Genomic DNA, 212,551 nt, shown 5'->3' with positions numbered 1-212,551 from the left:
TTGGGAGATTGAGCTTCTACCCGACATGTCTGCAGAGACAGTCATCAAGCGATGTAAGGCACAGTTCGCCCGACATGGTCAGCCAGAGAAGGTTATTACAGACAACGGCCCTCAGTTCACAGCTCAGTTCACACGGTTCGCTTCTGAGTGGGAATTTGAGCACGTGACCTCCTCTCCCAGACACCCGAAAGCGAATGGCAAGGCCGAGTCGGCCGTGAAGATTGTAAAAAATCTTCTGCGTAAGGCCGCGCATGATGGTGAAGACCCCTGGAAAGCCGTGCTTCACTGGAGGAATACACCTACGGAAAACATGGGCAGCAGCCCAGCACAACGCCTCATGTCCCGCCGGTTGAAGACGTCCATCCCGGCGGCAAGCAAGCTCCTGGAACCAGCTGTTGTCGTGGGCGTCACTGAAAAGCTGCGCCACAGGAAGCAACTCGCCAAATCCTTCTATGACAGATCTGCCCGTGAATTGCCGGCACTTGAAATTGGGGAAGTCGTACGGATGAAGCCCCTGCCAGGTGATAACACTGGCCGCTGGAGAGTCGGAACTTGTCTCCGCAGGGTTGCGCCGAGGTCTTATCTTGTGGACATTGATGGCTCCCTGTACCGTCGTAACAGGATCGATCTCAGAGTGGCTGAGCCAGCTGCACGAGCCGCGCACGATCCTGTTGAACCCGCTGCGGCACACACACCGGACGGGGATCCAGCTACAGAAACTGTCATTGAGACCCCTCAGGCTGTGTTCGAGCCGAGCCCCATCAGGTCCATGCCCAAGGCGCCATCTACTCCTGTTGGCGCTCCGCGTTCGGATGGACACACTTACACAAGGGTTGGACGGCTGTCTAAACCTCCACTGAAACTCACTATGTAATCTGAATAATGTTGATGGTTGCTATGTGGGAGAGAGGGGGAAAAGAGGAGAAATGTTATCATACGCTACTGTGGTTATTACACTGGTATGGGATATGAAGAGATTTACTGCTGTTGCACTGTTATTGGTTGTTCGTATATGAAAGTAATTTTATTTTGCACTAACTTCATGTGTATGTGTTTATACTTGGAAAAGGAGGATGTTACGGGTCTAGATAGATCGATGCCATCGGCTATCCACTAGTTTACCTTAGATACACATGACCCGCGCTCAGGAACATGTTACATCACTTTGAATATACTTGGCTGCACTGAGCAACTCGTGTGTGTGTCATTCTTTATAAGATAGCCTACTGAAACAGGCGTCGCCGCGGCAGCAGTTTCTCGCGGCAGCGGGACTCAGAGGGACTGTGCTTCTGCCATGCTAGGCTTGTGCACCATGCACTTTCAGCAGGGCGGGAAAAGCCAGGGCCGGCGCTCAGTAGCAGCCCTGAGCGTTGGCGAGGAAGGCAGGCTGCTGTTTATTCAGGACACCATCTCCGGCCGGCGGTTGCTAGTTGATTCGGGCGCGCAGCGGAGCATCCTGCCTGCGACACCAGTGGGAACGGTGGCCGGTGGATTCGGCCCCCCTAGGGATGCTGTTAACGGCACCCCCGTACGCACCTATGGCACGAGGTATATGGAGGTGGTTTTTGGAGGTCGGCGGTTCGGCTGGGACTTTGTAATGGCGAAGGTGTCCCTTGCCCTCCTGGGTGCGGATTTCCTGCGCGCTTATGGGCTGTTGGTAGCCGTTAAAAACCGCTGCTTGATTGACGCCGTCTCCTTCTGCTCCTACCCATGTACGCTGGGGGAGGCGGGTCCCATCGGCTTGTCCAACATGATTGCCACCGGGGATGAATTTCAGCGTCTGCTCGCTGAGTCTCCGGACCTCACAACGCCCATACTCTCATCAGCAGTCACCAAGCATGGGGTGGAACACTACATCACCACCACGGCCCCCCCCCCAGTCTACGCCCGTGCACGGCACCTCGACCCAGCCAAGCTCGCCATCGCCAAAGAGGAGTTTGCCAACGTGGAGCGCCTCGGCATCGTGCGCCGCTCCGACAGTCCATGGGCATCCCCCCTGCGTATGGTCACGAAGTGCCACAGTAGACCTTCTGTCGGTTCGGACCAGACGGGATAGCCTTCGTTGCCCAACACCTTGTCGTCAGTTTGTGGTTTGTCCCTTCTCGGACCAGTGTCGGGAGGTACTCACCACTGCTGACCGGGAGCAGCCCACAAGCCTTGCTGCTTCAGAGGTGCTCTGACCCAGTCATCTGGCCATAACAATTTGACCCAAGTTGCTCAGGTCTTTACTCCTACCCATTTCTCCTGCATCCAACACGTTGACTACGAGAATGATTGTTCACTTAAAATCTGATCCACCCAGACCTTGACATGTGCCCTTCTTTGGAGATGATCAACGTTATTCGGTTCATCTGTGAGTGGTTATAATGTTTTGGCTAGTCAGTGTATATATGTAGTTTAAGGAAAGTTTATTGATGATTTCTTTCATATGGAATGGCTCTACAAAAGGAAATGTATATTTTTTTCTTGAAGGATATCTAAATACTTGTTTTGGTGTGGATGACTGGTAAATGGCAACAATGCACGACTGCCGAAAGGCCTATGAAATCAGTATTTTCATGGAACTCTTCGTGGTTTTTCAGGTTTACAGTCTTTTCCAATTTACAAACTGAAAATATTGGTATGTTAATTAATATTCACTCTACAGTGACTTTGACAACCGTTCTGAAAGACATGGACTCAATGTTCCTCAAACATCTTTTAAAAATAAACTCATACAGGCCATTTTGTATCATTTCCTCATTTTAACCCTGACCTCACTTTTCACCCTTTGTAAAGTCAAAGCATTTCCTCTGTGATGCAGAAAAGATCAGAATACTTAAACACACACACACACACACACACACGCACGCACGCACGCACGCACGCACGCACGCACGCACGCACACACACACACACACACACACACACACACACACACACACACACACACACACACACACACACACACACAGGTATTATGGAGGTCTACATAATTTTTTGACGAGCGAAATGAAACAAGTCGCATCTCGCCCCATCTAGTGACCAATGTGCATAATGACAAGTGGGACCAGCCCGTTCAACTTCACTTTCTGTTGCGGGAAATCGAGACTGAAAGTCAAGTCGACAAAAAGAGTCTTATTACATTCAGTCCGACTTCGGTTCATTCATCTTTGGGTCATCGGTCAGAATTCAGTTTCATGGACGACAAGCAGGCAACGCGCGTCTGCAACCTTTGGTAAAACCTTATATTACTTGTTTAGACGCAGTAAGATTTAATCGTACATACTCTAGTACACTAAACTCTAGAAGTCTCTCTTTGTGACACATCAAATACTATTTCATAATGGTCCGGTTGGCAAACCATAACCGCGTTTTGAACATCAGTTAACCCAGTTTACTTTACTTTTAATTAGTTAGATTAACGGGGGGGGGGGGGAATCACGTTTTTTTTCACAAAACACAAAATCACTTTCATTTTTACTTTCATAGCGCAGTTTCAGCCTCTGCCGTTTGGAGGGAAGGACAGTGATTGTCTTTATTATTCATTTGGCAATATTAGGTCGATTCCTAATGTTAGGGTTATTTTTCAATTATTCCTGTTTTAGGGGTCCAAGTATTTTACTTTCGGTACACAGTTAAAAGTGTCAAGGTGGTTAGATGCATTGTTCCCAACAAGCTCCCAATGTTAGAAAATGAGACAATTAACCCTGTCTGCCTGCCTGTTTCTGCCTGCCTGTCCGCCTGTTTCTGTCCATCTGCCTGCCTGTTTGTCTGTCTGTCTGTCTGTCTGCCTGCCTGTTTCTGTCTGTCTGTCTGCCTGCCTCCTTGCCTGCCCGCCCGCCCTTGTCTGCCTGCCTATTTCTGTCCGTCTGCCTACCTATTTCTGTCTTTCTGCCTGCCTGTCTGTTTTTCTGTCTGTCTGTCTGCTTGCCTGTTTCTGTCCATCTGCCTGCCTGTTTCTCTTTGTCTGCCTGCCTGCCTGCCTGCCTGTCTACCTGTTTCTGTCCGTCTGCCTACCTATTGTCTTTCTGTCTGCCTGCCTGTCTGTCTGTCTGTTTTTCTGTCTGTCTGTCTGCTTGCCTGTTTCTGTCCGTCTGCCTGCCTGTCTGTCTGTCTGCCTGCCTGTCTGTCTGTCTGTCCGCCCACCCGCCTGTTTCTGTCCGCCCGCCCGCCTGCCTGCCTGCTTGTTACTGTCCGTCTGCCTGCCTGTTTCTGTCTTTCTGTCTTTCTGTCTGCCGACCTGTGCATCTGTCTGTCTGTCTGTCTGCCTCTTCAGCCACAAAGAAGTAGCTGAGGCAAACTTCGATCTCCACGAATCACATTGTCGTCGGTACCTGTGTCTGTGTCCTGACTGTAACGAGCCAGTTAACAAAGAACATCTCGACCAACACAGATTAGATGAGCACACCCAGGTACACACACACACACACACACACACACACACACACACACACACACACACACACACACACACACACACACACACACACACACACACACACACACACACAGAGCTTTATCTCCCTATATGTATGAGGACCCTCACTGACTCATTAATACTCTCATCCCTAACTTTAACCATCAGCACTACATAGTTACCCTTAACCCTTATCCTAATCCCCATTTTAAATGTAACCCTAAATCTAAGTCCTATAGTTGGGAACACCATCGATGATTTAATGGCTGATTATGACCCGGTTTGGCCCCGACTACTGATCTTCAAGACTGTGGAGCGTCTGCACCAGTCTGTGCAAAATAGAACAGTCAGCATACGTTGTCTCGGGGTGTGTAGGGTTCAGAGATTCAACACTCAAATCATCCGCTTATTCTCTTGTGTGTGTGTGTGTGTGTGTGTGTGTGTGTGTGTGTGTGTGTGTGTGTGTGTGTGTGTGTGTGTGTGTGTGTGTTTTCCTTTCTTCTTTCTTTGACAGGTCAGGTGCTCTAAGTGTAGCCAAAAGGTGGACCGTTGCCATCTGACAGATCATGAGGTAGACTGACTGTATTGGAATGAGTGTGTATGGCATTGAAATATATATTAAGATAGATGAGGTTAACTCAATATTGGAATTTCGTCTTGCATTTGTTCTCCAACTGGCTTGTTTTATCTTCTTTCTCTAGTTTACTTTCTTGTCTGCCGTGCAATCACTTCAGACTCAAAGTCCATTATAAGTGTGTCCATCTAAATAACCAGTTATCTTATCTTGACCGTGTCAGTCAGCTGATTACATTGGCTTTATTATGACTGTTTGAGTTATGACTTACAAAAAATAGCTGTGTCATGCAGCTGGAAATTATGAGAGGCCGTATAGGCCATATCCCATACTTTAACTCTCACATACTTTAACTCTCACATACACTACTGAAAATGCTCTCACATGCTACTGACAATGCTCTTATATACACATGTGAAATCCTCTCACATACTACTGAAATTCCTCTTACATACAGCTATTGCATTTCAGTAGTATGTGAGATTTTCAGTAGTATGTGAGAAGATTTCACATATATATGTGAGAGCACTTTCAGTAAAGTATGGAATATGGCCTATATGGCCTCTCATAGAATAACATGTCTCCCTTAATAGTAAGACTATGTTTGATACATTGTAACAATTCAAACAATTGTAGGCGCTAGTCTTGGGGTTGCGGAAAGGCTTGCGAGAGCACACAGGGCGGCTGGATGAAAGGACGAGGCGCACCAGTCTTAACAATCCACAAGTGTTATGCTTCGTCCCCACGTACACAGGCATTTTGAAAACGTAGCTTTTTCTTTGCGTTTTTGGTCTTCCGTCCACACGCACACTGCATTCTAGGACATTGAAAACGGACCTTCTGGGAACTTCTTCCAGGGTGAAGACTTTCAGAAACTCCGTTTTCAGTGTTGACATGTAGACGGAGAAAACTGAGTTTTTGGCTTGTTGGCTTTTTTTTTCCAGGCTTCTGATCCCTAGTCCACACGTGCACGGGTATTTTTGAAAACAAGGTTTTTCCTTCTTCATTTGAAAAAAAAACTCATCCACACAAGCACTGTTAAAAAAAGAAATTCTCAGTCCAAATGAAAACGCAAAAACCCCAGGCTACTCAGCACATGAATGTGATGTCAGGAGCATGGCAAACCAACAGGCGGCGATATAACCCTAATAGAGCCTGAAGGCGTGAGACTCCCGCAGATGCGTGAGAGTTGGCAACGCTGGACACGGTCAAAACTGAAAACAGAGTCTCTGTAACTCTTCACCCGAAGGAGTTTCCCAAAAGGTCCGTTTTCAGTGACCTTCATCGCAGCTTTCCTGTGGACGAAAGGTCAAAACATTTTCAAAGAGCAACGTTTTCATAAATACTCATGTACGTGTGGGCTGGGCATGATTAGCTAGCATGGCTTTAGGCCGCCTGTTTGTTCAGCATGCTTCTGACAGCGCATTCATTGTGTTGAGTTAGCATGTGTTGTTTCATTTTCATTTAGTGGATGGAGATTTGTTTTTTAAACACACACCACAAGCCCACACAACCTTCCTCTGGTCAGGTGAATCTCTGACATCCAACTGCATGAACAGAATGCAGTTTAATTGCACTGTGTAAAATCACAACATGTGATCCAACACATATTAAGAATTTATTTTCAAAGCAGTACACATCTGTTTCGAAATTAAGATCATTACTTTAGGGCAGTGTTTCCCAACCCAGTCCTCAAGGAACCCCTATCCTGCAGATTTTCTTTTGCAACCCTGAATAGGTATCTGTTTGTAGTTATTCGACCAATCAGCAATTAATTATGTCAGGTGTTGCGCACCTTGCATAATAAAGGGCTGTGAGATGATTGGTTGAGTAAGTACAAGCAGGGCTGCCTATGCAGGGTTACAATGAAAATCTGCAGGATAGGGGTTCCTTGAGGACTGGGTTGGGAAATGCTGCCTTAGGGTCATCAGTTAAATTAAGCTAGTCTAAGATTGTGGCAGGGCCCTGAAACAACCCAGCCTTCTGTGGCACAGAGACACAGACCACGATGGTGATTGAGGACTAAACAGCCATCTATCAAAATCACACAGATTAAAAGAATTACGAGGGAGAGACCGAAAGAGTGGTGGGGGTGCCGGAAAAAATATATTTTATCAATATATCTTACTAATGAGTATTATAGTGTTAATTAATAAAAGCAAATTCTTTTAAAATCTTACCAAGGAATTAACATGACAAAATTTATCATTTAAATGGTGAAGGGACTGCGTTTATACAGCGCTTTTCTGGTCTACCGACCACTGAAAGTGCTTTACAGTGTATGCCCCACATTCACTCATTCACACACCCATTCACACACTGATGGTGGAGGCTGCCATGCAAGGTGCCAACCTGCTCATCAGGAGCAGTTAAGGGTTCAGTGTCTTGCTCAAGGACAGGCGCCGCATCAACGGGGGTGCCAAAAGACCGTACGCAAAAAAATAAAATATATACACTACCGTTCAAAAGTTTGGGATCACCCAAACAATTTTGTGTTTTCCATGAAAAGTCACACTTATTCACCACCATATGTTGTGAAATGAATAGAAAATAGAGTCAAGACATTGACAAGGTTAGAAATAATGATTTGTATTTGAAATAAGATTTTTTTTACATCAAACTTTGCTTTCGTCAAAGAATCCTCCATTTGCAGCAATTACAGCATTGCAGACCTTTGGCATTCTAGCTGTTAATTTGTTGAGGTAATCTGGAGAAATTGCACCCCACGCTTCCAGAAGCAGCTCCCACAAGTTGGATTGGTTGGATGGGCACTTCTTTGAGCAGATTGAGTTTCTGGAGCATCACATTTGTGGGGTCAATTAAACGCTCAAAATGGCCAGAAAAAGAGAACTTTCATCTGAAACTCGACAGTCTATTCTTGTTCTTAGAAATGAACGCTATTCCATGCGAGAAATTGCTAAGAAATTGAAGATTTCCTACACCGGTGTGTACTACTCCCTTCAGAGGACAGCACAAACAGGCTCTAACAGGTACTATTTAATGAAGATGCCAGTTGGGGACCTGTGAGGCGTCTGTTTCTCAAACTAGAGACTCTAATGTACTTATCTTCTTGCTCAGTTGTGCAACGCGGCCTCCCACTTCTTTTTCTACTCTGGTTAGAGCCTGTTTGTGCTGTCCTCTGAAGGGAGTAGTACACACCGGTGTAGGAAATCTTCAATTTCTTAGCAATTTCTCGCATGGAATAGCCTTCATTTCTAAGAACAAGAATAGACTGTCGAGTTTCAGATGAAAGTTCTCTTTTTCTGGCCATTTTGAGCGTTTAATTGACCCCACAAATGTGATGCTCCAGAAACTCAATCTGCTCAAAGAAGTGCCCATCCAACCAATCCAACTTGTGGGAGCTGCTTCTGGAAGCGTGGGGTGCAATTTCTCCAGATTACCTCAACAAATTAACAGCTAGAATGCCAAAGGTCTGCAATGCTGTAATTGCTGCAAATGGAGGATTCTTTGACGAAAGCAAAGTTTGATGTAAAAAAAATCTTATTTCAAATACAAATCATTATTTCTAAACTTGTCAATGTCTTGCCTCTATTTTCTATTCATTTCACAACATATGGTGGTGAATAAGTGTGACTTTTCATGGAAAACACAAAATTGTTTGGGTGATCCCAAACTTTTGAACGGTAGTGTATATATATATATATATATATATATATATACTTAAAAATATTACATGTAGCTATATTCTAATCCAAAATTCTTACCCAAGTAATAATATTTATAAATATTAAACTTTTAAAAAACAAATAGGCCTATAACCAGAAATTGTTTACTGTACTTTTGTGTGCATTGCATCCTCTGCACCCCTGCTCAAGGACACTTCAGCACGCTCTCTAGGGAAGCGAACCAGCTAACCTTCCGATTACTAGACGACCCGCTCTACCTCCTGAGCCATGTTGTCCATTTAACATTTTGTTGCAAAAAAATACAAACCTCTTAAATTACGAGCACCTTTTAAAATAACCAGAATTAGAAAACAAATAGCAGCTATACACAAGTTTCCTAAATACATAGAACTACACGCCTCTTTTAAACGACCTTGCTAGTTTTTATTCTCCATGAAGCAGTGAAGAGGTTTTGGCATAATGTGAATGATGGGTCCAAAAGGATTTATACTGCATCCTTTGCAATATGGGACTATTGAGCATGTGTACATTGCGACACTGATCCTGAAACAATATATTGTTCTTCCCGAGCTAAACGTGAGACTGAAGGTCAGTTTGAGCGAGTGAGTTAGACGACAGGTTCATGTGCTGATTCGGATGTGAAAAAGGACTGGAAACCCCCATTTCATAAATGTAAACCTGTCTCTGTGATGAGGTGGGTTTAAGCTCCACTTCTCCTGCATCTCTCCCAGTCTTCCAAATGTGAGGAGCGCCTGCAGGGCTGTGACTTCTGCCAGCTGGAGGTTCCCTGGAAAACTCTGCAGGAGCACACCATGGTCTGTGGTAGCCGCACGGAAATGTGTCTGGAATGTCGTCAATATGTTACCCTGAAGGATCAAGTGAAGCACACCCAGACCTGCCCTGCAACTGAAACTGCCTCAGCTGCCCCCGATACCCCCATTCAGAAATCTGCTGCAAGTAAGCAGAACCCAAACAAGCAGCTTGAGGACTTTTCCCTTCCCCAACCTGACTGGTAATGCATGTTTTTTTTTTGTTTTTTTTTATCTGTCCCAGGGCAAAAAACACTGATTTGTGAAGGATGCATGGCTTCCTTCCCAGCAAAGGATATTAATGAACATAAGGTACGTCTATCATAAGCATTTGGCTTACTGTCATGGGCACCGTTCCTTCTTACAGACCACACAAAAAAAGTGAGAAAAAGGGTTTCTCCCATTAGAATGAATGGGAAGTATTTGTCATAAAAAACTTAATTATTGTTGGAAAAAAAGACCCTGAAAACTATATCCCTGACATTAACAACCTGCTAACTTTATACTTTTTAAACTTGTGAAAAGAGTATAGGTATAGCTTTCCAGTGAAAGCCCATCTTTATTTAACATTAACCCCCAATTGCTCCTAGACCATAGCCATTATGAAGATATGAAATAACTTTCAGTTATGCTTCCATCTATCAAAACCAGCTGGAGTGCTTTTCCAGATCCAGGAGAGGCCTGGAAATGTCTGAGAATCGAAAGAAGCAGGAGGCGGTGACAAGAGGGAGGAAGGAGAGGGAGGAAGGTGATACCTATGGGGCGGAGGCCAGTCCTCGACTCAGCAGCTCCTTGAAAGCCATCACTTTGTCCGACCGGCCCAGGAAGGGAGACTTAGAGGATGGAGACCAAATCAGCTCCTGTCCCTACTGTCATCTGGCCCTGCCTCAGCTCACACTACGCTGGCATCAGGTAGCCTTCAGAAACATGTCCCCGTTTGTGACACCAAAATGTTTGGTGGTGTAATGAATTAGTCACAAAGTATATGTCACAGGATACTATGTCTGCTGGCAATGGATTACTGGTGTTAGATTACTTACAAACATGTTTGAAAGGAGAAAAAAACACTATGCTTATGGTCAATTATATGACAAGCCACTCTCGAATATAATAGAATAATGTAAACATTTTATTCATATATATATATATATATATATATATATATATATATATATATATATATATATACATTCTGCAAGAGATTTAGTTCTGAGGCTAACCTTGCTAGCTCTTTCCATTTTCATTAGGACAACAGCCAAACAATACATGCAAACATGTCCAGATATTCATTCACACAAGTAACTGAGAGGAGTGTGTGTTGACTTGAAAAGAATGGTGGCATTGAGTACATTACAATGATCTTTAATGAAAAGTTTATAAGTGCGTTTTCCTGTTTGCTTTCAGGCCAAGTGCAAAGTCCACATCCGCTTGAAATGAAGAGGACATCTGCTGACAGTGGATATGCAGCCATTGTAATACCAAATCAGCATTAGGAAGAGGGGGAAGGATATGCATTATTAGCCATTCAAATGTCATTCAAACTCCATAATTTAGATTTTGAATTCAATAAAACTAAAAGATTAAATAAATTTTGATTTTGTAATTTGAGGAAGTGGTTGAGGGTGCAACACTACGCTATGATTGATAAATCAAACTAAAGGGCCATGACTAAAAAGGGTGTGCTTGGGGTCCTGCGACTACAGAAGACATCACTACTTCACACATTATGCTTGGGTAGGGGCTAGTTCAGTTTAGGAACAGCGGGAAACAGTAGATTGATGTTAGAAAAGAGTTTTGTTGTATGGATCGTTGCCTCGTCCCTGGAGACCTTCACAACCAATTTCCAGGGGACCCAGACTGAGATGGGCTGGTTGAGGATGGGCCTCAGTGCTGGGGCTGGGCCTACCTCCTGGACGTCTGCCTTCGCCAGGTCTTCAGGGGGCTCAAAAGGGATGGTGACCATGTCTGCGCCATGCTCATCTGCTGTTGCTGGCAGCAGACGATGTGCTTCAATCTGTCCCTCCGGCGCCACCACACCTTCATCTTCACCGGGGGCATGTACCAGAGTACAAACTGTGAGCTTAGAGCCACCATATGCTATGTCCACTCCTATGGCCACTACCTCAAGGATCTTGACATCCGCTTCTTGCACCCATCCAACTCCAAGGTAGCCTGCCCCTGCTATCACAACCTGATATCACAACCTGAGAGTGCTTCTGACCTCTTTGCAGAGGACTGGCTGCTGGCTGCGATGCCTGCGGCCATGTCGGGCTGAACCGGTCCGTGTTGACCCAGGCTGTCTGTGGTGCCTTCATCTGCAGCCTGAACTCCTTCCTGTGCGGACAAGGTGCCCACCTGAGTCACCTTAACCTGTGCACAGCTGGGCTGGGCCTGACCCAGGGATTTGAGATGCTCACTCGTCATACAGCATGATGTATCACCTACTGCAAAAGTGCCTATCATACAGCATTAGCAACAAAAAAAACTCTTCTGCGTCAATTTGATATTCATAGCAGAAAAAGCATGCTCTAAGAGCCAATTATAGAAAACCTCTTGCATATCAAAAACTGAGTTTTTCAAGGCCATGGTATAATTTATAATTACTAACATGCTTTGTTTTGGGTTGTCTCCCCACTGAAGGGGTTATATGTAGCCTTCAGCTTTTGGTTTTGTGTTCTGTCTATCATGGCGCTTTTGAGCAAGGCACACATTCAATAAAATTATTATAGGATCTATTCAGTCATCATTCTATTCCATCGCCCATCAGCTTCAAGGGACTAACCTACCCCACACTATTGTACAGCTATGTGTTGATGAGCTGCTAGCTGTGGTCGCCCGCCACCAGCTTCTCACTGCGCTCCCTCACTTTGCACTGCCATGGATAGGAGCCTCACAGTCAAGAGATCTTTGAAGAAATGTGGGTGAATCTCATCCAGTGATGATGCCCAGCTCTGAAGGTCAATACAATGGTGGAGAGGCTCCTACATTTAGAGCACCTCAGCTGGATCATACTGAGGGAGGGTCCTCTGAGGGCCATCACTTTAACCTGCTGCCATTTAAATGTGCAAGACGAGCACTAAGCCTGCGATTTCATTACCGCGCTGTCACACTACAGCCACTGTCTGCAGGTAGGGTAGGTTAGGGAGGGCTGGTGCCCATTTTGCATGTCCAAAGCCTTTGGTATCAATGAAAAACAATCCATCCACGCTGCTCTCTAACAACCCATGGTGTCCATTTGAATGCTGAGGCACTCCAATGTAGCCCACATATTCAGTTTTCCACTAAAAGCAATTAGACTGTCTGGGCCTATAACGTTTAGTTATAAACTACTTTTTATCTTGCTCCCACTGTATTTTTTTTTTTGTGAGTGATATATGCAAGTATTAGAAGCTGCTATGAAACAGTCAAATTCCTCAGATGCATAAGCACACTTGGCCAATTAAGTTGATTTTGATTCTGATTCTAAAGAAGTTGAGTTTGGATCTTAACAACAGTCATGGGTTGGTGGATGAGGAGCTTCTGGAGCTGGTTCTGGCCTGTTCAAGTCTTAGCTACCTTAAAGTCTGGGTTTTCTTAGACATCAGCTTCTTTGACCATTTGCTTAAGAATTGCCGAGACAAAACCCCTGGCCTCAGGACAATCAAGGTATTAGAGGAAGGAAGGCGGTGTGTGTGCAGATGCATTTGTGGTCTGTTACATAAGCATGTTTTTGTTCTCGGGTGAAAGCATTGTAATTCCAACTATGGTTATTCTCTTTTTTTTTTTTACTTGCATGAATCTTGGTACAATGTAGACTTTTTATCAACCTTGAGGTTATTACTTTAACTAAGCTGGTGATGTTAACGTTGTCGCCTCACAGCAAGAAGGTCCTGGATTCGAGCCCTGAGGTAGTCCAACCTTGGGGGTTGTCCCGGGTCGTCCTCTGTGGAGTTTGTATGTTCTCCCCGTGTCTGCGTGGGTTTCCTCCGGGTGCTCCGATTTCCTCCCACAGTCCAAAGACATGTAAATCAGGTGAATCAGCCATACCAAATTGTCCCTGGGTGTGTGTGTGTGTGTGTGTGTGTGTGTGTGTGTGTGTGTGTGTGTGTGTGTCGGCCCTGTGGTGGACTGGCGGCCTGTCCTAGGTGTTTCCCCAACTGCCGCCCAATGACTGCTGGGATAGGCTCTAGCATCCCTGCGACCCTGAGCAGGATAAGCGGTTTGGACAATGGATGGGTGGAGGTTATTACTCCTGCACACAAATTCAGACACATCCCTCTGACTACTGTTAACTCGCTTTTGAGTTTTGAGCAGTGAAATATGAGTATTATATTAAATACTGATGCAATTACTGCTTAGCAGAAAAGACACTCCTGTCTCCCTTTTTTTTATCATTTTGATGCATAGCAATATTTATTAAGTAGATGTCTGTGATTGACAGATCCATGCCAAGGACTGAATTATTTCAGCTAATTTAGTAGCTGAAAAAATTATAAACTAAGAAAAGTTTAAGACTGTTACCTACAGGAAACCAAGAAGTTGTATTAGTCATTGTGAGAATCCCCCACCCCTTATTCCTACCCTTCCAACCCATCTGATCTTCTTTCATCTGTTTACCAGCAGCAGCTTCTGGCTCTAAAAATGGTGTGACAAGTGTAAAATTCACAATTCAGAGTTCTCACAGCAAATATACTGAAGCAAACTCCAATGGAAAATGCTGTTTGTGCCAGTCAACTTACATTATGTAGCTGAAATGCAATTAACTGCATATCTTTTCCATTGCTGTCAAGTCAGAATTTATGTATGATGATGGGTTCTCTGAGCTGGGTGCAAAGGACCTCGTCGATGTAGAGAGCCCTGGCCTTGATCTCAATGCTCTCCTGCAGGTCTAGCTGACAGCGGGTCAGACTCCTTTGCTCCATCTCTGACCGAGACACAGCCTCACGCATTCTGTGGAGATAAAGAGGGTGTGGAGAGAGGACTAGAAATGTTTCAAATATAAGTATATCCTACATTATAATATCATGAGGCTGGGCATATCATGGTAAGTTGGCAGTTTTCTCTGTGGCACACTGCAACAATGGTGCAACGCTGATAATAGGAAATCGACGTCATGACCAATATCTAACTAGTACATCGTGTTGACCCATAGCATTGCTCCAAGTCTAACATTTGGAGACTAAGTTAAATAACATGCCAGTCTACAACGGCATGAAAGAGTATCCCAAGTATCTAAAGTATTTAACAACCCCAAGCATTTAAAGTCATTGTACAGCCATGTGATGTTGCTTGCTGGTATCGATTTTACAACCTCATACAATAACCTTGGGCCAATTACAGTGAGCAGAGGAGAGTCCAACTTTGAATGTCTGTCATCATCATGCACTATGACGACATAGGATTTACAATCTATGACTACTTTCGGCTGCTCCCATCATGGGTCGCCACAGCGGATCATCCGTTTCCATCTCTTCCTGTCCTTTGCATCTTCCTCTGTCACACCAGCCACCTGCACGTCCTCTCTCACCACATCCATAAATCTCCTATTTGGTCTTCCTCTTTTCCTCTTGCCTGGCAGCTCCATATTCAGCATCCTTCTCCCAATATACCCAGCATCTCTCCTCCACACATGTCCAAACCATCTCAATCTTGCCTTTCTTGCTTTGTCTCTAAACTGTCCAACCTGAGCTGTCCTTCTAATATACTAATTCCTAATCCTGCCCTTCTTCGTCACACCCAGTGAAAATCTTAGCATCTTCAACTCTGCCACCTCCAGCTCCACCTCCTGTCTTTTCATCGGTGCCACTGTCTCCAAACAATATAACATAGCTGGTCTCACAACCAGCTTATAAACCATCCCTTTAACTCTTACTGGTACCCTTCTGTTGCAAATCACTTCTGACACTCTTCTCCATCCACTCCACCCTGCCTGTACTCTCCTCACCTCTTTTCTGCACTCCCCGTTACTTTGGACAGTCGACCCCAAGTATTTAAACTCACATGCCTTCGTCACCTATACTCCTTGCATCCTCACCATTCCACTGTCCTCCCTCTCATTCACGCATAGGTATTCCATCTTGCTCCTTCTGATTTTCTTTCCTCTTCTCTTCAGTGCATACCGCCACCTCTCCAGGCTCTTCTCAACCTGCACCCTACTCTCTCTACAGATCACAATGAAATCCGCAAAAAGACCAAAGGACCCTGCCTCCTTATGACAAAAGGTGGTAATGATATTTCCTTTACAAGTTTATATCCATTATTCAAGCTGCTTATCCCAATTGGTGTCACGAGACACTGGAGCCTATCCTAGCAGTCATTGGGTGGCAGGCAGGGAGACACCCTGGACAGGCCGCCAGTCCATCACAGGGCCGACACATTCATTCACACCCTAGGGACAATTTAGTATGGCCAATTCACCTGACCTACATTTCTTTGGACTGTGGGAGGAAACCGAAGCACCCGGAAGAACCCCACGCTGACACGGGGATAACATGCAAACTCCACACAGAGGACGACCCGGGACAACCCCCAAGGTTGGACAAGTTTATATGATAACATGAATGTTCATGTGACGAAAGGCATTAAAGAGCATTCCTTATACAATGAGGAAAAGGAATACAATTAAATCTCCAAACAACATCAGTAGAAGGAAAGCTGTTCTCACTTGTTGATGTGAGCTGTGAGTTCCTGGACCTCAAAGAGCAGGTGGGTCTGTACTGGGTCGTGACACTGCTCTGCGGCGGGCCTCTGTCCTCTGGCAGACAGACGGGCCTGAGCCACTTTCAGGGGATTCTCCATCTCAGCAATGGTCATGTTAAGGGCCTCCATATTTATCTGCTGGCTGGCAAGCTCAGACAAAATCTGTTGGGTCAGGAGATGTCACACATCACCTGGTTCAACCATTTTTTTTTAAATGTTGTCTGATTTTACAATGGAGTAAGGGAATGGGGCTGGGCAATAATTCATTATTGTTAACTGTCTTTCAATGGCACTATATCAGGATGAAATTTGAATATTTTCATATTGCGATACACAGAAAAGTTGAATCACTTCATCTGGACACAAAGTTTAGTGTGAAAATGTTTCATCACTCATCAATCTAACACTGGCGATCTAACACTGGTTTAAAACTGTATCGTTTATAAGGTTGGGAATACCTGCAGCCTGCTGAGAACTGACAAAGTTACTTAGATAAGTGATGAAATGTTTTCCCACTAAGCTTTGTGTCCAGGTAAACTGATTCAAATTTTCTGGGACTTCTACACCTGGACTATTGAGCATGCATCGAGACATTGTGATACACAATTTTGATGTCTAAATTAATGAGAAGAATCAAACGACCTAAAATGTCGCACAAAAGGAAGCCTGAAAAATTTGAGGGAGTAATTTATAGAAACTAGTTTTTTGTTTGATGTTATACTTTACATTACCAAACAGTTCAATGTGAAAAACTGAATTTGGATTCTTGAACATAATGTTTTTGCTAATGTAAGAAGATATAACATACATCAATAAGCCAGAACATTAAAACCACCTGCCTAATATTGTGTAGGTCTCCCTCGTGCCACCAAAAAAGCTCTGACCCATCGTGGCATGGACTCCACAAGACCTACAAACAACCTCTGAAAGTGTCTTGTGGTGTCTGGCACCAAGACGTTAGCAGCAGATCCTTTAAGTCCTGTAAGTTGCAAGGTGAGGCCTCCATGGATCAGACTTGTTTTTTCAGCACATCCCACAAATGCTCGATTGGATTGAGATCTGGGGAATTTGTAGGCCAACGCAACACTTTGAACTCTTTGTCATGTTCCTCAAACCATTCCTGAAAATGTGTGCAGTGTGGCAGGGCTCATTATCCTGCTGAACGAGGCCACTGGCATCAAGGAATACCGATGCCATGAAGGAGTGTACTTGGTCTGCAACAATGTTTAGGTAGGTGGTATGTGTAACATCCACATGAATGCCAGGACCCAAGGTTTCCCAGCAGAACATTGCCCAGAGCATCACACTGCCTCCGCCAGTTTGCCTTCTTCCCATAGTGACCCTTGTGCCATCTCTTCCCCAGATAAACAATGCACATGCACCCGGCCATCCACATGATGTAAAGGAAAACATGATTCATCAGACCAGGCCACCTTCTTCCATTGCTCCATGGTCCAGTTCTGATGTAGTGGTGGACAAGGGTCAGCATGGGCACTCTGACCGGTCTGCAGCTATGCAGTCCCATACGCAGCAAGCTGCGATGCTCTGTGTGTTCCGACACCTGTCTATCATAGCCAGCATTAACTTTTTCAGCAATTTGAGCTACAGTGGCTCTTCTGTGGGATGTAACGAAATAATCAATGTTATTCACTTCACCTGCCAGTGGTTTTAATGATTTGGCTGATAGGTGTATATCAATATCTTGTAAAAAAAAAACAAAATCCATAAGAATATGGTGAGCATAATATTTCCATATTGCCCAGCATGAGTTTGATCATTATTTAGCACACTTTTCTATGCATGCCTTTCTAGCATACCTTTCTGTGACAAATAACTCCAACACTATTTGAATTGTCCTCATGTCCTTAAACATGTTGAAACAAGAGTTTACTCCAAGTTCAAACCGCTATGGACCACATTGCTGTACTACCATTTGATGGCAGATTTTGATATTGCTAACTGCAACACCAATGCCATAGCATTACTTGGCCTGAGATACGGTAATAGGCACGGAAAACAGGCAGCTGTGGTTGTAGGAAATGACTGTTCTCCTTATTAGCTAGAGGTCTTATCAACATGTATGCATGGTCATATTATTTAGAACTACTATTTGACTCATGTCTGTGTAAAACCTGTACAGTATATGTTGAGCCTCACCAGATACTGTATCTGTAAAGCTGATGTTACCTTACAAACTCTAGTCCAAAAACTCTGGTCATCTGGGATCACAGACTGTCGGAGTCAGTCAGTAATTGGTAGACCATACAATATATTGATGACTGACTTAATTTTTAGAAAATCACACAATATCAATGTAAAGGCTTCTGTACAATCGCTGACAGTTTAGTCTACCTTAGCTAGCTGATCCTCCATCTGTCCCTTGGCAGCCCTGGTCTCATGGATCTTAAATTGGATGGCTGAAGCAGTGGACTGGAGCTGCATCTGCATGTCTTCAGCTGTCTGCTCCAGGAGTGAATCCACCAGGGCTCGTAGGGACAGAGAGTTGGTCCTCTCCCGTTCTGCCTTGGCCATGTTAACATCTGAGAAGGTCTCCCATTCATCTGGGCCTATTTCCACGCTGGAAAGGGAGAAAAAAGTTCTGAGCTTTCTGGTATAGCTACCTAACAGAACTGTAGTGATTGAGAGTATATTTGTAAATAGAGGTAAAGCTGAATAAAAAAAAATCCATGTAACCAGAGTTTATGCTGAAAGCCTGAAAAGCTCATCAGAAAAGTTTCACAGCTGACCTTTTCTGAACAAAGGTTGGCAATGCCCACAATTACTTAAACTATTCCAAAATATGGCCTATGACAACACATTAGCCACATTATATGAAATGTGATTTTTGAAACGAAAAAAAAAACAACAAAAAAACAAAAAACAAAAAACAAAAACAAAAGTATAGACTTCAACTTTTCCGTAGACCTAAGTTTATATTATTAAAGTTGGCACAAGCATCCATATGCAATAGTAATCTACCTTGGTAGAAGGATCTTAATTTCTTCAGGCATTTGGTCATGGTTCAAGGAATGGTTGGCCATCAAGGTACAGGAATCATCAATACACTGGGCTTGAAACTTGTCCTTCAGATCCTTCTCAAGATGGTACTTGGCTGAACGGTTCAGACTGGCACACATGCACCCCCAAACAAACAACATTTTGAGGACTACTACAGTGCATATTGTCTTATAAGGTAAAAATATGAAGTGTTAAAAACGGTTCTATACAAAAATGTTAAACCAAAAAAAAAATATTGTTAAGTCCACTCCTTTCACCTACCGTATCTGTTCAATGATTTGCTCTAGGACACGCTGCAGTAGGGAAACCACTCCCTCAATTACCTCCTTTTCCTTTAGGAGCTCTTTCTCAACCTCATCATGCACACACTCAATGGGTGCTTGCTTCATTCTGCAGGTCACGGAAAGCGCAGACAGATTACTCATGTAGAGCATCTTTAACACTGATGTTTCAAGCAGCCCTGCAACGTTCTGGTTTATTTTCTTCAATGCGCATCCCTTTGGCCTTTTCCATTTATCAGTTGTGAAACCCCTATCTACCCTTCATCATTTAAACCTTTCTTCCCAGCAGAGCAACCTTCACTAACTGTTTCAGTTAGCCTCTATGGCTACCCGGTAGTAGGATCTTCCTACTTAATATAAATAGAGTCAGCTGGATTGTTGACAATTGTCACTTAAAAATATGTTATACCTCAAACTGATGATTCACAACAAAACTATCATATCTGGAATTTCTTTTCTTCTGCCCCTGCCATGCCAACCATCATCTCTTCTTTTCTTTCCTATGCACATCTCCCTTCCTCCTGGTTTACACATTCACCTCTCCTCTTGGCAGAGTATGGTAACCCGCAGAGGTTCTGTGCAGGCGTCTAGGGCCCTCTCCACACGGGTTTTAAATACGACGAGGGCATCAGTCTCCACAATGATCTCTTCCAGCTTCCGTTCCAGCTCTCCCCTCATGAACTGGATATCTTGGATCCTTTGTTCTAAATAGGATAAGCAAATACTGCTCATTGATGACATTTCAGTTTTTATTTACAACATTTTAGGGGCAACACTTAACATGCACAATTGTTTTGCTTTAGACAGTCAAGCAGGAGATAATGAGGAATAGCTGGGTCACCTTGACCAGTGCAGTCAACATTTTGCTAAGAAATTCAATGTAAAAAAGGAGACATCAGCAAAGTAACAGTGCCCCTCTTTTCAAGTCTCTGTATGAATAATACCATACCCAGTCTCTTGCTGGTGTCTTTCTGCATTTTTTTGGATGCCTTATCACTTTCCAACATTAGTTGCCTGCATTCTGCAGTGAGAAGTTGGGAGTTGGTCTTCGTCATCTCAATAGTTAGAGGGCTCCAACCGCCGGCCTCCTGCCAACGAGGTGTGCCTTCCAAGCGGGACATCCTCCTCCACTGGCTACTGGTCTGAAGGTAGTAAGGACGACAATGAATGTAATTATGTTTTGGAACCTTTCAACTGGAAAACGTCTTTATGCATGCTCAATAATCCAGAAAATCACAGAAAGTTGAATCAGTTCGTCTGGACACACGTTGCTTTCAAACCCCAAAACACGCTGTGCCAAAAATTGGTCCACCACAAGGATCGGGTCCCCCAGGTCAAACAAAACAATGTTAAGTGCCGGGAGGATTGCCGTGAATAGCACATCGGGGAAACTAAACAGACGCTGGCCAAGAGGATGGATGCCACAACACAGGAGAGCTAACGCATCATGCCAGGACTCCGCAGTCTACACCCATCTACAGGCCAATGGCCACTCTTTCAAGGATGAGGATGTGCACATCCTTGATAGGGAGAAACGTTGGTTTGAACAGGGAGTCAAAAGGTCCATTTACGTGAAGAGGGAACGACCATCCCTGAACGGAGGGGGGGGGGGCTAAGAAAGAGTACATCTGTCGCAATTTTACAGTGCTGTGATTGCAACTATTCCCCAATCCTCTGTGAATAGTGCAATTGAAACTCTACTTAATGTTCATGGCAATTTGCATATGAAACCGATCGTTATGCCACTGTATTGTTTATAAGGGTGGGGATACCTGCAGTCAGTTTAGACTGAAAGGTCACTGAAACGTTTCTCTCAATAAACGTTGTGTCCAGATGAACTGATTCAACTGGAAAACATTATCGTGATTCCACAGAAGATCGAAATACTCAAAGCTAACGTTATCGTGACACGTGTAGTTAATCAGCTAACTAAACCCGTTAGCTAAACTAACAAAGAATGTCATGATTTCAGAAAAACGACCACATTCCCTCACATTGGAGTCAAGATGGGTGTTTTAGCTCATTTGGCCTTTGCATTAGCTGTGAGAGAGCGTCTTATACTGACATAAAAACGATATTAAAGTTGTCTTTATCTCTGATCATACCTTTCTCTGGGATGGTTAAAAGTCCTCAGTGTGTTGGCTCCAGTACACTCACGGCTCACTGCTGGAATGTAAACAGACGGTTGCTATAGCAACCTGTGTACAACGTGACATTCACTAGTTCAACACCGTCTAAACCTCAAATACACCGTTTTAAAAACACACAAAACATAAAAACGTCTTAGATTCAATCAAAATCAGCATGGTTTTTACTTTTACACTGATTTTTTTTCCCTTTTCAAATCATCCATATTGTTTTCAATATTTAATTCCAGATTTCTACCACTAGATGGCGTTTACACTACCACTTAACTGCAACGCAAGGTCGCCAGGTAAGCTTTTTTTGGTACTTATTTTTCAATAGATTTTTCACTTTTTAAGTTGTGAAATTCTAACTGATTGCTTTTCGTTTTTTTTTAATCTCCGGCTATCTTTCTTGAAAATATAATGCAAACAAAGAATTATAGTGTTGCGGTGATTTCTTATATGGTGTTTATCGTTCAGGGTGGGACTTTAGACTTTGTTTTAATTAATAACTCCATCCATCCATTGTCTGAAGCGCTCATCCTGCTCTCAGGGTCGCGGGGATGCTGGAGCCTATTCCAGCAGTCATTGGGCGGCAGGCGGGGAGTCACAACCTAAACCTCTCCTTCGTAGAAACAAATGAAAATTGACCAAATAGGCATTTTTATGGCACATACTTCTCAATAGCTTCTTAATTTTTTGAAACTGACATCAAATTGGTGTTATGTTAATCGGTAACTCACTGGCCGACATCACTGTCTATCTATCAAACACATGATGCAAATTAACTGTTAAGCTATTAGGACTTTTTCCCCCCAAAAAAATCTTTTTTCAAAATGAAGACTTCAAACTGACTTTAAAAAGAGAGGCTGTGAATGTTGTCGATGGAGCAAATGAATATTAGATTGAAAGGCTACTGATACATAAGTGCCAGCAACACTTTGAATTGATTCCCATAGAGAGAGGCACTAAACAGTTTGAAGCATCTATCTTGAAAAACGCAAAAGCTATTAAGAAAGTCTCAAAAATGATTAGTAATTAGACAAGGATTTATCTTCAAAAAGATAAATTAGTGAAATTCTCATGCTCTTGCAAAAGATTTTGGCAGAATTATATTAAAAAAAACTAGTAATGATTTCTGCTCTGGCTATGGGAGCTATTGTCACCTGCAACATTGGTGTTAGCATCCCTGATGACGGTTCGGAGTAGAAATACGTCTCTGATGGCATTTAGATGGGGTTACAACATTAAAACGGACAAGAAATACTGTGAGAAATATTTAATATTTGTCATTGCAAAACTATACATATGTTGTATTTCCGTTACAGTACATTTAGTACAGCATTTCATATCAATTGCTACAAAGGAAAAAAAACATTACCATTAACTTAATATACAAATAAAACTAAATAAAGTGGCATTAACTGGCTAATCTTAACAATGTATAAGCAACTCCAGCAAGTCAATGATAAAGACTTTAATTTAAACAAATCCCAAAATAGCTGAGGGCTGAAAGTATAACTTAAGCACAATAATGTAGAGGCCGTGGGCATCAGAACATATTAAGCAGTTATAAATAATCAGATGATTATAGATGAAAAACAGTGCATCTAAGTTGAGCAGCCAAGCGTGCACTCTAAACACACTTAGTTTTAAAGGCACTTGCTGAATCCAGCTTTTCTAAAATCCATTTCTTTTCATGACATGACAAATAACAATAGTCAAATCTATAAACACTTAAGACTCAAAAACAATAATAAAACGGTGCTATATATATATAATATATATATATAATCCAGTGATTCAAGTAAATTCTTTATGAGACAGTACAAGACTTGTACTGTCTCATAAAGAATTTACTTGACTCAATGGATTACATATATCTTGCTGCCAGACTACAGTAAGTATCAAGGTGGAATGATAATAATAAGAAATAAACAGTACAACGCTGCTGGGTAAACGGAAACTGTACCTCAAATAGCAATACATTAGCCATAATTTATTCGCAAAATGAAAAAGTAAAATTTAGACAGAAAGACTCAAGTCCACCAGGAGCAACAGAAATTCATTAGATTACTGTCACAAATCCTTCATGACTTAATCTACTGGATTCAGTTTGGTTGTTATAAAAGACGACGGTGTGATTATTAAAAACTGGTTGCCATTTCAGTTTATTGTTTGGAAATACGTTAAAAACATTTCGGTTGGCATAGTGATGTAAAGCGTGGCTATATGCAACGTTAGCCTGTTGAAGAAGCCTTTGGGTTGAAGGACACATTCATGGTTTTTGAACCCAGACGTCATTAAAACGCTGGGCATAATTTAGATTCACTTCAGCATTGAAAACAGACCACTTTGTTGATTCTGTTTTTGCCAGGCAGCTGTTTATGCCTTCAAAAACAATGATCTTTTTGAAAACGGGAAGCTCACAGTGCTCTCACATGCACCTTTAATTATATACATTTTCTATTCAGAATATGTTTTGAATAGGAGCAAAATCTCATCTGATTTGGAACAACTTTTTGCAGTTGACACAGTACATCCCGACTGTAACCCAGGTTATTTCCTGTGATTCAAACTCACAAACATCCCCTAAAAGCCTCACATACAGACACTATTGATAGATGCTGAAATTTACTGATGCCTCCTGAACGCACCACAGTGCAAGCTCGGGCAGTCGCAGGTTAGACGGCTGCGCAGAGAAGTTCCTACTCTCCCCTCGGCACTACAGCACATGCAACTCCGACAGGGTTTGTAGATGCAAAAAGTGAGATAAGACCCTAATGTGAGAATTGCATTAGTTGAAACCAAGCTGGCAGTTGCCAGAGAGAGAGAGCGAGCAAACTACTAGCAGTGGAAGAAATGTTCGGGATAACTCCGGCAGGCGTTCTTTCAGAGCTAATTGATTGAGGGATTATCCTGGCTGTTTTTTTTTCTGAGGGACGATTCTACCATGGAGCTGCTTCATCTGCCCCCCCCTCTTTTCTTCCCAATTGTATCCGGCCAATTACTACTATTCCAAGCCATCCCGAGTTTTGCTCTACCCTCTCTGCCGATCCGGAGAGGGCTGCAGACTAACACACGTCTCCTCCGATGCATGTGGAGTCACCAGCCGCTTCTTTTCACTTGACAGTGAGGAGTTTTGCCAGGGGGATGTAGCGCATGGGAGGATCGTGCTGTTCCCCCCAGTTCCCCCTCCCCCCCGAACAGGCGCCCGGCCGACCAGAGGAGGCGCTAGTGCAGTGACCAGGACACATACCCACATCCGGCTTCCCCCCCACAGACACAGCCAATTGTGTCTGTAGGACACCCGACCAAGCCACGGGGATTTGAACCGGCAATCCCCGTGCTGGTAGGCAACAAAATAGACCGCCATGCTACTCAGGCGCCCTTTCACCTGCCTTTTGAATCATCGTCACTTTTCCTGAATACCATCATCTTGTCTGACACTGCTGCTCGGGGACGTTTTTCAATTCCAGGAAGCGGTAGGAAAAAAATAAAGGAAACCAAACTGAGGTTAATTATTTTGGTTTGGTTTGGTATGGTATGGTACCCCCTCCCCCCGAGTACTCAGGTTATGTTTTTTTGGTTCTTGGGTCCAAGACCAACACTGTTAAAGAAACTTGTTGGTTTTATTTCCATGTTTTTCTGTTTTCTGTACCTTTGTAAATATACTTCCCTTATTCTTCATAAGTCAGTGGTCACATGCGTGTTTGTGTGGATTGGAGATCTTCTTTCTCCCATTGTGGATTCTGCTACTACTAGTCTGAGTGAAAGCTGAACCTTAAATCTGAATGAACCTGTAACCAGATTTCCTGTAGGGTCTCGGGTCTAAAATACTTGATGAACCCGGATTTAGACACTTTAGATACCAAACCCAGGATCACCAGCATAGATACCCCGCCACTAGGGAAAGGTTACACAACCATCTGTCAATTATCAAGTCACACTCTTTTAAAGCCAAACAAACCTGTAGGATGACAAGTGTAGCAAGGAAAACAAATTTGCAGAAGCGCAAAATAAAAGTCATTTTCACATGGCCGAAAGCATGGTTTGCAACTACCCCCCCCCACCCTCCAATGGAACATAACACTTGTCTGACTGCAATGTGAGCTTCCCATTTTGGAAAAGGAGATCATGGTTCTTGAAGGGTTAATTGGTTGTTGAACTGTGCTGGAGCCCAGTCAGAAGATTCAGAGAATCACTGGTTAGTTTCTGAAGCGATCAGTGAAGTTTTTGTCTGTATAATTCTTAATGATGCCCGACAACATTTTATGAGATCTGGGTTCATAAAAAAAATGAACCTATCCTTATGGATAGATTCTGTGCACCAAGAGGCTTTTTTTTTTTTTTTTAGTAAAATTTACATCCATGTTTATAAGTTCTAGCAAACACTCCAGTACTCAGACTCAGAAGGCTGGTTTCGACAACAGTACACCAATAAAACAAAAGATGGTAAGATTATAAAGCATTAATATTGTTGTGAGTGAACTCCTTAATTGCCGTGAGTGTGGCAGATCCTCTTCTGTTTTAGGGCACAGTGGTTTTTAAAGATCCAGTCCAATGATTTGAATTCAGTCAGAAAAACATTGCTGTGGAATATTAATGTTGAGAGTTTCATTTTTTCAGCTTCACAAGTATCATTTGATTTTTATAACTGATTTAACTTAGCCAATTCTCAGAGGGTTGAAGGGGCACGGCCCTGAGTTCACAACACTCTATCACTAATTTGCAGGATGTTGCAAGGCAACTATTTCAAAACAGACCAACGAAGAAACTGATGATGACATTTCACTGACTGTCCAATCAAATCAGGATATTAGATAAGAAAGCCACTATATTTTTGTCATTGTAGGTTACAATGAAATTTGCTTTCTGCATTTAACCCATCCTATTGTATAGGAGCAGTGGGCAGCTGCAGCGCCTAGGGACCAACTCCAGTTCTTCTTTCCATTGTTCCATTGCCTTGGTCAGGGGCACAGACAGGAGTATAAACCCTAAACATGCATGTCTTTTTGATGGTGGGGGAAAAACCAGAGCACCCAGAGGAAACCCACCCAGACACGGGGACAACATGCAAACTACACATAGAAAGAGCCTGGGATGGCCTGGGGTTTGAACCCAGGACCTTCTTGCTGTGTGGCAACAGTGCTAGCCATTGGGCCACTGTGCCAGATTATGTAATTTATGAAACAGGTTAGTTATCTGAAATGGTTTAACTATGCTGACAACCAGGATAGTTTCTCAAGGGGATTTAGTCACACATTCATAACAGCGGCTCTAATATTTAGGGTAACTTTACATTAACAAACTTTTTGTGAAAAAATACAAGATTGGAAAACATGACTTTCATTGGGCTGGATCTTTAAGCATTAATCATTTAGAATTCATCAACTGAGAATTCTTCTGTAAAGACTGTCGTTAAGTCAGACTGAAATTAAATTGTGATGACCATGACAGTGTTTACAAGCACTTGTTAATTTTATATATATATATAAATTTAGATTTTTTTTGGCATTTTCTGCCTTTATAATTACAAATATATATTTTTCCTTTTATTTTCATATAATACTTCTGCTTAAGTATCTAAGTTCATTGACTGTGGTTAATTAACGCAAATGTAACAACTTAAATTTAAAGTGTTCATTTGGATTTAAATATTTATGTGAAAGAATTTTATGGCAGAGTAATAGGCAGCGTTTACAATAATTTTGCCCATCCTGCACATAACACATTCATGTAATCCTGCTACGGTTCTCTTTACTTGCACAGAGGAGTACTTTTACCTTATATTTCCTCTGCAAATGTCCCTGCAGTGGCATATCATAGCTACATCACAGCCAATAACATTTTCCCTCTTTCCTTCAAGTTTCTTTCCCATAAACCAATCTCATCTTTCTTCATCTATAATTAGTATCTTGAACAAAAAAATAAAAAAAATAAAACAATAATTGTATTTAATGAAGTTGTTTCCTGCTTTCATTTCAGTCTGACTTAACCGTATTTTTCATTTGTGGGTAGAGAACCAGACTTGAAGTTTATCAATAGAAAGAAAAAAATGTAGCCTTGATAGATTTCAGTTACAAGAAATATTGAAACTATAGTTATCACAGGCCCTGTTGAAATCCAGGAAATAAAGGCCACAACAGATTAATCACTATATCCCACTACATGTGGGACTTACAAGTTACCTCCGTGGTCTTAACTGGCAGTAACCTTGTCAAGTCCATTCACTTTCTCAGGCACTAGGCCCTCCTCAATGGCTACCTTGGACTCATGGACCTAAAAAAATTTGACAGTTAATTCCACACGTTTTTCAGAGTTCAACACTCAAGCTTCTGCACTTGTTCAGGGCAACTGGGCCTGCTTTTTCAAATTCTAGTCCCAAAATTTATGCATCAAAATGCAACATTTTCCTCTGGTATCACGAAATACTATATATCTATATACTATAAAGGTAAATAACTGGGTGGGGGAAAAAAACAGCTGTCTCCAAAAATGTAAGTTAACTATTGTCATACTCACCTTGAATGAGTCACTCATTCCAATGACGCACTGAAATGTACCACTGTAGTAACACAGCACACATTCTCCTCCTTGCACAGGGATGTCCTCCTTACTAACATACACCTAAAGGGACACAGAAACATTTAGGCCCCCATCAGACAAAGCACTTCTTAGTTGCTCTGCACTTCGCGTGTTTCCGCTCTATGCGCCTCAAGCCTCGGGTTGAAAAAAAAAAAACTTAACTCAGAGCAGAATAGCGCCTGCCTCATTTGCGTTTTTTTCCCATTGTCCAATGGGATGAATTGAGAGGCGGGCCTTCTGCAGTGGCGGCGTCAAGTGGAGACAAAGAAGACAAACTAGTGGCGCCCATTGCTGATACCCAGAGCTATACGACTTAACCAACCTTAGTTACCACGATCTGCATGCATCAGGATGCAAAGCTAACCACTTCTAGCTAGCCAGAATAAAAAGTGCAGATCTATGAGTTTACTTCACGGCAAAGTAATGATGAGGCTAAAGACAAGTGACTTGTTGGTTGCATAGCAAAAAAAAAAAAAGACAGCGCCCTCATGTTTTGCAACCTTTTGAAAAGCATTCTGTCTGATCGGGGCCTTAGACCACCCTTTTTTCTTTTTTCCCCTAACATATTTAATTGACAGATTCAAGTATTTCTGTATTTAGACCTCCATCACATCACTGGGCTATGATCTAATGGCTGATTTTAAGTTTGTGTATTGATAGCTACTTCAACAAAGGTGGCAGGTGTGTGTATGTGTAACCCCCTATCATATTACAATAGTTCATTTACATTTATGGGTACTTATGCCTAATTCGGTACTGTTAAGACTGTGATTCTACGTCAGGCTTGCTGGGCAGTACTCTTCTGCATTACATTCTATGCGAGCTGGCGGATCACCAGTCGTTACCACGATTGCCAGCCTGAACATTTTTATTTCTTATATTATGCAAGCATGTGTAAACCTGTCAGTACCATGTGTAACATATTTTGTGTTGAATATCTTAAGTACCCTGAAAAGTAAAAGTTTGAATGTCGTGGTTCATAAATATATTTGCAATGTTGATGTGACTAGCCTATGGTTAATAGCCTTCACCACAATATGTGTAGCTAGCGTTAGCCACAACATGTGAATGTAATTCTTTGCTATACTGTGGTTTTAATATCTTCTAGAGGTTGATGTATTTCGGAAATGTTTACAAATGTTCACATTAGGGGTGTTTCCTTTTGTTCTGCGAGTAGAAAATATTGTAGGTGGTAATTTTCTTAATGTTAATTTCAATCATAGTTCTGAGTTAAATTCATCTGAAGCAATCCCAGCAGGGCTGGTGGGAGACTCGTTAGATGGTGTTCAGTGTAAATGCTTTATAGACACAGGGTCTCAAGTTACCTGTTTATCAGAATCATTTTATCGTCAGAACTATGATTCAACAGAGAAGTCGAGGATGACTGGACATTTTTCTTATCGCGAGCCTCTGTCTGTCCTTCAACAGAGGCTCTTAGCTGTTTAACTGCTCTGTTGGAGTTTATAAACTCATGCACACTATCCAGCAGTATTCTTTCTAGGACTTTTGGTAAAGTATGCAGCCTAGATATGTGTCTATAATCATGCTCACACCAGAAGTTACCTGTATAAGCTCTTCATTGTAGGGAACTTCATCATCTTTGACCCAGGTATAGGTGATGTAGTCTGACACACAGGTGAAGCCAACCTGAAATACATTCATAAATTCAGAACTTCAGCTAGCCTTGTCGAGGTGATGCCATTTAAGACGGTGGTTCAATCCTTTCAGACAGCTGTCATGAGCCCTTTTACCACAAGAAAATGTTGCTGGCCTTACTTATTGGCATCAGGAACACTTTATTTGTCGTTTCCCCCAATCCACAACAGTGCAACACCAAGACAAAAACACATATCCAAAAACGATAAGAACTTCAAGAACACACATACTAACACATATCTAAACTAACACATGTATCCAAAAAAAAAAAACACTGTCCAAGGGAATGAACACCAGCCAGGATGACTGTCGCAACTGCCGGTCTGCATGGGCTAGCAGTTAGCTTAGCCTGCCCCGCTTCCGCACGTCCTATCAGACTGCCCTCTGTTTTTTCTCCTTGGGCGCAGCTCCAGGCAGGGGCCGTGGTCCTTGGGCCAACCGGACGCAGCAGACCTGACTCCCCCAGCTGATCCAACGCCAGCTTTCCCAGCCAGACACCCTCGACACACCTCCCCGTACTCCACATGACATCAAAAACACCACAGTCAACGCCAGGCGAGGCCGCCACCAGACTGCCATCGATGTTATCGGAACTGCCAGTCTGCATGGGCTACCAGTTAGCTTAGTCCGCCCCGCTTCCATGTTCTGTCAGTCCGCCCTCGGTGTTACCTTTTCAGGCACAGCTCCAGGCAGGGCCGTGGTCCCTGGGCCCACAAGCGGCAGCAGATCAAGCTATCCAAGCTGATCCAGCACCAGCTTTCCCAGCCATCAAATGAAGACAAAACTTAAAACGCAGACGTGGACAAAGACACCACATGGATGGTACTGAGTGAGGCCGCTGCAAACATGAATTCACACCGCCACTGTGCACTGCAAATTGTCCTCTATCATAATGAATAATGACTCAAAGTTTGGAAAGACCTTTGCTCACCACATAAGACTGCTTTTTCAAAAAATGCACACTACCTATGTAACGCCTACAGTCACAAAAATGACTATATATTGCATTTCCACTGTGTACTATGTTGAATTTGTCTGCATCTAAGCAGCCCAGGTGTATTACATCAGCCTTAGAGATTCTGAGAATGCAAACGTTGTTACAAAACTTACACAAATGCCCAATAAAGTTCTGCTGCTGCATAACATCTCTCAAAAACATTGTTCAAAGATTATCTTTTTTGAATAACATGAACATCCTGTTTAGCTACATGTTTTGAAGCATACAACTGACATAAGTAACAAGCTAACAAAAGGCTCATGAGCCTTTTACAGGCTCAATTTTTTAGCAACTTGCTTTTCTATGCTACATAAATTCTTCAAAAATGCTCATTGATGGCTCCATGTGTTTTAGAGGACATGCGTGGAACTTGCCCTCAACATGAGATAAAAAAAAAGGGAGCAAACCCTCCCCAGTAGCTAAATAAACACGTGTTGATCAATCCTCTATAATAAAAAAGCAAAAATGTGTGATCTTTTAAATTTGAGTTGACCAAAGACCTTGTTTGTGGGCTTTTATTGAAAAGCCCATTCATTTTTCCTATTGAGATAGCCAAGGAAAACCCTGGCTCGAAAATTATAACTTGGATCCTGATTTTAGCACAAAAAAATGGACTGCTGAAAACTGGACCACATGACAGACTGAAAGGACTGATAGGACTAACTGACAGGAATGATACATATCAGAATATTATGTCATTTCTTTTTTTAAAAAGCCATTTCAATTTCATCATTTCAATAGATTTGATGTACGACGCATAAATTAATGATAAGGTTTGTTGATGTAAATATATAAGATCTATTTTCATTTATCTGAGTCACTTCAAGTGTCTTTTGCAGCCTAAATGTTTAAAAATAAAATTAGTACTTTCTAAAATCAACCTGTGAGACAGGCGGGAAAAGATGAGTTTAACTGTAAAAATCACTCCTAATGACTCATCTGTAATACAATCAAATGAGAAGTGGGACAGCACAGCAAGCCACTGAGCAGGTTGGTAACATCACCTACTCTGGTGAGCAGATTGCCTTCAGTGTTTAATCATGCTATTTGTCATTAATACAGGGTAGCAGAATTAGAAATGAGGGAGTTTTAATGAGAGAGATGAAACAGTAATTCATTAGTGTCCTATACTGTGTGCATCAGTCTGATCTGACTATTGGTAATAGTATACTTAATTTTGAGTATATAGTGTGCAGTATAGTAGTGCTAAGCTTCAAAATGCCTGATTTAGCCTGTAGTTACTATATGTTGTAATTTATACCAGTAAGTAATACCACATGACTTTACAGGAACACCAACTCTTGCACTGTCATTGATTAGCAATATGCACTTTAGTGATGTTGTTGTACATGTTCCCTCATTCAACCCAGTCGCCCAATCTCAGTGCTGGAGCAACAACACAGCGTTTGCATTTTCTCTTGAACAAATAATGGTATAAAGAGTGTTGAGCTTTTATCACCGGTATTATACTCTAATATGGTATCCTACAGCGAATATCACAGTAGCGTACCATATTAGAGTATAATAATGCAGTAGCATACATTACCACCTGACCATATCCCTGAAATGTAAAAATTAACTGTCAACTATCACTTTCAACCCCGTTGTTCACCCAACCTTATAGAGTCCAATCCAGTCCCATGAACTGGTGGCGAAGGGCTGCAGGGGGCAGTAGATAACCATGGCGTCCATGTCTGCACTCCAGTCACCCTCTGCATGCAGGCGCACCAGAGGGGTCTCATACATCTTCCTCAACTATAGTGGAGGGGGAAACAGCGAGAGAAACTTTTTTTAATAGATGGAAAGACCATACGAAGATGTAACACAAAGCTACAGATACAGGAATATACGATACAGAGCAGCAGAATATGAAGAGTGCACAAGAGAAAGAGAATTCAAGAGTATTTAACTGATTATAAGGGCGTAAAGTGCATGCATGTCATTCAGCAAAGCACAGTATTACACCTGAGTATTGTCCTCTCTGTCTCACCTCCAGGGTGAAGATGCCTAAGACAGGTTTGTGGTCACTGATGCCATACTCCATGATGCTGGTGTACGAGTCCTGCCTGATCTTCAGAGGGTACTCCTCGGCTTCTTCCTGTTGGTTTAATTTCTCAGCCAATCCAGGGTCCTTGTCTTTGTCCTTCTCCTCAGTGGTCGGGGCCTCGGATCTGAGACGCCACAGAATTCGGTCGGTCCAGGCCGGCTTTCGTTTCTTCCCACTGGACAGGTGATTGTGGATGATGGAAAGTTGTAAAAGGGGAGCAAGAGGAAAATGGCTTAGTTAGGGGAAAACATATAACGTAGCAGAAAAAGAGGGTTGTTAAGAGGCATATAGAGACTGGGCAATGACTGGACAATGAGTGAAAATGGTTAGAAAACACAGAAGGTAATAGACAAACAATGAACAATTTGAGGTTCTCAAAATATAATACAACACTTTTCTGGTCAATACCATGTCAGGCCAGGAATCAAGATACCATGTAGTAGCACAGTTTTACACCAAAGGACATTGACAAATACTTGCTCATTAAAATTAAGTTTGAAGTTCTAAACTCTGAAGTAGGCTGATGAAAGAATCTGGCAAGCCACTCTGTGGTTTTGTCAGTTTTTCTTGTCGTACATAATAATCATCTTTTAAGCCATTACTATGACCGATAAGGGCTATCTTGAAATGAGCCATTATCTGTGTCTTCTAACGTCCCATGACACCAAATTTGTATCGTTATTTTGAGACATCTTCAAAATTGTGCTGCAATGTCTTTAGATATCCTTGCCGATATGTTTTATGCCTAAAGACATTACAAGAGATAGTGATTAGATGAGTACAAGCAACAACTCCTGGCATCAGATGTTACAGGTATTGGAGTAGTTTGGTGTAACATAAATTAGCATTGAAATATTGTGCAACCCAAGAACAATGACACCCCCTTTGAGAAACCCATCTTGTGCAGCAGCATGTCAATAGAGTAGGAGAAACAAATAGGGAGAAACGAATGGCACAGTGTATGTGATTAATGTAGGATAGGGGGAATTAATGTAGGATGAACATACAACCAAACAAGGTTGCCTCCTACCTCAAAAGTCATGACTTTAATCTGATGGGACCACTTTTCCACCCGTCTTCTGAAATCAACCATCAATTCTACCCATCTTTTATCACTGGCCCTACAGCTTCCCATTTAATCGGTTCAGATGTCTATCAAGACTATCGAGAGATGTTATGTCGGCTGGCTCGTGCCAGCTGACCACATTACAAGTAAATTACCAAGACTTGAGCTCAACAGCTGGCTGCTAGTCAGCCAACAGCTCCTTTAATGTACTTCTAAAAGATTATATAAAGTGACTGCATTGAATTCAAAGTAAGTGGGTTGAATTCATTCAGGAAAACACACATACCAAAGTCAGCCTGAATGCTATTGTGCGCTGCTCTCTTTGCGCCTCACTGTATCTAATATGAAGTGGAATGCCTTGCCAGAGTTTCACGGGGAAAACTGCCGAAACAGTTATACTAATGATGCTGCAATCAAAAGTACATATCCAGTGCATAAGTAGTACAGTATAAAGATAAAGTTATCCACTTAAAATTAACATGCTAATCACAAACGTTTTTGTGCTGGCTCATTTAAATGATTACTGTCGGGTAGGATTACCCCATAGTTTTACGTCTTCACCATAGCAGCCAAATGCAGAGGAATAATTCAGGTAGTGGCAAGTTTAAGAGAGAAGTAAAGCTGTTGTGGCTAATGAGCCTATAAGCCAAACCAAGTTCCTAAAATATTTTTAGCAATAGCTATCACATAATCAACAATAAAACCCAGGTTTAACCATGTTTTTGATGGGGAAGCTGCTGACACAACAGCCCATCTGAAAGTTTGTCTCATTTTGAATAGCTCTTTGGGATTTGTAGAGGTAAAACAACATTGCAACTATCAACACTACTGTAGAAGTCAGTAAGTACACCAAGGACAATATTCAAGACTGAAGCTTTATATTCCTATGACTATTGCCATCGTGACTATGGTGGCAGTACTTTCATCTGTTTTTCAGAGGGGCTCAACATGTGGATTAGAGTATATTGTTTGATATAGCAACACTTGCATGTGCGGAAACAAACACAGCAAATTAATGAGCCATGGATACTGTATTGAAAAGCCTTCTGTTCATGACAGTACATATTTGTTTTTATCTAGCAGCTGCAAACAGATGCAACAAAAAGTTAACTAATGTATATTTATGCAAAAAAAGCTACCTAGGGCTAAGAGGACTGCGTTGTTTAAGTCAAGCATGAGTTAATGCAGACAACAGACACTGATGAACAACAGAATTGGTCGCAAAAACAACAGAACTAGAAGTCTATGTGCTGCTCTGAAGGCCCAGATGGTATTCTGTAGAGAGAGAAATCAAACTATTTCATTGCAGAGAACTTAACACGTGCCTTGCAAAGGATGTTGGAGGTGCCAATTATCCACGTGTAGTATATTGTGTGTATACCAATAGCATGGTATAGTTAGATGAATTAAAAGTGGATGAGGTTTGACACATCAGGGGAGACAGTGAAACAAACATGTTTTCAGATCTTACTTAAAGGCAAACAATGTCCTGTAGAGCCTGTAAAGTTAAAAAAGAGGCGCAGGTTCAATTAACACAATTAAGTAAATTGATAAAAGTTTAACTAATATTTTGGAAGATATGGATCACTGTGAATGCAAGGTGATAGGAAATTAACAGAGGCACATATGTGCATGCATGTGTGTGTGTGTGTGTGCCCATATCTGAAAGTGATTTTGGTAATTAATTGGCATGTGCTTGTGATGTAAACCCCTACCTGCTGTCATATGTATTAGCGTTTAAGTCAAACTTGTATGTGGGCTGGAAGTTCAAAGATCCCTCTTCAAACTCTTGAAGCATGGGTTCTTTCTTCTTCATCATGGTCAACTGAAATGTCACCACAAACATTTTCATTACTGTCCAAACACATACAGTAAACTCATACAAATACTACTAGACTATTTACACACCAGCATGTAAAAGGGAGTTAACTTTATTGGTACCATTACATTATTATCAGAGTGCCCCTGTACAACGCTGTAGAATTCTTAGGGCTCAAACCTGGTCCTTGCTCCACAGCAGGCTATAGTTCTGGTTGTTGATACAGGTTCGTAGGAAATGCATGCCGTGGTCCTGGATTCGGAAGTTGAGATCTCCAAACCAGAAGAGAAGCCTGATGAAGGGGAGGCACAGGTGTTACAGATTTGGGAGGAGAGAAGGAGAAGCCGTGGCAGTAAGGAGGAGCAAACTGACAGAAGTTGGGAATAAATTGAAGAAAGTGGGAAGAACTATGGAAGAAAGCCACATTTTAGATCAAACCTACAAAGCACCTTGATGCCTAGCAAAAAAAAAAAAAACAACCAAAAACTAAACTTGGGTATAACAATAAGAAGGATTCTTTAACAAATTATGGGTAAAAAATTCACAATAACGGATTACCCTGGGGGAAAAATAATTATTTTATTCTGGTGGCGGTATGTAACACGGACCTGTGGACTTCCTGTATTGGGGCATCCTTGTAGTTCAAATGGTTTGATCTTAACACTGTGGATCAGATCCAAATGCAATGTCCAGGATTTCAACCAGGAGCAGGACCCATTGTTACACATCTTTCCCTCTCTCTTCACTGCATCTTTCCCATCACACATCTTTATTATCTAATAAAGGCAAAACTGCCAAAAATTCTTAAGAAAGAAGAAATAGGACTGTACTGATTGAAAATAGTGAATTTATTACTGACATGATGCAGAACTACCATGACCAGGAAGTCTCTATACTCACACTGTCAATGTTTGCTTACCCCAGAAGGCTAGGAAAGATACTATCAGGATGTATACCAATGACTTTCATTCAGTTCATTCCTGTTCTCCATAGTGTTACATGTCTAACCTGTGGTCAAGGACCCTCGGAGCCTTTATAGAGTCAAAGGTCTGTGTGTCCAGGATGTACTCAAACTCATCCACGCGCTCAGTGGCGTATTTCATATGAGCCGCCAAATGACAGTTTAGAAAACACAGCGTGTGGCCGTAGAAGGACAGACTGATTGACACCCCACCCTTGTTACCCTGGGAAAAAAGAATTGAGAAGGGGGGGGGGGGTAAAAAGAATGTCAAATTCTGCCCAACTATAGTTAATCAGTCACTGAATGTATCAATGTATGCACTTATTGATACAATACTGTTGATGCTGGTACAGTTTTGAATTCTTTAGGTCTCATCCAGCATCCTACCTCTGAACTATAAAGACAAGGACTACAAGTTAAAGGTAATATGAGCAAGAATAAATAAGAAACAAATCCATTATAGCCCTGCTAGAGGGATCAAACTGCTATATGTGATTAAAGGAGAAAATCTAGTTGACTTGCAAAAGCACCTGGAATGTGGCTCATATATGACCTTTCACTATTGGATGATGTCTTTGATACCACAGACTTCTTGAACTTGCTCCATTATCAGCCATATACCAAATACCAATTAAAAAAAACTGATGCATCACTCGTAATTGTGGCACAGGACATAGAGAACATGGTTCACTAGGTACCAAAGTATTGGGGTTACTGGTCTTTGCTGAGCAGTCAGGCCTACTGGTCTACAAATGATGTCAAGGTGCAGTGTTTTGGGTTTTTTTCCACCAAGGCTGCAGGCAGCCGCAGGTGGGTACATTCAAATTTATGTGGGCTTGATAACTTCACAGAGTTAGCAAACTGTAGCAAGCACTGATAATGTAACTAGTCTGATAGATGGTTGGCAAAATGCTACTTCCTTTGCAAACTGTGGGTTAAACTGGTTTAGCTTCTTCTTGTAGGCTAACACTGCAATTCATCTGGATTCACTTTCTTTGAATTCAATGATGACGTGAAGGGAGGTGACTGTAGGAGATAACGTTGAGCCACACACTAACGCAAACAATGGTACAAGATGAGCAGAAAATAGTTTATGCATTTGATAAACCTGATAACCAATGACTACTTGCTGATGCCATCTTTTACAGGGATTTTCTGTTAGGTCTCAAAAATTATGTGGTAGACTGTGATGTAACTGGAAAGGAATGTGGGTGGAGGGCGGTCTAAATTGATATGCCTTAGATACGTAGCACACAGCTGACATCTCATTATTTTCAGGGTTCCAGCAGGGTCAGTCCAAATGATCATGTGCAAGTCAATACAACAGTTTTACCAGTTATTGAAAATGACATCACTTGGCACAAGATTGACTCTTGCTATCAGGGCGTATTTTTTTTCTAATTACAAGCAAACAATAAAAACGAATTTCATCTGGCCAACACAGTCTACACATGGTGCAAGGTGCCGAATCCAAATGTTGTCATTATATATAATGTACAATCTCAAAATTCCACATATATATTTGTGTATTAACATGTTCAGTTGCATTCCTTACCCAGTAACCAAAAATGCCTGTGCGCGTGTAGGTGGTCTGTATGTTCCTGATGAATGGGACGTGTTCCAGTTTGGAGAAGAACAGCAGCAGCAGACCCTGCATCCTGATGGAGGACACCTGAACACCAAAAAACACAAATATGCTGAGCACCTCCTTCATGTCTTTACTGCATGCAAATGCTGTTGTTGACAGTCACGACTCAATCTAAAACTTACGTCTCTGGCCCCAGGGACCTCATAGGGGATCTCATTAAATTCAAGTAAACAAACAAACAAACAAAATAAACTTTCGATTTGTTCTTGTTAATTTGAAGAAGCGGTTATGTGGGTGTGTACCTTGAAGTATCCCTGTGGTGCTAAGGTGGACATAAACAGATAGCTCCATGGATCATCAAATGCCATGTCTGATATGAACCTTACTGGACCTGAAAACACCTCCTGGAGACTGACACACACACACACACGCGCACGCAAACACACACACATTTTTTTTTCCTCAGTCAGTATCAGTTCACAGACTCCACATAGTGACCAATCAATGCCTGTTCCCACTACTGCCTACCCAATCACATAGATGTCTGGACACGTGGGGGAGTTCAGATGGAGAAGGGACGATACGTCATCTGGAGGATCAGCTGTGGCTACATTCCATGTGACCATGTGTAGCCTGTAGTCAGGGAAGGGGGAGGAGAGAGACAGCACGGTCATTTCCACAACACTTTGCTCAGATAATGTACATTTATTACCAGTGCTATAATCGATGATATTTAAGGAGCAATACAATTTGAGAAACAATGATCCTACATATATTAAATTGACAAACATTCATCAATGATTAGGTAAAACCACCTATAATCCTAAAGAGCTTTGGCAACAAAAGAGCTTCATTTTGTGTTGCAAGGGCTAATATCAACACAGAGAGACAGATTAAGATGTGGAGCTATGCTACCGGAAGCTGATTAGGCTGCTACGACTGACATAAAGAGACTAGTCATACTTTCTCCCCAACTCAGACCATTCATTACGTTAGATTTGCCATTCTCAGTCATGACTGACATTTTGGATTTAAAGTCAAAGGACAACATTCAACAAGAATCATCAGTGTCTTTTGTCCATGGTGTGGTTCAAATCACAAGGGAAAAATCAATTACAGCGCAATAAAACAGAGCCACTAAGAGTTAAAACATAAGCAGTTTTCGATAGAATATGAAATCGAGGCCCCATGTGCCTTGATTTCATATTCATAAGGGCACATGATCAGGCACATATCCAGGTAGCTCGAGCAGCGGGTCCATCACCCTTTGTAAACCACAAAGTAGTTAGGGAGAAGAGGCTTCATCGCATAAATTTCCACCTGAAGCTTTCCTTCCGATGCTTATTGGCCTTCTTTCCGCAGATGAGGAAAACGTTGTCCAGGGTCTTTGCCACCTTATCGTGTTGCTTGTCTTCAAGGTCTAGGTCATCCACACAGGTCATCAGCTGGTTGAGTCGTTGACGAAGACCAAGCTTGTAACTAGATGACTGGGTAGCATCGCTGGCAAGGCTGTCAGAACGAACGCGTCCCATGGTGCCGAACAACCAATGGATCTCATCCATAACTGCTCAAAACGGGTTTGCTGCAGTGTATAGCCGGGGAATAAAAAGTTGGGGCGTGGTGTGCCACAACCTAAACAACCGGGATACGGAAGGCAACAGTTCTTACTGGCACTGTGCGTCAAGAATGTTTTCCTTCCTCTTAGTACAAGCTTTGCTGTAAAAGAGAAAGAACTGAATTTTTGCAAAAAGATCCAGCTCATAAGGATACCAATCTCCTTTCAAGATAGAAAATTTGGCACTGCAAAATAATCCAAAACACTCCAAGGAGAAACAAATTTGCATTCAAAAAGTGTCACGTATTGGTGGCTCTGAAGAATTGAAGTGCTGAATGAAATGAGAACAGTCCCTGGCTGTGACCTGGGGGCTGTGGACAGGAGATGAGTGGTTACAGAACTGGTTAATCTATCTCCAAGAACTGCCACCAAAGTCTCCTTTGTGCATTAAAAAAAAAAAAAAAACTGTAGTCACAATTATACAACACGTGTTTTGCTTAACATTAGTCCTATTAAAGAAATTGGGAAACACTCATACAACAACACATTCTTAGGCAAACAGAAAAGTTAACCCCCTTATCTCACTTTTACACACACACACACACACACACACACACACACACACACACACACACACACACACACACACACACACACACACACACACGAGCTCAATTTAACTGCATTCTCCTCAGACCTGCAATACAGCAACCCTTTTTTGTTAAACGGTATTAGTTGTTGGGCAACCTAATCCACCAGCCATAATACCAGAAGCTGGTAGACATTACACTTCTCATTACTGAAGGATATCAAAAGCCTAATGCAACAACCAATTGTTCAGGATGACCTTTTGGTGACATCAGGCAACAGAAGTTAGTCAGAACAACGCTTAAGTATTCAACTACAACACTGGTTCACCATCAGGTCCCCAGGCACCACCAGTTGTCAGCTGGTCATCTATTCTGCCAAAGGAGTGAATCACATTCAGATGTTGTTCCAGGTCTAAAACCTCCTTTCCTGGGGAGGCTGGGATAACTGGGACAGCAGGTAAGTGTCATAATCTAGCTGCTAGAACAGAAAGCCAGCTGCGTAGATAGTGGCCCGAGGACTGGATGGACAACCAGTGAACCAGAACGAATGCAAATCATCACGAACTACAAATTGTACTGAAGTTGAAGGTAGTCCGACCTGAAGCCGCTTCCCTCGTCGTTTTCCTTCTGCGGGCTGAAACGTGACCCCAGTCCGTCCGGCTGGTCCTCATTCTCTTCCATCATCTCACCACCTGGAGGAAGACCATGCATCAGCCAGCGATGCACATCAACGGCACAAGAGGCAGCAGGAGCGGCAACTAAGTCGAAAACAGTGACTGGCGGCTAAAGCTAACGTGAAATAACGACGTCACATCTGCGATTAATTTTCAAACGTAACGCAGTCACCACTGGGATCACGGTGCGTTTGAAACAACCAACAAAATGGCTTTAAAAAAAACCGTTTGATAGCCATCATCTCAGATGGCTCCTATGCACACGGTACAGTGACTGCCACGGTTGTCTCTCTCGATATTATCAACGGCTGTCATCTGCTAACGGACAATAATCTACGCTTCTCTCTCGTCAGCAGCAACTAACTTGAACAACAAGCAAACTGAACTATGTGTGAGTGATTTTTCAAGTTTACGCGGTCGGTGTCGTGTAATACCTGATGCGTCGCGGACAGTTGTGGTGTTTTTTGCAGTTTAGCCACCAGTGTCAGCGTCAATAAAACTTCCGGTATATTTTCAGAATAAAATGACGGCCCCAATAGACTCGCTTTGCAAAACGTCCTCACTCTAATGCTTTAAGAGTCAAATCGGTCCTCAGAAATATAGCCGAACAAGAAAATACACGCACACGCGTCGGGGTAGAAGAGGAGGGTCAATATCGGGCTGAAATCGTGTACTCTGATGCCGGTGTAGCAGGCCAGATTAAACCCCCGCCAAACTATACCCGGGTATAGTCTGGAGCCCAAAATATACCCCGGGATATAGGCTGGTTTACACCCCGGGGGTACCCAAACTATACCCCTCTACTCCAGATGATACCCCCCGCCGTTAATGCACACGAATGTCCTTCAGATTGGTAGATCAAGGAAGGTTCCTAGTAAACATAAATGTGTTAAAAAGCAAGTTTTTGCCGTCATTTCTGGTGTTTTTAAGCTAAAATATTTATTAGCTTAGCTAAAAGAGCTAAAAACAATTGTCATTTAGTCAAAAGATAATAGGCTAGGAAGGCGATAGATATTTGAAAGTTTACATTTATGTAGTACACCTCCGCTGGATCATGCGCCTCAATAATCATGGAACTGCACCACTAGGAGGCGCTACAGTGAATATTTTAATTTGATATTTTTAATAACTATAGCTAGGAATGGCCATGTGACAATTTGCCCCAGTACAATGATAAAATGTGTTTTTGTAGGGATAACAAACCGAAGGAAGAAAATAAAGAAGGAATGAAGGACAAGGGGAAGTGTACATGTGTATTATTTAATTTTATTCTCTTTTTTTTTCAAACAAAAATCCATCATAGATGATAACCTGTACAACCAGATTTTGAACTTCTATACCAGCTCTGTCCGAAAGTATCCTCAGCATACCTCGATCCTGCCAAGCCTGTGAATGCAAAGTCTCAGTTTCGTCAAACGGCAAAGCCACTTCGTGCTGACGGTGGAACTCTCTTCCATGGAGATAAGGAGGCCCTTTTCAAAACCTGTGTGCCCAACATTCTGAAGGCCTGTCATGACAATCAAGCTACAGGAAGGCACTTTGGCAAAGATAAAACCCTCAGTAAAATATCTGGAGGCATGAAGAATGATGTACAAGAATAAGTGTGGCTTTTATTTACCTCACTTAGCATGTACAGAGAACCACAATACCTTCCCCTTGAGGTCACAACAGGTGACGTTAGTCTAAGTCACAGTCCTACAGTCAGTCAACCTGGTCGTCCACCCAGTCCGAGTCGAACATATAAACAATAGCACAACACTAATCAGAACATGACCACAACATTCATAAACAATGATTTGAACACGAACGTTAACAGTCCCAGAATCCCTTGCGCTTCCCCAGCGCGTAGCCGTCAGTCCAGCAACCGTCTTCCCCAATCACTACAGTATTTTGTATTTTCATGCCTGGCCCACCCAATCTACTACTACTACTACTACTACTTTTGGCTGCTCCTGATAGGGGTCGCCACAGCAGATGATCCGTTTCCATCTCTTCCTGTCCTCTGCATCCTCCTCTGTCACACTAGCCACCTGCATGTCACCACATCCATACACCTCCTCTTTGGCCTTTTTTTCCTCATGGCTGGCAGCTCCTACTTCAGCATCCTTCTCCCAATATACCCAGCATCTCTGCTCAGCACATGTCCAAACCATCTCAATCTTGCCTCTCTTGCTTTGTCTCCAAACTGTCCAACGTGAGCTGTCCCTCTAATATACTAATTCCTAATCCTGTCCATCTTCTTCACTCTCAATGACAATCTTAGCATCTTGAATTCTGCTACCTCCAGCTCTGCCCCCTGTTTTACAAAAATCAGCTCAGTGTGGAAAGTTAAACAGCACCACCCTTTGTAGTTGTATTGTCATGCCCACAGTCACAGCCAATCACTCATTAACAAAGGTTGATCTAGAAGGCATTGACACCACGCCATTGAAAGTAAAAACAAAACAAAAAAGAATGTGTTAGTGGTCAGGTCACATGACAATAAACACTTTACGATGACTTTACTGGACTCATAATCCTGCGATTCTCTCAAGATACCTTATGATTATCAGTCCTGAGCTTGTTTCCAGATATTTCATAATCATAACTGCTAAAATCGAATTAATACAGTATGGGGTTGTTGGGTTGTTTTTTTTGCCCATAACTTCTTTAAATATGCTTTAGGAATCATTTTATTTTGACCTATATGTTCTCTCTCATACCTTAGGATTCACCAGGGTATTTTGATTCAAATGTTGCTGCTTTATATTTAGATAGACATTGTTAATTTTCAAACTTGATATATGCTCTCTTTTTGGAGAAATTACTACAAATCTGAAACACAGTCCACATTAGCTCTTCTGGAAAAAAACAAAGAAGAAGAATGTAATGTATTTATTATACAGTCTTGCATATAACTTATTACACGGTGTATATTCCAATAAAATAGACTTTAGCTAGTGAAAAAAAAAACATACAATTAAGTGGGTCTCCATTTTGAACAGTAACAAAATCCAAGAGGTGTTGCTTCTTAGCTGGTATTTTCGTCTGTGACTACGATGAGAAACAGCAAGCTATGACCAAGATTAAAGTTCATACTGATCAAAAAGATGGCCTCTGGTTTTCAGTGAGACACTGCAGAGGGAAATCACCTAATATTGTGCCGTCCTTCACTGGAAATCAAGAGTGGTCTTTTAAATCCATTCATTATGTTATGATAAATTAATATGAACAAAGCATGGAGTGAAGGATGCATTTACAGCTAGACATAAATTCAATCAAAACAAGTGCACTGAGAGAAAACACACATTTGTTAGTGAGCATTATGGGCCATTTTAATCAAAGACCATTTTGGCCTTTAAACGTCATTTTCTGACAATGGCTGTGTTGAGTTTTGAGACTGTCAGCAAATCTACCTTATTTCAGTTGGTTAACATCTGTAAACACATGCAATCGAACTCAAAGACCCCCCCCCCCAAAAAAAGAAGTAGAGATTCAAATGGAATGGCTTGTTCTATGTATGCCCTGCAGCAGACACCACAGCCAACCCATCAGAATATGTCTGCGTTAATCCCTAAACCTTAAACCTCTGATCAGATTTGAGCAGACTAAATTGTTGTGAACACAGTCAACTTCAAAACTGATCCCTAAACAAACAATTGTTTTTTTTCTTCTTGTAATAAAGCTATTTTCAGCTGGCTGGACACACACACACACACACACACACACACACACACACACACACACACACACACACACACACACACACACACATGCGCGCACACACTCACACCACTGCAGCATAGGCTTTCAGTCAAGAGCTGTTAAGAGCCAATGTAGCCGGGGCGTAAATATGGTATCCCCTACGTCTATCCAGATGCCCCAAATGGATTTTCATGGAAGTGTGATCGGGGGGTTTGTCAGCTGTGTGCAACTCATCCAACAAGCTGGTCAGTGTCAGTCTTCACTTGCATCTGTGCCTTGAACTGGGCCTTGCGCCCTTATCTGTAACACAACATGAAATAGCTTAGTGGCAGGTACTCAAAACAGCTCACATCATTGTACTAGCTGTGCCCAGAATCACCCTTCCATACATAGTAAAGGGTACTCATAGGGAGCAAGCAAGCAAGAGCAGAGCTGAGAAGAGGCGAAGCAATGCATTGTGGTATTTTTAGCATAAAGTGGTTCACATGTGTTGGACATTGCATTTTCAGTTGCATTGTGGGAATTTTTGAGGGCACTAAATACTGAATACATTTTCCAGTTAGAATTTGGGTACTCAAACTAAATGTAGGAAGTTGAATATATGAATAGCAAACCATTTTGGACATCGCCCACGTTTTTTAAAAAAAAATGCTGGTAACACTTTAGTATGGGGAATGTAGTCACCATTAATTAGGTGCTTATTAGCATGCAAATTAGCAACATATTGGCTCTTAATTGGTCATTATTACATACTCATTAATGCCTTATTCTGCATGGCCTTATTATACAACCAGTAAGCCATTAACTATGAGTTTTCCCTCTATAACCTCAGAATTATTGCTTATTAGTAGTACCATCTCAATATGCTTTGCTTAGTATGGACTTTATAAGGTGGTAGTACCACAAGAAGAGTTATTCTCCCTTACTAACACTTAATGAATATGGTCTGTTCTTACATAACAAAACACAAAACTACAAGTGTTAATAGTGTTAAATTACTGTTAATTAAGTTTTTGTTACTTAGAATATGTTCCCCATACTAAAGTGACATCTTGATCATTACTAATTCACTAGTAATTAAGTTTTTTTATGTTCTCCATACTAAAGTGTTACCAAAAATTTTTTTTAGATTGCACCACTTGCTCAGCTGTCATGCAAATATGTCTTACTAAATACCAGTCAAGCACAGCGGCATGGCCACTTCTGGCCCTGTGCAGATTATGATCAAATTCTAAAGATATATCTCCAAAAAAATTATACCAGCTCATTTCACGAATTAAAAACTCGTCACAAAGAGTTTCAGAATCAATTTGGTTTGATTTGAGCACAAAACGATTTCCATTTTCAGTTGGGCTTTCGGAAGTGGAGAACCATAAACTGATCTTCATCACCTCATCCAACTTCAACTTTGTCTCTTCCTCCATTCGGCGAATGTCGTCCATCGACAGATCCACCCACTGGTCGAGCCAACAGAACAGCTGTCTGTGGAAGTTGGTGAACAAGCGCTCCTCTTGCTTCAAAGGCAGAGAGTCGGGAGGGGCGAGAGAGAGAGAGAGAGACAACATGAGATGATGCTGGTGAGAGACTGAAGGGGAGCAATAGGGTAGGGGAGGAGTATTAAAATTAACTGGCTAGTTGTCAGGTGGCCATTGACCAATTGGAGACACTAAAGAAAGAGGGGGGAAAAAACTGTAAAATGTTTTTCCTCTCCACATTTCAGTGTTGCAATTCACATTTCAGCCACAGGAAGGCAAGCGGCACACGGAGGAAAATCAGACTACCGTACCTTCATAATAACACTCTCAATTTTCTTCTGAAGTCCAAACCATTTGAATTTGGCTGTGACTAGTTTATAGGCACACATATGAGGACAGCTGGGGTTGTTGGGGAGTTCTTTCTGCAAGACACACACAAACAAACACAAGCACATCATTGTCCTTTAAGTGGGGATTGTATAAAAACACAAAGTATAAATACTTTTGGACCGGTCAATAATGGGTTGCAATGGGCGATTGTAAACCAGAAATAAAAGAGCCTGTTACAGAAGCGATGTGCTATTTGGGGCACTACTGTCCAAAGAGTTGGCCTATTTTCTTCATGTGCATACAAGTTCAATTTATTTATATCTGATGCAACAGTAATACAAAAAGTGGAGATACTACAACACTGACCACTTGAACCGTATTATCACCTGGACCGTACTAAATACACATTAACTCTGCCAAAAGGGCTGGCTCTAAGAAAAACATTCAGCGAGGCAAACTAGGAGTATAGTACCTTCCAGTCAGATTTCAGAGGCCCTCTACCCGTCTTCTTTGACTTAAAGATGGCAGGATCTTCATCAGGCTTGTAGTCCTATGCAGGAATAAATAATGCAATGACCTTGGCAAAGCAGGAAGTTGGATCTAACTGCAAGTCTCTTAAGTTCTGAATGTGGTTTGATCAATAATGTATTGATGAGATATAAAGCAGTGTGACTAAAATGTCTGCATTTCTGGTTGTTGACACTGATGTCATTTACTGTCAATACTAGTTATTATTCCAACCCATCAGCAGCAGTTTTTTGTGTGTGAAAAGACCAATAGATTATGCATTAGCGAGGGATAGAGGAGCCATGAGTCAGACTCGCTAAAGTTTTAATACATACTTAGTTCCCGCACTTACCTTTGCACATGCTTTACTTCTGTCAGCAATGTCAATGTGGACAACATGAACGTTCTTCAGCGTCTCTGCATCGAGTCCATGAACCTACAGGAAGCAATACTGAGGTGTCAGAAAAGTTCACTTCGTAAAGGACTGTCACTGTTGACAATCAAGGATTGTTGACACTGAGCTTCAGGTCCATAAATCCATTTCAAAAAGGGTAAAATGTGTGGGTTAACTAGTAGTACAGAGTTTTTTTTTTAAATTTATTTCTGATTTTTCCCTTTTTTCTCCCAATTTAGTGGCCAATCGATCCCTATTTTAATTCAAACACCCACCCTCGCACTGTATGCGTTCGCCAACTGCATCTCTCCGGCCGGCAGTCTCGAAGGAGACCGCCTCGCCACTTTCGTGACAAGGCGACTCCAAGCCGAACCACTGTTTTTCCAACACACACAGAGACGCATTCACGTGACGAACACAAGCCGACTCCGCCCCCCTCCCGAAGACAGCGTTGCCAATGATCGCTGCTTCGTCGAGTCCGGCCATAGTCGGATCTGACGAGACCGGGGCGCGAACCCCAGTCCCCAGTGGGCAACTGCATCGACACAGAGCCGATGCTTAGACCGCCACACCAGTAGTACAGAGTTTTAACCTGACATACAAATACTATTGGAAGGTAATTGTAGCAGATATTAATCTTATTTGGTGCCTGGCTGATTGATGATAGTCTCACGATCATGCATACAAATGTATATACAACGGCACCTCCAAAGACCCCTTTGTTATATACTTATTGTAGTTTCATGATGAATAAACACTGACTGACTTCATACGTGATGGCAATGATCTTTTTTCTGCTACTTCTCCTAATCAATGGCTTGATAATAATCACTATGGGCTCATTCCTGTTCCTGGGAACTGCAAGGACCTCAAGTGGGAGGTAAGCATCAACTGCTTTGTCAAAAAGACCCAGCAGAAGATGTACTTCTTCCAGATACTGAAGAAATTCAACCTGCCAACGGTGTTAATGAGGCCATTTCTACACCAACATTATCCATTCATCAATCCATTATCCAAGCCGCTTATCCCAATTAGGGTCATGGGATGCTGGAGCCTATCCCAGCAGTCATTGGGCGGCAGGCAGGGAGACACCCTGGACAGGCTGCTAGTCCATTACAGGGCCGACACATTCACACCTAGAGACAATTTAGTATGGCTGATTCACCTGATCTATATGTCTTTAGACTGTGGGAGGAAACCGGAGAACCTGGAGGAAACCCACGCAGACATGGGGGGAACATGCAAACGCCACACAGAGGACAATCTGGGATGACCCCTAAGGTTGGACAACCCCGGGGTTTGAACTGAGGACCTTCTTGCTGTGAGACACTGACACTACAGAATCTATAGTCTCTCCTCCTTTATAACAGTTTGGTTTGGATCAGCCACCATACGGGACAGCTGTAGGACCACAGCACATAATTCAGCTGGATAGGATAACCAGCTTCAACCTGCCCATCTTTTAGGACCACCAAAGTTTTCAGGTCCAGGAAAAGTGTTGGCAAGATCATTATTAGCCCCTTTTGCTCTTCCCACCAAATATTCTGACAGCGTTCCCCTCCGGTAACAAAATCTAAAATTTGTCCTCAAGCATCACCTTCATAATGAACTGAGCTGCAGTGCACTGACTGACCAGATGTGCCCCGCTTTTTTATTGAACTGTGTCATCTCGACGGCGGTTATCATAACGTGAAAGGCCGACCCCATAAACCTTAAAAAAATACACTTGTAAAAAAAGAAAAAAAGATTTTGTAATAATGTGAAATTAAATCAAAGCGACTGGAGCCAAATGTCATGTCTTCTGCTAATTTCACTTGAGCACTGTCAGTAGGATATTAACTGACACAAAACATATGGCCAATGAACTGATACAGTCATCATAAATACATTCTGAAATATCGTCTAATGCAAATGAAATAGGCCAAGGCTATGAAATCATGGAGGGCCGTAAGACGGGGACCTTGCTGGTGTCCAGGCAGATGACATAGAACGTGACATAAGAATGACTTTGATCATTAAAAAACCTGACTAGATTAATTTAGGACGTGTGTGTGTGTGTGTGTGTGTGTGTGTGTGTGTGTGTCTTCGTGCACGTGTGTGTACTAATTTCTAAACTAGCTACTAGGCCATGGCTGACTAAATAGGGAACTTAAAAATAGTCCACTTAATCCATTTTGAAATTAGGTGAATTTTAAAATGAGGTTGCATTTAAAGTATAACAGCAGTAGAATAAGCTAATGCTCATTGTGAACACGTACACATTGCAGCTATTTGTATGGATGTTCGAGTCCAAGTGTCAACTTCTTGCACTGAATGCGTGTTGCTCTGGTATGATGTGTGTTGATTTGCACTGTGAAATACTGAAAGATGTCTCGGGACCAAAATGCCAGTGCTGCAAGTTTATTATACATATAAATTAGCTCAGTTGACTTACATTGTCTTCCTCACCCATATCAGGTTTGTGCCACGTTTCAATTTTGATCTGAAAGCTATCCTTCATGTACTCATTCTGTAATGAGGGGAGATACACAGACACAGACACAGACACAGACACACACACAGACACACACACACACACACACACACACACACACACACACACACACACACACACACACACACACACACACACAAGTATTAATCACAAGTCATGCACTCATCCACACATACATACATACACCCACCCCCCAGCCCACCCTTATAATTGTATTGATGTGTTTTCTGTTGTCTGAGGCACAACATCATCTTTCTCAGTGTAAAAACTGTACCACATATAACAGCAGTAACACTAGGACCATTAAAAAAGAAATAAAGTAAAAAAAGAAAAAGGTACTTACAGTAAGAACTGGGTCAGATTAAGAGATGTTTTCAGAGAACATTTTGATGGATCGGGAGAGAAGGGGAAGACACAAGGTTCGAAATTACATAGTATTCACAGGTTTCTGAACAACCACCATAATTTTGATGTCTCATTACTAAGGTTGCTGGACTTACTGTTACTTCCCTACAGGTCTTACCATACAAAACAGAACAGCTAGCATGTCATGCATGCCGAATAAAATTATTCAGTGTCACGTAACGTTCAACAACATTCAGTGTATGTCACTCACCGGTCCGACAGTAAGGGTATGCATTCCAGGCCTTTTCATGAACTTCGAGAGCACCTTTGGGCGCAATTAAACTGATCGCTTTTGGCACTTTACTGTAGAGACAAAGACAGCCATTGGTATAGGGGATTTAGACTGCACTAGTATACTCCTTAATAATTGGTACATAAAGTTTTGAGCCCAACTATTCAACTTGTTTTATTGTCATTTGTTCCAAATCGTTAACAGACCATAGCTAAAATGACCAATAAGTAGATAGACATATGAGCTCCTGGTTAAGTTTTGGTTTGTTGCTGCCAGTTTAGTGTTCTGTATGTATGTAGTGTGAGCTTTGGCGACTTTAGTTGCCTGCAGGCTTAATTGGGCTACATGCCTTTTAGCCCCAGCTTACCTCTGTAGATGATATATCTTGTGAGTATACTGTCCCTTCTCTCCATCCTTCTCATAAGGCTCATTCACAAGTACCTCCACTCCTTCTCCTCCCCCCGTCTCATTCTTACTGGCCTCTGCTACTGCATACAGCTGGCCCACTTGGTACTGTAGAGGAGAGGATCAACAGGCCCCGGGAGAAAGGGAGAGAGAGGGAGAGAGAGAGAAGGAGAGATCAATGCATTGTTATACATGTGCACATATACACCCGCACACACATAAAGTTCAATGACCCCTGCAAAATGACCAGCAGTGTGACCTCAGTAACCATTTCCTTCCAGTTATCACAGACACTGACTTCAGCACATGAAAAACCCCTGTCAGCAACTTTATTATTCCTATCTTCCACTCCTCCATCCCTCCCAGCTTCTGGCTTTTCCTGATGCAGTCAGTCAGTGGTGGTGTAGTGACAAAATGGAGGTTGGCTCCCACTACTGTTAGTGTCAGTTTGCCTGACCCAATACATTCTCCCACTCAAGTGATGAGAGCATCAAAAGAACACATACTAGTCATCAATGGGCAATATGATAAAATGTTACTGTCATAAATATGGCTGTGGGGTTAGTCTAAATACAGTCCCATGGATAGATTATTTATCTTTGTTGAAGAAATTACAAATTTTTGTCACAGCCTGTGTGCATACATACCTCTCTCTCTCTCTCTCTCTCTCTCTCTCTCTCTCTCTCTCTCTCTCTCTCTCTCTCTCTCTCTCTCTCTCTCTCTCTCTCTCTCTCTCTCTCTCTCTCTCTCTCTCTCTCTCTCTCTCTCTCTCTCTCTCTCTATATATATATATATATATAAATGCATACATACATACCTACATACATCACATTTAGTGAGACATGGGTAACACAGATATGGACAAAGACTTTCAGTAGGGTATTTTGTTTGGAGCTGCTAGAACAGAACGAACAAAACTCCTGACAAAGCAGATATTTTTGTAAAGTAATAATAGGCTTTTATTAAGAGGCTCAGTGTTTTAGCGGGACAATTGTTCCTTACTTTCCAATTATTTATGGATTCAGGTGAGGCCTGCTTATGTTTGATACATAACTGCCCTCTGCAGCATAGCCGGACAAATCACGTCCGTGTTGCAGTTGAAGCTCTGCAAATAGTTCTCGTGTTTGGAATAAAGCCAGTCGCTCTGTGAGGTAAACGGCAACGTGCAGGAGTGAATCTGCTAACTTGTCCTGGTAGTTGTGGTTGCTTAGCCAGAGCAGGAGCTGAGGAACGTGACTCTCTGTAGAACCGGTGTGTCTTCTTCTTACTGTCCTCTGCAGTCTGATGTAGTGCAACTGTCTTGTTTTTTGTTTTTTAAGGTGGGACAGTTATTCAGGTATAGCCACATTAACTCACTGAAACAAGAAAGGAGCCAAACCCAAGTCAAAAGCAGACCTACAGGTTCAAATCTTTGCATGATTCTGTGTCCTAAATCAGGGAGGACAGGAATAATGGTCTGGAATAAGACAGATAATGTGTGGAGTTAAGATTGGGTCTTACAAATAAGAATGCAGCCAAATACAAATCCAATCATTTGTGTGCACAATGTCATTTTAATTGGCGTTGTACATCTGAACCTTTTTAGTAGTCCATTGGACCATTAATCTATTCAAGATAAATGGGGTTTTCTTTTCCTGTTCACACCAGAAGCACCTCAGGAGGAAATGTCCACTCAACTAACTTGGAGTCAAGCTTACACAACTAGTATTTATAATCACACTCTGAAAGGGATAGGAAGAAAATGCTGGTTTGTGAGACTGATCTGTTTTAATGTCAGGAATTGGAAGGCAAAGAATACTGCGTTTTTTATTTTTTACAAAAAAAAGGCTTAAAATGAACAGTACCTGTTAAAACAAAATTCTTTGGTGGCAGGAAGGTGAGAAAGCAGAACCTGCAAAATGGTGCGGTACTGATATAGAGATCACAGCAAAGACCCTTAACTGCAAAACCTCTAAATATAGTCTGAAATGAATACCTTGAGGGGCTATCTACCAGAAAACTGCATGTCTGAACAGCTGCCATTTGGTATTGTATATCTGTTTCTTTGTTTTCTCACTTTTCAGTTCTGACAGAGAGAGAGAGCGAGAGCGAGAGAGAGAGCGAGAGAGAGAGAGAGAGAGAGAGAGAGAGAGAGAGAGAGAGAGAGAGAGAGAGAGAGATACTGCTCCATCCTGTTTTTTGTTTTTGTTTTGGCTGGTTGTTCTGGTTATCTACATTTACTGCACATCACAAAAACAACTACTGCTGTATATGCAGCCACCAGCTTTATATATTTACACAACTGAACCTCTACCTCCCCAGGTGGAGTTTCATTTGTGGTTCAGTTTTAGTAGTAGCAGTAGCAATAGCAGTAGAAGTAGTAGTAGCACTAGTAGTAGTGGCAGTGGTGGTAGTAGTAGTAATAATGGCAGTAGTAGTGGTAGTAGTAGCAGTAGTAGTACTAGTAGTAGTATTAGTAGCAGTAGTAGTGGTAGTAGTAGCAGTATTAGTACTAGTAGTAGTAGCAGTAGTAGTATCAGTAGCAGTAGTAGTGGGAGTAGTAGCAGCAGTAGTACTAGTAGTAGTAGCAGTAGTAGTGGTAGTAGTAGCAGTAGTAGTACTAGTAGTAGTAGCAGTAGTAGTATTAGTAGCAGTAGTAGTACTAGTAGTAATAAGGAATGTAATGTGACTGTGATGTGAATGTAAAGTGCTTGTAACTGTGTTTTAGGGCTATACAAATAAATGTGAGCTGACTTTGTCAGCAGCAGACGTTTTCAGAGATTTAACTTCCTTTGCTTTCTGGCCCAGTGAGACAGTCATGATAAAAGGAGACCTGTTGGACCGGCTGACTGGGGAATCTCCTCTACAAACTCACTCAGTCACGAAGTAGTCAGGAAAACAAAGACCATTCTTTCCAAGCTTTCAGGAGATAGAGCTGATCTTTGAAGAATGCATATCCTTTTTCAAATCTGTTAAAACCGACCAAATTCAAAAGCAACATCCCTCATCCCTCAAGTGACCGGTGACACAAACGGCCATGTGAAGCAACAAGCTCGACCCAGAGAATAATACAAAAACCTAATCTCCTTGTTCTGGTTGCCTCTGTTGCACGGGCATCACTAACTGTTTTACCAACCACCGCCATCAGTGAATGGAAAACGTGCTTGCAAGTCGCTGATCCGACCAGGTTTTCTGGTCGGATCAGTGATTGGTACAGAAAAAAGTGATTGGTATAAAAAAATTGGAAAATGGAAATAATGACCAAATATATTAATTATTACATTATGATTCATTGCTATGCAATGCACACACTTTTATACCTTATTAAAAAACTCAACTTTCAAACAGTCAGTCATTGGATTACAAATTTACCAGTGGTTAGCGATTGTAAAAAACAAGATCACAAGAAAACTATTGCAAAATAAAGCTCAACAAGCGATTAGCTCTCAAATACTTTAAGATGGAGCTACAGCTTAACTGTTGTTCCAGTTATTTCAGGCAACTATCTTGTGTGTCCAACATGCGACCTGCATGGAATATTATTCTTTCAAAAATGTCAAATCCCATCTAATCTCCAATCCTCCGTTCTAATCTGAAGAGACATTTCCTCTCATCACTTTCTCCTTACTGAATCACATCCCCCTCCTCGACTCACACCATCCGTATCGGTGGCACTTTTAAAGCTCATTTTCCTCCCTTACACAGTCACCTCCTGCACACAAAAATACTGTCAGGACTTGAGCCTTGCAATCCTAACCATGCCAGTTTGTAATTTGGAGCATCAAAGGTACACATGTCTTCAAGTTTGGAACATATTTCAAAGATACAGCACAGTGAATGGTCAGCCTGACTGTAATGTTAATTATTTTAGAATGAAATAATGGGACTGCCAATCTAGCCTGCAATGAAGTTTCCAGCTGACTCAGAGAATTGCTGAGAGAAGCTTACCTCCTCCACTGAAAGGGCAGGACGACTCGGCTGAGAGAGAGAGAGAGAGAGAGAGAGAGAGAGAGAGAGAGAGAGAGAGAGAGAGAGAGAGAGAGAGAGAGAGAGAGAGAGAGAGAGAGAGAGAGAGAGAGAGAGAGAGAGAGAGAGAGAGAGAGTTATGTCACAGCTATTCAAATCAACATACTGTGTCTTCTTCTGGTCCATGTGACAGGCAAGTTGTCTACTTACATCTTGTCATCACATCACCATCACATCAACAAATGGTTGTGTGTTACAACTATATTTTAGAAGGGCTCAGATTTGTTGTTAGGCACAATTTAAAGTGAAGTCTCCAGGGTTTGTGTTGCTTTTATAAAACAATAGTAACACACCATTTAAAAGGAATTCTGCATCACCGGTAATCAAATGTAATCTCTAAAGCAAGACACATAATTCTTGGACGGTGCCTAACCATTACTGGTGGTGGGCATCATGAGTAATACTGGGTTAACACATCAAATCATTTTGTGCAATAGTCTTTTTGGACTGACCAGTTAACCCATTCAGATGGTGCACTCACTGAACAACACACAGTCATGCCAAGGTTCTGTGTAAACCTGATGATCCTGCTGTTAATGGAAGCTATTGGGGGGGGGGGGCGCTTGACCTAACTGTCAAACAGAGAAATGACAACCTAAACTAACAATTAGTTCTCTAACTAAAGTGTGGCAAGGTGTATATGTGTGTATGTATGTATGTATGTGTGCATACAGGCACACATGTCCATGTCATGTGCATGTGTGCAGTCTGTGCCCTTTGTATGTCCTCCTCCTGTGTGCCATGACACAATAGCTAATGAATGGCCACCTGCTGCCAGTCTAGCAAAGTATGAATATTTCATTAGAACAGATCATAGTGGATACAAGAGCCTTCCAGGCTTAGACATGATAGCTGGTTTACAGAACAAGTTTACTTTTTCTTCTAAATACCACCAACAATGCTCAACAGCCAGTCACCTAGGTTCAATGTTGATTTATAGCTATAAGAAAACTGTTTCTGATCCATTTGCAATTGTTCGAGTTTTTGCCTGTTTTCTAAGGTAGATGGTAGTTGGGTAAAGATGGAGGAATAGCTTTAATGTTAATTGGGGCCTATGCAAAAACCAGAAATCTCAAAGCACCGTACCAATTGTTGGTGTTGACGGCAAAGGCACAGAAACGGATGGGTAAGGTGGTGAAAGGAATTCAAATGTTTGCATTGCTCCGCAATGAGATATCTCATTAACTATTTATTGGATCAGAGCATGGTTATTTAATGTAGAGGAGCCAACCACATGTGCCAATCTGGAAGATTCACATGTCCTACACAGAAAGGTACTGGGAAAAAATATGTTGGTGCTCATTTTAAACAAGGAATTTGATAAAGGTAATTCAAACATCATTAGCCATATCCTATTTATTGGTAAACCACAACCCACCCACCAGTGTTAGGTCTGCTACCCACAGTGGTCTCTTTCAGGATAGGCAGAATTGGCAATAAACAAACAAATAAAACAAACAAATAAATAAATAAACCCAAAACAGATCAGTGGCATTAAACCTTAGGAAACTTTCCCCACTGAATTCAGAAGTACGTCTGACTCCCCCTCCCCTTTTTTTTCTGAGGGATGAGCCGAACTACGAGGCATGTAAAGTTTACATGTGTGCACTTTGCACCATGATCAGGTGACCATTTGACAGGATGAAGGCGTAGTACATATGACGTGACGACTACAAATCCATGTCAGCTGTCTCTTTCATAGGAATTAAAAAGCAGGTCCCCAAAAATAAATAAATAAAATGCGATGAAAAAAACCCCGCGATAAACCACAGTCATTTCCCTTTTAACAGAATTCATTCAGTCATGTCAGGTAAGGCAGGTGCGTGTTGTCGGTTTAGATGAGGTAGACATTACAAATAATGATAATGACGACGTGGAGATGGGGAAAATCTTAATAACTTAATGTGTAAATGGGAACGCTGACAACTTCTGGACGTGTATCGGAGAAAAGTTGGATCAGGTTAGATAGTCTGACTAACACCAACGCGCTCGGCCGTTCCTGCCCTCTTCCACCTACCATCTCTATTCTGTTCATTTCATTTCAGCGCAGTGTTTAGACTTTGGTAAAACAGAAAGAAAAAAAAGATTCTACTCACAATTCTGTGATTATCATGGTTGACTTGCTCTCCTTCTGCTTGACAGCCGTGTTCCCTACCTGCGCCTGGCCGTGGGTTTCCTTCCTGGAGGTGCAGGGCGTCTAAAGGGGGCGTGGTATGCGGGAGGCCACGCCCTCCTCGCTGGAGATTTAGCTACACACCCACGATCCCTGCTGAGGCTTTCCAGGAAATTTGCGAGTTTCCCCCCCCCCCCCGAATGTTAACAAAATAAGTGCTTCATCGTCTTGATAAACGCCATGTCATTTTTTTAAATCAATCATTTTTAAATCAATAATCAGTTATACTTGAATATTGAGGAACGAGTATATTAGAGGGACAGCTCAGGTTGGACGGTTTGGAGACAAAGCAAGAGAGGCAAGATTGAGATGGCTTGGACATGTGTGGAGGAGAGATGCTGGGTATACTGGGAGAAGGATGCTGAATATGGAGCTGCAAGGGAAGAAGAGAAGAGGAAGGCCAAAGTGGGGGTTTATGAATGTGGTGAGCGAGGACATGCAGGTGGCTCGTGTGACAGGTTCACTTCTTACTTTTGGTTTTTTATTCTGTACTATACTGTTGTGTTTGGTTCTGATTTTGCCTGCTGCTGCAACAACCACATCTTCCCATGGGGGATAAATAAAGTGCCATCTTACTATATTGTCGCTGCTTGTTTTGAGCACAGTCACACTTTGCAAAGTACAAAATGGTATCGTTGACAAGTTTACCACAGGTTTGTCAGGTTTCCCTATGCGGTTTCCTATAAAAATTTAGGGCTGGGTAACCAACTGAATACCGTGGATTGTGAGAGAAGTCTGAGAGCCTCTGTCAAAGCAGAAAAACCAGTCTGAACAGAAAGCTTCTCCTGTGCAACCAGTCTATTAATAGGCCAAATTGTCAGGGACAGTTCATACTCAAAGCAATCCATGTGAAAGGTTGTACTTGACTTACTGGGGGGGATACCTCAGCTAAAAAAAGAAAAAGTTCTTTGTGATTAAAATGTCCCTGTGTGATTAGAGCATTTGTTCTCCATCTGTTTCTCAGGTACTACCACCATACAGCACTGCTGGTTTTCTGTTCTGCTGGGTAGTTCATTGCAGTCACCTGTTGTTCTGGGTCTGAAACATCCCTGATGGGAAGTGGGAGTAATTGGAACAACAGGTGAATGCAATTTCTACCTGAATAGAAAACTAGCAGTTTTGACCAGTGGTATCTGATGACTGGATTGAGCACCGCCGGATTAGAGCAATGAGATAAACAATGATGTGATTACTGTTGAGATTGTAATCAGGAAAACCTTTGCATTTTAAATTTTTCAATAAAAAGGACATGAGTTATTTATGTCTGTTCTGTTTTATTCCTCTCTAGTCCTTATTGCAGTAACAGTCTGATCTCATCTGCTCTGAGATTGCATACTACCATGCACCCAGCGATTCACCTATCCAAAATCACCTTTGTCTTTCCTTGTCCTGGCCCAGTAAACCCAGTCAACCAGATTGTAGGTTTTCTGTGCAAACATCCCAAACTTGCTCCTGCAACTCAAATCCTCAAGTGAGATGCAGCATTGTGGTTTAAATTCAATTTTGCACATTGAGATCATAAAAAAAGAAAAAATCATGGAAACATCTTTACAAATTACTAACTTTATTCTGCTAAATATATTGATTCTTTTTTTTGTTAATTGAAATGACTCAAACCACGACTCATGACAAATAACAATGAAAACTGCTATAATGTGGCATGAGAAAACAAAAACCAAATATACAATATAAGAACATTAAAATACACAATGTCATAAACATCAGAAAAGACAACGAAAGAGAAAAATATGACTTAACGGGGACATTTGAGTAGAAATGAAATACAAAATGTTCATGTCAGGGAGGGAAAACAAGGCAATGACGTTGAGACGCCAATTTCCCATCCTCACACAGTCATGAAAAGCCTCCCATCAAAAAAACTGACGCTGGCACACATCTTCTGAGAAACACACATTTTATCAACCGATGCACCAATGAATGAATAAATCAGGTCAACTGTAATCCTAGTGTAGGGGGCAACATGGCTCAGGAGGTAGAGCGGGTCCGTCTAGCAATCAGAAGGTTGCTGGTTCAATCCCCAGCTCCTCCAGAGAGCGTGCCGAAGTGTTCTTGAGCAAGACGCTGAACCCCTAACTGCTCCTAACGAGCAGGTTGGTGCCTTGCACGGCAGCCTCCGCCATCAGTGTGTGAATGTGTGTGTGAATGAGTGAATGTGAGGCGTACACTGTAGAGCGCTTTGAGTAGTCGGTAGACTAGAAAAGCACCATATAAATGCAGTCCATTCACCATTTAGGGGGAACTCTTTATCTATCAAACCAAGACGTTCATGGTATTGACGACAGAATGAGACACGTAAGGTATGGCAGTGTAAAAAAAGTGCTGAGTAGATTCCCTTCCCTGAGGGAATGACAATATCACCTGGCTACTCATCGTTCATCCATCCCACAACGCCCTGATTTTAGCCAGACTATGCCGGACTGTGCGTTGCTTCAAACCACATCATTTCCAATCAGTCTCAAATGTTTGCAGTCTAAAGACCATCCTGCATTTAAATAAGCTAACAATTTTGATTTTAATAGGCCACAGCAGAGCTAAGAGTGAACCCAGGATGAGTTGCCAGGCAAATCAATAGCAATATCGATCACCACTCACATTCATAGCTCTGGAATAAAGTACTGCATCAGAGCATAGCTGTATCTACCTGTCATCTCTCGACGTCAGCATGTTGAGCCACAATAGTACGTCTTTTCACAGAACACTTGCATGCTACAAGGTTAACATTACTTCTCTAGATTTAAGGAATCGCATGCATTTTACTGAGGACGGGCGATCATGCCTACGGTTCTGTCGCTCGAATAACTCCCATGTGTGTCCCCACTCAATGAAAGCGTCCCCCCTCAACTGAGAGACGAGCCTCTGCCACACTGTCTGTCTGCATAAAGGCGCTGTGAAGAACATGGGAAGCAATAACTTTCTGTGGATACAAAAATAAAAGCATATTTCCATTCCCAAGTTCTAAACGAAAAACTACGCGCTGAAGCTTAGGGAATACATTCTATGCATTGCGCACAAAATTTGCAAGCAGCTATTGTAATGTGAGGTACAAAAGTGGGGGGTGGGGGGGTGGGAAGGCCACTCAGAAAAAACGCATTGAGATCCATTGTGGAGGTCTAAGGTGCATCGTGTGCCATTCGTTTCTCTCTTACTAAGTCATTCATCGCAATTGTCAGAGTGTAGCAGAGGCTCGTCCCTCACCTCGGTCACCTGTGTAAGCTGACTAGTCTTGCAGGTGGCTGCTATTCAAGCAACAAATCTATTGCATTAAAAAAAATTGTCAAGATAAGGACAAGGGGATGGATGAATACAACAGGCAGGCAGGCAGATGGATGAAAATGATAGATGGAGAGAGGGATGGGGTGCGTCACTTCCTGCCTTGATCCACTCCCTCCTTCATCTGCACATAGGTGAGGCACTCTGCAAGTACATAGCTGTCTTTGGAAGTGCCTCTGTGAGTTACCAACAGACGGAAAGGGAAGATCTGGAGAACATTATGGCATTGGAAGGTATAAGAGTGAGTAAGATCTCCCTCCTTCCTTCTCTCAGTCTCTCTCAACATACACACACCCCTTGGCTCTGCTCTAGGCCTAGCTTCCAAAGGCACAAGGACTCCTTATTTCCTGCGTCCATGAGAGCCTTTTTGACTAAACCGCGCATGGAAGCTGGAAGTGTGAGAGGGTCTCCCTTTATTTTCCAAAGAGGTGAATTCAAGTTTTCCAGACCTTGGGAAATGACAGTTCCCTTCCTGATCGGTATCTGAGGAAATACATTGTGGTTGTACTTTGCGTTACGGTGCAGTTTTACCAGGAAGATGCTTAGAGCAAAACTGAAGAGAGAGAAAAAAATAAAGCAATAGTAAACCTGATAGGTTCTTTCGAATTCATTGTAAGTAACGACCGACTATTTCACCTCGTTGGAGCAGTCAACAAAAAGGAGACCTTGTTTGTTTGTTTTTTTCTGTTTGGCAAAATGCAATCAACCTCCCCTTAAAACATTATGCAAACATAACCAGCACCTTTTTGATTCAAAATTATATTCTATAAAAGTCACACTCTATTCTCCCATGTTTGTATGTATGTGTGTTTGTGTGTGAGAGAGAGAGAGAGAGAGAGCATTGCTTAGCAGCTCACAGAAGCACTTATTGCTACAGCGAATCAGGAATTAAATGTCTTGTGTGCAGCGAGGCAGAGCAATGCGAGAGGCATGCGGGCCCTCTTCTGCCCAGGTAGACACACTTCAACACACACCCGCTTCCTAAATCTCCACCTTAAACATACACTGATACTACTCCTCCCACATACTGTTATCGGATATGACTCGACATAACCTGTGATCATATTGCAAGTAACAGTGTTAAAAGAAACACAAGTAACCATCTAGATATTCAAATACGATAGCGTCTGGCGAGCAAAACCATATGGAAACACACAGAAAGAATTCATGAGCACTTGGATACTGAAATAAGCCGACACGTTGCGCGAGACTCGTCTTACTGCATCGGTGACCATGGGAAACATCGAACAGGACCAGTTCAGCCGTATACGGTGATTTTTTTTTTCTTCCCCGTTGCATGTGTTCATATACAAACACAACCTAACTCTAAATACATCACTATCTTTGGCATCATTCATTATTGTTGACCAAGCCCACACAAACAGGTTTATGGTACAGCACCGCATACAGGAATTCATCAAAAAGGACACTCCTGCCCTGCATGCTTGTGAAGTACTATACATACATCTACTGGGACCAAACGCTCAGCATTACACCGTATCATATTGTATTGCATTGTACACTCCATAAGAATAGACGGTGCAATGCTTGCTGGATCGCCTGATTCAGCCACACATGCTGTGGTATCTTATTGTGTGTTAATATTGCTGGTTGAAGGGGTTGGGCTGCAGGGATTTTTGACAGCAGCGCCCTTATTCAGCGACCTTTCAGAGAAGTTGTCCGTAGTGGAAACAGACAATCCTCATGGGTACTCTTTTTACAGCTGTCTTGATGTTATGTTACAGCGTTGCAATTTCATTTAGCAGACGCTTTTATCCAAATTTCTATTCAATTTCATTTTTGTCTGGGAGAGGACAGAGCATCTGGTGACATCACCTTGATGGGTCATTTTAAATCTCCCCCTCGCAACAGCATCCAGTGATTGGTCCGGGCTAAACTAACTTGGACCAATCAGAACGCATGGCAATTTTTTTTTCCTGGTCATCGCGTTTACTGACTGACGACGTACAACACGTTGACATGAGCAATAATCACGGTGGGGGGGGGGGGGGTCTGTCTGGTTGGCACAAATACAAACACTGTAATGACGCCATACTTTTACATTGTTCTCCAAAGTCAATGAGTTTTGATGACGGACATCTAATACAAGCTAGCAGGGCCGGCAAAGGCTGACCAGCATGATGTTTGTCAAGAAACACAACAGCAAAAACAGAGACAACAGCTGAGGAAAAAGTTGTAAAAAAAAAACAAAAGGGAAAAAAGGGAAAAACAAAAGATGGGGACGGGTCAGTTGGAGACGTGAGGATTCCACTTTTCAATCAATGCTCCCTCTTCTGTCCTTGGTTTCAGGGTTTATCAGTTCTCTCTCCATTCATGAGAATGACGTTAGCTTATCCTTGAGTCCCCCCCCCCCACCCCACCCCCCATCTACCTGTGTTGAACAAACGGGTGCATTGTGTCACGTTTCTCACAGTGTATCGCTAATGTATCAGAGTATGTGAAACTCTGTGTCACAGTGCATACTGTCATTTTTTTTACCCAAATATGAAAGACCAGAGGTGTGTGTGTGTGTTTGTGTGAGTGTTTGTGTTTTTCTGTGCACGAGGGTGGGGGGGGAATGTAAGGGACTTGTGGTGAGGTGATGGCGACCATGAGAGAGAGACTCGTCTGAGTGCAAGTGCAGACGATTTGAGAGAGATTTGCCACTGTATTGGGGAAGCAGCGAGGAAGTGAATACCATTCATCACAGTCACACAAGCAAATGACCCCCACTGACCTTCCCTCTCTCTCTCTCTTTCTCTCTGTCTCATACTTTCTCTCGCTCCTTTTTTCACTGATCATCTTCTTTTTTTTTTCTTCCCCCTGTCTGAGTCTAGACAAAGGCTTCGGGCTTGCTGCCGTTGTTGATCTGTACGTAGATCTTAGGGTCTTCGTCCCGCTCCTCCCTGAGGCGTGTGAGGTGGCGCCCATGACACATCAGGTATAATGGCAAGCAGAATCCCAGCATGCTCACCACCAGCAGGCCTACATTCACCTGAGGACACAAAGGAGATGAGGTCAGCAGGGATGGACGGATCTCATGTGGATTGTTTGCTTGCTCCCCCCCCCCCCATCTCTGCTGGGGTTAAAATGTGACTAAAGGCCCCAACAGACTGTAGAATAGTGTATGATGGTGGCTGCCTTCATCGTTTATTCTGTGTTGATTATACATGACGGGAAAAAGTTAAAACCTTGACACATTGCCCTTGTCAGACTGTGCGAGTTGAATTGAAACTACCGTGTACGTTTGATGGAACGACGAGGCTACAACCTACATCAGCCGACGACAAGCTGACTATGAGGCGGAAAAGAAACGACATTCACAATAGTTTTGCGGGGGGGAAAAACCCATGCAGTTGCATTAACGGCTGCTAGTTTTTGCCTCGAGAAACCTAAAAGAGAAAAGGAGGATTTGGATCTGTCGTTTCCACAGCTGGCATGCTAGAATATGGTCATTTTCCACTGTGTTCCCTGAGCAGCCAACCGCTGTTCATGAAAAATTAGTTTGTACGCAACTTGAAAAATTTGCCTGGGGTGTCCAGGTGGCATGGTGGTCTATTCCATTGCCTACCATCATGGGAATCGCCGGTTCAAATCCCCGTGTTACCTCCGGCTTGGTCGTGCATCCCTACAGGCACAATTGGCCATGTCAGCTGGTGGGAAGCCGGATGTGGGTAAGTGTCACTAGTGCCTCCTCTAGTTGGTCAGGGCACCTATTCAGGGCGGGGAGGAATAGCGTGATCCATGATCCTCCCACGCGCTATGTCCCCCTGGCGAAACTCCTCACTGTCAGGTGAAAAGAAGCGGCTGGTGACTTCACATGTATCGGAGGAGGCATGTGGTAGTCTGCAGCCCTCCCCGGATTGGCAGAGGGGGTGGAGCAGCGACCGGGACGGCTCGGAAGAGTGGGGTAATTGGCCAGATACAATTCGGGAGAAAACGGGGGAAAATCTAAAAAAAAATACAAATACAAATTTTGCCTGGGAGGGCCCTGAGACAGCCATAATTATACAGTGTGCTGCGGATTTAAGTGAGAAAAGAGGATAAACAAGGAAAGAGATGATAAATTAAAAGATGCTGAGTGTTAGTATTTTCAGGTTTGTTTGGCCTTGATTTTTTTTTTTGTCACGCTCAGGGTACTGAATTAATTATAGTTAGCTTGTGAGTCTTGCAAGGGTCTATATTTACAAATAGTTGCACATTTACAATGATAATTGTGAATTAGTATTAGCCTGTCTAATAAGTCAATGAACTTAGAGAGAGGGTGGATGGGGTAGGACATAAAGCAGGGGCGATGTGAGATCAATATAATGAGGGGGAGATCATTTTACCCATAGGGGGTCTCCCTTCAGGGGTCCAACCATGGCCATGAAGAGAGGCTGCTGCAGCAGGGCAAACAATGCGCTGATCAGAGACTGCATCCCAGTCAAGCTGCCAAACTGAGAGGATGGATACCTGCAGAGGACAAACAACAGAACTCTCTTATTTTCTTCAAAAGTAACAAAAATAGTTTTACTAGTAGTTTATGAAAGGGGCAGCCCACCTGTGTGCAGACTGTAAACAGTTGCCATCAGTTATTAATGCAAATTGTTTTAACTTCATTGTGGTATCCTTAAGTATCATTTTTGGCACTTACACAGCAGCATAGAGGCCTCCAACTGCAGAGTGAATGAAACCTCTGACCACCGTGTGCAGAATGAACGACAGAATCTGATGGAGAAAACAGGGGGGAAATTGTTAAAGTTCAGCTCGTGAAATCAGGAGCATTGAAACTTTCTTCCCTGAAACTGGGACAGCGGCTACGATTAGATTCTGAAGCCACAACTGTTTCCCTGGCTTTTATTCAAGATTACCTCAGTTACCTTATATCTACATGTAACCCTAGCCCACCATCAAGAGGATGGCTAGGAGGTGCCTCCACCCTCAAAGTTGAAGCATGTGTAGTGGAAGGCCAGAAGAAAGGACAGCAGGGTCTTTTGGTTTTAAGAGGTAGGCAGACATTGTCTTCTTTGAGCATTGAGTGGGAACATCTACTCACTCCCCAATGCTAATTCTTTTTACTGTCTTTTACTGTCCGTCTTTGATAAATGGGGTACTTACAAAAGGGACAACAACCGCCAAGTGCTAAAAAAATAACTTGCAGTGAGTATTATGGCCACTAGATGTCACTGAAGTACCTCCAAAAAAATTCAGCCGCATTGCCATGTGAGTCTCTCACGCATGAATATCATGTTCATCTCCCACTTCCCTTCTCGCTCTCTCTCTCTCTCTCTCTCTCTCTCTCTCTCTCTCTCTCTCTCTCTCTCTCTCTCTCTCTCTCTCTCTCTCTCTCTCTCTCTCTCTCTCTCTTTCAAATTCAAACGGCGTTATACGACGTAACACTGTACATATTGCCAAAGCAAGCGTTCAAACATTGGAAAGCTAAACATTCATTAGGAAACACATTATAGCAAATAAACACACCTAAGCAAAGAGCCATAGTACAAAACAACACAAATAAACTCTCATCACATATAACAGCAACAACGTGTTGCAGGTGACTGTCCCTCACTTTATGGCAGGAAGCAACATAGAGACAGCTGCTAACATACGGTTCTTTGGGTCTTCCCCTAGTTAGGACTGGTAGTTTTTCCTCATCTGATAGGTTAAGAAAACATTTTGTTATTAATTGGATTTTTTTTAATGTGATTCTCTAAGATGTTTATATTTCCCACATTTGGTGAAAGTCTTTGCTCTGCAGGGAGCCACTCAGTCTGCACACAGTCACGGCTCTTTATAGCTGTTGGTCAGTCACCACATGTTCAATCTGCTATGGTGTCCTGTCGATTTACAACCAGGTAGCACCCCATCTTGCTCTATGGTTTTATTTGTGTTTGCACATGGATGATGTCATTATTTTAATTGTTTTGTCATTTTTTTGAGTCTGATTGGTGATGTGTTCATGGAGCAGGTTTGTGCTCTCAGCCTCAGGACTAGTTGGGTAAGGGGGTTGGTTCCTATTACTCCTCAGGGCTTGGTAATGATAAGAGAGGGGGGCCCACTTAGTTTAAGGTGTGTCCAAAAGTTAATTGCTCTTTTTTGTATCATTAGTATTAGTGGGTATTGGCCTAATTCTTCCCTGCATGCATTGTTTGTAGCTTTCCTCTGGACATGTAGGAGAATCTTGCAGAACTCTGAATGTAGGTTCTCAATAAGGTATTTATGCTATTGAGTAAAGCCTTGTTTTGTAAGTGGACCCAACACTCCACTGTCATAAAGTGCAATTGGTTTGATAACACACTCAGTTAATTTTAACCAAATTCGAATTGGTATTTCTGTTCGTATATTTTTTTTGGCTTTCCCTCTCATCTCATGAACTGCTTCATTACAATGTTCAGTTGAACTTAGTTTTAATCCTCGATAGGTGTAGTGTGTGCAGTGCTCGACATGTTTTGTGCCAATCGAGAACTTTGGTAGAACCTCCTGAGATCTGGATCTTTTTTTGGAATATCATTATTTTGGTCTTTTTGGGGTGTACTGTCAGGGCCCAGGTCTGACAGTAATTGTGTAGCAGATCCAGGATCTGCTGTAGGCCATCTGCTGTGGGGGACAGTAGAACCAGGTCATCTGCAAAGAGTAGGCAGGTCACTTCCTGATGGTGCAGACAGAGGACTTTTCTAGCATAGAAGCCAATTCATTAATGTGGATATTGAAGAGTGCAGGGCGGAAGTTACACCCATTGTATTTGGTAAGGAAGTTCAGAAGTCTGGACAGGCGTTCATAATACTACAGAAAACCTCCCCCAGATTACGGTTCACACAGACGCCTCCGTAATTGAATAGCTTTAATATAGCAACTGGAATGTCTTGTTCATGCCTTTTAGCATTTCATTCAAGATGCCATCAGGTCCACAAGCTTCTCTAGATTTGAGGGCCTGCAGTTTCTTAAGGAGCTCCTCCTCAGTAACCGGGGAGTCTAATGGATTCTGATTGTCTTTTATAGCTAGCTCCAGTGTTTTAAAATGAGTTATTTTGTTTCTCTAATTCCTGGTGTTGGGGTTTGTTTAGGTGTCCCCAGTGTTGCCAAAAGTTGTTTGTATGGATCGTCTCTTCAATTAGTGTTAGTTGCTATTTGTCGTATCATTGTTTTTTGAGTCTGAGTGCATGTTTGTAGAGTTTTAGGGTCTCACAGTAAAGAAAGCATACATAAGAATTATAGGGGTTTCCATGTTTTTGCATTCTAAGTTTTTTTCCTAATAATTTTACAATTTCTATCAAACCAGTTGTTTTTGTTGTTTTTTTATTCAAGTTTGCTTGTGGTCAATTTCAGTTGTGCCTCCGTTGCTGTTTGTCTGGATATATTGTTGTTTACGGCTAGATTGAGGCTTTCTTTATTCTAGGAGTATGTAAAATCTAGAACGTTATCTAAAAGTGTTTGGATTTTTGGGGTACCGGTTGCTTTCTGGTATTGTTCTGCACCGTTTTGGTCCCACCTGTATGAATTTCTGATATTATACAGCTTACTGGGTTGAGTGTGTGCTATTTTAATGTCTTATCTTTTAATAAACAGGGTAATTTGGCTGTGATCACACAGAGCAGTTAGCGATTTTATAGTGAATGAGCTGAGATAGGAAGGCTGTCCCCTGGTATCTTACCATCTCTCCATCTCTCTCTGTCTGTTTCTCTCTCTCTCTCTCTCTCTCTCTCTCTCTCTCTCTCTCTCTCTCTCTCTCTCTCTCTCTCTCTCTCTCTCTCTCTCTCTCTCTCTCTCTCTCTCTCTCTCTCTCTCTCTCTCTCTCTCTCTCTCTCTCTCTCTCTCTCTCTCTCTCTCTGCAGTAGGCCTACTGCTTCCCCTTTGGAGAATACGTGGGAGCTGAACACAACACTGGGGCACATGCTGTGAGATGTGCTTCTTCCAAATGGCTATTAGCAAAGTAGGACAGCTATTTGACCAACGAATATAACAGCCATCCTGCTAACCACCTGTCCATTCGTGCACCTAATCTCTATATGTGTACCTGTAGGGGCAGGTTGGGGATGATGCAGGTGATTCCAAATCCAACCAGAAGGAGATTGGTGAAGATGAAAGCTCTGGTGGCATTGGTGATCTTCTGAATCTGTTTGTCAGGGCGACGGGGCTGACCAGGCTCCCTGAGAGGAGACATGCAACATGCCATGATGAATTAAGATAATCATTTCTTTTTTTCATATACTGCAAATTGTCACGGGTTGGTTTCTTGTCTTATTTTCTCTACTTTCCACCCTCTACCCTTCATTTTCAACACTCTGTGGATGTGTGTGTGTGTGTGTGTGTGTGTGTGTGTGTGTGTGTGTGTGTGTGTGTGTGTGTGTGTGCGCACACACACAAATGTATGCACTCTAACCTCTTGGACTTCTTCTCATTCTCATCCTCACAGTCTTTGAGTCTCCAGTCCATGATGTAGCCAATGACGGGGGAGGTGACCAGACACAAAAGCTGGAGTACGCCAAAAATGGATGTGTACACGCTCACTGAAGGACCAAACAGATAGATAGAGACAGAGAAATGCTATAAGGTTTCCTTTTCAGGGCGTTTACAGACAGTATTCAGTCAATAATTTTTCACAGTTCAGACTAAAGAGACAATGTAATTAACACAAACAACAGTGACAGATGTGATTGAGTGGTTCTTGGCTTGTCTCAAGGCTGTATGAGCTGTAAGCTAGTTATGGCCACACACTCTTCTCTGATCACTGTGATCTTATGGGACAGATCGTGTAAGCAGATATCACAGGGAGGGGCTGTAAGGCATAGAGGGATAAGAAGTGTAAGTTAGGCCCATGGTCTCTTACCCACTTCCATCTTCTTCGCTGCAAAAGCAGCAGGAAGCCAGCGTGACAGGAAGAGCAGCAGAAAAAGCAAGAGAGAGGAATGGAAAAGGGGGACGCACCAAGTAGAGTTAACAACAAACAGGAAGACTGCTTTGCCAAGCAAGTGAGAGTGTAAGCGGTTTAAGAAAAGGGTCAGTTATCACACAGATGAAGCGGTATGAGCAAAAAGTGTCAGGCTTTACACACAGACAGGTAAAGAACGTCGCCAACACAAATAGCTGCTGATCATTACGTCGATGTTGGAATAACTTCTTTTGCAAATCTTTCATTCTATAAAAGCTTACAAGTTTGGTTTTTTTGGAGAATAACGCTGCTGATGAAGAGGTTAAAAATTATTTTGCTCCTCATGATATTGCCAGTTTTGTTGCACCAGCGAAGGCCAGCGGGTTACAAACCACAAACATCTTGCCATTCATATTTCTTGATGAATGTGCACAACACTTAAACCTTGACAGATAATCTTGGGAACACACACACACACACACACACACACACACACACACAACACACACACACACACACACACACACACACACACACACACACACACACACACACACACACACACACCTGTGCTGAAGTCTCCTTCAGTCAGGGACTCCAGGATGGTGTTCATGGCTCCCATGTAGAAGATAAGGCGGAGTTGAGTCACACACATGGTGATGAGGCTCAGCATGAAGATAGGACTGAAGACACTCTTCATGAAAGACTGAGCTGCAGGTGGAAAGGGGGAAGGATTGAGGAAGAAAAAGAGGAACATTAAAATACTATTAATGGCTTAAAATCATACAGTGTTGAATGAGCCTGTTATTAGGAGTTGTGCGTTATTTAATTTCTCTGCCAGTGAATTTGAATACGGATCACTGGTTCCGATCAAAGCAATACAGCGTTTCGACACGTAGCCAACAGAAGCTCTGTTAGGTCTACATAATCTACAAGAGACCCCAGGCGGTCTTTCCCAACACTCAAGCCAGGCAATTTGCGTGGGGGCCCCCATTGCCTAGAAGGGCCCCTGCTCCCCAGTAAAAGTATTTACATGACAGCCTGAATTTCAGTTAGCAACAAACTCATTATTTACATTTTTGTCATATAGTTAATACATGATAATGGATATAAATAGATAAGTAAATTGCACATCTATTTGTTTACCAAACGTAACCAAGTCCTGCACACGTCATGACACATCTGAGCTACCGCCACTAGACTAGCTTAAATCAGTGAAAGCTAGCAAAACGAAGCGCACATATCCAAGTGGATCCCAAAAAAGAAAGACGGTAAAAGAATCACAAACTCATCAGGAGATTCTATAAAAGCTTACAAGTTTTTTTGAGAATAATGCTGCAGATGAAGAGGTTAAAAATGATTTTGCTCTTTGTGATATTGCCAGTTTGTTGCACCAACAAAGACCAGTGGGTTACTGCGACGAGTACAGATGCAGCACCACCTGCCATGGAACTTAATGATATCCTTCTTGAATCCTCACAGAAATCGAAGGATGACCTGGTGGTGAGTGAAACCTTAATTCTCTCGGACGACCCAGCGTTTCGACCAGACAAGTTTAGAGACCAAGACAGGGCCAGTACAAGTTACAGATTTTGACTTCCCACTAAACAATAAGAAATCCCGCATGATTTTACTGCAGAGAATTACCAAACGAAAATGAAAAACGGAGAGAAAATACACCATAAGTGGTTAGTGTACTCAGTGAGTGGTGATGCTAGATTTTGTTTCTGCTGCAAATTGTTTGAAAGAAGCAGTAGATATGCTTTTAGCAGTAGTGTATGTCGTTCATGGGTAAATCTGCATAGCCACCTGAAAGAGCATGAAAATGTCAAATTGCACTGTGCCAATATGCAAAACTGACGTGAATTAGATGAGAGGCTGAAATCGGGCATATCCATTGATAATCCTAGTCGGGAATTACAGGTTCTGGAAGTAAAGCACTGGAGGGCTGCGTTAGAGAGAATAATTAACATTGTTCGCCATTTAGCAGAGTACAATCAGGGGATACGGGGACACTCAGAGAAACTGTTTGAACCCCATGATGGCAACTTTCTAGGACAGATCAGGGAGTAAAAGAAAGAGGAGTAAAGAGGTATAAAAGAGGAGTAATGGTTGCGCCGTAGCGAACCCCTATTGTTACCACTCTCCTTCATCCTCCTCCTCCTCTGAGTATGATGAGACATGAATTCCATAATTGATATCAATTCCATAATTGATAGCACAGTTTGATACCATAATGAGTGAACATCTCAGAAGGGTTGACAAAAAGGAAATCAAGTTACTTGAGTAAACGAATCCAAAATGAGTTAATTGCATTAGTTGGACAAAAAACATGCGACTCAATTTAGTGGGGCAGCTTAGCTCCAATATTCATAAGGATTGTGCATTTTGTGATAAAAGCACCAAATTTGGTACATATGTAGGTTAATATATTTAGAAGAAATTTTGATATGGAGCCACTGAAAATTAACCCCATAGTGGCCATGGCAGGCATGGACGTTGTTAGATCGCTTTTAGCGGGGCTGTGGCCTGAATGTTACCTTTCTAGAGATACCAATATTGTTGTTCTAGTCCAAATACAACCAGAGATATGCCATTTTACATATCGGATGTCACCAATGCATGTTGAAAAAACTAAGTTGATAAGCAGTTACTTTTGTAAATAAAAAAACAATAAAAAAACAATAAACACTGTTGAAGTACTGAATTGTGTATTGTTTCCTGCAATCGCTGGTTCTAAACCTTGACCAGCAGAAGAGGAGTGTTTAGGTATAGATGTCTATACATAGTGTATAGATGAATAATGTCTCAAAAGTGACTGGGAACTTAGTTTAGAAGGAGACTGATGGTGTTAAAACAGTTTCTCCAGGAATACAGGGATGGTGGTCTTGCCTCAGCTTAGACAGATGTGAGAGAAATAGCTGAGAAAACGCAAATAGACATGACATTCCCAGTGGAGAGACAGAGAAGAACAACTCGCCAGTTAATCTATGAGGGCACAGTGGAAACTCAGCTTACAGAACAGCACATTAAGCAAGAAGTTTTCCTTCCCCTGGTGGATACAGCATTTAGTTAGAGCTTCTCCAAGGCTGACCAATTTTTGTCAGATAGCATGAAGAAAGACATTGAAGAAAACGCACTTGAAAAGTCATGCAGGAACATGGAACAGACAATGGGGGACATTGATAGCCAGGACCTAGTCCTTGAAGTGAGGGCAGCTGTCATTTGTTTTCCAGGTCACATTTCCTCTCCAGCAGAAAAACTGGATTACATCTATAGACACAATCTGGTGGAGCTGTATGGCAATTTGATCATTGCCTTGCATTAGCTCTTAACTTTGCCTGTCAGTGTTGCCTCAGGTGAGAGGACTTTCTCCTTAAAACTAATTAAAATGTACTTGCGGTCAACCATGTCCCAGGAAAGACTGAGTGGTTTAGCAATGATCTCTATTGAGCAGAGTCCGGAGAACCTTGAAAATCAAGGACATTGTCAAAGGCTTTGCTGAAACCAAAGTCAGAATGGATAGATTCTGACTGCAGCAGGACCGGGTATAAGGTAAGAACAAGTCTGTCACTCTTCAGTTTGGCACTGTCGGTACTGCAGCACTTATAATAACATAGGATTGTGGCAGACACTGGTGTGTGGTAACACTGACATGGTTGTTATAGGTAGAGGAGGGCCCCTCAACAAAGCTTTGACTGGGGCCACAAAATTGACATGGCTGCCTCTGCAAGAGACTCAGCAGCCATTTTATGTTTTAATTTCTATAGTAGGCTACAGGGCCAAACCTGTTTCTGATATTAACGGGGGGGGGGGTTATCCTCTTTCTCTATCTATTTCCATTCATGAGAAAGCTCCACCAGCTTGCTCACTGCAAGAGTAATGTCAAACTGTGCCTATGGGAGAAGGATTGTAAATACTCTCCAGGTCCTTGTTTGATGAGATAACACATTTTAGCCTGCTTAGAAAGCTGAGGAACAAGAAATTCCATGAAAGGGTCTTGTGTTGGAGGGTTGATCATTAATCTAACTCGTGTATACAAACGACTAATGGACCTAACTGGCCATGTGGTAAGCACTGGACAAACCTTTTAATGGTCAATCCACAGATGGAGCACTGTTTATTGCCCGGAGTAACAGGTATCTCTGCTGACCTCGATTAAAAGGAAAATTCCATCTCCTTCTGTTTTTCGCGGACTCCATTTTCTGTCTCAAAACATTCATGTTGTGGTGGAGAGAAATTTTGCAGGTGCTGACAACCCGGGAGCCCTTCTTGATATACAGAATACTGAGTCCCAGTATATTTTATACACTAAACCACAACACTGTGGCCATAAGTCTACATGTGCATATACATACACTGCATTGATCAATTACTTTGCAACCCTCACAATTCACAGTGTTCAATGTTGCATATACAAGGATGATATAATGTATCATTAATTATAACTTCTGTTTAAAAGCCTGGCTGATACTGTGAACCCAACATTCAGGCCAGGGCTATTAGAGGACAGAGGTAAGAGCTGAAATTAGTGGCCTTTCAGGAGTATTTTACGGCCAACTGATTGACATCTAGGCAAATTCAATGAGACTAAGTGTGTGTGTGTGTGTGTGTGTGTGTGTGTGTGTGTGTGTGTGTGTGTGTGTGTGTGTGTGTGTGTGTGTGTGTGTGTGTGTGTGTGTGTGTGTGTGTGTGTGTGTGTGTGTGTGTGTGTGTGTGTGTGTGTGTGTGTGTGTGTGTGGAGTAAGGGTTTTCTTGAGACCTCCTGACAGATGAAACATATCCAGCTGTTACTAAACCAACCATGGGCATCCAAACTGCATACCATCACACACACACACACACACACACACACACACACACACACACACACACACACACACACACACACACACACACACACACACACACACACACACACACACACACACACACACATACAGGACTGATGTTCAAGCCTTAAACCCACAACACAACTCCTCTAGAACTCTATGCAAGTGCGGTCACTTGCCACACACCTGCTGGGCAGTATTTCTAGGAATGTGGTTTGAACCAATTCCACGGTCTGCTTGCTACCAAAAAGCCCCAGTGGGGAGCAACAAGATCTGCTGCTGGGAGTCTCCAATCCTCAGAGGGGAGCCAGAGGAGCTGACGGGGAGTAGGCAGGCCAGACGAGGCAAGGGGAGGCCAGGAGGCGTAAGGGTCACCGAGGCTAGTTAACGGGGGATCTAGGGTAAAGTTGAAGAAGCATCTATGGGCTACTTCAGGGTTATGCTTGGGCCTAATTGCAATGTCCAGATCCTTGTTAGAGAGGAAAGGCTTCACTGAGATTCAATACGTTTTCATTTTCGAACATTGGGGAGTGACTTTGGTGACTTCCCAGCTTTGTACAGACTAGCTAACAAAGGAGGCATTCGCATTAGAAAACTGATCAATGCTGCGATGTGACCTAGAAAATGGTTGGACTCCCTTAATTTTTTTTCAGCAAAGTATCAAAACCTAAATAACTCAATCAATATAATAAAAGAAAGCTTTAATGTTTTTATACAGTGGATCTATCCTATAGACAGATATAATTCAACTGTTGCTGTAGTTCTGTCATCCAAACGGAGAGGAATTTAACAGCATTAAATTTGAAGAGTAGGATTTATCATCCTGTCAGACAAAGCATCAGAGGAATATAACCCTCATAGGCAAACGTGCCCTCTGTCTACATATGTCTTCCCATGGTTTTGTCCAGGTTGACTGGAGACAGTGCCCTGGTCTACAAGGCCCTTGTTTGTATGTCTTTCGAACAGAAGTCCAGCATACATAACATCTCTCCTGACCATTTCTTTCACAATGCCAGCTTAATTGACAAACAGCTCCCGAAATACTCAAATACTCATGATTTGGCAAATGGAGAAAGAAAGATTTGTGAAGCAGTTTGATTCCGGGCATCAACAAACAAATTTTGTCAGATACCACTATCTGTGACATTGTCTGCGCATTGTCAGGGTATCTTCCCACAGAGAAGGAGAAGAGATAAAAAGTGATTCCTGTCAACAAACATATGAAGAGCGCTTGCATTCTTCGTAAAGCAATTCGTGAATCCTTATCTACCGGAAGGTGACAAAGGCCCCTGAACAATGTGCAGCATGATAACATCAGGTGAGGAGTTAAAAAAAAAAGTTAGCTTCACTAAGATGCTTACAGAGAAACTGGGCGCCTTTCTGTGCAGGCGAGATGAAATCTACAATGATCTAACTGCCTCAGCCAGCTGGACTTACTCTCTTCCTGAGCTTTGCACTTCACCTCCAGGTCGACGGTGGAGAGGCAGAGCTTGTTGGCCTCCTGCGTGGCCAGCTCCTTAGACTGGTTGTGCTGCTGCTTCATGGAGTTTCCAACGCTTAGGCGACGCCCCACGGTAGTCACCTGCCTGTAAAACTGCTTCCCTGTGATCTTGTGGTCAAAGCCAAGCCAGCTGAACTTTATCTTCACCCTGAGATAAAGAGGAATACGGAGGGAGGGTTGGGGAGAAATATATATGTATATGTAAACATGGGAGCAGAAGGAGAAGGGGGAAGAGGGACAACCAGGGGAGGAATAGTTTGGGAGTGAGACGGGGCACAGAAAAATAAAAAAAAGATAGATCGATGAGACGTCAGAGGCATGTGAGAGAAAGATAGAGTGAGAGTCGAGAGAGGAGGAAGAAGGAAGAAAGGTGAAAGGAGGTGAGGAGCAAGAGGGGGAGAGGAAACAGAAGATCCAAGTGAATAAGAGCGAAGCTGGTTTGATCCTCAGGTTTTGTTGCCTTTCCTGTCCTCAGGGCAGGCAAGGCCCTCACTGCTTTAAACCAGAGAGAGAGAGAGTGTGTGTGTGTGTGTGTGTGTGTGTGTGTGTGTGCGCGCGCGCGTGTGTTTACAAAGATATTTGTGTGCACATTTGTGTATGTATGTGTATGTACATGTGTGCATGCATATGTACGTGTGTGTGTGTGTGTGTGTGTGTGTGTGTGTGTGTTTGTGTGCTATGCGTGTTTAGATGGGGAATCCTCTAAACCCTGTGGAGAATGCAGGCTATATAGAAGCCACTGTCTCAGCTCAATAGGATTACAGCTGCCGCAAATAGAACCTGAGGTGGAACTGCTGCTTAACTAGAAGAGCTGTTGGTTACAGGGACTTGCCACTGTGTGTGTGTGTGTGAGGTGTGTGTGGTGTGGTGTGTGTGTGTAGCTGCTTGCTCACATCCCTACTCATTTGATATAATTTTTTTGAAATTTATTTCTGATTTTTCCCTTTTTCTCCCAATTTAGTGGCCAATCACTCCCTATTCTAATTCAAACACCCACACTCGTACTGCATGCATTTGCCAACTGCATCTCTCCGGCCGGCAGTGTCGAAGGAGATGCCTCGCCACTTTCGTGACAAGTCGAATCCAGGCCGAACCACTGCTTTATCCGACACAAAGAGAAGCATTCATGTGACGAACACAAGCCAACTCCACCCCCCTCCCGAAGACAGCAATGCCAATTATTGCTGCTTCATCGAATCCGGCCATAGTCGGATCTGACGAGACCGAGGCGCGAACCCTGGTCCCCAGTGGGCAACTGCATCGACACAAAGCCGATGCTTAGACCGTTACACCACTGCAGACCCACTCATTTGATATCAAGAGATACATAGATACCTTTAGATTCTCAGATAGTGTAGATGTATTTTTGCTGATCTTACTTTTCCACCTTTCAGCATGTTATGTTTTGTTCCTTATGTGAGCATCCCATGAAGTCCATTTGCTTGTAGGTTCAAACTTGCCAACTCATCTTTGTGCATGCATAAGTGAGTGTGAGTCTGTGTCTTACGTGTAGTCCATGTCCTCAGGACCTGGGAAGGGCTCCAGTGGCCAGTTGAAGAAGCAGTTGAAGAAGACGAGGCACGCACATCCAGCCCATACCAGCAGAATGGAGATGAAGGTGGCACCCAGGTCGAAGAGCACCTACAGACACACAAAATCCCAAAGACGTTACAACAGAGAACCTAGTTATATTTTGGGTGATTAGATTATTTGTAAATATAAATCTAAAAACCTATGTATATGGACATGGATATGAAAACTTGGCATGACCAATGAGGACAGTCAAATGAACACCCGTGAGGTAAATCCAGAAATGAAAGAGTGATGCGTGGGTCAAATGCCAGTCGACAGCACATAAATAAAGGTTACCTTGATGCCAGGAAAAGTGACAGCGGAAGAAGCATAAGACCCTATCATCAGGGCAATGAAGGTGGACCTCAGGTCTCCAAACATGTTGGGCAGCTGAAGAGAGAGCAAAGCGTGTTGAAACAAGAGGATTCAATCACAAATCGATTATGTATGACACAGGATTGAACCACAGTACAATACACTTTGACTTAAATTAGGTGTGTAAGCGAAAACACAGTGTACAACTCTTTAGTGAACCCACTTCCTTATTTCTTTGGTTACTGTATCATTGACACATAATTTAGTTTGCTGGGAAAAATTATTGCCTGGGATTGCAAAGGGGGAAAAAACTCTAGGGGCACTTTCAGTACAGTGAGGTGTGTAGGGGTATGGTCTACAGTGTAGAACACTGCCCAACCAGGCGATTGATCGCCAGTCGATGCGAGATGATTTTGAAAAATGGAGTTAGATTTTGGGGGAAAAAAATGTAATAAACATGATCAGCTCGGTGAACACGTTTAAAAGAAAGCTCCAACTGCTGTCAAGTAGGCTGCAATGCAGTGACCTGCGAAACTTTGCTCATATGCAGGCAGAACTTAAATGTCAGGGTAACGAAACAGCACAGCTTGATAAAGCACATTATGAGGCGCAAGTTCAGAGCATCTTGTCAGAGTTTGATATGTGCTTTACTGACTTTGCATCCGTTGAACCTGTTGAATCTGTGTTTTCCATTTGGAAGTATTGATGTGGATGACATTGCCTCCAAAGGGGCATCACTGTTTCACCTGGACAGCCCTGCTGTGGAGAATGAGATCCTCACACCTCAAACTGACATTGAGATTAAATCCCGGGCAACGCAAGGGATGAAGGGAGCGTTCTGGGCGCTACTGCTGCAGGAAAAGCACACTAACCTCAGGAGACGTGACGTGACCGCGGCAGCCCTTTTTGGATCAAGCTATGTGTGTGAATCTGCTTTTTCTCACATGAAGATCATCAAGTCGAAGTACAGCTCTACAATGACAGATGACCACCTTGTGGCCTGCCTAAGGCTTGCAACCAGCTGCTACAACCCTGACTGACTATGAGAAACTAGCCTCCTCCTCCTAGTGCCAGCAGTCCCACTAAGGTAGAGAATGACATTTATTTCTACTTCTCTAACACAGAGAACTAGACTGTATAGTGCCTGTATTATTTTCTATTTGTTGTGTGAATTGAAGGGGTGTTACAGTAACACTGTTCCATATTTGGGCTGGTAGATCTCGGCTGGCTGACAAATGTAAAAGTAGATCTTGGTTCAAAAAAGGTTGGGCATCCCTGTTCTACATCTCTATGTTTGCATACCAACAAATGAGATAAGCACCACTTTCTTTTTTTTTCATGCAAGACCTCCTCTAAAAAAGCTACTCGAAGAAAAGTTGACCAAACATTCCACACACACACACAAAAAAAAATATTTGGTACTGTATGTATGGTGACAGGGTTTGTTTGCAGTAAGTACACCATGTGCTGTCACGGTGTGGTGCAGGACAAGAGAGTCTCTGGCTTCATGACACTCATCACAACCCTTGCCTCCATGGAAGAGCACATGCTGTGCTTATTTACGCAACTTCGAACCACGAACACGGACTTGATCAGAAGGGAAGATCAACAGAGGACAACTGCCAGAGAGAGAAATAGCAGAGTAAGAAAGACAAGAAAAGAAATGTTGCTGTGGGCTGCATGCCTGAGTAATGCAGAATCTGTGCGTATGTGAAAAGCGGCCAAGCGGATGTCAACAATGCTGAATGAAGTGGTTCTTCAGTTAAAGGGTGGAGGCAGGGACAGGGAGGAGGCGGTTTAGGGTGGATGGGGGGGGGGGGGTTTAACAGAAGGATTATTATCAGTCATAAGCAGCAAAAATCAGAGAGTTCCCCCAATTCCACCGTCAACTCACCGTCCATCCATCCATCCGCTGTGCTCTCTACGGGGGTGCAGCTTGTTAGGGGACTAGCTAAACCCTCTCACCCTGCCTAAATGCCATTCCCTGGATGAATTGGACCAAAGGTGAGCTTCAACATCAGTTTGCCCCTGTCATAACACTTACAATAACAAGGCCGGCGTTTCTTTACTCTGTTTCGCCTGAGCTGCACTCAGCTGGAAAAATACAGTGATCGCACTTTTCAGTACAGTAGGGCACAAAGACTGACTGGTTTCCTTACCGACTTGACCGCTGGTGGACTGGGATAATAGATGTGAGGCACAGACAATACAGGATTTGTTTTTCTCCCCAATTGTACCCGGCCAATCACCCTGCTCTCTGAGTTGTCCCAGTCGTTGCTCCACCCCCTCTGCCGATCTGGGGAGGGCTGCAGACTACAGCATGCCTCCTCCAATATTATGTGGAGTTGCTAGCCACTTCTTTTCACCTGACAGTGAGGAGTTTCACCAGGGGGACGTAGCGCATGGGAGGATCACGCTATCCCCTCCCCCCTCGAACAGGTGCCGCGGCCAACCAGAGGAGGCGCTAGTGCAGCGACCAGGACACATACCCATATCCAGCTTCCCACCCACAGACACAGCCAATTGTGTCTGTAGGGATGCCCAACAAAGCCGGAGTTAACACAGGGATTCGAACCGGCAATCCCCCTGTTGGTTGGTAACGGAATAGACCGCCACGCCACTCGGACACCCCCTGGCTAATGTTAATATACTATGTACATCATACTGTGATTGCATGCCTAACTTGCACTGTAAAATAGATGCTTTTGAAGCAGTTCAGCGGAGCCAAATTTAGTTTGTCTGAATGATGCTTTGAGCTAAAAAAACAACCCAGAAAAACAAGCTGACACGTCAGAAACACTGTTACATCCCTCGGTCTGGTGAGGGACAACAACTGTTCATTAAACTATTAATTTAAAAAAATCTCCAACAGCTTAAAACAGCATATATTTACAGATGCACTCATTCAATATTTTTGGAGGGGGTCACCCTCCGCCCCACGCCCCACAGCCCAATCTACGCAAATGGTACAGCTGTATGTGAGCTGTATGTGAGGCTAAATGTCTGTTTGTGAGTGAGTGGGTGGGTTAAAAAATAAAAGGCAGCATCTCGTGTTGATGATATTTGGGTCAGCAGAGTGGACGCAATCAGCATGAGTCCGTGCAGTGACGCAGCAGGCGTACTCATGACGGCTCTGCAGAGTTGACAGGTTTGTGTTTGCTGATGCTTTATCAGCTCAGCTTTTCTCATTTCTTCATCCCCTATAAACGACTTCCTTCCCCATCACTGAGTCATTGTCGGTGTCCAGTCCCCCCCCCCCCCCGAGTGTTATTTGAGGCCATTTCACAGGATATATTGAGAAGCCCTTGACAGGTATACTGTATATGCATGATAGGAAATCTTTCCCTTTCCTTTGGCTGCTTCACTTAGAATAGCTGACATCTGGGTTTCTTTTTAATTCATTTTCACATAAATGACCCAGCTGAAATCTTGTGTTACGCTGACTCGGGTCCACCGCATGTAAAAGGAAGTGCAACCCAAGCCTTGTGCACATGGATCGCTAAGGAGCTGTCACCATTTAACAGTGTGTAAAGCAGACGTGTTATTGTACATTCTGCACATTCACATCTACACATGTAATATTCAGAAGGTAAATGTGTACTAGATGTATGTTCTGTATTCAACACAGTGGATGACATGACCCACCAGACACAGATCAGGATCTGGATCAGAGTTGATTTGCCTAGGTCATCTTATATCAGGTGGATCTTCTCACACTGGTGGTCGGCCTGCGTGTTTCCCAGGTCATAAGTGTGGTATGAAAGGGGTCTGATACCTCATATGTGTGATAGGACCACTAAGTTCCCTCTGGTGTAAATGAGAGGCAGCCCAAAACCTTTCTACCGTTCAACTCTTGGTTGCCTGGTTGTATATTTTCCTCTTAAATGTGAAAGAGTTCATTTGGATCGAGTTCAGCCGCCACTGGCAAACATAGGTGGCACGTGTGAGGAGAGAAAAACAAACACCTGGGCCTGACGGCGAGGGAGGACATAGTGCAACCGTAAGCCAAACTCAGACTTGAGTCAGGAGGGGAGCGCCTGACAGACAGGTTACGTCACTCTGGGCTTCTCTTTGGTTGGAAGATGTGTGTCAGTGGGTTGCTGAGGTCTGCTTTTTCCAGAGACAGCCAATGTCAAAAAACAGCCCCTCAATTGATGGTGAAAGAAGAAGTTGAGGGTGAAAGTAATGAGTCAAGCAGCAAATCTGTGTGTGTGTGTGTGTGTGTGTGTGTGTGTGTGTGTGTGTGTGTGTGTGTGTGTGTGTGTGTGTGTGTGTGTGTGTGTGTGTGTGTGTGTGTGTGTGTGTGTGTGTGTGTGTTGAAACATGATGAAGGACAGGTGATATTCTCTTTGTAACAGGAGCATCAGTCACTGACAACCGACTGCATAGCACGTGAGGATAAAGGCCCTGCCCTGACAGGAACTTAGGGAGACATGCAGTTAAACCACAAGCTGCAACTGTGCAACCACCTAACTAAGTGGATCTCGGGAGGAAGATAATAGAGAGAATCATCGACTGTGTTTGCATGCATTCAAAAATCCGATTAAGGCAAATATTTGAATTAAGGTAACTGCGTGATTAAGGAGTTTACATTTGTTTGCATAAACTCTTGACAAATCTGAGTTTACAAGACTCGTTGGATAGTCGAATTATGGAACGGACGTCACGGGAAATGTCAAGTCAAGTCAACTTAATTTTATTTGTCTCCAATTTTGTCTCTTCCTCCACCCAAAAACTTTAGGATATTAAGCTCCTTCATTTAATTTAGCATGAACTTTCTTTGTTTCAGTGTTGCTCTAGAAATGCGGTTGTTTACGGATGCTTGCTGTTTTCCTTTGTCTGTTGTTTCCCGCTGAGATGGCAGCAGTGGGAATTCTGGGGGAATCCCTTACTCTTTGCTGCATGTGTAAGCCAATTCTCCGCAAGTGTATACAAAGCACAGTAAATCGAACGTTTGATGAAAAATCTAGTTCTGTTAACAGCATTATCCATATGACAAATTAGACCTTAATTTGATTAAGATAGTTTGATTGACGTGTTTACATGGCAGTTGCAATAATCAGATTATTGCCTTAATCGGTTTAACATAGAATTTTAACTTGCATGTTAACACACCAATTGTTGCTATGTTGCCAATATGCTCTTCATAGCCTCAGTCCTGAGCCGCATTAGACCCTCTGTTAAAGTATAAATTGAGTTTTCCTTCATCTCACATCATATCTGACCTTGCCTTGTAGTATCAATGCTTTACAACTTCTGTGCTGCAGATTTGGCGACATTCTTATCTAAATTAAAAATATATGCTTCTCAATAGGGCTGGGCAGTAGGTCAATATTGTTGCTCACCATCTTTCAGCGGTATTGTATGGGGATTAAATTCGGGTGTGGCTATATCATGACAAACAGCTGTGTCTGAATTAATGATCACGATAATGTATCGCCTACAATTTCTCACAAAGTGAGTTCTGAAATATTAGAGGGAGTATTATTTGAAAACTAGTTTTGATTTGATATTGTATTGGACATTACCAAACAGTTCAGTGTCACGGAGCTAAACAGTTCAGTTTCACAACGCTAAAAAGGGTATTTTTGCATATGTAAGCAGATATCGTGATATATTGATATCGTGTTAAATTCCCTGTGATTATCATGATAATAACGACAATAATATTGCCAAGCACTTCTTCTCTGATCCTGACATTGTCCCCTGTATATGGACACCCTGCATAAAACCTGCACTACCCTGTAAATAACTATTGTTCTGTAAATAACTTCTTGAAATTCTTATTTACTAACGTTTTGCAAAAACAGCTCCTGCCACCCAGTGCCGGGCATCAGGGGCTTCCACGTGGTCTCATGTTCAACTTTGAACCGGTGTTGAGTGCACCTTATTGCACCTTACTTTCATTTTTTATTTCATCTTATTTTGTATAGTATATATTTTATTTATTATTCTTTTTAACTTTATCTTTACTGTTTACTGTTAATTTTTCCCTCTTGCACCAACATACCACGACAAATTCCTTGTATGTGCTTGTACTTGGCAATAAATCTGATTCTAATTGTTTTTTTAGTTTTTTTAACTACTTTATTAATCCCCGTGGGGAAATTCTTTCTCTGCTTTTAACCCATCCTAGCTGTGTAGCTAGGAGCAGTGGGCAGCTGCAGCACCCCGGGGACCAACTCCAGTTCTTCTTGCCATGCCTAGGTCAGGGACACAGACAGGAATATTAACCCTAACATGCATGTCTTTTTGATGGTGGGGGAAACTGGAGCACCCGGAGAAAACCTACCACAGATATGGGGAGAACATGCAAACTCCACACAGAGGATGACATGGGATGACCCCCAAGGTTGGACAACCCCGGGGGGTTAACCCAGTGGTAAGCGACAGCGCTAACCACTGGGCCACCATGCTGCCCAAAAAATAAAAAAATTAAAAAAAATCTTCGAAAATATCTTTCCAAAATACATCTTACCCAGCTTTTAATGTGCTGGGTAAGATTTATAAGTTGAAATCAACAGCCACAACCTGCGTGCTTCATCATACTTCACCTTCACTCAAGTCCATACAATAGCACTAATTCTTAAACTACAATGGAAGAAGGTCTAAGCAAAAAGCAGGCTTTCTCTCCGTCTGGTGTCAAAGTCGATGTATGGGCTCCTGAATCCGCCATGTAAGCGGAGGGCAACCAGCAGTCCTCTAGGAAGCCACGTACATAGACCACTTAATAATAGCAATCTCCACCAACTACCCATCATTGTTGGTTCGCTGGAAAAACTCTTTGTTTGCTCTGTGGCGACAGTGTATCCATGTGCGATGCAGAGGGGTACACACAGATGGGCCTGGTGTTTGGAGAGGTACTAAAGGACACTGTGTCTATTTCTGGAGCCGAGCAGCCGCACGAAGATAAGTGATCACCTGATGTCAGGGTTCAGTTAAGATGAGGACAAGGATTTTCAGTATAGGTTTGTCTGCATAAAGGTCAACAGGATAATGAAAAAATAAAAAAAGCAAATTGAGTGCAGGATTGAATGGAGGAAATCGGTAATGTATTAAAATTAGCGTTACTTTAATTAGTCACAAAAAACCTCAAGTGGAGAGTCAAAGAGAGAAAGAAAATGTCCAGTGCACGTCGCCATTGGTTTGTGCAGTAATGGGCCTTATGTTTTGTTTGACAGTACATAAATATTTCAGGGGCGATGGAGTCTGGGGATTTTGGATGCTTGTTTCTGTCTTAGCACAGCTGTTCATACTCTGCATTCATTACCGGCTGCCTGTAAATATTGGCCATACATCAATATAGCCACAGCACAATACTGTGGTTAGTAAAGTCACTATGAATAACATACTGTGCCGCTAGTGGAACTGGACATGTAGAGCTTGAGAAAGAAAGATGAATTGGGGGTGCGAAAGAAAATTGAGCCAAAGGCGGAAACTTCCCATTTGTCTGAGAGGAAAGAAGAGAGAAATGAAAGAAGGAAGAGGGATTGCTGTCACACTGGAAAAACCCTATTGGACCAATGAAAGCCGGCCTTGACCGGTCCAGGCCCAATGAACAGGATAGGAGTCCATAAAAACAGGCAACTCGGCTGTAAGCTTAGTAACCAGCGTCACCCGACAAACAGCAGACTGCATACCGCCATCTCTCTGGTGTCACCCTGTCCTGTCTTTTCTCTCTCTCTCTCTCTCTCTCTCTCTCTCTCTCTCTCTCTCTCTCTCTCTCTCTCTCTCTCTCTCTCTCTCTCTCTCTCTCTCTCTCTCTCTCTCTCTCTCTCTCTCTCTCTCTCTCTCTTTCTCTCTGCTTTTTCTACCTCTTTTCATCTCTCTCCAAGACAGGTTGCTTTACTTAGTCAGTCCAGCTTATGATTCAAAAAGGAATGTCAAATCTCAAACCACCTGAACCAGACTTGTCTCCGTAGTCGAACCCTGACGGACGCAACATCCCAGCGAGTCTGCTATCAGTGTCAGCTCGGGTCTAACATTACTGGCGACTCGTGACCTTTGGCATTCATACGTTTCTTCCACTCATCTCTTTTCCGCTTATCCAGGTCACGTGGCGGCGTCAGCATACCATGTACATAGCGTATTTCCTCTTAACACTTCCTGCGTGCTTCGGACTGTCAGTGGCGTGGTAAACAGCCCGATCTCTGACCACCTCTTTTCTCCCTCTCCCCTCGCCAAAGGACAATGAACCACTGCACATAACACCTCATCCATTTTCCGCCACTTTGTCGGATAAGTGTGCCTGCCGCTCCCTGCTTCTTAAAACGTTTCCTCCCCTGCAAGTTGTTTTGATTTCTGCCTCCTGTTTCCATGTCCGTACCGCAGCGCTGTGTACATAGAGCGCTTTGTGTTCACATGTGAACGCATGTGAAACCAGTCAGCAAAACGATCAGACAAGACGCGGCGCACGGGGCCTAGCAGTGTTTCCAGATGGGCTAGTGACACAGATAAGAGGGGAGGCTAGTAGTAGAGAAAATACTCATTACCGCACGCTGGATAGGAAGTGTCATGAGAACAGCCGACAGAATTACACTGGAGACCAAAACCACAAAAAAAAAATTAAAAAAATAAAAGCCCTCCAGGACATAGAGGGGCTGCAACACGTGCCATAAGGAACAAGAGGAGGAGCTAATGCTGTGCAGCGCTGTCTGTGGGTGGGGGCTGAAGGAAGGGGAGTGGGAGGCGAGCGTGTGTGTGTCTGTCTGCATCTGTGTAGTATGTGTGTGTGTGGGGGGGGGGGTGTTCTAGCAAACATTTTACAAAAATAGGATCTAAGTGAGACGGTGTGAGAAGAGGTAGCTCCCTTCCTCCTTCCTCTTTCCTCCTCTCCCAGAGTGCTGAGTGTGCATCCAGGGGAGAGGAGAAGACATGAACGGACGACAAAGAAAAGAGGGAGTGAGGGCAAGGAGCCAAATGGCCCATTTTTGGGGGCCGTTAGGAGCAGGAAGACGGGAGGAGAGACAAAGGAGAAGGCGGCGGCGGTGGTCTACACTCAGCAGACCCTCCGCATGGAAATGCACGCAAGGCCGACAGTGTTCACTTGGCGCATGTGAAATCAAATGCAAATGCGGCACGCTTTCGACTTCTCCATTCTGAAGCGGACCGTGGTCTTATGGAAGCGAGTGAGAGAGAGGGAAATGGAGAGAGAGGGAGACGGAAAGAAAAAAAAAGACAAGAGTGAGAGAGAAAGAGGTCACAGGTGTCTCAAAATAGTCCCTTTCCTTGGCAACAACCCCTGACCTTCAGAAGATATGACAGGAAAAAGGAAAGAGACAAGCGAAGCAGACCCACGGGAGGACATGCAGTCCGTCTCTCTCACTTTCAACAACACACACACACACACACACACACACACACACACACACACACACACACACACACACACACACACACACACACACACACACACACACACACATTCACAAAGAGCGGCAGTATAAAGCATACAGTGGTTGAGATGTGCAGAGGTTATCATGGAGCTTAAAAAAAGAGAGGTTAAGAAAAAGGCACACCTCAGAAACGTGCAAACATACACTTAAGTCACTCTCGCACTTGCTCACGCACACATGCAAACGCACACTGCTGACACACTTGCACATGAGTCAGCGCGAAAGCCAGTTGGACAGTTGCGGCAGCGCAGGCTGGTTCTTGTTTGAGGGGAACAGCTGAAACTGGAGAAGACAAAAACAACATTGCCCTGACAAGATGGGGGGGCAGGGGAGCTGAAACCCGCCTGGCAACTTTAGTGTGTGTGTGTGTGTGTGTGTGTGTGTGTGTGTGTGTGTGTGTGTGTGTGTGTGTGTGTGTGTGTGTGTGTGTGTGTGTGTGTGTGTGTGCGTGCGTGCGTGTGTGTGCGTGCGTGTGTGCGTGTGCCAGTCAGAACCGCAGAAGGCGCCCAGAGTAGGAAAGAAGAGGGGGGAGGAAAAACAAACACACACACACACACACACACACACACACACACACACACACACACACACATACATACATACACACATACGTACATGCATACAATGCGTTGTTGCTACTTCCTGTTTGAGAGCTCAGTGGCAGAATGTCTTGTCTGATTGAAACCTGGGCATCTCGTCTGTATATATGTGCGGTAGGTCAACTCAGCCTCCAGTGTTGGGTAGTGAAGGAGGACACTGCCGTCGCACAGTATTACAAAATCCCAGTAAAATAAAGCTAAAATACTCACACAACAATGCAACCACAACAGACAGCAAAGCAAAACTAACTAAAGGTCCAGTTGTAGCGTCTGCCATTGTTCACATTGTCCGGCATGGTTTCATCACGATGAATAAATAGGTGCATGCTTACACAATCCCCTGTACGGCAAAGTGATGCTACTGTGTGGCTGTTCCTTCCTGACACTGAAGATGAGCCAGATGAGACGGTACAGCTGATAGTCGCCGGCCGTGTTGTTTAGCCAATCACATGCCAAACATGTTGAAATTTGTGTACACGTAGTCGATACTACACACACATACATGTGCACACAGAGGCACACCCGCATTCATCTGCCCTTGCGGAGGATGAATTAGTGATGAGGAGGGGTCTTTTTTTGGCTCCCAGTCAAAGCAGGGAGCAAGGGCTGAATAATGGATCACAAATGCAGTCCGGCGCTCCCTTGCTCGCCCTTCTCTTCCTCTCTCTTGCGTTCTCTCTCTCTCTCTCTCTCTCTCTCTCTCTCTCTCTCTCTCTCTCTCTCTCTCTCTCTCTCTCACGTGGCCTCTCCTGTGATGCAGCACTTTCTGTTACTGATGAGATCATCCCGGGGAGGGGCTTTTTCTTATTCAGCCCACCCCTCTCTCCTCCGCAACATCCATCTCCTCTAATCTATAGAATTTCCCTCCACCCAGTTCTCCTTCTGCCAGCAAACACCTCCCATCTCCCCGGTCATCTCTCTCCCTCTTTAAAAATGTTCCCTATCCATCTCTCGCTCTCTCTCTCTCTCAAGGATTTGCTGCTATGGTAACAGTCCCTCTGTTCTACTGACAGCTATTTTTTTCTTCTCCTCTCTGTCAAAGTCCCATTCTATCACTTAGCATCACTCTAATCCACTCTCGCCACCTCCCTCGAGTCTCCTCTTGTCTGTGCTGGACCTCTATTATCCCCCCCCCCACACACACACACACATTGTCTTTTGCTCTTCCATCTTATCATCACTCCTCTCCTCCCCCCCTCTCCCTTAAGTCCAGCTCTTCTCTCCTCTCTCCAGCACCTGTTCCAGCATCTCCTTTCCCCTTCCCTTCCTTAGCCTGACTTCTCCTCCTGACATTCCCCCTCATATTTTCAGTTTTTTTTTCCTCTCTCTTCCACCGCAGAGCATCCCTACTCACCGTCAGTGAGGTGAAGGTCATACACATGCCTCCGAAGCCATTCAGTGCCAGTGCAAAAAAGATCAGGAAGGAGAGATCTGGGGACGAAGGAGGGGAAGGAGGACGTTAGAGAGACTGACAAAGCTCACACGAGGGAGCAATATCCAAACTTGATCGACCAAACCCGTGGCCGTGCCATCAATATGTCTTGCAGTGTAAAGGTGTCACCTTACTGCTCACATAAAAGGCAGCACGACTGACAAACAGCGTGTCAGAAAAAAATGGCCCCTGCAGGCACAAGGAAATGAGTGATGGTATTAGTGTGATATGACATCAGAATAGATACATACTTGTGGGATCGCTGGCTCCATAGGCGATGAGGAGGCAGGAGCAGGCAAAGCAAGCGCTGCAATCATAAAGAGTTCAATTTAGATTGGAGAAGGAAACATACGAGCCAACACAACACAAAACATCGACAATGTGCAGGAGTGAAGTAATAATACATGGTGTTTGGTTGATGCTATTTTTAAAGTGCCCTTGACTAGAAGATAAAAGTGTTGTTGTTTCTTAAGTGGCCCTTGAATGACTAGTATGTAGTCAGAGGAGGTGGAGTAGCGGGTGGAGGAGTACAGGAGTTTCCCACAACACACGCTGGTAAGACTGCGGCCTCACCTGCCCAGCAGTCGCAGCTTTCGTGGCCCGTATTTGTCCATGACGATGCCGAGGGGCAGTGTGATGGCGGACAGCAGGAAGGAACCCACGGTGAAGGCGAGGTTAAGCCTCTCATCTTGGTCCTTGCAGATGGGCCAGCCCCTCATCTCGTGGTACTCCTCTGCTTTACTGCCAGGCGCTGATGTGTTGGACAGGTTGAAACTAGAGATGTTTTCTGGATAGTGGCAAAAAGGGCAGAGACAAGAGACAGGAGGGTTAGCCAGTCACAAGGCACTACTTCAGGGCCTTTATTTTGCTGAAATCTGCCGATACACACTGTGAACATCATGATACCACAACCGTTGTGTGCTCTAGACATCAAATTTTGATCTTGAAAGATAACCAAAACACTTTTGCTTCTTGGATTGTCTACTGGGCTGCTTCCTGATGACCCATTTTAACAAGTCATCCGTCTGAGCCAAAGACCCAGTTACTATTTTTGCCCCTCCCACCCTCAGGTCTGAGAGGCTGACTGAAAGGCCAGAGGATCAGTTAAAGGCCAAGTAAACAAACACCTGAGAAATAAACACAAATCAGGATAAACAAGAACTAAAAATAGAAGCAAGTGACCCTCTTAATGCACTGGAACTCCCTGCCTATGTAACAGTGCACACACACACACACACACACACACTCTTGTACTTTTATCTTTGTGAGGACCCTCGCTGACTATATTTATTCCCTACCCTTTAACCTTTAACCCTTAACCCCAACCATCAGAACCACATGCCTAACCTTAACCCTTATTCTAACCTTAACTTAATCCTTATTCTAACCTTTACTCTAAACCCAAGTCCTAACCTTAAAATAGACCCTTGAAGAAGTGGGGGGCCAGCCAAAACATCCTCACTTTGCAAAAATGTCCTCACTCTGATGTTTAAACACTCAATCGGTCCTCACAAGTATAAAAGTACAATAACACAGACACACACACACACATACACACACATACACATATAAACAAAGAATTCCTGATAAACAGAGTTCACCGAGTCCTCGTGCAGTCTGTTTCTGTGTAGTCCTACTATAATCGCACAACTCTTTCGACTTAGGAAAAAAACCGCAAAGACATGTACACAAAAGAGGGGGAAACGGGCTGGGAGTTTGCACAAGCACGCCTTAATTTACCTTGATGTGTTTTTATTTTAGTGAGCCTACCAGCAGTAAAAACAGTGGAGACAACCTTGGCAGTAGCTGCATAAACAGCGTTCGGTGGGGGGGATGGAGGGGGATGGAGGGGAGGGGGGGCTTTAAGAGGAAGGGAAGTACAGTTACAAAGAATTTAGTCATCTCAGTGTTTTTCTCATTTGAGTCCCGGAGGCGAGTTCTCAACAACAGCTTAAGTCTTTGTTCCATCTGACAAACAAGAAGCCCTGAAAAGTTGGCACTGGTTCATCACATGGCCTATGGGGCACGTGAACGCTGAGCAAGCACGGTTTCAATAGGAGTGTGTGGGGGTGCGTGGTGAAGGTGTCTTGAGGTAAAAGGTAGGACTTAAAGTAAAACGGTAGGACGTTATGTCGCCGTGCTGTATTATAAATACAAGTGCAGCTGATGCTTTCTTTTGTAGGTTAAAGGTTACCTTATACAGCCAGCAAAAATCCACAGACCGCATACTTTCTATTGTGATTTCTTTGTGGCTGTAAAACCAAAACGGCAATCTATCTATCTATCTATCTATCTATCTATCTATCTATCTATCTATCTATCTATCTATCTATCTATCTATCTATCTATCTATCTATCTATCTATCCACCCATCCATCGATCGATCGATCTATCGGTCTATCGGTCTGTCTGTCTGTCTGTCTGTCTGTCTGTCTGTCCGTCTGTCTGTCCGTCCGTCCATCCGTCCGTCCGTCCATCTATCTATCTATCTATCTATCTATCTATCTATCTATCTATCTATCTATCTATCTATCTATCTATCTATCTATCTATCTATCTATCTATCTATCTATCTATCTATCTATCTATCTATCTATCTATCTATCTATCTATCTATCTATCTATCTATCTATCCTGCTGCTCTAATGATAGTTACTGCATCTCTCTGGTATGCCCTAGCTGTTGACAAATAAAAAACACTGCAGTCAGACTCGAATCAATAAGAGGCCCTACTGCACACACACATGCACACACACACGTGATAAACATGTTCAAACATAACATAAAAAATCCTCATGGATATGACTGACCCAGTTTTGGGATTTGGCCTAAATATTTTCATCACGACTGAACATTCATACATGTGTGAGCAAACACGTGCCCAATGACTTGACTGTATAATGCCACCTGTGGGCTTTTTCTTGTTCATGTCAAAGCTACAAAAACTGGTCTTTGACTAACCGGTCTATCATGGCTTTCTTCTATTATGACCCCTTCCTCCACTCCCCAACTTTGTAGGCATACGTACTGTTGCATACAGAAAAAAAAATTTCAAAAGCGGTTTAATGATTGATAGAATCTGTCAACCACTTTGTTTCTATGACAATGGGTTGCCATGGCCCAATGAGGCATGCTTTGTGATTTCAAAAATTATCCTTTATTCAGGTTTAGATAACACCGAGAGGCTCGAGGCTGATTAAAAAAACAAAAACAAAGGTCAGACAGAAAAGCACAGAGAGGATTTCAATAAGGGGAAATTATTCTGTTATTTAATTAAATTATCATTTTTGTTATTATCATTATATATAAATAAATAGATATATTTCTTATATATATATATAAATATATAATAATTATGATATTATCAATATTAATATTATTAAAATGACTAAATTATGAATCAAATTAATCAAATCTATTCATTAAAAAAAACAATCCCGTGCAAATCAAAAACCAGTATGTCTGAGAGCAATCATTGACGGCCGAGATGTGTTTGATTGCCATCATATGTTGAGATAGTGAGTTTCGAGGTCTATGATAGGTGGGTGCTCGCGTGAGGAAAAAACTGAACACACATGCAAGTGCTGTACGTAAGTGACGGGGTCAACTAATGCTTGGAAAATCTAGGAAACCCGCACTGCCTCAGGGGCGCTTGAAACAAACATGCTCAGGTGGGTTAACACACACAGAGGAAGAAAGATATAAAGAATACAAATAATGCATCATTTCCAATCCTCAGTTGCTCTAAAACATATATACAGTATGTGCAACGGAGGACCCGCTCCCTGTGCCAGTGACATCTCTAGTTGACTCTATTGCACTTCACCCTGACGTTTTTTGCGATGAGTACACATTCTGTTTAGATTGACATAAACTGGCTTTTCCAGTAGTTGAATAAACTAACGATGGTGAGCTGCTCTTGTAAAACCTACATAAACCCACCCATATTTGAAGAGACCAGTGTTGACAGGCCTATTTATAAATCAAAAGCCAAGCTGTCAACGTTAAGAGATTGAAAAGGTAGATGGAGGAATGTCATTATATCTCTTTCTCCCTTTCTCATTGTTCCTCTGTCCGTTCTACCTCTTTCTCACCAGATGCGCGCGCGCACACACACACACACACACACACACACACACACTTCAGCCCTGTGCTAGCTTACCAACATGGCTCAGCTACATCACCTTTCGGTCTACAAAACACAAGGTCATGCATATGCCTCTCTATCTAAGTGACGTGCAACTTATGTACATTATCACAGCAGGTAATTATAGGCTGGCAAACTCCTTAAACTCATTTAACTCCTGGTAAAGTGGAATGACGCAGACTGTTGTTTCAAGCTATTTATAGTCAGGTTGACGCAGAGGATGCTCGAGAAAAACTGCCAGATGGAGAAAGAGGGAATACTTTTGCCGAGCGAACCACAGAATGACCAAGTCACTGGAGTCAAATAAACATGTTATCACAAACTGAAAGTGAAACTCGAGCAAAATTCCTAGAAGGAGCTGAAGGGGGTCAGTGTATTGTGGTTTAACCCAGTATTTGCCCCAAACACCCACATTCTGAAATAAAAAAGGATGCAAACGAAGAATTATCTTCCTCCATGTGCCTCCACACAAGGCACAGACTGTGTATAATGATTTCTGTGTTGCTGACCCACTTACAGACTCCGTACCCCTGGGTGTCAACACAGAATAAGTACTAATTTAACACGCATCCAAGTGGGAAGAATAGAGCGACAAACTCTTCAGTGGGAATGCAGTGGTCAAGTTCAGAGATGAAACTACCATATATGCAGGTAATGCAGCTGCACTGGGGCCCGCACACGGACCCCTCTTTATATCACCACTATCGTACCAAAGATCTGAGTCTATGGTATACTGTATGCTCAAAAATGTGCAAAGTGTGCCTGCGTGTAAACTACTGCGTAGCAAAATCCACACAGAAGAGTTAGCTAGCTGGCGAAGTGTCATGACTTCACACAGTGAAAAGCCAGGAGATTCGAATGGTACATATGGCAATTGTAACTCTAGTTAATGGTCACACCCATATCTGCATAAGAAACTGATGTATTGTTTATAAAGGGTGGGGATACCCGCAGTCAGTTTAGACTGAACAGGTCACTTAAACGAGTGATGAAACGTTTCTGTCACCAAATGTTGTATCTGGATGAACTGGTTCAACTTTCTGTGATTTTCTTACCTGGATTATTGAGCATGCATCAAGACAAAAGCCCAGGGGCACCCCAGTGGCTCACCTGGTTGAGCGTGGCCTATGCGCAGACCTGAATAATATTGTAAACGTGCTCCGATGCCGGATTTTGTTAAGTAGGTTATCCAAAGGAGTTGAATCAAGTGCAACTTGATTCAACTCCTTCGGATAACCATGACCTGGGTGAATGAGAACATTCACAGACACGTTAAGTAGGTTAGTCTATCACTAGCGCTGACTCGTTACGCCTCTGGTCAAGTTACAGTAGGATTTGCTGAGTGAGCGGCAAATAATTACCCTGACAGAAGTCTAACATAAGCCCGGTTTACCCTCACTGAATCCTACACGGTTCAACCACAGTTCATGGTAGTTTTCCAGCATTAGACAAAGTTGAAAAAGAAACCTTGTGACAGCCAAAAGCAGACTAATAGGGTGATACAGGATTGATGTTGTTGTTGTTGTTGTCGTTGTTTTATTTTGGAAAAACCCAAGAGACTACCACAGGGCTTGAAGCTTACATAGTGGGTCATATGATCGTACTATGGCTAATGCATTAAGACAATCAAACCGTTAAAAGATCTTCTTACACCTCATTCCTTGGTCAAATGGCCTTTCATCCATGATCACTTGCCACACAGTATTGATAGAGAGAGAGATAACAAGAGGAAGAGAAGGAAATAGACAGTCCCAGTCAACAGATCAAAGAAACAGCAGCAAATAAAAGCTGATCATCAGCATGGAAATTGAATAGGCCTATTTGCACAGGGAGGTCCCCGTTAGCAAGGCTGAATAAAAATCTTACAGCTGCTGATAATGATAATGAAGATGATGATGATTAATTGATCTTCCACTCTGTCATTGTCATGCTATATAAACTGACCTATGTGCTGGCTGGAAATCTCTGCTCTTCTTTTGTGTGTGTGTTTGTGTGTGTGTGTGCGTGAGTGAGTGTGTAGGAGAGGTAGATAAAAAGATGAAAGATTTAGTAAAAAGAAGCAAGTCCTTATTTGATGTTTTCAAGAACAATTTGGTTTTACCACAAAAAACACACACACAGACACACAAACCAATCACAAGCATCCTGCTCAGTGTAGGGTCATGCTGTGCCAGCTCTGATCGTGTACAGCAGATGACAAAATAAAATGAAAATAACATTATCCCAAGCCATCTGTTGATTCATTCAGCCTCGATGCTTTCCTACTGCTGACCAAATTTATATATAGACTCACAAGAAATAACTGGATTCAAAGCTACATAAGAAGCTTGTTTTAGAGCGTGACTGTCATGGACTTAAGGACTTGTTTTTTGTTTTTGTTTTTTTTTCCCCCACAAGGAAATCCCCAGCCTGGGATCAATATGAGTCCACTCTCTGTGTTTGCCAGCCTGCAGCGGCATGTTTCTATAAAGGTCATTGTCTCTTATAAGGGAAATGACACGTCAGCAATAAAACTGAAAAATAGTTTTACAGTCATTCCTACTACAGACTGGAGAGACTTGGGCTGTAAAGGGGGCGTGTATCCCATACATTTTTGGTTCTGGTGCTTAAACAGCAAAAAATGTGCATTTGCTTATGCCCCTTCATCAACGATTACCCACCACATACCCATAACAGTCTTTCCGCCCCCCCCCCCGATAGTTTTAATCTCATTTTCAACAGTCACTGGTTTCTCATTAACACAAACAAGAGTAGTTTAAGGCAGTCTGCAGGGTTGCAAAGATGTGATATGTGGTCCATTTATGTTTTACTCACCCCACATTAACACAGTTTATACCACGCAATGTGGTCTCTGAGTGTGAATTACCTCTTTGAATTCCCTATTCCTGTTCGCAATTTAGCTAGCTTTTAACTGGTGGATTAGATCGGTGTGGAAGTGGGATGTGATTTTTGTGTCAGCTGAAGACATATGAGGTGTCCAAATTGTTAGCATATTCTGCATACTCAAAGCATGTGGCGTATACTGCATTACTATTGGGGCACACTATGCATCTCATACAATGCAGTATGCACCACATACTCCCGACGTTACGCTTGGCAGACTTACATCCAAGTGGTAGTGACCTGTCTTAACACCCGAAGAACTTCGTTGCTTTTGCTTTGTCCGCATTGATTTAACCTTAGCGCTTTATCTATGCTAAAAAAAACATTTTATCATGAAATTGTTGAAAAAATATATTTGAATTTGTCAACATTGGCTGCTGCTCTGGTGACCACTGAACACGATGTGAACGGCTGGATTTACAACCACTGCAACCCATTGTCACTGGGTTGCAGTTATATATGTGATTAACCAGATTCAGTGGAGCCAGTGTTATTTAAAACGTTGTTATCAGATGAAAACACACTGCTGTTGTGTAAGGTCTACTGCTATTGCCTGATATTAGCCGAGTAAATAATCTCTGCAGTACAGCAGTTTACAGACTCCAGATGTACTCCCTCCAGCTCCTCTGAGTCCTCCAGAATACTGCAGCCCACCTTATCTTCGACGTTGCCTATATTTATCTGTATTAATCACCCGAACTCACAACTCTAGCTTCTTCGGGCTTCTCATAAACCCATTTTAAACCCGCTGCATATTTTCACAATGCATAGTTAGCAAACTGAAAATAAGATGGAAGATGTGTTTTTCTAAAGAACACCATTGATGCAAACATCATAACCAACTAACACTGTACCCATGCACTGCCTCGTTACAGTCCATGTAAAAGTGAACTCACCAGGTCCGTGGCACAGATAAGAGTAGAAGCCCTCTGACTTCAGCATGATCAGCAGGGAGCCCCAGCCCAGCAACACAGCGGAGAACAGGAGATTCTCTATGACCGCTGTCACCGCCATCCACCAGCGCCTGGAGAAGGCTGTGGCCAGGGTGGGAGCCATCTCAGTTGAGTTCTCACTTGCTCAGCTGACGGGAGGAATGAGTAGATGGATGGATGGATGGATGGATGGATGGATGGACGGACGTACAGAGAGAAGGGGTTGCTGGATTAAACCTAGAAGGAGGGAAAAGTTGCACATTTAGAGATGTGCAATAGAATCACATGGCAAAACATCCATGCAAAAGGTTGTTGGAGGATTATGAGGACATTTTTTTAAGTCAGCAAGTTCCACCCTTAGATGTATTTAGTATGTGGTAATAACAACAACAACAAAAAAAACATGGTTGGACTTGCACTTTTGCAGCTGTGGGACTATGCAATATGTATGATGTATCACCGGGGCAGGGTTATCCTGTTCTACCCAATTTCCCCTCGAGGATGAATAAAGTATTCTGATTATGATTTCTCCCTCCATGATAATGATTTAAGAGAGCAGAAACAGCTGAGGCTCGTCAGGGGGCGCGGCTACAGTACGAGTCCCGCCCACGCACCGCCCATCGCCACTGCCCACGTCGCATCTGATTGGCGAACAGTTTCATGTGCCGTCGCGATTGGCTGCGGGTAACGCAGCTCTTCGCACAGCTGCACGTGAGTCCGTGCTCCAGCCGGTTCGAACCAGTGCGGCGCGAGATTCTCCGTTTTTTGTTCTCTCTCTCTCTCTCTCTCTCTCTCTCTCTCTCTCTCTCTCTCTCTCTCTCTCTCTCTCTCTCTCTCTCTCTCTCTCTCTCTCAGTTCAATTCAATAATGCTTTATTGACATGGCTGCATTAATTACAATGTTGACAAAGCAGGTGACAACAGGTCAACAGAGTACCCCCCCCAAAAAAAAGAAGGAAAAAGGAATAGGTAGAACTGGCAGAAATATAGAACAGCACTTTAACAGCAACTGAGAGTAATTCTCTCTCTCTCTCTCTCTCTCTCTCTCTCTCTCTCTCTCTCTCTCTCTCTCTCTCTCTCTCTCTCTCTCTCTCTCTCTCTCTCTCTCTGAACCCCAAACCTACGCTAATGTACGGGTCCAAACAATAACCAGACTACTAACTAATGTACACATAAACCATCCGATTATCGACATCAAATGAGTCTCAAATGCAATTTAATAATCAGGCAACCTCATTAATGCGGCCTCGGTATATTTAGTTATTATAATCGGCGAGTTCGCCTAGAATTCAGATTGCCTGTTGTTTCGTTAACTCACAACACAACGACCTTTTTTCCCCTTGTTCAATTAGTGTCAAACTGGGTGACTTTTCTTTTCGAAGGGTTAAGTTGCAACTCGCTGCTGTGGGACTTCATCCCTGAGCGACATTACGCATATGCTGCCTATCAAACCCCGATCCCTTCTGTTCCTCTGACGGGTTCGCAAGCTACGTAGAACAATAACGGTGTATTCTGCAGTCAACGTACAGCACCAGAACTGGTCTGAACAGGACTGGAATCATCATCACACACACACACACACACACACACACACACACACACACACACACACACACACACACACACACACACACACACCCTCCCTCCTCTCCATCCTTTTCTGCGCCCAGCAAGCAGCTCTCAGCTGTTTGGTATCAACAACAGTGTCCGCAGCACGCCGCGTTCACACGGCCAAAATCACTCGGCTACCGAACCACAGGCAGCACATCCAGATCGCCGGCCGCAGAGCTCCCTGCCATTGCATTCAGGGTAGCATTAAAATAAATAAAATAAAAAAAATCTCTGCAATCTCAACTTTTTGTTGTGGCGTTTAATTTCCTATGGGCGATTGTCGTCACACTGTGGAGGGGTACACTTTCATGGAACACTAATCCAAGACGACAAATACATCGAAACCAGTTGTAACATTACTCTTAACAAAGCTGTTGAAGGTGATGTACATAATATGTCGGATATAAGTACAGCACAATGAATTTGGGAGTTACTGGTCATGAAACTGAGGACAAAAAACAAAACAAAAACAAACAATAATTGTGTTTCGAAAGCCTGTTAAAGCTCAATATCCCGTGACAAAAACCAGATCTTACAATTACCGTCACATGTATAGACAATTTCATGTTTTTTGTGTTTCCTCTTCTGTGTTGTGATCAACAAGATTCTTTTGACACGGACAGGTTAAAATAAATTAACTATATCACGTCGATGCAGAAGGCATCATGTCGTTTTAAAAAAAGTCCACATCTGAACTGTTATGTCAACAATCTACAGTCTCCTTTCTCACTAAGGTACAGTTAGTTACACAGCCGGGAGAGCATCCCTGGTGCGGAAGCAGTTTGCCTACCTGAGAGTGTGTCTGGGTTGAAGAACAATGACAATGGTCTTCCCTCAGTGAATTCTGCCTCTGAAGGTGTTGTTGTTCCTCAAGAAGTGAGCCAGATACCTGTAACGGAAATTCATCTGGTTTTTATCTTGAGCCTCTTTTGCATCAATATTTCCCCCCCTTTAATCCCTCATGCTCCTTCCTTTATATCAGCGCAGAGCGGTGCACAAACAAGTCCGCGTTCCCATTGGCTGGAGTCTGAGCTAGAGACTAGTCTAAACCAATCAGCGGGCGCCTAAATGGTGGAAATAAATAATTCATATTTGACAAAAAAAACAGCCGACTGATGTTTACGCACCAAAACGCAAAACAGTCCACAATGTGTTTTAGGCGAACTTCGAGAGCGATTGTGTCTTAACCAGTAAAAAACGACACCCAGTCTAAACAAAACAATTAAAAAACAACAACAACCCCGCATTACGATTATTCCCCTGGAGAGATTTTGGCAGAGAAGTTACGCCAAGTTTCAGTGTTTTCTGTACTGCCTCGCAATGTAGTAAACACGATTAGTGGAACTACAGAGATTAAATAAGTGTTTAAACACCTTTAAGACGCCGAACAAACGTTTGTATTTTCCCTGCTTAAGTAATAATAGATTCTAACCCACGTTTGGTCCAGTCTCCCAAGTTGTTGACTGACTTCATTCCATACCCAAGTTTCCTAGAAATTCGGGAAGGGAGAGTTCACATGGACCACAGGGGAGAAAGGATGCGAAGAGGTACAGCTGGCGATTGCTCACACTGAGGGAGACATCTAGTGGTTACTTCACACAGCTAGCCGGTTAAAACATCTCCAGAGGCCTGGGTGGGTGATGCTTACAGACAGCGAGACAGACAGACAGGCAGGCAGGCAGGCAGGCAGGCAGGCAGGCATACAGACAGACAGACAGACAGGCAGGCAGGCAGGCAGGCAGACGGACAGACAGTGACAGACGGGCAGGCAGACAGACAGACAGGCAGAGAGACAAACAGGCAGGCAGACAGACAAGCAGGCAGATAGACAGGCAGGCAGACAACCTTTGCTTTTACATGTCATTTGAAAAAGTGCATATGTACTCTTCGTTCATACTCTTCCCTCAGTCAAACAAACATTCTGTACATTATGCTTGGATAATGAGGTTGGTGAAAATGTCTGTATCAGGACAGCAGAGTTTAGATAGGAAATGTAGTCTCATATTAAGTTCATTCCAGATCCCCTTCCAGATGCTATTTATGAGCCATTTTCTTGTTGAATCGTAAGAAAAACATGTTTAGCAGCTGATGCTGAGAAAGAAAAAAAAGTGACATCGCATGAACATAGGCATCAGACAGAGCTGTTTGTCATTTTTTGTTTATCTTTTAATATAGCTTTAGTATCTCACATATTTAGTGTGCTGGCATAATTATACATTGGTTGGTGCATACAGTAAGTCAGGACTGATAATAACAGGTGTGCATCTGCAGATCAATGAACAAATGTGTGATTTAGTTTGGATAAAGGTTACACGGAGGAAAAACCTTTGGGTGACGCCTTTAGACAGTCCTGGACAGTTTAAGAATGATTCGGACACCATTGGCCATACACCCCATTCCCAATTAACAGATGACACAGGTCAGGAGGTATTTCCCATAATTCTATAAAAAAAAATCTGTTGTATTTCTATCAAACAACAAGGCACATTAGCAAAAAGTTTGCTCCATGAAACCATACTAAAAGCTCTTCTTTTCCCCTCTTCAATGTTTCACATAATCAAACCTCACTTGGCTTGAATCTCTCATTATAAAGCAGAACACATTACATAATAGTTCTCCCACCAAGAAAAGGACACAACATTGACACTTCATAAATCATACAACACTGAATCAATATAAATTCACTGGGTCACTTCGGCCGTTATTGTGTTAAGCGTCGCAGCACCTGGGTGAACTGCACCTGTCTCGCTCAGGGTCATCAGAGAACTATAGTGTCATTTCGCTGGGTCAGTTCTCGTTTCGCCGCACTTCCTATCCGACGCCGTTTCAGTTACAGCACCCCAAAGGCCTTATGAGATTTCCATGGCACGACTTCTTCGTTATATGGGCAGTAATGTGGGCTGTAGAGCTGGCGGGTGAGCTGGACAGCAACACGGGACCAGAGGTAGCCAGCAGGCCAGCTCAGTAATAGATCATACATACAATGCGCTCAGGGGAGGAGGAGACTTCAGAAGTGAAGCGGAAATGTACAGCACAGAAGAAGAGGACGTTAAAAAGGTGTGGCTGAGAGTGGCCAGAGATGTTCACGCATCAGAAACACGTTCTGTGATCCTGAACAAGAGAACTTGGTAAAACTATTGCATGTGTGGCTGCTCATTTATGCATACAAAGTAAGCGTGTCTCTGAAAATCACTTCCTCTGCTTATGTTTCTTTATATACGCCCTCTTTAATTCCTTAGTCAGATGATGATGATGATGATAGGTTTTAACTGACTCGACTCTGTTCTCAGAGTGTCATAGTTTTAATGGGTCAATAATGGTAAAAAATTATTAATCTAGATAAAAATCACTTACAATAACTTAGCCAAGGAGAAAGGCACAAGTGTATATTGAAAAGGGATATGACAAAAGCAAGCAGCCATTACGCCTTTTCCTTTTCCAGCTTGTTTCTTTCTCTTGTCTTTTCTCATCTTTCTTGCACATTCTTTGTTCTTTTATCCTGTAGCTATATGCACTATTCATCCACTACAGCAAATCCCTCATGTAGGTTTTCCTCCTATCCAACATTTCTGAACACAAACACCACTGTTTGGAATAAGATCTGGGCATATATCTGACAATTTATGCTGATTTAGTGAGCCACCATACGGTGGAAACAGTGCTGTGGGTGTGTGATGTCCATGCTGTCTCACCGATGGGTCTCTTCCAATCAAACCTTCAAACTATGATGTCAAATGATGACCATCCTCTTTTTTTCAGTCCTGTCTCCTAACTTCTCAGCAGCTAGCCTACATACAATTAGCCTTGTTCTAGAAACTTCCATGCTTCCACGTAAAGCCATTTGCCTCAGTTAGAAATGGAGTGTCAGGAAGGCAATCAAGATAATTAACTGAGCAGAGAAAGACTAAAAAAAGCACATTAAAGGAAAAAGCAACAAGCCGTAAACCAACTCTGATTTTCATCAACAACAATCCCATTCTCATTTTCTTGTCATGTCTCTTATTCTGGCGCTTCTCTGTTTGCTTGGTCATATTCTCAGATTAAGCATGATAGACACCCATGGTGCAGGAAAATTGCACCTAAATATGTTATTCTTTGGCTTCACATATATATACACATATATAATTAGAATATCCAAACAACAACAGTATTAATCCCCAAAAAATATAATATATAAACATAAATATATCAATTAGTTTACTGGACTTTTAATTCTTAATTGGAAGCACATGCCATCTATGTAGTGACAGTTGGCATCTGATTGGCTTAGGCAGAGCGGGATCTGCGGTCATGTGATTGGTGGATAGGAGAGGTCAGGCAAATGCATTTCCTGTGATGAGATCACATGGTCAGAGGTGGGCATCATCTGGAGTTTAGTCTTGGGGCGGTCTGTAAGGGTGGAACGTTACATGAGAAACTTAATATCGCATCTTAAAAAGTTTTCCTTGCGATCATGGGACACATGCAAGGAGATAAACACATCATCTTAGTGTACACACACACACACACACACACACACACACACACACACACACACACACACACACACACAATATAATTACAGCAACTTTGGAAAGAAGATGTGAGAATTCCATATATTTCATTTCATCTTATTCATCATAATTATTGATGAATTTCAACATCAACTTGAGTAACAGTTGTTGTAAGGAGAATAAATTTCAGTGTTGCATTCATATGGCATTAGATTAAAAAAAACCTCCATTTGTTTAAATGTAATAGAGGATGATTTTGCCCACTTACCACCGACAAATGTCCATTCTTAGCTTTGACCACCACTAGTTCTGACCCAGGGGTGAAGTCAATGATTCCCTCTTTCCCTTTACCCACAGTGAAGGTTATGCTGGAAGAAGGACAGAGGGAAAAAATAGATGTCACTGGCTAATTTCCACAGTTTACTGGTAGTAGCTGTGGAGTACTTTGCACAGACGATTAACAATTTTCACGTTTCCAGATTCTCAACTAGATAAAGAAAATGAAGAAAATATTCAATTGAGCCTTCAAATCCCACTTGATGCAGCGATCAAGTATTTTCTTCACCATTCTACTCATATAGGGAGTTGGTGGGTAGTTGCGACTGCTACGATAAATAAGGTAAAGACGACATTATAGGGTGTGAACAAAAACACACATGCGCACAAAAAAACCCCAGCTCCTCCTTTGTATGACCCATCACAAAGATCATTCTGCTGAGTCTCACCTTCCCTGGTTGATGTTGATGCTGTTTATTTTGTCAGCACAGATGGCCACCTTGGTCAAGGTTTCAATTACATGGTCACTCTGCAGAACTACGTCTCCCTAGGGAAACACGGATCGAACCATTCGGGCAACAGAACTCATAGATGGACTTACAACATGCAATAACGTGCAATGTTGTGCACTGACATTAACGCTTATATCGCTTATGCATGCTCCTAACATGCAAAACAAACATAAAATGTCTCTTTTCTTTCACCTTTTGCTTGTTGTCATCGCTGGGGACATGCAAAACGAATAACCCATCACTGAGAGAGCTGACTGAGATTCCTAAGAAAGCAAAAAAACAAGAGTTTAACCATGGAACAACAACCTGTGGAAAATTTGAGCACCAGAAGTTAGGGCTGGGAATCAGCAGGCATCTCCCGAATCGATATTACAATGATATTTTAGTGCCATTCTTATAATTACTGCAATTTTTCAGTTATCAGTTATAAATATTCCAATTCAATATTACATCACCTCTTATCTACAGCAAAATGTAGAAACTACAATAATCCAAAGAAAATATAGAACAAATGTTAAAAAATTTCCCTGGGTGACCATTCAAAAGATTCAAATTCAAACATTTAGAGATGTAGAAATCATTACATCAAGCATCTACACATCATCTGTTCATTGTGCTTCAAACACTGGAATTCAGGGGAAATGCAGCAATATTAAAATTGTCGTGGCTTATTATTGCAGTTTTGCTCTGAATCAATCCCCACCACCACCCCTATTGGAAGTTAATATTTTAATGAACATTACTGCAGCCCATAAATTGGTCCAGAATTGATAATGAAAAAAAAGTTTAAATTATAGGAATCAGTTCAACCCTCCCCACTACTTCTTCCTCAACGGACAGCATAAAAATAGAGCTGATGACTGAAGAGACACTCTCCACATTTAATAAAAACATGAACCGAGGGAGCTGCTGACGGCGATGCGCTCACCTTTAAGAGCTCCATAGTCAATGCGCTGCTTCATCTTGGCCTCCTCTATAATAATCGCACAGTTGGCAGTGAGCAGGAGCTGGCGTGGCCGGGCCCTGTAGCCGTTCCTGTCATATTTAGTGACTGGCACTGCATACTTGGAGGGGAGGAAAGGAGGATTAAAACTTTGCTTGGGAAAATATTCATCCATGCTCTCATAAATATCTAAAACTGACTACTTTGCCGCTAAGAAGTTATGTACAGATGGTTAATGAAACAACCCCGTCTAAAATTATGTTTGTAGTTAGAGTCACATGAAAAAATAAAACAAAAGCAATGCTAGAATGCAAGAAAAACTCAGCAATATTCTTAAGTCCATAAAAAAAAACAGAAGTCAAATGGCATATAAATCCACCAAACAAATAGTAGTAACTATGCACAACCAACCTTCATCTTCTCACTGCCTAGAGCTTGCAGCACCTTAGGGTTGATCTCCTCACCATCTGAACCACCAAAGAGAATAGTTATTACATACGTACAATAAACACCATGCAGTCTTACAAGCATTTGGTTTACAGTTTTAGTGAAGACATGACACAAGAGGAGTACTTACTGAGCCTTGTGCTGACAAAAAGTTTGGGCACGCTCTGTGGGTAGTTGTCCTTCTTGTCCTTGAAGATCTCACTGGCGATCATCTTCTGCTCCATCTATACACAGTTGATGATGACGAGGTGAAGTTTGAGATTAGAATATAATAAGGATCAAGGGAATGACTCAACAGAAAGAGCTGTTGACCGTGAATCCCTCAATAGTGTTACTAATTCCACAGCGTTGCATTTACACATATAAAAGGCTCTGCTATGTGTGATAGCTCAGCTATTCCTTTACCTGGTGTTTCCACTCAGGGCTAATTCTCTTGCAGTAAGACCACACCATGTTCTGCATGCACAGCGTACGCAAGTGCTCAGATGCCTGGGCAGAGAAAGAGAGAGAGAGAAGAAATGAAAGCAAGCAAGAAAGAAAATAACTGTGTATAATATTTCACTTTAGCAGAACCTTTTCTTCCCATTTGGCTGAGTTATCAACAATCACTACAATGATTCTGCTGACACCACTAGTCTTGTGTATTTTTGGCCAATTCTCAACTTTGTGAAAAGTATGCTTTGGGACATAGTCTGAAACTATTACTGGGATCTATTTAACTAATATTTTCTAACATCACTTATTACTTTAACCATCATGCGTTTTATATTGTGTCTTTCTTCTGAAAAAATAAATAAAGCATATATCTGAGACCCAGCAATTCATTTTTGTCCACTGTAGTGTACATTACGTTTTTGCTCATATCTCTCATACTATACATAGCACTCTATTAAGTCCTGTTGCCCCTTAAAGAGGACAACTGGGGCTTTAAAATGATGTCACTTGGGGGGGGGGTGACCTTGCCAACGTGCCTGTGCCTGTCTTTTCAAAATGGCTGCCATCTCAGTAAGCACATTTTATGGAAAAAAGAAAGGTAAGCATGATATTCATAAATAAATAATTTTTATGTAATATTTCGATTGTTTCAAGTAAGTAAATATCTCAGGAACATCTGAGTGAGTTTTCAGAGCTGAGCTTATTTATTTTCATTTGAAAAACACTAATTTATAAATGTGATTTGTAGTGGACGTCAGGACTTTGAACTCATGTTAGTTTCACATTTTTTTTCAGTCAACAGCTCTATGATGGAGGCAGAGAGGATTCTTAACAGAATCACTGAGGGAGTTTCAGACATCAATTTATCAGAGGATGAGAGTCCAGAGAGAGAGGATGAGACAGAAGAGGGTGGAAGCTCAGATGAGGAGGACGCAGATGAGGTGGACCAAGACGCAGAGCCAGATGAAGTGTGCTGTCGTCCTCTGTAGGCCAAAACCAACACGTAGGGTTCCAAGGTTTTGAATCAGTGCAAAAATGGAAGAATAATCTACAGAGAGGTGCTCCAGCAAATAGATCCCCACATTTTGTTTTTGAACCTAATGAAACAACTAATGAGGAAAATCTTAACACATTCATTAGAAGGATGGACGTATAAAACAAAGTGCAAAAGTGTTCCCAAGTTAACGATCCCTTTTAAAAAAAAAGTATGTTAATTGTGCTAAATTATTGGTTGTGCTTTGTCTTTGTCCTAAGGTTCATGTCTGTGTTGGAAGAATGCAGAATTACACCAGATGCTGCTGCCCTAAACCGTAGACACTGGAGCCCACTGCAGTACTTCCAGCAGTATATCGATGAGCAGCTAATTCAGGATCTGTCCGTCTTCACAAAACCAGTGCATGGTACAGGATTCAGGCTGCAGCTTGAACACCACACCAGAAGAGATCAAGACCTTTTTAGGAATGTCAGTGTACATGGCATGCCTTGGATAGCCAAGAATGAAAATGTATTGGGCCGCCAAAACAAGAGTCCCGATTATAACTGACTCCATGACATGAGATCGGTTTTACAAGATCAGATCTCCCCTCAAAGCGGTCAATGATCTGGATGTGCCAGAAGATGAGAAGAAAAAAAGGATCTGCTTTGGAAAGTAAGACCACTCCTCAAGAGAGTGCTCCAAGGTTGCCTCAGCTTACCCAGGCCAGTGGTAGCGGAATATAACTGCAACATGGGGGGGGGGGGTGATATGTGCAATCGCATGCTCAGCTACTACAGAATGTCCAGCCGCACCAAGAAGTGGACTGTTCGTACCATGATCCACTTCACTGATGTAGCCATCACCAACTCATGGATTCAGTAACGACAAGACAGCCAGGCCTTGCAACGATGTGCAAAGAAAACCTCCCAACACCTGGAGTTCAAACTCCTCTTGGCTGAGAAACTGATATCCCAGGCACAGGCATGTCAACAAGATGAAGCTGACTCAAGTGACGAAGAATTCTCGCCAGAAATGAAGAAAAGGAAGCCCCACCCGATGACAGCATAAGGAAATGCGGTGCAATCCATTTGCCCAAAAATGCTCAACATTCCAAATGCTTCCAGATGCAGAATGCCTGGATGCAAAAGCAAAACCCTAGTGAGATGCATAAAGTGCAACATGTTCCTCTGTGTCTCCAAAAAGTCAGAATGCTTCATGAAATACCATCTAGAGCAGCGGTCGGGAACCTATGGCTCGCGAGCCATATATGGCTCTTCCGGTGACGGCATATGGCTCCCAGACAATTTTGAGTTGAAACATTTTTTTTTTCAAAAAAATCAGTTTGGAACTGATTTTAAAATACTTGTGATATTTCTTAATAATACTGTGTCATTTTAAAGTAAACAGAAATTAGTTTTGAAGATAAATTTCACGGGTCACGGGTCACCCGTGGGTCGGGTCGGGAACCAATGGCTCGCGAGCATGTCCGGGTCATTGTAAAGGTGAAGAAATCAATTTTATCAGATAGCCAACTAGTTTATCCGCTTCAACCCTTGTAACGGAAAAGGTGGCGAAAAGAAAAAAAGACGATGATTACCGTGCATTCCAGGCTGCGTGGACATAGGAATTTGCATTTGCGGAGAGAGCAGGATCTGCGGTATGTCTAATATGCAATGATAAAATTGCATCGATGAAACGGTCAAATATAAAGCGGCACTTCGATACGCACCATGCTTCATTTGCATCGAAATATCCAGCGGGGGACAGCAGGAAAAGGGCATGCGAGGAGCTACAGCGGAGAGTGCAGACGAGTCAGCAGCAACTACGTGTGTGGACCAAGCAAGGTGACGGGAATTCCGCTAGCTTTGCGGGGGCTTTGGCAATAGTAAGGAATGGAAAGTCATTCACAGATGGCGAGTATGCCAAAACATTCATGCTTGATGTGGCCAATGAACTGTTTGATGACTTCCCAAATAAAGACAAGATAATCAAACGAATAAAAGACATGCCCCTGTCAGCAAGAACTGTGCACGATCGTAGCATCATGATGGCAAATCAAGTCGAGGAAACACAAATTAAGGACATAAACGCCGGGACATACTTTTCTCTCGCGTTAGATGAGTCAACAGACGTTAGCCATCTATCTCAGTGCAGTATCATTGCCAGGTATGCTGCAGGTGACACACTGCGTGAGGAAAGCTTGGCTGTTTTGCCAATGAAAGGGACAACAAGAGGAGAGGATTTATTCATGTCTTTCATGGAGTTTGCTAAAGAAAAAAAACTACCGATGGATAAACTTATTTCTGTCTGTACTGATGGTGCACCCTGTATGTTGGGGAAGAACAAAGGATTTGTAGCGCTTCTCCGTGAACATGAAAAGAGAGCCATCCTAAGTTTTCATTGCATCCTGCACCAGGAGGCGCTTTGCGCTCAGACGTGTGGCCAGGAGCTTGGCGAGGTGATGTCTCTGGTCATTCGAGTGGTCAACTTTATTGTTGCCCGAGCTTTAAATGATCGCCAGTTTAAAGCTCTGTTAGAAGAAGCTGGGAATCATTATCCCGGTCTGCTTTTACACAGCATCGTGCGTTGGTTGTCAAGGGGGAAGGTGCTCAGCCGTTTTGCAGCTTGCCTGAGTGAAATCCGGACTTTTCTTGAAATGAAAGGCGTCAAGCATCCTGAGCTAGACAACACTGACTGGCTCCTGCAGTTTCACTATCTCGTGGACATAACTGGCCATCTGAACCAGCTCAATGTGAAAATGCAAGGTATTGGAAATACAATCTCATCCCTTCAACAAGCAGTGTTTGCATTTGAAAGCAAGCTGGAAGTCTTTCTCAGGGACATTGAAACAGGTCGTCTTCTGCACTTTGAAAGACTGCAACAATTTAGAGATGCATGCTTAGCAAGTGACTCCACTCAACATCTGGATCTCCAGCAGCTAGCTGGCTTTACGTCCAATCTCCTGCAGTCATTCAAAGCACGTTTTGGAGAATTTCGTGCGCGCACTGGTCTTTTCAAGTTCATCACTCATCCACATGAGTGTGCAGTAGACAAAATCGACCTGACATGCATCCCCGGGGTCTCTATCGGAGACTTTGAGCTGGAAGTTGCTGACCTGAAGGCATCAGACATGTGGATGAGTAAGTTCAAGTCACTTAATGGAGAGTTGGAAAGTCTTGCGCGACAGCGAGCAGAGCTGGCGAGGGAACACAAGTGGACAGAAATTAAAAATCTTCAACCTGAAGACCAGCTGATTCTTAAAACTTGGAACGAGCTTCCTGTGACATACCACACAATGCAGCGTGTGAGTATTGCCGTATTGACCATGTTTGGCTCTACATATGCATGTGAACAGTCTTTCTCGCATATGAGGAACATTAAGACCAACCTACGCTCACGTTTAACTGATGGAAGCCTCAACGCCTGCATGAAGCTCAACCTCACCACGTATGAACCAGACTACAAGGCCATCAGCAAAACCATGCAGCACCAGAAGTCGCATTAAAAGTAAGACATATTTAATTTATTATACGTTAAAAATACTATATGGCTCTCAATGAAATATATTTAGAAATATTTGGCTTTTATGGCTCTCCCAGTCAAAAAGGTTCCCGACCCCTGATCTAGAGTCAAACGTCTAATGAAAATGGTGAAGTTAATGCATAAGAATGGAAAATCTACATTTGCCCTTTGTTTTGTTTGTAGTGTTGTATTTTACTGGATGATTCCAGTGGATCTTTCCATGTACATACTCAGCCTTTAAACAGTTCACGCTTGAGAACAATTAAATCCTGTTGTCCACTATAGTTGACATGTTGTAAAATTTGTATAAAATCAAGTTTTAACATTTTTTCTTTGCAACATGTTTTTACCACTCCAACACTTAATTTATGTAAAAATAAAATAGAAAATTTTTTTTATGTTTCCTGGGTCTCAGGAATATATAGAGGGTTGAATTTAGTTTTTCTTTCCCCTTAACTCAGCTTCTCTCAGCCAGTCTTTTTTTCCTCATGCTGATGATGTCATCAGACAATGCATATAGCCAATCAGATCAAATCATCAAAGATATGAGACCCCGCCCACCCTTGCTCGAGCTTGTCACTCAAAGGTCAGCACCCCCGAACAGTTTGTGAGACAACTGAAAACAATTATGGATAAAGGAATTAAAAAAAACACAACTTAAAATCACTTACAATTAAAAAGAAATGCATCTGAATGTTATACTAACGCTGTGTTCAAGGTTTTTAGATGACCAAAATATAAATCTGATCACTGACTTCACTCCGACTTTAAAAAGGAACTTGGATGGGATGGCGACTATGATCCTTCATTGCAGAAGATTTTTTTGGTGGTTGACTCTTGATTCACTGATAGAAATATCAGCCCTAGGAATCAAAAGCGTGCGACAACGTTTCATTGTCATTCTAATAACCTTACTTCGGTGAGTGCTGCTGGCGGTATGGGCCAGCTCTTGTCCAAAACAGTCTTGGGCAGATTCCTGCGCAGCTTCATGAGGAAAGAGTAGCGGACATAATCGAGGAAGTACTCATTCTCAGGACAACGCTCCTGGTGGCGGTAGATGAAGCCCTTGATGAACCTGTGAGAGGGCAGGGGAGGAAAGGAAAAGGGGGGGTCGAGTCTTGTAATTTTGTAATCTTGTAATCTTGAAACAAGACATGAATTTGTATGACAGGCCTTGGTGACTTGGAAACAAAGGCAAGGAAGAAGAAAGGTAAAAGAAGAATGCATTGGAAAAATAGGGATGGATTTATGAATCTTGACAATAAAATCTTTTTTACACAGGCGTCTACAATTACGTATATCAGATAAATGAGGATTAAGTAAAGGCACTTTATGGCAAAGTGTTCCATTTCTGAATGAGAGTACCAACTGACAATTAAAAACACGGCAAGAGTCCAGAATTCATTCATTTCACCTTAAGACTGCATTGTCTTTTAGCTATGAGTGAATTCACCTACTAGTCCATCTATACTCTCCTACTTTTTCCATTTCTTTTTAAATAAATAAAGCACTAAATCCATCCACCACATGGTGTCCTCATAAACAAAACAGACTGAATTAAAATCAAGGAAGCAGTATTTGAGGGTCAGAAAAATAAAAAAAATTAGGCTAGCTATTTTCTCATTGATTTTTTTTTCGAACTTTAATGTCTCAGAAGAAAATGTAAAATGAAATAAAGTATTAAATAGTGGTGTTCAGAAATGAAATGTAGTGTAATATTGATTTTCAGAAAATTGCTGGAAATAACTTATGTGGAAAAACCGCCTTAAACATTGTACATGGCTACAGACCATATGTGAGGACCTGATGAATGAAATTCTTTGCAGCAGAACGACTAATGAGAAGTACTCATTTCATGTGAACGTGCTATTGACTGATCAATTTCTACTTAACTACTAGCATTTGAAATGCAACACATTGCACTTTACTTTAAAGGGAAGTGCACATGAAAAGAAGGAACAGAAGAAGAAAACAGAGAATGTACGTGAAACAAAAACAAATACACATGAAAAAAACAAAATGTAATAAAACATGGTGATGGAGATGGAACAGAATAATAAAACAGAATGACACGTCCTCTATTGGCCAGGTCCAGTATGAAGCAGAGGTCTGCAGGCCCGTCGGGTCCTGATGGGTCCTGACACGCTGAGTGAATTTGGGCCGGGCCTGGGCCTTTTTTTTTCTTTCAAATCGGTCTCGGGTCGGACTCGGGCTCATTTAACTTCCCATATACGTGCAGACCACACATAGCCCCTTGTATGAAATATTGTTATATTGATTATATTATACGTACTAGAAGAACCCCGCTACAATGTAGCGGTTTGGTTATCCACCCGTCTAAATCGCCCTCCTCTTCATCCTGCCAGCTAACCACCTTCCCCCTGCCCCTAAACCCCCCCCCACTCCAACTCCCTCCCCCCAAATGCTCAGAATCATCTGAAATGCCGAGAAAAGTGGTTTTTAGCCATTTTTAGAAAATGCATAATTATTATAATTATATTTTAATGTTCTGCTATTTTTCTGGTCCTCTCTGGAACAATACTTACCACCTCCAAAAAAAATTACGATCATAAGTGCATTTTTGCAAAAATGCATATATTTTGCATAATGACAAAACATTTCTGTCCCAGAAAATTTTTTTTATATAGGTGAAAAAATCAAGATGCTCAGAATCATCTGAAATGCCGAGAAAAGTGGTTTTTAGCCATTTTTAGAAAAATGCATATTTTGCATATTTATGCATAATTTTAATTTTCAGGGATTTTTCCCTTACTCTCTGAGACAATACCTACCACCTCCAAAAAGAATCAGGATCATAAGTGCTTTAGTTTTCGGTCCCGCTAGCTACACTAACACCACACACACACATTATGAAAATATAGGTAGGTGTAGGAGTAGGTGCATGCATTACATGTGACAGTTGACCATGCCATGTGTGTGTGTGTGTGTGTATGTGTGTGTGTGTTAGCGTGTTGTATCAGAGAGAACGCACACCAGAGAGATCTTAAAGTGATATTGGTGTTGGTCTCGGGTCAGGCTGAACAATTGCAGACTTTGTCGGGCCAGTGCCAGGCTGGGGCTGGAGTTTGTGGCCCGTGCAGGACTCTAGTATGAAGCCTACCTGCGGATAGTGTCAGCTGCCTGTCTCCTGCGCTGGGCTCTCCGTCTGGCCAGGATACCACGCCACCATGCCTGGATAAGGATCGCTGAGGAGAAGCAGTCGGTCAAATGTCACTCACATTTGCTCGTCTTGACAAATCTCAATTACCAACAATGTCGCTCAGAAAGATACGCCATTACAGCGCTTTAAAACCACAATCACCGTGCCTGCATTTGATGTGTGTATTTACCCCGGCACAAGTCAATGGTTTGAATTAAGCAGGCTTGGTATTAGGGGACAGAATGGCCTACCTTCTGCGGACTCAATAACTGTCACATAGTATGCACAAAACTAACCCACAAAACTACGCATCTCTGGTCTTAATGACAGTTAGGGAGACGTCTAGAAGTCCAAAACTTTTCTTAAAGCTGTCTGTCTGCTTACTTTAGTTTACCTCTGACTGTTTATGGTCCATCTAATTTAACTATATCTCCAGAATAACTAGAGCTCCTTTCCTTGTTCGAGCCACAGGGGCGTGTTTGGATGATTAGAAATCTCTCCGCTGACCTGCGATCTGCCTTTCTGGTCTTACTCCACACTGTGCTGTCCTTAGAGTTCTTCTGGTTTGATACAACTGTAAGTCTCCATTTAAATGAAACAAAATGAACAGTTCAACCGATGTGCCCTCACCTGAGTTCCTGAGTTTTTGGTATTTGGACTTCTGGCTGTATCCTCTCCATCCTGCCTGTAGCTTGGTAGCTGTAAAGCAGAGAAAGAGAGAGAGGGAGAGAGAGAGAGAGAGAGAGAGAGAGAGAGAGAGAGAGAGAGAGAGAGAGAGAGAGAGAGAGAGAGAGAGAGAAAGAGAGAGAGAGAGAGAAATGGAAAGACGGGATTACATTCACTGGAAAGACGGTTGAGAATAGAGTCAAACCTATTTTCTGGTCCAGACTGACAGAGTTGGTCATAATGAATGCGCTGGCTGGCTCTCACCTAGGCCGTGTTTCCTGGTCTCTAATGCATCCTCTGTGGCAAACAAGGTCTTTGGGAAGCGGATGAAGATTTTGGATCTTGAATTGAGACACAAGGAAAAAGATTATGTTTCCAATATCTCTCTCTGTATATGGGTAATTTCATGTGTGCACAAGTGTGTATCTGTTTGTGCATGTGATAATATTTGTGTGTGTGTGTGTGCGTGTGTGTGTGTGTCTCTAACCTGCCCAGCTTGTATTCCTCTGGTTTGTATCCCAGGTGTTTGACCAGTGTGGCCACTCCGTCGGCCAGCTTTCCCTGCCAGTTAGGCCATGTGTCCGGACACAGAGACTTGTACCTCGACACAGACAGACACAGGGAACTAAGTACACCACCTCATAGTGGAGATCAGCTATTTTAGCAAGTGTAAACATCCTTCAAGGGGTCTCCATTAGTTTATTACAAATTCAGGCGAACCACCAATGGGAATTCCCCTCAGCACTTGGCATAGAGATTGGAAAGGTGCATATAAAACATGGAAAATGGAAAAAACAATCTGTGGAGAGATAGTGTCAAACCTCTTTTCAGATTTTAGTGTACTAACAAACACTATAAGGGCTGATGAAATATTTGCCATTGTGTGCTTCATTGGATCTACGTCAGCTCGCTCTTTTTTTGGGGGGGGGCGGTTTCCCCCCTTTTTCTCCCCAATTGTATCCAGCCAATTACCCCACTCTTCCGAGCCATCCTGGTCACTGCTCCACTCCCTCTGCCGATCCAGGGAGAGCCGCAGACTACCACATGCCTCCTCTGATATATGTGGAGTTGCCAGCCACTTCTTTTCACCTGACAGTGAGGAGTTTCGCCAGGGGGGACGTAGCATGTGGGAGGATCACGCTATTCCCCCCAGTTCCCCCTCCCCCCTGAACAAGCGCCCCGACCCACCAGAGGATGCGCTAGTGCAGCGACCAGGACACATACCCACATCTGGGTTCCCACCCACAGACACAGCCAATTGTGTCTGCAGGGACGCCCGACCAAGCCGGTGGTAACATGTGCTAAGTAAGTCTTCTGAGGGACACCTTAGCAAACACCAATCAACGAAAAGAAAATTCCCAGTGTATCTCTTCGCCACTCGGAACTCTGACTCGTGTTTACTTGGGTTTTGTGCGTCACATAAAGACCAGATGGCCCAGCTGAGGGATTACGAGGGGAGGCTTTGTCAAAAAAGTGCCAGTTACCTCTGTAGGAAGATCTCGTAGCGCCTCCTGTAGGCGAAGCCTGCCCTCCTCACCCTCAGATTCTCCATCAGTCCCAAATACTTCACCTGGTGACGGATCAAGACCTCGTCGAAACGACCTGACGGGGTGGTGGAAAAACAGTGGGGGTGGGGGGATTTCAGGGGGGAAAATACAAAAGACAAAGAGTTCACCACAGAGTCCAACCTAAACAAGAGCAAACCAGTGAATGCTAAACAGCAAGTGTAGGAGTGATGGAAGACAGAGACACAGTATGAAAACAAACAAAAGGCCGATTGTAAAGAAAGACAATGGCAAGCTCAATATACTAACAACTGCACTGAGAGTTACACTCTGACCGTTGATGCCAGTGAAAACAGTCCAACCAGTTTCTTTTTTTTTTTCTTTCCAAAAATGGTTGCTTTGAATCACATTTACATTATGAGGCACCATCAAATAAGGTCGCTGTGAAATCGTGATAAACATACCTACCATTGCATGTACAATATAGACAATATATACTATACATTATAATTTAAACGGCAAGAAAAATAGTACAAAAAAAAAACAACATCTGTCTGAAGACGACAGAGTTGGACCACACAACGTTGAGCTGCTGAATGAATGAGAAATATTAACGTTTTTGTTCTCTCCATTAGCGGCCCCTAATATCGATTTATGTGTGAATACCAATAGCTATGATCAGCCTGGCATCACCGACTGGCCATTTTTAAACCGTTCTAGGTAGAAGATGCGTGTTTTTACCTGCTTGTTTGGAGTCATTGGGCTTGATGCAGCGGACGTACGAGGGCTCCTTGGACATTAGGATCTCCATTAGCTTAGCCAGACTGGCCTTGAACTGGGTGGCTGCCTGGAAGGGCAGACACACAAACACACACCAAAACAAAAGGACAGAGAAGTAGTTAAGCCACCAACAGTGCAATGAAGGAGGCAGGAGCGGAGAGGATACACTTCCAAAAACGAGGAGAAAGAGCGAGAAACAGAGCAGAAGGCAAAGAAAAGAGAGGAGGAGAGCCCCCAGTAGAGACGATTAAAAGCAGCTGGGGGAAGAACGCGGTGGAGAGAGAGAGGAAGAGGAGACAGGAGGGAAGCGGAGAGGAGTGACTGCTGCGACCGCTGGTCCTACGCAGACTGAGGAGAGCAGGGTTTCTGGTGCAGGGGGGGACAGTGACAGCATCCCGCTCATGTGCGTGACCGGGTGCTTGTGTGTAAAGGGCACGCAAGTCACAGGGCATTCCTATGTCAGTGGGAGGCGAAGAGAGGATCCCCGTCAGACCTCCCGCTTCAGACTGGGGGGGGGGGGGGGGGACACGCGTCACTGTTTGTGGTTGTCATTAGGAGAGATGCTAGAAAAGAAAGGGAGAATTCACAACAGAAGCAGAAAAACGGAGAGATATTTCGAGCACCGTTAACCTCCTGATGTCCAGCACAGGAATGGAACACACACACACACACACACACACACACAAGGACACACAGGTATCTCACCGTGTCTGGGCGCTTCTTGTCAGTCAGCTCCTCCTTATCAAAGCACTGAGTCAGAATCCTGTTCTCTGACATGCACATAACCTGTGAGAGCACGTTCACATACACATACACACACACACACACACACACACACACACACACACACACACACACACACATTCCCACAGACAGTACAAATTTCACTGTTGTGTTATTTGCCTGATGTGATGGAAGTTTTGTGACAGACTGAGTGAGTTAAACCTATCCTGCAAACATGAAGAACACATCCTCCTGTTAGTGTCACTGTCGTAAATATCAATATGTTTTCTTATTTATATTTCCCTCTTTATCTTTTCAGAGTGCGTTTTCTCTGTCCAACAAAATCCCCTCACGTACCAAGAGACAAGCGCTGTATTGAATTTGGACGTGCAATAAACTGATTCCGATCTCACCTCTTTCAAGTTCCTAAAAAGGAGGTCGTTGTTCTTGTCCAAAAACCCTGAGGGAAGGAAAAGACCAACTTTAGGATGTGTAGTGACGAGTTTAACTGAATACCTCCGCTGAGGAGGGACCAGCATCCCCTTCTCACAGCCAATACAACTATGAAAGAAGGGTTTTTTTACTTATTCAATCCCATTAGTGAATATCACACAAACAGACAGACACAGACAGGCAGACAGACAGACCGACAGACTGACTGACAGTCTGTAGATAGACAGGCAGGCAGGCAGATAGACAGACTGACTGACTGACTGACTGACAGTCTGTAAACAGACAGACAGACAGACAGAAAGACAGACTGACTGACTGACTGAGTCTGTGGCCTGACAGACAGGCAGGCAGGCAGACTGATAGACTGACACACACACACGCACGCACGCACACACACACACACACACACACACATGCTCAGAGGCTTAATGCAGCAGTGTAAGGTTATGTTAGGGGCAGCAGTCCTCTAATTCCCACCATTGGTGTGTGACTATACAAAATGAATCACATAACATCAATATGCAAGCCCAATACAATGTCTCCAACTGTGGTGAAGATGTGAAATAAAATGACTGAGTTTGATATCTGACCTGTTGCATGTGCCTCTTAGTTTGGCATGTTAGTGTCAGGGAAATCCTCCAGTAGTAATGGTTAACCTTTAGCTTGACATAAACTCTATACTGGATACCTCTCTATGGCTTATTGGACTCCTGATTTCCATTCAAACAGATTTCATGCACATGAGATCACTCACTCCTTTCTTACTCCCTATTAATTACAAACGTACATACAGCTTTCATTTAGGCCTCTGTGTGTTATGTAAATGTTGACGACACTGTACACATGATAACTTTTGCACTGCCAGTACATCTTTATGTGTTTCCAGAATTACACACACACACACACACACACACATACACACACATACACACACACACACACACACACACACAAACAAACAAATACATGCATGCACACACCGTTGACATTGTAGTTGACATCTCCAGCATAGTGCAGTAGCCTGAACTCATCCCGACCCATCACCTTCCGGGTCTTTGCATCTGCCAGCTTGTGACTTTAAAAAAAAAAGAAAAAAAAAGGAGGTCAAGTCAATTCTATTTGTATAGCCCAATATCACAAATTACAAATTTGCCTCAAGGGGCTTCACAGCAACACAACATCAGAAAAATAAATAAATAGATACACAAACATGCACACACGTTCCCCTCGGGGATGAATAAAGTGTTCTGATTCTGAAATTGCATGTACACATATCATGTGTAGCCTGTACACAAGTCAATCATTTCTTCATTTTATAGAGAACGCACAGTTTAGTACCAGACAAAATATCCACATGTCCTGTGAGCGTTTTGTAAAACCTGCAGAGTTAATGGCAGTGAACGTGGCATATAGAGAAAAGGGAGACTACTGACGTCACAAAGTGGGGGTGTCCTCCTACAGTGTCCTCCAGCTTCTCCAGGAAGGTAATGTCACTAGCATCCCCCGGCCTCAAGCACTCCTCATCCTAGAGACGGAACGAGTAAAAGAAAAGGAGACGGATGAAAGAGAGCGAGACAGACGGAGAGATATTACCGATGTGTGAATCGCATCTACCGTCTCTACTTGCCAGGCCATCGACGCCAAGATCGACTCATTTAAATGAAAATCAATTAGATATGCTGACATCTTTTTGTGTCTTGCGAGTTCAGAACCAATTGGACCCCCCCCCCCCCGGGGGGGTCACCAAGTTAAAGATCATACAGATCGTTTCATTCCAAAAGTTGGAGAGGACAGTCGGAGTCTTTTCTCACCAGGATGGAGATGATGCCTTTAAACTTCTCCTCCACCAGGTCACAGATGATCTTGTTGTTGAAGTATTGCACCGGCTCCCACTGGAAACACAAACGGAATGTGGTTAGTTGGCATTTCAAAACATTTCTCCGGGCCCGTTTTCGACTTTGTCCGGCATAATAGATCCAATCAAAGAGTCAAGTGCCACATTGGTCAGGCATCACTATAAGCGGCTGATCACTTTAAGCAAAGTCGTGGTTTTTTTCTCCATTTTACCGGCTGCGTCCATTGAAAGACAGTAGCGCTCTGTTGGCTGTTGTGTTGTTACAAAAAGTTATCTGCTTCAAATGCTTCAAACAGGAGTTTGGAAATAGACCACAGATTACGGTAGCATCGCTTATCATTGCGTCATATCATTTAAGGCATCAGGCCGAGGCCTAAGAATAAAAGTAGGCCTATTCCACATCTGAGTTTCATCACCAGCCAGTCAGACTAGCTTGGTCTAGTCAGAAAGGCACGAACTGATGAAGCCTCTTGGATGAGAGGCGAAACATCTTCACGGATATATAACCAAGTCCAGTTGCACTTGATTCGATTCCTTTGGATTCCACTTTAGACTATCTGGTGATTTGTACAAAGGATTTTCGGGGATGTGGTGGTGTCATTCAGTGCCATGGGAGAATACTTTTTTTTAAAATTATTTACCATGTCTGAAAGACCCAAGATGATCGCTTTAAGTGGGTTATTTGATCACAATAACCAGATAATTTTTTTTATTTGTTTTTTTCCCCTGTTTTTCTCCCCAGTTGTAATTGGCCAATCACCCCACTCTTCCAAGCCGTACCGGTCGCTGCTCCACCCCCTCTGCCAATCCGGAGAAGGCTGCATACTACCACATGTCTCCTCCGATACATGTGGAGTCACCAGCCGCTTCTTATCACCTGACAGTGAGGAGTTTCGCCAGGGGGACATAGCACATGGGAGGATCACGCCATTACCCCCAGTTCCCCCTCTCCCCCAAACAGATGCCTCAACCGACCAGAGGAGATGGTAGTGCAGCAACCAGGACACTTACCCACACATCTGGCTTCCCACCCGCAGACACAACCAATTGTGTCTGTAGGGACACCCGACCAAACCGGAGGTAACACGGGGATTCGAACCGGCGATCCTCGTGCTGGTAGGCAACGGAATAGACCGCCATGCCACCCTGGTGCCCAATAACCAGATTATTTAAAAATCATTAGTATAGGAATGATTCTGTCCAGTGACTTTTGATGAGTGCAAGCGGCTGATCACTATAACCGTGATCACTATAGGTAGACGCCAGTGTAGAAGCGAATTAGAGTGACTTTGAACGTTTCACCTGTCTTAACCAGGACAATCCTGCATGATTACAAGTCTGGTGAAAACACAAATCCCCTTTTCTAACCCATTTAGCCACTGTAAATTGAATTATCTACGGAATTCCAGGAATGTTGGCACTCAGGCATGCCATTCTTCTCCCACTCCTTGTATGTCCACACACACACGTACACACACACACACACACACGCACTCGGAGGCTTACTGTAGCAGTCTAAGGTTATGTTAGCACCAGCAACCCTCTTAATTTCCACAGGAATGACAGAGCACGGCCCACAGTGAATAGTTCACTTTACAATAGGCTCTTTCAGAGGGAGGTGAGTTGACTCCATAGACATGAATTCAACTTTCTCCCACAACCCTTTGCTCTCCGACCGGAGTGTTTTTTTGGGTTTTTTTTTTTTTTACTAAAGTGAAACCGGGAACGATGAGGAACCTTGTTTGAAATGAAGCAGGACAATAACTCCAGCTGGGAAGAAAACAAATGGATGGGCTGAAACGTAGCGATATGCAACAAAATGCCATCGATTTATACAATACTAACGCAAAAGTGATCACACGTCCTACACTTTATTCACGTTCCTTGTTTTGCTATGTTTTTAGGGGTCATTATTGGGGCTTTTGACTCCGATTAGGACACAGAATGTGTCGCGTTAGGGTAATAGGGCACAGCGCAAACACTTTGGGAGTTTTACTTTTACCAGAGCCACTCGCATAAAAAGTATATGTACTCATTATTATTATTATTATATAGTCGCCTGCCATCCAATGATATGCAATATACTTTAAGAACCAAATATTGAATGACGCCATCACGCCATCATTTCAAAATATGGCAATATGGTCATATTAGGAGATCTCTCAAGGTAGAGCTGGAACCACAAAGTGACGTGAGAAATAAAAAAAGATAGATTAGGAAAAGTTTTCTGACCGTGATGCCTTCAGCCTCGTACTCCTCCTGTTCAGACTTTAAGGTCAGCTCAATGAACAGCTGCTGCAGCTTCTCGTTGCAGTAGTTGATGCAGAACTGCTCAAAGCTGCAACACAGCAAACCAGAAACAGAAAGTCATTAGACGAAGCAGCTCGTTTACAAATTCGCAAACATTTTTTTAGGAAGGAGAACTGTTGACATAGACTCATGCCCGTGCACATTTGTATTTGTACACAAAATGCCTTTCAGACATCACAACTTTGTGACCTGTATATTACTTGAAGAGAGAGTGTACATGATTCTCTATGGGTCATTTTGCAACCCCAGGCACCAGGAAACCTATGCAATACTAAGGGAGAAAAAATAGCCTAGTTTCAAAAGTATATAAGCAACAATGGGCAGATTAAATAATATTCACTCATAAAAAGCTTATTTAAAGGCTTTTACCAAACTGATTCAAAATATTAAAAAATGTAAAAAAATGTATTTTCACTTAGAAATCCATCTCAGAGAAATGTCTCATGATTGAATCATTTTACCTGTTGTGCTGGAAGACCTCAAAACCATAAATGTCGAGCAGGCCAATAACAGAGCAATTCTTGTAGGAATCATCCTGGAAAAACAATGATACAACAATTTAAGAAACTCCTAAAAATAACCATCAGCTGATACCTACCAAGAAGACAACAACGACGAACATCACATCAGTCCTCCAATTCTGATGAAACTGATATACTGATTAAACACCAGTAAAGGTAGAATACAAAGGGGAAACTATTGTCTGACTAAAGTGTAATGTTACGCTATGTCCACAAGGTGGTACTGTGAGGCAAGTGAAAGGACAGGCAACGTTTGCAACCAATAACCTGACCCTGCTGCTGTTCAATAAAAAAAAACAAAGAAAAAGCAAGGCAAATAAAGAAATTATCCTGCACTTTATTTCGATCCCAATTTGCACTGATGAAAAAACAGGAGGCGGAGCTGGAGGTGGCAGAGTTGAAAAAGCTAAGATTTTCATTGGGAGTGACGAAGAAGGACGGGATTGGGAACGAGTATATTAGAGGGGTAGCTCAGGTTGGACGGCTTGGAGAGAAAGCAAGAGAGACAGGATTGGGATGGCTTGGACATGTGTGGAGGAGAGACGCTGGGTATACTCGGGGAAGGATGCTGAATATGGAGCTGCCAGGGGAGAGGAGAAGAGGAAGGCCAAAGAAGAGGTTTATGGATGTGGTGAGAGAGGACATGCAGGTGGCTGGCGTGAAAGAGGAAGGTGCAGAGGACAGGAAGAGATGGAAACGGATGATCCGCTGTGGCGACCCCTAACGGGAACAGCCGAAAGTAGTAGTAGTATATTTGGATCCCAATTTGCAATTGCTCTTATGCCAGGCTTGACACCATTAATGTGTGTGTGTGTGTGTGTGTGTGTACCGTGTATGCCAGTGAGGCGTTGATCTTATTGACAAGCCAGGTGAAGGTGCGTCCATACACAGCCTTGGACAGCGCATCACGGGCAGACGATGCCTGCTCCAGGTTCAGCGGGCTCATGAGCTAAGACAGAAGACACACATGCACACAGACAAGAAGAGATAGAGAGGAACACGAAACAGTTATCAAACAAGTCAGAATACAATTGCGCCCATGGCCAGACTGGACATTACAATGACAAACATAAACAAATGCTAAGCTCAAACACATACACACAATATAAGAGTGTCTCCAGCCTACCTCCTCTCCCTTGGCGATGATCTTCTTGTGTGTGAGAGCCTCTGTCAGCACTGATCCATTCACCCCTAGCAACTGAAACAGCATCACAACACCACGTTAAGATGGACGCCAGCCACAGCCAGGACAACTGAATAGACTGGAATGTCTTCAGGCACAGCAGTGCAGACATCACTGTCACGGCATCTGTTGATAATGCCTGACATAACGTGCTGTTCGAATGAATGAACGGGAATGAATGAGACATATTGTGGAAATTCAGTCTACTCAATGTGCATATAAAATATTCCCATACTTTTAAAACAGGTCTGTCCTCACCCAGCATCTCTGAGTAGGTCCGGATGGGGTCATATTTAAATGTTCAGCTTTTTCAATTGACTTGCAAATCTTCGTACCATCAGTCACCCAGTGCATGTCCCTCTACAGCTAGAATGATTCTGTGGGCTGCATTTTTCCCACACACAGTTATGGCATGTCAGTTGCAGATAACATGACATATACTTTACTATACATTTTATGACCTGCACTGTCCCCTTGTACTGTATGTGAAGTCCTGTAGTCCCCCCACTTTGTGCGAGTACAGACGGCAAGACTTTAAGTTGTCGATAGGTTTGCACCGTATCGTGGACAAATTCCCGGGCAACTCTGATTCTCGACGAGTCTGTTATTCGAGGGGGGGGGTTAATGAGTAATGTATATTCACAAACAGGGCCTAGCACGGCACCTTACCCTGGACAGATATTTGATCTGTGTGTCGGAGGCGATATAAGCGTTGCCGCTGTCCTCTCCGCCGTACTGCACGTTACCCAGGTGGAGCACACTGGCTATAATGTTCAGCAACTCCTGCTCAAGGGGATAGAGGAAGAAAAGAAAAGAGGAGGAAGAGGGTGGAGTGAAAGAGAGGAAAAGAAGAATAGGAAAAGAAGGGAAACGGATAAAGAGTAAAAAAAAAGAGAGAGAGGGATACAGAAAAGGAGGTGTGAGAGGGGTGGATACAAAATTAAAGGAATGAGGGACCAAGGCCAAGCCATGATAAAATTACATGGATTTGATTTTTATTACCAAGTGCAAAAGACAAAACTATTTTTATGAATGATTTGGCAGATAAGGGGGTTTGATTAAAACTCCGAAAAGGATTTAACAAAATAGGAGTGCACCATCGGTTTGTAGTGCCCATGACCTTCACGGACAGCCAGTCTCCAGGCCTCCCTTTTTTTGCTGCCTATTCCCAGCTGTTAAGGTTGATGCCAAACCTTTTGACGTGAGTTTGATGTTATCTTTATATTGCTTCTTTTGTCTTTCTGGGGCACAGCATCCTGTCACGAGGTCAGAGTAAAGGACTTGTTTCAGGAGGCGAGAGTCAGACATGTGGAGGACATGGCCAGTCTCTCTCAGCTAATGTTGTGCGATGGTGGCAGATACAGTAGGCATGTTGGCCTCCTCGAGGACGCTGAAGTTGGTGCACTTATCCTCCTAGCTGATCTTAAGGATCTTCCTGAGGCATCACTGTTGGTATGCCTCGAGTGCCTTCAGGTGCCTGCTATATGTGGTCCATGTTTCTGACCCATACGGTAGGGTGGGCAGCCCCTACCACTTTGTACATCAGAATTTTTGTTCTGGTCTGAAGGCCACGGTTTTCAAAGATCCTTTTTCTCAATCTTGAGGAGGCCCAGCTGGTACAATTAAAACGCTGGATTATTTCGATGTCCGTGTTGGCTTTGGAGGAGAGAAGGCTGCCAAGATATGGGAACTGTTCCACGTTTTCAAGTCTGGAGGCAGAGCAGGCATATTTCTGTTGGGTGGGGGTTGGTAGAGGATATAGGCCATGCTAATGGCCAGGCCAAGGTGCTTGTATGCCATTGCAAAGGCGTCCAGTATGCTCTGTAGTTCCTCTTCTATGAAAGACGCTAAAGCGTTATCATCGACGTACTGCAGCTCATTGATGGATGTGGTGGTGATTTTACTTATAGCCATGACTCTGTTAATGTTCAGAAGATTCCCATCAGTCCTGTACATGATTTTGACTCCCTGACGCAGATTGGGGCCTGTGAGGTGGAGGCTGGTGACAATGAAGACAGAGAACAGGGTTGAGGCAATGACACAGCCTTGTTTAACCCCTGTGTGGACGAGACCGTCTCATCTCCATAACTTCTGAGTACTCTAGCTGACATATTGTCATGCATTAGTCATAGTACTATGATATATTTGTCAGGTTAGCCTATTTTTGACAGAACTAGCCAGAGGGCCTGGCGGTTTATGGAATCAAAAGCTTTGGTTAAGTGTATAAAAAGGCCATGTAAAATGGTTGATCCTGTTCCTGGGCTTTTTCTTGGAGTTGGCGAGCAGTAAAAATCATGTCCATGGTGCCTTCTGTTAGGAGGAAAACTGCTCTGGCAGATTTTGGCAGAATTTCATCTGATACTGGAAAGAGTCTGTGGGCCAAGATCTTAGCCAGAACTTTCCCTGTGATGGAAAGCAGGGAAATGCCACGGTAGTCTCCACACTCAGCTTTGTCCCCTTTCTTAAAGATAGAGACAATGAGTGCACCCCTACGTTACGCAGCAATTTCCTCTCTTCCCATATTTTAAGTAGCAGGGCATGGATATGTCTAAGGAGTGTAGGTCCAACTGCTCTTAGTACTTCTGCCAGTATTCCATCAGGACAAGCAGCCTTGTTGATTTTCATTCTTTCTGATGGCCTCCTGGACTTGGTAGACTAGGTGGTGCTGCCATGTCCCCCTCTTTAGGTTGTTGAAAGAGTTGTTTCAGAGTAACCATCTCAGGGCTAGAGTCCCAGTTTAAAAGGTCCTGGTAGTGCTCTTTCCACCTCTCTTTGATTGACGTGTTGCAGAGCGTTAGTAGTGTCGAAGAAGCCTCTGATATCTCCAGAGTTTGCAAGGTGTTGGATCTCAAGGGCCTTCTTGGTCCGCCATTGGTTCTTCAACACCCTAACCTGGCTTTGGACAGCTGACTTTGCTCTTGCATGGGCAGCTCATTTATTTTGGCAGTTGATGTCATTCTGCCAGATGGCCTTGCCTCTTGATGTTGATTAACCTTTGGATTTCCAGGTCATTCTCATCAAACCAATCTTGGTGGTTTGTCAACTTAATGTCCAAGAGTGGTTTTACAGGTGCCAGTGATTGCAGTCCTGAGCATATCCCAGTCGCTTTCAATATCAACTGGATACTGCTTGGGCATTGATGTACTGAGGATGGCCTGGAACGGTTGATGAGAGAAGGTATCAGTTAGTCTTTCGAGACTGAACTTGGGTGGCTCTGCTTTTTTCTGTACGCTCCTTTTCCAGTGCAGATGGACTGACAGAGTGGAGCGGATAAGATGGTGGTCAGTCCAGCAGTCATCTGCACTGATCACCACTCTGGTGTTAAGTACCGGTCGTTGGTGTCTTTGACAGACGATAATATGTAGTCAATGAGGTGCCAAATGTTAGAAAGAGGGTGCCTCCAGGTTGTTTTAAATTTGTTCTTCTGGCGGAAGGGTGTGTTGGTGATGGTTAGGCTGTGTTCTGAGCATGTTGTTAACAGCGGGATGTCATTGGAGTTTGTGTTTCCAACTCCTTCCTTGTCAGTTATGTCTCTCTGACAAGTTGCAATTTCGTCCTACTCTGACATTGAAATCTCCAAACAGGATTAGCTCATCCTCCTTGGGGACCTTGGTGCAAACATTGTCCAGGTCAGCATAGGGGATCTCCTTTACTTCATCTTGATAGTCAAGTGTTGAAGCATCTGCACTAATAACAGTGACACTTTGGTTATTTACAAGCACCAGTCGTATTGTCATCAGGTGTTCATTGATGCCCAGAGGAAGCTCAGCAAGGTAGCAAATGAGGCTGTTTTTGATGGCAAAGCCAACACCGTGGATCCTCAGCTCATCGGCTGCTTTTTCTTTCAAGAAGAAAGCTTAATCACCCTTCTCCTCTTTCAGCTGTCCTTGGTCAGCCAGTCAGGTTTCAGAGATTGTAACAATATCAATCCAGAAACTCCCCAGCTCTCAGGCGATGATGGCAGTACGCCATTCGGGTCGATCGCTGGATTGATTGTCCATGAGAGTTTATATGTTCCAGACTGTTTAGGGAACCTTTTCTAGCCCCCTCCCCAACTGGGGTGAGTAGAGCGGATCCTAAATAGTGCTGTTCAGCTATGGGTGCAGCAGCCAAGAAGCCCATCTGCCTCAGTCCCAGGGCTTAGCGACTGATCATACACCCACCGCCAGTGTGCCAGGTTGTGGCTAGGAGCTGCTAGACTTCACTGTCCTCCCCCCATCTCCTCTTCCTAATTGCCACAGTGCCTTGCCCAGGGATGTTAATGGGTTGATTCCTTTACAGAAGGACACCTGCGCATGATAGCTTTTTATGTGGAGAGGCTGATCGGCCTACAGCCACCAAATGGTCCTTGGCAGGGGGTGGCCAGAGTCCAATGGCATGGAGAACCAAGATGTTTGGGGACAACCCTCTGTTGCAGCCTTCATCCACCTCCACTACAGTTGTGACCTGGAGACATCTTCCGCCAGTTCCATCGTTGAGTTCTTTGTTGGATTGCACTTTGTCTGGAACCCCCCCTTGACCTCTCTGCCTTGGGTGACCCTACCAGGAGCCAAGCTCCGGATGGCATAGCTCTTGGGATCATTAGTACAGGCAAGGTGGCGATCCAGGAGAAGACACACACACACACACACACACACACACACACACACACACACACACACACACACACACACACACACACACACACACACACTTGCTCTGCACTCTGTAAGACATGTAAGCTTTAAAGAGTCCTGGAAACAAATCCAGGTGCATGAAAATGTAGAAGACTTCCATACGAGGGGGGGGATAAGTACCCACCATACATTAATGCATATGCATACACCACGTGTAGGTATGAACTCGTACCACCAAACAAAAAACAAAAAAAGTTGACACCTATGTCACAAACACTTCTAAAACACAGCCATTTAGCAGAAAGAGTCTAACAGAAATATACTAGCAGCCATACCAACATGTGCCCTGGTTCTGCTGAATGACAGAAGCTAAGCAGGTGTGGGCTTGGCTAGTACTTCGATGGGAGACCTCCTGGTTAAGCTGAGTTGCTGCTGGAAGGGGTGTTGGTGGACCAGTAGGGGGCAGTCTTCCCTCTGGTCCTAATAAAAAAAACAACAAAAAAAATCCCATTGCCACAGTGCAGTGACAGGGATTCTGTGCTGTAGGAGATGCCGTCCTTCGAACGAGACATTAAACCGAAGTCCTGACTCACCGTGGTCATTAAAGATCCCATGGCACTTATCCCAAAGAGTAGGGGGTCCCCCGGTGTCTCGGCAAAATTCCCAACCTGGCTGTCTCCATCTGGCCACCTAATCACCTCCCTGTAATTGGCCCAATGATTCCTCCCTCTCCACCTCAAACTAATGTGTGGTGAGTGTTCTGGTGCAAAATAGCTGTCGTGCATCACCCAGGTGGATGCTACACATTGATGGTGGTTGAGATGAGTTACCCCCTTCACTGTGAAGTACTTTGGGTGTCTAGATGAAGAGCTATATAAATGTTATCCATTATGAAACACAATTTTATGCTCTTCAGCCCTCGGTCGGCAGTCATTCACATAATGACGCCAGCAGCAAAGGTTGTTCTATAGCCTTATACTCACATATGGTGATTTGGTTAAATACAATACTTCAAAACAAAAATATGCAAAATAAAGGTAAGACATAATGAATGAAATCTTCAGAAAAGGCATTTTGATAGTCACATCAGACAATGGGTTTGAAATAAGGCTATACTTCTGTAAACGTTAATAAAATAGCTATAATACTTTAAATATATATATATATATATATATATATATATATATATAAGTATTATAAAAGCATAATAAAAAGTAAAATCAGTCTATTGTATACCAGCAAGAGAGGCCACAAGCATATCATCACGACAGAACTTTATACTGATCCACCTGCGGGTGAGTTTCAATGGCTTCGTCAGTATATGAATTTGTGTGTGAATGGGTAAATGTGAAGCATACATTGTAAAAAAGCGCTTTGAGAGGCTGGTAGTCTAGAAAAGTGCTATATAAAATGCAGTCCATTTACCATTTATTTAAAAGCATCCCCACCATTATACATTATAGATTATGCATACATTATATAATATATGTCATAAAGACATTTTGACCCACCATTATATAGCTTAAATGCTCAACCCTCCCATCACTAGACAGCTTTTCCAGCACACTAGTATAACGGTTTAAATAGTCAGGGTGAGATGAGTCACCTGATGATGATGTCATGTGTATTTGCTTGTTGATGTCATGCTTATTTGAGTCATTAGGGTAAATGTTTTGGTATGGAGTCGACCTCAACACATTTGTCTGCCATCAGTCATTCAAAGGCGCACATAATCTTACTTGCTGATAGGTAATGGAAACAAATGTAAAATCCTAACTAAATGCAAATTTTTAACTCTTGACAATGGACTCCACTGTGGATTTATAGGAAGAAACTGATGAGGGATCACTTGGTAGGTGATAACTTGGCCCGGGGTAAAAACAGTTTCCATCCATTATCCAAACCGCTAAATAATAAATAAATAAATAAATAAATAAATAAATAAGAAGTAAAAATAGTTTAGTGGTCAAAATTACACTCCGTCTTCACCAGTGCTAGTCTGGCCAGCGAAACAACTGTCGGCTCTTTTATACTCTGTAATACTGTGGTGTGACGTGCACAGCTGCAACTGGTCCTCACCTCCACCTCATCCTCATTGAAGCCAATCACAGACAAGGCTTTCCGCACCACCTTCCAGTCGCTGCGGTCGTTGATGGAGCTGACTTTGGGACAGTTCCCCTGGGGATTGAACACACACACACACACGCACGCACGCACGCACGCACACACACACACACACACACACACACACACACACACACACACACACACACACATTTGTAAATAACCAGGGCACAGTATTCATCCTGTTACATTCATGTACAAAAAAATACCAAGTAGATTACTCACACATTGACAACATGAACAATAGATACACACATGCATGAGCACTGCAAAGGCACACAACATAATAACTACCTAAGCTGACAAATGCCAATAATATCTGGAAAATATGTACAATTTGAAAATGTTGACTAATGACAGTATTGCATCAATGTCGATTATTTGACAGAACAATGAAACACTAATCAATAATGTAACGGCATGCTTAAGTCTCTTATACACAACATAAGTAATTAATATCCTTCTTGTTAATCGATGCAGAAGAGAAATGTTCACTTGTTACACACGTGATGTTTTTACACTGGCAAGCCAAAAAAGGTTACACGGTCTGCTGTGATGGTCAGTAACACAATACTGTAACTGCTATGAAACTTGCTAAAAAACATTAGTAATATTATCTTTTCAAGGTTTCATGCCAGTACTGGATTTTTAAGTAAGTTAAAGGTTTAACATAATTTAACTGCTTTACATTATTGCCATTTGTTACTTTATAGGCAGTAAATTCATTACAGAGCTCTACAAGCGTGCACACACACACACACACACACACACACACACACACACACACACACACACACACACACACACACACACACACACACACACACACACACACACACAGAGCTCAGGTAATGCCTACGGGCAACTCTCTCCTCTGGGGATAGTAGTTCCTTCCAGAAAACCAAGACTCGAAAGACAAAGTGCTTATTAGCCAAAACTCCCATTGGGACACATGCACACAAAGAGCGTACACACCAGAGGCTTCTGATAAGATGTGTGGAAGCAGATAGGATGATAAGACGAGAGGGAGAGAGAAAGATTTGGAAACTGTAAGTTTTGAGAGTCTTCAGTCGCCAATATATAAAGCCAGTAAGCAACTGCCATACAGAGAAAACAGTTTTGGAACAGATACTACATAGGAGCAGTATATACAGATAGTGGTGAATAGCATGGGAAACCAAACATTCATAGTGCAAAAACGTTTCCTCTGTGGCCCAAAGACTCCCGTCCACATTAAATAGATCTTAAACAGAATTCAGCTCTATACTTTCACTGTCTGAGTATTCCCACAGTCCATGCTGGAAGACTTAGAAATAGATCTCTAATCAACACGGTGCTAAATTAACCACACAAAGATACCACTAATGGTGCAGGTTCCTTTTCAGGACAAGACAGCGGACATTGTACCCTGGCCAGCTAGAAGATAACTAACCATGAACTGATAAAAGTAGGGTCAAAGCGTTTTTCTGTTTGTAAGCATTACGCATGGCAAATAAACTTGAATCTCGGTGACGCTGAGGGTTCCTCTCAACAGAAAGGCAAACAATAATGCATGAGCTTGGATGCTAACAACCCATTCAAACAGAATGGTGTCAAAGTCTCTTGGGATATCAACCTTGGATACGGCATAACAATCTCTCATTGGCGTTGGCACAGTACTTGCCTGGGACAGCGTCTGTCTGAACGAGTCCCACAGAAACCCAGGAAGTGCACATTCATCATGTTTTATTTGTCATCATTGTATCAAACACATAACCAATAAAAATGTTTTCCGTGGGGCATTCGGGTAGCATAGCGGTCTATTCCGTTGCCTACCAACACGGGAAATGGCGGTTCGAATCCCCGTGTTACCTGCAGCTTGATCGGGCGTCCCTACAGAAAAAATTGGCTGTGTCTGCGAGTGGGAAGCTGGGTGTGGGTATATGTCCTGGTCGCTGCACTAGCACCTCCTCTGGTCAGTCGGGCCGCCTGTTCAGGGGGGAGGGGGAGTAGCGTGATCCTCCCACTTGCTACGTCCCACTAGTGCAGCGGTCGGGAACCTATGGCTCGCGAGCCATATATGGCTCTTCCGGTGACGGCATATGGCTCCCAGACAATTTTGAGTTGAAAAAAAAATCAGTTTGGAACTGATTTTAAAATACTTGTGATATTTCTTAATAATACTGTGTCATTTTAAAGTAAACAGAAATTAGTTTTGAAGATAAATTTCACGGGTCACGGGTCACGGGTCATCCGTGGGTCGGGTCGGGAACCAATGGCTCGCGAGCATGTCCGGGTCATTGTAAAGGTGAAGAAATCAATTTGATCAGATAGCCAACTAGTTTATCCGCTTCAACCCTTGTAAGGGAAAAGAGGGCGAAAAGAAAAAAAGACGGTGGTTACCGTGCATTCCAGGCTGCGTGCGCAGAGGAATCTGCATTTGTGGAGAGAGCAGGATCTGCCGTATGTCTCATATGCAATGATAACATTGCATCGATGAAACGGTCACATATAAAGCGGCACTTCGATACGCCATGCAGCACCAGAAGTCGCATTAAAAGTAAGACATATTTCATTTATTATACGTTAGAAATACTATATGGCTCTCAATGAAATATATTTAGAAATATTTGGCTTTTATGGCTCTCCCAGTCAAAAAGGTTCCTGACCCCTGCACTAGTGTCAGGTGAAAAGAAGTGGCTGGTGACTCCACATGTATCGGAGGAGGCATGTAGTAGTCTGCAGCCCTCCTCAGATTGCCAGACGGGGTGGAGCAAAGACCAGGATGGCTCAGAAGAGTGGGGTAATTGGCCGGATACAATTGGGGAGAAAAAGGAGGGAAAATCTTTAAAAAATAAAATAAATTCCATTCAGCCAAGGTAAGATGATTGCTTGTTCCCATGGCCAACCCCCCCCCAAGCCCCCCGTTTTGCTGCACTATAGCTGCAGTATGTACCAGTTGTAATCACAATGGTAAAAATGCAACTGCATGTTATATAAATACTACCAACATATTTTGTCCACCCAACATTTTCAAGTCCATGTAAAACAAGGAGATGATGTCGCAGAAGTTATCCAAGGACAGGATCAGTCTAATGTTACTTAAATCTATAGATTCGGTGTGTGCATCTTAAGGGGCGGGGGTGAAAATTGATCTGAAAGGGGGCTTGGCAAGAATTCCAGGATTTGAAATCAAGAAACTCTCTTATGGTCTGAAATAGGTATCGGTATCAGTGGATACTTACTTTAACCAGATACTGGTACTGTTGAGGATTCCTCTCCAGGCCCAGTCGTCTCAGCAGGTCCTCCTCCCCCCCTTCTATCAGCTGGTAAAAGATGTGGAAGTTCCTCTCTCCATGGTTCTGGTGGACCACTCGGGACTTCTCCAGCAGGTAGTTGATGATGTGTCCCCCCACCGGGGCACCCTGCCAATGGGACCAGGGCGAGAGAGAGAGGGGAGGCAGAGGAGGAATAGGGGGTGAAAGGGTAAGGTTAGGGCCCTGAGGAGTGATGTAAGATGGATATAATACGCCAGCTGCACCCCATAACAACATACCATGCTCCCATAAATAGGGACACAGGAGCCAAGCATGATGCAAATATGGATGTAACACCAAAATGAGGTTAAAAAAAGAAGATATTAACCAAATCATTGCTTGTTTTGTGCAGTTCGGTGTCTAATAAAGAACAGTCCTGGTTAAAATGTTAATAAATAAATTGTTCAAACCTCAACCCATCATAATTTTCATTATTCTTATACATTGTCAAACATTTCATCAAGTATTTGAATATGTTTGGCTATGAACTAAAAAACTCAATTAGCTAACTGATAAAATTAATGATAGATAAACAGAGGATAAGTAGACTCAGTACAGCATAATACAGCAACTCGGATTCCTACACAGTCTCATTTTTTTTTCTTTCTCAGAGAAAGATGGCTTGAAATAAAGGTCCAATAGTTACTTATGCAAACAAAGCAATTGGTATGATTCATTGCATTTTGCTCACCTTAAAGTCAAACTGGATGTCCATATACTTGCCAAAGCGACTTGAGTTGTCATTACGCAATGTCTTGGCATTGCCAAAGGCCTGGAAGGGAGAGAGGGATGAAAAGAGAGATGGGGTAAATGGAGGGGGAAGAGTAAAGATAGGTGATGAGAATTAGAGCGGTAGCAAAGGAGTGGGCAGAGGAAGAAAATCTACATCTACTACTACTACTTTCGGCTGCTCCCGTTAGGGTTCGCCACAGCCGATCATCCATTTCCATTTCTTCCTGTCTTCTGCATCCTCCTCTGTCACACCAGCCACCTGTATGTCTTCCATCACCACATCCATAAACCTCCTCTTTGGCCTTCCTATTCTCCTCTTCCCTGGCAGCTACATATTCAGCATCCTTCTCCCAATATACTCAGCATCTCTCCTCCACACATGTCCAAACCATCTCAATCTTGCCTCTTTTGCTTTGTCTCCAAACTGTCTAACCTGAGCCGTCTCTCTGATATAATCGTTCCTAATACTGTCCTTCTTAGTCACTCCCAATGAAAATATTAGCATCTTCAACTCTGCCACCTCCAGCTCCACCTCCTGTCTTTTCATCAGTGCCACTGTCTCCAACCATATAACATAGCTGGTCTCACAGCCAGCTTGTAAACCTTCCCTTTAACTCTTGCTGGTACCCTTCTGTCACAAATCACTCCTGACACTCTTCTCCACCCACTCTACCCTGCCTGCACTCTCTTCTTCACCTCTCTTCTGCACTCCCCGTTACTTTGTACAGTTGACCCCAAGTATTTAAACTCATACGCCTTCGTCACCTCTACTCCTTGCATCCTGACCATACCACTGTCCTCCCTCTCATTCACACATATGTATGCCGTCTTGCTCCTACTGACTTTCATTCCTTTTCTCTCCAGTGCATACCTCCACCTCTCCAGGCTCTCCTCAACCTGCACCCTACTCTCGCTACAGATCACAATGTCATCCGCAAACATCATAGCCCACGGAGACTCCTGCCTGATCTCAGCCGTCAACCTGTCCATCACCACTGCAAACAAGAAAGGGCTCAGAGCCGATCCTTGATGTAATCCCACCCCCACCGTGAACCCATCTGTCATTCCAACCACACACCTCACCATTGTCACACTTCCCTCATACATATCCTGCACCACTCCTACATACTTCTCTGCAACCCCCGACTTCCTCATACAATACCACACCTCCTCTCTCGGCATCCTGTCATATGTTTTCTCTAAATCCACAAAGACACAATGTAACTCCCTCTGGCCTTCTCTATACTTCTCAATCAACATTCTCAAAGCAAAATCACATCCGTGGTGCTCTTTAGTGGCATGAATCCATACTGCTGCTCGCTAATCATCACCTCAAGAAGAAAATAAAGTACCAAAAAGAGAGAGCGCACGCGAGAGAGAGCGAGAGAGAGAAGCAATTTGATATGTGCGTCAAAATGACTGTGTGTGTATGTGTGTGGGTGTGTTCTTTTTTTCTATTTATCTTGAGCTCTTGTACTTAAACATGTGTATGCCTTCTTAGCTTACATGCAAATTTTACACACATATTGTGTGTATGTAATGCTGGGTGGCATGGAAAATATCATGGTGATGATTTATTTTACACAATTTCAATATGTATCACGACATAGGCTTACACATGGAAAAATAACCATGTTTTCTAATCCAGCTGAAGTTTATCACATTGAACCGTTTGGTAGTGAGAAGTTTAACAACAAACCAAAACTAGTTTACAAATATTTCAGAGCTCATTTTGTGGGAAATTTTAGGTGACAGTCTCATTATCATTAATCTAGACCCAAGGTTCCCAAATGGTGTGCCGCGGCACACTGGTGTGCCGTGAGGCAAATCCAGGTTTGCCGTGGGATTTTGTGAAACGATACATTATTATTGCAATATACAACTAAAAAGTTATTAATTACATTTTAATTTTCTGTCAGTATTTTGTATAAACTAATTTCCCAATACAGAGACAAATTCCATCCATCCATCCCTTATCTTATCCTGCTCTCAGGGTCACAGGGATGCTGGAGCCTATTTCAGCAGTCACTGGGCGGCAGGCGGGGAGACACCCTGGACAGGCCACCAGGCCATCACAGGACAAACACACACACACACACACACACACACACACACACACACACACACATTCATTCCTAGGGACAATTCAGTACGGCCGATTCACCTGACCTACACGTCTTTGGACGGTGGGAAGAAACCAGAGCCCCTGCGGGAAACTCACGCAGACACGGGGAGAAGATGTAAACTCCACACAGAGAAAATGACCACCAAGATTGGACTACCCCGGGGCTCAAACCCAGGACCTTTTTGCTGTGAGGCGACCGCGCTAACCACTGCGCCACCGTGCCACAGAGACAAATTATCCGCCTAAAAAAATTTCTTTATAAACCTTCCGTCAAAGGGAACCCCAGTTTTCATCGTTTGCACAGTAGATGTGGGGAATTATTAGAGCGTGACACATCGAAGGCCCTGATTGACAGCCATTGTGAAGGAGGATAACAACATGAGAAATCCGCGAGGGGTAAAATGGATGGCTTTCTTGTGCGGTGCAAACCACCACTAACCACCAGTGCAGACCACGCACCACCTAAAGAAAAGAGGCAAAAAACTGTCAGTAGACAGGATCATGAAAGCTACCTGTGTTATGGCTTCAGCTGGACCGGGGGTGTCAACAGCCCTCAGCCCGAGTGCGTCCTCTATCGGGAGAAGTTGGCTAATGCTAACATGGTGCCAAGCAATCTGAAGAGGCACTTGGAAACAAAACATCCCTTGAGAGGAGAGATTTGGTGTACTTCAAAAGAGCGCGGGTTCTGAACCAGAAGCAGCAAGACCGTTTGATGGATTGTGTGAAAGTGTCTGATAAAGCGATGGAGGCAAGTGATATGCGAGCGGAGCTTATCGCTAAACTGCTTTCTCCAACTCCATTACGCCTTCCCACCTCCAGAACTGGGTTGGACTGCAGCAGGCGGTCTTTGATGGTCTGGACATGCTCGCTGGCAGGACAGGTGATGGCGTAATACTGCAGGATCTTCTTAGATGCCTCCGTCTTCCCAGCGCCACTTTCCCCCGAGATCAGAATGCACTGGTCCTTCCTCTCCGTCCGCATGGAGCGGTACGAGTTGTCTGACACTGCATATCTGCAGAGAGAGAGAGGGTAGGAGAGAAATGATGAGGGAGAGAAAGTGCTTGGATAGATCAGTCAGTGAGACATCTGAATTTGTAAGTGAGAAGTGGACAAGGATGACAAATTAAACATCCAACATTTGGAAGCATATATGTATGTATGTATGTATGTATGTATGTATGTATGTATGTGTATATATATATGTGTGTGTGTGTGTGTGTGTGTGTGTGTGTGTGCGTACACACACACACACACATACACACATACATACATACATACATACATACATACATACATACATACATACATACATACATACATACATACATACATACATACATACATACATACATACATACATGTTCCCATCAAGTGATTTAGCACTTCCAAGTTCTTGGTATGCTTTTTTAAAAAAAACAAATTTTTAAAGGAGGTAATACCACAGACTGGGCGTGAAGGTGGAAAGAAAAATGATGGCTCACGCAATTGCCTACTATTATGAATCATAACATCCAGTGTGGAACACAGCCTGTTTCAGTTACAGTATCATTTATCACTATGGCGACACTATCAGCGCTCTCATGTTGTTTCAGCCTGCATGGACACATTACTGAGCCCAGTGGCGAGGGCAAGGTCAGAGGAATACCCTCGCTCTCTCCCCAAGGGAGGCAACCTCTCGCCTGGTACCACCTCTCTCTCCCTCTCCCTCACTCTTATTCCTCATTCTCTCCATCTTCCTCCACGCTGCTCTTTCTCCATCCCTCTTCTCACCCCTGCCAAAAAAACACATCTTTCTTTCCACTCAGACAGAGGGAAAACATTTGGCTGTACGCTGGAGTCGGGGGGTGGGGGGGTGGGCAGAGTGACCCAATCACAGGAGAGAGCTGGTGAGCGATTCAGGAATGTTTGGTTTTACGTCATTCACAATCTCTATAATACACTCGGTTGTCTCGCTGATTGAACAGGGAATTCCCGTGCCATTGCCATGGCAAAAATTCAAACAAACACAGCGGTACATACGCGTGCCACCGCGATTTGACAATCCACAGACAAGCGTGTGGGTAGTGGACAGGCAATAAGAGTTGGATTACGTTATGGGGCGAACGTAATCTAGTGGCAGGAGAAAGCCAGCCAGTAACCGCAGTGTTGCTGGTTGATGAGGAATGTCGATTGCATCAGGATCCCTGAGGCTGTCATGCCCTTGGCCAAGTACCTCACCCTAAAACTGCCCCCGGGCTGTGCTACTGTGCTCCTCCCAGCCTGGGTAACATCAGTAGCAATATGTACAAATTATGTAACATTAAAGTATAACGTCACTTATGTTAGCTAGTAGACTAGTGGAGCACACACAGAGACGCTACATCAATCAGCATGGCACTGTTGTGAGTGGCCACTGCAGCGTGACTATTTCCCGTTGATGACTCAAAAAATTAAAAAGCCTAATTCAGGGGTGTAAAAACCAGGTCCAGAAAGTGTAAGTCCAAATCATGTATTTGCTCCACCCATGTACTACACCAGCGGATCCTAGTCAACACCACTCGTCAACTAAGTAGAGGAAACTAGTTATTTGAAATCAGCCGGTTTAGTAACATGGCTGGAGCAAATACACGGTTCGGACTTTTACTTTCTGGACCTGGATTTACATCTCCGTGACATGCTCACCTGAACGACCATGAACTGTACAGCAAGTTTTATACTATGCAATTTAGCCAGTTAGTGACCAAAAGCACTGTTCCAATACACTGATTTCCCAACAGTGTATTGGCCTGCGACATTAGTTAGATTATCATCAAGAAATCTCATAATGGACTTCTCGTAACAATGGGTTGCCGTGGTATACTGTCCATTTCCCCTGATCACAAATCAAGTGGAACACCAGCTTTCGTCTTCTGGAACTGGATCTAGGGAAATCTTAGAAATTAGACGCTTTCCAAAAGTTCGCAACCATTTTGATGCAACATTAAAGGCCGTGTAGCTTGGCTGCGAAGGCATGTTTACAATATTCCCATGTGGCAGATACTCTCAAAAAAAACCCAACCTTCGAACCCATACCCTTTTGAAGGTAGATCTAGTGAAGAAAATTCGTAACTCCATACGTGTGAGCCATGGTTGACAGTAATGTAAAGACTAGGTATACAATGAGCTGTGGAATTTATTTGTTCCTCCAGAACAGTGAACACTTTCCTTTCACATTCTCTCCTGACACCCAGTTCAAAGGATCAGAGGAGGCGGGAGCATTGTCCATTCATTTTGGTGGTCATACACAATAGCAATCCTCCCCACTCGCAGCTCCATTCATTCACACCAACTTACTTTTGGTTATATTGGTCAAAATGGAAATTGAAGCACCCCACCCTACTTGAGAAACTCTCTCCTCTGCTCTCTATGAGTCAAGGGTCACGGTAACAGGAAGGACAACCCTGACCTTTGCACTCCTCACATAGGACTATATTTCATATTGGTGACAGTTAAAACTTGTACTCTGTAAAACACACACACACACACACACACACACACACACACACTTTTTTAAGTCTTCGTGTAAGTCTTCAATGTGATAGCCAAGGTGAAGAAGCTCTGAGTTGGTTTAGAGTGTGTGTGTGTGTGTGTGTGTGTGTGTGTGTGTGTGTGTGTGTGTGTGTGTGTGTGTGTGTGTGCGTGTCTGCCTTCTTGCAGAGGGAGGTGGTTTACTTACATGTGGGGTGAGACCTCGTAAAAGTTGACCCCGCGGTATCTCTCCATGTGATTCTTGGTGTAGATCTCCAGGTCCTTGTACGGGTTCACTGACACCAATACAGAACCAATGTATGTCTGATGGAGGGCGAAAACATCTATCAGACATTACCCAATATTACATTATTATATTACATATATGTTACATTATTATAGAGCTCTGCAAGCATAGCTGTGCTTGACATCAAGACAGCGAATAACACTGTATGCACTTATAGTACTGAATTTAATATTCAAGATGAGCGAAATGAATAGATGGTTAACAGCTATGGATCAGCAGCCATATCGTGTATATTGTAATGTTGATTTTGAAACTATATACTCTTCAGTCCTACCCAAAAGGAAGACACACTTACAGTTCTCACACACACACACACACACACACACACACACACCCCTCTGTGGACAACATCCACTCACATAAATGAGGTTTTCCTTGAAGCGCTTGCGCAGGTTCTCTATAAAGGCTGCCTCACTGGTGTGGTTCTCCAGCAGGACAAAGTCCTGGACTCCCACCCGGTCTCTGGCTGTGAGGGCCGACTCCATCATAGCCCGCACCCCGTCACTAGCCACCACCTGGAGCAGGGGAAAAGAAGGGAGGAGGAAGGAGGTAAGTGAGTGATCAACAACGACACAGATGAAAATGAGAGACCAGTCACTTCTCAGCACCGACACATCATCCATCCACATTAGCCGGGGCAGAGAATGCGAGGGCAGAGACGCACCAGGTACCGAAACCATAAAGCAATGGTGCAGTGAGACAGTAGGTGTCAAATGAATGTAATGAAAAGCCAGAGGAGGGTGGTCTAACATCTTTCACGCGCCACACAAACCCAAGATCCTGAGAAGCAGTACGTGGGCAGGGATCAAACAGCACCGGGTAGCAGCCGGGTGAGGAATTCAAAACCCTGATGTGGGGAAAGTTCTCACTGAACTGCAATTCCACGACATCGTGGAAAAACACGAACGTTTTAGACGTGATTCACCTCATGAACCTGGCCTCTTATTCGCTCGCTCACTCACTCACAAACTGACGTTTAGTCACACATTCAGCTGCACCATCTGTGCACTTTTGGGAGGGTCTTGACCCCCACAAAAAATGCTTGAGTGTGTTCAACTAAAAGATCTATGCTGTTGTAAGATGTTAATGCTCATTGGTAGGACAATTGGAAAAATATACTTTTTTTGGATTTTTTCCCCCCTTTTTCTCCCTAATTGTATCCGGTCAATTACCCCACTCTTCTGAGCCATCCTGGTCGCTGCTCCACCCCCTCCGCTGGTCCGGGTAGGGCTGCAGACTACCACATGCCTCCTCCGACACATGTGGAGTCAACAGCTGCTTCTTTTCACCTGACAGTGAGGAGTTTCGCCAGGGGGGGGGGGCATGGTGCGTGGGACACTATTCCCCCCAGTTCCCCTCTCCCCCCGAACAGGTGCCCTGACCAACCAGAGGAGGCGCTAGTGCAGCGACCAGGACACATCCGCAGACACGGACAATTGTGTCTGTAAGGACGTCCGACCAAGCCGGAGGTAACACGGGGATTCGAACCGGCGATCCCTGTGTTGGTAGGCAACAGAATAGACCGCTACACTACCCGGACGCCCGCTCTGTCACCTTTAATACACTCAAACAAAGGTGCCAACTTGTAATTCTGGGTTGGTTAAAAACATGATGCAGAAGCATCTATTTTGCAGTGTCAATACTAACTGTCCAATGAGGATATTATAAAAGAATGTGTAATGTTAGCTACTCAATGAAAATATGCAGGCAATACGAGGCCTACTTCAAATTATAAACCTAAAAAAACGATCCTGTATAATTCTGTGCACACTAAAGTCATGCAACAGTTGTGCCTTGCACCTATGACACCATGTGTCCTTGTTCTTACTACACTAGCAGACCAATAATCATTAGTTAAGACTCCTCTTCCACGGCAAATAAACCGGATTAAGCTTACTTAGCCATTCAGCTCCTTCTCATCTCATAAGCTTTAACAACATCTTTTAGCTCGTACAGCAGCAAGGACATTCAGACAAAAAACATGATTACTTGCTTGAAGTAAACAAAAGAAGAAGGTCAGTATTACATGTAATATATATACAGTCAACAGTTCAACAAAACCACTGGGGTTGAAATAGGAGTTAATTGTTTTTTTGGTTTTGTTTTTTATGCCCAGAGTTTACTTTACACTCCCTTAGGAATCTCCTATTGACTCTAAAGACAGACCACAAGCACAGGCGTGGAAAAAGAAACAGCCACTTCCACCAAAAGGCAGCAGACCCCATTTGAGAATCCCACAGAGTGTACCTAAAAAAGAACAGTGGAAAGTCGACTTCGCAGGTTCTGTGCCGACACTTACGTTCCTGAGCTCGTCCATGCAATGGCCCAAAAACCCATTTTCTACAATGGAGGCTCGAGTTTTATGCATGAGGTCGCGTATATTCCCCAAATCCATGTTTAGAGGTACTGACCGAGACGCAACAGAAAACCAGCTACAGGAGGCTGCAAGTGGATCAACAGGGTAGGGATAGGAGGGCAGCCCACACACACACACACACACACACACACACACACACACACACACACACACACACACACACAGAGCAGGTGAACATGTTGTTGTGTTAAGCAGTACAGTAGACTCCATCCCTCAGGAGGCACAAGGAGAGATGGGAGAGAGGGAGAGAGATGGAGAGAGAGAGCGAGAGAGCAGGGTTGGTAAAGAGATTAATTAGCCCTGGCTGAGGTGAGGCAGCTGTTTATTGGGGCAATAACAGGGGGCAGGGAGATGAATTGAAAAACCAAACGCGAGTACACTGCTGACCCCGAGACTCCCCCACGGCACTATCATCTCTCTAAATGCAGCGGGATAACGCTGCAAGACTCCACTCAACTTGCTCACACAAAAAAAACCCAAAATACACACAAGCAGGCCTGTTGCTTTTATACTGTTACACTTTGTTTTGACAATCACTTTGTCTTGTGTGTGTGTGTGTGTGTGTGTGTGTGTGTGTGTGTGTGTGTGTGTGTGTGTGTGTGTGTGTGTGTGTGTGTGTGTGTGTGTGTGTCTGAACAGCCTCTCTAACAGATGAAAGCTGAGGCTAGTAAGGAGGCTGTGAGGGACGAGTCACCTTTCACTTCTATAAACTTGAGTGAATATAGATCAGTGTGGTCACAATTATTAATACCAACATGTATTTACGTAAACTCGCACTTGGATGTTGTCCATCTCCATTTTAGCCTCTCTCAAGGCCGCGAATTTGGCCGGGTTAGAGTTTCACACGTCTCTTGGGAAAGTATAAGAGCGGCGGTTGTGTGCGTGTGCGTGTGTGTGTGTCCTGTGACCCTGAGAGCGGGGTGTGTGTGACTGTGCTCGCAAGAAAAAAAGAAGAAATCTTGTTCCTCTTACAAACCTCAGTGTGACCATGTGATAGCAACAGCTGCTGGAGCTCATCTGCATGCAAGAACACCATGGTGTTAAAAAAAAACACACAAAAAAAGAAGAAATAATAACAGAACACGGTGCCAGGGAAGAAAAAAACGACATCCACTTCCTCACATCTCCCCTACTCTTTCTTACACACACATCCCCCCCCTTTCTCCCGCTAACAACGCCTCTCCTGCCTTCCTTCTCCATTACTTCATTGTTTCTCAATGCCGCTCGGAGTGTTGGGCCTTCCTGCATCAGCGCTGTACGCGGGGCCTCCGCCCGTCCCCTCAGTTACATGTGCACATACACGCACACTTCCACAAACATACCCGGTATGTACTGTACCACTACTACCCTACTACCCTCCCCCCCCCCGCCGCCGCCGCCGCCTTCCTTCATGCCGTCATGTTTTCCAAATCCTGTGCGGCAAAGCAGACAGCCTTGCAGCCAGGTTAGCAGGGGGAGGCATGAGTCGCCTCTCTCCTCCCCATTCTTCTCCCCCCATCGTCAAGTTTCTCCCATCCGTGTCCAGCAATGGGGGATCAGGGGCTCTGAAACGACGTATAGCAGGAATGGTGCTTACTGTGAAGCGAATGAGTGCCGCTTTTTTTTTGTTTTGCCCCGGGGTCAGATTTTAAACACAACAAGCAAGCATTTAAGATTGAATCTTACAGGGCGTCCAGGTAGCGCAGCGGTCTATTCCATTGCCTAACAACACAGGGATCGCCGGTTCGAATCCCCGTGTTACCTCCGGCTTGATCAGGTGTCGCTACAGACACAATTGGTCGTGTCTGAGGGTGGGAAGCCGGATGTGGGTGTGTGTCCTGGTCGCTGCACTAGTGCCACCTCTGGTCGGTCGGGGCGCCTGTTCGGCGAGGAGGGGGAATAGCATGATCCTCCCACGCGCCATATCCCCTTGGTGAAACTCCTCACTATCAGGTGAAAAGAAGCGGCTGGCGACCCCACATGTATAGGAGGAAGTATGTGGTAGTCTGCAGCTCTCCCCGGATTGGCAGATGGGGTGGAGCAGCGACCGGGACAGCTCGGAAAATAGGGTAATTGGCCAAGTACAACTGGGGATAAAAGGGGGGGAAATCCGGAAAAAAAGATTGAATCTTACTAACTGTATCTTCTCCGAACCCATTTCTCTCCCTCTTACCTGCCCCCCTCCCCCGCCCACAAAGTCTCTCAATCAGCTCGCACTCCTTTTTGCACTTCCGTCAACGAGTCAAGGACAGAGAGTGAACAGGCAGGTTTGAAGTGGACAAGTAATGAGAAAAAAAGGGAAGAAGAGGCATTGGGTGAGCCAAGTCCCCTGCCAACACATACTCGCTCTCTCCGCGACCTTCAGAATTTCCCTGAGCGCGCTCATGGAGCTCAGCTGTCCCACTGCTTGTTTAAACCTCATATAAACTGCTGCTGGTGCATTACACGGTTGATGTCGAGGACAGGATGGAATGGCGGGATGAATAAAGACATCAGCCCATTACGACCATCTATGAAACTTTGTCAGTCTAGAAGAAAAAGATAAACTGGGTTTCCATTGCGCTTCGGTCAATCTCCGTGTTTCCGTGTGTCTGTAGTTTTCCCTCTCCGGGTAATGCCCCGCCTCCTGCGGAGCTGCTGATGGAGCCCAGGTGATTCCAATCCTCATCAGCTGGGCATAAGCCTTGGAGAGAGGTAACAGACCCCATGATCCATACTTATGCAAATTACTAAGTATGGGTTAAAAACTAAGACAAATCTGATCAACTAATTTTATTAAACTATAATACTGCAGCGACTTCAGGAGGCAGCCCGGGGACCGCCACAGCCGGGACGCGAACCCGTGTCTCCCGCTCCGCAAGCGACAACGTTAACAGTCGACTAAAAGGTCCCTGTTAACGTTGTCGCAGTCGACTAGTCGACTGTTAACGTTGTCGCTTGCGGAGCGGGAGACACGGGTTCGCGTCCCGGCTGTGGCGGTTCCCGGGCTGCCCCCTGAATTCGCTACATTGGTGTCAGAAGTGGGATGGTGGGACCGTAAGGCCATCGGAAGCGCGTGCGCCCAGAGGCGTGAGGGAGCTGATATGCTGAAGCGCGGGGACGCGTTTCCCGAAGGAGGGGGGGTAGTGTAACGTGCATGGATAAGTAGACACGGTGGTCCTTGACTAACGGGTTGGACCCTTTAGTCGACTGGTTAACGTTGTCGCTTGGGAGATACGGGTTCGTGTCCCGGCTATGGCGACGGTTCCCAGGCTGCCCCCTTAATTCGCTACAATACATTATATTTGGATTATCGAAGAACACGTCAAAAAAAAAGAAGAACACTTGGACGTCCGGGTAGCGTAGCAGTCTATTCCGTTGCCTATCAACATGGGGATCGCCGGTTCGAATCCCCGTTTTACCTCCGGCTTGGTCGGGTGTCCCTACAGACACAATTGGCCGTGTCTGCGGGTTGGAAGCCGGATGTGGGTATGTGTCTTGGTCGCTGCACTAGCGCCTCCTCCAGTTAGTAGGGGCCCCTGTTCGGGCGGGGCGGGGCGGGGCGGGGGGATAACGTGATCCTCTCACGCGCTACGTCCCCCTGGCGAAACTCCTCACGGTCAGGTGAAAAGAAGCAACTGGTGACTCCACATGTATCAGAGGAGGCATGTGGTAGTCTGCAGCCCTCCCCAGATTGACAGAGGGGGTGGAGCAGCGACCGGGACAGCTCGGTAGAGTGGAGTAATTGACCAGATACAATTAGGGAGAAAGGGGGGGGGGTTACAGTGCATACCACATGGTCACAACCATCGCCGGTTCGATTCCACCCGGCAACCTTCGTGGCATGTCACACCCCTCTCTCTGCCATTTCCTGTCTGATTCTTCACTACCGCTATCTAATAAAATCAATAAATGCTCAAAAAATAATCTTTAAAAATACAAAGACAAGGTGTGCACTTTAAGAAGGGAAAAATGCATAATATTAGTCAGTTTTTCTTCGGTTAGTGGCATGTGAAATCTTGACTCTTGCTATATATCTTAGCATTAGTATACGTCTTTGGTGCCAGTGTTCATTCTAGCATGGTTTCGACCCAATATCCTCTTTCCTGTTAGCGTTGTGCACGCCTGGCTGGACACAGAAGGGTTAACCTAGCTGTTCGACACTATGTAAACACGCATGTTTAAGTCCCATTTCTGAGATCAGAAAGAATGGGACGAGTTAACAAATACACACAGATCTACTCTATTAGCTGAAACCCCTTATGAACACATTGTGCGTGTTAACTACATAGCATATACATTACATACAGTCACCATGCAGAACAAATCCGCAGATTAGATGGGCTTTTTAAGATTAAATGCAGGAATCAGACCCCAGAGCACTTGAACCAACACATCTTTTTAATGTTAACGCATGTAAAATACCCCCCAATTAAATATGCAAAATAAGAACAAAGGGAGGGAAGTGTAGTGATGTTTGTCAAAGAAACGCCAAGTTTTTTCATCAGTGGTCTCCAGTGAAAACAACTCGTGACTAAAGCCATAACGGAGCGTAATGTTTGGTTCTGATGAAGGACTGGTTTACCGCTTGTTGTTTTGCCCCCTTCTACATTTTTCCACCATGAATCAGTTGTCTGGCTTTCTTCTCTCCTCTAAACTCGCTGGTTTCGTTCTAACTGGCAAAAAAGAATTGGGCATGAAGGGAACAAACAATGCACATCCCGATCCGCTTCCGAGACGCACACAGATGTGACCCTTGTGAAACTATAGCAAGACTTTCATGGTGCCAAGGCTGAGGCTGATGCTGGTTTCTCTCTCTCTCTCACACACACACACACACACACACACACACACACACACACACACACACACACACACACACACACACACACACACACACACACACACACACACAGGCCTGATGGTCGGCGGCAAATATGCAAATAGATGATGAATCCATCAATACAGATGTCCTGCACATGCGCACAGGCACACACAAACACACAGGCACATGCATGCAAACACACACAAACACATGCACACACACACGCACACGCACACACAAACACACGCACACACCTGCAAAACCTAAGCCTGTTTCACTTTGGATTCTGTCCGCTATGGAAAACCCCCTACAGGCTTCGCTGTAAACATGTTCTTTATCCTGCGAGGCCATGCTCCATGTGATGTACTGGCATAATGGGATGACGCAGACTAGACTGGAAAGCGGTCAGACAGGTGGGACTAGCTAGGAGTCATCCTTCACCGGGGAGTAAATGTACCGTCCCCTCCTGTCTAACAGGACATAAGGCCAACATAATGGCAGCAGCTGGACTGGGACGAGGAGGGGGCTCTGAACAGCGAGGGTTTGGATATTTCAGGGATTATCGGGATTTCCGGTATTTTTTGGAAACTGCCCCATAGACTCTCTCATGACAGATGATATTATCTGTTTTTTTTGTTCTCGGATATGATGGGGATTCGGCGACTTGCTGGAGACCACCTCAGCAAGGATCAGATCTAGGATCTGAATCTCTGAGTGGTATCTTAACCTTAATTCACTCTGATCCCCCCCTAAGTATGAGACAAAAGCAAATTCAGAAAGGTAAGTTGTATGTGTGTGTGTTTGTGTACATGTGTGGATGTTCCTGAACACATATCCAAATTTATTGGAAGTTCATCAAACTCTGACTTCATCAGTGCTGAATTGCCAACTAACCTAAAGGCATACTTAATAAGCAGCTGGGCTTGTTTCACCTTGGTTTCATCCTCACACATAGGCTAATACGGTTCTCTTGCAAAGAGAGTAGCTAGGCTTGTTTTCACTGAGCCCGCGGTCCTAAAATGCTTTCTAACCAAAACGCTCGGTTTCTGACAGACAGGCATTTTCATGCGGTCTTTGAAAACACAGAATGACGTATTCTCTGTGTGGAGACAGAGGGAAGCGTGTTGCTCCGCTGATGAATTACAAACACAGCAGTGCCAAGGTAAAACATCTATACTGTAATCTGTAGTCAGTGATAGACTGTTTATAACCTTACGTTGAGTGAAGAGGAAGTAGAGCAGAGAAGATAATGATTACCGTGGCTATTTGTTAGAAAGCAGCAGGTGATGCGGGGGGAAAAGAGTCCCCTCAGGGAGTTCCTATGGTCCTGTGGTGGCAGCCAGCATCCATACCAGCTAGCTGCTGAGTTATGGACCTCAATGGGGGAGCAGAGCACACCACACAAACATGCACACACACACATGCATGCACACATGCATGCACACAGTCTGCCCTTCAAATAAGATTGTTAATGGCAAACCTCTTCACGTGTTTAAGACCGGACAACTGATCTTGGATTAATACCAAACACGCTGAAGGTCTACTTACCTTCCGCCAACATGCCTTTATACCTTAGCCACCCTATTTGCAGCTTTTCATGTAACTCATTAAACATATTAGCGCTACAGCCTGCAAGCCTTTCAAGATGTGGTTGAGCCTGAATGTCCATAGGGCATAGGGAGGGTTGGAGGTATCGGGAGAGGGGCCATTTTACAACCCCCCAAAAAAAGATGTTTCAGCTAAAAGTACGCTGGACAGTGAAACAAAACGGGGAAATCAATAGATTACAACGTCCTCTTTGCACCATATGTTTACATCTGTTGGAAGTATTGTCAGCAAGATTAAGGTGAGAATCAAACATAGTATAACTATTAACGTGTACCGATACCTTTTCCGTCAGCATTTGGGTGGCAATTAATCATTATTATGAATATATCTATGAGTCATTTGGTCTAAAACTAAAACTAAAGCTAAACTGAACCAGGGCATCCGAGTAGCATAGTGGTCTATTTCATTGCCTAACAACACGGGGATCGACGGTTCAAATCCCCATGTTACCCCTGGCTTGGTCGTGCATCCCTACAGACACAATTGGCCATGTCTGTGGGTGGAAAGCCAAATGTGGGTATGTGTCTTGGTGGCTGCACTAGCGCCTCCTCTGGTTGGTCAGCTTTGCCTGTTCGGGAGGGGGAACTAGGGGGAATAGCTTGATCCTCTCACACGCTACATCCCCCTGGTGAAACTCCTCACTATCAGGTGAAAAGGAACGGCTGGCGACTCCACGTATCGGAGGAGGCATGCGGTAGTCTGCAGCCCTCCCCGGATCGGCAAACGGGGTGGAGCAGCGGCTAGGACAGCTCGGAAGAGTGGGGTAATTGGCCAAGTACAATTGGAAGAAAAAAGGGGGTAAAATCCCCCCCCCCCAAAAAAAATCCCAACTCCAAACAAAGCTTTTAAGATGATACACGTTTGTATTTTAGGTATTATCCATCCATCCATCCACACCTGCTTATTCCCATTCAGGGTGAAAGGATTAGGTAGCATCACTTCTTGTTTACTGTGCCACTGCTCATTTTCACACTAGCATCATGCCCAGGAAGGCGATACGAGGCATAATTTACAGCACGCTCAATATATTCAGACATAAAACTACAGTTGACTGAGATGAGATGAGGTCACATGCCCTGGAGGTAGCAATGACAACTCTGTCAGGAATGTCTCTGTGTATTGTGCTATCCTCACATCTCGGTCTGTCTGTCCCTATCTGTCCCCTTCCACTTCCCTTGTTCCACTGTGTGATTAAAATAAACAGTGATTCCTCTCACTGGGATGCTATTTTCGACACTTCCGAGAAATACGCCGAAACTGGAGGGAGTGGCAAAGTCTGTATGAAATCAAGCCCCTTTTTGCAACTGGGCTGCACGGCGGCGTGGCTTTTTTCATCGAAAATAGATGTGGGCGCATTAAACGTCAGCATTGTATACCAAGCTGACGTATCAGAGAGTGTTTTAAATCCGTATGGATTGAAATCGGTGGGCCAAAAGTTTGGTCTAAATCAGAGAAGGTTGAATCAGTTCATCTGGATACAAGGTTTATTGACAGACACCTTTCATCGCTCAACTAAGTGACCTCTTCAGTCGAAACTGACTGCAGGTATCCCCATCCCCTTATGAACAATACACTGCAAGACTGATTCAACCTGCTTTGATTCACTTACCTGGATTATGGAGCATGGATCAAGACATTTGGGTCAAAATACTGTGGAAATTGTTCAATTAGCTCCATGGTGGCCCAGAGAGGCCCAGTCTGTGCCATCTTATTGAATCGCTATTATTTTTCATATTAGCGAATATGTTGATGGCCACAGTGAGAAATAGAACAGGTGGCTTATGAGTGACACACACACACACACACACACACACACACACACACACACACACACACACACGCTTGTTCACACCCGAATGCACACGCTAGTTTCATTCTCGCTTTCAGTCAGCGGCGGAGAATCCCGCCCCGCCACATAGCACCAGCATGTCATGTTCATGTCACACACTCAAACACACACACACACACACACACACACACACACACACACACACAGATACAGATACAGATACCAGAACAGAAATCAGGATAGACAGACATGAAATAAACCTGAGAGGCAGACTTCATATATAAACAATGCAGACATCAACAGTACAATCATGACACATCCACTGACTAATTAAAAATGTCCAGATGGCAGCTCAGCGAAGCTAATTACAGGACTTTCTAGAGGGGCACGTCAGGTGATTCTTGAAGACACGACAAATGATTCACAGAGATCAAACCGCCAGTGCGCTCCCCTCTGTGATCTTTCGGTTCTAGGGCATGCTGTCAAAGTTGTTACATAACGTAGGAACACAAAAATCTTTAAAAGTAGGTGTTCCTGAAACTCTTCATCCACACACGCACACGCACACGCACACACACACACACACACACACCCCTCCCCCAGTAAACACACCAATAAGTCACCTTCTCTTCTCTTCACCTGCTGCTCAACAGCAGGTTTATCTTGCACACACATTCTTACATTCCACACTCGTGAATGGAAACCCATTCTCACCATACATGCATGCATGCATACACAGGCAAACACACACACACATGGAGTATACTATAAACAAAAACCTTGACTAACAAGCCCTTAATACAAAACCACAAACAGTACCATGTCACACAGAGAGTCAACACACCGGCGTGTTTCAGGACAAATGTTTGACCGGATCTCTTACCAGAGGTCTGTACTTCATAGCTAGCTCCTGCTCTTGCCTGATTTGGAAAAGGGTTTTTTTTTTGTTTTTTTTTTTTTTTGTTTTTTTTTCAGTGTTGATATTCCAGCGATTAGAATGTGGCCCCCAGCACCACGTCTCAGTGACCATTTAACCGACGGTTTGTTTTTAGAACCTCTCCCCTCTGTCCTGCCCATGCGGGAGAGAGCCAGCTGCCATACCTTCTCCTCTTACTGCGCCCCTCTCTCTCTCCCTCACTCTCTCTCTCTCTCCCCCACTCTCTCTCTCTCCCCCTCCCTCTCTCTCTACAGAGGAAACAGTCCCTGTTTTGGGTGGCACCTACCCCCCTCCTTTTCTCTCTCTCTTTTTCTCCCCCGCTCTCTGTCCAACTCTCTTGCACCAGTGGAACGTGGAGCTGACATTCGAGCTGCAACGCAAAAAATTTACACTGGTTTTTCTCCACTTACCCTTTTTTTCTGTTCTCTCTCTCTCTCTGTCTCTCTCTCTCTCTCTCTCTCTGTCTCTCTCTCTGTCTAGTCAGGGGGGAATAAAGCAGTTACAAAACATCTCCCAACATAGACACACATGCACATGGTCCGAAATACACACATGCACATGGTGAGACACAAAGACACACACACACACACACACACACACACACACACACACACACACACACACACACACACACACACACACACACACACACACACACACACACACACACACACCTGGCCTCAACCACCCTTGAGGAGAAGAAAAGATGAGAGGAAAATGTGTCCCAATGTATAAGTAGGGGTAGAGAGAATAATAATGTGTATGGGTGTCTGGGTGTGTCAGAGAGAGGGCGTGGGTGAGCAAGACAGAGAGAGAGAGCGAGAGAGAGATGAGTGCATATGTACCAATGTGTGTGTGCCCACAACATTTTGGGGTAAAACGTACAATGAGGGAGACGTCGGTCGGAGGTTTGAGCCTATGAAACGTTATCTAAATGACCCCAGAGCCCCTCACTCCTCCAGCCTGTCTACAGTAGCAGAGAGGATTTCCAAGACAGGAAACCTGGACCATAAAGATGGAGGATACATGCAGTCTAACCACAGACACACGCATTACAAACAGAGCCATGTGCAAGGACACAAACACTGATGCATGCAGACACAAACACTTCCTGTCATTAGCCCAATATCATTATGAGCGTAATTAATCCAGACGAGCTTTTTGCACACACACACACGTGCGCACACACAAAGAGACACAGGGACACACACGAACAGTAGATCAAAGGCTTCAGCAGGTTAATACATCTGCTTGTTAACACTAATAACAACTGACATCTCACAGACGATGGGCGTGGAGTCAACAAAGAGCGAGACGGGTTTCTAAGTGGGGCCCATTGAGTCATATAAAGACATTAATGTAATGCCAGTGTGTTGAGAACTGAGCATCGGTCCAAGAGTGGCTGCTTTGTTGAAGTACTGCAGTAATCGTACACATTGACGACAACCAAGGACCCATTTTCTCATTATTTTCCAAGACTAAAATCATAGTTATATCAATACTTTGCAAAGTCACCGGGTTTTGGTCAGAATGAAGTGATGAGCACGTTAAATACACTGGAGCAGGGCTGAAGAAGATGTAGTTTCCAGAAATCGCTGCCCACCGAACATCAGTATGAGGTTACACAAAGAAGCCTGGACTTGTGTGTGTGTGTGTGTGTGTGTGTGTGTGTGTGTGTGTGTGTGTGTGTGTGTGTGTGTGTGTGTGTGTGTGTGTGTGTGGAGTTCCAGTGTGCAAACATATACTCATAAAATCACCATATGACAATCCCGATACAATACCAGTCTCTCTCTCTCTCTGTCTCTCCCTCTCTGTCTCGCTCTCATTTGTCCTTTGTGGGGCAATAAAAAAACATTTTTCATTGTTTTACAGAGTGTGGACAATTTGAAAACCTGTTTTTTGTTTAAATACATTGTCTGAACCACTCAATGAGACATTTTCTGAAACTATTTCGTTTCATGAGCTGGATCACAATAAATTGCATAAGCTCGAATATCAGCTGTTGGACTTCCTGTTGGGGGAGGCTCTGTATTCTACATTATTGAAATACCCGTTCATATTGTGACCAGGAAAAACAAAATGGATGACAGAACAGAGATGGAAGTCATACCTTTTATTCATTTCACTGTGAGATTTTCATTTGTTCCAGGATGAAATAGTCTTTACAAGTTTCTTCTTTTTTTTTTTTTGGTTGAAATCTGCTTTAAATGTGTGTCTGAATTTGTTGTTGCAGAGGTATATAGATATCTATTTAAGGTATATATGGAATGGGGCATCCAGGTAGCGTGGCGGTCTATTTTGTTGCCTACCAACATGGGGATCACTGGTTCGAATCTGTGATATCGGTCTGTAATAGGACCCAATTTCCTCTCGGGGATGAATACAGTATTTCTGATTCTGATTCTGAATCCCCGTGTTACCTCCGGCTTGGTCGGGCGTCCCTACAGACCCAATTGGCCATGTCTGCGGGTGGAAAGCCGGAAGTGGGTATGTGTCCTGGTCGCTGCACTAGCGCCTCCTCTGGTCGGTCAGTGCACCTGTTCAGGGGGGAGGGGGAACTGGGCGGGAATAGAGCGATGCTCCCATGCGCTACGTCCCCCTGGTGAAACTCCTCACTGCCAGATGAAAAGAAGCGGCTGGTGACTCCACGTGTATCGGAGGAGGCATGCGGTAGTCTGCAGCCCTCCCCAGGTTGGCAGAGGGGGTGGAGCAGTGACCCGGACGGCTCGGAAGAGTGGGGTAATTGGCCAGATACAATTGGGGAGAAAAGTAAATTTAAAAAAAAGGAACACATGGAATAAATGTTCAGCTATATTTGTATGTTTCTAATGTAAACTAAATAAATATGCTTTGAATTTCTCTCTCTCTCTCACTCTGTCTCTCTCTCTCTCTCGTTCACTCGCTTTCTCTCAATTGATATGTGAATGAGTTCTGTGATGGGAAATTAAGTCTTTTTTTTGGACAGGTGATTGTGAAGGAGCGATTTTTTTGTTAAATAAAGACTGGTTTTAAAATTCTCTCTCTCTTTCTCTCGCTCTCTTATATATATATGCACAAAGCAAAACTTAATGTCCTAAATTGATGCACACGCAGCAGATGAAGTGTCCATCATTAGCCATCAGGCCTCTACACAGGAAAGTCAATGCAGTCTGCATCTCAGGCTGCAGATTACAGGGCTGCAGCTTCAAAGAGCACAGCAGCAGTAGGAAAGCTGGGTTTATAGGCCTCATTAAGAGTGCTGGACCCTTCCTGTAGATCTAAGAGAATGGAGGTGTAACTCTTAACTGGCACTCCCTGATCGCTACCAGACCTCTGGGTCAATGTCAGTTATCGTCAAGGCTAAACGATCTGAAAAAGGCCCTCATAAAAGACCGACAGTATCTTTTGACGATCATTGTTTATTGACATTCTTTAATAGAATTTGCTGAAAATGCAAGACAGACCACAAAAAAAAGGTGGGAAACCTGGAACAGACTGCAGGAAGGGTGTGAATCAATGAGGGAAGGCGAGGTAATTTTCTTTTTTGAATACGACGACTCGCTCTGTGTCAAGTTCATTTGAGTAGCCCAAAATCTCAGTAATGGTCTCACAGGTCGTTATGTTCACATAGGGAGAAACAAGGAGATACAAGAGACGACAACAGGCAACAGACTTTATGCTCAGAGCCTCGATTCAGACGAGCAAAAGAATCTGCAGGGGAAGAAAAAGGTGTTGACTGGGAAGGGTGGATAATGCGTTAAAGATTTAAAAATCCAACACCTAATGACTACCTACCCTACTCCTGTTTTAACTTGCTCTCTCCATTCCCACGCTCCCCTGACTAAGTGTAGGCCGACTTCGCCCCGTTGTGTTGTGTGTACTTTTTAAAATGGCTCCTTCTGGCTTCTGCCCACCCTTCTCGCAATCTCGTGCACCCACACCAGTTACAGCACAGTTTCTGCCTCTTCATGGATGAGTATTAGTGGAAGAACAGACCTAAAACTCCACAGGACAGACAAGTGGCACGCGCACACACACACACACGCGCGCGCACACACACACACACACACACACACACACATACACACACACACACACACAAACACACCCCTGCTGTAATGCTGACACAGCACTCCATGCTGCCCCCCGCTGGTCATCCCAACTCGGTGAAACTCGGGGTCCCATAGGAGTTGCTGAGACGGACATGGTATAACTGAAAATAACAGGTCTGGGTTTCCATCCAACAGCCTGCTTACAGAGGAGCCATGAAAACACACACTTTGTACGGGGCTTGGCAGTGCCTGTGTCAGAGATTTTAAGTGTGCGTTTTGTTTGACTCTCTCTCTCTCTCTCCCTTGCTCGTTCTCTCCCCCTCCCTCCCTCCCTTCCTCCATCCACTGCCAGTAGACATAGAGCCCCTGACTGCAGGAATCTGAGTAATGTTTTCCAGACGTGCTCTCTCCTCCGCTCCTCTCTCCCTCTCTCTCTCTCTCTCTTCGCTCTGTGTACTCCAATGTGGAACGACTGGGCGAGCAAACAGGAGACAGACAGCAGGAAACATGCGACGATACAAGGAAAGATAAGCGTGTTATAGTTGCACAACTCCAAGCCTGTCAACCGTATCTATTCATTTGGTCATTTCATTTAATGTGTCTGCAATGGTACAACTCATTTTGGCGGGTGCATAAGCTGTAAAGGTGTGTGTGAGAGAGAGAGAGAGAGCGAGAGAGAGAGAGAGAGAGAGAGAGAGAGAGAGAGAGAGAGAGAGAGCAAGAGAGAGAGCGAGAGAGAGAAGGTGTCTATGCAATGTGTAGTCTGCAGGCTCATGCTGAAGCAGCATATTTGTGCTGAGCTGGAGAAAGGTGGGGCTGTATCTGACCACCGGTATCTCGGCTCAGCTGTCAGACTTTAACCCTTCTGTAACCACACATCCATTTGTAACCACCAAGCTATGCCAAGTGATTTCATAACACTTTAATCCTCCGCTCAGAAGAGGGTCCGCTTCCATCCAAAATCAACTTTAATTCGAACGCGGCCGACTTTGCAGCAGAACAGCTTTCTCTGCTCGGGCGACAGTTGAACCAGTTATCTTCCATACTGTTACAGTTTGCACTTTGACCTCCACCTTATGAGCCACTTTCATCATCCATCCGCCCCTCCCACTTTTATGTGCCGGATCCGGTCATGACCACAAGGTAAGCAAGCCAAGAATATAAAACGCCTCATTGAGGGTGTCCTTTATTGCTCCAAGGTTAGAAGTGTTCTGATATCTGTGGACTATAGTGGGTGTAAAAGCATGACAACAATACAAACAAACCGTGCTGTAAATCTGCCATGTACCCTGGGTAATCTGGGCAATTCCGACAGGCAGTAGTGGAGTGGAAGTTGCCACGCCTTTGTTTACTTCAATACATGGGAAGATCTGATGAAAAAAATAATTGTAAATCAAACGTTTGATCGTGAGGCTCATGTGTCACTGCACAGCGTGTGACCCAGTGTTAAGCGGCCATTTATAATTTATACTGGGACACTTTGGGGCCCAGTGTCAATCTGAGGCCTACGTGTTCCTGACCAATCTTTGAGGGCTCAAGGCTGTCCCACGGTGAAATCAGGAAGTGCATGAGAGCTGGCTCACAGACTTTTTGAGTCCTTACTGAACACTTTCTGTAACCCCGCAATTTCATCAACTTTGCTTGAGGGGGGCATCCGGGTAACGTGGCGGTCTATTCTGTTGCCTACCAACACGGGAATCGCCGGTTCAGATCCCTGTGTTACCTCTGGCTTGGTCGGGCATCCCTACAAGCACAATTGGCCGTGTCTGTGGGTGGGAAGCCAGATGTGGGTATGTGTCCTGGTCGCTGCACTAGTGCCTCCTCTGGTCGGTAGGGGCGCCTGTTCAGGGGGGAGGGGGAACTGGGGGGAATAGCATGATCCTCCCACACGCTACGTCCCCCTGGTGAAACTCCTCACTATCAGGTGAAAAAAAGCGGCTGGCGACTCCACATGTATCGGAGGAGATATGTGGTAGTCTGCAGCCCTCTCTGGATCAGCAGAGGGGGTGGAGCAGCGACCGGGACGGCTCAGAAAAGTGGGGTAATTGGCCAAAAAATAAAATTGGGGAGAAAAAAGGGCCTATAAAATTGGCCCTGTGATGGCCTGGTGGCCTCTCCAGGGTGTCTCCCCGCCTGCCGCCCAGTGACTGCGGAGATAAGCACCAGCATCTCCATAACCCCAAGAGCAGGATAAGTGGTTTGGATAATGGATTGAAGAATAAAAAAAAGGAGGGGGGAGAACTTTGCTTGAGGGAATAACCCACAATTAATCGAGGTGTAACATTTAAAATGGGGATAACCATAGAGTCAACTGGGATGACAGGGGAAACCCTGGAAGAGTAAAACCCATAAACAAAACATGGAAGAAGCCAATGTGAATATCCGCAGATAGCATGATGATCATTTCCCAAAATTTTTTTATTTTTTTTTTAAAATTTGGTTTGAGCCTACGACATTACTATATTATTCATAAACAGGGAGTCTACAGCAAACTCTGAAATGAATCAAACTGTAAAACCAGACAGTAGGTCCGCTATGTGGCCCTCTCCTGAAAATCACCGAATAAAAAGTAAAATAAACACCACCAAAGTAGAAACACTGTGGACTGATGTGTGATGTCAGCTGCCATCTCTTCCCACATATTTATGTGATGTCATCGTAAAAGCGCTAGTATTCACACACATGCATGTGTGCGCGCACACACATACACACAAAACCATATTTACTGGCTGAACATTAATAACACAATACTTTGTGGCTGCTGTTTCTGAAGGCGGGCTCGTTGTCGACATCATTTCCTCTTTCTGCCACCAACGATCACAGAAGCTGTAAAGCTCCACATGCAGCAGTGGTCGGTGACACACCAGAAGAGGTCGAGGTGTTTGGGAAAATGAACAAGCTGCTCATCTCACTCTTATTTTCCTGCGTGTTCAGACGCGGGGTGAGGGGCCACAATCTTAAAGCAGCACAGGTATATGGGACACTCCCTTTAAAACCTGATTTTACTTCACCATCTTTTGACTGATTCACTGACTAGAATGCAGGAAAGGCATCGATCTTTTCCTTCTTCCTCCACAACTTTTATTAATCACCTTTGGAGACATTGCTCCATCCATTACGCTGTGCTCAGATGAAGGGCAAAGGTCACCGAGGAGTCAGAAACTGCACAACCTACCAGAGGCACTAGGGGTGTGTAAGTGTGTGAGAGAGAGGCAGAGAGAGCGAGAGAGAGAGAGAGAGAGAGAGAGAGAGAGAGAGAGAGAGAGAGAGAGAGAGAGAGAGAGAGAGAGAGAGAGAGAGAGAGAGAGAGAGAGAGAGAGAGAGAGAGGGAGAATAGTAGAGTACAGTAGTAAATGCCTTTAGAAAGACATCTCAGACCATTAAGAAGCTTAAATTTGAGTGTGTGCCAGCTCATTGGATCTGCTGCACACACACACACACACACACACACACACACACACACACACACACACACACACACACACACACACACACACACACACACCACTTCCCATTTAAGTTAAGTCTTGGGTTTAACCGTCTCACTCCTTCGCTGTATCGCACAGGAAAACAAAGAACCCCTCCGAAGAAAACACCAAACTAAAGATCGGTCTGTTTATACAACGGGGGTAGAAAAGCTGAAATCCCACAGGCTGCTCGCTGAGCTAAGTCATGTGACCTTGTATCCGTGGGAAATCAGAAAAGGAAACTTTAGTTGCTCCTCCTACCCAACCTCCCCTCTCATCTCTCTCTCTCCACCCTTCAGTTCCCCCTCAAAAGAAAATGATTCCTGATATAAAATGCATTTTTTTCCATTCTGCCTAATGAAAATCATATTGTCCGGGAGTTCAAACAAGACAAATCTCATGCACTAGGAATGAGATTTTCGAGTAATGCTATTAAAGTTTCATCATATCGAACACACCCTGGGTTGACATATTTGTGCTCGAAAATGATCCTAGAGTTAGTTAGCGAGACATCCCAGCGAATTACTATCATAAATCTAGTCCTTTCTTTCTATGAACCCTTGGGTCGACCGGTGCGTTGGAACTCTAGGGATGGGATTACTACCAGGTTTCATCATACTGAACACACCCTTAGATGCAGGGCTGTATACATTTTCAGCTCTTATTTGGCAACATGGCCTCTCCGCATGCCTACCGGTCATGTCATGGCTAGTTGGGACTGGTCCAGGAAACTAACTTGTGTCATCTTAAAAAATATCTTCACGCAAAATATATCTAAGGATATCAAGTTGGGATGGATCAATAAACAGTAGTACATTTCAGTTTGGAAGGTGCTATCATTTGTGTGACTTGTAGGAATGTAGGTTACACTGTAAAACAAGGTTTCTTAGTCATTGACTACATCACTAGTCCTCTGACAGATACACTGGGTACCTGTGAGGTATAATTGCTTTGCCAAGTATTCACTACATGATAACAAGCCAATGAAAAATACCACTCACCAGCCCCTGCACATACACCAATCAGCCAAAACATTAAAACCACCTGCCTAATATTGTGTAGGCCCCCCTCGTGCCGCCAAAACAGCTCTGACCCATCGAGGCATGGACTCCACAAACCTCGGAAGGTGTCCTCTGGTATCTGGCACCAAGACGTTAGCAGCAGATCCTTTAAGTTCTGTAAGTTGTGAGGTGGGGCCTCCATGGATCGGACTTGTTTTTCCAGCACATCCCACAGATGCTCGATCGGATTGAGATCTGGGGAATTTGGAGACCGAGGCAACACCTTGAACTTTTTGTCATGTTCCTCAAACCATTCCTAGGCCATTTTTGCAGTGTGGCAGGGTGTATTATCCTGCTGAAAGAGGCCACTGCCATCAGGGAATACCGTTGCCATGTACTTGGTCTGTAGCAACATTTAGGTAGGTGGTACATGTCAACGTAACATCCACATGAATGCCAGCACCCAAGGTTTCCCAGCAGAACATTGCCCAGAGCATCACACTGCCTCTAACGGCTTGCCTTCTTCCCAGAGTGCATCTTGGTGCCATCACTTCCCCAGGTAAACAACGCACACGCATTCGGCCATTCACATGATGTAAAAGAAAACGTGCTTCATCAGACCAGACCACCTTCTTCCATTGCTCCATGAACCACTAGTGATGCTGACGTGCCCATTGTAGGCACATTCGGCAATGGACAGGGGTCATCATGGGTATTCTGACCAGTTTATTGCTATGCAGCCTCATACACAGTAAGCTGTGGTGCACTGTGTCTTCTGACACCTGTCTATCATAGCCAGCTTTATCTTTTTCAGCTATTTGAGCTACTGTAACTCCTCTGTGGGATCGGATCAGACAGGGGGCACGAACACAATATTAGGCAGGTGGTTTTAATGTTTTTGCTGATCGGTGTAGATCCCACATTTCTGAGAAAAAGCAACAGCTACTGAAGGAGGGAACTGGATTGCTGACCCGAAAAATACAGTGAAAAGAGAGACAGACATCTTCATTGTGGAGGGAATCAATCCTCAAAAAACTTGGAAAAGACGATAGTGTGGTGATAGTGGTGTGGTAAACACAAATATATGAGCAACAGCCCATGTGATGGCCCCACTCATTTCGCTAAGCCCAACATTATCCCAGTGAGATGAATCAGATTCAGCGTGCATGCCATCTAATAGCTCAGCGCATGTGCTCCCAGTGTCCCCAGTGTCCTGGCAAAATTCCCAACCTGGCTCTCTCCATCTGGCCACCTAACCATCCCCCCGTGTAATTGGCTCAATGATTTCTCCCTCTTCACCTCAAGCTAACGTGTGGTGAGCATTCTGGTGCAAAATGGCTGCCATGCATCACCCAGGTGGATGCTGTACATTGGTGGCGGTTGAAGTGAGTTACCCCCTTCAATGTGAAGCACTTTGGGCATCTAGAAAAGGGCTATATAATTGTTATCCATTATTATATGTGATACTGCACTATGCTTGGGTTTTGACCCAAAACAATAAGGCTCCACCTCTGACCTCAGCCGTATGTGATGGTAGATTTGAAGATCTTCAACCTCGATGGCAAATGACAGATATTGTTAAGGCAAGATAGTTTGAAGACACTAACTATTACATAGATGAAAGAAGGAAATTAATTAAGAAGGGAGGAAAAGGAAACAATTACATAGGAAGTTTTCCAAGAGTTCGATTGATTCCAGCATGCAGCATCTTGGGCCCCAAGACCAGAACCAGGAGTTTCATTAACCTCAACCCACCCCAAATCTCTCTCTGAGAGATTTTATGTCAGCTCGCGCTTCCATCTTCACATTCAATCATTTCTGAAACAGAAAGAGGCTCCAGCATTAATGGTAATATCGGTAATCAGTGTCAAGTATTTATGTTTATACATAGTATATCTTTATTTTTCATATCTTTATATCTTTACCCACTACCTAACCTAAACCCCTACTCTTAACTGCCATTACTGTAGTTATCATCACTACGGCACAAAAACCCACATTTGTGTATGATTTGCATGATGTTTTCGTGTTGTGTTAATTGAATGCCGCTCGTGCTGGTCACATCGTTTCCCAGAGAATTACTATTGAGACTATAACGTGGGCTCCCAACCTGGCAACCCAACAAATATGTTATTAGTGCACTGTAACATCCTATTACTGAGTTATGATGCCTTTATAAAATGAGTCATCAACCACAGATCAAGTAATTAGTAAACACTTGTAAGCCTGATTGTCTGGCACCTTTTTGTTCCTTGAACAAAAACAGGATCATTCTGCCTAGGATACAAAACACTGGCCCATGAAGCACAGAGCCAGAACTAAATCCACATTCCCGGGTGAACTGTTGAGAATTTTGTAATCGACTTTAAGACTAGACCGCACGCGCACACACACACACACACACACACACACACACACACACACACACACACACACACACACACACACACACACACACACACACACACACACACACACATACACACAGGTTGGGCAATCAAGACGCTGACATTGGCCAGACCTTCACCCCATCACCCTCTAATTCCCTCACTATTGACTTTCCCTCTGCCCATCTCTCTTGCCCTCTTTCACCCCCTCCGTCCCATTCTGTGTAAGTGTGCAGGGCAGAGCTGGCAGGGGACACGGGGCAGTGGTTAAAAAGGGCCTTTCCCTTCTGCGGAGAGCAAAACGTCATCAGGGAGAGGAGAGGAAACGAGGCGAGAGAGGAGGAGAGGGCGTGAGGGACGCGATGAAAAAGCTAAATGGAAGTGCAGGGCGGTTGTGATGTCAGAGCCAAAGAATGCGAGCCATGATGTGGGCGGCAGAGAGAGGGAGAGAGGGAGAGAGAGAAAGAGCAAGAGAGAGAGAGAGAGAGAGAATGACCAAAAAATTAGAACTATCGTGAGAAAGGATGAAAATGAGGAACTTAGTAATAAATAGCCAAAGCGTGTCAGAAACCTCAGGGGACGCAGGCGGAGAGACAGAAGAAGAGAGGCATGCGTGGGCAAGAGGGAAATACAGTCAGTATAAGAAATGCAGATAATGACCAACGGAGCCTGAAATACTGCTCTTGTTTGCCTTGCAGCATCTTGTGACAAGGGTTTGTTTTTTTTTACTTTACTGACACTGAGGGGAATCCCTGGTGAGCAAACACATTCAACTCAAAACTGTGTCTGTTCCTCTCGTCCCCCTCGTTCCTCTCTCTCTCTCTCTCTCTGACTAACTTGACATTAAGTGGAGTTAATCACTTGAGCGTGCATGTACTCATAGGCACTAGACCATAGCAAGGTTTCCACTGTGAGCAGGTGTGAGGCTGATGCAGAACAAAGAACCGACACACATGTGCCAAGCTTAGACACCCCGCCTGCCCTTAACAAAACACACACATACGCTACTCACCGACGCCGGGCCACATGGGAAATATCATCGCCATAATCACGTGGGGTTTTACACGATAGACAGATAACCATGGTATCTGCTTATGCACGCAAAAAATACCATGTTCGTCACGTTGAATTCTATGGTGCCATATCACAGCAGAACTGGTCGACTGCTTTTCAAATAACAGCCCCTTCATATATTTCGGACCTCGTTTTGTAGTAGATTTTCAGTTACGGATTCTCTTTATCATTCATTTAGATGATAAAATGGTGTATCACAATATCAATTTCATCCCATCGAAAGGCAATAAAGAATAATACTGAATTTTGGGGGTTTTTTGGATTTTTTTCCCCACCTTTTCTCCCCAATTGTACCTGACGAATCACCCCACTCTTCCGAGCCATCCCGGTCGCTACTCCACCCCCTCTGCTGATCCGGGGAGGGCTGCAGACTACCACATGCCTCCTCCAATAAATGTGGAGTCGCCAGCCGCTTTTCACCTGACAGTGAGGAGTTTCGCCAGGGGGGACATAGCACATGGGAGGCTCACGCTGTTCCCCCCAGTTCCCCCTCCCCCTTGAAAAGGCACCCCGACCGACCAGAGGAGACGCTAGTGCAGCGACCAGGACACATACCCACATCCGGCTTGGTTGATGCTAGATCCAATGGGGTGTAGGCACGGAAGTAGCCGTGATTGGCTGTTGCGTCGGCCAATAAACCTCGAAGCGCACTGACATGAAACAAACGATGTACACTGAAACATCGACTCGGGGTCCTTCGACTACATATGGCGTCATGGATTATGTTGCTAGCTAGCTCTGTTTAACACTAACTTTATAGTTATTTAGCTGTATTTTTTTTACAATCCACGTTGACATAGAGTTGGTTAGTAAAGGTGCGTCTAACGTCACTCTACTGTTTCCCCTTGTTCCTAAACTAAACTAGCTAACTAACGTTAATTTAATTCACCCCAACTATTGCTCTGTCTGTCGGTCTGGCAGTTAGTGCGCTTCGAGGTTCCGCACTGTCTCTTGGCCGACGCAACAACCAATCACGTCTACTTCCGTGCCTACACCCCGTTGGATCTAGCATCAACCATCCGGCTTTCCACCCGCTGACATGGCCAATTGTGTCTGTAGGGACGCCCAACCAAGCCAAAGGTAACACCGGGATTCGAACCGGCAATCCCTGTGTTGGAAGGCAATGGAATAGACCGCTATGCTACCTGGATGCCCCTCAAGATTATGTTGAATATTTTAGCCTAGCGTATTTCATAAAAGGTGTTACTCTCATCTAAATCACTATAAACACACCGGCACGTACACAGATCAGATGGGGGAGCAGTGTGTGCATCCAAACTATTAATGCAGCAACTTGGTCACCCTGATTTATTCAGTCTGACCACTGTACTTTGCTCTAAATTAAAGGCTTATCCAGGCTTGGTCCATTCGATTTGAATCTGTGTAAGCTGTGAACAAGATGCAGACACTGCACTGTCTGCACTGTCAGTGGATTGGGTATTGGACAGGTGGGTTTGTTCTCTGAGATATAAGGTTGTGCGTAAGTTTGTTATTGCCCTACAACGGAGACATACACAGGTATACAGAAACATGCGCATGTGCACGCACGCACACACACACACACGCACTCACACGCATGCATGCACCCACTCACACGCATGCATGCACTCACACTCAAACCATTCTCACACAGCCAGCATTCCCTTCCAGTCATCAGGGGCAGGTGGTGACTTGCTGAACTCAAAACATTTCTCTCTGGTATCCAGGAAACATTCTGTTTCTCACTCTTATTCCCATCTACGACCTAGCTGCGACCTGGCTGCCATTTTCCCCTGCAACTATTCAGCACACCCCCACCTCCATTCACCTTGAAACCCCATCTCTCTATCTCTTCCACTATCTGTCTCTCCTTCACTGCTGGATGCAGCCTTGCCTCCATCTCTTCCCTTTGCCCTGTTCCTGCTTTCCACTATCCCCCTTTTTTTTCATCTCCACCTCCTCCACTCTCTACAGACATTTTTCCACCAACCTCTAGCTTTCTCTTCATCTCTTCTCTTCCTTCCCTCTTTATCCTCTCCTCTCCTCACCCGCCCCACCTCCTTCCTCCCTCTAGGCTTCCTCCGCCACTCCTGGTTTCCTCCCCCAGGCCAGAGAGCCTCATGGTCGTATTTATACCCAGCAGGCCTTATAAGGAGAAAGGCTTTGACAGTAGGTTAAACGCCGCTAGTTGGCCTGCATCCTATGGCCCAAAATGTTGTACATACAGTCGAACAGACAGTAGAGTAGACCACAGGAACCCGGCCAAAGGCAGATAGCCAGTCTGCTTTCTACTGTCTGCAGTAGCTGCAGCATAAGAGGCTTGGGTAAACTGGGTGCCACACCGCCAACTGTAAATCATCGGTCTTTGCCTATTTTAAGTAGGTGGACATGCATAGATATCCTCTTGAATGAGCATGCTGCATGGTCTGCAAGGTCCTGAATGCTACTTCAGCTGTTTGCTCCACCGAGCAGCCATTTGTGGCAAAAACTCACAGTAACAAACCAGTTGACGTCGCTCATGAGGTCAGAACACACAATAAGTTGGAGAAAGGATCATTAGTGAGAATAATAGGGGAGTCTGTTCACTTAACATACTTTTTCTCCTCCCCATCCTGTTCTACATTCATCCATCTATCTGTGCATTAAGCAGCAGAACACAAGACAAAAAAAACAAAACACGCTCAAACAGCTAACAGATTTTAAACAAATTCTTGCAGGAATTTTAATCTTTGTCCCAAAAAGCAAAATGTGCGGCTATATCATGACATTTTACTAGGAATCCGGTGTAGTCCTCCCCGGCATTGTATTGCATAAGGACAACTTGAACAAGTTGCTAAATATCAACAATGAATTTCCTGTTTACTCCTACTACTTCCTCCCTGATGATTGGACATCAATAACAGCAGAGCCACAAGACAAAACAAAACCAGCAAGTTGTGGCTAACGCAGACCTGCTCACATTCTTAAGGTCCGAACGTTACTTTAAGATCCCCCCTCTCCCCCGCTGTTCTCTCTCCCGTCCTTACCACCTGTTATTTCCCCCCTCACCCTCCCACCTGGCCCTTTTCGCTCTTCTTCGGTCAGCTAGTCAGTGAGGGTTCGGGGGTACCACAATAGTTAACCCCTCATTTTCAGGTGTGGCGCTGGGTAACAGAGTTACGTCCGAAAAGCCAAACAGCCAAACAGACAGACACAACAACAACTACCAACTGCTGGCCGAATCCGCGTGCTCATACAAGCCTTCAATTCCACCCACGCACACACCCCCCCACACACACACACACACACACAGAATCCTTAAAGTGCTCAGCTGTTGTTACACAAGGGCTGCATCTAACACTTGGGGGGGGGGGTAAAAGACAGGAAAGATCACTCTTGACAGACAACCGGGCACATCTGTAAAACTTTGCAGATAAGCCCTTTACACAGCCAGATTAACAGTTCAACGTGATAAATGAATGAGAATTCGTGTGTGGACTGCCTGAACCCTGAAAGGAATTCTCCAACGATGAGCCACGAGCATACAGGACTCAGGACTTGACCAGGGTCCAAGTGAATAACCAAATACAGGCACTCTCCCAACAAAAGAAGATTGCTCAGCAGTTTGCACAAACACACACGCGCTTTATTTCGACAAACACACTTCACATTGCAATATCTCTGGAATCTTCTCCTTAGTTATCCCCAGAGCCTTATCAGCAGGGTTTGGGGCTGTTGCGATGGCGAGTACACACAACTGTCGGAAACACACACGCACACACACACACACACACACACACACACACACACACACACACACACACACACACACACACACACACACACACACACACACACACACACACCCCGACAGCTTTCAGGAAAAACTCCCATGAACAATGGCAGTAGGCACTTCACTATCTATAGTTCCTAACTAGATTTTTTTTTATTTTGTGTATGTATGGTTATTTTAAAGCCCGTTGTGTTGCACTGAACTGTATTAAATATGCTGACTGAGTGACTGAGTGAGTGACTGATTGCATACACAAACTTTCCTCCTGGTTAAGTGACAGGTTATTTGTTAACTGTGACCCAGAAGTGGCCAGACAGCTATGCAATCGTTGCAGCACCCTCATTGCTCCACGTGAGCACACGGTCCTTCCAGCCATGTTAACGATGGCATGCCAGGCCTCGCCAGCTGGGACCAGGGCTTCTCCAGACATGAGATGCAGTCATCTGACTCCATAAGAATGCATCTGTCTGTCAGTTGGTGGTGCATGAGAGAGAAAAGTACAAGTAATGCAAATGCATCCTTGATTTCTGAGGTTTATTGTCCTGGGAGAAACCCTCCAGCCTTCCGCAGTAAAAGCCAGGCTAGCCCACTGCGCTTAAAGTCAAACTAGAGATCGTCTAGAGAGTGCTATTCCTCTCATGATCTCGACACATTATACATTTTTATGTTAACTTTCTTTTTAAGAATGAAATGACTAATCACCATTTTTATAGCAAATACTAAGACTCTCCTCTTTGAACTGCTCCCCAGTACCACGCCCTGCCACAAGCCGAGCTATTTCCACCGGGGACTGAACAGTTGGTCCAACAGTTGCCTTTAACAGCAGCTGATTTTTTTTCTTCTGTCTCTTTTGCTTGTACACACACACACACACACACACACACACACACACACACACACACACACACACACACACACACACACACGTCTGTCCAAGCTAAATGGAATAGCTGAACTGGGTGGGGCAGATAAGGTATGTTACTGGGGTATGTTATTTAAAGTGCTTAGATTAGCTCGTGTTTGATAAGGAGCTATGTGGCTCCGAAGTTATGTTACACAATGCAGACCCAGAAAATTGCACAAGGGCCCATCTTGACTGTGCCAGTGAACTTCGTTCCTGAGAGCGCTCCAAGAAAGAGCAACACTGCAGGAAAAAGAGGTTTAAACTAGGAATTTATGCACATTGTGCCTCGACAGTAGAAGGGGAAGGGACATTTACGGTTAGGTGAGCCAGAAAATCTGAATGCGTGTTCTCCTGCGTGGACTGATTCCCATTATATGGAGAGTGGTTGAAGGTGTGTGTGTGCTAACTGCACTATGGAGAGGAGAACGGCGGTCTTGAGGGGAAACACGGCTCAGGTGTTACTCGAGTTCAAACCAGCCCCCTTATCGCTCTCAACCACAGTGTTTTCATTCCTCAAATCTCTACATCTCTGCCTTTCCACCATGCATCGGACCATGATTTCATCTCTCGTCTTCCCTCTCTCTTTCTACCTCACATTTCTGGAAAACACAAGGCTGAATGCACCTTATTTTGGAGATCTCTTCCAGCCTATCCCTACCTCCACTATGGACTCTCCCTCTCATTTCTCCCATTTCCTCTCTGTTTGCCACTCCCCTTTTCAAATGACACCATCGCTCTTCCCACTACCGGTCTAAGGCCACACCTGCTTGGCAGTGTGCTGACATTATCAATTCTCTGTGGATTAGAGTTGGTTAAAGGTTAACAGCAAGGTCAAAGACAGAAACAGAGTGAGAGAGAGAGAGAGAGAGATCATGACACACATACATGCAGACAGAAAGAGTGAGTGAGTGAGTGAGTGAGTGAGTGAGTGAAAGAGAGAAACAGAGAGAGAGATAATGAGACACATACAGACAGAGTGAGTGAGTATGAGTATGAATGAGAGTGAGAGTGAGAGTGAGAGTGAAAGAGAGAAACAGGGAGATAATGAGACACATACAGATAGAGTGAGTGAGTGAGTGAGTGAGTGAGTGAGAGTGTGTGAGAGAGAGAGCGAGAGAGAGGGAGAGAGAGAGAGACTGACCATTATGGATACTGACATGTACACATGTACATAGCAGACACAACATTCAAATCATTTGAATACAGGGCCGTCATACACAATAGAGAAGGAAGAGAGGGAGCAGTGGTTTGAAAGGGGAGTGGTAAGGAGCAAGTGAAAGAAAAAAAGACTGGAAAGAGCACACGCGCGCACACACACACACACACACACACACACACACACACACAAATAAGAAACACTTCCCATTCTCAATAATTCATACCAGGTTTATTTCATACAATCCAGAGCTACAGAAAAAAAAGGCTAAATGATAAATTAGGTCTTAAATACAAATGGGTAAATGGCAGGGTTTCTTAATCTATTGGTCTACTGTAAAAAGTGGAACAGGCCTAACAGGTCCAAATTAAAACAGTGCAACGGGCCCGACTTCGGCTTAAGTCCAAACCTGATTTGGCAGACATGATGGTTGGTGAAGGGTTGCACACTAGGTTGGGAGTTGGGTCTATCCGTCATGCTAATTCCATGCTGTTTCAACATTTCATTTCTTTTTCCGCCGTCCAAATTTTGCAGCTGGCAAAACACACTCTGCAATCTCTCTACAGGCTTTCCATGTGCCATCTTTATTTCAGTAAATGTGACCTAATGACGGCGGTTTAAGTGCTGTGTAAGTCTACGGCGTCCTCCCCTTGCACTTTGCATCGTCACAACAGATCACGGAGTGGAAAAAAAATGAGTTCAATTTGTCAAATGAGAGGAAGTGAGAGGTTTTATGTGGGAAAGAGCTGACTCTCACTGAGGTCAAAAAACGTTTCAGTATGGGTTTAGACACAACCAGTAAGATCTCCACAAACACACACACAGTCAGTTGCACATAATATATATTCTCTTCCTTACGCAAACAACGGGATTTGCCTTTGGTGCCATATCTCAGAAAATACAAATTGGCCCAAGTGTATGGGTGTGTCACCACACCAACCCACTACAAACACATAACTGGGGAGCTCCTGGAAAATCACTGGTCTGGACTGGTGCAGCCGGCATAATTACTGGTGTGGCATGGTGCGGGGTAACATGGAGGTAGCTGTATCAGGATCCAGGGGACTTTGCAGGGCCACTGGTCAGCTTGTTACAATTATAAAGATGTGTGCATGTGGGGATCCAAATCAAACAAATGCCGGGTGTACAAAATATGTGGAGTTAATTACACTTTTCCATTAAAACAGACCAAGTAAATTCGGGTGAAAGCCGTGCACGCCAATTCTAGAGGAGATCTCAAGTCTCTAAATTCACCTGCCATACATAAGGGATGAAGGATGAGGAAAAGGAAAAGAGTCATTATTTTTCCAGACCCACATACCTTCTCCACCTCGGGGGGGGGGGGGGGGGGCTGGGACACAATGAGTCACAGATTAATGATTGAAATAAACACCAGAGAGTGCATGTGCACTAAATGCAGATGGCTTATTATTGGAACATGCAGCACAATGCCTTAACCAGTTCACACTGCAGCTGGGCTTCAGGGATAACACCGGGAAGTTTTCTGAATGGCGGAAGAGAGTCCCAGGACCAGGAGAAGGGTTTTATCCAATGGGCTGTGCAGTTGCCAACTTTAGTGCATACTTTTAAGTAGGGCCTAGCTGGCATGATAACCCCAACGCTGGCAATGAAATCACTTGAAGCACACAGAACCAACTTTGGCTGCCAGTGTACTATAAGTGCCTCCCATTATGACACACTATGAAGTTGTTGCATTTGGAATTTTACCAAATAAGCCCCTCCAAAAGCTGAGGGAAATCTCTGAACAATCTCACCCAAATTCATTAGAGCATAATGTCTGCCAATCCATGTTCCAGTGGAAGACCACAAGACTCAAGAAAAAGTGCTAAAAATGAGCACAATGCAATAAATTCCTCTGTTTTCTTATCCAACAGATATACCTTAAAATAGATGCAGCTGTATGTGACACACACACACACACACACACACACACACGCACACATTCCTATGTGCCCCAGTTTTCCCTCTCCCTCTGTCCACACAGTAAAATGGGAGAGCGAGTGAGATGAGCTAAAACGGGATTACCAGTTGCCTCACTTTATCAGCTTAATCCACATTAATGCATGTGCGTACACGTGCGTCTGAGTTAGTGCATGTGGGTCTAGGACGGGGCAGGGTTATGAAAGCAGCGATAATCAGCATTGTTCCAGGTAAACATGAATGGGCAGCACCACCCCCACACTGAGTTTCCTGCCTGGTCCAGGAGTGACTAAATATGAAGTGTCCCACACACTGTCTGTTCGCCCCGGCACAGAGGAAGACCTGCCTGAGAAATGGCTGATGACAGTAGCGCTGCTTCACCTCTCCACTCAAATTTTACAGAAAATATTCTCTCCATTTATTGTCATTATAATTATTCGACGGTCATCGTCCTTCTGATTCTTAGATATTCAAGTGACACGGAAATGACTTATTCAGACCTCTTAAGTTTTTTTTTTTTCCTCATTCAATCCCTTTCCCTGCTTCAAATGGGCTGCATGTTTTGAAGGTGATCTGGGGAATATAGGTAAATTCCTTTTCCGCACCCGCTGTAAGCGGAGCACTGACAGTATCGCAGGTCGTCTAGTAACTGGAGGGTTGCCGGTTCGATCCTCGGCTCCTCCTTGCAAAAATGTCGAGCCGTCCTTGAGCAAGACACCTCACCCCGCTACCTGCTCCCGACGAGCTGGTTGTTACCATGCACGGTTGACACCACTGTCGGTGCATGTGTGTGTGTGTGTGTGTGCATGGGTGAATGTGACACACTAATTGACTGTAAAGCCCTCCGAGTGGCCGTTGTTGCTATATAAGTGCAATCCATTTACTATTCGCCATTTAAGTCTCTGCGGATAAGAAAGCCTGCTAGATGCCCAAATTGTAAATTGTGATGCACTGTAATCAGACCATGTACAAAAATGGTAAAAGCTTGGTCTGGGGTTTGACTCATTTCCAGGGTGATTTCCAGTCCTTCAACAGTCAGAGCTGTAAAAGTGGAGGGAGGCACAGGGTTTAGTGAGTCTAACATTGGGTCCCAAGGCGGGGCTCTCTCTCTTCTGCTGGGCTGGATCTGGGAAGTGGGAAGGTTTCCCATGCAAAGGCAGTAACCCACAGCAGCTGGCTACAACCAGCCAGGTACCCAAATGCACCAGCACATCCTCCAGGGAGATTATTCATCTTCGATGACAATGTCAAATAGCCTGTCTCACTGCCAAACTTGGGGGAAAATAAAGGTAAGGGTGAAACATAGCATTTAGAAATATATATATATATATATATATATATATATATATATATATATATATATATATATATATATATATATATATATATATATTGATAGACTGTAGACTTACCATTGTCTTAAATGAAACATGTGCAACTTCAAATGCATTGCACGTTTTTTTATTAGCTTTGAAAGATGGGCTATACCCGACAAGCTAGACCATGACTAAACTAAACCATGTTTTTATCCTCCACTACATCTCTACTGATTGCAAAACCTGCACCTACACTTTATGCCATCATCAAACATCTAAAGATACCCCCCCCACACACACACACACATACAATTCCCATGCTGCACGTTAAAGCAAACTTTGATTTATGGTTTGCATTTAGTATCTGCTTTCATTTACCCGCAATGCTGATTTCTTTGTCTTCTGTCGCTGGGATGCTATTAGCACAAGTCGCCTCACCTCGGTCAACCTATTTACGGCTCTTTGATGTCCTCACAAATTGCCACCAGAGCCATAAATGTACTTTGTTCAAGGGACTACTGTTGCAAGCTAAGAGCTTTATAAACGTAACAGTTTTATTCCTGGCCTCATGTTATGATCTCCCTGCCAGCTGTTATCAGAATAAAATGTCCCAGGTCATGACCATATCTCAGTGCTTGGGTTTCACACTGTGGTCACAGATACTGAAAACTGGGAGTGGCTGGCCGGCAGTGTGGGACATATTACAGCTGTATAACCACACATCTGAGCTTTGTACATGAAGGTGAGGCGTTCTTATCCCCGATACCGCTCGTCATTTTTCACCGGCTCCTGTCTGTTCTCTCTGTGCATCCGTCCTTTTTTCTCCGGTGCTCTCACGCGTCCTTCCAGATGTCCTTAGAAAAAGTATTATGGCTGCGCGTCTATTGCAGCCATGTCTGTTTGTTGGGGCCCCGACAGCTTGATTTGACAAGTTTCATGCCAAGAGGTCAGCCGAGTGCAGGCGAGCCCTCAGCGGAGCACTTCCTATATGAGTTCAAGTACGTTTGCCTGTATTTCAGGGTGTGGGATGGAGCACGGATGCACGGATGAGAGTATTGCGGGCGTTTCTGTGCATGTGTGCATGAGTGATTGCCCATGTGTGAATCCTTCCTGTTGTAGAGGCGGTGATGGAGGCCCGGCGGGCAGCCAGGCAATAAGAGCCAGGTGTATCCTATGAGGTCTCATAGGGATGACCCTACTGGCACTGGGCTCAGTGACAGACTGGGACACTATGAGCGGGACCACCCCAGAAGAAAAAAAAAAAAGAAAGAAAAAGAAATGTCACCCTGTCAGCATCTCCACCAAAGTAGTGTTCAAACACAACAATGATGCTGCACAGTCGAATGCCATTCAATGGTTGTGAAATATTCATTAAGTTGATGAAATAAAGCAAATGTAAGTATATTTTGATTTAACCGAACAAAGTTTATTCAGGGAATGGAGAGATACTAGTCAAAAGTAATGAATTATAGCAGGATTTCAAAGGAACCCCTACCCTTTCTTGAGACTATGGTAACTGATAACAAAGAGGAATTTGCCATGATGGAATCTACCGAACATCTAATCTGACGAATAACTCGGTGCAAGCCAAGTCATATTGGTGGGTGATAAGACAAACAGAGAACCAACATGCCACGTCCTGTATTTTGACTCTGCTCTTGATATGCAAAACATCGGTGGTTCATCCAGTAATATCTACAAAGTCATGGTATTACCCTTAGTACCTATGATTTTAACATTACCGGCTTTTATCAAAGACACCTTTGCCTACAGGTCTGTAACGAGCATGAGGACCCAAGGCTCCGCTCAAGCTCATGCAGGACTGTACAGAAGTGGAAGGGAAACGCCTAACCATGTAGACTTGGACAGACAGCTGGGAAAACGCTCAACGCAACCCAAAAACTCCCCATCGCTACTCCTCGCAGTCCTATCACAGTGTAACACCAGAAATATCCCCAAAAGCCCAACCCATCGAAATAAAAAAGCCCAGCAAAAGCAATTTTCCAAAGGGGGGGGGGGAATCTGCCTCACAGCATTCATCCCAAACCAGTCGTCCAATGCAAACTCTACTATAAAACAGAAAGCACAACAGCACAAACATGGTCTGCTGTATCAACACAGCACTGATCCAACTTCAGGAACCAACTTCAATACTCAATACATGCATGCATGCATTGCGTAAGGAAGAAATTGAAGGGCTATTTTACCCATATTTTTACAGTGATCATTTGCAAACTTTACACCCCGAGAGACTTTTAAATTAGACACCAAATTACAGACCACAAAATGCATTGCAACTAAACTGCAACTTCATTGTGAAGTTGTGCCAGGATTATGCAGCACTGTGTTGCAGCACTTCTCCAAAGCCAATCAACAAGCCGTTATTCCAAAACACTTGCATCCAGCTTAACTGCCATGATAACCAGACACAGACAGACAGACATACAGACAGACATATACATAGATTAGACAGACAGACAGACAGACAGACAGACAGACAGATAGACAGATAGATAGATAGATAGATAGATAGATAGATAGATAGATAGATAGATAGATAGATAGATAGATAGAGTTCATTATGGAGAGGTATATGCAGTCCTGCCCTTCAGGGGACCTTGAAAGAGCAGCTGACCTCTGAGGAATATCCCTCCCACGTTGGATCATTTGTTCATACTTCTTTTTATCCGCTTACATTCTGTCTGTTTATCTTTCGCATGTGTGTAGCTACCCCTCTATATATTTCCCTCTCTTTCCACCCTCCTCCCGCGCGCACGCACACACACTGCTAGGATACAGCTCACGTTTAATAGGGCGGAGAGTAATCGCCAGTAAGGAGGAGATGGACAAATTTGGGCGTGAAAATCGACTTTAACTTAACGTTTTAACTCAACAGTTTGGTCAACGTTAAACAAAATATCCCGTTCGCAGCTAATCGGCGAGTGCCATTTCAAACCCACTTCCACACACGAAGCACCGCCACACCAAAGTGCTGCTGGGCCTGCGCGCGTGTGTGTGTGTGTGTGTGTGTTGTGTACATGCGGTCCATCGCCGGGTGGACGGGGCTGCTGGATGCAGCGCTCGCCACCCAGGAAAACGCTTTCGGAGCCAGTCCGACAGATTATACGTCAACGGTTGGCCAGAGCCGGCCGGCTATTGGCAACGCCTCGGCGTAGTAAATTGCGTTGAGGAAAACGTGTTTACATAAACATAAACAGCGCCGCTATAAAAGAGGGCACCTGTATAGTAAAAAGATTTATGTCGCACCTAATCGCACGTGTGATAGGATGTAATGAAGACGAAATAACTCCGCTGTGATCTCTGTTCGTCTGTCCGGTATCTATAAAAACACAAAACTAAACAAAACTAAACAAAACAAAACAGTAGTAACCTGACGGGCTGGAACTAATGAGCGATGCGGGGATAAGTTCGGAGCAGACGACAAACTTGAGTTCATCCTTGGGTGATTTGGGACGGTTCAAACTTTGGTTGTACTATACACCGCGCGCGCGCGCACACACACACACACAGGGTGTCTCTCTCTAAACCTTTCCAGCGCCACAGTTCTGTACCGCGGGCTTGACTTCAGAACAGAACCCACCGCTTTTACCGACAATGACACGTTTGATGCTGCAAACTTCAATGTATTGCGTCACAGTGTATCGCACAATGGAACGTAACCTCCCATTGTCACCAGCGCACCGAAATGAAACAAAAACGCTGCCCGGACATCCAGCAAGCAGCAACTTTGACTCGCCCACATACCTTCAAATAGCCGGAGTCAAATGCACCAGTATAACCTGCTCCGCCCCGGTCGCTGCTGTCTGTCTCCGCTCTTCGCCGACGGGGTTAGAAAGAGGGATCTGATTAGGGTGACAGTTGCACAGAGAGAACAGGGGAAATCTTTTTGACTCAGCCTCCCTCCCTCCCTCCTCCCCCCCGGCGCGAGCGTGTCAGTCCGAAGACTCGTGTCAGTCAGTAGGCGAGTCCTCCTCATTTCTGTTCCTCCCACCGCGGTCCGAGCCAGCCCACTGGCCGCAAACCCCTGTGGCTTTTCCCTAGAACCGTAACTCGAGTGTAAATAGGTTTCTCATTAACGACCCCCCCCTCCCCAAAAAAAAAACAAGAGTTGTGGGGCAGTTCAGCGGAGTATCGATTCAGTGGTTATTGCACAACGCGTTGCTGTTATTTTCACTTCTCATCGGTGAGATCCAGACAATACGCAGACTCGGAGAAACATTTCCCCTCACACGAGAATCCGTGATATCGGGATGAATCGTGCATTGACTCAGTTTTCCCCACCAACCAATTTCCCTCTTGGGTCTCTCAGCACGACAACGCCAAACCAGGAAGTCACACACACACACGCGCGCGCGCAGTCATCCCAACGCTTCGTGTGAGTGGTGGGACTTATTTTAGCCCTCGGTGCATATCGTCACTGTTTTCTTTACAGAACACCATCGCGGGGATGGGCAGTTTATTTTCTATCTAACAGCATAACCGCTAGCTGAATCATGAGCGCCATATCTCCTGAATTCCCGCCATAGTTCCTTATCCCGTTAAAAAAAACATATTTTCCCTTTAAAGCAGCCTAGTCTCGCGGTATCAGAGCGTAACATAACCCGTTGTCACAGTGCATGATATTAACACACAACGGGATAATATACAAGCCAAAGCACGACTATGGTGTGGGGTAAGCATAGCGGTGGAGCCCCCGAGTGTATGGGCTGAGTTTCAGAAGAGCTCTCATTCCATCTACTGTCAACAGGCATGTTACTGCACGGTGAGACTGAGCGCACCAGACCTGCCCCTCCTTTCAGCAGGGCAAGTTTCGTTCCCTCTTGCGTTAACTCTTGAAACACAGACAGACAGACAGACAGAACCCAGCCAACCCAAATTCCATAGGCCTGCATCATCCTAGCTCTATAATGACTTTGTTGTGTTGTGCAACGTGTGCCCCGCTCCCTATAAAGGTGACCTTTAACAGCTTGACGAGCGGGTCGGTCAGTGCGGCGCAAGGTTGCAATACGGCACTGCTGCCAGAGGGGGGAGTGATCCTCCAAAATGACCCCAGTCTCTCTATGCGGATCAATCCCTGCGGCAGCTCACACGCCTACACGCGGCTAAACACACACTCACGCCCACTGCGGTGACCCGAGCTGGAGAGAAGTTACATCCTGTTGACAGAAGGCGGACAGTGGTTCACGGATGGGCTCTGATGGGTGATTGGCGCCGTTCGGGAGGACGCTGGTGCCGACCCAGCTTAACCCTCGCTGCTGTCTCGAACTGTATCGAAATATGAAATAACACCAGCCATGTTGCTGCCTAAAGGTGCTCACACTAATCGTCCTGTCATTATATCACGTGTTAATCAATCTCTCTCTCTCTCTCTCTCTCTCTCTCTCTCTCTCTCTCTCTCTCTCTCTCTCTCTCTCTCTCTCTCTCTCTCTCTTCTCTCTCTCTCTCTCTCACACACACACACACACACAATCTGTAGTCCACCTCTCGTCTCTATTACAGTAATGCACACGAACACGTCTCACACACGTTAACAGACACACATTAACAGGGGGGGTTAACCTTAACGGGATGTTGGAAGGGGGCGGGACGGGGAGGGGGGTCGTCGTTTCCTCCCGTGTCAGGCAGCTACAGGACATTCCTTGCCTCCCCAGTCATCACTTACCAAAATGACAGCAGGCTCCATTAAGTTACAGCGTGAGAGCCAAGTTAGACTGGACATTTTGGAGCATGTTGGAAAGGGGACGATTTCACTGGAGCAGGGGAACATGAACTGAAATTCACCCATTAAAATAATGACTGTTCCCCCAAAGACAAGTTCTGACCAATGGTTTGCAGTAAGAGCGAGCACGCCATACATCATATCATGTAATATGATTATAAACGAAATCCTGGCTTTCTGGGGTTTGTTTTTTTTTTTTGCTTGAATTGCAAATTTCCATCAAGTGTTAACCTCCACCCTACCAGATGGTGTGTCATGGCTGCTCTATTAGACATCCACTAACATTAAGATAGAAACGTCAGTGGCAGAACACTTAAAACCACTGTTTAAGAAATTGCAGGTGGACTCGGTGATCAACTCAGGGGACAAAATCCATTTATGCATAATTTGCTCTAGTCATAGCTTAAAGCGGAAGTGGTAAATTTCCGACTTTTTTTATTTACTGATTACTACGTTTCGAATCTGCATTTATACTCATTCAAAAAGTACTCAACAGTCATTGGTTCATTCATTCATTCAGTTGTATGGCCCCTGCCGTTAGCATGATCAGATTCAAGATTCATGATGCTTCGTTGCCATTTGCTACTGGTGCGCTGGGAACCTCACGCGCTCATATAACAAATAGCCTCGAGTCTGTAGAACACTACGTCATCAATACCGTTACGTACACACTCACAACAAACTCAGTCACTGTCAGCGTAACGTCCAGAGCCCCACGAGTTATAGCCTCTGCTATTTTATGTCTATTGGAGGAAATTATCCGACAACGTGATGCCGCCAAGCAGGTCGTGGCAGAAAGAATGTGTGGTTGTTTCTGGTGGGAATCGAACTACATCACACCACTGCAGTCAGCGTCATCCCGCCGCTGAGTTGCGTAAAAGCTGATTTGGAATCAGAGTCCTGCACGGGACAGAAACTCCAGCCCTAGTCCGTCCGCTTTCGTCCAGCCCCGGCCCGATAAAACCTGCAGCGTTTTCAGCCCGAACCCGACCCGAGACCGACACCGATATCACTTTAAACTCTCTATCTGACGCGCGCTCGCGCTCTGATACACGCACGCACATGCACGCACGCACATGCACGCACACACAGACACGCGCACGGAATGGTCAACTGTATGCGTATATAATCAGTATGACAATATGTCAGACAGTGGCCTGTGTGTATGGGAAGTTAAACGAGCCCGAGCCCGACCTGAGCCAGATCTATTAAAACAAAAAACACAAAAAAAAACTGGCGACCCGACCCAAATTGACTCAACTCGTGGGGACCCTCCGGGACCCGATGGGCTTGCAGACCTCTACTTGTAAAGAGGGATGAAGATGAATAGGACGTCGGGCAAGGCTTTATGTTAGCCACAGTGCTGTGTGTGTGTGTGTGTGTGTGTGTGTGTGTGTGTGTGTGTGTGTGTGTGTGTGTGTGTGTGTGTGTGTGTGTGTGTGTGTGCGGACTGACCTTGCAGCTGTGGCAGTAGCTCTCCCCATTTTTCCCCGGAGAGAGGATGATCTCCCCCGTAGGGATCAGCTGGATCTTCAGTTCCATCATCTCTCTTGTTCTTCCTCTCGCCCCTCTCCCCGTCCCTCGTCTTTCCTGTCCCGGGCTACTATTTCTGACCGTCTCTGTCTTCTCCGGCTGTCCCTCTGGTCCCAGTATGTCTGACTGTGCCTCTCCGTCAGTGTGTCAGGGAAAACTCCACCTTTCTCGCCTTGCCTGGAATGTCCCCAAAATTCCTCTGGATCGGGAGAAAGACAGTTATGAACCATCACACATAGAGACAATACAGGTTCAGAGAGCTCTCTTTGACTATGAGGAAGGTTTGGGATTTGTACACTAAACAGACCAAAAAAAGAAAAGCTTCCTGAGCTGATATCAAAATGTCCCTTGCCAGCTGGGCGGTATATCCTCTTAGTCAAATAGGAGCCTTCTCGCCAGCGGTGTTACCTGCTGTTGTCCTGTGCGCTTTTGCCTCAAGAAGAAGAAAAAAAGAAGGGGGATCTCAAGGCAAATGTGAGAAGTGGTTGGAGGTTGGAACGCAGCTAGAAAGGCGTGATGCCCACACAGAGGAGGGGAGATGTGTAGACCGCTTGTAAGGGTGTGTTACCTGTTGCTGCGCGGGGAGGCACAGTGACGCCGGTTTCCCCTCGCCGCAGCCAGAGGGAGGATGTTGCTGCTCCGGCGGTGGGATCTCAGGGAGGATGTGGAGCAGCCTTCGCTTGAGATGGACGCGTCACATAAGAGGATGCGGGTCTTCAGTCCTGGCTGGTGTGCATGTTTGAAGGGGTTGAAAATATGTTTGTATCGTGGAAAGCAGACGAAAATATGATTTCAGCACTTTGGATTCCCTTCCCCCCCCCCTTTTGGGGCGAGGTCTTTACCGGTAAAGAAACTCACCCAGACAAGCGTTTTAACAGCATTCATCCATAAATTCCCAAGTTGGTCATTCTGAGAGCACATGGACTAAAAGTGTCGAGCGTGTTAGAGGTGATGGTTGTTCCCATAGCCCATAGTTGGCTGCTAGATTTTACATTCTGGCGTTGCCTGTCACTCTTCAGCACTGAGACTTGGAAGGAAAAAAACTGCACTTGTGTGTACACACACACACACACACACACACACACACACACACTGCTGGCTCAAGCAATGCTCTCTCCTTGGCTCAGCATCCTGCCTCAGACATTCCCAGTACACACCCAAAAGAGTGTGCATATGATGTGCAAGAGTGTGTGCACCCGCATGTGTGTGTGTGTGTGTGTGTGTGTGTGTGTGTGTGTGTGTGTGTGTGTGTGTGTGTGTGTGTGTGTGTGTGTGTATGTAAGTGAGCATATGAAGGAACCCCTAAGCTTCCCTTCAAATTACAAGAGGAAGGCACGCGTATGCACCACACGCTCTCCAAAAACAAATAAGGAACTTGTGCTCTCGCAGCAGACGGTTTCCTGTACCCAAGAACATGAATAAACTGATGCCTTCACACACACACACACACACACACACACACACACACACACACACACACACACACACACACACACACACACACACGCACACAGATAGTTGCACAGGGGTGAGGGCTTCCAGGGAAAGGGGGCAGAGTGTGACACCGCTGCCATATGTTCCTGTCTTTGTGACAGAATGATGTAAACATGTAAGCTTAATGTAAACACGTTTGGGCCGATCCCAACCCGTCTCCAACTCTGAAACCCTCCCTGCATTCCGGTTTTGTTCTGTACCAGCAAACTGGGATGAAGTCCAGTCTCTGTGACTCTTCACGTTCACATGCAGTTGTTAGGAGGTTAGCATTCGAAGCCTTTCATTGTGATTTGTGGGTTTGGTTGTGGTGCGACTAACCAAGGGGAAAGTGCGCAAAGTAGTTTGGCGGCGGTTTTGCGTGTGAGAGGAGTATGTGTGAAGAGTGCGTAGCACTTTCACTGCTCATCATTCCTCTATTCGTTCCTCTTTTTACTTCTGGGGAGGAGTAAAAAGATGGTGTTGTTGTTTGTTACCGATTTCCCATGTCGGCCTGCACTAATACAATATAGGTTTTCTTCAGATGCCCTTACATGAGTTGCAGTATGATCAATCAACATATATGCTGTGTTGTATAGTGTGTATCTAGGTTTGCGCGCCTGCCTCCCACAATTATGTGAGCATCGTAAGTGATTTGTGTGTGTTTTCATGCATGTGGCGGGCATCTGGGGCTGTTGGTGAGACGGGAAGTGACAATGACACACATCCTCTGACCTCTGACATGCTGGATGCATTCCTGACAGCCTGGCATCAACAGGAAAACCTGTGGCCTTGACACACACACGCACACGCACGCACGCGCACACGCACGCACACACACACACACACACGAACAGTGCAGCCTTGCACCAGATATACATGGCTCTGAGCAGTTCTATTTTAAAGAAAGAACACGTGGTTTGGATCTGATTAATTGCCAGGACAAATTCGCTGTTGTTATGTAACGCCAGATAAAATGTAAAAAAAAATAATCAAAGGAACTCCATAAACTCAGTGCATTTATTGTTTACTCCAGAGGACATCAACATGAGTTCAGATGTTAGATTGTTTATAGGCATTGTTGAAATTTTAGTATATAGATAATAAAATAAAGTTTGAATCAGTTCATCCAGATACAACTTTACTGGCAGTTACGTTTCATCACTCAGCTGAGTGAGTGATGAAATGTATCTCCCAGGAAACATTGTATCCGGATGAACTGATTCAACCTTCTTTGATTTTCTTACCTGGATTAGTGAGCATGCATCAAGGTGCTATATAGATACTGTTGATAAAGAATTTGAAATCACATATCAAGAATTATTCCGTTGAACCACATACATTTTCATATACACAGCTGTTTTTAAATATGTTTAGCCAAGCAACTTTTAGTCAGCGCTCATTTTCAGGATATAGATTTCAGCTACCGTATGTACGAATGTTTGCCACAAAGCACCTAACCTTTCTGAAGCTATAGATGGATATTTACTTAAAATGAGTGTAAAAAAATCATTCACCAAGAATGAAATGAGTCCAATTGTCGGGGCAAGTGGTGGTTAGCGCTGAAAGAGAAAGTTCTGTCGCTGGATTCGCTGGAGAACAGGATTCGCTGGAGAACAGGGTTGCAAAAAAAGACTTCCTATTTTTCTTGCCGGGGATCATTATATCTGTCAACACGCTAAGGTCATGGAAACCCCGCCACACCCCTCTCAGCTATACTTCCTCCTCTCCCATCTTTTCCTCTCCTCTTCCCTTCTGGTTCATCCTCATCTTTCCTTCTTTTCAGTTTGCTTACTTTGTTTGTCTTTACGGTTTTTCCCCCCCATCTTTCTCCCTTCGCTTTCTTCTGCCTTTTCTTTTCCGCGGCTGTTCGTTCTTTCTTCGGTTCAACAGACTCGATCCGAGGTGGGAGCCATGAGAAGATAGATACGGCTCCTGTCAGAGGGCCAAAGGCTCCTAACGGAGCACAATCAAACTGGCTACACACACACACACACACACACACACACACACACACACACACACACACACACACACACACACACACACACACACACACACACACTACGTCAGGACTCGCTTCCAGTTTGCAAGAGAGAGAGAGATAGTAGGTCTGTTCACATGTTTGTGTATTATCTGTACACACACACTGACAAAAATTAAGCGCTGTGTGTCTTTCTGTGCGAAAGGGGCACTTGGCCCAAGTGGCCCAGTGCAGTGTGTGTGTGTGTGTGGGGGGGGGGGGGTGCAGGGAACAGCAGAGCTATAGTTCACAGGTTCATCCACATTATATTTCTGGTTCACCCCTGTAACTGGATCCCAGACAGAGGCTCAGCGCAGACCAGACTGGCCTGGACCTGGCTGAGTAAATCTCACAAGTGTTCCCCCGAAAATAGCCCTGCCTATTTATAACTCCTGTCTCTGCAGCAGAAGAGGAAGTTCATAATATTTCATTGACGTTTGTTCCCCGGGTCCCTCTCAGAGAGCTGTAATCAGGCTCCGACAATACTACGCCGTAGCAGTTTCCAGTTTCCACAGGAAGGTATGGAAGCTCGAAGGGAGCTGATTAGACTGCAGTACTTTCAGGCAGCTGCCTGGATAGAGGCTCGACAACTAGCACACACCCTGCAGTTAAGTGTGTAATAATGAGACCTTTATCAAAACACAATTAACTTCTTTTATTGAAGGCATTCTGTCTATGCTGCATTTTAATATTCTTTTGTCGTAGACCCCCCTCCAACAGCACCACTCACACACACACACTGTCACCACCATCACTTGTGCTGGCCTCTTTCAGCAGACTAGCGCGCCCTACCACACTGCACATTATTCAGGAATGGTTTGAGGCACTTTTTGTGGTTGGTCTTCGTTGTGCCGCCAAAATAGCGCCGACCCGCCAAGGCATGGACTCTACAAGACCCCCGAAGGTGGCCTCTGGTATCTGGCACCAAAACATTAGCAGCAGATCCTTTAAGTCCTGTAAGTTGTGAGGCGGAGGTGCAGTGGATCGGACTTGTCGGTCCAGCACATCCCACAGATGCTCGATTGGATTGAGATCTGGAGAATTTGGAGGCCAGTGCAACACCTTGAACACTTCATCATGTTCCTCAAACCAGTGTGCAGTGTGGCAGGGCGCCGTAGCCTGCTGAAAGAGGCCACTGCCATCAGGGAATACCATTGCCATGAAAGTGTGTACCTGGTCTGCAATGATGTTTAGGTAGGTGGCACGTGTCAAATTGAAGTCCATATGATTGACCAGACCCAGGGTTTATCAGCAGAACATTCCCCAGAGTATCACACTCCCTCCACCAATTTGCCGTCTTCCCACAGCGCATCCTGGTGCCATCACTTCCTCAGTATGTAAACGGTGCACACCGTCCACGTGGTCTAAAAGAAAACAGAACTCATTGGACCAGATGACCTTCTTCCACTGCTCCATCATCCAGTTCTGACGCTAGCGAGCCCATTGTCGGCACTTTCGACGGTGGACAGGGGTCATCATGGGCACTCTGACCAGTCTGTGGCTACGCAGGCCCATACGCAGTAGGGTGTGATGCACTGTGTTATGACCCATTCCTCCCATAACCATCATTAAAATGTTCGGTGACATACCACAGTAGACCTTCTGTCGGTTTGGACCAGACGGGATAGCCTTCGTTGCCTTTGTGCATCGATGAGCTTTGGGTGCCCAACACCCTGTCGCCAGTTTGTGGTTTGTCCCTTCTCGGACCACTCTCAGTAGGTACTCACCACTGCTGACCGGGAGCACCCCCCACACCTTGCTGTTTCAGAAATGCTCCGACCCCAGTGGAGTAAGTTTCACTTGAACATTGGGGGGGACACATTTAGCGGGGGGTCAGGGGGTCCTCCCCATGGAAATGTTGAGCATCACACATTTAATTTAGTCTACCATTTAATATCATCATCATCACTACAGCTGATAGTGACCTCAAGGTGATCATTTTGGGTACAGCAGCATGAAATAACTTTTTAATAGTAAATAAATCTAAATAGTTCACCAGTGGAACAAATCCAAACATTCACAATTTGAACAATTTGTAGCGACTTCGGGGGGCAGTCTGGGAGACCGTCGCCACAGCCAAGACGAGAACCCGTGTGTCCCACTCCGCAAGCGACAACGTTAACCAGTCGACTAAAGGGTCCGACCCGTTAGGGAAGGACCAACGTGTCTACTTATCCATGCAGGTTACACTATCCCCCTCCTTCGGCGCTTCAGCATATCAGCACCCTCACGCCTCTGGGTGCACGCGCTTCCGATGACCTCACGGTCTCACCATCCCACTTCTGACACCAATGTAGCGAATTCGGGGGGCAGTTTGGGAGACCGTCGCCACAGCCGGGACGCGAACCCGTATCTCCCACTCCGCAAGCGACAACGTTTACCAGTCGACTAAAGGGTCCGACCCGTTAGTCAAGGACCAACGTGTCTACTCATCCATGCACGTTACAAATTAAAGTTATCTTAGCTTGTGTGACAACCACAGAAAATAGCGTAACAGGAAGAAAAATCTGTAAACTTAAACTAGTAACCGTTAGCTGTTAGTAGAACTAGCTAGGTTCTTCTAGGTAATTCTCTCATCTTACTCTCTTTTTTGCACCAAAAAAGCACCGGATATCTTCTGTTACTTTCCTCTTGCTCATGTTGACTCTGTGAATGAAAGTAGTAGATGTATTTGAACTAATACAATACCCTTGGCACAAATTGGTTTGTAGATGTAACTATTATGTTAGCTCATGTGCCCGAAATGATCAGTTCAAGTTCATTTAAGCTAACATAAACATCTAGGGGCTACTGTTAGCAAGCGCTAGCTAGCTAGCTAGCTAGTTCGTGAGGGGGTCTGAACTGATAACCCCAAACACAAGTTATAAACTAGATAAGGCTATAATTCATCCGGAAATACGTAAGAAAATCTAACTCAGAAACCCCAAAGGTAAGAAAGGGTGGTGTACTGGGCTAGACAAGCAAGCTGGCTAGCTACGTTACTTACACTTGCTTACACCATCATTCATGCTCCGGTCTCCTGGTTGTCAGGGGGCAACTGCAAGACAGCAACGAGGTCGGCAATCCCAGTGGCAAGGTTAAAATGGTATGGTCCAAGCATAGGGGTGTATGAAATCGTTGGAAAACAAGTATGAATGACATTTTAAGTAGTTCGACTGTCTGTGTTGTTATTTTACCTTTTTTGGCGAGGGAGTTAACATTGTCATTCATGATATATTTTTTGGGGGGGGGACAAATTCACCTCTTCTACATATTGAGGGGGACATGTCCCCCCTGACCCCCCCCCATAAGTTACGCCTGTACCTGACCCAGTCGTCTGGCCATAACAATTTGGCCCTTTTCAAAGTCGCTCATATTTTTACTCCTGCCCAATTCTCCTGGATCCGACATATTGACTACGAGAACTGATTGTTCACTTACCATTAAATCTACCCAGACCTTGACATGTGCCCTTGTCTGGAGATGATCAACGTTATATGGTTCATCTTTGAGTGGTCATAATGTTTTGGTTTATCAATGTGTATATCTCTATCTCTCTCTCTCTCTCTCTCTCTCTCTATATATATATATATATCTATATATATATATCTCTATATATATATATCCATCCATCCATTACCTGAACCGCTTATCCTGCTTGCAGGGTCGCAGGGATGCTGGAGCCTATTCCAGCAGTCATTGGGCGGCAGGCAGGCGGGGAGAAACCCTGGACAGGCCAGGCCCTCAGGCCATCACAGGGCATACATATATACACTACCGTTCAAAAGTTTGGGATCACCCAAACAATTGTGTTTTCCATGAAAAGTCACACTTATTCACCAACATATGTTGTGAAATGAATAGAAAATAGAGTCAAGACATTGACAAGGTTAGAAATAATGATTTGTATTTGAAATAAGATTTTTTTTACATCAAACTTTGCTTTCGTCAAAGAATCCTCCATTTGCAGCAATTACAGCATTGCAGACCTTTGGCATTCTAGCTGTTAATTTGTTGAGGTAATCTGGAGAAATTGCACCCCACGCTTCCAGAAGCAGCTCCCACAAGTTGGATTGGTTGGATGGGCACTTCTTTGAGCAGATTGAGTTTCTGGAGCATCACATTTGTGGGGTCAATTAAACGCTCAAAATGGCCAGAAAAAGAGAACTTTCATCTGAAACTCGACAGTCTATTCTTGTTCTTAGAAATGAAGGCTATTCCATGCGAGAAATTGCTAAGAAATTGAAGATTTCCTACACCGGTGTGTACTACTCCCTTCAGAGGACAGCACAAACAGGCTCTAACCAGAGTAGAAAAAGAAGTGGGAGGCCGCGTTGCACAACTGAGCAAGAAGATAAGTACATTAGAGTCTCTAGTTTGAGAAACAGACGCCTCACAGGTCCCCAACTGGCATCTTCATTAAATAGTACCTGTTAGAGCCTGTTTGTGCTGTCCTCTGAAGGGAGTAGTACACACCGGTGTAGGAAATCTTCAATTTCTTAGCAATTTCTCGCATGGAATAGCCTTCATTTCTAAGAACAAGAATAGACTGTCGAGTTTCAGATGAAAGTTCTCTTTTTCTGGCCATTTTGAGCGTTTAATTGACCCCACAAATGTGATGCTCCAGAAACTCAATCTGCTCAAAGAAGTGCCCATCCAACCAATCCAACTTGTGGGAGCTGCTTCTGGAAGCGTGGGGTGCAATTTCTCCAGATTACCTCAACAAATTAACAGCTAGAATGCCAAAGGTCTGCAATGCTGTAATTGCTGCAAATGGAGGATTCTTTGACGAAAGCAAAGTTTGATGTAAAAAAAATCTTATTTCAAATACAAATCATTATTTCTAACCTTGTCAATGTCTTGACTCTATTTTCTATTCATTTCACAACATATGGTGGTGAATAAGTGTGACTTTTCATGGAAAACACGAAATTGTTTGGGTGATCCCAAACTTTTGAACGGTAGTATATATATATATGTAGTGAGATTTGTTGGAACCTGATTCCCTCTTCCCTCTTGAGGTTTCATTTTACAGCAGGAAGCTCTGAAAGCCAGTGGAGGTGAAATTATAGGTTGTTGTGATGACCCAGCACATCATTTGAACACTCCGGGTTCTTTAACTGCTAGGTATATGAAGATCTGTGAGTGTGAACACTCTCAGATATGGGTGTTTTCATCAGCGCAAGCCCAATTTGTTAACAGAACAGCCATAATGTAGGCACACAAACCTACAAGGGTTAAGAAAGGGAGAGTACTTTCTTACTAAAATAAATTTATGAAAACTTGAAAATCTCTCGTCTCCAATTCTGTTCCATTTCAGTGATGATGTTCGGCTGGTCTGTGGCTAACGACACATCCTAAAATGAGACTTATTTCCATTTATTTTCTCTGTGCGACTGAGATTTACTATGGCTAAGGACTCTGATGTCTGGTAGAGTGAGTCATTCACCATCAATCACTGGCAATGCTAAACAGTCAGTGTGCAGAGCCTCCACACAAGTCCTCAGGCTCTTCAAGCTAAATAAGCTATTAATAGTCATTAGCCTTATAATTGGTTTACCGTCATACTCATGTGGATCATTACATTATTGCAGACCCAGAATCGTGTTACTCTATCTGTAGTGAGAGTGGTTCCAGCCATGCCGCATCAAGAAAGAATCTATGACCTTTGTCCTAGAGGATGTGCCCTACCTCCCCTGCACATATTAAAGATAACCTTTGAACCACAGCCGGCCTAAATCTGTTGGAAATCTACCAGATAAAGGCCCATGGAGATGTGCAAAGAAGACAAAAAACATGAAAAAGCAGCATTTGCAAATTAATATTCCATAGTTCTTCCACTGTTTTACAACCCACAGATCGAGCCTCGTAATTGTTTCATCCAAACAAAGCACATGAGGAACCCACACACTTCGTAGGGTAATTCCCAGTTGCGGAATGATGTAACGGGATGAGGACGCCTCAATCTGTTGCATGTGTTCCAGATGAGCTGCAGGTGGCGCCAAAGGAGCTGCTGCAGGATTTTTCACCGAAACGAAAAAAGGTTATTTTATCCAACAACATTTTCTTACAGTATGCTGTCAAGTTTTGAGTCAGGTGCCTGATTTTATGTTTTGAACAGAAGAGAGAGAGAGAGAGAGAGAGAGAGAGAGAGAGAGAGAGAGAGAGAGAGAGAGAGAGAGAGAGAGAGAGAGAGAGAGAGAGAGAGAGAGAGAGAGAGAGAGAGAGAGAGAGAGAGAGAGAGAGAGAGAGAGAGAGAGAAACTGTCTGCCTGTTTATTTGAGTCTTTCTGGTGTTACCCAAAGCAGTTGACACATAATAAAATGAGATGTTGGCTGTATCTTTATATAATGAATCAAGTTCAGGAAAAATAAAGTCAACCGCCTTGACCCCCCCCCCCCACATTTTGAAGCGGGGTAATATTTTTATCTCTTTACCAACACTTTTTTTTTTTACAAATTTCTGTGGCATTTTTGAATATTAAAGAACATTTGTTTTTCGAAAAGATGATGATGATGATTTAAATCAAACACATTTCTCAGCATTCAGCTGTTCTCACCTCTCAGCCTGGTCTCTTGGTTCATCCTGGTCTCTTCAGTTCATCAGACCCTCTCACACCGAGGTATTTACTGCTCAGATCTGCAGCTGAACACAGTTGGACGTGAGATCAACACGAATTGGACCTTGTTGTCAATGTATTTTGTGTGATCTCTCAAGAAAACAGAATACACGTGGCCTAATCCCAAACCAAAGATATGTAAATACTCTATTTCATTTTAACATCAAGAATAGGAGTGTCCCATTTGAATATAATTCAGTAGGAATCTGCGACACAGCACTACGCGAAATAATCCAAGAGGGGAAGGGGGGGGTGAAAACTTGCTGAAGCCATTATGATGCGTTGCAGCGTAGCAAGCAGACGAACAGCGGAGGATTTCCCCTCCATGTTTGCCCCTTTGAGCTGCACGTGGATTCCGGTCTTCTTAAGAGTGCACACAACTTCCTGGTCTGTTGTGGAGGGCATGGTATAGCCTCAGCAGATGGGGAATTTCAAAATGAATTCCAAATCAAACTTGACCTGAACGAGCAGCTTCCCCTTCACTAGCGCTACACAGCGGCGGTGAAACTGCTGCCATATGTGCGGATGATGCAGTTTAGGGCCCGCACACACGGACCCCCTCCTTATCTCGCCACTATCGTATCAGAGCTATCGAGCACCGAGTCTACGGTATACGGTGTGTTCAAAAATGTGCGAAATGTGCCGTCTCGCTCAGCCTTTTTCTTCATATTGCCACGTTCGTCTCTTCTTCGGTCCCTTCACACAGTTTCATCCCACGCACCTCCAGATCCTCTCTCCACTGTTGTACTGTAAAGAGCACCTGCTGTGTTTGACTTCTTTTCTTTAACGCTGTAGATTTAACTGGGGGGAATATATATATATATATATATATATATATATATATATATATATATATATATATTTTTTTTTTCATTCTTTGCCTGTGTTCTCCAATGTTTCCCCCAGGGCAGTAGCAACGAAAGAGAACCTGAGGGGACAATGGTGATCTACAGTATATTCAATGTTTGGAGACAAGAAGCAAAGCTTTTACACTGGAAATCAAAGAGATCTTACCGGTATGTCTGTCTTCTATTCCTGATTCATATCGCGAGTTAAACCAGATGGTTCACCGGTATTGCTATTTGATGCAGGACCGTCCTGCCTGGCCAAGACGGTCTTGTCCGTTGTCTCTCCTCTGCAGGAGATGCAAGGTGTCGTTGGTGAGCTGCATGCATGCATGCATACATGTATGTATGTATGTACGTATGTATGTATGTATGTATGTATGTATGTATGTATGTATGTATGTATGTATGTACGTGTGATGTCGGTAGCTGATGCCTGCTGATTAATGCAGAAGACGAACGTCAGTCTGACCGGATAGGTGAGAACCTGTCAGACAGGATGTAGCCATCTGCACCCAGTCTGAGAAGCTCCTCCGTTATGTAGCTACTCGAGAGTGCTGCGCACACAGAAAGTGTTTCGTGACATTTGTTTTGCCCCCCCCTCCCCAATGATTCACCTTAGTGATGACACAAAATGAGAGGAAAAAAGTCTTCCCTTTAAAACGAACACAAAAACCTTTGAGGACATGTTGCAAACTGCAGAAAAATCCGGATGGAGGACATAAAGGGGGGGGATTCCTTGCTGGTCAAACTAATCTGCAACAGCCTAGTTTATGACACTAGTTTATAACACAAGGGCACTCAAGCGACAAAGGTGTCCATTTGACAGCACAACCATCAGACTCCATTTGCCTGAGATGAAACCTTAAGTGTGTTAGTTAACCATCACGTCGATCATTTCAATAGGAACATCTGCTTTTTTCTTCTTCTAGGGCAACATCACCACCAGCGGTCACATCCCTTTTGACATCTTTATGAAGCATCTGGGTTCTTGCTGTATGCAAGTATGCATACGGAAAAGCTGCCTCTGGAATGGTTATGGAAAGGCAGTAGTCTCCAAAAGAGTGAAGTAAAAGGTTCAATCTGACCACTTTATTTCATTCATAAACTTGGTTGAATAAACAATCCCATGGATTATAGTGATTCATGTCACACTGAAACAGGAAAACATGCACCGATATCAAATTGTCTACTCTAAAAGCAGGGCCATACGCTGAAATAAAGGCAAAGAAGACCATTTGTAATGTTTAATTTAGATTGTTTAATGTTAATTCCATGCTGTGTTTCAGTAAGAACAATACAGATTCCCAGTCTGTGGCTCCAGTCAGATATCCAGTAGTACAAATCAGCTCCAAGTTACACATAATGAAGCAAAAAAAAAAAAAAGGAAAAAAAAGGAAATAAAAACAAAACGTAGAACTTTAGTAAAAAGGAGGGGAGAAGCAACAGAAAAGGATATATCGACTCATGCAAGTACTGACAATAACATTATTTTTAAGGTTCTTTGCCAAGAAACCGGACCAAATTGAGACTTGTCTTTTACAGATATGACAGTACTCCCAATGGATTTACATGATCACTTGCTAGCCATCAGTCAGCCTTCAGAAAAAATCAGCATGTGTGCACAATTACAGTATTTCAGCACAAAATACAGTCCAGGGACAACTACAAAAACATGACAACAGAATCACTATGGTGTAAAAGTTAAGCACTTCTTTGCCCCACATGGATATCGCAAATTTTGCCAACTTCCTCTGAAAAACTAAGTTAACAAAAAGGGCACTTTGTTTTTTTCGTCTTGCCCATAAAAAGGTAAAATAATCTGCATCTGACATTTCACTAAAAACAGAGATAAAACAGCTCCCATAACTAATAGTCAACATATCAGTAATAAAAGTTAATTTCTGTAATTACATTAAGAAAAAAAATTCTCAATACATCCAGCAACTGATAAAAATATTGAGGAGAAGAAAATCCACAATAATGAAAACAAAAATTTAAAAACCGCTTGTACCAGGAACAAGAAAAACAAAATCCAGGGACTCTTTCCTTATCTTTGTCTTTCTAACATTGTGTATACTGTCTCAATTAAGTGGTATTTACTTGAAATGAATTTAAGGGCAAATTAAAAAATAAAAATAAAATAATAAAAAAGAAAAACTGATAACTCCGTGACCCTGCTGGGCCTCAAAGCTGCTGAGGTATAGGGGAAAAACCTGGGACAAGGAGAGACAATCCAAGACCAGAAGGGGTGGGAAAGGAAGAGAAGGAATTGCGCTTTCAGTTTGCAGTGAAGGGGGTGGGGGGGTGCTGAAGGGAGAATGAGGCTGAGAAAAGGGACGAATGGGAAGGGGTGAAGATGCCGGGGAGAACGGGGTGAGGAGTGTGAGGAAGTGAAGGGAGAGTCTCAAGTGTTGGCTGTAGGTGGCATAGTCTCACTGGGCCTCATCCTCAACGTCTTGCAGCGCTTCTTTATTCTGTTCTTCACCTAGAGGGGAAAAAAAAAATCTCATCCTTCATGTCCTTCAAAGCAGTTTAGCAAGAATAATAAGGACCTCAAAATCCAAAAGTAGTGAGTGAGAGTCGAGGAGAATAACATTTTAAAGGAAAAAAATAACCAAAAACAATTCATTCACACACTGAAACCAAAACTTAACAAAGCAGTCTTTTTTTGGAAATCCAACCATTGTTGTCTTGTGAGTCAATATGACCAGTTTTGTTTTTTTGTTTTTTTGGGGGGGGGGTTGGGTCCAGTGTGGAGTGAACTGTAACAATCACACTGACTGCATCACTTAATTACAGTCAAGTTGATCAAATATGACCTTCGAAAAACTGTTGATGCAAATGTTCAGTGATCAAGAGGTGAACAAGTGAAAGTGAACAAGTGAAAGTGAATTTTTTCTCTATTTACTATGGAATAAGAACTACTCAGTTAAACAATGTACTTTATTACACATGCACCCATTGACCATAGCCATTTTTTGGGTCAGGGTTGCACTGGGTAGCAAGAAAGCAAGCACAGCAGTCTAGACATCTTTCTCGACAGCAACCTCCTCCAGCTCCTTCTTAGTGATCCCAAGGCATTTGCAGGCCAGCTGGGAGATGTAATCCTGTCAGGATGCCCTGGGTCTCCTCCAAATTGGTTTGGCCTATCAAATCTCCAAAATGATGCACTTCAGAGCATTTCTACAAGATGCTCGAATCACCTTCACTGGTTCCTTTCATCAAGGAGTTGTGGCTATTACTTGAGGACCTCACACATTGCTGGGGTCTTCACCCCATCACATAAGGTGAACACGGCCACTCTAAGAAACTTTACTTCAGCCAACATTATCTGTAATCATATTCGTTTAACCACTACACAACTATTATTTCACAAACCCTTTTAAAGGCTTTGTGAAAAAGACAAAGAGATGCCTTAATTCCGCCACCTGAATGGGATAGACTAACTTTTTCGTAGAGGACCATGGCCCCAACTTTGAGACACCGATCCGTATCCAAGGTACATCACTCAAGGCAATAAACGGCTCTAGTGCACAGTGAACCTTGCAGGGAAACATCATCTGTAAACAGCAGTGAACCCATCCTCATGTTACCAACACCGATAACCTCCAGACCTTGGCTGGGCTTTGATATCCTTTCCAAAAAAAAAAAAGGCGGACAAGTTGCCATATTTAAATGAGTCCGACTTAAACCAAATATATATATATATATATATATATATATATATATATATATATATATATATATATATATATATATATATGTATATATATATATATATACATACACACACAATCCCCTTGCAATGTGAGTATAAAAACTCAGTGATATGCAATAGCTGCACCGGTCCATCTACAGAAAACCTCAGGAAATAAGGTTCTACGTGTTGGTAAAATCCACAAAGCACACGTAGACTGGATTAGCAAACACTCATGACTCTCAACTTTGTGTGAGGGTAAAAAAAATATTCTATTTTCTCAAATAGTTGAATGGTCATGTCTGTTACCTCTGGAGTCAAACGATTATCCCCACTGGCCTAAAATCAGTCCCTGCTGGAAACATCTCCCCATGTCTCCCTTACCCTGACTCCTTGTCTTAACAAATAAAAATGTCTAAAGGTAAGTGGTGCTCCCCAGCCTTCAAAAAAATAAAAAATAAAAACACAATATTAAATTAAAAAAAAGTTGAGTTTTGTGGCATGAGAGGAATCTGCATTGGTTCTCGTATAGCCGGTGCTTGATCCAAAATCAAGCACTGTGCCATACACAGAATGCCTGGTAGCCATGTGACCCCTGAAGATCAGCAGGCAAAAAAGCAACACTGAGCCACTACCTTGAGCGCAGCGCACGTCAGTTGCATGGCAAAGGGCAAGAGGCAGGAACAGAGCACATGCAGTAAAAATTTAAATCACTGCAACTAATTGTTTCCAAGATAAGCAGGCTATGTGCTGGCTAAAAAGTCTTTGTAATACATCAGCCAGGGGTTCTCCTGGACTTCAAAATAAGTGTCGCTCAGTCCAATATGCTAATAACATGACATAAAATCCTGCTCCTCTTTGTACGCCAAGGTCTAACAAAAAACTAGGCTATAAAACCAATGATCAAAAATATAATTTAGATTTGGCTTAACAATGAGCAACCCTGTATTTAACCCACAGGGGAAAAAAAACTGCTGTCTTTAGCTGGCTGTTGGTGAAAATAAGGACTTAAATGAAAACAGAAATCCAACTAAACCGGTGACAGAATGGGTGAATTAGGTCGAGTTAAATCATGAGTGAGTTAGTGTGGAGAGAAAAAGAATGCAGCCACACACACAGCAAGGCCAAGGTGAGCAACACTTACAAAGTACAGTTAACATGGGAAATGAACAGTCGAGTTTGATCCTTTAGGACTCTACAGAAGAGGGGATGAGAGACACAAGAGAGATGAGTCACTAAAGAATGAAGATGGAGGTGGAACTAGAGAATTCTAGAACACCACTGATTTGAAAATGGGACCTCCTGGAGTGAACGCGGGAAGAAAGAATGGCACAGTAAACTGCGACTAGGGAAAAAAAAGAGATTCTGCTAAGGTTAAGAATGTTTCCACTTTATATCTTGAAAACAAGACTCCTGCACCAGCTCAGAAACCGGCACACCAGCTGACGGACTGAAATGCTCCAAAAGACAACCTCTCTTCAATTCTAGTTTGATATGTTTTCAGTAGGTAATAGGATAAAAGCCAAGAGTAATGAGTTAGTAATTCACCATATCTGCAAAAGAGGATCTTTAAAAACAAAGTGGCAACTGAAACACAAGTGTGGATAATAAATTTAAACAGTAGGATGTTGACTAAAAACAGTATATCACTATAAATTAGACCATATGATGAACATCTTACCATCTCCATGCATGTCTGAAGTCCATAGTGTCAGGTTGTCACGTAACAACTGCATGATAAGTGTGGAGTCCTTGTAGCTTTCTTCACTCAGTGTGTCCAGTTCTGCGATGGCATCATCAAACGCAGCCTTTGCCAACCTGAGGAAAAAGATGAGTAGCTTTGTTTTGCTCATGATACAATTTATCTTGTTGAGCAATACTGGATATAACATGGTTATTACAATGGAATAAACCATTTGGGAGAACACCAGAATTCCAGCAAGATGGCATAGTGAAGAATTAATTTAGCAAAATAATACCAGCCCATGAGCATTGACATCCTTGTCATCACTTATCCTGGGCAATCCCAAAATTAAGACCCCCCCCACCCGACCAAATATCCATACTCTGTTATGCCACTGTTCCCCAAATGAGGCCAGAGGACACAAGGGACTACAGAGGTTGCGCATTGTAGAGATAGTGACCTGCAGGCGCGGTCGGGTGAGTTGAGGATCTCGTAATAAAATACAGAGAAGTTAAGGGCCAGGCCAAGGCGGATGGGATGTGTGGGAGGCAGCTCGGTCATGGCAATGTCACTAGCAGCTTTGTAGGCCACGAGGCTGTTCTCTGCTGCCTCCTTCCTATCATTGCCTGTCGCGAACTCTGCCAGGTACCTGTGGTAGTCACCTTTCCTGAAATCAGAAAGGAACAATAGTTACTAAATTTAACAATCGCTTAATTGTTACTTCTTTAACCAGTTTGGATGGATATGACATGAAAACCATTAGTGTGTGGCATTTCTACTACCATCTCTGTTATTCTGGCTTAACGGCGCCAATATTGCAAACCCTGATTTATTCCAGTTGATTTTATTTTTTGATACAACCATTTTGCTCCATTTTACAGATCCTTCAGCTTGTGTTATTATTACTATATACTGAATGTAGCAGTAGCCATGTAGTTGTGTAGAGGGCAGGGCTTGAGGTACAACTGCGGTCAATGTTCAGTCATTTTTTTTCTAGGTCTGTTTTGAGTCACTCAAGGTGTTGGTAATATGACAGTCATGTCTAACGGAACAAGGAGTGATGACCATTATGAATGGATCAAAACCTTTAAATTAAATTATGCCAAAATAAAGTGCAAAATTCCTTGTGGGAATGAGCTTTATAATGTACACAGATTAAATGACAAAAAACAAAAAATGAAATCCACAGCCATACAAACATTTATTCACTAATTTGTTAATAAAGTTAGACCAAGAAGCTCTTACATTTTGTAGTAGAAGACCTTGGACTCTCCTGTGTTAGCTGCAGGGATAAGGTGCTTGTCCAGTACATCCAGAATGTCGTTACAGATCGACTTCAGCTCATTCTCAACCTGCAACCTCACAAAATAATTACACTTACTACCAAGTCAGCACTCAAATACAGCGATGACATAAAGCTTATAGCTTAGCAATTTACAAGAAGTTAGCAACATAACCCATCTAAGTGTTTTTTCCTCTTCTTGTGTGTCAGGGATAGTGTTATGGATGATGCTTCATTAAGACTATGTGGTTATTTGGTGATTGTAATGATGGGAGGAAAAACAAGTCCCCACACTGGAATATAGTAGGGACAGATGGAGAAGTGTAAAAGGAAAAACTATTGGCTCTCAACAACAGTATTACCCATCTCTGAATTCTATAGTCATGACTGCAGTCCAACTGCCACTCCCGTCTCTCTGACACTCTCCAGCTTCTCCCAGAGTGGATAGCAAGCTCCATTTCTCTATCGCAACATCAAAAGAATGCGGCACTGGCCAACTATGACATCGTAGTCTCTGTCCGGAGCAATGATTGCATGTAAGATACATTATGCGAAGAGGAAGTAAATTAAATATAATATAAATAAATAAAGGATTCCCTAAGAGGTGCCTCGAAATGGTAGTACCATCTGATTTGTGACCCATCTCATATATCTGACAAACAGATCATCTCAACAACTCTTAAGACAATGTAGGGGAGAATATATCGTGAAGAATGGATCTAATTTAAAGGAGTACTACAAATGCTTTTTCTCCCAGGGACTGTTAAGTGTAGGTCTTTCTAATTACTTTACCGTTTGCCTGTATTCCCGGATCTTCTTCAGTTTCTCTTCTCCGCTCTTGTTCTCTTCCCTTTGTTCAATACTACTTATTATCCTCCAAGATGCTCTTCGGGCTCCTATCACATTCTTGTATGCCACTGATAGTAGGTTCCTCTCCTCCACTGTGAGCTCCACGTCCATCCCTGCCACCTTCTTCATAGACTCTACCATCTCTGTTGAAGAGATTGGCAGGCAGGGTTTTATATAGCAATATTTCCATAGTTTGCTGTGATCAACAAAACACAATTAAGATCCAGTCGATAACTGCTATTTTCCATCATTTTAATCCCTAGCTGAACCTTAATGGTACAGAGAAAACCTGTGTTTAAATCAACCTGTCTGAAAATGTGAGATTGTGAATTGTTAAGCCAGAGATGGTCAACAGACAAATGTAGAACACCATTGATGGAAGGAGGAAAGAACAGTTCAAACATTGGTAAGGGAACTTAAAGATCCAATTTTAGAGTAATCACACTCAAAAAACCCAACACAATGTAATTACTCTATAACAAAGACTAGAATAAATTTAACACTATATAATTACAAAGTTTCAGCTAATTTGAGCATATGACGTGGTGCACATGCACCACTGTCAGTCATTACATTATATTGACTGCCCAAAATGACAGAGAGCCCTGAGAATTTAAACAGCGCTGCGTGAAATGTCAATGATGCAATGCAAAACAAAAATATTTGAGCAAGACATATTCACCATTGGGAAAACAGTGGCACCCCAAAAAGCAGCGATAAGACTTTGGATATGACATTTATAGGCAAGAATTGCCACTGATCAAACCAACCTGACAAGTCACGAGCAAAATTGATTCAAACTAATAACAGTATCTGACAAGGCTTTCACAGATTAACATATTTTCAAAACATGTGGGTGGGATTCAAAAAGAAAAGTTAACTTTATTGATGATTTAATGTAAACTCCCTCTGAAATTTTAACATTGGTCACGGGTCAGTTTTACAACGTTCGTCCGACTACATTCACGTAACACAGCAATTGCATTGTAAATCACTCTGGAAATATATCCAATCGAAATAGCGTGAATGACTCATAGGCACAATCACAAAATGTTACTGGGCAACATTTTACGCCCTGTAACCCAAGTAATCACCAGTGGCGAGACCACCCATCTAAAAACAGCCTCCGCAGAGCCGGTAAATGGCACAACAGCCTGACAGGAGTGCACCGGCTAAAGGAGTAACTTTTACGAATCGGGGCAAATAGCCTGACTGGTTGCAGGGGAACACCCCAAAGTGAACAGCTGCCCTCCCACTCACTGCTAACGCATAGCAGGCTCGGCCACTGAACAGCTAACAGCAGCTAATCAGATTACTAGCGCCGATACGCGTTAGCGCCACTACACATGTAGATTTGTTCAGGGTAGGCCAGATTAAAAGGTAAAGGCAAACATATATTGGGCACTGCTGGGACCTTAACCAGCCTGTGTTTAAAGAACTTGCCAAGTTTGCTAGCTAGCCCGGTGCAGGGGGGAGGCAATTCTGACAGCTCACGCTCCAGTAATCCGCCATTTTGTTACAGCGCCTTCGTTACGCTATCCACTGTCAATCAACGCTAAACATTGTCTAAAACATTGATTCGCCGGGGTCGTCTCCATAATTTGGCGTCGGGATTTTTCCTGTAAGGAACCTCGGCAAGGTTGACAATCAACCTCAACCAGCGGAATCAGTAGTTTTACGACGGCAAACGCGGTGTTCCTAGCTAGCCGAGGCTAACGTTGCACCGCCGAGCTATAGTTGGCTGACGTTCAGACGGCTTGCCGAGAAAACCCCCCCAGTGGTGAACATGTCCCGCACAGTCGGTGCTAACGCCTCTTGTCTTACCGTCGTATCGCTCGGCTTGCTCGGCCAGTTTAGCCTGATAAACTAAGTCCTCCCGATCTCCCATTTTTGCAGTGAGCTGTAGGTAGCGTAGAGGGGTATCAAGAACCAGACAAATCTCGGGGAATAAGCACGGTGGTCTCTCAAATCGGTCGGCGGTTCCTAGAAACTAACGGTTTGTTGAGTCCCGATCCACCCCGCCGGCAGCACTGCACTGGGATGGAGTAAAGATGGCGACCGGGTCCATCCGGGTACTTGTACACACGCACATGAATCACCACATACCACTCCCTCTACGTGCACGACTCCCAGACCTCAGACTAAACAGCCACACTTGGGTCTTAAAATAAAAGAGGACATCCAACATCAAAACTGCAGTGGATCTCAAAATGGTTGAAAACGTAGACCAGTAAAATGCCAGCGATTAAAAATTACATTAAGTCTCACAGTGAGAAACCTGCAAAAAAAGTGCATACCTGCTGTACTTATCCAGTTTAGGAGCAACAGCATAACGTAATGTCAGTTTAACGATCTAAATGGATGGTTATTGATGAGTAACACTTTGGATTTAACGAAAGCCAAACAAAATTGGCCAACACTTTGCCAATTTTTCATGATTTTGACTTTATTTACTATCATGTATATCTTGACACATTACATGCTACAGAAAATAAAAGATAACTTCAATCGTTCTGAAAGAATATAGTGTTATAATAAAATGGCACATTTTGATACGAACACAATTTCCATTGCCATGTTGACGCCCCATTCCTTAATGACTTTATTCTAGGTTATTAAAAATACCTCATGATAGTATGATTGGTAGCAAAAATCAAATGATAAAAACAAATTATGTAGCTAAGCACCTGGCATGTGCACAGTGAATGGAAAAGCAGACATGAATGATTTTGTTTATAGTTACAAAGAAAATAAGATTGTGGCAAATTTGAACATTGAAACACAACGTTAAGTTCCCTAAATAAGATTTTCTACAAAGTCTGCCACTAATTTATATTAGCTAATACCCTTCATGAATCCATGGGTCTGTAAAGTGGCCAATGAATTACATAAAGCAATGCAAAACTGGGGCAAACATACATCGCTTAGTACAGATAAAAAGTCATGGAATAAGAAATGTGGAGGGTATCATTCAGCATCCCCTCTTCAAAAAGAAAGAAAAAAAACCACAAGGGAAAACCAAAATAATAAGCTCAGTGTAAAAATGGTAAGTGCATTCTGTTTAAAAACAAACTGTTATCTCCTTTAACCTCATGAACTGGCAAAGTATTATTTCAGGAGCAGTCACATTTCTCCTAATGCCATCATAGTGCCATCTAATGGTGGAATTTGAGACGCAGTTGAGCACAAATACCATGACATCCATGCAACAGCTCTGGGGAACCTTTCAAGAGTACTACAGCTTCTCATAAAAAAAACTGGGCCCAGGTTCAGTGATGAACAATGAACTAAGCTGCACTTATAGCACGTTATGGTCTGATGTGTTGCAGAGCAACCTGCCTAAATCTAACCAAACTTTGCATTATAAAAGCAGGGAGGTTGATGATTGTCAGGTCTAAATAAGATGTCAAGCAGGATGATTCATTATTAAAAGAAATCAACTTCTTATCAAAATACAGCCAAACAAACTACAAACATTTTTAACCTGCTAGGCTTCTTGACATTAATTATTGGTTGGGAGAGTAAAATTAATTCGAAAAGAAGCACAGAATGAGCTGAACTTAATATGGGCCTGGCAGAAGGCAGAGGTTGAGAGCCAAATGGTTTAAAGCCACTTGGACTAGGCGTATCACAAATGAATAAACTTCAAAAAAGAACAAAAAAACAAAAACAAAACAAAGGTTACAAAAGTTGTAGTGAAGTTGAGAAGGGAGGCACAGAGATAAATCGATAGTTCTAGGCATGAAAGTCCAACGTTTTGCCGGGAGACAATGAGAATATTATGAGGTCAAATGGGGGACAGCTAGCTAACAACACAATTTCCACTTTTCTTGCACACATTTGACAAGATCTATCTGGAGTGCAGTCCATTTTGCTATAGTACATTCAGTGAAAAAAGGAGCAATAATATGAAGGGACTGTATCAACTATAACCATGGACAACCTACATTCAGTCTGACTAACTTCATTCATGTAAATTAGACTCACAATGAGAATACACATGGCCTGGCAGGAGCTGGAGGTGAACAGATGTGGCCCTAAGTAAGTTTACCCATTCTGTACTAACTACGCATCATCCCCTTTCACCATGCATCACATACTGTAAGTGTGGAGCAAAACGGTTTCTAGTCAAAAGTAAAAAATTGCTAAGAAAATATGAACAAAACTACAAAGATAACAAAAGAATATTTTAGCATGTAATGGTAACCACATAATACATAATTTTATAACAATATGTTCTTTTTTTTCCTTACAAAAGACTACTTGGTCATAGGTATGGAAGGGTGGGAAATGGGATTGTAGTGAAGCAGAGGGTAGGGTTTGACTGTAGTGTCTTCATTTCCATCAGCAGTCTACAAGTCTCATGTTCAGCACTTGGGTCTTGCCTAAAGGTGTGAGTAAAGTCAGTTTGTCCCTAGCTGCTGGTCTTGAGTCAGCTTTGTTCGAGTTGGATGAAAGGGTTGGGGAGATGGACAAATCGTCAGCATGTCGGTCTTTGCCTAACTTCACAACAGTTCTGTTCCCAAACTTTATCTGTCTTTGTCCTCTATGCGACGTTTCACTCCTCCTTCAGAGTCTTCCTGTTGATAGTGCACCACCACTATTCTCTGGTTGCATTGCCTCTTGTCTCTCACGCAGTCTGTGTGCGTGTGCGCGTGGGTGAACATGTGCCTAAGTGGGAACATGTGCATGTGTGTGGGTTGCTCAAAACACAAGCGGCCACACAGCACCGTGATAGTGATGCAAATAACGGGCGGTGACAGACGACGACAATGAAAGAAAATGACACCACAGGACCGTTATCTAGTGAGCCCAACACAGGAAGTGGAAGCGACAAAACCGTGACAGAGCGTCCCTGGATGGCAGGAGAAGGGGCATTAGTAAGTCCATGGCAAGGATGTGACAAGGGAGGATCTAAGGGTGTGGCTTGAACAACGGAACAGCAGCCTAAGCAGACAGCTCTGTTCATGTTCTTTCATATTCCACTACAGAGAATATGACCCCCATTTCGAGAGCCGATAAGAGGAGAGGAAAGCAAGGGAATCACAATCATTCAGAGGAAGAGCAATAGAGGGAGGTAATGCGGGGCATGGTGAGGAGAGAGCTGGACAGGGAGTGTTGTCCATTACAAGGATCCGGTGGGGCCTATCATGTTTTCACTGATTCTCTTTAACTGTACCAGGCATGGGGGCAGGTAACAGAGGGTAGGAGATGGAAGGGTCTAAATACTAGTGTCCCGTGGGAGCGGCGATCTGCCCAGTGTCAGATCTCAGCTGAGTTCATCCTCAGGGTTGTGCTGGTCCAGCAGTTTGACGTGTGTGAAGGGAAAGTGGCCACGTTTGCCTTTACACTCGCCCTCCCACTGGCCATTGACGTTTATCTTAGTCACCTTCACCAAATCACCCACCTGGAGTCAGAGGAAAGGAGAAGAAAGAGAGAGCAGTGAAATCTATTCATCTGACACAGTATTTAGCATACGCAGTGGCAATACTTGGAGCACTCATCCCTATGATTGGTCTAGATGGAGAGTTATAAAAACAGTAATTGTTTTTTGAGTCAGTTCAACTGACCAAAATATGAATTTAGAGAAAATTCCAAGATCCAACCCTACACAGACTGTATGGTCAACCTTCTGAACTGGCAGGGATGTGAAAGCTGATTGGGAAAGCTCAGTTGTTAGGTTTTGACACTCAGCTGACTTTAAAGTCATATCAATTTAATGAAAATATCCTAATCAAGACCTATGTGTTCATTTTTGCATTCAAATTAATGTAATTAGATTAAAATACAAAGATCAATTTTTGCTTAACGTTCAATCAGCATTACTCAAAAACAGATCATGTAATGTAAACCAAATTTTACGGTAAACCCATTAAGTTATAAGCCATAATGTGACAAACCACACCTCTAACATCAAATGTAACCAAATTTTAGATACTGATTACTAGACCCAATGCATGTGTAAAAAGAAAATCATATTTTATCAGCTAGAGTTAAATGGGCTACATAAATGTGCACTGATGCAGTAGTTGTTCCTCCTACTTTGTAAATTTGAAATTACCTATACACTGAGATATCAAAATGGAAGTTAACAGCTACAAACATTGCTTTGTAAATGGCTACAATCACTGCCACCAACTTAAAATGATTTGAAACCTAATGTCTAGCACGTAGCATTTCAAGTACAATTAAGATACCAAGTTCATCGCATGTAAATAAACCTCTAAAAAAATAGAATGTCAAACCAGTGGAGTTGGTTTCTTGATAAACTAGGATGGGCTTGCTCAATTTATGAGCTAGTAACCAAAACGTCACAGAATCACATACGTCTCCTGGAATTAACCTAAAGGAAGGACCCCTCCGCAGAAGAAGAGACAAGGAAATGTGAGCTAATTATTAACTGTCCAGTAACGCTTTGCTGAGTCATACCACTGGTTCATATGGGGGAGAACAAACATCCTAACAAAGGTCAGTGCCAGAGAATAGCAGTGCAGGTGGGTGTGGTGGAAACTAACTCATAAATGAGCCATCTCTCATAAAGACTAACCCAAACAGCTAAAAGAAGAAAAAAAAATCACCTCTATATATTATTCTCTGAATTTCCAGTATCCAGAGAGAGAAATAAGAAGCAGTTTGCTTATGAACTGACTCCACTCAAGTATAGAAGGGGAAATCACGACAAGAGCAGACAGAATGAATCAGTACTAAATTGGTGTCCTTTGAAACACTGTCCAACAGGGCATGACAGAAATGGAAGGAGTGTGCTCCAACGGCTATTTTCCTAGTCCTGCTCCTGTCTCAGCTGGACTCCTGGCTTCACAGAGACCAGAGGAAATGGTCCTGTTCCCAAACACAAACTATTTCCTTCCCCCAACGACCTGCTCCATGGGAGCTCCGCTCCCACTTCCGGACAGTTTACCGGCCCAGCAGCAGAGATCAGGGAGCCCGAGGCAAGGAGGAGAGGTTAATAACAGTTCTGACATCTGGGTACCTTCTCTCTTAGCCTGATCTCAAATACTGAAGTTTAAACTTGGAGAGGGGAGATGAGTAACTGTGCTTGAACCAGCTGCACACTAGCACAGCAAGCTAGACCCAGTTTTATATGCTTAACAGGCTGACGTTAGGCAGGTCATCAATGAAGTGACTTTAATGGACTGATTTTGGACAACAACAGAAAGCATTTGCTAAATTATTTACAGGACTATTAACCAAATATGGGTGTGCTTGGTGCTCTTTGACCTTGATTCTCAGTCTCTTCTCAGTTCCCCATTAAACATACCGTGGGGAAGAAACAATCCAATGTATTCCAAAGGGAGACCAGAAGAACCACCAAGAGATATCCACATTGAATTTTATTAAAATAAATAAAAGGATGCTCCTACATCCTGTCCTTCTAACCATCTCCCATTTCTTCCAGTGAATATTCAGAAAGAGACAAGGAGAGAACAAGAAGGTGCACTTCATTTGCATTTCACCCAACCACAAACACATCCATAGTTACCTCTAAGGCCAGGGCAGTCTTGTCATAGGCATTAGGCACCCTCTTCTGTATGGCCCTGGCATACACAGGTCCATTCTGGAGGTTTGGGAGTGGGGTGGGCTGGGCATACTGGCTGGGGTCGCCCAAAAGAGGAGCTCCGGGCTGGGCTGCAGAGCCATCAGAGTTCCCTAGCATTCCCATTCCTCCTGGTGGTCCCCCTGGTACACTGGGCCCTGCCACTGAACTGGGAGAAGCTGGTCGGTATTTCTCCACATACGGCACTGGGATCATCCCTGCACGGCCTTCTGAATTCTGGGCATTCCACCACTGCTCCTCTGGCTTCTCTAGGACACGGAGAATATCGCCCTTCCGGAATGGGAGATCCTCCTCATCATTGCCAGGAAAATCAAAAAGTGCTCGGACAAATTCATCTTCCAGGCGCTGGGGAGGGCCTCCACCATGGCCAGTGCTGTTGGCGCTGATGAAGGAGGTATGTTTAGATTTATTGATCGGCTCTATCAAGGTGGTGGTGTCCAAGTAGTGGATTTTATAGAACTCCAGCAAAGCAGGGAGAGCCTCAAACTCCTGGTCACCAATACGGAACCTCGGAGGGGCTAAACCTGGAGAGAAGACCCGGGGGAGGGAGAGGGAGAGGGAGAGAGAGGGGGGGGGAGAGGGAGAGAGAAGGGGAATTGGATTGGACGGGCAAAAACAAACAAACTTGTAATTATTGAGCCGAACACAGTCTCCTCTGTAGTGCCCAAGGCAAACATTTGGACTTATCCCATTTAAGTGACCAAGTGATGACAGCTGTTTCCAGGATGACAATTAAGTAAATTTGTTCCCTTGTTAAGCATTTCCCCACATCTAACAATTATGGAGGTCATTTGTATCAAACGGTCCACGTACTATTTGTGCAGAAATTCGTAAGATAAAGGCTGGTTGAAAAGTGTACTTGTTCTCACTAGATTGAAATTTGCATACGTTGTATTGCGCATCTCCTCTGGTGCAAGTCATGCACCAGAGCATCATATGAGCGTCTCCTGTTTTTGAGAGGGATTATAACCATCTAACCTATGTGTAGTTTACCCTACACTGCTCTTACCTGGGCCGGACTGTCGATTGTTGCTGATGCTGTTGATTATGTAATGCGATACTTTGGAATTCTCCGAAACGGAGAGGACATAGTCGCCGGGGCTTGTGATGGAGTCTCTGACCAGAAATACCCCGTGTCTCTGCCCTTGCAACAGCGAGACAGCCTCCTGCCTGCTCAGACGACCCCAATACCAGCTACCACGGTCCTCTGCGTCAAAATTGCCGGCCATGATCCCCACTCCAAAGCCGAGGCTTTCACGGGCCTTCCCTTCTGTGCCTCCCCGTATCCACAAGCAAGCCTTCAACTCATACAAAAACTTTAGCGCTCAGAACACGTTTGGTAAACAGGCGACATCCGCAACCAGCCTTTGGTCATCAGTTCATCGGGGCGGATCTGTAGCCACGTAGTCCGACTGGACTATTTTTCTCCTCGTGTTTCGCTTTCGAAATTTTAAAGTATACGCTGTGGTCCGGCCGTTCAATTTCAGTTATAATCCCAGCGACTGATGACAACTAACCCAACTTCAAAAACTGAAATGGCGGATACGGGAAAACAAAAAGACCCCGTTCACCGGATGTGACGTAATGAACAGTTAGACCTACGACTGCCAGGACCCTCCATGTTGGTGAGGTTTGGCAACCTTGCCTCATATAATGCGAGATGAAAATATTTTGAATGCAATGATCATGTATATTTCGGGTGTATGTTATTTTCACACAAAAAAACACACACACAAAAGTATTGGAATTATTCCTTACAGTTTTTCTATATGCTAAGACTTTACAAACTTGCCGCTAGATGTCAGTCGTATTCCGTTTGAAACCCAGTTTAAGCGTTTCATTAAATTAAAAGCCCTCGATATCATCAGCATAGCTCACAGAGGTCTTGACCTTGGTGTGGCGTACGTACCGACTTAGTCATGTGATTCCTGAGCATAATGGTAGAGGTCCTAAGGAAAGGAGGAGGTAAGCCCGACTTGCAAGACTTGTGCCTATTTTGATGTTGAAACAATAACACACATCGGGTCAAAACTAGCCTCAGATAAAGTCTACTCCACAAAGACATGCATGAACTCATAGTCTCTCTGTCACCCCTCAACCACACACAACACGAGCGCATATACCCTAAATTCTAACCTCAGCCTTAAACCCTAGCCCTAGCCCTAAAATACAACCTTGAAGAGGTGAAGACTGGCCAGAAAGCATTAACTCTGCTAAAATGTCTTCACTCTTATCATTAAAAATGCATAATGGTGAAAGTTAGACCCACAGGAAGCTCTTGTAGTTCATTTTTTTGTGTGTTTTTTTGTTTGTTGTTTTGAGTTGCCCTGTTGGGCTTGTGTGCAAGTAAATGTAGATAATTCAATGTTTACTTCTGAATACAGATGCCATGTTTGTATTGACCTAAAAACTTAAATAAAAACTAAAGTGATAAAAAAAATGCATAATGGTCTTCACACACACACACACACACACACACACACACACACACACACACACACACACACACACACACACACACACACACACAGACTTTCACAGCTGAAGGTCAGGTCTACAAGCCAAAGACAGGTGTAAAGTGGGTAACAAAATGAAAATTATATAAAAAACAAAACTCTTTTGTCCTAAAAATCCATCATCTGTCAACACATATCAGCTATTGCTTATCCAAAATATAACCCTGAATATGACTAAATAATGACATATCTAGGTGATCTGCAAGAAAAACACTTGGGAATTTGAACCTGAGCAATGAACTCAAACAGAAGAATGTGCAAGTCTCAAATGCCTTCTTGTTATTCGAAATAACAGGTCTAAAGCAGTCATTAAACAAAGACATGAACAGACAAGATTCTCTTCTCATTATGGAATTTATTGTTTACGTTCATGGCAAAACAGCAAATCGAGTGGTTTTACATGTCATGTAAAGCAACACAGTATTTTTTCAATAAGAAATAAGGGATACACGAGAGGCAAGAAAAGAAAGGGTAATATGGGGAGAAATATAGAATCAAAGGGAGACATAGATTAAGAGTAAAAGAATAAAGATAAAAGAGGAAGAGAATAAAAGGGAGAATTCATCCAAGGCTACTAAAACCTATACCATGTAACTCAATTTGCCATGTTTCTTTTAACCTCTCTGCAGACTGCAATGGACCAATTAAATAGGTCACGATCCTTACTATCTGAAATACTCAACAATAGCTTAAGTCCCAATATTTACATGCAAACAAATGTTAATTTTAATACTTCCATTATTACTGGGAAATTTAAAAGATAATTTTTCCCTTTTTTTTTTACAACGTGAGTCTTATTTTTGGAGTTTTTGCCATCATGTATATTAGGTTATGATATCATTTTACTCACAGGCTTAATTTTGGAGATTTTCCATACAGGATATAGCTTTACAACAGTGTCTTACAGAGCAAGTGAACAGTCTTAAACATGTGGCTCAGTTACACTTTACATGATCTCCCATTATCTATAACTTCTCAGTTGCATTGGTTGGGTGGTGAACTGATGAGTACTACTAGCTACAATAAGTATAGTTTGGTCATTCCTGCAAGCTGAACCAGGAAGTAGCTCAGCAATGCAATCAACCATTGATAGTATTATTTGTTTCAAATTGCACCATGTAACTTGCACTTTCATTTTTGCTCCCAAATATGTGGTTTAAATAACTGCGTTGAGTAAGGCTTGTTGAAACGTGTCTGATGCTCGAAGACGAGCATCAGACACGTTTTTTTACAACGGCATTGTAAAGCTGTGTCTAACTAAATTATATCAAAGCCAATATGCACAATGGCAAAAATTGTGAAAATAAGACCCAGGTTGCAAAAAAAATAAATAAAATAGAATATGCAAATTGTGAATGCCATCAGTTATTTTAGTGGTTAGAGTTGGTTAGGACTTTCTCGGGAAAAAATATACAGGGCATAGTTTTATGTCTTCAGCATAGCAACAAAATGCTGAAGAAGAAGGCAAGTAGCAGCAAATTTGAAGAAGCAAAGCAGTTGTGGCTAGCAAGTGGATACGACAGAAAAAGCTTGTTAAAGACCTTTGCCAACAGATGCCACAACATACATAGCTCAAACCTAGGTTCAACCATGCTTTTTCTTTCTGTACTACAGTGAGTGCTGACACAGCTGGTGACCGATTCATTTTGAAAGGATCTCTGGGATTCTGAGTGCTCAAACACCAATATAATTACCATGTATTACCACAGATGTCAGTCAGTTTAAAAAACACGGATCTTCAGGATTATTACATTAACAACAAAAATGCATGGCACTGAAATATCTCCCTGCCATTCAGTACCACTTTGCACCTTCCACCTACTTTCCTGATCACCTTGTTTGTAGGAGTGGTAATGGGTAGAGGATATGTGTGTACAGCGCAATATGTCTGAAGAGTCTCCAGAAAACGTTGCTATCATGGCCTCTCACTCTGATTAGTTACAGACCCTGACATGGCCAAGTCATTATGGCTATGATAGAGAGTGACTGCAGGCTGTGAGTGAGGGCTAGTCAGCCCAACTTCTGATAGATCCTCCGTGCAAAAAACCTGATTTCTGTTATGAGATAGACAGAGCACTATCAGAAAGGCCCCGTCTCTGCTATGAGTCGGTGAACTCTGCCTTGCACACAAAGCACACCTTCTTATATCCAACAAGTGCCCAGCTTCAGGAGATTTAAAGACAAAAGAAATTATGAGTTCCACGCAACATTTTTTTCTTGAACAAGAACGAGTCATCTATCAATACAAACCAGAAAACCACGATAAACCTGAGAATAGATTTAAGAAGCATCTAGAAGTGCTGTTGGGATTGGAGTCATGTGTGATGCAACTAGATAGACCCTGACAATAGGGTCCAAAATTGATTTCTGACTTATGTCCACGTGTTGCAATTTGAGGTCCACAAGCACCTCCGAACAGATGACAAAAATTAAAATGTTTGACTGACTTCCTTTTTCGCTCAGGAGAGATTGAGGTAAGAGTTTATCACTGACAATGCTGACAGTCACTTATGCACTCGTCTATTCATAACGCACGGCTTACTAAGCAAGCCACTGCTCAATTTAAAGGGTTGAAAAAAGCTTGTTATGACTGATTAAGTTTTATTTGGCAGGGAGAATGGAAATGATCTCACGATAAATGTAGCATTATGGGGAATACCTCTGCACCACTTCAGTATTCACTGGGGCTCTGTACCCTACAATGGACATTAGAAGGTCCAAGCCCCTTTAGATGTTTATACCTATATACCTTGACAGCTACAGAGGTGAGCATGATAATGCCCAGAGAAATCATCTCAGGCTTAGGTGTATTCAATATGTTTGAGCAATGCTATGCAATAATGTTTTTTTTTCCTTTGAAATTAATATCCAACAATGAAAATCGGCCTTATTTTGCTTTTTTTTTTTTGGATTACCCCCCTCCCCTCTTTTTCTCCCTAATTGTACTCGGCCAATCATCCCACTCTTCCAAGCCATCCCGGCCGCTGCTCCACCCCCTCTGCCAATCCGGGGAGGGCTGCAGACTACCACATGTCTCCTCCGATACATGTAGAGTCGCCAGCCGCTTCTTTTCACCTGACGGTGAGGAGTTTCACCAGGGGGACGTAGCGCATGGGAGGATCACGCTATTCCCCCCAGTTCCCCCTCCTCCCTGAACACGCACCTCGACCAACCAGAGGAGGCGCTAGTGTAGTGACCAGGATACATCCCCACATCCGGCTTCCCACCTGCAGACATGGCCAATTGTGTCTGCAGGGACGACCGACCAAGCTGGAGGTAACATGGGGATTCGAACCGGTGATCCCCATGTTGGTAGACAATGGAATAGACTGCTTGGCTACCTGGACGACCCCTTCTTTTACTTGTTTAACGGAATGCTAGTAGTCGCTCCATTTTGAAATTGATTTCATGGTTGCCCATTTTCATAACTGTTGTTGGACTGCCCTCAGGTCAGTCTAGAAATAGCAAATGTACTAGCCAATCTACGCCAACTGCCACTCCCTAAACAAATAGAAATTAAAAGTTCTGTACATCAAAATGCAATTTAATTCTTAAAGCTTTGCATTGTAAGACAATTTGATACAAGTGCGTGTGTGTGCATGCGTGTGCGTGTGCGTGGAAGGGGGGCACTAGCATTGTCACAGCTACATACTGCATTACGATATATTTCGGTGTGACCCTGAACACCACACATTGATGTGGGGATCACAAACACTGTAGCTACAGTAGATTATATCATACAGCACTGTAAGCGGGTGATGAACACTCGTGTACAGTAATGGAGCGAAACGAAAAGTTGGTTAAGGAAAAAGGCTACCAAGTATTTCAACTGATAGCACAATGCTCAGAAAAAATACAAATGACTTTCACCTTTAGCTGCTATACTTAACATCGCCGCCACGGTAGCCCCTTCTCCTTTCAACATGGACACTTCTTGTTCTTTTTTCCATAAGTCACCTTATGATTGTTAAGACTGTTGTGTTGAGTATTTGCCATTCACATTAACCTGGCACAATAACCTTTAATTGGTTCTTTTGGTTTCTGCCATCTGAGTCCATCAGTTGACCTTCAGTTACTGACCCGGTATAGTGCTTTAACACTAAAAGCATGCCAGCACTCGATCATGCATTTATATAAGTAATAATACATTTATATGAGTAATAATGGATATTTTGGGGCTGCAAAGAGAAAGGGGCACTGCTGTTTGCCAGTCTCCTGACATTTATTTGG

The 212,551-nt window shown here is 43.7% G+C and overlaps 8 protein-coding genes across 11 annotated transcripts; 1 reads left to right on the top strand and 7 right to left on the bottom strand.

The window, feature by feature from the left end:
* Positions 1-3,084: 3,084 nt before the first annotated feature.
* xaf1 (XIAP associated factor 1) lies at positions 3,085-11,660 on the top strand. Its single transcript, XM_056283959.1, has 7 exons — positions 3,085-3,217; positions 4,259-4,394; positions 4,914-4,970; positions 9,352-9,577; positions 9,674-9,741; positions 10,081-10,341; positions 10,834-11,660. Exons 1-7 carry the CDS (start codon positions 3,180-3,182, stop codon positions 10,864-10,866), a joined length of 819 nt encoding a protein of 272 aa, XP_056139934.1. The 5' UTR covers positions 3,085-3,179; the 3' UTR covers positions 10,867-11,660.
* A 2,538-nt stretch (positions 11,661-14,198) lies between these two features.
* On the bottom strand, positions 14,199-21,523 carry tekt1 (tektin 1). The gene is made up of 8 exons (XM_056284106.1): positions 21,512-21,523; positions 20,356-20,548; positions 19,945-20,110; positions 19,387-19,515; positions 19,087-19,233; positions 18,460-18,685; positions 16,073-16,269; positions 14,199-14,358 (listed from the first exon to the last, which is right to left on the bottom strand). Exons 2-8 carry the CDS (start codon positions 20,525-20,527, stop codon positions 14,199-14,201), a joined length of 1,197 nt encoding a protein of 398 aa, XP_056140081.1. The 5' UTR covers positions 20,528-20,548; positions 21,512-21,523.
* A 5,463-nt stretch (positions 21,524-26,986) lies between these two features.
* inpp5ka (inositol polyphosphate-5-phosphatase Ka) lies at positions 26,987-41,533 on the bottom strand. Its single transcript, XM_056284006.1, has 13 exons — positions 41,508-41,533; positions 40,998-41,091; positions 38,783-38,887; positions 38,557-38,665; positions 38,222-38,338; positions 36,714-36,889; positions 35,886-35,997; positions 35,602-35,711; positions 32,764-32,995; positions 32,391-32,528; positions 29,684-29,767; positions 28,058-28,162; positions 26,987-27,814 (listed from the first exon to the last, which is right to left on the bottom strand). The coding sequence occupies exons 2-13, from the start codon at positions 41,081-41,083 to the stop codon at positions 27,734-27,736; spliced, it is 1,455 nt and encodes a 484-aa protein (XP_056139981.1). The 5' UTR covers positions 41,084-41,091; positions 41,508-41,533; the 3' UTR covers positions 26,987-27,733.
* A 2,381-nt stretch (positions 41,534-43,914) lies between these two features.
* LOC130115189 (phosphatidylinositol transfer protein alpha isoform-like) lies at positions 43,915-60,852 on the bottom strand. The gene is made up of 13 exons (XM_056282807.1): positions 60,763-60,852; positions 60,571-60,676; positions 57,101-57,201; positions 54,927-54,956; positions 50,962-51,107; positions 50,574-50,665; positions 50,301-50,308; positions 49,898-49,972; positions 47,422-47,505; positions 47,035-47,112; positions 46,544-46,654; positions 46,149-46,271; positions 43,915-45,057 (listed from the first exon to the last, which is right to left on the bottom strand). The coding sequence occupies exons 1-13, from the start codon at positions 60,850-60,852 to the stop codon at positions 45,010-45,012; spliced, it is 1,092 nt and encodes a 363-aa protein (XP_056138782.1). The 3' UTR covers positions 43,915-45,009.
* A 2,215-nt stretch (positions 60,853-63,067) lies between these two features.
* LOC130115654 (large neutral amino acids transporter small subunit 4-like) lies at positions 63,068-99,462 on the bottom strand. Its single transcript, XM_056283417.1, has 14 exons — positions 99,328-99,462; positions 96,892-97,164; positions 89,539-89,752; positions 89,217-89,272; positions 88,888-88,964; positions 77,522-77,614; positions 77,160-77,293; positions 75,589-75,800; positions 69,887-70,030; positions 68,831-68,957; positions 68,465-68,597; positions 65,105-65,178; positions 64,800-64,923; positions 63,068-63,463 (listed from the first exon to the last, which is right to left on the bottom strand). Exons 2-14 carry the CDS (start codon positions 97,049-97,051, stop codon positions 63,302-63,304), a joined length of 1,710 nt encoding a protein of 569 aa, XP_056139392.1. The 5' UTR covers positions 97,052-97,164; positions 99,328-99,462; the 3' UTR covers positions 63,068-63,301.
* Positions 99,463-100,687: 1,225 nt separating this feature from the next.
* On the bottom strand, positions 100,688-180,353 carry LOC130116135 (unconventional myosin-Ic-like). 3 transcript variants are annotated; one of them, XM_056284085.1, is made up of 33 exons: positions 180,187-180,353; positions 179,701-179,977; positions 140,343-140,498; positions 139,885-140,000; positions 137,004-137,202; positions 134,025-134,105; positions 133,262-133,441; positions 129,993-130,091; positions 123,967-124,080; positions 123,241-123,312; positions 122,944-123,063; positions 122,055-122,128; positions 121,516-121,621; positions 119,240-119,320; positions 118,862-118,953; positions 118,409-118,503; positions 117,389-117,435; positions 116,958-117,038; positions 116,214-116,319; positions 115,452-115,569; positions 114,455-114,568; positions 114,232-114,308; positions 113,932-114,000; positions 113,263-113,347; positions 111,057-111,216; positions 105,614-105,697; positions 105,339-105,432; positions 105,173-105,228; positions 104,747-104,882; positions 104,011-104,081; positions 103,756-103,853; positions 103,299-103,398; positions 100,688-102,926 (listed from the first exon to the last, which is right to left on the bottom strand). In XM_056284085.1, exons 2-33 carry the CDS (start codon positions 179,788-179,790, stop codon positions 102,900-102,902), a joined length of 3,198 nt encoding a protein of 1,065 aa, XP_056140060.1. In that variant the 5' UTR covers positions 179,791-179,977; positions 180,187-180,353; the 3' UTR covers positions 100,688-102,899. The 3 variants fall into 3 exon arrangements, with proteins under 3 accessions (XP_056140060.1, XP_056140061.1, XP_056140059.1); XM_056284086.1 differs by lacking the exons at positions 179,701-179,977; positions 180,187-180,353 and adding an exon at positions 176,271-176,399; XM_056284084.1 differs by lacking the exons at positions 179,701-179,977; positions 180,187-180,353 and adding an exon at positions 151,424-151,690.
* Positions 180,354-191,935: 11,582 nt separating this feature from the next.
* ywhae1 (tyrosine 3-monooxygenase/tryptophan 5-monooxygenase activation protein, epsilon polypeptide 1) lies at positions 191,936-200,261 on the bottom strand. 2 transcript variants are annotated; one of them, XM_056283012.1, is made up of 6 exons: positions 200,054-200,261; positions 198,173-198,372; positions 197,344-197,450; positions 196,559-196,765; positions 196,096-196,232; positions 191,936-193,202 (listed from the first exon to the last, which is right to left on the bottom strand). In XM_056283012.1, the coding sequence occupies exons 1-6, from the start codon at positions 200,115-200,117 to the stop codon at positions 193,150-193,152; spliced, it is 768 nt and encodes a 255-aa protein (XP_056138987.1). In that variant the 5' UTR covers positions 200,118-200,261; the 3' UTR covers positions 191,936-193,149. The 2 variants fall into 2 exon arrangements, with proteins under 2 accessions (XP_056138987.1, XP_056138988.1); XM_056283013.1 differs by having other exon boundaries at positions 198,173-198,425; positions 200,054-200,174.
* Positions 200,262-200,660: 399 nt separating this feature from the next.
* On the bottom strand, positions 200,661-207,333 carry crk (v-crk avian sarcoma virus CT10 oncogene homolog). Its single transcript, XM_056283312.1, has 3 exons — positions 206,815-207,333; positions 205,731-206,329; positions 200,661-203,636 (listed from the first exon to the last, which is right to left on the bottom strand). Exons 1-3 carry the CDS (start codon positions 207,032-207,034, stop codon positions 203,499-203,501), a joined length of 957 nt encoding a protein of 318 aa, XP_056139287.1. The 5' UTR covers positions 207,035-207,333; the 3' UTR covers positions 200,661-203,498.
* Between the last annotated feature and the right edge of the window lie 5,218 nt (positions 207,334-212,551).

This window comes from Lampris incognitus, chromosome 7, assembly GCF_029633865.1.
Source record: "Lampris incognitus isolate fLamInc1 chromosome 7, fLamInc1.hap2, whole genome shotgun sequence".
In the NCBI taxonomy this organism is placed as follows: domain Eukaryota; kingdom Metazoa; phylum Chordata; class Actinopteri; order Lampriformes; family Lampridae; genus Lampris; species Lampris incognitus.
The sequence above is the reverse complement of the archived record's forward strand: the minus strand, read 5'-3'. Positions and strand labels throughout refer to the sequence as shown.

Bases quoted from the DNA above. Each gene is read 5' to 3' on its own strand.
- LOC130115654 (XM_056283417.1), bottom strand. From the start codon at position 97,051: ATGGCTCCCACCCTGGCCACAGCCTTCTCCAGGCGCTGGTGGATGGCG. The intron at 88,965-89,216 runs GTATGTATCTAT...CTTCGTCCCCAG, and splicing joins TGGAGCCAGCGATCCCACAA to ATCTCTCCTTCCTGATCTTT. The intron at 77,615-88,887 runs GTGAGTAGGGAT...CTCTCTCTTCAG, and splicing joins TGACCTTCACCTCACTGACG to CTGCCCAACATGTTTGGAGA.
- xaf1 (XM_056283959.1), top strand. From the start codon at position 3,180: ATGGACGACAAGCAGGCAACGCGCGTCTGCAACCTTTG. The intron at 4,395-4,913 runs GTACACACACAC...TTTCTTTGACAG, and splicing joins GATTAGATGAGCACACCCAG to GTCAGGTGCTCTAAGTGTAG. The intron at 10,342-10,833 runs GTAGCCTTCAGA...GTTTGCTTTCAG, and splicing joins TCACACTACGCTGGCATCAG to GCCAAGTGCAAAGTCCACAT.
- LOC130115189 (XM_056282807.1), bottom strand. From the start codon at position 60,852: ATGCGCGGTTTAGTCAAAAAGGCTCTCATGGACGCAGGAAATAAGGAG. The intron at 54,957-57,100 runs GTGAGTAGAATC...TCTCTCTCTCAG, and splicing joins ACCATGATAATCACAGAATT to CCGAGTCGTCCTGCCCTTTC. The intron at 47,506-49,897 runs GTAAGTCAACTG...TGCTTCCTGTAG, and splicing joins ATATGGGTGAGGAAGACAAT to GTTCATGGACTCGATGCAGA.
- ywhae1 (XM_056283012.1), bottom strand. From the start codon at position 200,117: ATGGGAGATCGGGAGGACTTAGTTTATCAGGCTAAACTGGCCGAGCAA. The intron at 196,766-197,343 runs GTAAGAGCTTCT...TTCTGATTTCAG, and splicing joins AAGGTCTTCTACTACAAAAT to GAAAGGTGACTACCACAGGT. The intron at 193,203-196,095 runs GTAAGATGTTCA...TTTCCCCTCTAG, and splicing joins TTCAGACATGCATGGAGATG to GTGAAGAACAGAATAAAGAA.
- LOC130116135 (XM_056284084.1), bottom strand. From the start codon at position 151,570: ATGGTCACTGAGACGTGGTGCTGGGGGCCACATTCTAATCGCTGGAAT. The intron at 114,309-114,454 runs GTTAGAGACACA...TCTCAATTCAAG, and splicing joins GAGGAATACAAGCTGGGCAG to ATCCAAAATCTTCATCCGCT. The intron at 103,854-104,010 runs GTGAAAGAAAAG...GTGTTTCCCTAG, and splicing joins GCGATGACAACAAGCAAAAG to GGAGACGTAGTTCTGCAGAG.
- tekt1 (XM_056284106.1), bottom strand. From the start codon at position 20,527: ATGTCCCGCTTGGAAGGCACACCTCGTTGGCAGGAGGCCGGCGGTTGG. The intron at 19,516-19,944 runs GTGAATGTGTAA...CGTGACCTGCAG, and splicing joins ATACTCTGCCAAGAGGAGAG to AATGAAGCAAGCACCCATTG. The intron at 19,234-19,386 runs GTAGGTGAAAGG...CATGTGTGCCAG, and splicing joins CAAATCATTGAACAGATACG to TCTGAACCGTTCAGCCAAGT.
- inpp5ka (XM_056284006.1), bottom strand. From the start codon at position 41,083: ATGATGGAAGAGAATGAGGACCAGCCGGACGGACTGGGGTCACGTTTC. The intron at 36,890-38,221 runs GTAAGGAATGCA...CTTTTTTCCCAG, and splicing joins CAGGCATTTTTGGTTACTGG to GGTAACAAGGGTGGGGTGTC. The intron at 29,768-32,390 runs GTTGGGTGAACA...AATGTATTTCAG, and splicing joins ACTGGATTGGACTCTATAAG to GTTGGCTTCACCTGTGTGTC.
- crk (XM_056283312.1), bottom strand. From the start codon at position 207,034: ATGGCCGGCAATTTTGACGCAGAGGACCGTGGTAGCTGGTATTGGGGT. The intron at 206,330-206,814 runs GTAAGAGCAGTG...TCTTCTCTCCAG, and splicing joins CAATCGACAGTCCGGCCCAG to GTTTAGCCCCTCCGAGGTTC. The intron at 203,637-205,730 runs GTAACTATGGAT...CTCTGACTCCAG, and splicing joins AGACTGCCCTGGCCTTAGAG to GTGGGTGATTTGGTGAAGGT.